Source organism: Lates calcarifer, linkage group LG2, assembly GCF_001640805.2.
Source record: "Lates calcarifer isolate ASB-BC8 linkage group LG2, TLL_Latcal_v3, whole genome shotgun sequence".
Lineage (NCBI taxonomy): Eukaryota > Metazoa > Chordata > Actinopteri > Centropomidae > Lates > Lates calcarifer.
This window is the reverse complement of record NC_066834.1, coordinates 20,103,241-20,391,598: the sequence shown is the minus strand read 5'-3', so window position 1 is coordinate 20,391,598 and position 288,358 is coordinate 20,103,241. Positions and strand designations below refer to the sequence as shown.

The window sequence follows — 288,358 nt, the reverse complement described above, 5'->3', positions numbered from 1 at the left end:
ATATGTGTTGGACTGCAACTACCGGTTATTATTTTTATCATCCAGAAATTTTAGGATTCTGCTCTTGATTGATTGCTTAGTCTATAAAAAGCATTGAGTAATCAGACAAAGCTATGGTAATAAACATTTCAGGGGGGGAGGAAGTGTGTCTCATTTACCTTCTGGTCTGTGGTTTGGTTGTTGAGGGCCAACTGATTTCTCAGAGGGAAGAATGTACTCATAATGAACACCAGGGTTTGGCTGCTGGAAGATCATCTGAGGGAAAATAGATGATACTCAGTCAACAATCCTAAAATAATACTCTTCACCTTCAAATATTTGCCCGTCTAAAATGTGATATCTGCTCTGAGAGTCTTATTTTTTCTGGACAAACTTGTGCATTTTTAGTATGTATGAAAGAGGAGAGTCACTACAATAAGTATCTTGAGGTCCACGCTGATTTGTTACTCACATAAACATCCAGGATCTCATTGGTGGGCCCTTCAGCAAGAAAGGACTCCCCAGCAGTGCTACTGATTTCATTGGGTCGGCGGTAGGTGAACATGGTCCCCCCTCCTTCGTACTTCCCTGGTCGGTCAATGGCCCAGTTTCCATTAATGATGGATCGCCCCGATCGGCTTCGGAGAGCTAGAGGAGACAGAGAGAACAACCACACAATCACCACTGACAGCCCTGAGCTCAAATGAAAAGGAAAATACTGCCACAGTCTCTTCCACATAATTATTGTTTAATGTAAAACCATTTAGACATAATGAGAAGAAAAAAAGGTCTGACACTCACTTTCTCCACCCAAAAAAAGTAATTATAGCTAACTGAATAAATGCTCTCACGTGCACTTTCAAAGCAATGTCTTATATAAACGTGACAATCTGTTTGTGCTGGCAAATCTTTCATGCAAATCCTGAAACAAAATCTCCCAAAAATGTTTTCCACTGATTTCATGGATTAAGTACAAGGGGCCATTAGAAAAGCATTAGAAGTGTAACATTAGACAGGCTTGTAAAAGAGTGTTTGGACAACTAAAAGCACTATTAGAGATGCACGGTGTAGAACAGAGGCCTATTGAGGGAAAATCACGGACCTGGTGTGGATACAGTAGGTGGCTCCTGCTAGATTCCTGCCCTTGTCTCATACTTTAATCTTCTTTGCATTTTAAAACCTGTTAATCAAGTTGGTGAAAAATGTTGCAGTGATTGTCAAACCAAAAATTATTTTGGTGAAGATGAAGCCTGCTTATTTTATCCACAAGGATATTGCGGTTTTTCACTGTGTCTTGCATTGTGACAGTGAATGGAGCCTTTGTCCTTACATGATCTAACCCTAACCCTAACCCTAACCCCATCTTTGCTTGTGTCCTCTAAAACCATGCTAACACTGTGTGTGTGTGTGTGTGTGTGTGAGAGAGAGAGAGAGAGAGAGAGAGACAGGTGTGAGGGAATGTTGCAGAAGGTGCATATAAAAGTAAGAAAAGAAAGCAGCGCGTACTTGGCCTACCAAGTATTTGGGATTTGAAAGGTAGCCGCTGAATCCATCCTCCAAGTGTTCCTTGTTTTTTTTCTTTTCTCACAGAGTGGTAAAATTCCTCACCTTAATTAAAAAGGATGGTGAGGCTCGAGGGGTAAGATCCTCTAATGAAAGCATGTTTATGCACTTTCCTTGAGGGAAGTGGCCGTGGGGGGAAAATCAGGGCTGTTCCGGTCTTCCTCCAAACCTACTGCTGAGCTAGGGCATGGCTCTCATTAAACAATGTCTGACATTCCAACAGTCAGTTCTGAAAATAACCCACTACTGTGTCCCACCGTTGCACCTCTATAAAGACACCAATTATCTGTGTAGTGCGTTTTGCTCAGAGGCTCCTGTTGAAAGGCTCCACCACAGTGGTGTGTGGTAACACAAGCTACACCCTGTGTGGAGAAATCCTGAGAAAGTCACACCGCCCTTCGTTGATTTGACAAATCAAAAATAATTGTACAAGCAGATGCTGCCTGTTGCTGCCTGCACAGCTGGAACTAGTAGAACTGTCACATATTACATTTAATCTGTAACATAATATTACATGTAGTGGATGAAGATTTCCATATCCATGTGTTTTGAATGGGAATAAAGGCAAAGCTCTGTAGCAGACTGCAACTGATGAAACTGTAAACCTGGCTGTGACGGCATGCGAGTACTCCAGCCAAAGCGGAGAGGCCTCAGATTTAAAAATATTTTCACAGTGAAATATAAAATTAACCAAGATTTACCAACTCATAGCAGAAAACATAAGTCCAATATCAGTCAATACCAATGCCTTAAAGAGGACAACCTATTCACATACACACATTCCTGGCATTCAGCCCTCTGGATTATACCCTAATATTGAATTCTTGACAACATGTAATTTCAAGACCCTCCTTCCATTTTCAAGCATTACTAACTGCTCTGACTTTTGAGCAAACTAGCAGATGTCAAAACAGTATTATTATAGCATGATTTTAACACACTGACATGCTGCTGAGAAACATTTTCCCTAAATGTAGTTCACTCAGCCAACTCACGTGCAGTGGATTATTATATGAATGCAGAATATGTACTGCAGTGACATTTGGCGTCTAGAATCTGACCACATCATTCCCCACAAGAAAACAGTAAGCTCAGCACAACAGGGAACTGAGAGCGATGATGGTAACTTCCCCTGTATTGGAGCACAGAGCCTACAGGTGGATGCTAAGCTGAAGATGAGGCTTTTTTTTTTAAATGGTACAGGTATAGTAGCAGCAGAAGGAGCAATTAATAACATAGATTTTTGGTGAGTGATGTGGCAGCAGGCATGGCAGCAAAAGAGTGAGCAGAGCACTTACACCTTAAGTAAACCCACAGGACAAAAATGGTGTGTTGGATATATGTTGCAGTGAGAAGACTCTGTGAATGTAGCAGCAGACTGGAGCGGACTGCCTGAACTAGCTCAGAGCTTGCAGGTTTCAATTTTAGTAAAAGGGTAAAGCTGTTTTTTGTTTTGTTGGTAGATTACTGTGGTAACATTTACCCAGATGTAAAACAGCAGCTAGAATAAAAACCAGCAAACCAGGCTTAAGCAAGAAGACTGAGGATTGCTGTTCTACTTAGATACGGTTTCCATGTTGTGAAACTACAGTGCAGCATCAACATGACAAACATTTTTTTTTCTCCCCCACCTAGGTAGTTCCGGCTCTTCACCATCTCTGTGACGTTGATCTTGGTGGCTCCCTCTGGGATCTCCACTATCTTGTGATAACCAATTTTGGTCAGACTGTGTTTGAAGACTCCGGAGACCAGCCTGCAGGTTGTGTTGTCACCTCCACACACGCCGCACTTGTCCATCACCTTTCCTGATCCGAGATACTCATCGCAGCCTAGACTCTGTGACACAGAGGAGAAAAGGTTTTACAATGAGGAAGTGTGGAGTGACGAGTACTGCAGCGTGAAACAGCTGCAGCTGAAGTATCAAAGTGTGCACGTCAAGTGTTCAGTACAACAGATATTTAAGGTTTAGTGGAGGTGTACATGAACTGTTCTTGGTCAAATAAAAAAGACTTAACTAAGTAGAAAAGATTATATTTACAGAGGAAAGCCATGTTGCACCTGCAAAATGAACTCTATAAACTCACATTATTAACTACAGTAGAATAACAAATTTTTTGGGATCTTGTTACTTTCCAGAAGGCATCATTTAGGTGTGACTGTCTAGATTTTCCTCCTAAATCTCTAGGGTGTGAGTTTTCTGCATCCCCTTGGCGGTAATACATTACAGGAAACCTGGGCACAGTAAAAATAGAACACTTAACATCAGCAGTCCATAAATTCACTCAAACCGGCAGTAAAAGTAACTCGCTGTGCAAACAGGTGGTGGAGCAGCCAGAACTGGTCCCGGTGAGCTACCACACACTCACACATACACTGGGCTGTGGCTGTTGCAGTGCCAGGGTCAGCCCCAACCAGACCACAATCACCTATAAGGAAACCAGCAGAGTTAGGCATCATGTAGGGGAAGGACATAATAACACAAAAGCCTTTCTGTGATTGGACAGCAGCCAATCTCTAGGCCTTCTAGTCGGTTTGCAGCTCTTGCTTGGCTTCCATGTGGATCCCCTGATTGCAGTTGACATATTTCTCTTGCTCTGCCTTGTAAGGAAAACATACTTCTCTCAGAGCTATTGTATGGTTCTAAAACTCATTTTTTGAAAAGTCAAACATGGCAACTACCTCAACAATGCAGACCAATGCATGGTTGTTGAATGATAAACAAATTAACAGCAAGTGTGAAATAAGTCAGAAAAATTGTCATTTCCATGGGTTTAGCCGTGGTAAAGCAGCTGCAGACAAACAGAAAGACAGACAGCAAGGAGAGGATAAGGAGATGGAGAAAGGTAAAGGTGAAAGGAGGGATAAATGAGAGATGGAAGAAGAAATGGTGGCCAAGAGTGGACTGAGGCAGTTGGGGTGAACTCAAGAGGAGAGTCTGGCTCTCTCTCCCACCCGTAGCAGCTCACTCTGTTCTGGGCCAAAACACCACCTAGGCCAAAACAAACATGAAGTGCCTCCTTCCACACAGGAAATAAGTGATGAGAGAAAGGAACAGCAAACTAAGAGTGCTGAGAAAAAATTAAATAAAACTGCCAAACGCTTCTGTGGTCAGTGCGGAATTATGTTGCATGGGGCTGAATAAAGCCGGGATAAAAATCACCAAACACAACACGATAGAATTCAAGGAAGCACTGTGGCGCTTCACGATCTCACTTTACAGATCAGTGAATATAAAGCAGCTCAAAATGCCACAGACGAGTGATAAAGGAGTTCATAATGCATGGTAAAACACATCGGAGGACATTTTAACTAGCCAGAGTAAGTCCACTGTGGAAAACAAATAAAAATGCAGTCAAAGAGGACTGTTGGTGACATGACTACCAATGAATATCTCCATTTTCACCATAAATGCCTAAAACAACACAATTGTAGCAGCTCTGCAGCATTTGCCTCAAAAAGGGAAAAATGTTCCTCTCATAAAACAGACTCTGACATGGTAAAAGGTTATCTGTGGCCATCTGGATGGGAAAATGTCTGAATCAAAACATTCATCTAGGAGTGGAGGATAAGCAGTGAAATTTACTGACCCAAAATCTCAACTGTCAATTTAATATCATATGACTGTGGATTTAAAAACACACAGGGGTTTTCGTTCCTCTGATACAGGAGGAGCCAAGAGGTTTTACGCCTCCAATGCAGGAAGCATTAGAGAGTTAAGGGACTACTTGATATCTAGTCATTTGGACAGTTGCACCATTTAAATCACTGAACTGTCAAGACAAACTTCTCAGTTTTGCAGCAACATGAGGCACAAAACACTAACATCCTAATCTGTCTCTGAGTAATCTCCCAGATTGTCACATCTGCCCTCCAGGCTGTCTCTGACAAATGTGACCTTAACCCGTGAACCCATCAAAATGAGGTGTCACTGGTGTCAGGACACATGAGTGAAACCACGGTCTTGGCGGGAGCCTCGCTAAATCTTCCCAGCAGAAACAGAAATCTCAGTGCGACTGACGAATGAGGAGGCAGCTTTGGAGTCTTGGTCTAGTTTCTCCACACTGAGACAAAGTCACAGCTTTTTTTTTTTCTTTCACCTTCTCTCTGTGGGTGGCTCATGCCATCTGTTGGGGGAAATTGCCCTGTTTTCAGTGGAACTTTAACAGGATTTCTAAAATGTCGCTAAAATCCACCTTCATCTGGAAATGGTTACATGTGTCAGGACAGTGGAGTCGACTCCCAGTCAACTCGCCATCACTGAAAACAACATCATCTTAAAGTAAATCCTGATGGTATTTTCCCACAAGATGCAGCTGGGTTAAACTCATCATACTGCAGAGTTTTTGTAACAAACTGAACTCTCACACGGTTTTGCCAAAGGCACTTGTCACTGGAGATTTCTTCTGTTCCCAGAAAACACAACAAGACATTTAGAATTAGACACAGACATCCTTTCTTACTGAAGTACATGCTTAACCCCACTGACCCACAGATCGATGATGGCAGCACTTTTACTCCCTTTGCAGCTTTAATGTTTGAGTATTGAAAATAAACTAGGGCAGAGACCCTTATGCTTGAGGTCTGGACCAAGTGATTCACAGTGCTCAGCATTATGATTAGTACCCTCCAAGTGAACTGTGAACTGTAAATTGTAGGGGTAAAAAATTAAATAAAGAACAATTAACTTTTGAGGTCATGCAAATTTGGGGAACTTAAATCTAGAAGAAGGGGGCTTACACTTGTTTTTCACTTAATCTTTTAAATGATATTCTGGTATTTTTGAACCTGGGCTTTATTTTCCCACCTTTGTTGGTGCAAATGATTGATAGGGACATTAATCTTTGAAATCGGCGCTCTACTGACCAGCAAAGGTGTAAAAAAGAAACCACAAACAGCTGCTGCAATGTAATCCAACTGGGCATTTGTCCATGTCAAAGTATGACCATGAAAGTGCTTGTTTTTGCCACTAACAGGCTTGGATTGTTATTTTAAGTGTCTGACAACATTATGGATAGGATTCCTACAGAGACAGACCTTATTATTGAACAGTAAGATTCTTTTTGTTTAACCAAAAACATTGCTTTATATCGCTACCATTGACAAATTATTTTACCTCACAGAACATGGGAGTTCCTTATTCTATTCGTGTTACTAGGGGGTAAACTGACAAGCACGATAAATGTGTTGGTTGTATTTATGGGCAACATACAATCTAAGTGTTTTTGTGTTTTAAAAAAAATCACATACTGCACTGAAAACACCCTGTAACTTACATATCAAATAACTTTAAGCAGCTAGATTCTTACACGGGCCATATACTCAATACTGAGATTCACAGTGTAGCCCAGATATGAGTGATGATTTGCGCAGGCTCATTGATCTGTCTGTTAAAATGTAACCATAGAAATGTCTCCCAGTTTGCTCTTTCACTTGTGCTTCTCTACACGTGTGCAGAGGCTCCTCTTCTCTGAAATAAAGATTTAGAGGCAGTGAGTAACTGTCTAAACCAATATCAAAGAGTGTGGGGGAGAAAGTGGCAAATATCAGCCATTTATATCATCCCCAACAGTAAACATGCACAATGTCAAGACATAAAGCTGCACTGAATCTCTTCCCGACAGCTCTGGCATACTGTTACAGTTGCCTTGCAATAATAGAGCTTTTATCCACGTAGGAGGCCTGGTTTGTGGCTCCACACAGGGAATGCAAATATGAATAAAAAGTTAATGTTCAGAATGATATCATGTTTAAATTAAGAGCAGCGCTAGATGTAACGTGCAGGCTTTTAACTCCTCTTTACTGTAATAAATTAAGTTAACTTGGCGCTGGACTTTTTCAAAGACGAAGAGTGTTTGAATGTGTTTATGGGCCTTAAATGAACCCTGATACTTTCGCAGTGGTTAACTTGTGAAGTTTTGTTATTCAAGGTTGCATGTGTCTTTACCTGGTGAACCGGGATATCACCAGGCATCAGAGTGGTCCCCCCCCCCAGACAGGTCTGGAGCCGCAGTCAAGATGTTTGAAGTTTATTTTGTGACAAAGATAATACTTTTATTTAGAAGTTATTAACATAATTAACTCATAATTGTACACAAAATGCATTTAAAAATTACAAAGAGTGTGAGAGAGTTTGGAAAGTGACATCACCAGTTTCTGTGTCTAGCATGTGCACATTGTCAGCTAGTGTTTGTGGTGCTGAGACAGAATATTCTGCAACTGACAGACATGTCAAGCTCAAGGCTGACAGCTTGACTAACATAATCAGATGCCTTATGGCTGGACCACCGAGCTACACCGCATCAGCAGCCTCCAAATGTGGGCAGCTGTTTTGGGTAAAAACTATACCCACTAGAGCAGAAGCTGTGCACATTATATCTGTGTAATGCATCCAACTGTGATGCATTTTATTCATTTCTAGAGTTCATCACAACTCAAACTGGTCTGGATATATGTAAATATGTAAAACACACATTTCAGACACTAGCATCCTATACCCTCAACATATAAAAATGCAAATAATAATAGAATAGATCGAGTGTCTCATATCCAAATCACACTGTAAATCATTAGTTATGAGACATAATGTCAGCATGCAATGTTATGCAGTTTATGCAATGCAAATGTAAGAGTATGTAAAAGTTTTATGTGACTGCTGCCTCTTTCCCATGTCCACAGAGTGCCAGGCTTGCCCACATCCCATAATACTATAGGATATGGAACTACACTTGGTATTAAGGCCATTAAACAAGACAAGTCAAATAGCTGAACCTTGTGTGGTTGATGTGATAATTAGCCAGTTAGCATTTTTCTGACTTCATTGCATCATATTTGCATTCTGACTAGTCTCAGCTAATTTCAGTCCTTCATAATTCTCTCCTACTGTCTGTGCTCACATAGTATTTTAATGCAGCCAAATTCCCAGTAAAGGTATTCTCATTTACATGTGTTTCTGTGTCTGTTGTCAGTCAACGCAAAAAGTATGAAATAGTGACTGAAATGTGGCCTATTAAGACTACAGCTCAGTCACTAGATTTGTCAGTAGATGGGTTTTTTGGAAAAGTTGCTAGCTCTAACCACCCCATCCCCATCACCCTCATCACTCAGTCAGCATTAGACATTGTGTTTCTAAGGCTAGCCTGATAGTTCAGCCAAAACTATCAACATCAGCAAAATGTAAGAAATCACAGTAACACACTGAAGCATCACCATGTGGCTTGTGTTGCAGCAGCTTTTGATAGCAGTTCCAGCTAAAAATGAGCCAGGCCTTACAGTCTGACCCAGAATAACTAAAATGACTATATCCTGCTGATCCAAATGCTGCAAAAGAACAATGAAATGAGGAGGTTATAAATAAAAGGATGTTTTCTTAGTCTGGAGATGGTGCAGTGGTTAACCCCCCCCCCCCAGTCTGAATCCGCATGAAGCCATGCTGGCTGAGGCTCAGATCCCACCAGAACCTTCTAACCTGAGTCTTGGCGGTTTCCTGCTCAGCTTTCCTACTAACCGCAAAAAGCAAAACAAAAAGCAATACTGTGAGACATGGGCTGCTGTCTTCTTCAAAACATGTTTTCACTCACTTCAAATGTACCATACCAATTACACTGCTGTAAACAAAAAGTACAAATAAGTTCCATTACAATGCTGAAGGATTTTATCTTATCGATGTAAGCAAACATTGTGCTTGAAGCTAGTGAGACATTAGCACAACTCCTCACAGTAAAAGTCATGCTATGATCTGTGCTCCTACTGTAAAAATGCATCCCAGGATGGAAGGAGTGCCGTATTTTCAAACATATTTATGAGCATCAGGTTAAAGGGCTGTGTGGTCAACACTTTGGGGATTTCTGCAGCTTTTCACACATTGAAAGTTTGTAATGTTCTTTGGAAAACAGCCAATTAAGTTATCATGTCTTGGTCAGATGTGACACACCAGCTCATCTGGAAAAGCAATATAGACCTAACTTGGCTTCCAGGTTGTGAATACAGAGGCAACATCATCCCACAGACAAAGAATTTATAGTGGAAGTGACCTCAAGACATGATGCTGTGTCTGGAAATGACATTACTGAGAACATCTCATAGACAAAAAAATATATATATAAAAAATAAAAATAAAAACTCAAATAACACTATGATTAAATAAGTTTTAAAATTTGGTTAGGATGAAATAAGATTATGGTATGATAATAGACCGCCCCTCTTTCATATGACATGCACATTGTGGTTGCCAGGGCTACCAGCATCTGCCTCCCACATGCTGGGATGCTATGGATCTTTAACTGGTTTTAATGAGCAGGGCAGGCGACACTGCTTTTACTTCAGTCAGCACTTCAAACACATCTGCATCTATAGAAGCAACTGTCAGCGAGTTCACATCTGACATTCTCACTAGTAAAGTCACAGGGCCACTGACTACCCATGATTTACTGCGTGTAATACAGTATACTGTATGCTGTGAGTGCAAAATATTACAGAAATGTCCTCTTTTTGAGGATTACAGGGCACACATATTATTAGTACTCACATTCTATGCCAATATTAAAGGAAAAAGTATATCATATGACAAAAAATATTGATTTCTTACCTTTAATGTAGTGACATTGGGGATATGCAAAATTAATTGATCATTCACTAAAGTTCCTTTTCTAACAGTGACTGCCAAATCACAGCTTAGTAACTGTAACTAGGGAGTTTCTTGCTCTACTGTAAGCTGCAATTGTCAGCTTACTACATAGGGCTACAGGTTATGTTAAAAAAGTCCCACTCATAAATACCACATACACTGTTAAGTATTTCACCTCTGTAATAAAGCTGGTCCTGGATACCATCAGAGTTTGGGGTAATGTTAGCAGCTCTTTATTGGATTTAACTTTGGCCAATGTTACCCAAAATAAATAGAGATAGCAAACACAGTTAAAATGAACAGTCTAGACTTAAATTTTTAGTCATCGTACTTTCAAAAACTAGTGCTACACTGCAGTACAACAACAATGATGTTACTTTATTTCCATGCCTTCTGCATGGATCATCAACTAGTGAGAATGCTGACATTTTGCCTGGGACATGCAGCTTCTGGCCTCTTACCAGATTCTGTAAGTATCCATCAAATACATATTTAAGACAGCCTTTACAAGATTCTCCTTTTGAAACAAGTCAGCTGAAAGCATTTAAAAGCCAACCAGAGATCTTCTGCTAACTCTTGGTTGTTGTCATTTCAGCTGGAAAAATCAATGGTCACTGGTTGATAATGAGAGACCTGCTTTTGCCTAGCTGTGTCTGTAATGCTTGCATTAAAAACTAAAAAAATATGTCACTACATTACAAACTTGATCAAGCTTTTTGGCTAAAAGTAGCAGTAGTAGTTCAGTAGATGGTTTATCAAAAGAATGATGCAGATACAGTTTTTTAATGGAGGTTGCTCTAAGAGGAATCAAACTCTGGACCACTTATGCATGTACTACATGGAAGATGTGACTTCATCAATAGCTCAAAAGTTGCAGATTTATTCAATTTGTTGCTCTCCCTCAGATTTCACTTCTGGCTCTGGTATAATGGGAACACTAACTAGAAGACTAACTGTGGTTTGTAACCACAAATAGAAACACAAGTTCTGGTGTTTTGGATAGTAATCACTCAGCTTTCCGCTCTCCACAACATAGAATGTCTTGAAATCAATAGCAACATGTGTCAAACCGAAATGGGAACACAGACAAGCTGGGATTATTTACTGTAACTAGGAAGAGATGAGCTGAGGACAAAACAAGTAGCAGTTGTAGTTCCAACAAATTTACTAATTGCACTATATTGCTTTATGAACCTTTTTAACTTCCCCAGATTTATTTTAATATTGTAGGGATAATCCAGGACAAAAAGTCCTAAAATTTAGATCAGGTTATCATATCAACAAGATATCCTGCAAGCTGCAGGCCTGAGCATTCATAGCCAAGTGGTGAAGACAGATGTAGGCATCAGTGGCGAGACCTTTGATCCCAATAGTAAAAAGAGGCCTCATCCATACCACAAACTGCCCTCACAGCCCGGGGCGAAGGGCACAGCGTCTTCGTTAAAGGCTCCCATGCTTGTAAAATACTCAGAAATAGCACTGAGCATAGTGAATCTACAGCCATTAAAACGCATTGGGTTTCACCTGACATCACTTCTCTGATTTGGATGGACTGTTTTGGGAACACAATGACAGAATGGCCTCTGCTAAGGATTAACACTAAGAGATAATGGATTGATGACATAATAAAAGGGGGACTTTCAACATTTCATCTAGTTAATGTCAGCAACAGATTGTCAAAATGAGTGGTTACTGCTCTTACGTTGTTCCATTTTGGCCTTTTTTCCTTGTATCAGCTTGATAGTTGAATGCCAATTTTATCAGAATACATTACAGCAAATAACAGATTACTTCCATTTGGGGTGTCAAGAGTCCCCAGTTGTAAAACATAACTGCATATTATGGATTATTCGTGTTGACTTTGAAGCGACACTACCTTTCCCAAATCCCAGATTAGAATTTCTGCTCTTGGAGTTTTATAATTCCAAAAATGTCTAACAATTTGACTTTGCTGGGGTCTAACTGACTCCAAAACATAATATGTCACTCTGTAAGATAACATACTGTACATTTATGTGTAATGAATGAAAAAAGGAACATAATATTTCTTCACGCAGCGCACATAACATATAAAACATTGAATTATTCCTCTTAGTCAGCATAAAAACTGCTAAAAAGTAAGGTAAAGGAAAGGTTTCCAATTCAATACTTTCTACATATTGGGCTTTAAAAAGGCCATAAGCAAAGAATAAATGAAAAAAATGGTTTATTTACAAATTATAATTTTGACACACACAGCAGTGTCTATGAGACCTCACACATTGAGAAAGTAAGAACGTCAAAACAAAAATAACAAACTGACCTCTAAACATTGTCACAGATAAAACAAATGAAACACGACATAACATGGGCATTCTCATCAAAGGTCATCTGACCTGTCTTTAATGTGTATTTGCTGAGACTGATGGTGAGGTTGGAGATCACTGTGTATGATGAAGGACATCACATTGTCTACTACTGTGTAGATTTTGGACTGCAACCACTCTTATTTAGTCAGCTTTTTTTTATAACATCCAAAATATCACAAGAATAACTGATTCCAACACTTATATGAAATTAAGCCATATAGTTTAAAGCCATATGAACCTGGCACAGATATCCTCATCAAGACCTTGGCACTTCACAAGTCCGCATGAACAACCACAGACACCTCACCCCAGCCTCATTAATCATCAGCAAACAGGTGAGCTAAAACTAACTGAGCTGAGCCATAGGCAGCGACAGGCTAATTCAGGCTTGCAGTCAATCCCTAATAGAGTTCCAAGTACATCTTTATAGTCCCAGGACAGGCCTGACTCACTGAGTCTTCCAGTAGGAGGGAAATCTAATCCCGCAAGCAGCCCGTGAATGTGCTGTGGAAAAATAAACAGCTCCGAGAGCAAGCAGAGCCACAGTGAAAACAGCCATACTGTAAATACTTAGATGGACCACAGGATCATGGAACTGCACTGACAGTCCAAGTTATGGAGTGACACTGTCCAGTGCTGCTGACAAGCACTAAAAACTAGCTGGAAATGAGTACCAGGCTTACTTGCATCTACATCCATGGACTTAGATGTCTAAATCGGAGCTAATTTAATCATCATGTCCAGTAAAGCACAGGATTTCTCTTGGTGACAAGCACGCAGCGGCATGTCAACCATGTCCCTAACCTTACTACAAAGAGAGAGTCCAAAACAAACTTACACTGAGCAATGCATCCTGCAATGCAACTCTTACAGCCAGAGTTTTAGCATCAATGGGAATCCCCACTTTCTCCCAGGTTCCTCCAGGAGACAACGGAGGTGAAGCGGGTCCTACCTGTGACCGCGGCTTTCCCTGCACACGCATGTGAAGGCAGACGAGCAGCAGAAGAGCCAGTCCTGACAGCATTCTCTCATGTGGCCACAGAAATGTTCAACCAGTCACTCAGGCTTCCACACAAGTCCAGTGGCAGCTCCCCGTCAGCCTCTTCCTTGCCACTGCAGCTCTGAGAATGCCAAAAAAACCCCTCTCACTACAGAGTTGATCTCTGCGAACTCCCCTTGTAAACTGAGCTGGGGGAGGTGCAGCGAGGGGGGGTTGGGGTGGGGTGGGGTGGGGGGACTGGAGCTTTTTTAGAGAAGGGAGAGTGAGAGGTAGAAAATGAATAGGAGGGAGAGAGAGACGGGAGGGGAAGGAGGCAGAGAGGAGAGTGTGGGGCAGCTACTGCTGACAGTAAATTGGAAGTCAGAGAGGAAGTTTTGGGGAATATTTTCAATGTGACAGAAAAAGTAGGAGAGGAAGGAAATTCTTGCGGGACTGAAATGAATGTGTAAGCAAAACCACTATGGTTAAAACTGTGTGCAAATAATTAGCAGGTGGGCATGCAATCGTCAACGGATGCCAACAAATAGGAATTACAGAATTACACACTAAAGCAGGCGGTCACCTTTATGCTCGCTCCTAATACTACAACCATAGAAACCAGCAAATGTGGCAAATAATAAGGTTACGAGGTCTCATGAAAATCCTGAAGTAGAAATAATCCTGTATGAAAAACATATTTTTGTTTCTGCTGCTCAGTCTCAAGATACAGCAACAACAACCCAAAAACAATAAGATCCCTTTGCCCTCTTTGAGCCCCCACAAATACTTAATTACAAGCCACGTTGCAACACTGGAAGCACAACTTCTGCAGCCAAAAAGACCTAGCTCATCATATGGTTTTCCTATTGCCCCACCATTGTTTCCAAGACATTAAACCCTAATTCACCAGGACATACTGAAGTAAGGAGTACACTCTTCATCCTCGTATCTGACAGTTGGTTTTCTCATAAAATTATATAGACAGACAGACCGCATTGGGGACGTTGTGGCTGGACCTGTTTCTGCACAAAGAGATTTCTGTGAGCACGGGCCTGGAACACGCACAAGATAATTGAAAACTTCTCTGTTTTGAAGTGGCACACGGAGACCACAGCAAGCTGCTGCACAGTCTACTATATGCACTGAAAGCCTGTGCCTCAGATGGGCTGAGCACCAGGGCTACACATGGTGGGAATACAAGCAGAGGAGAGGGAGGGAGACAAACTAATGGATGATACAATACAAAAACAGAAAGGAGAAATGCAACGGCAGAGAATGTTTGTGGTGAGTTTTTTACATCTTGCAACTAATGACGATCTTCCTTGAATAGATTTGATGCTGAGATTAAATGGCTTACCGACATAAGCCAAGCATCACACAATATTTTCCATGTTTTCAAAGTGAAAGGAAGAACACAAAAGTATCTAACTGCATTTTTTCTGACCAATATTGTAATTGCAGTTTAGATTGTGATTATTTTCTGTACTGCAAGGTTTACTTTATTCTTAAGAAGTCAACTTTTTTCAAATAGAAAAATCAACCAATTTAGCTCACATTTAGTAAAGTATTACATTAGCGTAATATATAATAATATTACAAATACAATTAAGCCTTACCTATATCCGTTTTGTGTAGTTTGGCCTTATAACAGAATCAGTGTTATTTAGCTATTAGCTACAACTCAATTGTTGTCATCTGAGTATGTGATAAAATGAGTAATATGATAAAATTGCTTCTTTTGCTGGGTAGAGTTTCCACAGTTACTCCAGTGGTTCACTGATTACCATTTCCACTATATGCGGAAAGCTACCGATAGCTAACAGAGAAAATAAAAGTGCTGTCCTCTGTCTGTTTGGGTTGCGCAGTGGCAGGCGAACATCCTTTGTGCTGTAAATTGATCCTTAATTTTTCTGTGAAAGTTTTTGATGGGTGGCAGAATTACATAGTGATAATGAGGCTTATAGGGAACCAATCAAAGCTACTTCTGTATTATTATTCTATAGCTATTACGTTGAGTAATCAACATTTACTTCATAATGATAACTTAAAACCAAAAAGTTGTCCTTTGTCACATTAAACACCATGATTAATTGTTCAGCCCTTAATGACAGTGACAGATGTACTGGACTACAGGATTTCCTTGGCTTTGACACGACCAATTGCAAATTTACAATGTTTTAAACACCAGCTAAAAATAACAGCTACTATGAATTCAGATTGATGTGTACAGTCACCGGTACACGTCAGCTGAACAGACTGCCAAATATTTGCTTGGTAATGATATGCATGTTTGCACTATACTCAAGTAACACCCTGCCACCTTTTACAATATTCTGCAACAGCAAGCTGAGACTCTGAGTGCAAGGAAGTGTAGCAAGAAACAAATATCTCCACACCTGCAACCGGCTTGGCTTATGCTGGAACAGTGTCAGCTGAGGCACACACACACACGCACACAAAGACGCACACAATCAAATCCTACCTGGCCTAGTTCATCCGACCACTGGTATGTGTCTTTCTCTGAACACTACAACAGTAATTTTGTGAATGACTCACTGAATCAGCTTTGTTCATCCTCCACCCCTATCACCACACACACACAGACACCATGAAGCAGCACATTATACAGTACGCACAGGAAGCTGCTAAATGACAACCATCTCTCCAGTAAAACAAAGCACAGCTGCAGACGTGTAGGAGGGGAATGGCCCTCTTCAGCAGCCCATCCGTCACGATGAACCCACAGACGTGGTCTCCTGCTCGCCTGATCTGTCTCTGATCTGGACGGATCTCATTATGGAGGCATAGCGCCCAGAGGTCGGGCGGGGCCAGACTGACTCTCCAGTACACCCTGGGGTCTTTGTTTCCTTCAACAAGTGGGTCAGCCCTGAAGCAACCTTGGCTCCAGGCGCCTGATTCCTCCAGTCTCCAACCCACACACGTCAGAGTCATGCTCTACAGCAGGTGGGCTCAACATTACTGTACACTGTCAGGGTCCGGCAGACACACGCTCGTACAATAGCTGTATTCAGCTCCTGTTCTTTTTCTCAGTCGTGTTTCCAGGCCTTCTTGGCGTTTGGTGGACGTTTAAATCCAAAGCTCATTAACAGAACTATGACTGCAAACATTTTAGCAGGTGTGGCCTCAGCGGGAAAGACTCTACCTGGCAGCTGTAATGCCTCTGTCATTAATCTACCTTACATCATGCTCCATACATGCTCACATTGAAGGATGAGAAAAGAGGATGTAGGATACAGCACTTTCATATTCCAAATCTCTAGCAAATATCAAATCCAACAACCCCATTCATTTTCATCCACCTCCTCCAGTCAAATCTGTTAATTTGATCAGTAAAGGTTGAGAAAAGGCAGAAAGTAGGAAGAAAAAACACATGATTTTTGTGCATCTGGGATATATATTAGTCAGCAAGGCCAGGCATGTAGGTCCCATGATTGCTCCCTTCGAGCAACGTATTTGACTGAAGAAGGCAGGAGAGGAGTGGAGGGAGGAGAGTTGATGAATAAAGCAGGTCGAAAGGGGATTTGGGCTGGGAGGGGCAAGGTGTGGCTGAGGTAGGCTGCTGTTTCTATTTGCTTTATTCAAAAAATAAAAAACAGCTGACAGAGTCTGCAGAGAGCTTCATACATGCATTGTCAAAGAAAACTCCAGCCGTCAGCCGTTTAGCTTACCAAGTGGCAGCTCGCTCTACTCTGACCAAGTGTGAGTCATACAAGATCCTCTGATTGGTTATGAACAAATAAATGCATTTATTGTTGCTCCTATAGTGATATTTTTTCATAATTCTGCTCTCACATCAAATGATCCTATACTTCCCATAAAGAAATTTAACAAAGACTTTTATCAAATAGGCAAATAGATATCAAATATCAAAGGCTTTTTATGACTCCATCCTGTTTTTGCAGGTTGAATATGAAGGGTAAACTGATCTTCATGTGTAAAATTATGTGATCCTTTAAGTGTAATATTATGGCTTACAGAACAAAGGCACATCAGTGGGAAAAGCAGAAATCATGTAAATCTGAATTGGCCAGTAACCACTAATCAATCTCAGACAAAGTCTTGCTCTGTAGCTTTATATGAAATGTTTGGACTTCTTGTCATAAATCACATAGCTCACAGTGTGAAGGCACACTTTTCTTCAGCCTAGTGAGCCTGCGCAGTTCATTTTCTCATTGACTGAGTTGATACAGTGAGAGCTGATAGCAGACACAGACTATGGCCTGTAAAGGCTCCAAGCCCCATTAGTTACAGATTTGACCTCAACAAGAGGCTTTTCTGAAGCACACAACTGTGACCGGCTGACAAGACAAGGAACAAATAGACAAGATAAGTTCTGTGTTAACTCATTTCTGGATGCTTTTTGTTGATAAAGCTTTAGACGCCATCAAATAAGAGTCAAATTTACAACGGGGCTTGACCCTGAGCAATAGAAAACCTACAGCACAGACACGCTCTCTTTGTAACAGAATTTACACCGTCACACACACTAACACATCCTGATATAGACGTGCACTTTCATAAATAGGAATTCATAATTACGATCGGATGTATGTTCTCACATACATATTCTTCAACACCTACAATTACATAGTCACATCTGAGTGCAACATACACTCACATACAAACATTCACACCTTCATGTCTTATCTTATTCTCAAATGACCCTAAATTCCAGGCACCCAGCGAGCGCTGACCACACATTGAGAGATCCAGGTCTCTAACATTCCAAACAAACCGATGAGGCATAAAATGCGCTCAACTGTCTCTTGAATTGACAGCCACCCAGATAGCAGCCAATCACTGTCAACAGCCGTCTGTCTGAGGAGGACCTGTGTGGCCGCTAAGTGCTAAAAATACAACCCTGTATCTGTATAGTATACCCTCGTAAATCTGTCTCCGGGCACAGGGACTTACTGCTCTCCGTCCTCGAAACGTACTCCACTGCAGAGTTCAACCTGCTGTGTGTCAGCTACCTAGCACACTATACATCAGCTGTCCCCAAATCACTGTCATCAGTCCATCTTATCAGGCATGTATTGAACTATTCATCATCTGTCCATTAGCTTAGTCACCACACAAAACCGCAAATACTGAACACATCATGGGTCAGTTAATGATATTATGAGTTAGCACACTATGAGGGAAATGCATTTGATCATAGCATGGCAGGACTAAAGAGTACCACATTGTGACAATGGAAAATACATCATAAAATAGCAGTTCAGTAGATAAAAAAGAGGAAAAGTGCATGAATCTGATGTGCAAATACTTTCTTTATTTATGCTGACATCAATATTTGAGGGTGCTGGCCCAGTTGTTGTTGTGCTGAGCTGCCAGAATATGATCAGGAAATGGAAGTTCAGCACAGAGCTGAGCACTGGCTTGTCTTTTGCTCTTCCTGTGGTCCTCTATTCCTGTGAGGTACCATACCAACATAATCCAGACAATGTTTCAAAAAAGCCCCCTTGCACAAACATTTATTTATACTCCTTTAACATTTTTTGTATGTGAGCAAACAATTTGAAGACTAAAGAAAGGCAGAACTGGGGAAACCATTATTTAAAGAAAAATAAATAAAATATAGAGTATGAACAGAGAAACCACCACTGTTTTGGAGACACATCAACTGGGACAAATGGGTCATCAAACACAGACGCTATGCTTTCTCACAGCTTGAAGGAGGCCCCACTTACAAGGTTAAACACTCCCCTGTCTCCCGAAGAAAGACTTTATGAGCTGTAGCAGAGCACAGCAGAAGTATGGCGGTGCAGAACAAGTGTCTAACCCCCCGAACCCAGAGCGCTCAAGCCAACCCGAGTTACATCTGTCACACAGAGCCAGCAAAGGCCGACGTGGGCCAGTGAGAGCCAGTAGGGGAGACAGCAGGCCCCATCAAGATCCAGGAAGTTTAGGCCAAGTGAAGACATCAATCTGTCATCTCCTTTACATCTTAACTTCTGAGCCACCATTTGACTTAACGGTTCTCCAACTGGAATTCTCATATCCAAGCCCTCTTGACAGCAACAAGTGCCCTAAACAAGTGTCATTAAGCAGGATACTGTATCTCTACAGCTCTGGGGCTGCTGCTCTATAGTTGAACTTGACCTTTGTCTCCCTGTGGAGGGAAGTTAGAAACAGCATCTCTATTCCGGGGATTAACTGAGACTACATTTTAGTTCATTTATTTATTATTATTGTTATTTATTTTGTTTTCTTTACATTACAGACAAAGCCATACTTGTACTCCAACAGGAAATCCAATCCTGGTAAGTGTTTAAAAAGCTGACTTCAGTAAGTTCTATTGTGTGCAGACAAAATGTGGAAGTCTGGAATTAACAATTTAACAGGTCTAAGAGTCTACAGCCATGCTATCAGCTGTGTGAGGCTGTACTCTGGCACAGCAGTCCTTTGCTAAATGCTAATTTTAACATGCTCACAACGACAATGTTAACATACTGACTTGATCTTATTTACATACAACTTTATACTAAAGAATGACAATGAATTTGATTATGAGTTACACAGATGAGAAGTTCAAGGATCATCATGTGAGAGGACCATGAGAGCCTGTACAAAATTTAATGGAAATAGGAGTTACTTCAGTCTCAAGGTAGTGACCCGACTGACCAACCTACATTGCCATCCCCAGAGCAATGGGAGATTCTTAATGAACCACTGCGACCTGCAAGGTGAAGGCCACATGACCAATGGTGGTAGCCAAGTGAGCAATGACTCCTAGAAAGCTAATCTGCTAGCTGACTACTATTAACTGTGTCAAAATATTATTACAATGTTATCTAACAAACCACAGTGTGTGTATGACAATGCTGTTTACTGAAAAATGGTACAGTCTGCTCTTATGGTAAGAATTATTTATTTAGTATTTAGTATTTAGGCTATGTTATGTTTGCATGATTAGTTTGCTACAAGTCCTTTTTTTCTCATTGTCATCATTATATATCAATCATAATTATATGAAGTTTTACAAATTTTCCAAGGATTGTATTATGTTCTTCTCCACCATTTACTGTCTTATACACAACAATCAGACAAGCAAGCAAGGCTTCCAAAACCTAGGCTATTAATGTCTTCAGCTACCTCTGTCATATCTGTTATTACAACCTCTAATTGTAAAGAAAGCATTTTTCTTAAGCAAATTCACATTATATCTATTACTCTGTATCCACTAACTGTAGACAGGCTCTGCTGACATGAATCCATAACCATTTGCAGTGGCTAATGATGGGGAACACCCTGTGAGCCTGCAACTGGGGCTTGTCATGACAGGGATGGGATTGAGGTATCTCCACCAGTCTGTGCCAGGCAGGCTGTATATCAGAGCACTCATCCCCCTTTTAACAAGTCTGCCTGTCCACCACAGCGGGGAATGCATAAAACAGATGCAGCTGTCAGAGGAGAGAAGTGAGGAGTGGCCTAGGCCTGTTGTTTGATGAGTTTGGGCCCGAGCCACGCTCAGGGTGCTGGGAAACATGCCAGTCAGAGAGGAAGACGGTGGCTGGGACCTTGACAGTGCAATGGGTCAGATGTAGCCTCATTCTATCTGTCACCTTTATTAGGAGACAGCAATATGTCAAAACTCATGCTGAAATCCATCAGGTTAATAATGCACTGATTAACAGTGAGTGTTAATGCTAATTCAACCTGAATTAAAACATTTTACAGATTCATGTAAAATTTGGCACATTTATTATCCACGTAGATCAAAAAAATTTAAACCTCAGCTTACATAACTGGATTTCCTGTTATTTCATCATCGTCTCCAACGTAAGTGTGCTGAGCAGTAGGAAGTAGTGCAAACCAAACTAAGTCTATAATAGTCCAGGCAAGATAGATTTTTTACCCTCAGCTGGGCCCACCGCCGCCAGCAGAGAAGTGTGTGGTCAGTGATCGCCCTTTAAAAATACACACACCCTTCTCAAATGCACTTCCTTGGTATAAAGGGAGAGAAGTCGCAGCTGAATGGAATTCCCTCTATAAAGGGATCTTTCTTCCACTGTTCATTTGAAATGAGTGACCACATTCAAGGGACTTTCAGTGCCTCAGAACCAGCTTTTTCAATGTGCTCATGTACACATGTGAATCATAAGAAATGTCCAGTGTTTCCACTATTAAAGAACAAAAAGTTATCCTAAAGAAACTGATCAAAGGATATTTAATGTACTTGTAACTACCTATAATTTTGCTAAAATGACGTAGTGCTTTCCATCTTAGTTTATACGCAACATATGATATAATGCAATAAGAAATAGCTAAAAAAAACTGTGAACTGTGAATTACATATATACAATAAGATTTTCAGTTTGGGGAAAAGCTTATGTCATATTATAGTTAGGAATTGGCACTGCAGTTGTTTGAACCAGAATGGAATCACACATTAATCTATTTTTAAGGCAGAGTAGCTATTTTATACAGATGGGTGGGGGCTGTCACAGTGGTCAAAAAGACCAGCACAAGAATCTACTGGTAATGAAGGGAAAGTGTTTGAGACTTCATTTAAGCTTTTAGTATTTTACCTGAACATTACACTAATATACAGACAGAGAAACCAATATGAATTTCAAACAGGACTTTGAAGATAATGCAAAGGTTCTGTCCAGCACTGAAGTCATCCCTACAGACCCCTGAAAGAATAGTTTTTTCTTTTTCTTGTATGTCCAAAGCCATTTATTTCATCAGTTGTCTGCTGAGCTACCCAGTACTACTCAGCAGTTTTGAGGGATCTCCTTGGAGCCAACAGAGACAGAACAAATTATGAAGAAAAGCAAAACCCCAGCAGCAAACACAAAGAGAGCTGAGTGTTCTCAAAAGTGAGCAACCGCTTGGCTTACACTTGGCTCACACTCTTACACTCTCTTACGTTCAGGATGCAGACTGTCTGTGAGTTAGCACAAGCACTAAAATTGACCTTTACCACTAAGCCTGTTATTCTCTGTTCAAACTGCTAGCAACCACATCACCAAACCCTCGCACCATCCCAACTCAGAGTGTTCAGAACTAATGCTAATATAACAGACAATTTAAGGTAGCCAACACTCCATGCATTGAAGTTTGTCCAGTCAGACGAAACTTGAAGCATTACAAACTACAGGGCATGACCCTTACAAGACCTTGATTTGCCTCATTAGTTTTAGTTGTAAAACTTGAAAGACATGAGTCTCTCTCACAGGCCAATCTGAGGGTGTCACTGTGTCAGATTCAGAAATATGAGATGGAAGCCTGCAAAGGCACCAGGGGCCAAAGGTCAAATGGACAGAGCTACAGTTGTTATTCATGCTGCATAAAAGGTGTCAGGGAGAGGTACTGGGGACCACACAAACTGTGGGCTGTGTGGTAGGAGACAGTGTTTCCTCTGTAATCAGCAGTGATGCATCACCACAGCAATGGTTTGGTTTGTATGGAAAGTTAAAATAACAACATAATTGAGCTGCATTTCCAGCACAAAAGCACAGTCCAAATGTTTTGAATTCATTTTTCATTATCATGATGAAGTATCTAAAAATGTGTTCATTGCCGCAACCTGCAGTAGTGAACCACAATGGGACCAAAGCAAAAGCCAAAACTAAAATTACCTCCAGACCCCACTGTAAAGTAAAACCCATCACAAAAGAAATACTGAAGAGTTTTAGGCTGCTATATTATGTGAGTGTGACGTCAGTTCAAACTCATGACTTTGTCCCTTTCTCTATCTGACTTTTCAAATCTGTCACTCTCCAAAAGTAGTTGATCCAGAGTAGGTAATAAATAGTTCATTTGGATAAGGTTTATGATTGTGTCCTCACACAAGTTTCCCTGCAGACACAGACTCACGCACACTCATACAAGACACAGCAGTAGAGGTGTACTTTCTGAAGAGTGAGTCTACAAAAGAGAAGATAAGAGGCAACAATCTTTAATTCTGCAGTAGAAAAGTTGGCAAAACAAGGCCCTAAAATACTTTTAACATTATATGGCAATTGCCAAACAAAACGTGTTCAATATCTCATTAGGTACATAAGATCCTGTGTATACAAGGGCTGTAATTTTGCCCAACTAAATACATGTTGTAAATCGCTGTGCAAAAAAAGCACACCACAAAGGTTCCACTTGTGGAAATGATGAATGCTTTAAATGTTTAATTTGGAAGAAGGATATACAAATACCTACTTGTACTTCCAACATAATGGTTTATTCCCTCCAGAAAAATCTTCTTTTGGAAAAGTCATCAATATGTTTTGGACTTCTAGAAAAATGTACTACAGTATCTCTGTGCTATGTAAGGACAAGTTCTGACCTGCTGGGTTGCCTCTGTAAGAATAATTAGTCAGAAATTATTGGCTTCATCTGATCTGAATCAGAGGCATTAAAGTCCCTGGTGGAGCTGCAGGTCAGAGTATATCAGTAACACTTCTCAGTGCCTTAGGTACAGTGCACCAGTTTATACAGTAGCTGTGTGTGAGATATCTACTCATCCACATAGTTTAGCAGTGTTTTAGTTCAAATGGACTGTATTTCAACTTAAGTTTTTACATCACTAGTTTTGTTGATATTGAAGAAGCCAACAGAATAGTTACCACGGAGCCACAACTGAAAACCATGGAGCCACAACTGAAAACTACAATTTTGTGTAATCAATTTGTAAAACATATTGTAAAATACAGTCTGATGTATGCTTTTAAGTGTCCCAGTTGTAGAATTTACCCACACAGCTTGAAAATTCAGCAAATTTAGTCGAGTTAAGTCAATTCTATTTATATAGTGGCTAAATCACCACAGAGGTTATCTGAAGGTACACATTTACTTACTCTCCATGCATGCAAATCGCTCTGAAAATAATGATTATATGATATTCCAATAATTCCAGTATTAGAGACCAATAAGCAGTCTAACACACATAGTGGACAGTGCTTCACTGTAGTACTCCTGCCTCATCTACTGACCACAGCAGCTGGTTGGCTCCTGAGCAGAGCTGGAAGCCACCAGGGCCACATCAAAACAGAGCACTTACACCACATGGACCCTGACTGCTGCACCAACCCTGAAAACTACAGCCAGAGGTTAGCCACTGACAAGCGAACAGCTGAGTGATGTAATAACATGTCAGAATGTGATCTAATGTCAGTCAATGAGTCTTGAATTACATTTTACATTTTAGTCTTTAGACTGTCAGTAATACATTACTAATTAACATTACATGAGAGAGGGTGTAACATAAACAGCTCCATTTTTGTTTTCATATGAGTTATTAAATAATATTAGTAAGTTATCATGTCATTATGTAACAAGCCTGTATTATAGACTGTGAAGTCTATAGCCATGCTAGCAGCTCTGTGACATTTGTACTTAGGTGCAGCAGGGCTTTCAGCTAATTGCTGACACCAGCATGCTAACTTTAGCTAATTAGCACTTAAGACAAAGTACAGCTGAGGGTGATGAAAATGTCTTACTATTTTTTATAAACCAAAGCACAGGACAAATTGGTATTTTGAACTACTGCTGCCATAGAAGAAAAAGTTTAGTGGATCACCAAAGGTCCTAGAACTTATCATTTAGGAACGTTGAATATATTAGTAGCTAGCATTGCATTGCAACTGCTAGTTGTCAAGATATTTCTCTCTGAAACACAAAGGTCAACCCCATGGTGGCGCAATGGGAAAAGTCAGGGGATCACCAAAGTTAGCAGAATTCATCCTTTAAGGACAACAAATGTCTGTAGAAAGTGGTGGACCGACAAACCAACAATGCTGTCCATAGACACGAGGCATTTGCATCAATAAAAATTCTTACAAAGTTAGAATGCGAAAATATAATGTTACTGAATTGAATTTGGAATTCATTTAATTAAAAAGTTGTGCTAATTTTTGGTCCATCACTTTTATTATAATATTCTGACAAGTTATGAAGTATCACGTTAGGTCAAGCAGAGTGCACCAAACCAGCTGACCATCAGCTGATCCAAACAGGCACCAATGATGACTGACACTTCAAACAATCTGTTTGAGCTGCCAACTCCTCATTCTTCCCTGTGGTTCCTTCCTGCTCCATGCTGCTGCCGTGGCTGCTGATGAATAGCTGTGCTGCTTACTCCCTCTACCCATCCAGCCTCCTTCTGTTACGGCCTTTTTCATCAGTATACTTGCAATGACATCTCTTGCTACATACATTATGTAAATTCCATATGTCATAGTATGTATCTGCTGTGTCCTCTAACCCTTGGAGGGGGGAGCATTTTAAGCATGATTTACATAAAACAAAAGTTTTATCAATTTCCATAATTGTGTTTAATTTCAATGATGAGAATGGTTCTGATTGAAATTAAATTCTCCAGATGTTTTCACATTATCTCTTGGCTTGTAGATTGGGTGATCTTCAGTTCAAATGACTGGACCAGCTGAGAAAATCTCAGTGGGGAAAGAGATGAGAAAAAAATCTCCCTTTCCTGAAAAACTGCTGATGAGTTTGAATCCTAAAATACTCAGCCAGCAAAGTCTAAGACAGGAAAATAAATTTATTATTAACTTTTTTGAATTGATTATTTGAGTTAGACTCATAAATCACAATTTAGTTTCCAGTATTAATAATAATTCAACCCTGCCCACATGAAGGATCATCGTGTCGAGTGTGTTAACAGTGAAAATGTGATCAAGGCCAAAATGAGAGATGAGAGGGTTTTCTATCTTGATATCTTGATTAAATCTTAATGTTGCAAAGATTGTCTCTGGATTACAGCGCATGGGAAATACATGGGGTTAACACAGCAAGGTCAACACTACCGACTGAAAATGACTGCCTTCTTCAACATATTTCTCTGAGTTAAACCCTGATCAAAAGAATGTTAAAGTGAATCCAGCACAGTGAATACATAGCCAGCCATAAGCAGGCCCACACAGTGACTTATGTCTCTCCAACTCTGCACTCACAGGTGTGTTTTCATGGTGTGTATTAAATATGGGGTCAGAAGTCCAAATATGTCCTACATTGAGATCCCAGATCTCCTGCTTCGGCCCAAGGGGGGTAAAAACTTCCTCGTGACCTTCAATTCACTCTTCCACATCACAAAGGAAAAGCTCACTCTTATGCCGTGCTGCCCTCTGCTGCTCACTGCCGTCACTACATCAGGCAGCAGTCTGAGATGTACAAAATATAGCCATAGTAGAGATGAACTTTCCAATCCTTATACACCTTCTATAACCAAGTGTCAATGATGTGTCAGTTAAACATGCACTGAGTCTGGGTTGGGATTAAACCCTCAGACTAGGTTATTGTTAGGGTATGGTGTTGGGTTACTTAGTTGATGAGAGATATAGAGATAGGAGTCTCTTCTGGCCAGTAGATATCAAATGCAAACAGGATTCCAATGAAGATCATTGTAGCATTTTCTGCAAAACATGTGACTGCATCATTTTCAGGTATACATTTTCACAAATGAGGACAGTTGAAAGATAATGGAAGCAAAGAAGCTGCTGTGTGACTGAAAGGTTGCTGGATCAAATTTCCAAATGAGAAAAGTTTCTAGATTAAGGAGTCCCTTGGCACCTAAGACCCTCAACGAAGGTGTACATACAACTGCCTGAACATGAAGTTTGATGATAAAGAAAACAAAACCTTTTTTTCTGGATAATTTTCTTTTTGAAATTAAAAATGTCCTACCGTACACTTTCCTGCCACACAGAGAGAGGTATCATTCTGTCCACATGGCGTCCCATCAATCACCCTGTCCGACTGCCGCACATAGAACCTGAACCCTATGGCCCGGCAGTTGAGTTCACAATGCTGATCCCCTGGAACTAAGAGGAGATTTATGAGATTGTTGTATACATCCAGGGGCATTTTGACAAAATGATAGTTTCACAGCATGTAGTGACAAAACATAGAATGGCAACAGAACTGCATAAAAGACAAACACATATGATGGAGGGCACATAATACAAATGAATCATCTTTACATGTAGTGTGTAAATGTCTCCATAAATCCATCTTGTGTCTCAATACAGTTACTTCACAAATTACCCATTAAAACTCAATATTGATTAGCTTTGTAAAATATGAAATTATTGAATTTGTAGAGCACAGTGAGTGAACTAAAGGAGGTCACATGCACACTGCAGACTGACATTAAGTCACCATGGAACTAATACAACCAGTGCCCAGGCCTTCAAAATAATTTTGAATTTCTGAATACAATTTCATAATGTCCCACGAGCAAAGCAATAAATGTTGGATGAAACAAACTATAAGATGTATCCACAAAATACTAAAACTTGTTTGAAACCAGCTCTTTGATTTCAACTACAGATTCCCTGTTTTATTTGATGACAACAGCAATGAAAGGATCCTGATCCCTGTTCTTTCCATTTTGTTCAGGTGCTTTATCAATTAGATATACTATAAGCCCAAAAGCCAGGTATTTCTTAGACAGATGGACAAGAGTATGTTTAAACACTGTTGAAGATGGGTGTCAAATGATCCAGACTCATACATTTACCTGAGGTTATTTAATCTTTACATCTGCGTTACCCGTCAGTCAAAGCCGCAGGACAAAGACAAGATCTCAAAATACACATCTGTTTGACAGGATATTAATTTAGAGACTGTTATTTCCATTAGTGTTCTCAGAGAAATTACATTTCAGGAGGTGTTTTGACTGTTGCCTGGTTACCTCAGGTGAGTGAGGTCAGGGAGTTTGTATGAATGAACATTTATCTGTGAGGCTACAGACAGGTGACATACTGCAGGCCTTACATCACAGCACACCTTAGTTCGTGTAGGTTCATAGGTCAGGCAGCTGAAAATGTAACCGACTCAAAATGTGATTAACAAATGTGTGTGACCTTTATATTGATAGAGTACTTTTTAGGTTAGCACCCTGACTATCTCAGACATTTGAGTAGGACCCATCAAGCAATGCTAACAAGGCCCTGACAATTACAATGCTACTCTGTTGGTTGGCCAATCAGCCAACCACTCTGTGTTAAGTGCTAATTAGCAAATGCTAGTATGCAAACAAGCTAAACTAATAACTGGTAAATATTACCTGCTTAGTTTCCAAGTGTTATATTTGTAATACTTGGGTGACTGAGAATCTTCACAGACATTACCTGCTGAGCATTAGCTTGATGCTAATGTTAGCAATTAATGCTGGCTTGAAGCACTGCTCTGCCATGCTCCACAGGACCACAGCAGACTCTTAGCTTTGTTATATTTTATGTATACCATTACTGTATCACTATTTACTAATTTAATATAGGTTTTTTTTTGTCAGGAGAAAAAAAACAACATCTTGTTTCTAGGGTAAACAGGGAAAAAATCTAACAGGAATTTCTTGTAATTGTGTAATTTTGTTTAAGCAAAAGTGAAATGTGTACATGTGCACATACTGTATACACATACAGTCCATACATACAACCTACCCTCATTGAAAGGTTCCCATTCATACAATCTGCCCATGAAAGGTTGGTTGTTGTAAGAGGAACACTGAACAGCCCTGATGGGTCTGCTGGATGGAGGACAGGCCTGAGGATGGACCAGACAGACAGACAGACACACACACACACACACATTTATTTTCCCTGAGGATACAGCAGTGAAACAGGTAAATCCTTTTGTTACTGCAGCAAGCTTACATTTCTCATTGTCATGCTCTATAGCCACTGATTGACGGCTGGAGTCAACCTTGTCTTTTAACTGTACTAACTCTCCACTTGTAGCTCATTCTTTCTTGCCAAAAGTAGTTAGATTCAAGTTTTTATAACGGCTCACCAGTGAAACCCAATCTCTCCCGTGTCTCTTCATATCTCCTTTGTCTAAACAAGCCCCTGGTCTGCTGTACTTTGCTTGAATGTCTGTGTCACCGTACACCAGAGACAATATACAGAACCAGACACTGTTTAAATTTATTTCAATGCACAGGATGGAATCCGTACCCGCTAATCCGATGAGCAAAGCTCATCCACACACTTGTGCATTACAGCTGAGATCTAACTTGTAAGGTTTCCTACTCCAGTAGCCTTACTAATATTTTTTCACTGAATCTACCAGTAGCAAATATTTGGTGTTAGTATTAAATAGCTTTAAATTCCAACAGATATTTCAATCCAAAATAATGTAGAAAATCATTAGTATTTGCCAGTTCCAGTTGAGTTTTATAATGAAGGGACATGTTACTTTGTCAGACCACCATATATTATCAGCACATAATAAGTGGGAATCATTGCCTCATCAGAGCTTATGGAAAAAAAACTAAATCACAACTATGTGAAACCTATAAATGCTCTTTTTTCCAGACAACTCAATTATGTGATTGGACCTCATAAAATCCCTCAATGCCCATCACTAGCCAACATACTGATAAAAAAATGTTGCATACATTACTGTTGCAGATCCTGTAGCGAGCATGCTCCCCTGTACAGAAAGAAGTAGGTAAGGGGTTATAGGGTCTCTCCTGGTGTTGCTGGGGCCCAGAGGTCTGGCTGCCTGATTGTGGTTCCTGCTCCTCAGGCTGGTTGGCTGAACCAGGTTGGTAGAGGGGAGCCCAGACTTGCTTATTTTTGGGCTGCTGTGCACTTGGCTGTATGTAGGGTCTGCTGTAGCGATGGAGGTTGTTTGAGGGGTCCAGGTTGTTAGACCTATGGTCACCGTGGCCTCTAGCGGTGAGATGGTGGGCATCAGTCACAGAAGACCGTCTCTGTCTCTGGGGGCGAGCCATCCCAGATCCATGGCCTTTGTCCGTCTGCGACGGAGCAACGTGAGGAGCTCTCCCGTAGCCATACCTCCCCGGAATGATGTGACTGATCCTCCTGAAGGCACAAACATGAAGAAATCCACAACTAAATCAGGGACAGTGTACTAATCCCCACCTCACATCAACCTTTGTCTACTTATACCCTTAAAACCAACCACAGACTGTACAACAGAAAGCCATCCAGTGTATTTAGATTAGTTTCTTCTTCTGTTAGGAATGTTTTAACTAAATATCCTCTTTAACTGAGGAACCTGTCAAAGAGCTTCATCTAAACTAGAACTTTTTGGAAATACCAGGATCCCAGTAGCACAATTCTGGGAGCTTTTGTCGTTTTTGGGCTTCTTAGATTCCAAGTCAAACAACCCCCCATTACTCAGCTGTCAGTGCTGTTTGTTTAAAGGCAAGCACAACAGGAAGGAGGTCACAAAGCTGCCAAGCACAAGCCGAGCCTTTGACTCCATCCATAAAAGACTAGTTTTCCACTGGAGGGCAGTCAGATGGCCCACAGTGATGGCTCCAAAGAGTCACTTTTAGATCAGACTGCTCAGCATGCAGCACAGCCATACAGGCTCTTTAAGGACTCACAAATCCAAACAAAGACCAGGGATACAATACTGCAAAAAAACACAAAATGTTCTTCACCAAACATTGTGATGGTAAAATGACTTATTAGACAATATTTGACAATGTTTACTCAGCGCTTAAAATGTAATTCTGGGGTTAAATAAAGAGAAGTGTTTTCCCAGATAATAATTAGAAATTACTTTATACGTATTTGCAGGGCATCTTGTGTAGGAAGCTATAGATGGGCCACAGATTAAAGGAGAAACCAATACAGAGTGGCAGTCAGGTACTAAGCCACCAAAAGTTGCAAGCACGTCTTAGTCCACGATCAGATTAAATATTTTTTGCCATTTGAGATGGTGAATGTGTCAGATGAGTCATAAATTCTTGCCATGACTTGATCAAGAGACATGGCAGACTACACAGACTTCAACCAATCATAGTTTGCCATCTGTCATGACTGTGTGATGAATGTAGGTGAGCTAGTAAGGTGCCCAGGACCAGCTTCACTGTACCACCAGACAAACCCAACAACAAATGTTTATATATGTAATTAAGGTTTTATGAATGAAGGTGAAGCCTTTTTTTTCATCAGTCAGTAGACGTGCATACACAGGGTGACGTCACAGCTACAGGTGTGATAAATGTGGTATGATACTCCTGGCCAGAGGCCGATATCTAAATGGTTTCAAGTTTGCTCCTTTCACATCACCATATTTACACTGCTCCTACGTCTAAGTGTCACAGGACATGTCGCAGTCAAACGAGGCGAACAAAGGGAAATGTTTTTCAGTATCTTAGTCTTTTTGTCACCACAACACGAAGTGTGCCAAAAGCTACACTTGATGTCCTCCACTATGACACGCTACATAAGATAAAACCAGCAGCTGTGAGACCTGTGGACCATATGGAAGCACCTGCATTCTTGGTCTTTCTCCATTTATGCATCCAGATTTTTCGTTCTGTTATCCATCTGTATGTGAACACTTCCTCCAAATTAAATAAAAACAGAACAGCCTTCGATAGGTTGGAAATTCAAATTGTAACAGTACAGTGATTTAAACTCTTGAACCAAAGTCATCAGTGATAGCAGTACCTTCGTGCACCTGGTTGGGTCTCCTTCCTCAGCTCTCCACGACTGCTGCTGTTGGAAGGCCTGCCTGTGTTGCGGTGCAGAGGAACTGTTGGCTGCAGGGCCGAGATGACATGACCTGGTTGCTGGGGATGACTTCCAGCTCTTCTCGAGGGGTACTGGGATGGAGTGTAAATGGGCAGGCAGGGCCTGCTCTGCTCTTGTACCCCTCTTTCACAGGTCCGGGAGCAGGTTGACCAGGACCCCCAGGCGCCCCAAGAGCCTTGAATTTCTCCATGCTCTGCCCTGAACTCCTGTTGGTGCTCTGCCCTCTGAGGAACCTGCATGAAGACAAAACAACCACAAATACTGACACCACAAGTGCAAAGAAACAGGGTAGTGCCAGAGGACATGGTTGCCAAAAATTGATGAAAAGCCTCCATCCACAAGACTTTAATCTCCCAAGATCATGGCCTTCTATAAAAGCTCAAGTCAGTGACCTCATCTCATCAACATGACTATCCCTGCTCCTCCACCTCCTACCACTGTTCATGAAACAGACCTCTGTTCACAGTAATAAAGCCCTGATTTGGCTGATTAGTGGGTGTCTGTTAGTGGCCTATCCCCTATTGGCTACCTGCATTTCTCACTGTTGACTCTATCCCTCTGTGCAACTCTGCCAGGGACGTATTAGCAGTGATCACTGCACTCTCTGTTTGAGGAACCTGCCAGCAGGAGTCCCGTGCCAAGCCGGCTTTATCCGTGGAGCCGCGTGGAAATCCTGCACTTTAAGGAGCACTTTGACTCTATTCACAGCAACCTCTCTGGGCAAACACATGGCCGTAGTAAAAGCTCAGCTGCCTTTGACTTTTAGCGGATGGAAAGAGAATACAGAAGCAGTAGGGAGAGTTGGCAGGAAGCTCTTCTGCTGTCAATCAGCCTGTGCAGCTATTCAGAGAGACCACAGACTTCCCTCCACCCTGCTCCAGCCTTTGTAACTCAACGCCACTGTCATCTCCCGTGTCAGCCATAGGTCACACAGCTGGACTCCCGGTGGAAACACATGGAGCTGAGTCGCACTACCCCCCTACAAACTGACTAGATGGTTGATCTGTCAGTCAGCCTCACACACTTGGTGCACCCACTAGTTGCATCCATGTAGTTCCTGAGGCTCCAGAGTTCAAGAGGTGGTTTGCTGACATAAGGCCTCTCTGTTTCACTGCAATCAACAGCACTTCTCACTCTCTCTCATTACACTTTAACAGATTAGCACCCCGGTCAGGTTCCCTCTGGGAATACTCTCACTGTTTTACCATACTGGGGGAAAAAGAAGGTGGATGAATGAAAGTCTATAACTTGAGATGGCATTTGGCTATGCTAACAAGACACGATCATGCATGCCATCTCTGGAGACAAGCGTTCCACTGGCCTGTGCCAACCATGCGATCAGGCTGATAGATAAAACAAAAAGGAAAGTTCCTGGAAATATTTGAGGGAGGTCTGCTATATTGAGGGTAGGGGCGTAAGACAGATCACACATGTCTGAACACAGATTTTTTTTTTTTTCCCAGGAGCACCACCTACTACACAACTGCTGCTCACCTTCCTGTGGTCTGTTGTGTGCTGGCAGTCCAGGAGGTCTGACCAAAGCAACAGCAGCAGCGCAAAAACTCTACAGACAAAACACAGAGGTGATTACTGGTCATACTAGCAGTTTTACTGAAATGGCATTATTTGATTATATGTAAGAATATTCCAATGCTAAATATCGCTGTTGTTGAGTTGGTACATAGATAGAGAAAAAACAGGAACAAAGAATGTGCAATTAAATACAAATGAAAGTACAAACTTTTTAACAAATACATAATACATTATTGAAACAATCACACTGACATTACCTGACAATCCAGACACAGGCTCCTTGCATAGCTCCTGGATTCAAAGATGCAGGCACTTAAGTGTAAAAAGAGAGAAGTTTACATTAGCATACGCCTGAGCAGTGCTGACATTTTCAACACAACTGCTGTCTGTGTGGCCACAGTCCAGAGGCACTAGAGGGTAAAACCCATCTTAACTCTGTCTAATCACTATCCATCTACAGAACACTGTAGGTTCCATTCACCATTTTAGCCTGTCTGGATGAGAAATAGTGAGCAGTATCAAAAATGTAAATGACATTACTTTACTGCTAGCTGTGCCTGTGAGTCACTTTTTTCATTTGCCACTACATCACTCTGCCTGACAGTCTGTCAGGACACTGACTCAGGCAAAAAGTAAAGGACTTCTGCCCACTTGACCATGTGAGTTGACCTCTCTGACCTCTGACTGCTAATGACGGAGCACCCCCTGCTGAAAAACTGCCACCCCCTTGACAGCAGGTCTGGGCTCTAGTTAGGGAAGGACTTTCACCCCTAACCCCTGACCATATAACTCAGCCTTACTTTGCACCTTGTCTAAATTGAGTTCACTGAACCAGACAGGATGGTAAAGAAGCGCTGTGGCCCGTTCAGTGTCAAAACCAGGAGAAAAACAAAACACACAAGACAGTGCATATACATTAATGTCATATCTTAATGCGTAAATGTATTATTATTATTATCATCAGTGCAGCTAAGAAATCGAGAAATAACAGCCCACATATGATTTACCGACGTACCTGTATGTTACTGATGCAGGTACGTGCTACCTCACTCTACTTTCTGACCAGTGGATCCTACACTGTAGCGTTCACGGATCCATTCCCACGCGTAGGTATCCTCATGGTCGAAACATTAATCCAAGTTGAAATGCAGGGTTTCCCTCCAGACACTTGGTGCTCAGCCATGAAAGTCGGTAAATCCGCAGTCAGAGCTGTGAGTTAAATCCTGGCGCAGCAGAAACTCCGGAGCCCGCTCATCACGGTGAGCCCGGCGGTTCTGTTTTTACGCACAGACACAGAATGACAGAAAGCTGGAAGGAAACCGACACGGCGGATAAAGAACGACCTCTGCTGCGCCCCCTGTCGCAGCTATTACTCTCTCTCCTTGTGTGTGTGTGTGTGTGTGTGTATGCGCCATGTAAATATGTAGGTGTGCCCCCACGCCCCCCCCCCCCCCCCATGTTGTGTGTTCCGCGCTGGGATATTCTCGTGTGAGCAAAGAGAGTGGAAGAGTTTCCCTCTCTGACACTGTCAATGGGATGTCCAAATTGCAGCCACAGACAGGTAAATGATCTCATTTATCAACTGGTAGTAGATTGATGGTAGACACTAAGGAAGAATATAAGTGGTTTTCCAGCATTTTAAAATCAGAGAGATTCAGTTAAATCAGTGTTTGGTTGCTCTGTAATGGTTTATACCTCAAGACAACAATGAGGTCAGTAATCCTATTTCTCTGCTGTTTAGCAATGTGTGTTAGTTTTGATTCATCCCCACCTGAATGCACATTTTCAACCTGAAGTAGCAGCCAAACAATCAACAAACATCCAACAAATGCCAGTGTGATTTAGGGGTTAGAGTTGTCAGGAGGACAGGAGAGTGACCCTGAACATCAAAGATCTATTACAAAATGACCAATGAAAAGTCACATTTTGTACTGGCCAGGTCAGATAGTAACTCAACAGAAGTGCTGTGAGAATTACCAAAGAGCATAGCTGAGCTGAAGCAGTTCTAAGAATGAATGGTCCTCTTTAACATTGTGCAGGTCTGATCTGCAGCTACCAGAAGAACTTGTTTGAATGTTATTGGTGCCAGAGGAGGTTTGACTAGTTATTAAATCAAAGGGCTCACTTGATTTTTACACCAACACTGTGGACGTTTAATGTGTGAGTTTTGTAAAGACAAAATATTGTAATTGTTTGTGTGTCATTAGCATGAGCACAAGGATAAAGACCAGATTATGTGATGAATCATTAATGCAGAAAGCCAGATAATTCCATAGGGTTAACATACTTTTCTTGGCACGATATACTTTGTTTTTTTTTTGTTTTTTTACTTACCCTGTTTGCAATCTCACTATGCAGGTACTATGCAGAAGAAAAGGTCATTTTCCTCGCTGACAATTTGGGCACACTCCTCACACCCTTCAGTTCTGTACTGATCATGTAGTCGATGGTCCACCCTGTCCCCTGAAGAAAACAATTCTCCTGACAGATATCAGACTTTTTTCTGTACAGCTGGGTTGTTTTCTGTACAAAACCTCAGAATGTGATTAAGGAACATTTATAGTGGTCTTTAAAGTGGCTTATAATCTGCTATCGGGCATTTCCACTGCAATTAGTCTGGGCTAATTTCAGGCAGGCAGAGTTCATTAAGGTGGTGCATGTCACAGACACACAGCCATGAGTTGCAGTCCAAAAACAAATAAACAAAACTGGATTAATTAAAAGCCTTTTAAGCTTAATGAAAAATGGGACACGGTTGGTATAAAGGCCTTCCTAATTTATAAAGGTGGTCCCAACATTTTGCACACTTCTGTATAAACGGCCTATAGTGGGGTGTACTTATATTTTGCTCCAGGGTGAAAACACTGAAATTCTTTCTTTACAGTATTCATAAACTGGAAGACTTGGTGTACTGTTCTCTTTTTAGCCTCTTTGTTTTATTTGACAGACCAAAACAGAGCTCTGCATGGTTCAGTGGTTTACACCATACTATGTGACATACAGTAGCTCATTATAACCATTGTCTATGAACATACTGGCTTGACAGTGGCTTCATTGTGTGGCCAACATAATCTGTCAATATTGTGAAATCTATCAGTGTATCAACACGAACACAAATGTAAGTCTCTAACTATGAATCAATCTACTAATCCATATACTACAGCAAAAGCCATTATACATATATTTGTATCTCTGTATGTATCTGTAGAGGAGCTGGTCCGTTTTGCCCCCACTGACCGTCCTCACTGGTGCGTGCCTAGATGTTGATGCTGCTCAGGAATGTGCCTTTAACCCCAATGTTTTCAAACTCTTCACAGGCAAACGAGCCTCCAATTAAAGCATCGTTAATGAACTACCGTTCCGGATGACCCATTGAAGGCCACTCCAGACAAGATTTGGAGAGGGGAGTCACTGTTGTTTGACACTGGACAAAAATGTGTGCTGACTTGCCACTAGACGTACAGTACACCAGGAAAAAAATCCATTTAAAAGTCACTTCAGCAAGATAAAGTATCCTAAAGCATTGTGGTACTTTTACTTTGTCATCTGTAAAATATATGAGAATGGGTTAACATAACTTTAATTCTTTGCAGTGAAGGATTATTTGATTGAAATAAAATAATAAATTGCACTGCGGTCTAAGATAATTTAATCTGATTCACAATCATTCCTAGATCTGGTTGATTTATTAACAGGGACAATATGTTACTCATTGATGTAATCTAATTTTATTTGATCTTAAATAAAAACCAGGTTTTAAACAAAGTGAAATTCCAGTTTCAGATGTTTTTTTTTTCTGCAGTGCATGACTAACAATAAACAATGCACTTGGTTCATTCCAGGAGAAACTAATAGTTGGTCCTGTGAGGTGGAACGAATTGGCAGCCATGTCTCCAGACTACACAAAAGTCTATCAGGGGGTCAAGCACATCAACACTGCAGCCTCCAAACCAGTGCTTAGGTTTATTGCTTGTCATTCACCCAAACACAAATTGTGAGGATAATATTGCATGGCCACAGTCTCTTGGTAATTCCATATTAGCGCAATAATGCCCCCTGCTCTCTAGGTATTACTCTAACCTCCAACATTATTGGAACAACATTACTCTGTTGCTTCTAGCTGAATAAAACAAGGATCAGGCAGAGGTTATCAAAGGTATTCTGGAAAATGCAGGCAATGAGGAACTGAAGCAGCGGCACACCAGGCAGACTTGTATATACTTAGATGAATATCAGTGTAATCATGTACTTAAAATCATAGTTCCCTGACAGGCTTGCAAACATACTAAGCTATTTTGCTCCTGGTGGCATGAGCCCTTCTTGGCTGATCTCTATGCACTGGCAGCTGAGGCCCACAGTGACGCGGTTATGACAGGATCAGAAAAAACAAAGCTTTGATTTCTCACACACCACTTTCATCAGTGAGAGAGTTCAGTTAACGGCTTATATAGCAGCCATTCATTGAAGATGATAACTAAGATTCACAAAAGAAACAATTCTGTACTTATATTACTGTTATGTTATATTCTTAAAAAGTATATGTGTGTATATTGTTTGATGTTTTAAGTCTCTACCAAACCTACCCTACCCTGCTAAATCATGTGGTGAATGGAGTCTTGTAAGGAAGAGGTTACCAGTTCAGACACTAATCCTCCCCCTCCTCAGTTAAAAGGTGTCAGTTGGTTGTAAATGGTTAATATTATGTAACAAGATTAATTCTGTGTCTTGTGACTAATATACACAAAGATAAGCAAAACATGTACTTAAATATGTCAGCCTCTATACTAAAATGGCTTGATTTCAAAAGAAATAGAAATATAAACTAAATAGAACTATTGGTGCATGTATAAATAATACTGTATAATTTTAATAAACTATTTGCTTTAGTGTATATTCTGTAGTAAGCAGTTGTCAGAAAACATTGCTTTTCTCATTATTATGGGCATCAAATCATCGTGGCTTGAGGGTATCACTGGAGGGTAGCTCAGTCTAAAATACTTTGTTCTGGACAAACATGTTGGGTGGATAAATGGACGGGGACATCTGACATCACCACTGTAATCCGTAAGCTCCATCATGATCATGAAGTGTGCAGCTCTATAATGAGACAAAATAAATACTATCTTTAATTTGAGCAACAGATTGATTGTGGATTGTTACTTACCATGACTTCATGTTAGAGTGTTTAGCCGTGTTGACTGTGTGGGCCTCAGGAAGTACTACACTGTCTGAACTGCTTTCCAGCGATGAGACATGGTTCTTACTCTCTATCTCTGCATCTGCACACTGTCACTAGTCATTGAGTTCAGTCAGTCCTTTGGGACTAGGCATTTCTCACAATGTTGACAGCTGTAGTGCCATAAAACAACAAAATGTGTCAGCACAAAGCAATGTTGTTTATAAGAACTGCTTAAAATAAACTAGCTGTAGCTTTTTGGTAGCAGACATTTGCACTGAGTGGTTTCTTGTCAAAGCAGAATACAAAGCCTTCATGCTTTCATGAGATCTTCTGGGTAAAGGTGCACTAAAAAGCATCATAATATGCAGTCATACTTCCTATACAACATATTTAGGTATTTGTTTTTGTCTTCAGATTGACCAATTTAATGCAGAGAAATTGTATTTTGCTTTTTAGCAAGAGCATACACCTAATTTGGCTGTAGGAGGATGTGGAAAATCTGTGCCAACACATTTCCAGAAGATTAAATAGTAAGTTCTGATGTCAGTCACTCATGCTGCTTTTCAAAAAAAATGTATGTTTACTGTATATATCTGGACAAAGTACTGAAAATACTGAAGTCACATGACCATCCAAAAATCTGTTTTGGATGAAAACCTTCTTGAGTCAGCCTACCACTGGTATCATAACAACAAACATGAATAAATGGCTAAAAAATGCTTTGTAGAGCTATTGTTCTCTAATGCCACTGAAGCCCAGAAAACTAGAACTCAAAACTGAGCAAAGCAAAAAAACTCATTTAACACACAACCCAATGTTCTTGTCTTCTTCAAATCAAATATCAAGGCACTGATCTCCAGTGTGTGTGTGTGTGGGACCATTTAACACTTATCCCTCCACACTCCATGTAGGTGCTGTGTTCTCCGCTTGACATATGTGATTAAATAAGGGTTAAGAAATTCTTTGTGGGATGGTTTGAGTGAGGGGAGCAAGAACAGGTGGTGAGGAACTGGTGCAGTCTCTATGCCTTCAGGGACATTCCAGTCTGAGCTCGGACCTCCTAGGACACAGTCTCTCTCTCTCTCTCTCTCTCTCTCTCTCTCTCACTCACACACACACACACACACACACATATATACACACAGCATGCCTCATGGGGGATCAGTGGTTGGTGAGGTGTTGATGATGCTGTCCTCCTTCTGAACCAGAAGAGATGAACTTGAGCATTAACATCCTCTAGAGGTGGACTCATATTGGAAGAGCAAAGGGATCCTTAGACGTAAAACAAAACACCTGATCTGGACTGATTTCTTCATATTTGTATAGGTATATCTAGGAAAAGGAACCACATAAACCATGTATACAACCTGAGTGTTAATACAGAATCTTTTAATACTAAGTACAGTAAAGAAAAAGAGTGGTAAACAAAGAAAAGTCCTTGTCCTAGTTTGGGCCTTCTTTTTATGTCAGGCAGGAGAAAGTGAGAGATCGATGCATGAAACAAGATTTAAGACAGAAAAATCATTCTAGTCTCGAGAAAAGAGACACTGGTCATTTTCAGCTGATGACAGTAATGGTGAAGAGGGGTCATTCAGAAGGCTTTTAAAGTGCAGAGGATGCTCCGTAGGGACCACAATGCACTGTGAGTCTACGATAAGTTTCTTTAACTTTCTTCAAGTATGCTACAGTTCCAAGCACTGTAGAATCAGAGTGTGTTCTCAGTGAAAATCTACATTCAATCAAGATGCCTTTGTCATAATTTCTTTAGACATCTTTAAGACAGTCTACATCCATCTTAAGAAATTTTCCCACACACTGGGGAAATACGCCTTTCAGTTTCCAAAGATTTTAATAACTGATAAAGTCACTAAGATATGATGATGTGTTATAGATGGCATTTGAGATTGAATACTGGAGGTCCCCGGGAAAACTATGTCCATGTGTGTGTGTGTGTGCGTGTGTGTGGTCTAAGAGTGAACCTTTGGTCCTCTTCACTTGGTCTCGGAGAGCTTTGCAAGGCTGGCTTGGCGGAAGGCCGCTCGGTCCCTCATCTCCAACACACAGTCTCTCACCATCTCTGCAAACATGGAGGGCCAGAGCTTGTGAAGAGCCTCACCCTTCAGATTGGTGTCTGATGCCCGTTGGACCAACTGCTGGAGGTACTGTTCTATCATGGCATCACGCTCAGATGACTCCACAGTACCCTCCTATGAGGAAAAAAAAAGGAATATCATTCACATTTATTTGGCTTGACTGACATTAAGGGTAAGAAAAAGAAAGGGGAAAGCTTGCTCAGTACATTTTGGCAACATTTTCAACCAGTGTAGATGTAGATGATTTGATTTGAGCTTTTATGGAGAAATTGTTAAAGAATGCACTTGTTAGAGTATCATCATTCAAATGTAGTTACTACAGTATTAAACATATTGAATATACTGAGCAGACTATTGATTCAATTCAATTGTCAACAAACAGCTATTTTGACACCATAATGTTACTGTCCAGTTTTTAAGCACAAATATGTAATATCTGAAATCAAGTCAGATGATGTCCATTTTTGACCTGCGTTTACATTTCTGGAGTGAGTGCCGATATAAGCTTAAGTCTAAGTTAAGACTCAACATGACTAAAACTAGACAGAAAAAAGTGTTCACCTTGCAGTTGCAAGGTCATCTTGCAGTGCAAAGTTTTTTTTCCTGTCTTTCATCTTCATGGTATTAACAGAATATGTCACTCTTTGAAAAAAGATTACAGTCTCCTAGTTAAAGCCACAGCCTCCAAATACTGTGCAATAGAGAGAAAATGCTGTGATGCACTCCTTTAAATGCTTGGTTTATGTTTTTTTTTTTAATAAATAGAATTAAGTGTCTTAGCTGCTCCCATACATTTAGGATAAGAGTAAAGATTTAAGTAATATTTGGGACTAGGAGTAAGATGGAGTGTGGGTCATGTCAGCTCTATTCAGTTGGGGAAAGTCATTTTGAGATCACTGTTAAACCCATCCAGAGCAGAAAAAGACAGAAATGCCTTGTTGATGAGAAAAATCAGAGGAGAACAGCCGCACTAGAGCTGACAGAAAGGCTACTGCTACTCTGATAACCACCCTTTACAACTGTGCTGAGCAGAAAAGGATCTTAGAATGCAAAACACATGTCGAATCTTGAGGCAAATGAGCTACAACAGCAGAGGACCATGTCAGGTTCCAGTACAGAAAACTCAGGCTGTGGTGGGCACAGGCTCACCAAGAGTGGACAACTGAATACTGGAAAAATGTAGCCTGATTTGATGAATCTGGATTCCTGATGAGGCACGCAGATGGTACGGTGAGAATCTGGCATCATCAGCATGAATCCATAGACCCAACCTGCCTTGTGTCATCAGTCCAGGCTTGTGGTGGTGGTTTAATGGTGTGGGGAATGTTTTATTGGCACACTTTGGGCCTCTTAACACCAATTAGAAATTGTTTGAATGCCACAGCCTATCTGAAGCTGTACCATGTCACAAAGGCAAAAGTCATCTCAAACTGGTTTCATGAACATTACAAGTAGTTAACTGTACTTCAGTGGCCTCCCCAGTCACCAGATCTGACTCCATTAGAACACCTTTGGGATTTCTAGAGCGAGAGATTGGCAGCATGTATGTGCAGCTGACAAATCTGCAGAAATAATGTGATGCAATCATGTCAACACAGCACAGAATCTCAAAGGAAAGGTTCCAACATCTTGTGTAATCCATGCCACGAAGAACTGAGGCTGTTTTGAGAGCAAAGGGAGGTCTTGCCCAGTATTAGTATGGAGTTCCTAATACAGTGTTTAGTGAGTGTCTGTTCTGCAAATCTGTAAAGGAGAGGTGTCCACATGGTATCTCCTATGAATCATTCTTACTGGTTGAGACATATAGGTTGATGTATTACAGGCGTTCATTCTAAAACTCAACAAGGCCTTCGTCTGTTGGAAAAATGGGTGTGCATGGCAATCAGACGAGTAACTTTAGTCTGCCTCAAGAGTTGTTGCAGTGTCTCAAACCACTGGGTGTTTGTAAAAAAAAAAAAAAAAAAAAAAAAACACTGTTAATAAAACAGGACTGACTTCAGGGCTCTCTGCACTGCAGTCTCTGCTTGGGTAGTTGAACAGTGCTCTACTCAAGCCTTCTCCCAGGAGCTTCCCGTTGTCTCGCAGCTCCTCCGGACTCAGCCCTGCCCGCCGGCCACGCCCCTCCAACAGGAACTGCAGCTGACGCTTCCTTCAAGGTGAAGAGAGAGAAGAGTGAGTCAGACACAGAAGAGGAGACACAAAGAGACAAAGAGACCTGGGGAGAAACAGTGGCAGCAAGTAAGTGACACTAAGATTTAAAAAAAAAAAAAAAAAAAAAAAAAAAAAAAAAAGGAAAAAAAAGGTGTGTTCTTACATCCATCAAATAACAGTCTCAATGTTTTGAGAAACAAAAAATCCATCATGAGATGGCAGCAATCACAAAAAATGTTAATAATTTTACATTTTATTTTACATACATTTCCTTAAATGTTAGTGTTTTAACTGCACTCTCATCACTAAGCAGAAGGATTTGTACACTTATAAAAGCAGCAGAGGACTGAGAGTGATGTAAACTACATCAAATGTTGCTATCTATCAGTATGAAATTTCATGTGGTACACTACTGCACCAACATGTTCCACAGGCCAGTGCCAGGATGCTAAAATAGTCTCTCTGGAGGAGGCTGCAGGCAAACATTCCATATAGGATAAGACAGTTTGTAAAATGTGTGTAAGCGTGTGTGCGTGTGTGTGTGTTAGTCACACATTACGCTGACTAACAAGGTGAAACACGCTTAAAGAAGGTAGACCCGTAGACCTGTGTGTGTGAGTGTGTTGTGCACGTACAATTTATGTTTGTGCATGTTTGTTACTGTCATGGAGAATCAAGGAAAAGGTGAGTGTTGTTTCTCTATCAAACATTCTACTTGTTAAATGTAATTGAGTGTAAATATCCCTTTAGAGATCAGTAGTTAAGATCAGACTGTGACAAAGTAAAACAATATGCAGTGTCTGATGCAAACCGTCTAACGTTACTTGTAGAATTAATTCTTTCCCTTTTGTATTTGAGCCAAAATTTATCATGCTTTAGTTTAGGTTTAGTTGCTGACTGAGCTCCACAAACACAAAGCCAAGAAATCTATTTAAAGTTCCTGTGCAATATAGTTGGATTTTGTAAGATAAAAAGATTTTGGGCAACAAGGGCATTAAGCATTATTGCAGGTGCAATTCACGTCAATATTAAACTAGATTAAACCAAGTGAATGTGGGAGTGTATATAAAATTTAAAACCAAATTTGTGTTTGTTTGGTGGTAACATTTTTTCAACTGGCCATTCAACATCCAGAAGCAAAAGTTTTGCATGAAATTAGGACATTAGAGAGATAGTATTAAGGAAGTGATGACTGCAAATAGACCTGTTCAGCAGAAAACAGCAATGTTACAGAAGACTGTGCCCACAGCAATCTGTAATAAATAAAAAAAAACCTCAGATCAGGTCAGATAGATTTTTGTGCTACATGTGTGGGGTTTACGACATCAGGACAAGTTATTGTTCCTTATGGTGCAAGACGCAGTTTAGTCAACTATATTGATATTTTACTCTGACTGACAAATTCCTTAGATGTGCAAACTTACTTGGCAAAGTCTGATTCTGAAAATTCTGATTTCAAATAATTTTGTGTTTTCAGATCATGAATGTCATAAAGAAATGGTTAGATTGTTAGTTAGGTTAGATTGATTTGGACAAGTATGCATGTTTGCATAAGCAAAGGCTTTCTTTGCAGGAATACGTACCATACAGAAACATGCAAGGCACCTTACAGTTGTGGGTTACCAGTGGGAATATATCCTTAAAACCTGGGAATGTTAGGGCCTTTCTCTTACACACTAACCTGACTAATGTCTCAACAGTGTTTCGTGCTATACCCACAATGCACTGAGCAACAACAGAGTATAAAAAAAAGAAGTTTTTTTAATCATTTGTACAAATAAACTGAAACCAGAAAGTACACATTAGAGTGTAGATAAGCGAGTTGTACAGCAGGAAGTTTCTGAGAAATAAGATGTCAAATCTAACAGCATTTAGTGTAACAAATGTATATAATTGTCTTTAGGGGTGGTGATTCTGCATGCAGATAACTGTGATTAGGATTTCAGAACTGATATGAAAAAACATTCAGCCTTGGGCTGTTATGTGTTATCTATCCATAAGAGGGTGTGTATGAATCAGGGAGAGATGCAGCCTGGAGCTAATTGTCATATAGTTTAGCAGTTCATTTTCAGTATGATTCTGAAAGGGTAACTGAGGACACTGTAGCAGCTCAAATTAATTTCTAGACTCTCTGACTGCATTACTGTTCAACAGTAGGTGATGAGAAGATTTTATGAATTTTGTTTATGTTTAATGGAACATACATCTTTTTCAGCACCAATGAAATTCACACTCACTCGGACATTGCTATCATTATGTCCATCATAATGGAAGGTATTTAGGAAGCTATGCGTAATATAGTTCTCTTAACCAGTCAGATGATTCAGCGGTCTTTATGCAAAGTTCTGAGGAGCAGTAAAGTGTATGCAGCTTCAAAATTTTGTCTGTTTGTCTAAAAAATATTCTTGTGCGTGACAAATTCAGAAGAGTTTTGCTTTGCAAGGATGTTTTTCATTGACCCAGAGTGACAGACCTCAAGAGCTTTTGGCTGGGGAGAGAGAGGAATGTTTGTGTGGAAGTGCCAAGTACCCACCCTTACCCTGAGACACATAGTCTAATTCTCTTGGCTCTTTGGTGCCAGGCTATGTCTCACTGTCTCACACACATACACACACACACACACACACACACACACACACGCTCACAAATGTATACTCGCAAAACGCTACACACAGGCATGCACATACATGTACAGTAGCCTACACACTCACAAGCTGTAACTCACACATATACACATTTAAGGATCTACACATTCTTGACATATTTAAAGCAAACATACACAATCCAGGACACAGTGCACACCTGTCATTAAATGGCAGTTAATGTTATGCTGTTGTTTAGTGTCTGAGATCGAGTTCTCACCTGGACTCCTCTAGCAGCAGCAGGAGCCGGCAACGTGGCGTTTCGGTGGCTGCTATATGACCCAGTGTTCCAAATATGCGCTCTGCAGCAATCACATCATTCATGGTCACCTAAGGTAGATACACAGACATGGACTTAAATACACACAGCAAAACACACCTGACTGATTGGCTTCTTCATGTGTATCTCTCCCTGAAAACACAAAAGAGTTAAAGCTTTGTACAAAGTTACAGCCTCAGCAACAAAAGTACAACTCTTCCGTATTTTATCAGAGTAAATTTAGCAGATGCTGATTGGGATACAACATAAAATCAACAGCAGACCAAATGAAATCAAGGTAAGAACTTGCAGTTATATGCCTCCACCAAGTTGCAGTCTACATCTGTCTGTCCAGATTTCTATACTATGTGGTGAAGACTTTAAAGGAATTTAATGAAAGGTATTAAATATATATTATATTGAATGCGTGAGTTATGACCAAAAACATGTCTTGTGAGATCACAGTGACCTTGACCACCACATTCTAATTAGTTCATCCTTGAGTCTAAGTGAAAGTTTGTAACAAATGAAGAAAGGAAGAAATTCCTCTCAAGGCATTTCTGAGAAATCATAATCACAAGAATAAGACATAGTGCCTGCAACCATGGCTTTCACTGCCATGCAGGTATAAATATATAAGCAAGAAACAACTGCAGGTATAAACTAATTTCATCATTTATCAAATTAGGTCAACTTTAGAGTTTACTTTAGAGGCATAATCAGATAGGTCATAGTAGCCATAAGCCCCTAATGCTAGGCTGGTAACAGTAAAAGAACACTTTTTTCTTATCTATCCATTAGGCAAAAGCCAGCTGCTACTAAGCCTGCATTGGCATAAAAAGTAGAAACAGGGGTAAACAGCTAGCCTGACTCTGTCTGAAGCTAAAATCCACCTAAAGCACTGTTCAAACTCACTAATTAATTATTTATATCTATAGTGTGAAAAGGATAGTGTGCTATTTTACAGGGGAATTTTGTCCCAGACTCTCTTGCTAGGACCACTTGCCAGACAGTCAGCATAAACTACTGCTCAGAGCCTAGAAATAGTCCAGCACATAGCCCCCTGTAATATATGGATTAAATGTAATGATATAATGTGCTAATTAGTCATCTGAAGAGGTGCTAGTAGGAAAATTATATTACCTTTGGACAGAACCAGACTAGCTGTTTCCTGTCTTTATGCTAAGCCAAACCTACCAACTGCTGGATGCAGCCTTATATCCAATGGACAGAGGTGGGAGTAGTATAAATCTTCTTATTTAACTCTCTGCCAGATGACAGATATGTTCATTTGTTGTTTTTGTCAAAAGGTCAAACTATTCCTTTAACTTTCTAATTAGCTCATTTACAATATTTTGCTTCTAAAGAGGCATTTTATCCTGCCTATTTCCTTGTACAAAAGAAATAATACATTTAACATTTAACAATGGGACATAACAGCAAGATATAGTATAGTAAGATTGATCTGGTCCTCACCTCCTGGCCATTGATCCTCTGCAGGTTGAAGTGGTGCAGGCGGTAGATGATGAAGGAGCGCCACAGAGCCAGACTGACCACAGGGTTGCCCTCTGGGTGGATGGTCAGCTGGTCCAGACGCCTCACCTGAGCCAGGGCCGCCAGCTGCGGCAGACGGCTGATGTTGGTTTCCAAGAAGATCAAGTGCTATCGAAAAAGTAACAAGTCAGATTCAGAGAGGTGAAACAACAAAATATAGGTATATTTTTTTATGCCTATAGGCCATTGAGTTGATTATGGCAAAGACTGTCAGGGTCAATCAGTTAAATCATGTATGCAGCTGATGACATTTAGTATTAAGAATATGAAGAATATTATTTGGCAGCTTGCCTTACACAATGAAAGCCTGACCAGTAAAACATTTTTTGGTTTAATTTTAATTTAGTTTAATTCACAGACAATCTAAAAAGTTCTGAGCATTTCCTTCTTTCTTTTTTCCTCAATTCAGAGGCAACAAGAGTAGCCTGCTAGCATACATACATCTTTTATGATTAGCCCTGCTTTAGGTACATCTGTGAAGCAGCTGTTAGTAGGGTTGAAGAAATACATCTATTAGCTCTAGTTTTAGTTGTCCTAATCATAATCAGTGACTAGTGACTGGCTAAATCAACTCTTGTTTCTCCTTTGAAATCCTTTACCACGGCATTCTAAAAATGCTGTAATGATGACAAACTAGATTGAGAGTACTTCTGCCACAAAAAAATTCTACCTAGGAGAAATTGATGTGTTTGAGCAGGAGGTTCAGAATTACCACAGCTGGATATCTAACACCTTTAATTATTTGCTGAGGAAAGACAATGTTAGATTAGCTTGGGAAAAAATGTAGTTAATGTGGTGCTCTAGTCCTATAAGGGCCATTGCTTAACATGGAAAATGATTCAGGTAAAAGCAAAAGCCGATGACAAACAAGGACTATTTGGCTGTGAGGGAGCAGGTGCCCACCAGCCAACACTCCCAAATCCTCAGTCTTTGCATTATGACATGGATGTTTGGTGTTAGATGACATTCAACATTCACCACAACCAGATGTGCAGCCAAAATGAAAAATGTACATTCTAGGAATTTATGTCAACATCATGCCATGGCTCATTGTGGTACATTGCTAGTGTCCTCACCGATAGATTGGGGAACTTGACCCTTATTCTTGGCAGTGTTGGTACAATAGCGTCAAAGCTGATGTAACGGAAAGTTATTACAGTGACAGCACCAGCGGTCTGAACTCCCCAACCCCTCTCTAGGGCCTCCAGGGCTCCGAGTCCAAATAAACGCAGGGTGTCTCCATCCAGCTCCGCCAGGTGACTGTCAGACAGGGACAAGCTCTGAACACTGCCGCTCCCTGCCTCCACAAGCCTGCAAAACACACACACACACACACACACACACACACACACACACACACACACACACACACACAGTCTTGATATGCACAGAATTTGTTGCCTTGAGAAAAAAAAGAATATATTGGAGCCAGAAGTGTTTTGCTTACATTTGTTTGAAAAAGCAGGCATTGTGCTAAGAGAAGGAAAAAGCAACATCACTGCAGAACACTCAGTGGTCTAGTCAATGACCTATTTGTGTTGCCTAATTGTTTTCTATTCTCCTATATGACAGTTGAAGTGCCCTCCCCTGATAAGAGAGTCGTGAGAGTGGAGAATCTGGGTGAGTCTCAAGGAGACATAATCTCCCTGCCCAAGCCCATGTGCTCAGCCTTCTGGGTCTGCTGACACTCAGAGGACTTTTCAGTGTAGCAGGGCATCAGATGGCTACTGGCTGCACGCTACTCAACACACCGATCATTTTAGGTTCGGCCCGCCAACAAACTAATCACCCCTATTCATATTTCACACCCTTCCAATCTTGCTGCAACAGAAAGCCATAGTGGTTAGAAGACTAATCCTATGATTGGAGAGCTCTAATCCAAGATTCTTGTTGAGACCGATTTTTATTAAGTGTGTTTGAGTAGTGAGGTGAGAGACAGAATCAGTCAGAGTCAGGGACAGAAAAAGAGAAAGAAAGCAAGATTTAAAAAAAGGACAGCAGACATACTGCAGACAGTAAGGTGTATACTGTATGTGGGGAGACAAATGAGCTGTGCTGTAACTGAAGCTTCTTTGAAAAGGCCACCTTTGTTGCAGAGACAGTAAGACTGATCCCCCAGAGGTGACTCCTCTCTGTACCGGAGAGGAGAACAGTTTCTTCTCCTAACTGAGAAGCAAAAAGGGGATCAAAGACTTGGAGAATTAGACAAATAATTCAGATGGATTAAAATAAGAGGTATGCTACAGTAGATTGGAGCCTCTGCCGAATAAATAAGGAGGCCCAGGGAAAAGAAAAAACAAGTGATGGAGACAGAAGTCTATTTTTCAGTGTAAACAAAACCTAATTCGTTAAGCAAAAGTTAGTGTCTTCTTTAGTTCAGTACTGTTCAGTTCAGTCAGTTTTAATTAGTTCATTTAGTTTTAAATAACCTTCACGAAAACTACAGCTCGACAAAACAAGCCAGTAAACACAACAACCACATTCATCATGTAATATATCCTGAATCTCTACAAATAAACTAATGACTGACAGGGAATGTCCCAATCAATCATCATGTTTGTATCCAGACACATTACCCTTACAAAGGTGATCCACTATGCACCCTGTATGAAAGCCATTCTCAATAAAATGTCAAGGGATGGTCACAGGAGACTGTGGGGGTTCCCATCGATATATTAAGCGAACTGGATACACTGTGGCAAAGTCATCCTTGCTCTCAGCTTCTCTCAATGGCCAACCACTGAACTCCAACTAAAAAATCCCCCTGAAAGTATACAAAGCCTTCTCCCCCAGAGACTGATTACAAACCACTCGTCTGTAAAACTGGTGACAGGAAATCTTTATCGATACACAGGGCCAATTATTAAACTGGTTCCTTGCTACACTACCAACCTCTGAAACTGACATAGACATTAACAGACATTAAAAGGCCTCAAAAAGAGAATGATATGTTGCAGTGACTGTGGCTACAAAAGAAGGTATAAGTACATAAATGCTGGAAGAAGAGAAGATGAGTGTACTCCTCCATATAATGAAATGTGCATTCAAATGGAAACGGCACTGACTGAGAGAAGGTGTAATACTTGGAAGTATCAAAACCAAACCTGGTAGTCAAAAAAAGTTCTAAAGTCTAAGTGTGACCTGTTGCAAGCACACATGTGGACAGAAACATAGGACCTGGCTAGCACTAGACGGGGAGGCGCCAGACACTGAAAGGCAATTTAATCGTCAGGATACGCCACGCCTCTGAGATGTGGGATTGCCAAAGGCAGTAAATCAGAGGGAGTTGGAGAGTTGTGCAGGAGATGGAGCGTAACATGTAGATAAGTCACGTAAAGAATGGAGTAACTTCTGTTCTCGCCTGGAAGTGTGCCATCAACACACTCTGCACTGCGTTGCATATTGTTCCCCTGTAATCAAAGCTGAAAGGCTGCCAGGTGGCCCTGAATCCCCCTCTGACATGAACCAAGCAACAAATGCTGAGAGAAGATAGTGGTAGAGTAAAGAATCTGTCACAATTACCTGCTCTGGCCTATTAGTCTCAGAATCTAATTCAATTAGGGCTATCTCACTTAATCCTACTGAAGTTTTAAAAGGGATATCTGTCATCTCTCAACAATTTAATACCCCAAAAGACTGGCTTGTAGCATACACATGTCTCCAATAGCCTAAATACTGTGTGGTAGTGACAAATATGAAACATTGCTCTCTGAGCTGTCATTACAAAATAGCATTTCATCATTTCACTCTGTTAAAAAGTGAAAACAAATGGTTTAACTGGTGCAGTGCCAATGCAACATATAATAATTATAATCTTAATTTGAAGAGAAACTTAAGTTCACACACATCAGCAAAATAAACTAAAATCATGAGGTAAAATTTAAAAAAAAAAAAAAAAGAGTTCAGTGATTTAAGATTTAAAAAATGTTTTAAAGCAGAGATTTAAAAGATGTCACCAACTCAGCCGGCCTGATTTCTTGAGGCAGGTCATTCCACAGCCTCAGGGCCCTGACTGCAAATGCTCTGTCCCCTTTAGTTGCTTGTTGTATCCTTACTTGGGGGCTGAGCTCTACACACTGCAGTCTGTTACTGTGAAGTGTATTTCTACAATATGCAGTTTTAGATTTCATGTTTCATTCAAGGAGCCTGCTAAACTTCTTTCTCACCATTGTGAAGATAAGTTATTGATTTATGTGCATGGAAAACCACTTGTTCACAATCTCAGCACAGCTCTTCATTAAACAAATGCTTGAGTAGTACAAAGGCCTTGCCATCTCCCCACACAGTGACCAGCTGCACTATTGGATTTCTGAGTTATAACTCTTCTAGTTGGGAAATAAGGTCAAATAAATTTTAAATATCCCACGAAGGAATAAACTTGGGCCTGCATCACAGTCAAACTTTGGCAGTGACACATGCTATTGTCACATAACTTACTGCAGGATGACAGTGACACTGCTAAATTTGGTGTCAAAATTCACCTCAACCTCATTTTAAGTTGTCACCACACTGGGGCTGCTAATGCTGAGCAGAAATGACATCATGTGTTTCCCGTAGTACACAGCAAGCCAATTTATCCCATATAGACTCTGGATATTAGCATTAGGGACCAGTGCCATTGGCACTCCTCAATCTACTCATATCATAAAAATTATCAAATGGGAAGGTTTTTAAGTCTTGGTGTAGTTGTGAGAAGTTAGCTAAAGTTCTGCCCTGTCATGCTCCTTGAGCATGACTTCAAATGGCTATGCTTCAGAGTCTGTTGTACTTCCAGGCTTTCTGAAAATCAGCTGATTCATATAAAACACAGGAGCAGTATCATTTTTGTCCCTACTCTTCAGTATATTTAACTATATTCTGAGGCAATCAAAACTTGTGTTCAAAACTTAAGATAATCGTACCATTTTCTGTGTTTTACTCTTAAGATGTCTCTGAGAGTTTAAGGATAGGAGGGCGGTCCCCAGTTTGCCACTCAAAGAGAGAGACACAGGTATGTACACATGAGCACAAAGAGGTTGCCCTGTTCCCCTGGCTCCCACTAAGCAGATCCAGATGTGTGGATGGGTTAGTTTCAGCCCCTGACCTATCTGAGAAATCAAGAATCTGTTGAGATTTTAAAGTAGCAGGATTATGGATGACCTGTAAGAAACCATACTGTAACTCCTCAGGGTGCAAAAGTACAGACCTCCTCCTGCTGTTAGTATTTCCTAGAAAATTCACACCCCAAATGACCCGATACATGATGTCATGCAATAGGAGGCTGAGAGTGTTGATACACAGGTTTCAAAAGCAGAGACAAGTTCATCCATCATCTGTCCTTTCATGTTCTAAGCGGGGGAGGGTGGTGTAATTTTCTTCAGTGTAGTGCTTCAACAGCTATCTGAGGTAATCAGTGCCACACTGTGTAGGTATCATAACCCTTCTATAAACCCACACACTATTGAATGAAACAACCTTTATATTTCCCACCTACTGTACATATTCCCAGGCATTTTGCAGATTTTAGTGACAGATCTTGCTTATCTTTCAAATTACTGGTATAAAGTTTGTACAAGGCCCTTTATATTTTATCCTACAATACAAGCTGAAGTAATACAACTCCTAACTCACATGAGTCCAGTATTCTGAATCGCGTGAGTCTTTTTCATCACCATAACTGCTAAGCCGCACAAATGAAGGTATAACAGACCCTGTAAAGGAAAGCCATTGCCATAGAGGGATTGTGCTTCAGGGCCATTTTCATAACCTGGTGCAGGAAGGAAAATCCAGCTTTGAAACATGTAATAATAGTCCTTCACACAGCCCCCACTTTGATCTCAGACCTCTCCCTCATAACTCATCCAGACCTGAATCACATTCTCTGTAGGAGAGTATATCAGAGCCCTGTGCTCAGATTTGACTAAGCACAGACTGCTGATTTAGAGTACCTCCAATACCATGTTAGAAACAGTGGAAGGAGAAAATGGTCTTCAGATGTCTTAGACATGCATGTGCTGATTTTACCAGAGAGCTCACAGGGCTCAGGGGCAGCTAATACCCACACTTGGTGTAAGTAAAGGTGTTATTGTGTTGCTCAAGAATATTTTAAGATGGGTTTGATGCACCAGCTGCTGCAGGGATCAATTCTATAACTTGGATGGTCTCATTTGACCCACTGATAAATAAAGAAAAAAGCATAATCAAAACAAGATAAGGTCAAAACCTAGTATAGCAAGACCTCTTCATATTTGCATCCTGCCTAGCGTCAGCCAGTTTCAGCCTTTTATCTGTTTGCTTATCTCCTATTCTCTGTGCTCACATATTCAGTATTTTAATACAGCCGAATTCCCAATAAAAGTGGTTCTCATTTACATGTTTTCTGTTTCTGTTCTCAGACAACAGAATAAGTATGAAATGAAACATGGCCCATTAAGAATACATGCTTACCAGCTGTCAGTTCAAAGCCATTTCCAAACTGCCACTCCTCATTTATAACACAAAATTACTATACACATAAGTTAAAGCTGTGTTGTGATTTCAGCTAATTTACATGTAGAATGATAAGAGAAATGATCTGATAAAGTTAGAAGCTCATTCATGTCTATGTCAGCTGCCGTGTTGTCAGCATTGAGAGGTGGGCCTACAGAGGGAGAGCCTGACCCTTGCACAATACTTGTTACTGTCTTCTCTGGAAAGTCGCTAAGGTTTGTCCAAAAAGTCGGTAGATTTGCCACAAGGTGCTTTTTTGAAAAAAGTCTCAAAGGAGTCAGACAAGTTGGTAAATCTGGCAACAAAAAGAGCTAAGTTGGCAACACTGTCTGTGCGGCAGTAAGCCAGCATGGTATAACTTTATCACTCAGTCACGCGGCATTCAGCTGACCAATGGTGGAACGTCATCACTCAGTCAGTCAGTCAGCAATAGACATTTGTGTTTATAGGGCCGACCCCACTGTTATGATCCAGCCAAAAACACAAGGACAAGAAGGTCAGGTAGGAAGGAACAGCCTGATCCTTTACTCATTTCTATAGTGCACCTATTGAGGTGTTGTAGTAGAACTTCCAGCAGAAATCATCAAATCTGCATTAATAGTTAGTGATTCATAAAGTTACTGGTTAATAAAGACAATTTCACTTATCTATTGACCAAAGATTATGAGTGGGTGTACACACACATTCATTTTTGTCTTACTTGGGATCTCGTGGGCTGTTAGGACGGCTGTTGGTGCGGAGTCTGCTCTCCGTTCCCCCTGATGGTCGCTCTGGTCCTGAACCAGGGCTTACCCGTCTGACGAAAATAAACAAAAACTCTCAGCAACAGAGCAAACCTCTCTATTCAGAAGCACCTCAGATGAGGGGAAAAACAAGCCAGTTAAGACCTGAATCACACACATAATAATAAATTTTATAGGCTCTCTGCTTTGTAATTACAAACACGAGGATTAGAGATAACTACATTACACACTACACTAAATTTTATGATGAACTTACCAGAAGAAATGCACAGACTTGTCTCACACATGCTTCTCTATCTCTCTCCCATTTACATACACACACACACACACACACACACACTGTAAATCAAACACTACTTTGTTGATTTGTCTCTCATTGGCTATTGTCCATTCAGAAAGCACTGTAAAGATTTTTGCAAGTATAAAATCATCAGAGTGCTCCAAATGAACATGCCATAGTGAAATGTTTCAAATTAATCCGAGAACCACTCCTCTTCAACAGATACTCCATGCACAACATGTTATCAGATTTCTTCTCAACAGTCAGGATAGCAAATAAAATCTTCTGTAGTCTGAAGACAGGATGCTTTCTTTTTTCATGTTCTCTGATTCCCATCTCAGCTACATAAAACTAAATCTAAATAATTAGACTTTCATGGTGGTATACATACAGTATGTAGGGTAGAAGTAACTGTCAACAGATTGTAAAATGTCAGATTGCAAAAACTTACTAAGAGAACATCCTTAACATGCTAAATGTTGCTAAAACTGCTAAATGTTTATGTGAAGCACGTATAATGTTTACCATGACCAACTGATTCCCATCTCTAGAGCCATGCTGCTGGCATGGCTTTAAAGGAGACTAGACTGTCACAGTTAGCCAAGCCATTCAAATGCCTGAGAGGGCTATATTTTTCTTTAGTTGACCCAAGCTTTATAAATTATGCAGATCTAAATCAGACCAACCACAGGGAACACAAGGTAACACTAGAATCACACTAGTCAGTGACCCTTTTAGCTCAAGAAATTTCACTAAAGTTGCTAAATCTTCTGCTGATGTGCTGCGTACCTTGGCTCGTCTGGAGAAGGCTCCTGTGTGAGGCCATTGGTCTGAGCAGGGCTGTGGGCGGGACTGTTCTCTGGACTGACTTCTTCTTTTGCACCATTTGTTGGTGGCAGCTCCAGACAGGCCCTGACACCCTCCCACTGCTGCGCTGCATTACGGATCGCCAGACGCCGCTTCTCCTTGATGAACACAACCAACGCACACACACACACACACACACACACACACACACACACACACACACACACACATAGAGGACAGAGATGGTTTCAAGTGACAATTCTCCTGAGCAGAACACAGAGGGCATATACTAAGCTCATGGAACATGTCTATCTTGACCCTTGTCACAGGTAAACCTATTCCTCCTGCATTGCTTGTCTCTGGGACTGATTTTACTATGGCAGAGATCACATCTCATTAGTTCGATTTTAAATTGTGTATGTATGTGTTGGTCAAATTGTTTTTCTTCTGTTACCTTGGCATTTTGATTTAACTGTGACTATGATGAAACACTGACATACCCTGCAAGAGAGAAGATTTATATTTCTCTGCTGTCTTTCAATTGTTCTTTCCTGGCCAAGCTGTAGTTTCAGTATGTTCACTTATGGAATGTGCCACTCCCCGATACAGGGGTGAGTCAGTATCATAGTGAATCCTTCGCCCTCATGAACCCTTGGCTACGGCATTCAATATAACATTTTCTCAACACCAGGGATTAGCAAGAGTTAGGTTACTGAGACACAATGCATTCTGCAGAGACCATCTTTCAGCAAAAGACACCACTGCAGCGCAGACACAGCAGAAGCACATCAATATGTACTTTTCACACACTCACACACACACACACACACACACACATATACATAACTGCAAAACAGATGTCAGTGAATATTTTTTTAAAGAAATAAGGCATAATTCAGAGACCTGTTTACAGATACAGTACCACTGTGGACAATATACTCCTCCCCATACATTAACAGTGTTCCCAAAGGGCTTTCTGTCATGTAGAAATGATATCAATATGTTTGAAAAGTTAAAAGTTCATGTCAAGCATCCAAAACATTTATTTAATGGCCTGCTAAAACACAGCTTCAACAATCCCAAGACACGTAAGACAGTAGACACATAAGAAGAGGTCAATAAGTTGAGGGAACCATGACCTAAATGTTTTAGAGCTTTCTCATCACATAGGTTTTAATGGGCAAGGTGAACAAAAAGAAAAAAAAATAGATGCAGTACCATTAAGAGGTCAGTTATTGTGCAAATGTTAATTTAACCTTACTTAAGCCTGGATTCTATAATTATATTGGCCTACTGCTGTAATATGCTTTGGGTTTATACTATACTGTATATAACATTCAGCTGATGGGCAAAACACTGCTAAATCACATCTCATCATTAATGTGTGGTGCTTTTCAAACACTAAAAGCTTTCATGTTATCAAAGCTCCATCTAGTACTTTGAACCTCTGCAACCAATAATCTTCCTACTAAAAATAACTAATCAAACAACAGAGTTTATGGAAAAGGCACCTCAGAGGATACTCAATCTAGTGTCTGACATGTAGGCTGTCATTGCGTATTTGCTGTATATTGAAACTCTAAATCCAAGCAGACAAAGACAACAAGAACAGATCCGATCAGCATGGTACCTTATGAATGGTCTGCTTGTGACTCTCCCTCTTCTTCTCCTCCTCTTTTCGAGCTTGTACACCAGCCATGCGCCGATCCTCGTCCTGAAAAAGATAGCTAGTGCAATCACAGTGTCGCTCCATTCATGAGTTCTGAATTATTCAGGAGAGAGGGGAACCACAAAAGACACCGTCAGAGAGACTGTTCGCCACAACAGAACTGGACAACTGTGGAGGCTGGGAGAAACTCTCACACCAGCCGGCTGCATCACAGGATTATCTGTCTGATTTTCAGTCTCGGATCAACTGAGCCCAGCTGTTGGGGAAAGCCAAAACTCCCAGAATGCAATGCTGCCAACACAATCTGAGTGTGCCAGCTGAGAGCTGGGGGATATTCAGCTGTCTGTGACGAGCTAGCACAGACGATGCTTCAGCTTGATCAATAGAGGCAAAATGCTAGCCTCACTGGGACAAAGGCAATGATGTCAGCAAGTGGAGAGAGATAAGGAGGCCAGACCTGTATGTCACTGCCTTAAACTAATTTTGTGAGGACAACAATTTCTGAGGGGAAAAATGGCAATTAAAATTTATCAATATCTTATCAATTACAGGGAGTGCTATTTTTCAGCAATAACAATGCCTTTGTCTGTGTAGCTGCCACAAAGTCTATTAGATTGATTATGTGGATGTTAAGGTTTCAGTCAACTACAATATTTCCAGTTGAATAATAAAGACATATTAAACATATTTCTATCCATCTATCTATAAAAGTATATATTTCCCTACAAACATGATAGTCTTTGCTCTGTCTGCTATATTAAATTCATTTGCAGGTAAATAAAACAATCAGATTTTGATTATAGGTTTTATTAATTGATAAAATATAATTTCTTATAAGCCAACTAATGATATCTTTAGTCACAGACAACTCCAGTCTACTGTCTCTGTGTTTTAGAAATAAACCAATCGCACATATATCCCCACAAGAGACAGAGGAATAGTTTTCATTAATTTATCCCACAGCAGAAAAGTACTACTGTATCTCCTAATTTGCAGTATTAACACCAATTTCATTCATAAGTAACAGCCAATCTCCCAGCAGTCAGGCATAGATCTTATCACAGATAATCTGATCTCACTCCTACTGACAGTACAGTGCACTAGAGGCAAGTTTTTCCAAATCAGTTGGAAGGGAAAATCGAGATCTTCAGTGGCTACTATGAAGTTTCCCCTGCAGCAATATCATGACATAGTTTGATGAGATGGAAACTCCAGTGCTGGGCTGACATTTCTGTTGTCAAATCAAAACTTTGCATCTCCCAAAAGTAAACTTTCTGGAAATAATACAACAGCCCTGTTTTCAGGATTGACAGCTACAGACAGTAGTTTAGAGGGATTTAATGAACCACTGGGTCATGAAACTTGCTAAACTTGTTGAGGACCACATGTACTTTAAAATTCAAGTAAAAACATGAAAATTGTTGAAATTGGAGTTGCAAGTTTTTTCCCCACCATAATAGCAGTATGTTCTGAGGGCAAGGTGTGTGGTACTTTCAGATTCCTTTAAAGTACAAGCTCAGACCTGGGTGCTCCCTGCTTGACAGCCTCTAAAAGCAAGCTGATATTTCACTGTAGCACTTTGCTGGCAGAGTGTATAAATAGAATGACTTCATGTTTATGTTTGAGAATAATCATTGTTTTGTTAGATGGGACATACATTATGTGTACTGTAAATGCTTAGCTCATAGTGACAGGTAAGTCTCTGGTGCGTTTTTGCCTCTAATACGCAACAGAGAACATGATGAATGCTTCACCAATGCCAGAGAACAAACACAAAAGAGTATAGCATCATCAAGATGTACAGAAGCTTGGAGACACCCCACTGACAGTGAATGGGTGTCTGCCAATGTGGGTTCATCTAAAGTTTGTTCTGATCTGTGAAATCATAATAAAGTTTGTGTCAACACAGAGACACTCTCAAGAATGTAATATGCTTTCAGGAACATATGTTCAGACAGTGAGTTATACGTTTAGACTATTAGTTGAATGTGAATTGTTTAAACAATGTGCAGGGCCAGCCAACTGTCAACATTCTTAACCCAAAAAAAAATACCAAAAATATCTGAAAGGGGAATAAACTAAATTTAAAAACAGCTATAATTAACACCATTGGCTAGGTTTCCTCTGGTAAAAACACACAAAGTTAATCAGTTCAGCCTTACTGTGATGCGCTTCATGTCCAGCTGTCTCAGATGAAGCACACAGCGCAGGACGGCCTGCTTGTACCATGTCTCCAGGGCTACAGGATTCCCATCCAGGGTGAGCTCAGAAAGGGAGCGTGACTCTCCAAGGCAGGCTAGCTGATCAAAACTAGAGATGAAAAAGAACATTTTGAATGAGAATGAAAGCTGCACATACTTACTGAAATACTGAAAACACTTTACAGTGACACAGAGGCATGATGACCTAAATAAGTATTGGGAAGCTTGAGTCATCCACAGGGTAAGTCAAACAAAACAACTTCCCCCATTTCTGTTTAGATTCTTGAACCTTTAATCTAGGCTTGTATTGACAGAATGGAGCCAAGCTAAAACAAGACATGAAAAACTGGTAATTTCGCAGGCACACTGGCAGCCTGACATTACTCAGGGGGCAATGCAGAGAGCAAAATCCGCTACACTGTTGATATTACCCTTTGGCAAAAGGAGACATGAAAAAGCACAGTCATGCTATGTCAGGCAATGGAGATTCTATCATTGCTAATTTGTGATAATAACCTTGATGAATCATTCGCCTGGAACTACTTATGGACCCACTGCACTGCTCTGTGCCTGATCCCAGCCAGAGGTTTCTATGAATGCACAAGAAGGCCACATAATAACCTCTGATGAACTATCAAAGCAAGTACAACTATTAGGGAGCACTGATGGAGTTCTAGCAAATGCAAAGCAAAATTCCACAGTTCAAATATGAATTGGGGTAATCGAGACATGGCACTAATGTGAAAAATCTGAACAAATGAGAGTATTTTTTTCTTTTTATCTTAGAATGACAGAGGGTGCAGACGTCTCTTTTGCACTGGGGTGTAGTGTAGAAATACTGTAGGTTTGAGACTTATCTGCATGACACATCCAGTGAACCAGTAACCTAGATTAATTTATTTGTTATCAATTCCCTTGCATGTACATCATGTCATTACTTGCAACAATTTAAAATTACATTCTAAAACAAATGATTCTTCACCATAAAATTATGAGAGACTGCTTTGATCCCCATACATTTTGTATAATTGTTATATTAATATTCAGTCACTAATGCCCCTGGGTATTGTTAAAATGATAAAACTGCTCAATATAAAGAAAAGTCTCTATGCACCTGTTCCTGGATGCTAAAGAGGTTCTGTATATGTGTGCTGTGTATGCAGACTGGGGTGTGGTTGAAAACTGTGTAGCTTCACACTTCATATATAGTAGCACCTTTTCTTCACAGACTTATTATTATTAGTTCTGCTTTGTATTTCACAAGGTGTTTAATTGAAGTCAGGCAGTTTAACTCAAAAAGCAATATTATGGCAAATTAATTAACAATTGCAACATCATCTACTGAGCAAATGACTGCACCAAGTAAACGAGCATGGCCTGTCTCTCTACCTAGCAACAGACCACAACTGCTCTCCCGTCATCATTGGACAGTTTCAAAAGGTGCACACACCAGGTTTCTATACTGACATTATGACTATGTATTATTCATGGTCCTACAAGATTAGCTGTAATGAAAATATCTTTATCAAAAGTAGACCACTAAACAGAACGAAGAATTATACATATAAATGCTGTGAAAATTATGGTACTTAGAATTCACTGTCACACTGTGAAGTCCTGAATATTTGTTGCCTATTTCTTTGACATAATTCTCTCTGTAACAGTGTGCCAGGTACTGAATTATAAAAGACACTAGAACAACAGAGCTGGTTTGAAACGTCAGGTCAAATCTATCACAGCAAAAGGTGACTGTGGTCAAGGAGACTAATGAGCTCCATCCCACCCTGCATCCTATATATGGGGCCCTCCTCCAGGCAAACACAAAGCAATTTTAAAGCAGCTTTATTCAGTGAGAAGCCTATGCTGCTTTAGTTAACTCATGACATCTTGATTGCTGGGCTCAGAGAGAGATAAGCAAAGAAAAAAGGACTACAAATATTGGAAAAAGTGTGTAAATCAGTGTAATGTTAGCACTAAGCAACAAGACACACCTCTCAGTCATCCTACACACCCTTACCTAGCAATGCTGCTCCTGGATTCACTCAGTGCTCAAATATGTCATTTATTTTCTGTGGAAGTGAGCTACCTTCTCTCAGCCTACTTCTCTGTTGTCTGCATAACTTTAAAGAATTGTCACACCCATTTCTTAGTTCTCAGCATGCTAATTACTAACAATAAAGAACACATTCAGGTTTTTCTTTTCTAGGTTATAGACTCACCCACTACAGCAAACCTATGTGTGGCTGTTTGTGTGTGTTGTGCCTGCAGCTTTTTGGCCAGGCCCTGCCAAGAGCCAAGGGAGGGGACGTGGCACCGTCCAGCCACTATCCCTGTCCCTGCCCTGCGGGCAGGAGGGAGTTAAGCAGTGCGAGCTCTTACCTGGTGATGTTGTTGCAGCTGAGAAAGAGACGCTGCAAGCAGGGCAGGCGGTCCACCTCAGTCTAGAAAGAGAAACAGAAAGAGGGAGAGGGAAGAGAGAGAGATGGAGGGATGTGAAGAGGAGAAGGTGGTCGGGAAGAGGGCACTGCATCGTCACTATCGTCAGAGCTCTGTATCCCTCTCCATTCCCTCAGTCACCTTGCAGCTCTCAGCTCCAGCATACAGCATCCCCATCCACCCTGCGCATGCACACACACACACACATACAGCACGCTGCCTTGTCTGCACATGGAGAGGAGGGGCAGGAGAGAGAGAGAGTGTGAGAGAGACAGCATGAGGACGAAAGGGGGAGGGGAGGGAGAGCAGTGTGTGCTGCGCTAATGCAGAGATCCCCTACTGCAGGAGGCTGACTTGAAATGTTCACTGGAACACATATACATTCAGATGCACACAGACTGAGCAGCTAGCTACTGTACCTTGTCACGCAAGAACAATAGCTAGGATGAAATGGAAACTGACTGGGATGGGGGTTGTTTCTTCGCCGGGCAGGCAGAGCATCAAAATCAATGCAGAATTTAGTGAGGGGGTGGGGTGAAGAGCAGCAGCTGGCCAGCTGGTAAGCTGAAGAGGACACACATTGATGTAAGCAATGTCACAACCCCAAAGACTTCAGCTAATCAGATGGCAGAGGGGGAAATCATGTTCACCAGTGACAAGGTCTGTGTTGTGTGTGTGTCTGTATGTATGGCCAGTGCTGCACATGCTGGAAGAAAAGAGGACACGCCCAGCAGCAGTCTGAATGAGCTGCGTCAGCGTCCACCCATATTGCAGCCCCTGCCTTACAGCCTCATTCAACACTGTTGCCAGTCTCTGTTCAAATGAGATATTAGTCTAGCATTTGGGCTGTGCTAGCTCCTCTGTAGAGAGCAGTGGCACACTGCAGCAGAGTCGCACTATTTAGAAAAATCCTACAACCCCCATTCACACAACCATGTAAATTCATTACACAGTTACTCATCCTTGTTTCAACCATTCCAACAGCCAACATGCTAACTACAGTGCAATATCTGACATTAGGGGCAAAGCTGGAGAGAGAATTTGTCTGCTGTGTTTGTGTGTGGCTGTTAACGTTACTCTGTTGCTCTGATGCTTGGTCTATGGAATTAACCAGTGAAAAATATATAGAGCAGTTTTATCTTATGTCTTACAACAAGCTAGGTGTCACTTTTTTCACTGTATAATTCTTTCTAATTACAACTAGTGTGTTCAGCCTTACAAGACTAATTGGGTGTGTACCATTCTCATGTCTGCACAGTAAATATGAAGCTACTGCCAGCAGCCAGTTAGCTTTAGCTTAGCACACAGAGTGGAAACAGCTCGGGAAACCGCTAAAATGGCTTTATCTATAGCTAACACAATCTGCAGAGTATGTTTAAAGTGCATCAATTAATGCATTATTGTTAAATTGTTGGCTGAATGCAATCAGTCAAATAACTATTAACAGAGGAAACATGTGCTCACTCACACAGAAAGCCAGAGCTTAAAGCCAACATGACAAATACATTTAGATTAAATTCAGGGTAACTTTTTAATGATGCAGCTTGAAGTAATTAACAAGACAGATATTTGCCATCTTCACAATAAGACACAGAGCACACCCTAATTGCATTTCTGACCTCCAAAACACTTCCTCCCACATTGTTCAAGTAAACTGTTTGAAAATGCGTTTATGGTGTATATGTAATTTAGAGGCAAAGAAAGGAACAAGTGCCATGAGCACTTCTAATACTGTAAACTGTATTGCAATAATGGCTCTATTGATGTGGTTTTGAGGTGTTTTTGCTCCCTAGTGGTCAAACAAAACACTTGGTTGTTGAATAATAATTCAAGGACAAGATATTGAACATACTGAGTAAAGATATTATTTTGCATTGCAGCTAGGAATGTGTATGTGTGCGTTTTTTTCTTATATTGGCAGTGTAATGGTGTTCTGTGCACATCAGCAATACAGGTTCTTTCCTTCTTTTAAAATACTGCAAGTCACGCCATCCACTGCTAGCTAACACTGACCCTCCACCACACTCCCAGAGATTCTGTCTCTGCCAGTATGGATGCTAGTGAAGCAGCAGCCACTCCTCACTGTCTGAGACTAAATATAGCAGCCCTGTCTGAGACAGAATGATGTCATCACTGAGCTGATGTGCTGCATAACGATTGCCCACCAATGTGATCTCTTTTTTTAAAAAACATGATTGATCAGAACCAATCAGCAGACAGGATCGGATGTGAGGTTGGGTACAGCTTTGTTGCTGGTGTGTGAGAGTGTGTGTGTGTGTGTGTGTGTGCCTCTTTGCCTGCAGGTGTGTATTTATGTGTCTGTGTGCCCCTGCCTTCACCCCTTTATTCTGGCTCCACCCTCTCCTCACTGACAGCTTGCGTGTCTTTATTTTTCACACTCGCACTGAGCTCTGGCAGAGACATTACTCCACAAACACAGGACTGCCTCTCATCACCGCTATCTATCGCATGCAACAACATACACCACAAAAGGGCATGAATGCTGCTCAAATAAACACACAGGTACATGTGGCTGTTGAGGGGGTTTCAAAGACCGTAAGCTCTTGAGTTTTGCGGCAGCTCTTTGAATAGGACAGACTTGAGGTGTGAGCTTAGCTGGCACACATCTGGCCTCCACTATTGTGTTCTACAGCTGCAGATGTTGTGGTGTTAAATGCACATTGCTGTGTTGGTCTTTTACTACACTTGACAGAAATCAGCTGTCAATCAAAAGGTTTGCCAGTAATGTGATTTTCTCTTGGATTTTTGGTTATACCAGTTTGAGTTTCTTTTTGCAACAGCAACAATTTAATGTTCTCTGCCCTTCCAGATTATTTCCCAAAGAACTTAAAGGCAGCACATTCATGCACCCACAGAGATCCTCTCTGATGTAAATTGTGACAATATATGAAAAGCAGAACAGACCTGACACACAGATACACTGTATTGAGTTAATTAATCTACAGTAGAATTATCAAAGAGCATTGCATTGTTATTTTGCTTTTTTTCATTTTCCATTTTGATGTTGATTGACTTAATGCTTTCCCACAAGAAGACAAGCTCATTGGACAAAACTCCCCTTAATCCACAAAGCCAGTCTCCATCTGGGTGATGGCTTTTTACTTCTTGTATCACTGTTCATGCGAACTACACCACTCTTCCAAAAAAAAAAAAAAAAAAAAAACACAGTTCCTGCGGCCAAAATTGTAAAACAGATCATTTACTGCCTGCCACGGAATTTCTCAATGGGAAGACCCACCTGAAAGCAAGTGTAAACCGCAAACATTTTCAGAAATGGATATGGGATGAATCATCACTACATTCTCTGTTTTTGCTTTGTAAGGATTCAAGTGTAACAAAACTGTCATTTATGTGACAATGTCATGGATTTCAGTAGGAATTGGTTGCAACTATGAATTACAACATTTGGAGAGTGCCCAAAACAGCTACCATAGAACTTACTGGAGGAAAAGGGTATGAGGAAATATGTTCAATTTTAAATGACCTAAAAACTGATGATAACATGATGCAAAACACGTACAGTATACAAATGCAAGAAGTGTCTAGATGTGTTAAGAACTTTATACCTACACATCCATAAAATGAAAAAAAAGTGATATGCATGTAGAGCATATAATGCTTTTATGTACTGAATAACCAGTCCCAACATATAACCAAATATAAAACTTGTTTTCAAAGTCAGTAACAGTATTTCCTCCTGGTTCCACTTTTCATCTGTCTTCCCTTTCATAAAAGGGAAAAACCTGGACACCTGGAGGATGGTTATTTACTTTGTGCTGGATATAAGCTCTTGGCAGCAAATACCACTAATGACAGAGACTGGAGAATCTGCTGAGAGGTAACATTCTTCCTCTCGTGTATCAAATAAAACGTTACATCCGATAATTAGGATTGGTGGTTCTTGAACAGAATTTGCAGGCAGAGGACAGGGTGAGTGATGGAAAGAGGTTTCATGCGACACAATGTTGGATTCAGTTTGTATTTTCTACCCCAAAAAGCAGGAAAGGGCTTAGGGGATTTGCATACAAATGAAGGGGCCTGTTTTGGCATGCAGTGTTCTGTTTATCAGATTAAAACTATAGAAACCAAGGGGAGTGAATTTCCGTGTTTAGAATATCCAGTTTCTTTTTATCTGGGCCAGAAAGTCGGTGGGAGGTTGTGGGTAATGAGCTACATCTCCCTAGGTAACGCCGATGAGATACATTTCACCATAGACTTTCTTACAAAGCTTCTATTGATGTAATTTTTGTGTTTGTTATTTTATGACAGTAAAAACTGCTACATGTGATCCCATAACAGAGGAAACAGTAACCATCCAAAGGACCTGGTCCAAAGGAATGGCATAAAGATGAAAGATGAAGCACGCCACCAACACCTTCATCTTGGGAGGAACATTTTCCTAGGGAACAGTTGTCAGGGCGTGGGTGTGTGTGTGTGTGTGTCCATGTGTGTTTGTTTTCATCAAAATGCAAAAAAAAAAAAAAAAAAAAAAAAAAAAAAAAGTACTGTAGCTTTATCACTGGCAGCTGCAGGAACCTCACCGGGACAGGGGATATTACACACCTGAGACAAGCACCAACTCAGCTCTTAAAAACCACAGGGCAGCTGTAGTGTGTACAATCCTGGACCAGGTTTGAATTACACTGAGCTAATACATATATATGAAGCACGCATGCAGTATAAGGCATACAGATAACACACAGCACAGCTGTCTCAATGCACATCAGACCTGTGTAAAAAGCTAGTTAAATCCTGCTCTGGCAGCAGCCAAAACAAAAGTTTTCAAGTCTGTACATCCTGCAAATATCTTACTCACTACTACTGCTTACTGGACTATCTCACACCATAAATTTATAATATTTCTAACAATAATAAAAAATAGAAGCCCCTCAATGGTAAAGGGCAAAAACTGAGATTTTGTCCACTGAACAGTTGGTGCCTTTTTCTCTGTATGACTGTGTGGTATAGCAAGCATGCAGTGAATAAAACGCTTTAAGCTGTTGGTAATTGGGAAAGAGGCCCCTCACCACAAAAGAGATGCAGTTGCGTCTTAGGTTGAGTTCAGTCAAACAGTCCAGGCCCTGCAGATTTTCTACTTCGGAGATGCTGTTTCCTGCCAGGTTCAACACTCGCAGCTCGCTCAGGTGAGACATGTTTTCCATCCTGCAGATCTGCATGAAAGCACAGTGAGACAAAGACAAAGCATTATGTCAAACAGCATTGTAGGTAATCATATTCTACACATACAGTGACACAGAAGGAGGAGCAAAACACTGGAATTGTATACATTCAGTGCTTAATCTCACATTCAAGTCATGTATTTAAAGGTCATCAGATAAAATCTCTCTCTCTCTCTCTCTCTCTCTCTCTCTCTGAGAGATTACTTAGGGGCCTCTGTCATAATGACACTTAAAATACCTCAGAGGAATTCCCCTGTGAAAGGTGTGTTTGCCCCCTGTAGTACACGCTGTACATGTGGTGGTAAGGTCAAAAGGTCAAATAGGGTAAATAGAATAGAAGGGCTAATAACAAAATAATGAAATCTATTTAAACAAAGATAAATGATGTAACATGGGTTTCAAGATACATAGACACATACATATGTATAAAATCAGTAAAGATATTCATGTTTCTTTCATTCACATTTAGTCACTGAGTCAAAGGCAAGATTTCTCAAATGACTTTTCTCAGACTTTTCAAAACTCCTCCTGAGCTCCAGAAGACTTTATACAACTCCCTGTGAATAGTAGATTGACTTTCATATGTAAAAGCAGAGCACTGCCATAACCTTCCTCATGCAGTCACCATCGGCAGCAGCGAGAAGTCTGCAGCAAGAATGCATTCTAATTCTAAGTTGATGCCTGAAAATATAAATATGGGTTACACAGGACCCCTTTCACCCCCTTCACCAGTTCTTCCAGCTACTGCCAGCAGGCTGTCACTATAAAGTGTCACTTGTCAAGAGGAGCACCTTTAAAATGTCCTTCATCCCTTTTGCCATTAATGGCCTGTCATGTTTTACCAGTTTTACTTTTTTCTTTTCTTTTTTTTTTACATTTGTGCTTCATGGTCTTTGATTGACCCATGCCAAGAAGGAATTTGTTATTATGACAGACAGTAAAGTTTCATTAATTTATAATCTTGAACTTGAAAGCTTTAAATAAAAAAGTTTCTGACTCAAGTCTATTGTGACAATGTGTGAACATATGCAGTTTGCAGCATTGTTAAATGAATAATGCTGCCAATAAACCCAGTGCATCAAGTTCACCCCAAAGACCACAATAAAACAGCCTCATCTGGTGCTGGATACAACAGAGTGAGATCATCACAGTGCATTCAAAGGCTTTACAATAATTGTGTTGTGGTCTCACTGGAATGAATACATTCAGTCAACACACAACACACACACACAATAGCATCTCATGCAGACTTGTGACTGGCTCGATTATCAGAATATTGCATGAATGTAAAGCAGTCAGTGGATGGAAGACAGCTGCGTGCCGAGAGAACCTTTTCTGAATGTAGTAAGATGAGCCAAAAACACAAACTGCCCTAACAGGAGAAAACACATTATCTCAGGTCCAGACCTGGGCATCTCAGACCTAAACAGGACAGGCATCTGTGTATCAAACTTCTGTCAACACACAGACACAATATCTATACACAACCTGAAGTAGATTTTAGATAACCTCATTTGAAAATATTTGAGATTTTGTGTGATTTTGCTTTCCAATGGTGTAGATCAGGCATCCAGAATAGGGTAAGGTGGTTGAAATGTTTGACGCATGCTACAGTAATAATGAAAGATGTAAGTACAAGTTATATATGGATATGTAGTGTAGAGGATTTCTGTTGTGCATATGATATTTGTTAAACAGTAAAAAATGAATCTCAGGTCAGAATCTAACCCCACCACTTGGTCACTGAGACTGTGTTTGAGTTAGATGCATGCTCCCAAAGAGAGTATCTCCTTTTAAATAGTTCAAACAAACAAGAAATGAAACAACGTTCTGATACAGACATAAATGGGTGAAAAGACTGAGAGAAAAAAGGGTGGGAGTGATGTGAGCCTCCCTGCTAGAGGATAGGAGGAAGGAAGGATGACAGTGATGTACAGCATGTGGTTAAAGTGCACACACAAAAGGAAAGAGGACAAGCAGCTGCTGTTCTTTGGCCAACAGTGACTAAACAACAACCTGCCAGGGTAGAATAACCATGACTTCAACATTATTTCAACTCATTCATCCATTATTTCCCTCAGTGATTTCACGCACTTAATCATCTTGTATTATCATTGTGCAGTGATTCACATTTCATTTGGGTGGTCCGATCTCTGGTGAGTTTGGAAAACGTTGAATAAAGGTGAGTGAACAGTTATTTAAGTGCACAGAACAGGAGGTTTTGAGGTCAGTGATTGAAAAGCAACCTGTCCTACTCAGAATAATAGCTTTATCATCTGCTCCTCTATAGCCAACTGCCAACAAATGGCTCCCTATGAATGCAATGTGCTGTCATTAGCAGCAAGGACAATACAAAAGATTAGACTTAGATTAGACTACTTGATTCTAAAGTCACTTTAATTGTCATATTATCCAAACTGTAGAGATGTAGTTGTAGGGATGTAGGAAACACAGCCAATGGACAGAGCTTAGGGCAATAAAGCATCCTCTGTCAGGAAAAATAACACTGTAGCAGTCATTGAATAGTAATTGGGAAGTCTGCTCATGCAAAGACCAGCCAACATTAGAGAGGGAGGAAGCCTTACCAAGGCTCTGGAGTAGCTCTCTGAGGAGGGGCGTAGGCGGCATGCTGGCAAAACACTAATTTGACCAAGGGAAGCCTTTCTATTATATCCTCCTTTTCCAAGAGCTGCTACAATCCTCATCTGACATCAGTATTACTTACATCATTTGATTCCTCTGGCTTTTAATATCAGTAAGCTGGGCTCTAGTGTGGAGGCTGAGCAAGCAGCCCCCAATAATAGACTCAAATTAATTTCAGAACAGTATATTCCGCTACAGCTCAAAACCACTGCCAATACTGAAAACATACATTCAAAAGGCTGTTTATTAGGGTGCACTTAGCTAAAACTAATGCAGTCTAATACACCAGTCCTGCAATAAATCCTGTCTTATATTGTATTTTACAGAGAGATGTTCTGTTACTTATTTACACCCTCACTGGTATAAATGGGGCGGACAAAAAAATGTGTCCATATCACACAATGCATTTCAATAGCACAAATCAATGAATGAATCAAAACCTCTCTTAAACAGTTTCAGCCCAAACTGAACATTATAACCATCATGAAGGGAGGATTTATTGCAGGTCTGCTGTATTAGACTGCATCAGTTTTAGCTAGGTGTTCCTATAAACTTCAAACTGAGCGTAGAGAGAGCTGTGCCTGTTGAATAAATTATGCTGGGGTCACTGAGGAAATGGATGTGGGAGTAGACCCTAGACAAGAGCCTGTGGGTTCTGATGGTTTACACTCCTTTGTTCTCAAACAGTGCTGTGAACTAAAGCAAATGCTGAGGATACATCCCTAAAAACTAAAAGGATGATCATCGCACCCATCGGATTTCTGACTTAAAAACACATTGCAAAACAAGAAGAATTCCAAGACCTATTTGCTCCTAATAGTCTTTAGGAACAACAAAATACAAAATAGAGCTGCACTATTAAAAGTATTATTTGACAGTGGACAACTTGGCTACAACTACTGCCCTGAATAGACATCATTTTATAGGTCAGTGAACTAAGATAAAGGGTTTAGACTGAGCATGACTACATAAATCCTCATGCCTGCTTAGTCTTCTGCTGTTACATTCGTATTACTCAGGCATTTAGAGGGTTGCATCTCACATAGCAAACTACTAGTTGTCAACAGTGTGGAGGAGGTAGAAGAGACAATCCACTTCCACAGAACTTTGCAGCTGAATATCATGAACTCCAGTTACAGTATGGGTGACTAAACAATCAAGACTCAACACACACATGCTGAGGGTGGGAATAAAGTAAAGAAGCAGTACCTGATTGTCATGTAAATCCAGGATATTCAGTTTGGACAGGCCTCCCAGGCAACATACCTTCTGGATTCTGAGAAGTATCAGGAGGAAGTGACATAAAATGTAAAATATTACATAAAATACAATTTGTCACAAAGTATGTCCACAATCAATAACACATTTTAGCCTTGTTGGCTATACCAGGTGCAGCCACCTGGCAGGGCTGAGTGTCTTTTGAAGGTACCAGTTAAAAGATTACATTCCCCAAGGAAACTGAACATACAGTAGTGTACAGTGACTTATTGTTCAGGACTGTTCTTATGGATTTAGATCATATTACAGTTCAGGATGAAAGGCTGTAGAAAAATTCCAATGGAGTATCAAGAGTATTCTTTACTCTCCAGGAAATACACACGGCCCTGGGAGTATGTCTAAAAAGACAGGTGTTGTGTTTTACAGAAAGTGGAACAAAACTTTAAGATACTGATATCATTCAGTCACTGAATGTAAACAACAGGATGTCTTGAACAACCTACATGTAGGATGTTGCTTGACCACCTTATACATTTTAGGAAATGCCACATTTTACATTAAAACAGAGAGTTACATGTTACATTAAAAGAACAATAAATTATTTGGTGTCTATACACTACTACCCACTCTGCTGCTTATGCTGTACTACCACAAATATGTACTGCACAGTACTACCCACTACATTTAACGGAGGTAATTCAGACAAATCTGACATATTCTTGTATTTGTGTACTTGCAGCCCCCGTGATGACAACTAACCTGTTCTTCCCCAGCATAAGGATCCTAAGTGAGCTTAGAGCTTCAATGCCAGTCATTTCAGAGATGTGGTTGTCATGCAAGTTCAGGAAAACAAGCTGTTTCAGATGTGACAAGTGCTGGATTCTTGTGATTCGATTGTGCTGGAGGTTGAGAAGTTGCAGTTCTTCCATAATGCCAAGCTGCGGGCATTCCTCCAGACAGCGCCTGGAAAAGAACATTTAGCACCATTTAGACTTCACATGGATGACTACTTTTCATTCATTTCCATGGCATAAGAACTGTCAAGCCACACAATCTAGTGACGCATATTACTAATTTTGTATTTCACTGTACATTTTGACTGACTTATCTCTGCTCTGTCACCAGAGAGGCAATTCTTTGTTAGCAAACACTAGTCACTGGAGACAGGGGGTGGGTATTTTAAGAGACTTTGCTGCTCCCTGGTGGCAATCTGCAGCACTTGCCATTTAGAAGTATTTTGGATTTCTATTACAAATACTGTTACTGACCAGACTAACAAAGCTTGGTGACATAAGGAAGACATAAGAATACAAAAGACACTGCAAGTAAAGATACACAGAACTGCCATGACACATGGCATGTCAAACATATGCACAGTTTAGAGTGACTTTCAGCTAAACCAAAGTATTCTACACTGCAACAGATAAAATTCTAATCTATTATAAACTAAATAACAGCCCAGAGTTACCTGTCCAAGTCAATTCGTTGAAAATTGGATGCAAAACTGTCACAAGGCAACCGAGTGAAGGGAAAGCCAGGAACAGTGATGTAATTATATCCTCCAGAACCACCTGACATAGACATTACACACTGAATTCATGGTACATATTAATGCACTGTATAAGAACTTGAGCTGTATATTTGAAGTTTACAAACTGTAAATCAGCAATAAAGCAGTTTTGCAATTTCACAATATTTGTTAAGTGATATTGCCATATTTACCTGCTGGCTTGGAAAGGTTTGAGACATTTCGGTAGTAAGAGGCCTCTGCACTGTGGGTTCGGCCTCTTAGATTTGTCTCTTGCTTCTTGCCCAGCATATGAAACTGCAGCCAAACCACTCTGAGCACCACCCGCTAGTGGTACTAGATTGTGTGCCAGACGATCTGTAGACTCAAATGACAGCATTGGAGGTGTGTGAGCAAATCTTCTCTGACTGCATGCATGCAACCTGTTTTCTACAAAGGCAAAATAATAGTGAAACAGAGAGTGCAAACAGTCCATAAGATTATGTACATACCATAGCCATTCATGAATATACAATATAAAACCTCTTGGGTGGTTGGTGGGTGAGTGAGAGAGTGTGCAGTGCAGATGGGTCAAACTTACCAGAGTTAGAATGATTCATTGCTTGGGCAGCATTCATGTTTGTTTCTTGTACAATATCTTGAGAGTCAGACTGTAAAATGGTAAACACGATAAACAATGAAGCAAGCACTGCAAACTATAAGCTATTAGCCACATGGCTTGGTCTTCTTTGTCATGACTCACCATCCCCTGGGCTCTCTCCGGAACTACTGATTTGATAGTTGTAAGGTGCAACTTGCAGCTGTTGACCTGCAGAAATATTTGACTATTAGTTCAGTAGTGTTGCATGAAATAAGACACAGAACAGAGTCATGAACATGAACGTAAAAATCAGGCTACTAACTAGGCTATTAACTTCCTGACCGGTCATTTTCTCTGCTGAGCACGAGGCTTAACTTTTAATAGTTACTCTACATAGCATGATACTGTGAAACAATAGTAAAAGTGTATTTAAAGTCATATTTACCATGGGAGTGAGAAACACCCATCTATTACTGACGCCAGTGTCACGTTTATGAGAGGAGTGCATTGTTTTGCCCACAGTCCGCTCCGGCTCCATTTAGCTAATGTTTGCCACAGTTAACAGTTAAGACCAATCTTGGACGTAGGAAAAAAAGCGTTATTGCCGTATCAGTAGCAACTCTGTAAATTCAAAAGAAATATGCTAACGCATGTGCGACTGTTTTGCTAGAGCTAAGATTTGCTGCTTTAAAACCGACGTTCATCTTTACTTCGGGCGCTCTAAACTTCCTTGGAGACAAGCAGTGTTACCATGGTAACGACGGCGTTGCTGGGATACGCTCACTTCCCGTGTCACTAGAAAGCAATCCGTCGGGAAACAAGTCCAAGTGAAACTGTTTCTATAGCTGAAGTTGTGCTTATTGTTGTTTGTAAATCCAGCAGTTGTGTGTCCTGTCTTGTGAACCACGTGTCAAAATCTGCTTTAAAAGCCTATATCATTTTAGTTTATACTGTGTTTACATGGTGTACGTTGCGAGATAAATTTCTCTTCAATCAAATTACCATGAAATAATTGATAACACCTCAAGGGTAGTGTCCTAGAACAGTAGAATTGGTCTGTTTAAAGCCTAAACATCACACTCTGGGTTTAACAGGTCAAATGCAAATTTCACATAATAGCAGACTATTGCATGGACTTTCCCCACCATAATTCTAAACATAATTAAAACAAAAACATTTCAAAAAGCAAGTCATTACATGTACCTGTACCTGTGCACATTTTATCTCTATTTGTTCTCTGCTCCTGTTCAGATAAAATTGATGTAACACTGAGGTAAGAGATTGCTATGATAATGACCACAAGAACATTGAATAACAAACCTCTCTCACAATGGACTGCTTGTCATTATAGGAAAAGGCACAGGTGCGACAAACAGCACTAATGATGGCTCTCCTCCAGTTAGGTGTGTCAGTAAGCCATGACAGTGAGTCACTTGCATTTCTCAGATATGTTGGAATTATTTTATGCTGATTCATCCCTGCTATTAGCCTCTTGTTCAATGTATTCAAAAAATGTACCCTGGCCAACAATGTGTGTCGGCCAGGGTACTAATGACCTCACGCTAAAAGAAATAGACCTGTCTCACACAGCTCGCTAAGTTAAATTGATTACACCTGTTTGACAAGTCATAATGCCTACTGAAAGGAGGTACCATTTTAAAGCGACCAGGAAATTATAATAGACTTTGTTAAGTGGAATTCTTTGTCGTGTCATGAATAGACAGCAATTTGGTCTCCGTCTATAGCCACAGTTTTGGTGCTCTTTCTTTGCTCTGTTTACAGTATAACCTAGGTGATGTTTAATCTCAGTCAGTAACACAACAGAACACCAAATACAATCAAATAGATTGTGTAGTTTATTTTCAGCCTTTTTACTCTGGCAGTAATAGGCGGTTGCTCAGAGAACACAAGTCCAGATTCATCAAAGAGACATCCCACACACTGCCTGTCACAGTCTATTCATGAAGCACAGCCTGACACATGTTATGGGAGGTGATCATCAACAGTTTGTGTGACAGGCCACATTGAAAAAGTACAATGTAAATCCCAGCTGTGTATAGATGTATAGATCCATGTAGCTTTGCCTTATATAACTTAAATGCTTCCCAGAAGAAACACAGACACAGAGCCAATAAAAGGTGTTATTTCAGGATTTATCACATTTTATTTGTATCTCATGCATTCTTCCCCTAGTCTGTGGTGTGCATTTCCTCATTATTTTATCCCACTTATAACATTCTCACCATTTAGGAGGACCATTCGTCTTGTTAAGTCATCGTATTGTATTGTAAATAAATGTTTGCCACTTGTGACATTTACCACATCAGAGTATATTTTTTTCTTTGAAGATTAAGGATTTGTCAACAGGGAGATGGACATGTACAGGCATGGAAATTAGATCAATGTCATTTATTCTTAAAAACTGTACATTTGGAAAAGAAAAATGCAGATTCAGTCTGAGTCTGATATACAACACAACTTTAAAAAAAAGATAGATACTGTTGGTTGTTGAAAGAACATGGGTTCACTGGGTATTTTGTCATAAAAATACAAAAATAAACATGGTGTAATTGTACCAGCAGTGCTGATTTGTTGGCAGAAGCACAGCCTGACCCCTGCTTTGACTGGCAGAGGACATGTAGATGGAGGGACATTAATTGTAAACACAGAATTATTATTATTATTATTATTTTTAAATATGAGAGTGGAATTACAATAATAGGTGTCATATATATACTATAGATCTGCTGCTTACTGCCACCTGGGAAGGAGTGTGTGTGTATGTGTGTGAGAGAGAGAGCACACTCTCGTTTTTTTCTGTTAGTTAATCCAGCTATCAAGCATTTTTAATAGATGGATAGAAGCTGAGGGGATTTATGCTATCTATGTCAAAATCAAAGGGAAAAATAGATTACTTGACAACTATGGGTTAATGATTTCAAGCATCAACTCATTATCCATGCAACACTCTGTGTGAGAGATTGATTTTAGCTGGGAGAAACCAGGGTGGTTGCAGCAACACACAGGAGGAATAACATGCTCAAGTAATAGTTTGATTGTAGCACTCATTCACAGACAGTGTGGTCCACAGTAACCCAATTCCCCAGTAACCTGAGTATGCATGATTTGTTTAATAATCAGGTCAGAGTCCAAAAGGATGTATGATTAGCTTACAGAGAGTAGGCAATCAAGAACACACAATAAAAGATAGAAATTTACTTTAATTTTATAACATTGATGCAAGATTACTCTTTAGATGAAATGTATGCTAATCACAAATTCACATACCTAAACAACATTATTTGTTATGTTGGCTGTGAGACACATTTACAACCAACCATCCCCCATTTGTGCAGTACTCCTCAAACATGGAAGTAAGAACAAGACAGGAATGGGAAAGCAGATTGGTTGCCAAGGCGTCCTTCATCTGGCATGACAAACCATGCCAATATCAAGCTTTGCAAGGACAAGGAGAGGAGGACTTCTGTGAAAAAAAGAAAAACTATTGTTTTCACCTACAATATCAAAAAAATAATAATTATTTGATTATCTAATAATTATTGAAATTATTTACTAGGTTGTAAAAAATTCCACACTGTGAGCCTCATGTCATCAAATTCCCCTGTTAATGACTCAGAATATCTGGATGTGCTACTTTAAAGGGAACTGGAGTGGTGGCAGGCGAGTCCCTTGCTCTGTTGTAGTTGCTGGTCTCATGTTAAAACAACACTATGTGACTTTTGCTGGTCTCTGTAGCCACAAGCAGTAATTAAATACAAGACAGTGGTTAATCAAATGCTGTTGGGTTATGAGTCCAAGCCGTTAAGGGCACTGGAAGCAGTGTAGCCCTAGAAGCTAATAGCTCATACACAGAACTCACTGAACTGAAAAATGGCTGAATGGTCCATCTTCCTCGTGATCCCCAGCTTCTGGAACCCGAAGTGCTGTCACTGTAACAAACATGGCAAACTCAGTTTAAACACTGGTTTTTAATTACTTTAAGTTTTTTTTTTTTAACTGATCTACAGTTTGGTATTGCCCTCACTTGTTTCACTCTTAGCTGTTTGAGCCACTGACTCAGGCATATCTCGTGGGACATCATACCTGCTCACCAAAGTTACATTGTGCAAGAACAGGCTTTCTCAGGGCGCAGAGTGGAAATGACAGAGGCACCATTCTCCCTAATACAAGTTACTGTACCATCAAAATTATTTTAAGCTCTTATTTTATAAAATAACTGCATAATTTTGCTTTAAACTAGCACTTTTTGCAGTGAGACACAAAACTAGTCTGTTGCCATGCCACCAGTTTAAAGCCATGCTAACAGCTCTGTGAGGCTGTGCTTAGGCAAAGCAACACTTTGCTAACATCAGTATTCTAACATGCTGACAATGACAGTGCTAACATGCTGATGTAAACTCCATGACAAACCATCCAGCAGTTGTTGAGATTTCACCTAAAACCACAAATGTCAACCTCACGGTGGTGCTACAGGAAGTCAGTGGACCACCAAAGTCATTACAATTCAGGAGAGTATGAATGCCTGCACAAAAATTAAGTCAACCCATCCAGTAGTTGTTGAGATATTGCAGTCTGGACCCAAGTGGTGAACTCAATGACTAACTCACTGACATCAACATAGCATGATTGGTCTCAGTGTTGAGGTTATTATTAAGTTACTTTCTGTACTAGTGGATTTATATATTTCAATTTGATGTGACTGTATTTGGCTACTGCAAATAAGAGTCCCTAGATACTGAATGCACTGCCACACATTATGTCATGTCTAAAGAAATACTCTTCAGAGAGACTATTTCCAACAGAGATTGTCCTTGGAGGGTTCAAGCCAGAGGTGGGAAAATGGTCAGATGGTGTTATGGTGTGAATAAAATAGCCAGAAGACTGGCCAAAAGATTTCGAGATGATAGTATAAAGGCTGATACATGTACATGTTTTCAGCGTTAGGTACACCTTGTTGAATTTAATCCAATGCGATTAACCAGCACTGTAAAACAACCTGCCCTCATGAAGCTCATCTTGTTTACAAGAGTGTGTCAGAGAGGTGTACTGATTATAGAGGAGTTTGATGCTCTTGAATTGTATTGTATTATACTGAAAGTTGCTGTTGATGTTTTGTACATGCTGTGCTGCACAGAGAAAACAAATGGTTGACAAAGGCCTGAAGGAGGCCATCTATCTATGTCAAACTGGGACAACGGTTTGCCTGAAAAGAGGAAGCTGCTCTGAACAACACTAACAGATGCTTATAATACCATCCTGTCATCACTTCCTGGACAGTTTCACACCCGTTTCCATCTTAACTCTGCTTGGTTCAGGATTTTTTTTTTTTTTTTTTTTTTTTTTTTTTTAGAAATGCTGCTAAATTTAATTAAAGAAAGCAGAAAAAGGCACGAGTCGTGATTCTAGTAAATACTTGACACATGTTTATTTACACTGGAAACAGTTGAAATGACCCTGCTGGCAGACTCGTCACTTGATCTGAGAAAACAAGTCCTCAGTAAGAAATTAAATGCCATCACATTATTTGTTGCCTTACCCCCCACCTCCCCCCATCTCTCACTCGTTGTCTCCCCCCTCCTCCCCCATGTTGCATTGTACACAAACTGGAGCACTGTATGGCATGTGGTGCAGAGAATGAGTCAGACTGCCCACCAGCTGTGAGCCTGGCTTGTCGGTGGGGAGGAGTAAAGATATTTCACGCAGGGCTAGCAACAGCCAACAACATCGGTGTGGGTGATTTACAGGGTTATTAGGATGGAGGCCAGCAACAAGCTATGAAAATGAACACGAGGCACAGCTTACAGAGAAGTATTCAGATGACTGTAATTATAATGCTCCCAGACGAACACCTACATATGCTTTTGTTCTACAATGCAACATCAGTGAAACCAGTAAAGTGGAAATGACACCCCCCCCCAAAAAAAATCCCAAATACACCACCTCAGTACTGCCTGAGGAATGTACTGACCTGAGTAGGAGTTTACATATTACAATAAACTTGGTCTGTTTTAGAGGTGATTTTTTTATTTTCAATTTTTTTAAATATTCTATTTGTTTTTATGTAAGAGAAGTTGAATATCTCCACGACAATTATATTCCTGGAAGTGTGGAAAACTAATTCAAACCATCATCTGAGGACATTAAATTTACAGACAATATAACAATAACAGTTAAATGATATGTCAAATGGAAGTTAAGTTAGACATGAACTCCTGACCTCAGTATTTCTACAATGCTGGTTATAGCCCTGGCAAAGAGTTGTGTAGCCTAATCCCCGAACAACAACAAAAAAAAATCCTCAGAAATGCCAAATGGGATGTGTTACAAGCATAAATCTCTGACTAATCTGCGCCTTTGACAAACTAATTATTTGCAATCCCTAACTGGCTCTCATTGACACCTACTATTCATTTATGAGCTTCCTCCTTCCTTGTGGCAAATGCCCCACTTCACCCCTGCGTGCAACCAGAAGCTGAAAGCCAATTACCCAATTAGCGGCGTTAGAGAGGAGGTCGTCCTTGGCAGGGCAATTTCCCAATTACAGAGGAACACGTGAATTTGCTCCACTACTTAGAGACATGTAACCTGGGCATTCGTGTCCTCACCGAAAAAGACAACACTCTGTGTGTGTGCGTGTGTGGAAAAAAAAGGGGGAAACAGAACTATGCACGCCTTGGTGAACGCCTTCATGCGCTGCCTCTCCTTCCTCTTACCTCCCTCTTGGCTTTGTGTCAGCTTTTGCTTGTGGGTTGGGAATGAGTGCGAAGAGACGCTGCCGCGGCCCAATCCCAGAGCTCGTTTCAAAAGCAGAAAGCCTCTTACATATGAGGAAGTAGCAGCACTAGCAGCAGCAGCAGTAGAAGCACAAGGAGGCTCCAGCCCGTCGGTCTCGCCAGGTCCAGGCTGCGTCTCGCTGGCTGCTACAAGCCCCGCTGCTCCTCAGGGCCCTCCACCGGGTCGGATCTGGATCGGGGGTCTCTGGCGAGCCGTGGAGCGCGTCTTCGGAGCCCCCTGGGTGCTTCTCCGCCATCGCTGGTGCCCGAAGAAGCGTCGAGCAGCTTTACGCACCCCGTATCCTGTCTGCGCCCGCGAGTCGAGCAAGATTAAAACCTTTCAGGGAGGCGCTGCTGCTGCTGCTGCTGCTGCAACAACCGAGGCAGGGAAGGGAGCGGGTGGAAGCGCCGTGACTTATTCGAGGAACATGAGCGGGTCTGTGGGGATCCCCAGTCCGAACCCGGCGGAGCGCGCCTCGGATGCGTCAGCGGAGCAGGGTATCGATGAGGTAATCACAGTGGATCAGCACACGCAGGAGATGGGGACGGTGACGATAACAGTGGCCATTCAAGCGGCGGAGGACGAGGAACCCGAGGAAGTGACACCTAATATTATTGACTTCCTCGGAGGCAGCTGCAGTGAAGACGAAATCGGAAGATATGACAAATCAAGGTTTGAGTTACTTTAAGTTAATTGTCTTAACAGCCACTGATGCTTTGGTATCAACAAGGTTAGTCAACTATAAATCTAAGTCAATTATACTATCACTAGGTAAACAACAACTGTTTTCCCGTGCAGTGGAAGACTTTTTACTTTCAGAATTTTGTCACATTTGTTCATTAATGTGAATACACTGCCCCCCCCCCCCCCAAACAGCAGGGTACAGACTGAGTTAGGAAGCCTTGATGTGAAGGTTACTGGAACCATACCAGTCTATTTCTGCCTCGGATTTTACACTGTTACAGCTTCAGCTGGTGAACTGCCAGCAAACGAGCAGCGTGGGTACAGTTGGATTGTTTTTGTCTCACTGAAAGAATGCCAGTTGTGTAGAAAGATGCTGTACAAACAAGAACTGTAATTCAGGCAGGTGTATCACAGTGACAACAAAAAGACAGTAAACCACATCACAATGTGCGAGGAGGATGAGGACAATAGATGCTCATAGTTGGGAGTGTTAAATCCTCACAGGCATACTTGGGGGTGGGGGGGGTATTATTATCTCCTGGGTTGGACCGACGGCGGGAATGTGTCTAACCACCTGTAGGCAGCATCAGTGGCTGTAAAAGCCAGACACCTGAGACCAAGATAAAGGATGGCACCTTCACACTTTAATCTAATTCCCCTGCGTCATGGCCTGCTATTTTTATCCTCTGGCCTATAAGTTCCCTACTCAGACGACGTGAGCAAAGAGTGAGTCAGTGATTGAAAGGCCAAAGGGGAAAATAAATCGCTCTCTCCATACCAAGCATTTCAGTTTGCTTGTAGGTCACGCCTTAATGTCTCTGTATAGAGAGCTTCTGTAACACTTGTGCAGGCCCTGGTTTTGCAGCACATTTTTTTATATTCATATATATATATATATATATATATATATCACTAAACACCTGATAGGATGCTTGATACTTAGAGGAAAGTGCAGGTGCAGGTTGTCAGCTTTACATGTGGCTGTTTCACCTAATATTCCTGCAGCATTCCTACAGAGGTTTAGTGCACTACTTAATAGTGACTTGAAACTGAGATATTAAGAAATTTCTCAGTATCTCTAACATCTTGCTTTTTAAATTCTTTTGTGTATGGTGACAGTATTCCACTCTAAATGCTGCTGGCTGTCTCTATCTGAAGTCCCGGGCCAGCTGTGCGGTCAGCCGGCTGGAAAGCTGTTGAAGGAGGGTGTGTGAGGGAGGAGGCTGGAGGCTGTGATGAGTCATCCACAAAATTTCATTCAGACCCTCACTCTAATCTGCAGGGCTGCCTGACTGCGCTGCTTCGCAGCTTCGGCCAGGTACCTGACTGAGATCAAATCGTGCCCTAAAAAAAAAAGCTCAGCTATGCAGTGCTGGTACCAGTTTTTGGGAATGGTGTGAAGTTGATGTGGTGAGCCACCATATTCTGTGTGGGAGGGAGAGTCTGCGCCCTTCAGATGGAGAGGTCTTGGCAGTTTCAGGACTGGTGGGGACACTGTGGGTCGAGGTCTGGCACAGTGGCATGGTGACTATGGCTGGAGACACAGCTTGTCAACTGCTGCAAGGAAAATCTGAAAAGGGGGGGGCAAACAGTCCATCTCTTTCAATCCAGCATGTCGCAGGGAGAAATGGCAGGATGAGGATGTACTCCTGCCAACAACTTGTAAGCCTCTGGCTTATTGTATTAATGAAAGTGAAAATGTGTAACAGTTGTAATGCTGGCAGTTTATGAAATGAAAGATTCTGCTGTTTCAGTGGTGCACTAAAGTCTCTGCTGACCACGATGCGTGTTTGTCTTCCCACACACAGCGGGGCCGGGACCAGTGGAGGAGAGCTGGAGGAGGAGAGCTGGCAGCCCCCAGATCCAGAGCTCATCGCGAAGCTGGTGGCTCAGATCGAGTACTACCTGTCCGATGAGAACCTGGAACACGATGCCTTCCTGCTCAAACATGTCAGGCGTAACAAACTTGGGTTTGTCAGCGTCAAGTTGCTCACCTCATTCAAAAAGGTAACCATGGCTGTGAGATATAGTCTGAAAAACACAACAGGAAATTATCTGAAATCTTGAGAAGGCTGGAAATTGCACATAAAGCCTGAGCTATCCTGGGCTAAATTATAGTGTACACACAACATGCTAAATTCTCTGCTGGTGGCTCACAATGGACCATTAAAGGTTTTTAATCCTCATATATTGGCATTCCTGAGCTGATAGTCAGCTGTGTAGAAGTCCAATCACCATTGGTTTACACAATATTTTCCATTGAAATGTACAAATGAAGTTGAAGCAAGGCTGAGGAAAAAGCAGTTGTAAAGCGCCACTTTTAATTCCCAGTGATGTGGAAGCACATAAGCAGAGCAATGACTAGCTGTCTCTAGTGTCAACAAGACTATTTGTTGGGGATGCAATGATATTCTCATTAATTCACAACAGCTGGTGTTCAAGCTTATGCATGCAGATTTGTCAGCTTTTTTTTAAATGATTTTTAAAGATCTGTTTATGCTACAAGTGATCCAAGCACCCCCCCCACACACACACTCACACACTCACTCACTCATTTTACAACAATAATTCAAACGTGAACTGGACCACACTGAGGCGACTCATTGTAAACGTGGAAATTATACAGTGATGAATTGAGTAATGCAGTGAGGCCAGGGAGGTTTGGGTCTGCTGAACAGATATAATGCCATCAATTCAGTAGAATGACGACTTAAAGGAAGGCAATACTGATCTATCATGGTGACAGGCTTAAGTTTGTTTGTTTGTTTGTTTGTTCAAGAGAAGTTCTTGCAGGGATCAAAATGTGTGACTTTGTGGTTATGAGATGGTACTTCTAAACCACTTAGTATCTCACCCACGTAACACAAGTATTGTTTCTTTGCAGGTAAAACACTTGACTCGTGACTGGAGAACAACTGCTTTTGCTCTGAGACACTCAAAGATACTTGAGCTGAACGAGGAGGGGCGTAAGGTGCGGCGTAAATCCGCAGTGCCAGTCTTTGCCAGCGAGTCATTGCCTAGCCGCATGTTGCTGTTAAGTGATTTGCAGAGGTGGCCGGAGGTGGCTGCTCTCACCAAGGATAATGGAGGGAGCGAGGGAGGAGCTAATCAGCAGGAGCAGCTGATGAAGCTGCTGCTAAAAGCTTTCGGAACATATGGCGCCATCGCCTCGGTCAGGGTCCTGAAGCCTGGGAAGGACCTGCCGGCTGACCTGAAGAGGCTGAGCGGCCGCTACACTCAGCTAGGCACTGAGGAATGTGCCATTGTTGAGTTTGAGGAGGTGGAGGCTGCCGTTAAGGCCAATGAAGCTGTGGGGAGCGAGGATGGAGGGGCCAGTTCGCTAGGGTTGAAAGTGGTCCTGATTGGCACCAAGCCGCCCAAGAAGAAGGTACCCAAAGAACGACCACGTGAGGAGGGGGGGATGCGCAAGAGTCGCTCGCTCAACAGCAGAGTCCGAGAGCTACAGTACCATGGGGACGACTCGGCCTGCAGTTCCTCAGAGACTGAGAGCAACCCTACATCCCCTAGGCTGGCCCGAAAGTCCCAATCCTGCAACAAGCTCAGCCCCACCACTGCAGGCATCAGCTTCCAGAACAATCACCTGAGTCCCGGTATGTCCCCGCGTAACAGTCCCTGGTCTAGCCCCCGTGGCAGCCCCTGTCCTCAGCGCAAATCTCCTCACTCCCACAAGTCTCCCTTAGCCAGCGAGGGCAGACTGAGCCCCGAGCCCGGGCGCCGCTGGGCAGACTACTCCTCAGACAGTAGCCTCACCCCTTCAGGGAGCCCGTGGGTCCAGAGGCGCAAGCAGGTGGCATCTCAGGAGAGCAGTCCGGTCGGCAGCCCCATGCTGGGTAGAAAGATCCAGAATGCAGACGGCCTGCCACCAGGCGTCATGAGACTGCCGCGGGGACCCGACGGAACCCGCGGCTTTCACTGTGTCACTATTGGAGAGAGGGGAAAGACTGCTGCTACTCAGACTTGATCATGTGGAGCGTCCTTATGCATTCCTTACCCCACCCCCCACCCCCACCGAGAAAACAAAATGATCTATTGGAAATTTGAGCTGTCCCTGGCCGCGCCGCTCAGCCCCCAACCCCACATTTGAGACTGTGTAGATATATTTTTGTTGAGTGCATCAGTTTTCAGTCTTTGTTATATTTTTATACAACGTTTTTGAGTTACCATGGTAACATTAGTGATTTACTAATGGAAATTTGAGTGAATGTAAATTGACGTTGCTTTGAGAGAAAACTTTACATACACCATGTCACCTCCATTGCTGTCTCAACTTGTTCTACATGGGGTGAGTCGAAGAAGGAGTTCCACCTGTTTTCTTTCTTTCATTTTTTTTTTTTAATTGAAAAGTGTCCTCTGTCTTGTGTGTGTAAAGGCTCACGTCATTGTCTGTGGATGGTGTATTCATGTGTAAATGGCATAGGGCACATGGACTTGATAGAGATATCACCATATGCCTTTTCTGTGTTTGTCTACTGTGAGTTCCATTTTTACATGCTATTTAAACTGAGGCCATAATCGCTCCACTGCCATAAAGGTTGGACAGTAAACTTGGACATGATATGTTTTTTTTTTTGTTTTTATTTAGCCTTTTTTTTTTTTCTTTTTTTTTAATTTCAGTATTTTTTCAGTACGCTTTGGCACTTAGTTGCAAAGGGTCTCTTCTATCCCTGTAAATGTTTATTTGTTCAGCAGGTAGCTGCTTTATTTATTTTTTTAGCTTTTTTTTTTTTTTTTTTTTTTTCTGGGGCATATTTGTTTCCATCAGTCTAAGCTCACAGTGAGGTGTGTGGGATGTTCAGGTCAGGCAGAATAGATGCTCTTAAAGTATGTTCTTGCCTTTACATCTGAGCTTGGGGTATTTGTACAGTGCAATTCCTATTGTACAAATAAATCACTAAAATTGCAATTGGCTTGACTTCTTTTTTTGTTTGTGACACATTTTGAGGCGGTCATGATGGTCTGCACCAACCATGATCCAATCTTTTATCTTTTATTCCAATATGTAACTAGGATTAAGTGAGATATTGTTTCCTTGCCAAGACTGTAGCAGTGATTTCAGACTTGGAAAGCAGAATTGGCACACTGGTGTGTTTTAAAATGGATTGCGCAGATGGGAGGATGATAAGAGAGTTGATGGATTATAAGCTATATCAACCCTGTATGAAAAATAGAACATTTACAAAATGGTAGAAAAGACCATTTGCACAAGTAATTTATTCAAGTTTTCTTGTGTCCTGTGCACCGACCAGAGATGTTGTTCACATTCTCATTTTTTACAATGCTGAATGTGGAGGATGCAATCAGGCTTTTCTTGGCACAGATCATCAGGAAAACGTCAAAAATATCCTGATCCACTCTGACTTTAAATATGTGACACACAACATAACTGGATGCATACGTGCTCATGACTTGTAGCACGTTTGACCCCAATCACAATCCATGTGGATAGGTCTGTCAGGTTTGTACATCTGGACATCCCCATTCATCCACTGTCAAGTTGAATAGCAACTTTGAGTGAACAGCAATAGTTAAGTCACACCAAAGATCCTTGAGGTTTGGATCCTGTATTGGCCACTGGACAGCATCACTGTTGTTTTGAAGACATTCCTGTCTAGTTTTGGTTTTATGTTTGGGGTTGTTGTTGTCTTGCTTAAAAATAAATCCTCTCTCACAGTTTTCTTTCAGCCTGCAGCAGGTTTTCCTTTAAGATCGGTCTGTATTTTTTGTGCTGCATTTCTGTTAACCTGTCCTTTCACAAGCCTTCCAGGCCCTGCTGCAGATAAATGTCCCCACAGCATGACGCTGCCACCACCCAGACTAAACGCTGCTGGGGATGATGCGTTTCTGCTTGTGTGCAGCGTTTGATTTACATCAAACGCTGAGCTTGGTAGAATGAACAAAAAGCGTGCTTTTGGAAGGCCATTTTAGTTTTTTTGTCAGTCCTCCTACATGCCGTCTGATGAACACTCATCCAGATGTGAGCTGGTTACAGCACTTACACAATTGTTGCACACAGTGTGTCCATCTCAGCTGTGAAACAACCCTGGGGCTCCTGCAGTGTCCATAGGACTCTTAGTGGCACCTCACTTTTTTTTTTTTTAGGACAGCCTGTGAGGGACATTCAATCATGGACATTTTCCACAGATTGGTACTTTTCAATAGCTTGCAGAATTGCCTGGTATGTTCCTTTTTTCACATTAAAATTACTAACATCAGCCGTTCAACATTTCACAGTATGAATCTTGATTACACACAGGTGAGCTCAATTCGAGTAATCATGTCCCTGTTAGAAACAACTGGCTACAGCAAAACGTGGTGAACAGTTATGCCATCAATTATGTTGTGTTTTTTAAATGTTCTTAATTTAGATCACATTGTAGAGCTTTGTTTTCATTTTCAAATTAAATGGTCGTCTCTGGCGATTGGTGTCAGAAACAAATTAATGAGACCATTGTGTTTCACAACAAAATGAAAAAGTCCAAGGGCGGCAAATACTTTTTATAGGCACCGTAAATCGTGCCATGTCCTATGGTGGTATCAAATGCTCCTTAGCAACCGTCCAAGTGTGAGAGAAAGGAGGACACAGTTGGAAACTCAGAGTTGTTAGACTTTTGAATTCATGTGGTCGCAGCATTCTGTTAATACACTTTTTGTTAGAGATGCTATCTCCTGTAGGAGTGAGCATAATGGGAGGGCGCAATCTGTTCGACGGTGTTGGACACACAGGGTCAGAACTGGTGCTCCAAAATTCAGAGCTGCGATGGGACTAAGTGGGGTTGCATAAGAGAGGGATGAATAAACTTTTGTTCTCCTCTTTGCATGATTAGCAATTCAAAACCAGGAAGTCGTGATACTGTCTGTCTTTGACAGACAATATTTTGGCTCACAACAGCATGAATATGACTATTTGGGATAAGTATGACAAAATTAAACTCATTTTCTCATGAGACGAAGTTTTATATAATTACCGTTAGTCACAGCAAATGGGAATATCATAAAGAGAGATAATATCAAAACCAAATACCACTCTGGTCATTATTTGTAATTGGGCAGTATCCATTGATGTATGATTAAAAAATCTTTTAGTGCAGTAATTTGGCTGTTTACTCCAGACTTGATTTCCCCCAGACATAATGAGTAAGATGTGGTGATCAGGTTACATCTGTGAACTGTAAAACTTTCCATCTTTCTTTGTGTGCTCTTGTAGAAGTTTTTAGCTCATTGCTCTTCTAAATTATTCTACCATCATATTATTTATCATGGACATTGTAGACAGTAAATGTGTTTACCATAAACCCTTTATTCATTTATTTTATTCTTACGCATCAACACGCCCATTCAGTATGCTTTAAATAACATATAACATACCTATTGACAAGTAATACACAGCAAGATCACAGTGTAAGTTAACCTATTCATGCCAGCATGTTATCATACAGTATGACTCAGACAAAGCGAGGTCATACCGGGACTGTTTTCTTGCATAACATACCGTAGGTAAGCATTTCAAGTCTTGTCCCTCAACTCCAGCTATACTGTATGACAAACACTTGCATCAGTCTGTGGGAGGGAGCTGTAGTGGCTGTGAGGGGGCAGTGACAAAATTGAGGAACTAGAATTAGGGTGGAGTAAATTTACAACAGCATGAGAGAAGCAGCCAATTGGAAAAGTCGACACAAAAACTAAGAACTTACTAGAAAGGAAATGATTTTTTTTTTCTCCCCGTGATTTCTTTCTTTCTTTTCACCCTCACATTATGTAACATGAGTACAGAGACTTCTACATGAAATACTGCTGTTGTAAAAACTTGACATAACCAATAGTGAAATAACTATATAACTATCAAACTGATAAAACATGTTTAAAAACTGCCATCTGTTGCAGTGTGATGCCTTGCTCAAAGGGCCTAAAACAGTACTAGTTTATGAAAGGAGCGTTCCTCAGCCCCTACCTTACCCTCATAACCTCCTCCTTCTGTCACACATCCAAGGGTAAGATAAGACCTCTGGCACCACTCACTGTGTTTAATGTGAGAAAAAGCACAGACATCTGTGAAAATGACCTCAGCTAATAATAGGCCTATGAATTCCTATCAGAGACTGCAGACAGCATTCAGGCAGAAGGTCCAGGCTCACAGCCCCTTGGAACAAAGCATCTGTCCTGCTCAAGCTCACGGTATTGAGATGATGCTGACCTGTGACCTCTTTTTCAGATATCGACAGAGCATCAGAGAGAGAGAGAAAAAAGCAGGGTTTTATTCAGGATAGTTGTGTAATGAACGAAACAGCAGACAAAACTGCATTTAGCTTCCTCAGCTTATTCTAAAACCTGACCACATTGTGCACTGGTGCAGTGTAACCCCATTGAAGCCTAAACCAAGCAGTAACTCATAACACTTAGTCATTCTTCTCACAGACTCACTGGCATCATCTGTGCTGAGAGAACAATAAACAAACACATATATTTCACAATTTTATTAACATAACTTAAAAAATGTCATTTACAGTGTTCCAGCAAATTACAATGACCTGACGATACAGAAAACATATTTACATGGACTGAGAGGTTAATCCATTGTGCCACACAGTCACAAGCAAAGATCTTACAGTGTACAGAAGACAGAGAATACTTATTTTATTTCTTTTAAATAATGTGAAGAATGATCATGAGTTGGAGGAAAAATACCAGTTGAATGAACAGGATATCTCCAAAATCTCCAACAAAGGAAACCACAAGCAACTGCAGTTTGCTAGTGCAACACGTGTGCACTGTTTCGATATTTATTGTGTACAAACGTACGCCGTCATTTGGTTTGAGATTGTTATCTGTGCGTTTCCCAAAAATCAGACTGCATGTCTCAGTAGGTGATGACAGTAATTATAGTACTTCTGAAAAGCCAGGGCATGGTTTATCCAGCCCCTGCAGGAGCATTCTTACAGTTGTGGCCTGTGCTGCTGACTCAGTATAGGATAAACATAGTACATGCAAAATAACCACAGAGCTCATCCACAGGTGCAGCTAACTCTTGTCAATAAAAACACCTGAACATGTTCCCCTCTGCATATTCATGCTTTCTTTCAGGACATTCATATTATACTTAAGCTTCTCTACTGTGTCTGGTGTCCCCATAAAAAGCTCTGTAACCATGGTTACCCCCACCCCCACCCCAACTGATACATTTACCTTGTAATAAGGGGGTAGCAACACACGGATCCAAGGTGACAGGGTGACTGTGAAAGCGCAGCTCCACAGGAAACCAAACCTATCTATATATCAGTTCAACCACCAGCTAAGTCAAACCAATCAGACATAAGATAGACATACTGGCTCTTCATCCCCCTGTACAGCTCCATCTGCAGAATCTCAACAGGAGACGGATGCAGAATGATTGGAATTGATCTGATGGTTGTGTGGGTAGAGTCATCGTTGGTGTGATGAGGAAAACACTTCCTGCCTGTTAGCAGATGGGATGAGGACGTGTTGCACAGCGAGCTCGGGCGGGCAAACGTGCTAAGAACACGGCATCTCAGATGTTCAGTCTTTAGAGAATGAAGCAGGAACAGGGCACAAACCATCCAGCCAAGTCTCCAGAGCTTTGCCTCAGATGTAGAGAGAACCGTCAGCAGGTCCCACGTAACCGACCCCTATCAGAAGAACATCGATCAAAGTCCAAATACCCAGGCCTCCGAAGCTGAACAGTTTGCCCAGACCCTCTCTCCACTGGCCCAGATAAAACCGATCTGCCCCAAAACCGCCGAGCGTGATGCTAAAGAAGGAGATGAAAGAAAAAAATAGATAAAACAAAAGCCAGACTTGTTATTAAAGCATCCATCCTGACTCAAAAAGAGATTTTTAAAGAATATTTCCAGCATCTTATCACTATTGGTGGCAGGTTTACCTGAGTGCTAATGCCGTTGACCATTTGTAACCTCCAGTCCAATTACAAAATAAACGTTTTAGGAAACGCCTTTTACCTACAGGAGAAAGAAACATAAGGCAGCCTTGATGTTCATAACATCTCCCAAAAGAAATTCGCAAAACCAAAAACACAAGAACATTTCAGAAAGGCAAATTAGCATGACTGAAGACTCATTTCCCTTGAAGCAACAAAATGTAACTTGGCTGAGCAGCAGCGGGCTCTGCAGCCATGAGTGGTAATTAATTCTGCTGGGCTTCAAGTCAATCAGTTGCTTGACCAGAGCTCCGACTGCGTAGTCTCACTCACTGAACTGAAGCGTGGCCAAACAGTGTATATTCCTCATAATCCTCGACTTCTGGAAGCAAAAGTGCTGTTGCTCTAACAAACACACCAAACTTAATTTTCCTCGTTTTATCTGATCTACAGTTCAGTATTATTCTTGAATATGTTGGGCAAGACCAAGCAAGAAGAACAGGTGTTTGTGGTGCAGAGGCACATATCACAACGTTAAGTGTTTCAGTGCTTCTACAATTACTGTGCACTGTATGTACTAGGATGTGTATCAGCAAAATAACTACTGCTTTTCTGTTATTTTCTTCTGCATACATGTTCACCATTTCCCTTTTTTGTTTGAGGCAAAAGGATCCTTTTGTAAACTTTTGTAAAATCTCCCTTCCCAAAATAACTACATCTACAGTGCCTTTGCCTGAGACCTAGTGAGACCTACCTAAACAATGTACGTGGTCTAACACATCACAGGTGGCGTTGTAGCGCTTGCGTGGGCAGGACACTGTCATACAGTTGGTGGAGTTTGAGCAGCGGTACTGGGACGGATCCAGTTGCCAGCAGAACTGACAGATGATGGAGAGAGAGAAGTTGGTTTGCTGTTGTCCTGACCCTCCCTGTAAATACAAAAACATCAAGTCATCACTGTACAACTATTTCCAAACTGAAGCCAGCTGTTTCTTACAATCAGTGCTTCTATCATCGCACTCTATAATTTGTCTTGGAGACTTTTGTCAAGAAACATTAATACAACTCCCAGTTTCATATCTGACATAAATGTAACACCAACAACATGAACTCATGTGCCTTGTTTCCCTTTTTCAATCAATGAGATAATCAACAAGTATAAAACTTCCACCCTTAATCTACCATTATGCAGCACATAATCACAAAATGAACTGCTACTCACTATACAGTGAACCCCTTTTTTGGGTTTACAAGTGAAGTTAGCTGGTTTCCCATAGGTGCAGTTGTACTGGTAATCGCAGTGAATGCAATCAGCTGGCAGGCGACTACACAAACCCCCACTAGGACACTTGGAAGGGTAGCTCTCTTCCTCTGCGGGTGACACTGCAAAAGAGCAAACATACAGTTACGGGAACACTCCAATTTCTAGCTAAAATAATCAATGTAATGTAATAAAGCTTTGATGCATGTTAATTTTTAGACTTTGTGTCTAAGATCATCAAGGGGTGTGACTGCATCTGGTTGAATCTCTTGCCAAACTGGGAAAGACAGTGGGAGGTAAATGACTAACACTCTATCCCCAACAAAAAGGCCATCAAGGAGTCTTTTTTGAGTAAAGCCATTTTCTCCTGATTGCTCCATTAAGGTTGCCTGCTGGCCAGCAAATGAAAATTGTTGTTGCTTTGTTGGAAAGCCTGTAACTCTTGGAGGTCTTGAAAACACAAAAGCAATATTCTCTTTGTTGTGACGGAGGGGAAAAAACGAAAATATTTATTAATATTTATTGTCAGTTGAAAATATATAAACAAAAAATGATCTCAGGACTAAGCTTTGTTTCTCTGTTCTAGTTTGTAATGGAGTCTGGTAGCTATATATTGCAATATCTCTGGTTAAACAATAAGGCTCTTACTCTTCAATTTAATTGTCTATAATGGTCTATGGAACCCTATCCATAATGTTAAGGAAGTTTTTCCTTGCCACTGTCATCTAGTGTTTGCTCATGGTGGGATTTGTTGGGTCTCTCTCTGTAAATACCTATTTTAAAGAGTATGGTCTAGACCTGCTCTATAAGACGCTATATCTAACACAATCTAAGCCTGTCAGTGTCCATTGGGTTACATTGGTTACATGGCAGCAGCTGCTTGCAGTGGCTGGGTACACCATTCTTGCTCAATACTGCACTCATTTGAAAGACTTTTATCCCTATTATTCATTTACACACAAAAACGTGGGGAAATTTAAAAAAAATCTGAGCTATCCCTGAAGGTTTCGAAGGATAATTACAGTATTATATAAAAATACACTAATTGTAGGTTTATTGTTCTGGGCAGAGAGACTATCTTCTGGTAACACCCCTCCTGCGGGGGGGAAATGCTCATATGAGTCATATGCCTGTGTGTATGATTTCAAGTGTTCCAGTCAAAGAAATGTGAGCATGTTGCCAACCAGAGACTTCAGTTACCTACTACATTCAGATTTATGTTGTAATTCTCTACAGTGATGTTCTGAATAATATTATAAGTGTGGATCGCTTTGATGTTGATGTTGTCACAGTGACATGGACCCTGCTAACAGTCAGTGTGATTAATGCTGATTGTTGACTCGTGTTTACCTGCGGATGCAGCAGGGACCACAGGGCTGGTGATGACAGGTCCATGCTGAGCATCTCTCGTGTAGGGGGGCTCCTGGCCAACATGAGGAGAGCTCAGGTACCCTGACAGGAAACCAGAAGTCACACGATCTGAGTCCAACTTGGTCTTCTGCCATGGCCATGGTTAAAATACATTTTATATACAATACAAATTGTGCTGATTGTGGAAATACGTGATGTTGCTAACGTTTGCTGCCCTTCTGTGTAACGAGACTGACACGCCAATAACGCAGTATTAAATATAATTTAGAAATCTAATAAATGTATTAGTAATAAAAGGCTGGTCTTTATTTTAACAAAACATCTAGGACATTGCTTTACCATAACTTTACTGAGGCGTTTACCAGCTTGTGACACTGTTCACAAATTAGCAGCGACAGTTAACTGTTAGCTTTTATATACTGTAAATTAAATACTATGCGGCGTTAATTAACCAAAAAACGCCTAATGTATTAGACAAACAACCAGAAAATCAGAGCTTATTCTTCATTGCTGACTAGTTAGCTACACTAACGTTAATGTTAGCTCGCTAGCTTACCAGTTAATGCTAGGTCAGTGTAAGGAAGCTAACGTCAGGGTACTATAGCGACTGATAGCCTAAACTGAATTTAAGCTAGCCATATACAGGAGCCAAGTTGGTGTAAATCTGTAAACTATCTCCATAAACATACCGTTAACACACTGTAAAACCAGGTCCGTACACAACAGGATAATGATTCCATAGGTTTTGAAGCAGCGTCCTCGGTCCGGTCTCCATATCTGACAGATAGTAGCCATTGTTGCAGCAGAGCAACCAGCAGCTGCGTTCAAGTGATGTAGGAAAATGTGGCTCTTAGCGATCGTCCGCAAATTCTGTGGCTGTTTTACTCAAACTCATCAAACTAAAGCCGTGAAGATGCCATAAGAGAGTATTCAGCTGACATTAATTGTTCATAATATGTAACATTTCGCCTCAACCGGTCGCATGCGTCTCAGATTACGTCTAAATAGTTTGCACAATGGCATTTTTGGGCATCCAGCAAACTAAATATTGTAATTTTAAAAAGCCCTGAGATCTGTACCATATAAACAGTTTAAAGTTTATTATGTTTTTTCTTTAAACAATGCCTAATTTTTGGTCTAACAAAGGTCGCAATGTATTTGACATTTATAAACTAAGAATTTTGTTGGCAATACTTACACAGTGCTCTCTTAAGCACCAGAGCACTTCACCTTCAGAGAAATAAATTTCACTGCCTGACACTGTGGTATGTTCCTGATCTGTTGTTACATGCTGTATGAGGATGAGGCCCTGTATTGCTCATTTAGTAAAGACAATGACTGCCATTCTTGTATCACATCTGCTGTGAAAGAAGGGGACGAAAACGCTCACATTTGGTAGATTTATTTATTTATTGGGTTCTCCGTGGAGACAGACCTTTGAGAAAACAGATCAGTGCCAAATTCACATAACTTTCTTTAGAACACTTTCCCAGAACCATCTTTATACCCAATTTCACATAACATTCTGTACTACACTTTCCCAGTACCACCTTTATGTGTTCCATCTTTCTCCCTTTACTACTCATGTGGCTGTAGCTCTAAGAGTGAGGTATTCAAATGTGAGAGTCTGCTTTGTTCTTTATCAGAACTCCTCCTCTGCGTTTCGACAGCGGGATTGTTTGAGCAGGGTCAAGCGAGCCAGCACCTCGGCCACCGACAGCTCTCCGTGGACTTTGTTGTCCCTCGTGCGCACATTGACGCTGTTAGTCATCTTCTCCTTCTCTCCGACCACTGCCAAGACACGAGAGGACACAACAGCTTGACATGGGCCAAGTCATACCACAGACTCACACACAGCTATCCTAACACATTCCCCAGTTTGTTCTGCTGAATTCAACAACTGTGGGTGGTTAGCCAGCTTGGAGGTCCATTTGCTTTTATTCAACCAATTAAGATTCTTTAATTTGACTCACCAAGATTCTAATGGTGACTCTACTGACAAACCCACAGTTAAACTGAGCCAGGTTTTCCTCATTCACTACAAATCACATATACTTTACATAAACCATTGTATTTTGCACATTACAGTTGTAACTGCAGTCTTTTTTTGCCATCTCCAGAAGTTCTCCGATGACACAGCCATTGTTGGGTGTGTCTCTCAGTGGAACGATCTGGAGTACAGGGAGGTCATCACTAACTTTGTCGACTGGTGTGGTAAGAACAATGTGCACATCAACCCCAGCGAGACGAAGGAGGTGGTGATTGACTTCAGCAGAAAGTCACTTCTCACTGCACCGGTGAACATCCAGGGTTTGGACATTGAGATTGTGGAGGAGTACAAATACCTGGATGTTTACCTCAACAATAAACTAGACTGGTCTCACAACACCAATGCCCTGTACAAGAAGGGCCAGAGTCGTCTCCACCTGCTGAAAAGACTGAGGTCCTTCAGAGTGTGCAGGTCACTGCTAAGGGCTTTTTATGACTCGGTGGTCTGCCGGAGCAGTGGATGCTCAGAGAGAGAGACAGGAAGAGACTGAATAAGCTGGTCAGATGTGCCGGCTCTGTCCTGGACTGCTCTCTGGACTCCATTGAGGAGGTGGGTGAGAGGAGGATGTTGGCCAAGCTGACATCCATCATGGAAAACCCCTCCCACCCCCTGCATGAGACTGTGGGTCACCTGAGCAGCTCCTTCAGTAACAGACTGCTGCATCTGTGGTGCAAGAAGGAGCGCTACCACAGGCCATTTATTCCAACAGCCATCAGACTGTACAACACCAGTCTGACCCAACAATAAACCTTCATTCTGGTCACTTCATTTGCACATACTTTTTCATCTACCTCACTGATTATCACCATTTTCCTATATTACAAACTGCACATATATGTTTATTACAGAGTTTTTGTAATGCTGATTGCTGCACTTTTTTTTTTTACCCTTCTGTGCCTTTTTAATATTATATTATATTTTTTATCTTTTCTTTTCCTATTTTTGTCACTCTTGTTTCTTGCTGCTGTAACATGTAAATTTCCCACAAGTGGGATAAATAAAGTCTATCTTATCTTATCTTATCTTATCTTAACCATAGATATTGTGTGATATGCACCTTAACCATTAGGCCCCGCAGATGGATTTTTAAATGACGAAGGGCTTCCAAATCAACAATTATGTAACTGTAATAAACTAAAAGCAGATATGATCACATGTTGTTTCACATCACAATAAAAACCTTGAAAGGCATGGAAAAAAATAAGGGTTAAAGCAGCTGAGATGATTGAGTAGTCTTTAAATCAAAATTGGCTCATCCTCACTGATGCTGTCTTACTAAACCTTAAGTCTCTGTGGTGCTTGATAGTGATTAAATATAAACCATTTATAGTGAGTGGATTGCCCAATCAGCATTTCAAGGGAAAAAAGGATTTTAACAGTTTTATATGTATAATACAGTAATACTGTGGTATATTAAAATAACCTGTGAATGTTGTGGGTGTGTAAATGTACTTTTGAAGTGATTGCAGGGGACTCTGAGAGCAGTGAAAAGGTGGTGAAAACGCTCTCCAATCAGTGGTCAGCATTTACACAGAGCAGCATTTTTTCTCACCGAGAATGAAGTTATACTGGGCCAACTGCGCGTTTCGGATTTTCTTGTTTAGAAGACAGCCAGAGTCCAGGTCAGCATCCGCCATGAAACCAGCTTCTGTAAACTGCTTACACACCTGAAAGGTAGAAATACCATTCGTTGATGTACGTCTCGTGAGCATAATGCAATTTTGGACTCAGCATATAATCATTGTCTGCATTCATATATATATATATACTTAAACGTGGTCAAGATGGGGAAGCTGAAGACATACCTTCTTGGCGTAATCCTCGCAGGAAGGGTTGACAGGCACTAACATCACCTGACGTGGAGAAACCCACAGAGGCCTGGTGGAGGGACAGATCAGATCATATCAGCATTATGGATTATGGTTAATTTAGTTGGTTTTTTTTTACTGTAATAATATGTTTTAATTTAAACTCTCAAATGCTCGAACAGCCACAAAACACATCACCATTTCCCTGCATAGTTCTCTGTGAGAATGGCAATCATCCTCTCCACTGAGCCCAGGATGGCACGATGGATGATGACTGGTCGGCCTCTGTCATCCCCATCCTTCCTGTAAGACATCAGACATCAGAAAGAATATTAAGGACTCTGTTGTCAAATAATAGATAGTAAAACAATTGTGCAATGTTTCACCATTGACATTGCATAGTACATTCTACTTGTATCTACCTACTGGCTCTAAATTTGATTGTCTGCCCCTTACCAGTCAATATCTACCTGTTTTGATCTTTTGCACCCCCTACCCCTTCCATATGTAACACTGTGCTGATTAGACTAATGCACAAACCATACGTACTGCCTGCTGTCTGTTGCTGTATATGATGCACATTGTTTTCCCATGCTGGGTTTACAAATTGAAGTTCCTGGTGAGATGATAAATGAACCCTGTCACCTGCTCAATGAGTTCAAATTTGCATACAACTCTTCACCTCTTAAGCACACAGCTCTGAGGAACACAGCGCATAAGACGAGACGTCTTATTCACGGGGGGATTAACATGTAATCCTTGGTGCAGTAAAGCATACAGACTCAGCAGTGTGTCAATGTTTTGATTGTGTGACTCACCCCACAAAGGTCAGGTTGAAGCGGATAGGCAGCTGGAAGTCCAGCTGAATGGTTGCACACTGGTGGTAACGTCCAATTGCATCTTTGATCTTAATGTCAATCTGCAACAGCACAGAAAGAATTACAGCTCTTTCCAGGCCTGGGGGAATTAAATAGATTCTGCGTTTGGCAGGAAAATATCAAAAAAAAAAAAAAAAACACTCTGACCTTGGGTCCATAAAAAGCTCCGTCTCCAGGGTTGAGTTTCCATGGCTCCCCAAACTCATTCAGGCTGTTCTCCAGTTGCTGTCAAACATGAGGCAGGGGTTAACATAGAATTTAAATCTAAACAATGAAAAGCTATTACTGCGAAACAGGCCAGGTTGTACTTAAGTACACAATTAAATTCCAGACACACAGTTCAGTCTGTACTTTGCACTGCCTAAAGCTACGATTTATGTTTTAAGTGGTTCCCTTATGCAACTTAGTACTGGACAAAATGAATAGTGGAAATCAAGCCAAACAAATGAGCAATGTCTTTATTGACAGCACACCACCAACAGAACTTCACCATGACTCACAGATCTGATACTACTGTATAATCACACAGCAGGAAACCCAACTCTTTCATCCACAGTGCCAAGTCATTTATTTGCTAAGAACTAAGGTGTGACAAAGTTCCTGTCATTCATACTTAGAAGACAAATTCAGATGTACATTGTAGCTGAAGATTTATTTAGAAAGCAGCAGGTAACTAGAGTTCATTTTCCACCATAAAACAATGCATTAAACAGTTTACCTTCTCAGCTTGGTTCCACACAGCAATATCACCCAGATACTTTTCTGGACGGGTGGAGAGGTGAAGCTGGAAGGAGAAGCCAAACACATCGTAAACACAGCGGAGGAAGTCCAGACAGCCCTTCATCTCTGTCTCAATCTGTAGCCAAAAAGAAAAAAAGAAAGAAAGAAAGATGATTCAGAATTTAGGAAATGACTCGTAATAAATTGGTACTTGTTTTTCCAAAATGTTTTTCAAAGAACCTAAAAATTGTCTTTTATTGTCCCAAAAGAATGTCAAAAACTCCTGGTGTGGTCACCTGGTCCATAGTGCAGAAAATGTGAGCGTCATCCTGCTGGAAGCGCCGCACTCTGGTCAGCCCAGTTAGTGTTCCCGACAGCTCGTTCCTGTGGAGGACCCCGAAATCTGCCAACCTCAGAGGGAGCTCCCTCCACGAGCGAGGCCTGTGACTGTACATCAGACTAAGGGATAACCAGAAAGAGGGAAATTCACATGCATAGAACATTCTATATGTTGTTGTATTTGCAGCATTTTGAGAAAAACTTTGAGTATTTCTTCTCTTAGCGCCCTAAATTTACCAGTGCCCGGGGCAGTTCATTGGCTTGAGAGCAAAGATGTCATCTTCCACGGGGAAGGAGAACATGTTTTCACTGTAGTGTTGCCAGTGGCCAGATGTCTCCCACAGTTTGCTGTTATAGATGTTGGGGGAGGCTACTTCCTGAAAGCCTCTTCTCCAGTACTCATCCTAGAAAAACAACAAAACCACATAAACAAGCTAAATCACGCCAGTTGGACAGCACAGGTAGTTCGAGCCAAGCTGAATCATGACTTCTGGCACACAACCTGGAGCTACTGCAATGGAAAACGGAACCTGTGGGCTTTATTTATCCATTTGTCGTCTTTAAGCAAAGCATTTAACATCCAGTTGAGCTGTTTAGCAGCCAACAGTAGAAGACTGGTGTAAATGGAAAGAATTCAGCTGTGAATATGTGCGACTGTGAATATGAAACAGGAAGGTGCTGAAAAAGATCATGCATGCTCAGTCAGCTTTTCCTGAATTAATATGATTTAGCAAGAGAAGAGAAGAAGAGGAGATAAAAACCCCCGAATCTCATGTGCTGAATGACAACAAGCTGCATTTACTGCAACAGTTACTGCCACTGCAGTCATTAGAAGCCAGCCTAAAAAGAGATTACCCTACACGGTGAGTTCTTCACCATCAAACGTTTTAGTGATAGACAGAGTCATTGATGGAAATGCATAGCGTGCTGGTCTTTTTTTTTTTTTTTTTTTCCTTTTACACACTGATAACAGACTGAAGTGACGTGATAATGATCTTACACCATTTCCGTGTAATGTATGTGAGGTCTTCTTGGCTTTGTCCGGTGTGTTGGTGTGTGCTGTGAAAGTCGTCAAGATGTCAACACTTCTCTGCAAATACGTCACGGAGACAAGTTCCTGTACAGTCACTGAACTTGGCACAGGAGTTCAAATTACTCTGAAATTTAAAGTTTGCTCAACTTTGGATAAGAATGCAGTCTGCTCATGACTGAGAACTTCTGCATGACCTGATTATCAGCAGGACGCATGACATGTCACCTTTATGAAGACTGGTGTGCTGCTGACAGGCTCATTAGGACCACAGTCTGAAAATCTTGACATTTTTGAGTTCTGACATTTCTGACTTCACAATGTTGAGTATGTCATGCCTTTGGTGTTTGACTAAAGAAAAAAAAAAAACAACACCTCTGGAAAGCTCAGGCCATAATTCTGACCATGTGCAGCAGTCAGGACTGGGCCAAGCCTTTCTGTAGCTATGAACAGTATTTAAACTCACCGAGCTGAACTAAACTATTCAGGTCACTGTTATGCTCGCAGCTTATCTTTGAGCTCCTTGGTGATTGCATGTTTTGAAGAAGTTAGCCATCTGCATGTCAATGAGCTGGCAATCACTACAAGTACACTGGAAATGTTAAGCACGGTCTGAACCTCACGGACATCTCTTTTTCTTTTTTCAAACTATACTAACACTATAAAGAGGGTAGTGAATAGTTCAGTTTGTGGATTAAAATGTAGTTTAAAATAAAGTGGTGTTCAGTGACTTTCTCAGTGAAGATGTAGTGGAGAAATAAGCAGTATAAAATGATTGCAAAACAGTCAAGTCATGTAATGACTAATGAAAACATATCACAAAAAATACATATATCATTCAGGATCACTGAAAATAAAGTTTGCCACGTTGAAAACAATTTGAAAACAACATATTAAACAGACCACCTGTCTAGCATACTGTGGGATGTGAGACAATAGCCAATGATGATCAAAGTCTTCACTTCAGATTCTCCTTCATATCTCTTTAGCTGTGCTTTCTCATTTTGGCTATTGTGATATGATAATACATGCACATGATTATTAATATATGGATTTTAGTTGCAGTGAAGATTTAACACCAAAAAAAAAAAAAACTTTTAAAGAAGGAGGTGGGGGTGGTGGTGGTGGTGGGGGGGGTTCATTATCTGAAGGCCTCTTAAGCTTATATTTGCAGCCACAGTTGCACTCTCTATCTGAAATATAACTGAATGTACTGGAAATAAAATAGGCATTTGGCCAACACTCCTACCCTTATGAACTCAGTGAGCGTGTTGTAGATGTGGGCTCCACGGGGCATGAAGAAACAACTGCCAGGGCTGAGATCATGGAAGAAGAACAACTCTTGATCCTGTGAAACAGAAAAAGACTTTTTTTAATGACTTCACAGATCCTTATTGTCTGCAGGGGAGAACCTGAAAGAAACTCGTCCATGCTCAGCAGGGAGTGATCCAATCATCACAAGGCAGTGAAATGGTGTGAAAAAGTGACATGTTTTCTTGTGCCCTGGTAGCTGGAGAGCAGGACATAGGGTTTCTGTGCAAGGTTGTGAAGACAGATCTCACTCAATTTCCCATAAAAAAAACACTCATAAAAAGCATTTGTGAAAAGCCTGTCTTAACTGAACCAAATCTGGACTAATTTGTTACCCCATAGCCAATGAGATCACACTAAGTCAAGTCACAACTTTCAAACACAGACCTGACAAATCAATTTCATCAAAGAAAGTGGACGTGTAAAAAACAAAACTGAGAGCAGCGCACATTAAATATACAACATTAGGAAGAGATTATTACAGCAAAAACAAATAAAACCGCTGCATTAAACAAAGTAAAAGTGAACTTGTGACAGCATGTTGTAGACCAGCAGAAAGCTCAGACTTTTAGCTCAGTCTATTGTTGTGCTCTGCTATTAATCATGAAACTGTGAGTTCAAATCCCATGTGAGTAATGTGAACTTTGTAAAATAAGTGCTGAAAATTCATGTTTACATGTGGATGTATAAGATGTAACATATCACCAGGGACCAAGCCATGTCATTTATTCTATGGCAAGCAAATAATTTTCTAGAAACTTAAGTATCCATCAGCTAAAAGTTAGATTATGTTACTTGGTTTGTACAAGTGACATAACTACCTCTATATGAATATGAATATGGAAGAAAAAAAAATCAGACTGGCTGCCTCCCTTCTTTGTCTTTTAACAAGTGGATTTTTGGGTTTCTGTGATTTTATTTAAAACTCAAATGGTGTGACCACCATATTTTAAGAGTGCAGTAAGAGAAGCCTATGTGAAAAGGAGATAAATAATTTGACATGAACTGGAAACTGACTGATATTCACAGTGCTGCAGAAAGAGGAACCTTCATGTAGGAAGACAGCGTTTCTGTCTGACAGGAAACACTGGTTACGACTGAGATGAAGCCAAGTCTTAAAACTAACCCGACCAGGACCATGCTGGCCTGGACGGACAGGTTTCCATGGTAACTTAGTTTTGATTTACTTAAACCTCCATTGTGAAACAGAATTTCTTGAAAATGAGCATAAAATTACTGAAATGAGCCTGATTCCACGGGTAATTTTGCTTCATCAAACACCAGTTCAAAGGTAATTTTTACATTCACAGAACACTGCTTTTATTGCCTCTAAACACATGTCCAAAGTAATGAGGTATGACATGTTTGCTCAAATTTGTTAAACTGATACAACCAGATTCCTGCTGGTGCAACTGATGGGATTTTTTTTTCCACTTCGGTGCTGTTGGGTATTAGTGCATTATTGCATCTAGAGGTTTTCTAAATATTGTGCTTCCACGATGCAGAGTGCAAATGAAAAAGGTCGTTTTGGGATCATGCCACAGAGCACCATCTTTAAAACAACATGCCACTTTTGTCACCTCCCTCCAACTGGCTTTGACAGCAATATCCTGACTCTCGCATTTAATATGGAACTGTGTTGTAATCAGTGCTGATTGAGGTGCTGCCGTCTGTGTCTCCCATGCTGGGAAACCAGCTGGGGCCCTCAGATGACTCACAGTTGTCTTGAGAGTGCGAATACAAAGACACGCAGTGCCCTCAGCTGGTGTAAAGCAGCAACAGACAGATTTCACACACAACAACACAGTCACACTGGGGAGGTAATTTTGCTGTGCTGAACCATTTTGGGAAGAAAAATATTTTGTTTCTATGCTGTTCCATGTATATTTACAGTTCATGTCTAGAGACTGTGTTCTTGGCTCAGGTTCGTTTCAGGGTTTTCCCACATCTATAAAACCACAATCCTAGACTCTCATGAGGAAAAACTCCTGCAAAAGCCTCAAAGGAGATGTGCCAGCCATCACATTATACAATTCTGAATCAAAATCCACTTTGTACTGCGTTTCGGTCTCTGGTTTTAGGACCAAGCCAGCTGGGTGGGCTTGAACGCGACTGCCTACAGTGACTCACTTTGCCAATCTTGCGATGGTCTCTATTCTTGGCCTCCTCCTGAAAACGTTCCCATTCCTTCAGCATCTTTGAGTCTGGGAAGGAAATCCCATAGATCCTCTGTAGTGTTTCCATGTCGGAGCGACCCTCCCAGTAGGTGGAAGAGTTCTGATGGCAAAGGCAGAAAAAGAGTTGAATATTAACATTTTTTTACACAAGCAGGCACAGAAATGATAAAAATTAAAACGAGACCCTGTGTGTTTTATTCCACATGCCTTGTAGATCTTCATGGCCTTGATCTTGCCGGTATGTCTGACATGGGGACCTCTGCACAGGTCAATCAAGGGTCCACATCTAAGCAGGATTCATAAGTTACACAACAGTTAGCTTTGAAATGTGCCAAAAAAAAATCTTCTTACAATAAATAGATCGATTTAGAATTTCTTCTTTTTTTTCTTATGACGAACTAACCTGTAGACTGTCGTAGTGGGGGTGGTGACTTTCTCATTCAGAATGCGGCACTTGAATTTGTTGTACTGAAAGATAAGTTGGGTAAATTAGTGGTTATCCTGGGCAGAAAGAATATTTCCCACACACGCAATGTTGTTTGTCTTGATTTAAATTCCAAATTGCCAAATTCCATGCATGCAAACAGTGGTAATAAGAGGTTATAAAACTACCCCTATCAGTTCATGGCTAGAGAATATTTTTCACATCACTGAAAACAGCTCAAGCAGGAAAGGACAATGGCGCCTCATGGTTTTCCTGTTTAACATTTTCAGAACTGGACAGTTAATTCTTCAGATAAGCCAAGAATACTCATCTGAGAGCGGACATGAGCGCTCGCTTGTCTTTCGCTCACCTTAAACATCTTCAGCAGTGTCTCCTTGCTGATCTCAAGCCTCTCAAAGGGCTGTTTTTCCTTCACCACAGCCTTACACAAAGTCTCCAAGTCCCCAAACTCAGTACTAGACACACCCCTGGAAACAGCAAACATGTTCCAATCATTACAAGTGCTCATGGTCAATGTTATTCCGACCACTTGTCAGAGCACCATAGACCATGATGTTTCTGTAATAACCTAATTGCGTTTGACACCATGATCCTGTGTCAGTAAGTTTTTAAGCAACAGTTTCTCTTTAGCCCAACAAAACAAATATGAAAATCCAGCCAGAGCAGAAAAGACATTTGACAGTGAAAATTTTTGCTCACTTCTGTCCATCCAAGAACATGTCATAGTAGAAGCCGTTCTCTATTGGGGGACCATAACATAAGCAACCTCCATAGAAACGCTCCATTGCCTCCCCCAGGATGTGAGCACTGGAGTGCCAGTAAACCTAGGATGCAAGATGAAGGTGTATAGATTAGCTCTTTAAAAAAGAACTAGGTTTATACGTATTAATTCAAGTCTGTTGCTAGGACACTGTAGCTTAGACTGAATGCAAAAATATATTTATTGCAGTACCACAGAATACATCCACCACTAGCAATGTATTTTAAATATTTTGTATTAACTAATCTAAATGCTCTATGTACTCACAGCCTGAGCATCCTCATTGTCAAAGCGCAAGATTTCAAGAGAGCAGTCCCGCTCGAGAGGTCTGTCCAGGTCCCAGAGCTCCCCATTCACCCGAGAAATCACAGCATTGTCAGCCAGGCCTTGGCTGTAAGATCAAGTGAAAGATAGTTGCCTCAGCAATTCTGTGTCCAGATTTAACGGAGTGATTTCTATCAGTATAATGAAAAAGGAAGATTGAAAACAACAACAAAACAATATTGCAGGGGGAGATCGTTACTGGGGAATATAAGAGCATCAAGTCTTTATAGACTAAGAATTAATATTACTAGCAGCTAATGACTGAACATTAGAAGATCACAGCCAGTTGTCTGAGTACCAACCTGATACCACAAGCAAGCTGGTACGGTGTTGTGACCCAAGCCTTGCCCGCCACCTTTTGCCCATCTGGCAGCTCCACAGTAATGGGCTTGCTGTCCGCAGCTTTCTTTGCAAGCAGGGCATCACTCTCCCTCTTCAGCTCCTCATAGAGGCTGAGGCGCTCTGCAATGTATCCAGGCCAGGGCTTCTGCTACAGTGAAAAAAAAACAAAGTTAAAGAATGGATTATGAAAAGTTGGAACAACAGACAAAATATTTTTTCAATTTTTTGAGAGGAACTGAAATGTGACAAGTAATGTTGCTGTTGGTATAAATGAGTGAAAAGACAATCACCTCTTTCACGCCTCCATCTCCCTGTCCCTTATCCTGCTTTTTCTCCTTCTTGTTCCTGTCACCTGGTTTGGTATCCGGGGTTGCAACCTGTTAACAAAACACACAGTCTTACAATAAGCTCTTGTCACCATTTCCTCCTGAATCACATTATGAACCTGTTATTAATGTCAGTGAACGTGCTCAGTATTCAAAGTGTGCACGCACGGGGACAGTGAGTAGGACTGCTATTTCTGGAAATGTGGTGGTATAGTTTGTCATTTGGCTTCACTACACAGAGGCCCGTTACTCACAACGGTGGATCATTACTACAACTACTCACTCCCTCATCATATCACAAATAGTAGACATTTAAACTGGGTGACATTTACTGTCCCAGTCTGTTATTACCTTATTATCGGCTCGGTTGTTTATCTGCTGCTCTTTGCTGGTGTTTTTCTCCGGAGCTTTGCCACACTTCGCTCCTTGCTGTCTCTTCCCCTGCGTCTCCTCCAGCTCCAGCTCCGCCTGCAGACCCCGCCGGAGGTGCAGCAGCCGGTACCTGAGCTTCTCATTCTCGGTCCGCAGGTTCTCTAACTCCGGGGTGATAACCGCAACACCGGTGGCGTCCAGACCCCGGCTTAGTCCATCCCGAAGAGTTGAGATTTCCCTGGTGAGAACTCGAATTTGCTCCTCCTGGGCGGCCAAACGTGCAGCCAAGCACTCCGCCATCTTTAAATGACCACCATAGCCACAATGACAGCTAACTTCCGGTGAGGGTTTGTTGAAAATAAAAGCCCCAATGACCGAGAATTTAAACAGCTACATAAAAAGAATAATTTAAAAATGAAATTAATATGAATACATATAAATAAGGTATCAGATGCTTACACTTATTGCATAATTCATAATACAGTGGATGTCCATTAAAATGTATGTATATTGCTTATTTAATGATTGTCAAAATTAGACCAACGCAAATGACGAAACAAATTTCTGTCGACAGACGTTTTGTGAAAATATTACTTAATCGAAAATTACGCAACATTATGATTTATAACTGTGAAAAAAGGAGGAAAAATAAAACAATTCCTCCCATAATTTGGGGCAATTACTTTGGTTTGCAGTAACAAAGTATCAACGCTAGGCGGCAGTAACATATTTTCTAATACATTTTGACGTCAGCTGATCACTGCAGTGCAGCGTGCAGTTTGCTGTGTGTCAATGTAAACATTCACTTTTCTCTCATGTGCTGTGGAATTAGGTAGCTTACAGGTAAGTGTCAACTAATAGTATGTCCATTTAAAAAACATTTGAAAGAAAGCGGAAAGGTCTATCTCCTTTAGTTTTGTTTTTGACAAACGGTTGATTAACACTACCCTTCAGTTAACGCTGCAGTAGTTGTATTGATACTAGCTAACTGTGCATAGCCAGCACACTAAGTGCTAAGTTAGCTAGCTTGAACTTAGGTAGCTAGCCCTGAGGGACCGGTACACCGAATTAATTTGAATAAACAGTCAGTTTACAGTTCAGTTTCTTATCGGTAGGACAAAGGCCGTCAGAATACACTTACACGACCATGTTTGAAACTTGGCATGTATTAGGGCTACACCAAGCGACAGTAAACACTGAAGTAATTCAGTAAACTTTGAATTTGCTCGCGTGAAAACATCAAAAAAAGTTTTCCTTGTCGTTTTGACCATTACTCAGCAGCATGAACCATTGACTCTACAATATTAGAGGCTGGACACGGAACCACTGAATGAACTTTAGATTATTAAAAGGTGTGTCGAGAGAAAGATAGACTGTCTATTAAATAGAAGGACATCTCACACCTGTTGTAAAGCATCCTCTACTTGTACAATGCAAAGAATCATCAGCATCGCCAAGGTTATTATCAGTATTTTTCAGTTGACCCTGACATTCGACCTTCCCATTGAGGATTAAGTCATTTGTTTGGTATCTATAGCGTATTGCTCTTGCATTGCAGCCCCAGACCTAGTAACTTTGATGTTGCTGTTGTCAGCATGGCCTCTGGCTCAGGCTTTGCTCCTCCAAAACTGGCAGACTTCATCCTCACAGAGCGGCTAGGCAGTGGAACCTACGCTACAGTATATAAAGCCTACAGAAAGGTGAGTTTGTGGAGGCATGGGAAACATTACATAGGTCCAGACAGAAGTGTTTCATGTTAAAGGTTTGACTCAGGCGCTCAAGAGTGAGGTTCTCTGTGCTTGAATTCATTTACTATAGTTCATTAAATATGATATTTCAATGATTGTGCCATTGCTAAATGTGTTTACTACACTGTGTCTAATGCTTTGAAAGTACACACTGAGTATACACTGAGTCACCGCTTGCACACACTGGTATTTTAAGCTCAGCCTAGTTTTGTGGTTAGAAGTTAAAGTGAAAGATGAAGTCTACTTCCTGACTGTGATGTTGCAGGGGGACAGTCGTGAGGTGGTGGCAGTGAAGGTGGTGGGGAAGAAGACTCTAAACAAGGCAGCAACAGAAAACCTGCTCACAGAGATTGAAATCCTCAAGACTGTGCGTCACCCTCATATAGTCCAGCTCAAAGACTTCCAGGTAATCACATTCACATCTTTTCATATTCACATTTCTTTTCATTTACATCTTTTCATCTTTTCAAAAGATGTGTTGTCTTTTTTTTGTTGATGTGATGGTCCTATTTTCACCATGTTAGTTTCATCTACTCATACAAACTTACTTGATTTATGGCCACGACATTACTAGAAGGCACTGTAGAAAATCAGCATCTCTATGTCCAGATGAATTATGTTTTCATAAAAGGAAATAAAATATCTTTTTATTTACTTTTAATCGTTCTCTCTGAATTCTTCTCTTTCATCAGTGGGATGCTGAAAACATTTATCTGATTTTGGAGTGGTGCTCTGGTGGCGATCTCTCCCGCTTCATCCGCAGTCGCAGGATTTTACCTGAGAGGGTGGCCCGACGCTTCCTACAGCAAATCGGTAAGTCATTACCAGACCTATCTTCTTTTTTTATGTAGGGAATTGTTACACCTTTCTCAGCGGTGCATGTCTGTTAATTATTAAACTGTAGATAAAATGAAACATTAAGCCTGTTCAAACAGGCACAAGATGACAAAAATATAGAAATGAATGTGATTATTTTCGATCATTTATTGTAAGTATGTGCCCAGTGAAAATTGTAGGAGTTAACAGGTAGAGTTTCTCACATTGTGTATTTGTATATGTGTCTGTATAAACAGCCTGTGCTCTCCAGTTTCTTCATGAACGAAACATCTCACACCTGGACTTGAAACCTCAGAATATTCTGCTCAGTGGCTCTGCCCTCAAACTAGCAGGTGATCTCACTCACTCTCACATTCTCACACCAGTACATAAACACACTGTGAATTGCATATGCTTGTGATAATATGAGGAATGTGCCAAGCACAAGGAAAAAAGATACTAATTGTAATGCATTACATTATAAAAATGCAAGTTTGTAGTGCTATACAGGAGTTTCAGGTAGTTTTTGGGGTATTGTATCCACTGCAAGTTCTTACAGTGAACATGTTGTTTATGTTCTGATTCTTTCTTAGATTTTGGTTTTGCCCAATACATGTCACCTTGGGATGAGCAGAGTGTCCTGAGAGGCTCTCCTCTTTACATGGCTCCTGAGATGGTGTGCAGACGCCAGTATGACTCCAGGGTGGATCTCTGGTCAGTTGGAGTCATTCTCTATGGTGAGTATACCTTTTCATCTTTTGAATGTGTAATACCCTTAATGAATTATACCCTTAAGCCAAATAGAATAGCGTGTAATTTTAAAACTGTTCACTGTCTCACTAAAGACTAACATCAATGGAGAAGAAGAAGACTGCTGAATTTAAGTACTTTTAAAATCCACCCTTCAAATGTTTTGTGAGAAAGGAAATACATTTGACATGTTTTTTAGACCTCAAGGACAGACATAGTGCGTTTTAGTGTTAAAGAAAACTCCACAGGGCACCTGAAGGTAGCTAAAGTCAGATCATTTTTAAATATAAGCGTCTGAGCTAACTACTTTAAGTAACGGTATGGACATTCATTTTTATTGATAAATGCTTTGTAATCAGTGCTGAAAATCTACTCAACATTGCTTGTTTGCATGCAGAGGCACTGTTTGGGCGAGCACCATTCGCATCAAGGTCTTATGTTGAGCTGGAGGAGAAGATCCGGAGTAACCAACCTATTGAGGTAAGTGTTGAGCAATAAATGAGTCCCTCATTAGTGAATGTGCTGGACTGAGACCTCACCTTACCTGCTGGTGCCCTAAGACCATGTTACATTGTCCTGCGTAGTTTGGTGTATACACATGTGACAAATGCCAAATACGGTGTCTAATAAAAGTAGTGTAAACCTGTGGAAGACCATAATGAGTTACATTCTGGGAAAATTACTAGATATCAGAATGCAACTGTAATTGAATCCAATGCATGACCTCCAGCACATACTTCAGTATGATACTCCATTCAGTTCCAGCAACACTGTACTACAACACACACAACCAGTTGTGGTTTAACAGTTTTTTCAACATGGATTCAGTCTCTCTAAGTGTTCACACATTCAAAATCAGTGTTAATTCAACACCTACCAAGTTAAATTCGACACTTTGAAAGTGTCTATATTGGTTCACACTACATAGAGTTAAAACTACACTTTTGAAAGTTCTAGATACTTCACTCTATGACGTGCAGCAACAGAGTGAGAGAATTAAGAGTTGCAGCAACACTCTTAATAGTTAAAATTTTACTTTAGTCAACACAGTCAAGTCAAATCAAGTCAAATTTTATTTATATAGCGCCAATTCACAACAGAAGTTATCTCGAGGCACTGTACATATAGAGCAGGTCTAGACCATACTTTTTATCTTATAAAATTTAACACACAGGTGAGTGTTGAATTTATACAACACTAGTGTGTAATGTCAAAAGTTAAGTTCTTCACTGAACAGAGTTACTGCCATATTAACACTGTAGAGGATGTAAAATTGAACTCAATATTTAACTCTTTGTAGAGTTGATCTGTATTTTAAAAACACCATAGGGAGTCAATTTATAATCCCCAAATCCACCCCACAATATTATTCCCTACTGCAACAAAAGAAGGAAACAAAACAAGACCATACAAAATAAGTTTGGATTTCAAGTTAACCTGTGTTTTCTGCCACACCACATATTGATAGCACTGGTTTTGCAGTAACATATTGTCCTAACAATGGACAGCAGTCCTCAATAGCACAGGTCACACAATATGGCATTGTGACACTATGTGTGTAAACGTGATAGCGGAAATGCTAATTCGGATACATCAAAATAAGAGTCTGTGTTTTCATTTTCCCCCATCATCACATCACATCACACTGCTACAGTGGCCTTTTAAAGAAATATATTTTTTTAAAACTAGTACTACAAACAGAAACAGACCAAGTGCATGAATTTCCCATGAATAATCTCAAAACATGCCATTACCACGTCCTGGCCTTGAAAATAAAAGTGTTACCTCACTGTTCCTTTGACGTATGGGACCAGTGGACTACTCACTGCTTTTTTCCCCATGAGCAAAACGTTACTAGATCCATTCATTCACTTAGCAACACGTGATAGAGGTTTATTCTTTTCAATTAACTAGGCAGTAGTAGTAGTAGGCGAGTTGATTAGCTAATACTACGTAAGCAACCGGGATATTTAGCATAAACCACCAGTTTAAATAAATAGTAATGGGTAGGTAATTTAAGATTAGATGTACACACATCAATGCAATCATGTCCAGTCAAAAATAAAGACAATAGCTTGCTGGTCTCCCGGCTTGATGCTGGGAAAAACAGACACATTGGACCTCTGGCACTTACACTGGCTATCTAGTGAAATCAACTCTGTGGAGTTGTTAGCAGAGTATGTCATTTAACTCTCTGTAACAACACTGACACTGTCTGAGGAAGAACTACCTTGTAGTTGAATTAGACTTTAACAAGAGTTGAAATTACTCTGCATTTTTACTTTCAGCTTTAACACTGAAGATTTTAAAACTTGATTTTGCTGTGCACACATCATCAGGTCACCTGGGAATTAAAACACTTAAACTGAATTAAAATCAACCTACAATGACTTCTAATTAAATAAACTTAATGTTCATGCTTTGTTGAAGGATACTGTTGTTCCCTGTAGAAGGCAATGCCCACCCATCAACATAATCAAAGCAAATTACTGCAGCTGTGCTGTACTGTAGCTTTTTCTCACTTTATTTGTGAACGTTCACTGTCAAACCACTAGATGTCATACTTTCACAGTATACCTTTGTCTCACTTAGTGGAGGCACTTAGCTCAAAGGACAGCTTGATGCTCTAATATATCCAGCATTTAAAGGAACAACCTTACACAGGTGATAAACAGGTCTATATAATATATTCAGTTAAAACTTGTTGGGAAACACTGATTGAGAATGTTTCTATCCATAAGTCAGCGTTATATGTTTTTGGCTATGTTCAGTTTTATGTGTACAGATACCTGTAATTTATGGTGTAAAATTCTAATCTGATGCTTAAATATATCAGACAAGAGTTTCTAATCTCTTTACAATGTTAAAATGGACCAATAGATGCCTGCTGGAAATTAAAAGTTGTAGTTGTGTCTGTCCTGATTTGCCAGCTGCATACACAAACCACAGTTTAATAACCACTGTGACAAATAAAGGATAACTACTTTTAATGATGGAGGATTTGCGAAACACTTGAATTCTTGTGCCAAACATTAGGCTCAGACTTTGGATGGTATTAGCATATGGTCCATTACCCAGGGATTCACATAGAGAGTTTTAAGGTCACCTTTTGAGAGAAGGTAGTGATGTGAGACTAGAAGGTCTCTGGCAACAACCTCCTGTCCTTTTCCTTTGGATTGTCCTGTGGATTGAGTGCAACATAATAAGGTCGTGTTTTGTGCTTGAGCTCCCTCCCGGGGCCAGGGTATCCAAGGACTGCCGGGACCTTCTGTTGCGGCTGCTGGAGAGAAATCCAGATGCCCGTATCACCTTTGCGGAGTTCTTCACACACCCTTTTGTGGATTTGGAGCACATGCCAAGCGCAGAGAGCCTAGTGAAAGCGGTAAGAGAGTAAGACGAAAGGGAAGTGTGTGCTGGCGTGTGTGCGTATATTCTAAATGCCCGTGAATGATGAGTGTGTGTGTGTGTGAGATTGACTGAGCACATGTGCAGATGTGTTGGTAGGTTTGCATTCGTGCCCACCCCACGTGCTTTCACACATGACTCTGCATGCATGCATATGCAGTGGAGAGTAGCCGTTTGCATTCAGTGATGCCAGTTCCTATTTTCTCTTTCAGAAAGAGCTGGTCCTGCAGGCCGTTCAGAAGGACCAGGAGGGGGAGAGGTCCTCTGCTCTCTCTCTGTACTGTAGTGCCCTAGAGCACTTTGTCCCCGCTATTCACTGTAAGAGCAACAACCACTCTCATATCCTGTCTGTGGCCTAAGCCCTTCAACAATGCACTGCCTTTGTTCCACCACAGTAAACTGGCAAATTCACCAAATGTAAAAGCAGAACATCTCTTCTCTCCACCTTTCCAGACGAGACTGACCGACAACGTAAAGATGCCCTCAGACAGAAGGTAGGCCCTCACCCCGTTTACATTTGGATACATTTCTGTTTTGATTTGGTCTTTTTTTTTTTACACTCCAGTAGCTTTCACTTGGGATGAATTCTCCTCTATGAATACCATATGGTGTAGATGGAGAGCAGATTGAGTTAATGTAAGAGGATTTCCCACAGGTCAGCCAGTATGTGTCCAGAGCCGAGGAACTGAAAGCCCTGGTGGCCTCAGACAACAGACTGAGCTTTGAGGAGGCCCGGACCTCCAGGGATGTCCTCAGAGGTAACGCACACAGCTCAGTGCATGCAGGCATTAACCGTGTCTAGTCAGGTGCTGTATGAGAGGACAGCACCATGTATTATTATTATTCCTGTTAGTAGAAACTTCTGCAAAACTGTGCTACTATACTAATGGAAAATTATATTAAACTGCTGTATACAAGAAAGCATAGATGCTTGATCCTTTCTACTTCTTCCTTAATGACTCCTGTGAGGAAAATGTCATTTTCTTTACCCCTGCCCCAGAGGTCAGAGGTCAGGGTCAGCTGCAGAGTGGCTGCCTTTTGGTCTTTTGGGGATTTGGTGTTTTGCTCAAAGACACTCGTTTTCAATTACCCTGTTGCCCCCCAAAAATTATTTAGACATCTTTAAAAATCTAAGTATCTAAAGTCAATAAAACTGAAGTCTAAGGAAACTGCAGTGGACATGCAAGTAGAAGGTATATGCATGCATATTGTCAAGTAGAATGCAGTAATGGTACATTGAGACTGATATACAGTAGTACTCAAAGTGGTTTTTTTTTCTGTTTTCTTACTATTTCAGAAATGTCTCGAGACCAACCAAGGCTGCTGGCTGCTTTGGAGATGGCCTCTACTGCCATTGCTAAGGTTAGTCAGGGTTACTGCTGAATGATGCCACTGCTAAAGAGATATACAAAAAGGCAGGGTGAAGCAGAAGTAATATAAAAGGAAAAACAAACTGACGGTGCAAACCATTTCCCATTTCACACATTGCTTTTCAAACCACATTTTTTAGGATGACTGCTGAACCAAAAACATCTATTTTGCGGTTTTGCTCATCTCACATGAAGTGTTAGTTGTGCAGACTTTTTCATATTTGCTTGCCTCTGCTGTTTACAGATCAAAAATTTTAGCAGTGAACAATAATTAATAAACTGCAATGCTAACAGATTGGCATTATCAGTATTGATTTAAGTGAATTTTGCAAGTACCAGGACAGCTCAGGAAGCTGTGTAGTCTGATTTACAGCACTGCATTGCCTCATTTTCATTCCCTGATAGGAAGGGAGCGGACTGGATGATCATGAGGCCCTGGATGTGTACCAGCAGTGCTTAGGAGAACTACTGTTGGTGCTAGCAGGTAGCTAAACTCTCTTTATTTCCATAGAAGGTGGCTTTACATAGTTAACCTGCACCTTGACAGTAATTGGTGACTGAGTAAGAAATTGAAAGCATACTGTAGTCCCATGTCTAATTATTATGCATATTTCTTATGAGCGAAACTGAATAAGAGTGACTTGGAGGAAAGGCTATTCTGAACGAAAGGTGGGCATATGAAGTGAAGTGATTTAGAAAACAGGCACAATGAGCAGATGAGGTCAGAAATTCATGTAGACTTCAGGGTACAGTCAGAGACTGAGACAGGTCAAAAAATGGCTGAACAAAGAAAATTATACTCAAGGGAAAGGCTGGAAAAAGAGAGACAAAAATGACTTTGAGAGGCAGTAAAAATATAGAGATACATTAAGGGAGAAGCAGAAAGAGAGTCAAACAGAGAGACACTGAACCAGACAGAGAGACTTTGAGAGAGACTGATTTAAAAAAGACTCCAGGAGAGATGGAAAATAACTTGGAGAAAGTGATGTAGAACGAGTGAAAGACAAACTGACAGAGAAAGACAGAGTGAAGCAATAGGCTTGGAAAGGGATGGGGACACTTAATAGGACAGACAAACAGACAGAAGAACTACAGAAGAGACTCCAGTGACTCTCTGTGGCCTGGCGTCCATTAGCCTGCGCTCATGAGCTCATCTGGAAGATCGGCCTAATGGAAGAGGTGGGATAGAGTGATCCACATGTGGCTTTGAGCCGGGATGAGACCCAGTGCCAGCACCCTGTGTGTGGTATAAGAGTCCTGCCATCTGCTTCCCATTCAGGCAGCACACTTCATTTCTTTGTGTTATTACACACTGGAAACAAATAAAAACTATTATCTTACTAATGGACGAGAGCTTTAATCATCTAGCCCAATCCATTCCAGTTCATCTGGTGGGTGCTGATACTTATTTTTTCATACCAAAAAATTCCAGGTATTCAGTATTTTGCTCTTTGTTCTTGATTAATTCATCTTGGTTAAACCTAAAAAGCTCTTTTGTGTGGTTTAGCAGCTCTTTATGGTGAACGGCTGACCGTACATTCAACGATAGGGAAAACTGTTGATTACATGAGTCCCTTCGCTGCACCAGGAGGCTTTGCAAGTTTGTGACACCAAATTGCAGAGAGAGATAACTGAATCCTTGGACTGCAGTACACAGAATTTGTGTACTGCAGTAAATCATTGGTGCTCCACCTTTAGGCTGATATATGCGTTTTTGTGCACTTTTTATTTAGTGTGTAGCTTAAAAATTTAATGGAACAATTTATTTGATAGGTAAATCCCACGCCATCCCAGACAGCCTCTCTCTCCAGTGTCAGGGAACCTCACTCTGTGGCACATCAGATACCACTAGGGGGATTGTGGAGAGAAAACATTGGTTCTTTGTTTAGCTAGGAGCTCTTTGTTGTGCAGCTTCAACAACATGCCTTCGCCATCAGAGAGACTCCATCACATGACCCATGACCCCCCCCCCCCCGTTTCCCCCTCTGTCACTCTCCCCTGCAGGAAGACTGACTGTGAAAACACTGGCCTACATTAGAACCATTTTTTCCCTTGAGCCCCCAGTCTGCACGCTAGCAAAATCCAATCTAGTAGTTGACCTCTTCTTGAACAAACAAGGTGATTAGGTAGTAGACTCTCTCCTCCCTTCCTCTCCTCATTATTCTTGTGTCTTTTTTTTTCCTTTCTTGGTGAGCCAGCTGAGCCCCAGGGCCGCAGGAGAGAGCTGCTCCACGGTGAGGTGAGTGGGCAAAGAGGGACTTCTGGTTGAGTGCTCACGGTAGGAACAACTTATCTGTCACCTCCAACAGGCCCTCGACTGATCACCCAGGTCTGAGAGAACACTAGTCGCTCCATCACATGACCCATGAGCCTTCTTCCTGTGGTCACATGTGCGTGTTTTTTTGTGGTAATGGCCAAATAACGTAATCTATCATCTATACTGCTGTTTCATACACATAGATCACTGTCCACTTTATAATTGGGTACTTAAAGAGGCTAGTAGTGACCGCTTGTATGTGAAAAGACTTTCATGTAGTAGTGTGCAGGATTATTGGCCAACTCTGCTGGACCCTTCAGCTCTGCAAAACTCTATAATGCCATTTTTGTTGTGTTTTGTTTTGTTTTCCAGCAGCTTTACTGTTTTTACTGCTCCAAGCAGCAGAGAGACAAAGTTGGCAACTAACTAGTGAACATAGTGGAGCTTTTAGCAACTCAAGAGCCATTTATTTCCCCCAGGAGTTAGTGTAAACCAAAAAAAGAGCTAAAACCAGAGTGAATGTTGGACTTACATTCACCAGGTGTCCAGAAACACGACTCCAAATGAGTGCTAATGTTACCACTAATTGCTGGATGTGTAAATAAACAACTGCTTGCTGGCTGTTTGCAGGTTTGCCATATTAGCATGTCAGTGTGTTTACAGCTTGTTATTGCATTATTACAGGTTTAAACCCCATCAACTAGAGACTAAACTCTAATTGTCACGGTTATTAACAGTCATCTTTGTTGAGCCAATGTTGATATTGAAGTTGGCAGACATGTATAACGTGAATGTCTGAAGTGTTATGAAAAGGATTTTTGGTTTAATCAACAAGATATTATATTCCAATCAATGGATTAAATTAATTATAGTAATTAGCAGCTTTAATATACATCAGCTTTTACCTTCTCTCATTGTGCTACACTAGTAAGACCTTACCTGAACATACTGAATATATCCAGTAACTAGTGCTCAGTACTGGTATTCTACTTTGACAAACATATGCAAAAGACTTGTGCGTGCAATTAATGCTTCAAGCCCTTTTGTTTTTCTGCGTTGTTTAGCCAGCAACTAAGTCTACAACAGACAACAGTATTTCACCAACAAATCCCAAAAGGGTATGGGGGTTTGAGCGGGCCTCATAGACCTCCCTATTTGAAGTTTTATGGGTGCTTGTCTTAAGTAAATTCAGATGCGGCCATAATAATCTAACACAGCATTAGGGAGGCGGGGGCGGCGGATTAGATCGAAAGCATGTGTGTATGTGAGAACCCAAAAGAGCCAACACATGCTGCCATGACTGGCCTGCATGTGCGTTCATATCTACTGTAGCGCACACTTTAGCCTTCCAAAGCTGTAATTCAATATAGTGGCCTCTTATATGTGAGCCACAGCTTTGATCTAACCAGTGTATGTTGATATAGTCTCATTACGACTGAACATACGTGAGGTCCTGTTGTCCTGTGTCTGTGTACCACAATACTCTGTAAGTTATCAATATCTCCCTGGCTCACCCATGTAGATTTTCCTCCACGTTTATTGTAGTTAGTGATTAAAGGAATTGTGATTAAAGCGCTGTGGGTACATAAGGTTGGGGTCAGGGCTGGATCCTGAAAACCTGTGGTCAGAATAATTATTTACCACAACAGATTGGCGTTTTAAAGGGATATTATGGAAGCCATCAGTTTAGGTCTCTCCTCATTATGACCCTCAGATGTTACTGCACCAATATCCAAGAGGTCTTGCTTTAAACTGTGACATAGTGGTGATACAGCTAGGTATGAGGTGCAGCCAAGAACTTTCATCATCACCAGAGGACTGATTACCACAGTAAAGAGCACCCTCAAGCATATGATGACAGCAGTTACCACTTGCACATGTGTGCCATATGAAATGTTTTTTAAAATTAACAGAACAAGCAAGAAGCACATCAGCAGGGCTGATCGCTTTAATCTGATTTGGACATTGACCGTATGTCCCCATGCATCTTAAAGTTATTCTGTTTCCTGCTGCACAAAGACACCACAGTTAACATTAAACAAGCACAGTTCAGAAAATACATCAAGCGATTGGACGCTTGACGAAAAGGAGAAAATTTGGACAGAATCATCTTCTGATCCATCATGTGGTGCCATCCCTCCCTCAGGGAAGCATCTGAATTAGTCCTAAATTCATTTTGCTGCATGTCAATGACCACAGACATACAGCCAGAGCTGTTAAGACCAGTCTTCACTAACAAGATGAACAAGGAGTACAGCAACAGATGGTATGGCCCCTACAGAGCCTTGATCTCAACATAAACAAGTTAGACAATTCCATCCATCATCCATTTAATTAGAGATATTTCGCTAACCAAAAGCAGTCTAAACTGTGCTTTTCTGTTCATAATGTCATGTCAAACAATCCAATAGATAATTTCTGGATCAGCCAACCAACAATTGTTATTAGATTTAATGGAATTTTCCATCTCTCACCAGATTAAGAGCCTTATGAGCAGAGCCGAATACCTCAAAAAGCATATCAAGGTAAGCGTACGTTCCTCCCCAGTATTTATTTTTATTTTGAGCAAACCATACAAATGTTGGTGGTGATGATACTCCGTATTGGATATTTACATCATCTTAAAACCATTTAGTCCTCACATCTGTATTTATCTGTGCATGTTTTGTTGTTTGCTTGTTAGTTTTAGGTGATTACTTGCACATGTTTATTTTTCAGATGCAGGAGACTCAGAGAGACGCGTCTCTGGATCGAGAACCTCTTGCAGACTCTGTCAGAAGCTGTGAGTTTCCCCGCTGTGTTGTGCAAACTATTCCTCTGGCCTTGAGAGTGTGTTTTTGAGAACCTTACGGACATACTGATAAGTGACTAAATGGAGGTTTGGTACGGGGAGGTGGTGGGGGTTAAGTGAGGAATGGCTGTTTAAAGTTGTAATGAAATGTCCTTTCAGTGAAGATTTTTCCACTAGTAAAATATGAGCCATTCTCTTGCTGTGCTGGCCACCCTGCAGAACTATTTGGCTCTTTGATTTCATTTCAGTGCAGCCCTGGGCCGCTCTGTCCTCTGCCCTCTTGTAAAGCCTACCTTGTGAAAGTGAGACTTGGTGCTAGCAAAAAGTGACCTAACACACAAACACCAGAAATAACAACAGCACACAGGCACACTTAATTCCTTTCACATAACCACATGTAAACTCACCTTGTATATACTTTAAGAGTAAAGGTTATACTTGAACCTCCCTGTCTGTGTACTATAAACAAACTACTTAACTATATTAAAAGCAAAGTATTTTCATTTTAATATACTTGACCTTCCCTAGCTGTAACCTATATGCACATACCCTTATTCCAAGTATTTTCTGGGCTCAACTCCTAGATGGATAGTAGATACCTAAAGCCTAGACAATATCCTGTTCTCAGCAAGAAATTCCTGGGGAATTATGAATTAAAAAAAACAGGGATGGGGGAAGGGCACCAATGACTCTAGAGGCGGCTCAAGTTTCATGAAGAACGTGGCTTCTTTTTCTGCTGCTGTTATTTTAATAAAACCGCAGCACAGTCAGCCATACTAGCTGACACTGATCCAACAGCAGCTGTGCTAGAGAGGGTCGCAGCAACGCCCAAGTCTGTCTGGTGACCTTAGACTACACCAAAACAAGCGGCAAAGTTTTGCTGAGAACCATGACCATGTAACCCTCAGACCATTTACATTTCAGACATGAGCTTCAGGCAGCATTTCAGTTCAAATGTCCCCAAAGCACTAAACCCTCCCAGACTTAAATCGGCATCACCTGCATGATAAATGTGAGGGCCTGGAAGGCCAAGGACTCACACTTGGCAAAGACATTACCATAGCTGGTGAAGTCTGATGCATGCATTATACTTTGCATAAAAATTAATTACATTTGTTCTGTGTATGTTGTAAATGCTTTAAGTGCATTCTCGGTAATCTCTTTAGATATTCAGTTTATGTAGGAAAAAATAGATGAGGGCCTACCTCACCTTCAGGCACAAAATATACTATTGTATAATATATGGCTCACTGAAAAAAAAGGATTGTGGTAAGATTTCAGTAGAGCACCTACACCACACGCTAGGTTACATCAGATTGCAAAATGCCAGTAAATACATGTTAGAAGGTGGAAAAGGGGGCAATTTAATATTTATTATGGAAAAAAAGGTTGGATAAAGATAGGATGTGGTATCAGATATAAGATAAGATTTTACTTTATAAACGTATATTTTTTCATTATGTTTTAATAACTTTTAAAGATAACGTTGTGTACAGTATTTTAAGATAGTCTGAATATATCTGGCTGCTGTTATCCTAAAGTTCAAAAATCAGTTGGCTTTCCATCCATATTTATACATTAAGTTAATGCTCCTCTCCAGTTTTTTTAAAGTGGTATAATGGAAAATGCAGAAAATCACTGCTTTAATTAAACTTGTAACATTTTTATCACATAATACACACAACAAACCTTGAAATTATGATAAATTGCTGGTGTTAAAAAATGTCCAGTCCAAGGACTAGAGTGTTTGAATTGAATTGGACATATAATTTGTCCAATTCAAATTAATAAAATATTATTTTGTCTCCTCAGCCTGCTGTTTGCAGTAAGCTTGACGGCCACCATGGGAACCAACTTGGACGCCTCACAGAGCATCAGACTCCCTGTCAGTGATCAGGTTGGACACAAAGCAAGACCACATTTCTGTTTGGGTCAAATCAAACCTGCATCACACCTCACCCAAACCAACACTGTACACTGTCTGGGTTGGATATTGCAAATGCCAGCCAACTGTGGTCAGTGTTTTGGTTATTGCTCTTAAGTTTTTCTACTAGATGATTTGGCAGGTAGAAAACGTGTTTATTCTTTTAAAGGAAAAAAATATTTGGCTGGTAAAGTACTGGAAATAGGTTTTGGATTCTGGATTTGCACACTGGTGATTGTAAGTTAGTTCCTCGTTCTTTACACTCTGTTGGTGCACTGTTTAGCCTCAAATCCCTCCTCCTGACACACCATTGATATGTAAATGCTTGACAGCTTGTATGACAATACCACACTGTCATGGTAAACGAGTTAAATAGAGACTGTTGCATTTTATTCAAAAGTGTTTGCAGCACACCTAAAAACTGTGATAGCCTGAAAGTACAATCAAATGTGAACTGTGACGTTAAGCTTCACAACAATTTTGAACTGAAGTATTAAGTATATTATATTGAGGCCAAACATGCACATACTCCCTCACCCACCCTCCTTCTTCCCCACTGCCTTTGCTGTGGGTCAACCACAGGCTCACCATGCTCTCTCCGCTGATGGAGCCCTCTCCACCACTATGAGGGGAAAACTGGAGAGGTGCGGCCTCTGCCTTATTTACACTAGACTTGCATTTTCTTAGGTTTGGCAGTGGATGGGTATTTGAGGGATACAGTGAGTTGTGGCGCTCAAGCAAAGCCTTCATAACTAGGCCTCTGTGAAACGGTAAAAGGCTTAGCAGTCGTAGCAAGCTGATAATCCACGCTGTTGTAGGTCTTCACGGGCTGTTTTGATTTCAAACACGTAAAGTGCTTGAATACTCTAAAAGGGAGCTTTACTTTGTGAATATAATTTTTAAGGCAACTGTAGAAAATACCTGAAACAGGAGTCAAATGAGAAAAGTATAAATATGTCTACTGGCAAGCTTTCCACACTGCTGTGTTGTTGTATTTTTTATTTGAATGTTTATACAGCTGTGATTTTATAATGTATTTATTAAATGAGAAATTCAGTGGAAAATAAAATGACAATCTCTGAAGTCTCTGTAGTCTGAAACTTCCTTTGTCAGACGTCTTGTCAGCAGCACGAGGAAAACGACCGTCTCTCAGAACCTATGGAAAGATTTATGTGCCGTCGTGGGAGCAGCGCTGCTGTTTCCTCGCCATCGTCATCATCTGGAAGGCCACTCTCCAGAAACAGCTGGCTCGGGTCCACGAGGGAAGGATAGAGGAAGGCAGGCAGGGGAAAGTAAGGACAATTTATAATTATATGATTCATATGGAAGTCTGGAAAACTATGGAAACTGAATTTGAAAATTTCCAGATCTAACCCTGAAACTATGGGAATTACACAATGAATTCATTACAAGTATGTTTTTTCATTTCCCTTCATTGCCCATGATAGATCCAAGGTCTTTTTACAGTACTATGGCAGTTGCTCTTCTTTCTACTTTTACTCATAATTAACCAATAGTTATTCAATTCAATTCAATGTTATTTACCATCAAAATCAGGAAAAGGATCAAATATAATAAACTGATTGGATTTGAAGGGTTACTTTGATTTTACTCACTTACTCGCTTTGACAAGAAAATGAAAATGACCCTGATGATGTCATTGTGATGTAATCAGGGTTATCTTGGCTTAAAAATTTATAGAGAGAGAGCCATGTGCTCAGAGAACAAACTGAGGACATGGAGTTTGAAAGTAGTGGGTGTTTTAACAGGCAACGGATCTAAATGAAGACACTGTTCGGTCGCATTACAGGGAATGTAGGATCTTGTGTCTGTGCAGCTTGAGCCATACGAAGGACTAAAAGCCAGGATATCTCTACCTCTGTTGTTTTCAATGTTGATTATTATTTTAAAAATCTTTTTCTTGTGAGACCCTCAATTTTATGAAGGTGGAATAATGATTGCAGGACCCCTTTCAAATACAGACTCTAAAGATGATAAAATCCTGTGAAAATCATCAGCGATTTTCAGAAAACCATGTCAAGTTCGAGTACCACTGTAGTTGCCTTAGGTTTAACAAGTGGTTTTTCAATCTGACCAGGAGTCAGAGTAATGTTTGTTTTCTGCCCTACCATCTGCTTAATCACATTCACCTGGCGTGCCAGGTGTAAATCACTCCCAGGCTGTATGGTTAGAACAGAGAGCAGCATGGCCGCGAGTCTTGGAACAACAGGATGGAGAACCACTGGGTGCTGCGTTTGTGGCTGTGCTGCGGAGGGGGCTCTAATTGGCTAAAGGTGCCCGTGGTGTTGGCTCAGCTTCATTGCTTTAATCATGACATGAGCATGTTGCTGCCAGGAAAACTTTGGATACAATTTTGACCCTTGTGCTTGCTTTGTTGCTTGTTTCTGGGAGTACTGCCAATTTATATTGCCCCCCAAAAAAGTGCACAGAATATCCTTATAGTAATGCAACCCAGAAAGGGAGATTCTCAGATGGAAAACTTAACCCACCACCTCATCCTCCAAGGCATCCCCCAGTCTCCTCTTCTGAACCGCAACCTACGGCAGTGTGGCTTTAATCAACCGCCATTTTGCTGCAGATCCAGCAACACTTTCTATCGCGCTTTCCCCTTCCAGGCTCTCCCTCTCTTTCTCTGTTGATGCTGGTAATGGGACAGCGGTCGAGTCAAATTGACATCAACGTCACCCACAAAGAGGGGTCTCTGTGCTCTAGACCTGAAGGAACTGGGTGCCCTTGACTCCAGCACCCCCTGCCCTGAAAACAGAGAGCAGGTCAGCCATTCACTGTGGCTCGATGGCTATCATGAATGGAACATTGTACCTATGAGAGACAAGAGCCTCCTAAATCCTGGGGTCACTCCCACTTTGGAGCAGTGAAGAGAGAGAGAGTGGGGGTCGGGGGTGTTTCAGAGAAATGTTGAATAAAGATAATTTAGAAAATGGGCTCCAGCACAGTGCTGCCTCTGTATCCCCCTGTTCCCTCCACACACACTCTACTCCCCAAGGCTGCTCGGCTCATGTTTGTTTTGATTTTGCTCCCAGAATTGGGATGAGGAGGTGGGGGTTTTGAAGGGGGCTGGGTGGTTGTATTGGAGGACTTTAAGATGCATGGCAATAGTTAAGACAGATTGGTCCAAAGACAATCTAACTAAACTAGAGGGAGTCAGACTACACTGTAGCTGTAAGCCACTTTGTTTCTCTATCTCCACGTTTTATGACACAACAGACAGTTGGAATAGCCTGAGGATTCCTGTGGTTCAAAAAAAAAAAAAAAAAAACGGGAGAAGCTGTGGAGAAATTCTCTCCAGGCTTGGAGACGTTGCCACCTGTTAGCTCAAGTAAAAAAAATTTCTAATTACTCATCCGACGTCAATTTTGTCACGCGAGGCTGGGGTCACACAGGCAACTATGGCTTACAGAAACGTCCTCATTTTTTTCTGTAAATTTTCTACTATTGCCACTGCACATTTGTACCTTTTGGATGTGACCTAAGTTACATTTGCAAAACAGGTGTGCACCTCACACCTAGCAGCAATGCTAGATGACTCTTTTACAATTTGTTAATGACTTGTAAATACCATAGTAAGTGTCGAACAAGCCCCAAATGACTTTTGGTCATTAGCAAAGTCTGAATACACTGAAGGCAAATTTGAGTGCAAACAGTAAACTCAGTTGGAAGAGCTGAAATGTTTCCTGCCTTCCTACTCTAAAAATGATGGCGATGGTTTAATTACAACCTGAGCCTAAAATGTCAGTAGAATCCTGATTTACTGTTTTTGCTCCAATGAGGATGTATTGTGCAACGACTAGACACTCAAAATTCCTCACCAGGTTTCAGTTACACTGGCCTAATCCCTTGAATATTACAGAGTGAAACATAGTCACATGCAGACTGTCGAGTCTCTTGACTGACTTGAGAATGACATTTTCAAACAATAAACTCTCTTTTTCGGCTTTCAGTTCAGCAGCCTAAAACATCAAGATTTTACGTTTTTTTTTAATTAGTAACTATGTGGTTGCAGGTATATGAATTATAGCTACTTCTTTTTCAATATTTTAGTGTACCTACTTCCCAAGCACCACTACAGCATATACTGCACCTCTTTCAGCAGATCATTAAACACATTCATACGGTCACTCAAGTTCCTCTGAACCTCAGACTTTCAGTTTATGTGCAATCAACAAAAATCAAATGTTTATCAGTCTTTAGGAGCTTGTTAGGGATACAGTCTTTATCACATTTCTTGTTATATCTCTGTGCACAAATCACACTGTTACACAACTTTAGCTCATAAACATTTTATTATAAAACTCACCCTCCCACATGGAAGACACTGCTCTGAGGTCTTCACTGCTATATTCCCACAAGATGAGATGAAACATTAGAAAATCTAAATCACGTCTGGCTTCGTGGGGGAAAAAAAATAAAAAAAATCTGAGCTACATTTGTGTGTTTATATTGTATTAAATGCATTTGTTGTAAGTGACAGTGGCCACACGCACTGGCTTATTGTTTTATAATTGTAAAAATATATACATATTCTTCATATTCTAGCTTCATAATTTAACATTTATCAGACTTCATACTGAAACAAGATTAATTTTGACACTATTTCAAGTAGCAAAGACACAAATGGGCAGCTTTGCTACGGATGATCAATACTAACAAAAACACTGTACTTTCTCTTTTTGCTTAACAGCTTAACGTGGAACAGTGGAAGAGAGAAGTGAGACTGAAAGGCTGCTGGTTTGAATCCTCGGACCTTCAAACAGGTAATATTAACCCTGTTCACTGCTCAGTAGCCACACAGAATCTCCTTATGTAAATGTTTGCTACAACAAAGACCCTCAGCCTCAAAACACAAAGTAAAAGCCTTCAGTATCTTTCTGAGGAGGAGGCCCTTATGAGAAATTTTTGAACTGATCTCAGTCTGCTCTTAATTAGTCTGACCTTTATCTGTCTGTGCAAGTTATTTAGGAAGCACTTAGTGAGAGTCCTGCATGTTAAAAGATCTCTATACATGGCCTAACACACACCTCTGGTTTAGTTAACAGATACTGTGTCAAAATAATTAAGCCATTCATATCAGGCTACTTCAACACTGCTATGTTCACTGATTATTGTTCTCCAGCTGTGCTATTACACTGCAGACTCACTAATGCAGAATACGCCCTAGTGTCCTTAACAATAATCTTTAATACCCATAAACTCATTGCAACAGCGTACGCTCGAATCACGCAGTTTGTTTCACCCCTGCATAACAAACCGAGCAGTGTCAGACCAGGCAGACCTCTTGTTGCGAGCAGTGCTGTGGACAAACTTCAGGTATGCGTCGACCCGTTCACACCATCAGCAGACAGGTTTTCCTGTGTTGTTGCTGCGGTGTGAAAGCGGTAATAAGGACGGGGGTCTTTTTAAAGGCATGAGAGGGGGGCAGGCAGTAGAGAGGAGGAAGGAGGAGTGGGGTTGGGGGTCCTCAGGAAAAGTTCAATAAAACAATCTCGACCGGGGGAGGGGCCCCAGACAGAGTGCTGGAGAGGCGCTTCAGTTAATTTAAGTACTTGATCCCACACCCTTGCCTGTCCTCTGACTGTTCCCACAAATATTTGAAGTGTGGTTGCTGCTACAATGCAGTGGCCCCTGAAATGGAGAGCAGAGCAAACACGGAGTGTATGGGTCCAATGTTTGTCTAAGGTCTTAATAAAGCCACACTCCAAGTAGCATTGAAACCAAACCAAACAAACAGGAGCTTTTTAAAAAGGCACACAAAATGGTAATGCCCTGCAAAAAAAAAAAAAAAAAAAGTCTAGTTTTGGTTCACATCCTCTCATCATCACCTGGAAGTATTTTTGCTGTTTTTTGACAAGAGGCTTTCTTCTACTTCTACTAGCAGAAAAAGAGTGCTGCAAGGCCATCAGTGGGAAGATTTGAATCACAAATCAAAAGAGCAGTTTTCCTGAGTGAGATGTGCATGAAGAAGAATTACTATGCAAATTGTACGGTTGTGGGGAAGCCTACACAAATCACTACTGTGCTCTCTGTCTCCATGCAACTAAACTGGGACGGCAGGGGAGTCCTTGTGGGTGAAGAAATAACTTTCCTCATCCAACAGACCTGGGTGCAAGATAATGCTGTGCTGAAGTGTCTTGGAGCAAGTCACCAAAACCCTATCAAATCCAGGACTGGCCTCACACTCTTGAACAGTCGCTTTCCTCAGGTGTCATTTATAAAGCCAAGAAATGTTTCAAGTACCCATCGTCTCAGTATAATATCCGTGCCAGAGGAATGGAACAGGAGCGTCACGCAGCTGGGTAACCTCTGGGAAGCAGAGGAATGGTCAGTATACACTTCCTCTTTGTCGTTTTTGGGGTCATAGTCCTCATCCTCGTACATGTCATCCACATCAGGCTGGTCTGAAATAACATTGTGGTCTCCTATTGAGCAAAGTTTGCTCATGTTCTCCTTGACCACTTCACAGAAAGGCCTCTCTACCCCATCGCAAACACAGCGGTTGAGCAGCATGCCATTTGGGATGAACAGCATCTGCTGAATGGTGGCTTTACACTTGGAGGAGCACTTCCTGCCATTGAACAGCTGCCCGCAATATGACAAGTAGGCCGTGAGGGAGGTGTGGCAGTTGCTGTCCTCCTCGCAGCGCTGCCGGGCCTCCATGCACCCTATCCCCCCGGCGTCGCTCGGGTACCTGCGGGGGAGGCACGGCTCTATGGCTCTTTTGGCGCTCAGGCACTCCAGGTCCTGGGCGCAGTCGCAGGTCTCCAGGTCTGGCCCGCTGCGGGTGTGATTGAGCCTGATGAGAGCGTTGATGCAGTGGCTCGGGCACTGCCTCCTCGTCCCTCTGATGTTCCCCTCACAAGCCGCCAAATACTGGCTGTACGCGAGGTCGCATTCAGGTTCGTCGTGGCACCGGAGGAGCGCCTGCCAGCAGATTAGCTGGGCATCTATGGCCACCAGCACCCATGGGAGAAGTGCCAGGGCGCTGCACCAACATTTCATGCTTGGATGGAGTTCTAGTTCGGTGACGTGCACTTTCTCCACCAGCACATAAGGACAAGGACGATTTACACGCTGAACCTCACAGACTGAAGTTCATATTCCATACATTGTTTTGTTTTTGTAACCAGCTCAAAAAAAAAAAAAATTCACTTGATCACTTAGAGATCATCCGCAAACTTGCACGTTGGTTGAGTTTGCCTCCTCCTGGTCAGCTTTGCAACAGTGGAAGACGGGATCTGACTCAGGGAAATCACCACGCGTGGCTGCAAAAAAGAGAAACGGAGCAGCAACAGTCATTCCGGGAAGCATGTCCGTTCAAAAGTGGGAGACCATTCTCCAAACTGCGGTCAGAGTCTGCTCCATGTCTCTCTCTCTCTCTCTCTCTCCTCCCCGGTGCCGATACGAGGTGGCCACTGCAACGCGCCGCGGGGCTATCCAAAGTTAACACGCAGTCTGACCACAGTAGTTGTCCTCCGCAACTCAGTTTGTACACTTGAACTCATCTTTCTTACCATTGTTAGTTTCGACTCCTCTTTCCAACTTTACCACTTTTAACATCCATCCGCGCATTCCGATGTTTTCTCTCCCCCCCCCTCTCTCTCTATCCCTTTTTTTTTTTTTTACTTGGAAGAAGTTTCTATCTGTCGCATTTTGTCCCGCTATGTGCGTCTTTGTCCCCCTTCTTGCTGTTACGCTTCACGGTCCGCCGAGCATTTCCCCACAACACCCCTCCTTCTGTCGAAAAAAAAAGAAAGAAAAGTCCCCCCCCCCCTCCTCTCTCTCCCTCTCCCTCTCTCTCATTTACAATCCCGGCCACCGATTGGTCGTCATTGAGGAGTCAGCCGTGGGACCCATCTCCAGGCCCTACAGCAGCACAGCCCTGCTCCGCAAATCCTCTCTATATGACGAGATAGCCTGGAAGAAAATGTTTATAATTTTCCTTGCATGAAACCCAGGTTCTGTGTGGTCCCCTACTTCTCTTGTAGCAAAACACAAGGGGTGGGGGGGGGGGGGGACGCATTCCTTTGCAAGAAGCTCACATCTGCAACTTCACCGCTCCAATTTTCACCGCGGAAAAACAAATCTGTTTCTTTTTTTAAGCCATAAACTGAACGGGGTGGGGGGTGGTGGTGGTGGTGGTGGTGGGGGCTCTGTGATAACTGCCTCGCCGTTGAGGGGTTTCCCTTAAAGGTTCTCGTTAATTGTCGCTCTGTCGTGTCCCGCCCCCGTCCCGTCCCGTCCCGTCCCGTCTCGTCTCCCTCTCCTGGCTCTCATTCTGCAGAGGTTTTTAAGCCCCGATTGATAGAGGAGAATGGGAGAGAATAGTATTTTCTGCCCCGTTTCACCCCAATTGTGTCAGATTGTCCATGCAGTGGCCCAGTGTCTTTCCAGGCTGAAGATTGTTCACGCACTGCGGCCTGTCAATGGAGAGGGGTTTCAGCATCAATATATTTTACAGCTATCCCCTTTCACACCACACTTGAAAACTACCTATAGCTCAGGCTTTCCTGCCATTGAAATGGTAACTAACTTGATTTTTCTTTTTCTCCAGAGCCACCCCCCAACCGCCCCCACCCCCCCAAGACTGTGCCAGTTTTACACCCCAAAACCAGATGGATGCCCAACCAGATATCTATTCAAGACTACAATGTGAAAGGTAGCTGCTTTTAAAAACGACCCTTTTCTGTAGTTGCATAGTGCGGATAGTGTTAGCATCATGCATGTCTTTATATTTAGGCTCTTAATTGATGGACAAATTACAGAAACACACAGTTGTATTACTATATTATTTTAACCATCCTCTACATATAAACACACAAATATGCATAAATATTTCTCTTCATGGAGGTCTGTAGCACACACTGGTACATGTGGATTATTTGACTTATTTTGTCTCTGCACTGTTGACACAGAATGAGAGAATGTTTTCCCTCCATATGAAACCTTATACAGCATACATCTTGTGCTAATACTAATTAACAACAGCATCCAATCTCTGACCTGCCAATCATAATCAATCAGCTAGAAGCTTCCTCTTGGATAATTCTGTAGGCCTGACTGTATTTTTGTCTCCACCTGGTGTTCAACCACTGATGAACACTGATAAATGGCTGAATACAAGATGAGGCTGTTGGGGAATTAAAAAAAAAAAAAAAATCACACAAAGCAGAAAGAAAGCACAATATCCTAAAAATCAGTTTATTGCAGTTAAAACTCAAAACTCACTGAAATACTTTCAGAGACATAATGATTGAGATATCATGAAACAAATAACCAGCCAAAGAACAAGAACAAACTGTGTGTGTCGTGGCAGCCATTGCCTGAAAAAAATAAAACAACTGCACAGGGTGACAGCACAAAAATTACATTTGTATGTTATTATTATTATTATTATTATTACTGAGTTACTTATTGTTTCAAGTCATACACACTCATACAAAGCAAACAGTTTGCTTTATGGCTTCTGCTCCACCCATTAATATTGTTTTATAATCAAACATGGCAGATAACTTTATTATAAAAGGACTTATTGCAACTTTTCCTCTGCTTCATATTATTGAAATGTTACGAATATACTGTTCATCTATCACATGACAATAACCACTGTACTGTAAATGTCTAAATGTTGCCTTGGTTTTCATTCAGCAGTAGCGTGGCAAAAAGGAAATTACCACAAATTTTAGAGAAAACAGGCAATACGTTGTTGCCCACATTTCCTCTAAAATAAAATATGTAAGTAATTAATATGTAAAAGTAAACCTTTTATAATCTTTTTTTTTTCTTTTTGTTGTTTTTTGGCAGTTGAACCATAACAAGAACCAAAGTGTGGACAGATGAGAGATCAAAGCTGACATCACCCTCAGCACCACTGCTACATAAACTCAAACACTGGCAAAATGTAGTGTATATGAATGTAACACAACATCAACAACACCCTCCTTTAATTCGCCCACGCCTTCATGTACGTTTGGCTAGGAAACAGCAGAGACAGGATACCGCAGTAAGCTCACAGTGACCGTGTGCTGCGACCAGCACTCTCAGCCACAGGACCAGGTTTTTTTTTTTTTTTTTTACAAAGACACCACTTGACATAATCACGTCGTCTAAACAACACAAAATCCACCAGCACAAAACAGCACCACAGTCAGATGGAGGACAGGTCAAAGGTCATGTGACAGTTGACAACACTATGAGACCCCAGCAAGCTGATGAAAAACGGAGTGAACGATGACCCGCCGATGTTGACGTTATAGGCAAACAGGAGATACATTTACATCTTATACAACATAAATGTTTGTATGTGGACTCCGTAGTTGGATTTAAACACACACTTCACTTACACAGTTTGACATATTTATGCCATTTCCTTTATGTTGGTTCGAGTGTTTTCACCAAAGGCTTTGGCATACAATTTCTAAAGCATTTACATTTCACTCATCTGAGCAGCTGTCGTTTTTTAACATCTGGAATGCAGCACAAAAACAGATTTACTCCCTATGTAGCTGATACTGATGCTAGGTTAAATTTGGGAACACAGTTATTGTACATGCTTTACTGTAGTTACTTACAGCTTTCAAAATGCAGCAAATCGGTCCTGCCTGTAAGACATCATATATGTCTGCTTACAAGTTATTTGTTGCTTTTAAGTTTACTTTAAAAAAAAACAAAACAAAACAAGAGAAAACAAGAGTGGCTGGTTTTGCAAAAAGTAGCTTACTGATCTTGGAGCTTAAAAGAAGACAACCTTGTACGGACGTCCAAGGCACACTGAAGTATGGAAAAAGCTGAAAAAGCCTTTGCAATGATATGTTTAGGAAATGATTAACACTAAGACTAATGCAGCTCGCAGGGAGTTTTCATCAGGGCACCAGGGTGCCAACATTAGTAAGCTACTTACGACAAAGTTCAGCCTCATTTCCTGCTCTAAATGAATATTGCCCATTTCAAGATTTTGTGCTTTTATACGTGGACTATAAACAGCCCCTCAAATGGCTCTTTCATTTTATTTATCCTAAAATAAATGACCAAATTCCATAAATTCAACATAACACACATATGACCTCCTCATATGAGCCAGTGTCAGCCTGGCGTACGTGTGTTCAGCTGATTTTCCTGATGAGTGTTCTCTCCTGTTGAAGACACACATATTCATCAGTGAAATTAGCTGCTGTGTGTTTGGAAGCAATAAGACCCTGCACACACACACACACACACCTGAGACCTCTGCTGCAGGATCATATTGTGCTATCACTGGTCACATGAGGTACAGAGAGCGAGGGAGGTCAGGGAATGAAGGGATCTGATACACACTGGACAAAGTTTTCTCAGAGGAGGAACTGGTCTAAATGCAGAAATCATCTCATTGGTCAAAATCAATGGGAGGAGCCAAAGAACCGCAGTCTTTCAGAGTGCAACTCAGCTAATTTCAATAAAAATACGAATGACATTCATGACTTCTACGGTATCTGAAGATCAACTGAAGGAAAACTCACCAAACTAGTTTGCCTAAACGATACTATTTTTATTTCCAGTGAGTAATATGAGCCCCAGATTTCAACATATCAGCTTCCTCATCCTTTCTCTCTTTTCCGCAGGGCGTCTGTCTAACTTTGCACCGCTAGAAAAACTGTTATTATGTGGCTCTGCCAACTGACATTCCACTGAAGCAACAAGAATATTTCTATCTCTAGAGCGGCTCTGCCTCTGAAAAATATTTGTACAAGTACAACTCTAATCCTCTGGGATACAGAGTTGGCCAAATCACATGAGACTGCAGTTCTCCGTCTGCTTTTTGAGGTCTTCCAGTGTGGCCTGGGCTTTGTCTTTCAGCTGGTCGATGTCCACGTTCTGGATGTTGGACAGCTGGCCCAGCACTGACTGCTTGTGCGCTTCCTCCTGGTTGTCTTCGGCAATCATCTTGGCCAGCTCTGTGGGCAGCTCCACGTCGTTCCCCGCCTGTTGGATCTGGGTCTCGTCGAGCTCATTCTGAGGTTGACACACAAGTTGGCAGACACACAATAGAAAAACGTATGCATGAATATCTGTAATGACACAGCCAACAAGACAGGAGAACAGAAAAACAACTTTGGAACAAAAGGTTCAAATCCCTGTAGACTGCAGGAATAACCTTTAAAAAGACAGTGATGCTGTTTTTTGAGGATGTATCGTATTTGCTTTTCTATACAAAAGCAGAGCTGGATTAGTTTACCTTTGGTAATCGGTACTTGTCCCGGAAATGACTTCTAACTGTAGCCCTCTCGGCTTTCTTCTGGGCAAAATGAGCTTCTCGTTCTTGTCTGCAACAAAGGAGGACATTTTTTTTTAGCACAATGTTCAAGATGTCATACAAATTTAAATCATCCCAGCTTCCAAACAAATGCCTTTTTAATCAACTGTATGACTTTTCCCCTTTCACCAAAGCTTTGAACTAACATCGCTAATTCCCCACATGATGAAAATCAGTGTTCTTCATTCAGTAAGAGCATCATAAGGCCCTTGCCCGATTTGGACCCCTGAGACTTTGGAGCTTAGCATTGCCATGTGTTCTCTTAACTACTGAGGATAGAGCCGGCAGAAGGTGGAGCAGCAGCAGCAGCAGTGATGCCATGGGGACAAAAAGCAGGAAGAGCTGTTCTGCTCATGTCTAGGAGCCTCAGATGTAGCGTCCTGTCAGCCCAACACTCCTCTGAGGGATTTCAGGGCCTTGTGGGATGTGGACTGCTAAGGGTAACCTACTAGCTGCAGGGTCGCTGCCAGTCCCCCACTTATACAGCTGTCAACCCTTTACATACATATCCTGGACTCACCTCCCTCTCTGCAGAGCTACTATTAAACATCAGAGTTTCACTGTGTTTTCATCTTTAAAGCCTGGAAGAAGAGCAGAGGTGTGTTTTGTGAATGGGAAATTTAGGCTGAACAGTCTAAGAAGTGAAAGATATATTCCAGTCATCCTCAACCCATAAGTCTGACTTAGTATATAAGGAAGGCTTTGAGATATTTCTAAAATTAGTGTTGTGTCATTTGTCCCTTAAAACTCACTCCTGTAAACAAGCCAGCCTACAGTGTGTGATGCCTCCAGCAGAGGGCAGACAGTAAGCTGCTGGCAGTGCTCTCCACTCCACATCACTGGAATATTTATGGCTTCAGTGTACTTCATAATTGTCACTTGTAAATTGCTAAATTTTCCTGAAATGCCTCTTGACATTGTGAGTCAACAACATGACATAACGTTGAACAAACATGCTGCTATGGCCTATGGCCAAACATAGCATGAATACAATGACAAAAAGACCACATTTGATCACAGTCAGTGAAATAGTGCTTATAGAAAAACAAGAACCTTAGATGATGTTCTTCAAAGCAAATCTACATTGGTGATGATACGCCTGCAAGGATCAAATCAGCAGCATGATCTAAAGGCGGAGTGTGGTGGGGGGGCAACCACAGGCATGGTTTGCAAAGTGTTTGCACCCAATGTGTCAGGGGGGAAGGTCGTTTTTATCTGAAGATGCAGCAGTCGTGGTGCTGTCCGTGTGAGCCTGAGTTCACTTTGTATTAGCATGAGCGGGCCAAACACCAAACGGCACATAGGCCCATGCTGCGCTCACTTGCAGCCAATGAGCAGAGCTTTGTGTCTTCTCCTCTCAAGGGCATCAGATGACCAGGGTTGTCACTGTGGCCCGGGTGTTGAGGGCGATAAAATGTCTACATGTGACATGCTAGCGTGAGCAGCCCACCCCGCCGCCCTTATTCTGCTTTAATCTGTACAAGCTTCTCTGTGATCTATGTTCATGTTTAGCACCTCTGACTAATAATTCACTTCCACTGAAGGTCACACTATGACGGCAGCACGTTAAGCATCTCGCCAGGCCTCCTGTGGAGGTCACTGGACTGCTCAGTGTTATTACTTGAGTCAAGACTTCACTTCCCACTAATTGATAAAATGTCTGCACATGGTACTGTAAGACACTTTGCAATCTGAGTCTACCATTTCCCTTTAAAAATCTGATATGAGTTCTTTATTTGACATTATGTGTCCATGGCAACTTATTTCATGAGCAGGACAGTGAACATCTGATATGGGATGTGGAGTCCTGCTCTAAGGGAAGCATCACACTAATCAATAGTGAGTTAGTGTCTGCTGGGTGAACTCTTTGCCAAATGACCTTGTTGTTGCCTTAGATTGCCCTCCAGTAGGCCCAGGAAATAAACACCACAACAAATATGTAAATTACAGGGGGAAAAAAAGAACATTTAAAGAATTCACTTTTGTATGTGAGACACCAAGGAAGGATTTAAATCATAGAAGAAATCATAACAAAAGAATTTAAAAGCTCACAGCTAAAAATATTTACATAAAATTACGTCTAAAACATAAATTAGAGGTAACAGAATAGAAACCATACCAATCTCAATCTCAAATTATGCACTTTTTAGGCTGCAATATATTGTTATAGTGTAAATGTATCGCAACCATCTTGAGTAGTAACTTATAGATGATGAAAATCGGCTGTGAAAGTAAAGCCAAAATTATTATTATTATTATTAGTTCATACTGCTGCTCCTCTGACAACATCCAAACAGAGCTTCTACTTTCAGCACTTTATTTACCACACGGTCTGATTCGTTATTCGTCCGCACGCACAGCAATAGGAACGTTTTTCGCCCCGGGCACGAATCCCTGTAGACATTTCCGTGGAAGAATTATTCCAGGAATCCCAAATTAAAAACGGCTCTACATAATTTGCCGAAGCTAAGAGACAGAGAGCTCCCTGGGCGAGAGGAGCAGCTGTGTGATGAGCTGCTCATGTTATTGCACTGATGCGTAAAAAAGCGCGCGGCGCACTGGGAGCGTTCAGCTATTTACCCACAAAAAAAGAACCCCACACCGCTTAAACATGCCGAGCTTCCCCCGACACACACACACACACACACACACAGGGCATACTGTAGATTTTCATTACTTCACAATCACAAAGCCTCAATCGTTCTCTTACTTTTCCTCCTCTAACTGTTGCTGATATTGTTCAAATTCCTCTTGAGTCATCCCCTGCGCGGCGGCTTCTGATTTCTCCCCTTCGGTTTTCTCCTCCGTCAGTCCGCCTGTCAGGTTCTTCAGCTGTCCTCCCACCACGTGTTTTACCATGAAAGCCATGGCTGCGGTTCGGAGAGTCCTCTGTTTGATCGGGCCGAGAAGTTGAAGGCTTGATGCGCTCTTGGATAGAGCGGCGACGGCGGATGGAAATCCGTCAAGTGACGCTTAAACCAGACGCCTGGAAGTGTCACTCAAGAGCATATAACTTTCAGAGGCTCGATGAGAGCAATGAAACCCGGAGAGGGGGGGGGGGGATGGACGAAATTATTCCAACGGCGCGTCGGGAGGTGGCAGTTTCAGCACCACTGGCCCTGGACAGCTCCGCGCCGTGAAGGATGGAGAGGAGCTGCTCAGTTATGAGTCAACAAGTTTGGCGGTGAACTCTACCAATCCTGAGACTCCGTCCGCAGCCACCACTCCCTCCACCCAATCCCAGGCACCGCCGGACTGGGTGTGCGCTTGCACGGCGCGCGTCGGCATGCTGGGCTGCACGGGATCCCGTGATTCGCCGTCTGATTATAACTCAGGATGGAGTCAGACAGGACTCCGAGGGGGGGGGCAAACAACACGTGACGAGACCCCAGTGTCTCCTGGCTGTTTTGGTGCCTCTGTCTCTCTCAGGGTCATCTGCGCGCTGGAGCCTGATAACACAGTTTGTCAACATACAAAGAGCTTCCTAATTGCAAATTAGTCAAATGGCTGTCTATTAACCCAGGGCAGGAGGAGGGTTTATTGGCCTAATCACTTAGAAATGATGAGTGGCTGTCTTCTCTGCAAGAGTTTGTGCAAGAACGAGCCAATTTCCACAAGATGAGAGGAGACTGAAACGATGGAGCTTCTGCACAGGGCGCAAAATACATCTGAGTCTAAGCAGATATTCATCCTCCCATATTTGCATTTAATGCCCCTGTTAATATTCCCTGCTCCTAACATTAGGGACTGGAGTTGACATTTTAAAATTAGAAATGTTGTCTCCAGTTGCATCACCATAACATCCCTGTAGTGACTCGTGTGTCTGTAGTAGTGAGTTTACAATATCAGTGTCTCATGCTTATTAGTCCTCCTATAGGATTTTCTTCTTTCTTTCAAGTGTCTGTGTTTGTGTGTCTGTGATGGGGTAGGCGGGGTGAATAGTTCAACTTCCATCACCAGAAAAGATGATTTATTAAAAGGCTGGCTGCTTATGGATGACACTATGTGACGCAGTGTTCATCTGGAAAGCCTCACTGCTAAAAATACAACCTACATGTGTGTGTGTGAGGAATATTTTAAATCTCTCTCTCACTCTCTCTCTCTCTCTCTGTGAGATTCTTGACATCCAAAGTGTGAAAAGGAACTTTGATCACAAGTCAACAACTTTGGCGTCCTGATCCTCGCAGCAGTCTGACACCGAGCCTGGCCTACTTTCCCGGTCCCTGTGGATCAGGAGAGACAGAACGCGTCTCTGTGTCTTTTTTGTCACAGGCTTAGCGAGGCCTTGTTAGCCTATACCTGCCTCGCTTTAAATTCTCCTTCCAACTTCAAAGCTGCCAGCGGTAAATAGATTGAAATGTAACACAGTGAATAAGATCAAAACTGTAATCTCTGTGAAATTGAATAAAAAGAAAGAATTTGCCTAACCAGCATGTTTCAACAGCAATTTATATGCTTTTGCTTTTGATATTCACACCCATGGGATCTGTTCCCAGCCCAAGGTCTCACTCACTGAGCCCTGACTACAGGTGCTCGAGCAGGTACACAGCAGGAGGTTTTAATCCAAGAAGATGTATATCTCACACACACACTGGCTTATGGTGAAATTCATACCTTTCAGTAAAGAGAACTACAGCCTTCATACGATGACATGTTTTGACAGCTGCAGACTCACAGAAGGAGTCTGCTCCAAAAGAGTGAGTGCAGAGATGTTGCATGTGTTGGCAAGTACACAGCTCTTATGACTAATACATCAGCTGTTTACACCTTGTTCTTGTGATATACTGTCACCACTGTCATCAGCCAAGTTATTATTATTAGACCCAGAACACACAGACCCACAGACACAGCCTGGCTGCACACTCAAATGTCCCTCGTCTTTAAATTCTTTGTTTTATTAATGTAGTGTGTGGATGTATAGTTGTATGGTGAGGATGACTACAAGGTAGAAAAATCTCTCATTTGGGTCCCATTTACTGAATGATGCATTAATGGGATTCCTAATGCAAGTTAAGTTAACATGTTGTCAGCTGGTTGTTGCTGGTTAGCCTTTGGGCTACCTTTTCCATGCCTCCATGCTGACAACAGCTTTAGCCAGAGATATTATGTTTTTGGCCTGGATGAACTGATTAGTTTGGTGGTCAAAGGTCAAGATCAGTGTGACCTCACAAAATACTACTTTGGCCATAACTCAAGAATTAATGTGCTAATTTTGACAACATTTGATACAAAAGTCTAATAAGATAACATAATGAAGTGATGACATTTTATATCCAAATGGTCAAAAGTCAACTTCACTGTGACATCATAATTATTTCTGGGTGCTATTCAATGCCGTATCCCAGGAACAGGAGGGCAGACTGTGTCCATATTTTCTGTAACTTGAGTGGTTGATGGAGGCATACAACTGCAAGGCAGTAATTCTAGTTTCCCTTTTGTAAGACAGGTCCAAGGACATGATTCATGTTTGGAAACATTTCTGATACCAGAGCAGTTGTTGAGTAGTGGCCACTTAGGAGACGAGTAGAACTACAAGTGGAGTAAAGTGATTAAAAATGAATTTTCCACATTAAATCAATGGCCAAAATGAAAGCTGTGGACGATTACAAAATCAGGTTCTGTCAGAAGAAGAACCAAATATGAAAATGGGTACTAACATTTCTTTTAACGGAGCAATTGTTGATAGAAAAAGACCTCTGCACACTTAGATCCATGCAGTCTTTTCCCTTTACTTGTTGAGCTTACGGTCTGTCAGACCTTCATCGGAGCACACTCACGTTCAGGTGTATGCTGGATCTAAGTGTGCTGAGATCTTTTTCTATCGTCTTGGACTTTTTGATGCTTCCAGCACCTTAAGAAAGAAAAGCTGACTGGGTAGAGTGGTAGTCACTCTGCAAACAGAGCAACTGTTATACATCACAGTAAAATGATTCACATTATAGAATAATCAAGTCCTTCAGTTGCAGGACTGTGAAGTAGCAGAACATGTGGCTCTTAGTGAAATGAAGCCTTCCTTGTCAAATGTGGAAAAAAACAGCATTACTCACAGAACCTGGTTTAAAAACAGACTCATGTTAATGCTCACTGGGTCCTGCCTGTGCTAAGTTCATTTTACTGCCTATTCAGCTTTGATTGATGTCTCACTGTACTGTGAAAATTAACAGTTGCGGTTTTTGTGCAGCATATATGAAGCATATGTGCATGCTAAGCCTTCACACAGATGTTTACTGTAAAGGTTATGCATGGTCGCACATGAACCTGGCACGTTACTCTCCCCTTGTGCAGAAACATCTGGGTTTATTCAGACATATTTTTCTTCCTACAAAGTCAATATGTCATTGAATACTGAAGTAAAAGAATTCAGATACAAACAAATTGAACATTTGAGATAGTAAATTTGGCCTTTAAATAAGAAGAATTTCTGTGGAAAAAGCAAGAAAAGGTTATACAGACGTGACATACTGTGTTTGTTGTGAGCCGGGAGCGATCACGGTATGAGTCAACATAAGCGAAAGCATCATGCTGGCTCCCGCCCAGTCGCACTTCCAGCCTGGTTAAACTTGATCTTCTCGGATTAGGAGCCTGTGTGGGATTGGGAGAGATGGGCTTATGTACACCATCACTCACACTCGCTGATCCTCGGCAGCTGAGTGTTACACCTTTGTTTCTTCAGACAAGGGATTAGACTCATCAAATGAATCTGCCCGGTAGCAAACAATATCCACATTCAGGGAGTTTTTAAATTCACACAGGCGGAGATGACGCCATTAGCAAGTCACTGGGACGCCTGTCTAAAGGAAAGCAGTGTGTGTGTGGCGCCCCCCTCGTGAGATGACAAAATATCACACTAATCCCATTAGAAGTGAAAAGTGCTCTGGGTACTCAAGAACGACACTACTTTTTGTGTCAAGAAAGCATCTGAGGCCATTTGGAGAGACTACTGATTTGCTGAGATTTATTTCTACCTGCGTCAGATCCTGACCAGAGATGGAACAGACAGGTAGGGTCAAAGCAGAATGGCACCATATGGCAGCAAGCGAGTCGCCCCAACAGAGGTGGTTTGATGCCCTGCAGGTTGTCTAGGAGGTGCTGAACTACACCACATGACAGAATGGCAACTGTCCCCCCAGCTAACATCAACTACTTCCATGAGCTGAATATTATGACCCAGATAAAAAGAAGACCATTAAACATTTGAATTTGGGAGTCTGAATCCTGGTTTATGGTTAAGGTTTGGTTCACCCAAATTACAACAAAACATTTAAAACCTACAATAATCAATGTCCCTTTAAAGGATCATTTATACTTAACCTTGGATACGTATACAGATACAGTGTTCTGTCTATACTCTTCACACTTCAAGCGGGACACAACAAGGACATTTTAAAAAAAGGTGGAACTTCTTGCTAATATTTTTTGGTAATGTCATGATGTATTTTAATGGCCTCTCAGACACCTATAAAGATGCCCCCGCTTTTGCCTCTGTCCTAAGAGGTACATTATTACAACTTCCTGCACTGCTTGTTGCTTCTTGTTGTCGGAAACGTTTGACTCTGAGCTGCCCTCTAGTTGAAGTATTGCTTATCAACCATGCCAACGTGAGGGACGCCTGGAAATATGTGGGCAGTGACAGTTACATTGTTTGAAATGGATGTATCTATTTTTGTGTAAAGGGAGCATAAACGAACCCTTAGTCTGGATAATCCACAGAACAAACTGCCAACCATTTTCAGAGGGACTATTTCTTCAGCAGAAAGTAGTTCAGATGAAAACTGTTGACAGCAAAGTCTGTGGATTATCCACAGTAATTGGGACAGTTTCTAGAAGGAAATGTTGCTGGGGAAAGGCTTTTAGTGTTTCTTTGCTTAGCACATGCTCCAATAAAAATACAATCTAAATTACTCTCTTTGAGCTCTTTTCAGTAAACTTTGAGAGTAAACCTTTAAGAATGTTTGTCTGGTGGGTTTCAGTTTTTCATTCTTGTTAATGACTTAAAGACTACAAAGCTGTGCCTGTGGGACACTAATAAGAGTTTTAACTGTTTCTCAGATATCTCATTGGTGTCATACTTGTATGATATCACAGTGGGTTATATGTGGACAGAGACCTAAAAGGCACTGGATGTGTTGGGTTGTGTTGATGTGAATGAAATCAATTTCAACCAGCTGAATTCAGAAGAAAATAATTTATCTTACTTGAAATATTAGTTTTCTTCATATTAACCTGTACAGTTTCACAGGGGGGGGGGGGGGGGTGTAACCTTTAAATGAGTCGTTCTGCTCAGAAAAAAATACATTTACTGGAGGCAGTGGTGTCTGAAAACGAGGACCCAGACAGGGATTCAAATTACACATTGGCATGGTTGAAAGTGTGAAAAGAAGCTGCTAAGAGACACACTCAGCGACAGAATTCACAGCAGAAAAATGTGCAGATCAAAAGTGAGAAAGATGAAACTCAAATGTTCAGAGAATTGGCTGAAATGGGTTGTGAAATTGACTGTGAACAGGAAAAAGGCTCAAAATGTTGCAGACCAGTTACCTCCAAAATTACAATCACATAGGTCTGGGACTGCAATGCAGAAATTGGAAAGATAAATCATCACTGAAATAAATGGAATGTCTGAACTGAAAGACAGTTGCTGTGAACTCAGCCCTTAAGAGAGCATTGTGTTCTTTGTACTCAAAAAACACAAACATGAAACTGAATTATCATTTTTTCCATGATGCTGATTACAAAGACAATACAGTATTGTCTCTGTTGGCAGCAGCACTGAGACAGTAAAACCCTTCAGAGAAGACTACACCAGCTGCTGAAGAAGCCCTATCAAGATAATTAACAACAATTAACAAACATGATTGTAACCCTGAAAGTGGAAAGTTAAATTAACTTGAGACAAACAGACTCCACAGACAGAAGCTAGAGCAAGACCCTACACAAATGCCAGGGTTGCAGTGGAGTTAGCAGATAGGGAGGCCCCTAACCATCTAGCCAGGACACAACAACTGTGGTCCCCTTTGCCTCATACTTTTCTGTACTTGTGCTGTGGGCTAGGCCTCTTAGTTCCTTTTGATTACATTCTCGAAGATTAGGGATTTTTCAAGTCTGTCTTAAAAATAGTGGTCAGGTGCCCATATGTACACTACATGGGAATAAATTATGCTTACTGTAATTTTTCCTCCTGTTCATACTGGCCATTAAAGGAGTACCCAGAGCATTAAATGTTTACTAACCAGTCTAGTAGAAACATTGCTTGTTCAGCATCAAATTTAGTTCCTTTTCTTCCAAAGAGCTGTCTCCACTGGTGGAAGACAATGCCACGGTTTTCCTTCTATTTTTTATCAATTCTCTTCTCCAACTAAGCTAACCAGCTAGCCCCAGCCATACTGGCTCGTCTCCTCACTTTCTGATAGCGACTCACTATACGCAACAATGGCTAAAGCTTTTGGTAAGCAACCATCACCACAACCTGCTCCTGGTAAGAAACCACAAGTGGCAGCAGAGAAAACCTACAGATAGCCCTTTCCAAGGATCCATGGGTATCTTCAAAACTTAAGTCTATTTAGTATGAAATTCCCTCTTTCTGTTTCCCCAAACAATGTCTACTTGTTGAACTGCAGTGGCAGAACAGTCACACAGAGAGGGAATTTTGTACTAAACATGACTGATATTAATTTTTAGATACGTTGTAATGCATTTTTACGCTGAACAATTGAACTCACTTTGCCCTTATGGGAAAAAGTGACGTCAAAGAGAAATGGATCTCCCAGTTTGTTGAGGAAGGACTTGACCAGTCTGCATAGAGCTTGGGACCTTAACCATCCAACACCTTCAGTCTATCCATCAGTAGTATTCCTGTGGCTGAATGATGTCAGCAGCATTTTAATCAGTGGTTTTGGAATTAAATGTTTATGAAATGTGTGAAAATGATTTGCTCAGGTTGATTGCCATGTAGTGCATTTTACCACAAAGTCTTGTCTTTGTGCCTTTAAGTACAGATTGACACAGTCTTCAAGTTTCTTATCTTGTGTTCCACCCTGTCAGCCATTCATTTAATTAGTTTCTTTACTTAACCCCAATCCTATATTTACACTTCCTACAAACTGCAGTGCCATTATAATAATCTCATTTGCACACACACACACACACACACATACACACACACACACACATCTGACTCCTGGAGTCTGTAAGAATTTACAAACCAGTGTTGTTTAATCCATATACTGTGCATTAACTGGTCTTTATTTTCTGTGAAACTGCTGCCAACCTGTTAAAACCACTTTAAAGAAACCAGCCAGCTCCTATCTCCATGTATGCACAGACTAGTATTAATATTAGCATGCTCTACTTCTGTACGTTCAAATGCACAAACTTGTATTAGTGTAAGTAGCTCTGGTGGGTTTAAACCTTATAAGCATTGGAGCTTTACACCATGCTGTACCCGCAGGGCTACAAAGTGGGCTAAGTCGCTGCACAGTGAGACAGTCTGTGATATCATCTGTGTGCTGGATGTCAAATGATAAAAAGGAGGGGATTTTTATCCACATTTAATTAAGTGGTTAAAATGACCCTTTGCTCTTATCCAGCAGAAGCATTAGAAGCAACTGGTAGTAGGGAGTGAAGATGAAATGTAATGACAAAAATGAGAGAGATATTAGTATGTTATGTAAGCGAAAATGTCATTTTACAAGAGATGTCATATTTTCAGGAGACAGGAAAGAAAGAGAGGATAAGGAGAGAGGGAGGATGGAAAGAAGGAAAGGTCATGGGTCAGATTAGAGTCCACTTTACGAGCATATTGCTGGCTCCTGAGCTTACTCAGGCGTTGTAATGTCTCTGCTTCTTCCCCTACATATTTCTTTTACACCTCTTCCTCACTGCTCTCGCACATTTACTCTGCTCTTCCCCTCCTCTAACCCTTGCCTCTAACCTTGCACCACCCCCACCCCTCCATCCCTCCCTTCCTCTCTCCCTCCCTCCATCCTTCCATCCCTCCCCCATCTTTCCTGCCTGATTTAGACCTCTTGCCTGAGAGGAACATCAGAGCACAATGGGTTAGTGCTGGCTGAGCTTAAATGGAATGAGAAAACCGGAAAATTCTCTTTCATGAATAGATGCAAACAATTGGCAGTGTGAGGGTGAACGGAGGAGAGGAGGACGAGATAAAGCAGGCTGGGAAGTAAGAGAAGTGAGACAAGGATAGAGAAAAATGGCTGCTGAGATGGTTGGAGATGGGGTGAAGGTCAGTGAGTGGGGAGGGGCCAGCGAGGAGTGACAGAGAATGATGAAGGTTTTTAATTCCAAAAGCCATTTTGACAACAAATTGTTCACTGACATTTGTGGCTTAATAATATACTGTAGATAATCCCATGCTTGTGTATGTGGAGTTTTTAGGAGCAAGGTCCTCAATCTCTGTTTTGAGTATCATATTAAGCTTCAGGGGGGATTTTAGAAGACACAGTCGCTTCCTAATTTCTCTACAACCTGTTTCAGTTTTAATATTGGGTACATTTTATAAAATAAAATTATCCACTTCGCAATAAAGGTCTTACACATATTGGTCACATTAGGTTAGAAAAACACACACACAAAAAACACATTAAAAAAACTATAGCTAATAGGCTAATATTAACTTTAGCTTTGCTGAATAACAAACATTAAATGGTTTTATCATAAAAGTAAAGTGAGCATTTACTGTTTTCTGCCAATAGCTGAAAGGAGCTGCTGATTCAGGTGATAATTCCCTGTGGGCTCATCACTAGGAGTGACCCCTTTCACATTGTCACGTTATTTTCACACTGTCATTTGTCCTTATTATACTGTGTTATTCTTTTTAGACTCATTACACACCATAATCACTGTATACTTCATATTTCTCATGATGCAGAATGCCACATATTTTCTATATATCTTGTCATGACCCTGAGGTCTGCCTGAAGCCTCGTACTCCATCTGTTTCCCGTGTGGAAGTGAGTTACAGCCTAATTTTTGTCTCTCTTTCTCTCTCTTAATTTACTCTCTCTCTCTCACTCACTCACACACACACACACACACTCACGCACGCGCACACACACACAGATACTGACAGACTGAGAAGCAGTCACAGATGCACACAAACAAGTCTCAAAAACATCTTCTGGCAACTAGCTACAATAGCAACGGCAGCTATGATGGGAGTGTTGGTGTTCTACTGACGTCCTCATCTGCTGCCATAATACATCCGCAAACACACACACACACACACCACTGTACACCTATCTGTGTGGGGACCCATAACTGACATAATGTTTTCCCTAGCCCACAACTGAATGCCTAACCTTAACCCTAAAACCAAGTCAAAATTGTGGGGTCCATGAACATTGGTCCCCCTTGGAGCTGTTGGACCCCACAAGTATGGTGGGCTCCTAGTTTTCGGATCCCATGGATACAGTAAAAATAGCCCACACACACACACACAGTTTTCCCCATCTCTTCACATGTGCAGCCATGCCAGCAACATGCATCTTTTCCTCTTTGTTACATAAGCCCCCTCCCCCACTAGCACAATAACAGAAGTTATGACCGCAAGTCTGTAACTTGCTCTTCACTCCTGTTTCCCCTGCAAACACACACACACACACACACACACATACACACATATACTCACACACATAAATGCAGGCTCTGCTGTCAGTGACACGATGACGTTAACCAGCACAGAGTCACATGCGGTTGAGTCACAGCAGAGCTCTGCTTGTTCTTACATTCAAATAAACATGGTCTGGGTGTGTTTACACTATGAGCACCAACTCCCACAGCCTGACCTCAGAAAACCTGCACTCTGACCTGTCTTTACCCTGGCCTGCTCCCTAAAATGGGCGAATACAAGGATTCAAAGCAAACAAGAGATGGCAGAAAGAGACCGTCTGCCTCAGGAATGAGAGCGATTTTCTAGATTTTCTAGACCATTATGGCAAAGACGTGCTGCCTGCAGCCTCTGCAGCCCCTGCTGTTTGCCACACTGACCCAACTCCCGCCAAAACATCCTCACTGACCATGTGCGTATGTTTGTTTGCCTTTGCGTGCAGCCTCACTATCTGTCCATTCACTGGATGCTTGTGAGCGTTAATGTTTACACGGTCCCAGTGGACACAACTGCTTCTGAGAACAGCTGAACTGCCGCAAACATGAGGCCTCATGGAGTTGGGACAGATCGGAACGGGGGCGGATGATGCCTATATGTGCCGACGTGTGTGTTCACACAGCAACAGCTCAATGCTAACGCTCTCTTATGTGCACTTATGTGCTATAAATAGGTGTCCGACATTTGTTTTTCCACTCATGCAAATGGTGCCCTACGAGCTTGTTAACAGCAGCTTGCAAATTGTGTTTCTTAACTCTATCTTGTTATGGTTGGAAGCATGCACACTTTCAGACTCTTTCAGTTACAGGCAAAACTTTGGGAAAAAACAGATTAAATACTCATCTCCACCTTTTCAAACTACCAGATTTCTGTTGAAATGATTCTGTTCTTTCTCCATATACTAAATTTTGACAAATGTCATCATTTCTACTGTCAGCAGACACTAAAATGTCAACACTCTGACATGCTGTAACCAAGAGCATCCCCTCTCCTACTTGACCTCTCTCTGTTGTTGTGTCTCTCTCAAAAGCAAACGCAGCTGACTTCCTCACAGTGCTGCTGCTTGGGACAAACTCCTCTAAGCTCGCCATCCCTGATGACCTCATCTGATCTCGGCCCTCACACATCACTGCTTCTGAATCCCTGTTATCCTCGGAGGCCTCATATCTGTAAACACCAAATACACACATGCAGTGATTTAGCGAGAGGCTGTGTTCCTCCCCATGTGAGGAGGGAGTATGAGTCAGTGTGTGTCTGTGTGCACGTGCAGTGGGGTGGGTGGAGGTGGGGCTAATCGTCCTCATCCTGTCACTTCCTCTGTTCCTCTGTCTGCTCAGGTTCTGGGACGACTGTACAGATAAACAACAGACTGTGGACACAGAACAGGTTATAGACCCACTGACAAATCTATCAGCTGCTCCTGCACCACGAAGCCATTGTTCCAGAAAGCCAATTTGTAAACTCCATCAGAACACTAGTTATAAGGATAAGCACCAGGATAAACAGCCAAAGTGCTTTGGTTAGACGAAGAGAAGGTTAGAAGAAGAAATATGCAGGGCAAATACAGCAGAGCAAATATTTTATTATCATGAACAATAACTTGATCACTAGATATATCAAAGGGTCAGCTCACCTATTTTTTAATTCTAAGAAAAACATACTGTAGTTTCTCACTTGCCTCTGTTGGTATTTAGCCATGCAGATACAGCAGTTTTGCTTTTTTTAAACTGAGATTTCTGCTGCCATTGCAGTAACAAATCTTTCAAGAAACAGTGTCAAATTACTTTGGATAAGTCACAGACCACAATGTCAACATTTTTCTTGTAGGGACTGTGTTCTCAGAAGAAAGGAGCTCTGTGTAAGGCTGGATTACCAAACGAGCAAAGCAGGCAACTTCTCCTGGGACTTTCTGGATCCCTGAAGGACAGAGGGTGTTTGTATACGATTACTTTGTGGTAATTTGAATCGTGATGAACTCAAGTTACCAGGGCCTTAAAGGTGGATTCTGAAACTTGAAATTGTCTCAAGGCCCTGTCTTGGAAAGGGGTCCTGTATCAAAATCTAGTGTAATACTTTTATATTTAATTTGATATTATTCATCTATGGTGCATATTGTTAAACATATTTGTGTTAAATCAGTTCATCACAAACTACATGACACACAGCAAACCTGGGGCAGGTAGTATTCCAAAATGGGTTTGCACAAAGCATGCATTTGGGGCTTGAATAAGATGCTGACTCAGTGTTCTGAGCTTTACAAAGTAAAATCCTCTGTGTAGAAGTTGTATTGGGGTGGAGGCAAAAATCTCAGTGATGATATCTCAAGACCTGGACAAATAAAACCAAAACTCTCTGCGTGCAGAAACATACCACTAGAGTTAGTTAAGAAAGTATGCTTTTCTGTAATTTGAGTGAACTGACCCTTTTAAATGTTGGCTACAGAAAAAAATGTGATAACATGGAACTCTCCTCTCCTCTAACATTCAAGTCAGGTTTTTTTCACAGCCACTGACCCAGTACTTCACGAGAAGTAGTTACATAAGGCCCTGTGTATTGGTAAATGTCTCTGCCCAACCCAAACAACATAAGGCCGGCTCTGATGAAACCCACTGAAAACGGCTCATATGCTCTACTGAATCAAGCCCTCACCCCAAAGGCAAACTCATCATCTTCATCCCTGCTGGAGCGCTAACGTCCTCTCCTCTCCTCCCTCTTCCCCTCCGTCAGACCTTTGCTCACAAAATTCAATTAACTCCGGCTCAATCAGAGCATCTCCGCACCCGTCGCAGCTGAGGGTGAAGGTAAGGTGAGCTCCCAAAGTAGGCCGTTGACGTCTGAGAAGTCAGGGCCAAACGGAGGAGCCATCAAACTTCCGGAGGCCGGACAGGATGTGGGATTTATGTGACAAGCTGCCTGAAGACGTTAGCATTCCTGGGTGTCATGGACCTCGCCAAGGCGATGTCCTCCCTGCCACGTGACACAGACAACTGCATATAGGAGGCATGAACATTTCCCTCGCAGCCAGGAGAGAGTGTCCGTCACGGCTTGTCCCCGCTAACTATGCACCCTGTCACACTCAAGCACTACACACCTGGCTGACACAGCGCAGGAGACACAGAAGCTGAATAAGTATCAGAATGAGAGAAAATGCTATGCTTGAATTGCAGAATGATATGAACTGCATAAAACTGTCTCTCTAATAAAGACACTTCACTCAAGGATCAAGACAATGAATGGCATATTAAGGTGTAGCATGGTACAGGAACATAAAAAATATACACAGTATTGAAAGTCTGAAAAAACAGGACTAGTAATACTTTAACTGGACCAATTACAACATTCAAACACAGAGGAGACGCTCTTTTATGGCAGGCACAGCATACCCAAGTCCATTTTTATCACGCACATTTTGTTGTTTCACACTGAAGAAAAGCACAGACTTACAAGCCCACAGAGCTGCTGTGTGAAATGTGATTGACAGCAGCGCTTTCACAGCCTTTCTTGTCACACGTTATCTGAGATGATGGACACACTCTCTCTCCCTCTCTTTTTTTTGCCATTTTTCTTCTCTCAACTTTCCTCAGGTTGAAAGCTGAACATTTGACCCATCTACTGTCATCGTCTTTCAGGAAACAACACAGCTTGAAGGCAAGTATTAATCTGCAACAGTTTCATATGAATAAATGACTGTTTTATTTACTGATGAACCATGATAGCGATTCAACCTGTAGCCAGTGAATTAAAGGGGGTATTTTGAAATTTTCTCTCCTGCTGAAAGCAGTTTTTTGCCAGGAGCGGGTGATGATGATGGTCGCCTGCCAAGAGCTTCAGCTATTACTGCATTCACAATAGAGTTTGGGATACACCCCCTGTGCAGTGGTACTTCTTTAGGGTAGGCTGGATGCCACAGTGACTCACTATCACAAAGTCACCAGAAGGGCCAGCTGGCAAGGGCTAGCTGGTTAGCATGCTAACATCAGCAGAAGAAAAGAAGTGATAGAACTAGGAGCAAAACAAGAGTTAACAATAGTGTTGCTTTCCATCACTGGAGACAGCCCTTGGCAAGTAAAGGAATGAATGTTTGATGCTGAACTTGCAATGTTGCTTCTAGACTCAAGTAAGGAGTTAATGCTAATGTTGGCCTTTGCATTTGTAGCAAATGTCTGGCAGATCTTACCAGGGACACCAAAGAAGACATGATGTGTTTTAAGAGAAGCATTCTGTAATAAAAGCAATGAGCAGAAAAGAAAATGGCTGCCAATCAATGGACTCATTGATTTTAACACTCATGAAGTCCTATGGAGTCTCAGAGAGCATACTGCAAACTGCCAGAATGCCATTTTAAATCTTGACTTACCAGTAAAACCTGGACTGGTAATGTGAATGAGAAACATTTTTATCTCAGTGTGAATATATGAGTGTGGACCGATCCTAGCAAGTAAGTGATAACTGTATATTTGTGGGAATTTAGATGAATCTCACACCCACTCTGACTCACTATGAATGCGGGTGGAGCGTGTCACCTTGAAATTTCTCCCAGGACCACTCAAGAGCCCTCTGTGAGCCACAAACATTTTCCTCTAAGCTTTCACCTCGGCCTCAACTAATGCTTCCATCTCGGTGCAGAGTTAAAATGAGCATTCATGAGAGCCACGTGAGTCATGCACAACGTCGCTGCCCACGTCTGTGTGTGTGTGGGGGGCTGATGAGTAATCCAGCTTGGACTAAGGCAGGAGGCAAGTCTTTGAAGCCAAGTCTCAACGGAGTGAGGAAATACTAAAGCACAGGCTAAAAGCACCGCTAATGCAAATCTAATGCCAGTGAAAGCACAGACAAGTGTTAGTGTGTTAGTCACCCTGGTCAAAATTCGACTGTCGATGTGATCCCATTCAGGGCTTCACATCTCACTGTCTCAGCGAGCTAATGTAATAATAGGATAGTAGTTCATTATTGTAGCCAGCTGAGCAGGAATAAACTCCTGACTCTTGACTCACATAACCAAAATGTCACTGTTGTGGCAGGAATAATCCAGTGCAGAGCGGCTACAAGAACACATCATGAAAGCAGTGATGTAAAATTGGCCTCAGGCTGAATGAACAACAAAGGTAATGCACGGAATTCTTACATAAGGCGTATCGGTGGACTGAGGTCACTACTATCAGCTGAGGCAGGGGTCAGATGGCAGCCAGTCCAAACCACTCAACCAATCACCCAATCACACAGAGACAAATCTGACATCCCACAGGAGGAGCCAGCATCAATCACTTATCACAATTTTAGAGGTGACAACTATGAGTAACAGAGAGTACTGCAAGGCTGAAATAATGTAGACAGAGAATGAATCAGCTGCTCAATTTCAAGCAAAAAAGACAATAATTTATAATGAAGGTTAAGATTTTCTTTGTTTTCTATGATAGAAACTAAATCTCTTGCTGATGGTGAAGCAAAATAAGCAATTTACTAATATTTCAACTTGCATTCTGGGAACTTGCCATGACCATTTTTCACTATTTTCTGATATTAGATTCATCTTTTTGGTCCATACATTCATTGGTAGATTGGTCACTAATGAAAACAATTGCTACTTGCATTAGTAGATAGTAGTATTTCAGGTCTGCTTGGTTGAAAATAGTGAGGATGTGAATAGAAGATTCTCAAACATAATTGCAGTTGATAATCATAATCATTATATTTCACAAAGTAATGAGGATGGCCATAATCATGTAATTATGCAACATTTACCACACAAAACACACATACACAGAGATACACGCTAAAAAAAGGCAGTGGTGGTAGCATGCTGTGATGATCGACAACATGATTTTAAATAGCGGGTTTTTAATGATCATGTTATCACAGTTTCCACACAAGCCATTCTCTAATAAAGCAACAAAGATCTTTAAGGCCCACAAATCAGCACATCAGCCATCATAAGCTACCGAAGCAGTGATCCCTTAAATTGAGAACACAAAGGGACACAGTGAAAGGGTCAAGCACTGCCCTGTCATGTTAGACCTACACAAAACGAGGCAACAGCAGAGTCATCCATTAACGCAAGCTTTCTTATGTTCCTCAACGAAAAGGCTACTGTACTGTATTGCCTTCTGTGTGGCAATCATTGAGAGCGCGTGTGCTCGCTAACAGCTTGCTTTGCTGCGGCTATGTGATTATACATGCCTGTTCACATGTGAGTTGCCACGATGCATCAACTTAATTAATGTGAATGTGCTCAGAGCAGCCTGGAGTCATTCCTGCCCACGGTGGAGAGGCTGTTACATCACTCACACACAGAGCGGGGAACACAGGAACACACACATAGCCATTCTGAGACATTTTCCAGCCTATAATATATCTGCAATAATGTCCAAGACAAACCCCTGTTCATTTGTTGTACTTGGTGAGCCATCCTTGCTGCTTTTTTCCCTTTTATTTTCCTTTTCAGGGCAGCTTCAGTGGGGTAGCCTGGGCTGTTGAGCTGCAGCTGCTGAGCCACACACTGACTTCTGGCTGCATTCATTAGCTCCTGTGTTTCTAGGAGGATCTGGTTAACAACCCTGCGCAGGCTTTCAGCCCTCATCTGTGTCTCTCCTCCCCCTGCCCTCCGTGCCAGGCTTCAGGAGTAAATCTCAGACGGTGTGCGCCCCCCCCCCCCCCCCCCCCCCCATGGGTGCACAGGGCCACTGGGTGGGCAGATGGATGGTGCTCTGTTTTGCACAAATTTGTCCTCACAAACAACGGAAAATAGATCATGGTGCCATAGTTGATGAGTTATATTTTCTTCTGAAAAGCTAATGTTTTTATTACCATCAGAGGCTAAATTATCCAGTTCAGAAATTTTTAAAATGTTGCTGGGGGAGTATGCTAATGTGCTCTCTGACCCCAAGGCAGTCCTTAAATTACTATCACCCCCCAAAAAAACAATCCAAGTATATAGCTGTGAATGTACAGTTGTGACAAGCCTTTGACTGCACGGTTTTATTTGGAGTCTACAAGGCATTTTGTGAACCTTAACATTATTCATGGTCGGCTGCAGTTCCTCGTGTGTCACAACAGTTCAGAGTCTGTCCTCTGCGGATGCTCACTAAGTCGCTGAAACAAAAGCCTGGGTCATTTGTGAGGGTAGAAACCCCGAAAGACAGAACATTCATTTTGGTTCCTGAGACAGAAAATGTTCAGACGTCTTCTCCTCTTCGGTTTGCCATTATATCTCTACAACTGTCATGCCATGCATATCAGTGTTGATGTGACTCTTAGTCAATTCTTGTATGTTGGCTTTTTAGAGATAACTCCGTATGAATTCCCACTTGTGCTTGAGAACGCTAACAAACCTTAATTTAATCACTAGCTTCTAAAGGGTCCTCTGTGTTCTTAACAGGTTCTAGCATGGTGGGGTGCAGTGTAAAGTTTGGCACTTTGAAAATAAATAGTACACAAGGACGGCGTCTGCTCATGCAGCCTGCCACCCAGCCTGCTGCTTGTCTATAAAAAGTGATAATAAACTCCTACTTCTGAATAACAGCAAGTATGACGAGTCTTCAGTGTCAGACTGTTGCTGTGACTCATACACGGAGGATTCATCAAACCTCACATCATCTGCAGGGCCCCGGCCTGTCAGGGGAGATGATTCTTTCAAGCTGAGCTTTGTACGCTAGCGTCTCCAAATGGCAGCTAGACGTCCCTGAAAAACTACTTGAACTTCAAAACCCAGAAATCCTGTGAGGTGATGTCAGTGAACTGCACTCAGCTTGTTTGTGTTTACCGACCACACCAGTCTAATCAGCCAGGCCAGAGAGTGGCAAAAGGTCTAATGTTGGTAACTCCCTGGAAGGGCTGTTTTGGAGATGGCTTTTGCTTTACTGTTGAGTTTCATTTCATCACTTTATCACTGATTATATTTTTTCAATGTTGATACCAGACATAAATAATGAATGGGAGCTCTGCATCTATTTCTGTGCTGCCATATTTTCGCCATGTCTGTTCAAGGTAATTTCTTACAGTAGCTAGGAAAAGCTAGCTCGTTAGCTGAGTGCGCTATATTGTGTTATATGAGCAGTTTTGCCCAATAAAATGCATTCACTCATTACACTTCTTCAAGTCACACCACCAGAGTGTGTATACATAGGATGTGAATTGTGGGCTATACATTTGCAAAGCACCCAGCTAAGTATTAATGAGCTATCTCATCCAGTGGCAAAGTTACCCAGCTCCCAGCTGCATTTACCCACTGACAGAGGACACCAGTGAGCTACAACTCGTACTACAGGGTTTATGTGAAGCCGGATAGCACAATATACAAACCTTGTTATGTCCAATATCATATATGAACTTTTAGCTGGGTTTTGGTTTCCACCAACTTTTGAGAGAAATATTTTGATATTTAGCAGCTAAATGATCCACTCTGCTGAGCAGATACCATGCAGTGTATTTATCAGAGCTCTTTTACTTTTATTTTGAATGCTAAATGTTAAAATGCTAAAAAGCTCTGTGGCCATGAGAGGAACTCCACAGCTGAGTGGTAATTCTCAGTAGATTTGTCAATCTTAGTAACCCATTCCATGTTACATGTAATAATTTGTTACACTATATGAAATTAACAGTCCAACTGGTGCATTAACAATGAATCAGGTGCAGCTTTAATGCTTGTACAATGTTTGTTGCTCTCCTATGTTGCCATTATCTGCTTTTTTTAAGACAGTCAAGGGGATAATATAGGCAGGAAAGTTACTACATGGGCAGTGGTATCATAATGGTGGCTCCCAGGGGCCGTAGGGCCCTTCACCATCTCCTTATTGGGATGTGTGTTGGCACAGTCCCCTCCCGCTGGCAACCAGCAGACTGGGGGCCTGGGGCAGGGGGAGGTGAAATGTCAAGAGTGAAATGCAAATTCATGCTGACAAGCAGTGCAGAAAACATGTTCTCTGCGACTCGGGGAACCTTGATATTTCACAAAGTCAAATGAACATGTCAGCCAACACTGCGGGGCAACTATTGGGTTATTTAAAGAGGAGGTTCAGAAAGCAGGCCGGTGTTACATCACAGGCAGCAGGGACTGTTTACGTGCAGCTCAGCGGACAAGGCTCGCCTTTGTTGTGGTTATCCTCCTCCTCCAGTCTCCCTCTGTCTGTGAGCCATCACCGACTCTCAGAGTGAGACACAATGAGGGTGGGCTGATAGAGGAGACACACACTGGTTCACATTAGTCCGTCACTGCGTCACTGCTGTGCTCTCATCCGCCAGGTCCGCTGTCGGACACAGCCCGTGTGTTATCTGTCTCCAGCACTGGGCTCCCAAAAACACTGTGTGGCCCACAGTCTGAGCTTTGATCAGCAGCAGGACACCATCAAATTCTTAAGAACCAGATTCAACCTCAAACTTTCATAATCCAAACTGCATTTCAACTACAATTTACAACTAAAATGAAGATCCTTGAAGATCCTCCCAATGTACACATAACTTTGCTTTGCTGGTTGCCAGCCACACCACCCATCAACCTCAGAAAACAACAGGTTATCAATTTAAAAATATCATGCCAGCCTCTACTGTGATAATGAATTAATCTGAGCACACTCAATTGTACCTCATGTCTCTTATATCACCATAAATGCAAGAGATGTGACTCTGGATGTTGGTGTGTCGGTCGGTCCACCAATTTGGTCCAGAAGTATGTCAGCAGCTATTGCATGGATGCCACAAAAGTTGGTATAGACGTTCATGTTACCCTGAGCATGAACCCTACTGACTTTTCATTTAGTGCCACCATGAGGTTGACATTTTTGGTCTGTCAGCAAAAAAACAATATGCTGAAGTTAGCATTTAGCTGAAAGCACAGCTGCACCTAAGTACAGCCTCACAAAGCTGCTAGCATGAATGTAGACTCTTAGTCTTGTTACAATATACAGTATGTGGTATTATCATGAGTGTGAGTCCCTCTGTGTGCTCCTCTCCCTCCGCTGTAGCTCAGAAAGGAAACACAGTCCATAAAAATACAAAGAGGTACTGAATAGACATTCATTTTGGAGGCTTATCTGGTTTGTCATACAGAGGCTGCTGAAACCTCATATTAGGTTTGGCTGAACTTTAGCATGCATTTTTGAACAGAATAAGGACTGTGGATTTTATCCCCCATCTATTACAAAACTACCAAAAACTGTTTCACTGAACATGCAGCCATTTGGATATTGTTTTTACTGAAAAAACGAAAGCTTTCTCAGAAGGGTTTTGATTCAAAATATATGGTATACTATGGTATAACATGTATCAAATGTAAAAAATGTCTGAATAAGACACAGGTTTATAATGCGTGCAGATCCGTTCTTTCAGTACAAGATGCCCTGATAACGCTCTCCGACTCTGTGACGTCTGAGGTCATGCTCTCTTTTGCCTTGAAATCTATGGGCTGTTACTCTGCTGATGAGTAGCTCACTTTATGAGGTCATGCCTCCTGCAGTCTGACAGAAAGACACACTGAGTTGTTGGTACAACTGAGAGTCATTCTAAGCTTCACTGCAGCACTTAATGTCATTAAGAGACACTCAAGGCTTCAAAGACCAAAACATTGAGTGAGAAGAACTTCCAAATGTGACACTGGCTCACCCACATTTATGTGGCAAACACTACTGATGCTGTATCGAAGTAAATAGAGCATGCAGTGGAATAAACTCCATATGTTGCAAATGGCCAATGGGGGCGTGATTCAGGCTGCTAAAAGCACCAACACCACTACACTGCTGTGACACAGCACAAGGGCCTGAATGCAGTGTCCCACGCAAGGACAAAAAAAGTGGCACCCATGTCTGAAAGGCTAACATCCCTGTCTGTGCGAATGTCCCCGAATAGAAGCTAATTGCAGCAGGAAACAGCATATTTTTAGGCTGTTCAGCAAAGTGTCGAGGCGCCCATCCAGAAAGAAAAAGACATGTGATGCGACCGAGTGATGTGTCCATGTGAAAAGATCTCTGTCACCGAGGCCATGTGCGTATTTGACACAGCCAACCGCATGTTGGCCTGATAATGTCAATATCATTTCCCTCATCTCCTGTCAGCTCAATGCCCGCTCCGTGTCACTGAAACGGGCAGAAAATGGAGAACTCCCACACCCACTCACTGACAGTGCTGGAGCTGTGTAAACAAACCCCTCAGTGTCAGTAATTCAGGGGTATCAAGAGTTTCTCCCCTGCAATCTGCTGCACCACTGAGTTCATCATTTGGGAAATATTTGCGTACTTGCTTTCTTGATGAGAATCATTCGGAAACGATAACACTCTTATGTCTGTAGGGTACATACGACACTACTGCCAGCAGCAAGTTTGCTGAGCTCGGCATAAAGAGTAGAAAATGGAGGAAACAACTAGCTTGGCTCTATTTAAAAGGAATGAAATCTACTTACTAGCATCTCAAATAACACATCATATCTCCACATCTACAGATTAAACAATCAAGACGTGACACGTCAAACTGTGTCTATAGAGGTGCTGGCAGGTATATTTTGGTACCTTTGGACCAGTGGTGTAGTCTAGTTTGTAGCAGTAGGTACTGTGATGAATCATCCACCACTTCCCTACCTACACACATATTACTCTGCGCAACCACCAACATGCCTATACTATACATTCACACAGAATTGAACCCTAGGTATGTATTTTTAAATATAATGAGACTTCTTTTTATTTTGAGTGATATAAGCAAAGTAGCACACACAACATGCACAATTCTAGTTAAATCTACATGATCTACACAAACTTTCTTCAGGGATTCACAAGATAGCCTAGTCTCTGGTCAAAGATAAGGTTACAAAAATGTAGTCACAAGCCACATCGCAAAACTAACATGAAAAATTGGTGCAACATGTTATGTTGGTCACAAGCATATTAACATGTATGCTAGCTGTCTTTTACCAAGAGGGAGACGTAAAAGAGATGATAACCAGGAGGTGTTGACTTGGCTAAGGTTGATGTAGCCTATGGCGCTAGCATAGTTAGCTAGACAGATTCCGCGGTCAGGACAACGAAAACGCACTAAATTGCTAACTTCAGGCACACACTATACATAATACGATACATTTATCTCACATCCCGTGCTGTTAGAGTGATATACAGCCAATGTTAAATGCGAGTTTTTCACTTACCAGATGTAGTCCGCTGCAGTCGCACAGACTTTAATGTGCACTCGAAAACTTGAGAAAGCGCTAACGCTGGTTGGCTGGCGCTCGGTGGGGGGTGGGGATGGGAGCCGCTTTCTGATTGGACAATTTTTTTTAAATCTACTTTTTTGATTTAGTGACATTTGCAGTTTGCTTTGTCCCAATCCATCATGAGCTGGACTTGTTCGCTTCCCCAGTTCACCATTTAATGTGTTCGTGTGAAAATCCCGTCACAAACCTATGTTGATACGTATCCTTAGACACTTTAAGCAGATATACTGAAATCCAGTATTTTTATATATACGGCGTATACCTGCGTATCACGTGGACTACACTTCTCATAACTCTGGGTGAGAAAGTGACATGGAAACAACATTCCCATGTCATTTAGTAACTAGTTGCGTTGTGTTGCCCTTGAAACAGAAAACAACAAAACATTAAAATCTAATTAATCAGTGATGTAAACACAATGGGTGTGAAAACATGCAGTAGTTTAATGGCTTCACATATAGTTGTTAAAAGCCTTAGAGATTTTGGAATATGTCAAAATGACTCACTTCTGTTCTCACGTACTGAGGTGGCTCTGATCAAGTTTTATAACTCCCAGCTGCTCCAATATAACAGACTGGTTTTACAAGTTAGTTCCTGGGTGGAAGTGGCCCATCTGTGTTAATATGAAGCAGGGTGGTGCAGCAAGAAAATTATGATGCTTGGGTAAAAGAAATCCCCAAATAAAAATAATGCAAATGCTGAGTGATCCAGGTCAGACACAGTACACAGATTTGTGTCTTTTCCTGGTGAGTCATGTGGCTTCAAGAAAATCTGCCATCATGTAACCCAGCAACAGCACATGACGCTAAGGATGAAGGTATGAAAAATAAAGTAAAAACAAAGACCTGAATCTCCCGCCTCACCATCTCACCCTCATTCTGTCACACATGTAAATCTGCCAGGTCCAGCTTGACACGCAGGAGAAAAATGCAACATGTCAACTCCACAAAAACATGTGCAGCCGCCACCTGACATCTTCCTTGGACTTGCCTCAAAAAATTGTGTTGGCATAATCAGATTAATTCAGGAGCTAATTTGTTGCTGTCGAGTTCTGCCTGGCTGCTGTCAGTAGCACAGATCCATAACTTATCGAAAGCTGATTAACACATCAATCCTCCTACTTGTGCCTGCTAAGAACGCCGAGCTGTGTGGTTGTCAGGATTACTTAAGTGTGAACCAAAGACCGAGCCATCCAGACGTGAGAGCAGTGCATTAACTCTCACTCCTGTCACCAGGGGCTTCTGTCACAGTGATACCTCAAGTCAGGCTTTACATTATTAGATATATTATTATAATTCTTCATATTTCATGAAATTACAAAAGGTTTACTGTACTACGAATGTAAAAATTAAGGATGGAATGTAATGAGATGGAGGCAGATGGTGTGGAGGCGAGAGAGAATAACAAGTCTCTGTCTCAAGAGCAACTACAGTATCCACCACAGACACAGCATCCTTGAACGAGACGCTGAATGTCATGACCTTTGACCCTTGCCTTGGAATGTGAACAAAATGTCCAAATGTAGTGTCTCGTATCTTGAGCACTTACTTTCTAATTGAAATTTAATCTAGGCTCAAAGCTGTGTTACTCCTTTTCAGCTCCCATGGAAACTCAGACTGTACGTTGCCTTGTGGTAGTGACTTTTTGCAGCCAGGCAACATCCAAAAGTATTCCCCCAAACGCCTAATGAGCTGTACTTTTTGCCAGTGAACTGTGTTTGTGTGTGTGTGTGTGTGTGTGGGGGGGGGGGGGTCCTCTTTGCAGCAGGCCTGTCTCGTGCGGCCCTGGCAGGATGGTAAATTGGAGCTGGCGTGATAGGTCCTGACAGCAGCACAGTCTTGGCCATGAGCACAAACTGCCTTGCTTATGTAACCAGGCCCCATTGCTACCACCCTGTCACTGCCATTAAAATTCATAGGAATCACATGAAATCATGCCCCAAACAACCATTTGCTGCAGCTGCAGAAGATACAGGGCATGGATTGGTAAAAGTCAAAAACATGAGAGTTGAATGAGTTAAAGTGGAAGCACAAGACAGACGCAGCGAAACACGAGGATTGCTGCGTTTCATCCCAGCCTATAGGTTGCTGCACCGGGGGGGGGGGGCAAGTGGACGCTCTCCTGGGAGTGGAGGCAGCACAATGAACCCAGCCCCGCGTTAACTGCTGGAAACCGCCCGGCTGACATAACACTAATACCACTTCACACCTATAAGGCTCTGCTGACACCACCACCTGTTCATAGCGCTTCTTCTCTGAAAAGATGATCACAGGAGGATTATTTATAGTCATACATCTGTGAAGAAATCAGTCTTTGAGACACAACACACACTTCCTTAGAGCATCGGCTCACAGTCAGTTTGTCTCGTGATCCTCGTCACACGTTGCTCGTGGAGCGTTGAATAGTTAAATAAAAGATTTTCAGGTTGTTTGATGTAATTGCAGGGGGGGGGCTAAACACCAGTTGGCATTTCATAAATACGACAAGCTCTGATGGCAAATTATTCTTTCTCCTGTAAGCCATCCCACACCCATCACATTTATCTTGCAAGTTGCAACAAACTGAAGGGTCCAGACACTCGGTTTGAAAGCTAGCTAAAAAAATCTCATAACAATTAATCATAAGTATAAATAATTGTGATATTTCTAAACCTTTCTCTGTCTCTGAGACCATCAGCCAACAGGTGAAACTAGTCTGCAATAGGACAATTCTGAAACCTGGATGTGCCAGGAGTTTGCCCTCTCTTGCCCAGTTTGTGACAAGAGTGAATGACAAACCCATATCCCTATTATATCAAAATGCCCTTAAGCAAGGTGCTTAACCCTGACCTGAGCTGTCATGTATCCTGGAGCTCTGACAGGCAGCAGCCTAGTGTGGATGTCAGAATAATGTGAATATGTAGCAGCTTGATGCTCTATAAACTTTCCTTTAAATTAATTTAACAAAAAATGTGTTTGATAAAAGACAAATATTCTGTGCCCTACTGTCGCCTCTGCTGATGATTAATGACAGTGTCATTTGAAATACCTTTATCTTCCACCCCAGTAACAGCACTCGGTTCTCACCCCAACACCCTCTCACTTTCACACACATATAATGATGCAGGTTTTCCCACACTGTTCAGATGGAATGATTTATTCATAATCATGATAGCATAATAAAACAATGAACATTGAAAGCACTGACAGTTGAACCCAAGGCCTCTCACACACAGCATGCACCACCCTGACCCCAGCGTTCACAGAGACACTGAACATTCCTAATGCCAAGAGTCTCCTGGCTTCTGAAAGTCCTCCTGTTTTTTTTTTTTTAATTCTCTGCCCCAGTCAGTTTTTTCCTTGTTCTTTTTTTTTTTGAATCCTTTAAATATATTTTGATATAAAAACAAGCCCACGTATGATGAATCAACCATGTTTGTGAACTGCCTCTCCCCCTTCTCCTCCTGTTATTGTCTTGCCCCCCCTCCCCCACCAACCTCCCACCCATCCACCCACCGCTCCTCCGTGCTGTCTTGGTTGGAGGACGAACATGATACTGGCCCCCATATCCTCTCTCTTCCTGTTCACGCTCTCTTCGTGGTCAATTGAAAAAAAAAAAAAAAAAGAAAAAAAAAATCCAGTCTGATGGGGACATGGTGGACGTGGGGGAGACAGCACTAAACAAATGGTTTGATAACCTCCCTGAAAAAAAAAGAAAGTAATAAAAAAAGATTTCTTAAAAAAAAAGGAACTAAAAAAACAACCCACAACAGTCCAACCAAAAGAAGTGCTGGAGGGAAGTCTGGAGCTCTGTAGACTGGAGGCACTTTGGCACAGAGCGAAGGCCCCACACCTGACACCACGCCGAGGGGAGGGAGGGAGGGATTGAAGGGAGGATGGAATGACAGAGAGTCGGGATGAAAGGCATGCAGAGCCACACGGCGATATGGAGAAACCAGGAATGATGGAGGGGTGAAGGCGGTGAAGAAAGAGCACCTGACAAACGTGGAGGAAAAGGCCAGCCTCCCCTCCAGTTAATGCCATGTTCAGGAGAGGAGGAGGAGGAGGAGGAGGAGGAGGAGCAGGAGGAGGAAAAAAAAAAAAAAAGGTAGAGGAGGAAGAGAAACTTGGACCATGAGAGAAGAGAAGGAGAGAGCGAGTGAGCGGTGGCAGGTATAGAGGGAGGGAAGAGCAGTGGCCCACTGAGAGAGGAGGAAACTGTCAAAAGCTATACAACACAAACAGGAGAACAGTCCTTGTGTGGAAGCAGAGGACGGCTGGTGGACGTCTGAGGTCGGGGGAGTGGGGGAGGGAGGAGGGGAGGGAGAGGGCACAGTATGGCAGTCCCACATGTCAACAGGCTGGGCGGGCAGGAGGAAGGTGCTGTGGTCCCTCTTCTTCCTCTCCTCCTCCTCCCCCACTTCACAGCTGCGCTTGGCTGCGTCCTCACCCCACCCTCCTCGCCCTCTCCCCCCGCCCCCACCCCCACCCCCACTCTCCCACGCCTCCTCTTCACAGGTAGAGCTCCTTAGCTCTGATATGCTGCAGCTTCTCCCTCAGCATGCGGAAGGAGGGCCGCACCACGGGGTCCAGGGTCCAGCACTGCTTCATCAGGTCGTACACCACGGGCGGGCAGCCGTCTGGGGCGTCCATCTTGTACCCCTTCTCTACCCGCGGCACCACCTCTTTCAGCGGCTGAGACACAAGAGACAGAGCAGAGTTATCGCAACGTTTTGAGTCCGCTGACGCAACTGTCGAACTCATCTGCACCGCGACTTCGCAGGCAAAGGTCATTCTTCACAACAACAAATAACTGAGTGCGTTAATGGAAACGTAACAAGTGGTGGAGCATGCAGAAATAATTAAACTCATAATTTGCTGTACATAATGTGCCACACTCTCATGACCTGCCCCAGCAGTTAAATGGCATAAATCTAATTATTTTGAGGTCAACTCTGACGGCACAAGACATTTCATTTATCACAATGAATGAAAACAAAAATAAATAAATAAATAAATAATAATGGTCCCAGCAATGAAGCCTGCCATCTGCTGGTACACCTCAGACCTCAGTGATCCACAGAGACCTGGTGTTCAGGTACTTACAATTCTAGGGTAAGGCACGCGCCCAAAGGAGTAGATCTCCCAAAGTAGGATTCCGTAACTCCACACATCCGACTTGGTGGAAAACCGCTGTTGGGCAAAAGAAGAAAAGAAGCCTCAATTCACATGTTCACCAAAAGGCACTCAGAGAGCAGCTTGTGCTTCCTCTGTCCATAAAAACTGTGTCTTTGTTTGTTTGTTTGGTGCTATTTCAGGAGTTCAATTGAAGAAATGTGAATATGACAATAACCAAATTTTGCAGTCCTCCCAATATTTTTGCCTGAGTCTATATTAAAAATCTAATAAGTGAAACCAAATATGTTCAGTGAGTTGGAAGTGGATAGAAGCACGGGCTGTGGAGTGTGCACCTGCAGAAAAGAAGAAAATGAAGGAGCAGCAGGCTGCCTCTTCATCAAACTGTGGTTAAGCTGCTGCTATAATAGACAGCAAAACCTTCAGTCCACTTGAACTGATTAACAAAACATGCCAGGAGCAAACTGTTAGCTAAAAGCTGTCAGATTTATTTTCTACGCACGTTGGGCCTCAAGCAAGAACCACTTGTATGAAGAGATTTGTACTTTATTGGCAAGTACAACTGATTCAAGAAAACGTATGCATTTGCGTTTCTCATTCTTAGAATTTCCTCTTAGATACAAACAAATTCACAACATCTGTTGTACTCAAAGTCTGCCTCTCCTCACTAGAAGTTTGGAGAATTATAATGCCCTAATCTGAACGCATTTGGAGTTTAAAAATAGATAAAAATGCACTGTGATTTTATCAGCATGCAATTGGCAAATTCTACAGTTCAGCAGTTCTTTCAGTGACAGCTGTCTGACTTGACTTAGGATCCGTCTGCAAGTGGCTGTCAGGTAGAACATCCTCTGTTACACCTGACAGCGGAACATAATCCTTAGTATAATAATAAGTAATAGGTTGCTTTAGCAAGATGTTTTTTAGCATCTAACTTGTCTCACTTTCCTAAATGTCAAACCATTCCCTCTTTATTTCTGTCACAGTGCGGTGCTGCTCCGATGACATGTCGCTGGCAGCTGTATTCATCTTTTCCAGATGTTTTGGGTCGTGTAATACGACTACCGACACTTTGCTTTGGTTTCAGTCAGTCAGCTGACTTTTCACTTCAGGCTCTGCGGTGTGAAATTTTTCTTTTATTCTTTGATAACATTTTTTGCAAATGAAACCCACGAACAGAGAGGCACATGTAGCCCTATGTAGCAATTTAGGGGAGTTGGTTATGCTAATGATCATATAATGAATGTGCACTTGCTCATTCACACATGGCACCTCTCAAGCTGAAACTAACTATTTACAATAGGGTTTTACAGTTAAGATGGTTTGGTGAATCTGATTTGGAACGCTTGCATGAGTAGATGTAGGATTAGAAAAAATAAAAGTTCTTGCATGAAATCCAGTGTTTGGTTTTTCTGGTTAATATGATTTCAAAGCAGTGTCAACTTTTCAAAAACTAAAAAACTGTTGTTATCTCTACTCAAGAACTGTCCTTTACTGCACTTTAAATCTTACCAGCCTGGTCCTAAAGCAGCCAAAAACAAATTCCAAGAAAGCAACAACAACACATCAGTCCCGGCCTGCTACCCGTCCCCATCTCACCTTCTCTCTTAGTGCTTCAGGGGAGGTCCATTTGACGGGCAGCTTGGCAGTATCCTGTATGGAGGAGGCCTCCTTGGTGAGGCCAAAGTCGCTGACCTTGGCGATGTTGTCGTCGGACACCAGCACATTACGAGCTGCCAGGTCTCTGTGGACGAAGTTGTTGGCCTCCAGGTACTCCATGGCTTCACACACGTCGCTGACAGGAGAGATGATGAGTGAGGACTGGATGACTAACATAACTGGACCATCAGAGTCTGGCAATATCCCACAGGTGTGCATCTGTTCCTTAATCTACATGGACACATCTGAGGCCTTGGTTATATTATAATCTGCTCTTGCCAGGACACATTAAGTGACAACTACAGTGGAAATAGAATTAATGCAAAAAAAATTGCATTAAAAAAGGTGGGAGAGATAAATCAGACCAGATTTAAACTGTCAGGAGACAGACAAGCACTTTTAAGATTTCATTTCCATGAGAAGAAGCTAAATCTGAAAATTCTGGACAATATTTTCCTCCTTTGCTTATTTTATGTTCATCCAGCTAAAACCTATTCCCCCCGCAGTTCTCTGACAACTTCATTCTAGGGTTACATGGCTCACACTGAAAACAGATCATGAAATTCTTCCCTGTCAATGCATGTATTTATGCCGACTGATCTAGTTGCACTCCTTTTAACTCGTGCTGGGTTACAGCATCAGCTAAATGACTGTTAAATCAAAAATAAATAAAAGATTTTAAGGCACTTGACCTGCAGATAAAGCAGCCATTTATCAAGGCAAACAAGCTGCACGACGGTTGCTTGTGTAAACAAATGGTTCTTTTATGTTGTCAAGTGCGTGACACTGTTCTTTTGAAATGCATTTCATATGCTGTCAGCTAAAGAGCAGCGGCAGTTTAGCTCTAGACCCTGAGCTGCGCTGAGTACACATCTGTGCTTTTGAACAAATCTAATTAACAGAGACGCAGAAGACTCACAGCGAGAACTTGAGTAAGCAGTCTCCACCCAGCACGGTCCGTCCTCGAGAGCGCAGGTAGTCCACTAGGCTGCCCTGTGACACAGGTCAGATTATTAATACAACACACGGAGGACAACATGTGGATTTTATCATGGGTGACTGGAGTGTAGACCAAATCCCTGAGCCTGAAAGTGTTGGTGCGACTGAGCTACGTGGACATTCACAAATTCAAATTTTGAGGTGGATACATTATTAATATCAGAGTAAATTGTTGTAATTGTCAATACCATTCCAAAATATCCTTCAACATTTTAGGGCTTGTAACAGAAGTTCTAGGCTCTTCTGAGAAGATACAGGAAAACTTGAATAACTGACCTTGGCCATGTACTCTGTAACGATGTAGAGACTGCCCCTCTCCTCGACAATTACCCCTAGCAACTGCACCAGGTTGTTGTGCCTCAGTTGCCTGGACAAACAAGAAACAGAGGCAGAAAGGTTTAGGGTTAGCTCTCAAGAGACCATTAACAACACAGATCAGACAGTGCCTCCCTTTTGCCACTAACAACATGAAATCTGTAAAATACAGTGTGAAGGACAAAGAAAGAGCTGGAGGATCTTACGTCATGACAGAAGCCTCAGCGATGAAAGCCTGCGCTGTGGCGTCATTTTTGATACACTTGACCGCCACCTTGGTCCCTCTGTAGTCTCCGACCATCACGTCTGCGAAGGACGCAGACAAGGTGAAGTTTCAGTACAACATCCAAGATGACCTTAGTCGCCGTTATTAAGGCTCTGATAGATTAAGTGAAATGATGTGGAGTTCCTTGGAAATTCAATTCCTCACCTCCAAACTCCCCTTTGCCAATGGTCTGGATCAGTTTCAGCTCCTTTCTGTTCAAGGCCCAGCCGCCTGCCAGGGGAGGACAGAGGACATTTAAGAGACCTCAGAGCCGGGTGGGTACATGAGAAGGAATACAGAGTGACAGAGGTGGAGGAAGACTCAGATTGACCTTGAGAGCTGGTGAAGCCCAGCAGTCGTCCCCAGACACAAAAAGATTAATTACCTTCTCTTGATTAATGTTATTAGGACTGGGATGATAACAGAGCCTTGCGGGAGATGCAGGCTTTGTCTGTATACTTCTACAATCCTTCTCATGTTTGTGAGGTTAGTGTGACAGTACATACACACAAACACGATAATGTCCCTGTGTGTGTTGGTGCCACTGTCCCTGTAGAGCGGTGTAATGAGCTCAGTGTGTCCTTACTCCTGGAGAACTCGTCTTGTGCTGCCACTGTTCCCTCCATCAACTTGGGTTTAATCAGCCTGGTGCAAAGGCCATCGGCATCTTTGGTGTAATGCTGGACACAGAGGGAGAAAGAGATAAATGCAAACACTTCAATACAGAAAAGTCTGTGCGTTTAAGTGACAGAAAACATGATAAAAATCCATGTTTTTATGTTTTGTTAAGGGTTAGAACAGGGCCGCTTTACAGGGTCCTGAAGATTAAGTATAAAAGTCAGCAGTACATCTGAGTTGACTCTACCATCTTAGACCTAGTTGAGTCATCAGGTACTGATGTTCATGAATGAATTCTGACTGGTGAGTCTCTATACAGCCTTTTGATACATAAAACATAATTGTGGCTTAAGTTTCCAGTGGCACTCTACATGAAGAACATGAAGAAGAACATGAAGGTGGTGATTTAAAAAAAAAAACAAAAAAAACTTCAGACTGTGCTGGGAGCTGATGTGAGGAGGTCCTTCTGCTTAATACGTACAAGATACCAGAGGTGTTTGCCTCCACCAAAGGAGATAAAGCAGGACAGGTTTAACTTTTATCAACATCTATCGGTGTTAAAAGGGAGGAGAGTTGTCTTGGGGGACAACAGAATCCCTGCCTCATTTCCATACAAAAGATGGAATAAAACAAGAGGAGGAACAAATAGTGATGTGTTTTATTCACAGGATTTCTGCAGACTTGTTAATACCACAGAGAACACAATTCAATACCTGTTTTACCCTCATACTAGCCAAAGTATGAACAGTAGATAACTACTAAAACTTATTATTATTTCACTTCTTTATAGTGCTACCCAGTAACAATAATTCCTAATTAACTTAATTTATGCAACCTGGAATTTTTTATTTATTGATTTTTTTTTTTTTAACAAAAGGTTAATCCAAAAACAGTTAGTTAATCATATCAGTCATTTCTCAAGCACAAATTTCAAATATTTGCTGGTTTTCACTACAAAATGTAATGATTTGCTGCTTCTCTAGTCATGCATGATAGTAAATGAAATATCCTTGAGTTTTGGGCTGACTAGACTAGACAAGAAAAAAGAACAGCAGAGAGAAAATATTAAAGATTTCTGTAACTTTTTAATACCTTGTAAGACTTTTTTTTATTGAGGAAGCTGAACTCAGTGCTTTTTAAGACTTTGAAATGAATAAACCTCTGCTGGAGATTGACAGTGTTAATGTCATCCTAAACTTAAGAATCTGACAAAGGTTGTGGAGTAACTCCCCTGCTGGGAGGTGTACATCTGGAGAGCATTTACCATTGGAACTAGCAGCAGGGGAGGGGTGTGTGGGTGTGGGAGAGGTGAATGCATTTGACCTTTCACCCCCAGAAACCCCAGTCAATATCTGCTCACCATCATAAATGTTTTGTTGGTGATATTAATACAGGAGAGGAAATAAATCATCTCCTTCAAAATTGACAGATAGTAAAAAAAAAAAACAGAACACATCTAAGTAGTGAATCAGTGTCTTTTGGTCAGACGGCTGAGATCACACAGGAAACCAAACCTCTGTGTGACCACTTCATTAATAAAACAGCAAAAGAAGAAGTTCACCCACCAAAAAAGCCAATGTTACACAACTGCAGCATGACAAAAACTGAGCACAGAGTGTAAGTTACCATTACAACCACCAGGGAGCAGCATAGTGAAGGAAGGGGTCAGCTCATTTTACATTATTCAGCGCAGAGGCTGGCAAATGAAGCCACAAATGTAGGATAACAACAAACACACAGCTTGGCTTTGGCATGCTTCAGTGATGTAGCCATATCATCTGTGATTACATCTGCACTATTTTTCTCTATAATCTTGGAGGATGTTAATCTTTAAATGCATGAAAATATATTTTTTGTACACAATGGCACAGCATGAATCAAAATCTTCTCATATGTAATTACCAGAGAAGAGTATAATCACTGAGGCATTGTAGCTGACAACACATTCACTGTGCTGTTACACCCTTCTACATACCATCTTTGTTTCACTTCACCAGGATCACCACATACATATCACTGACATGCATGACAGGGAGGAGGTCTGGGTCTGTTGGTATACATTTATGCATATAGTATGTATTTATGTGTGCCTATATGTAGGTCTGCGTGAAGCTTGCTGTGAAAGGCCAATAATAGCAGGAGAGCAGTGAGCAAGCCGGAAAAGGACACAAGAATGTGAGGAATCCTCTCATTGGCTATTATAGGAGAGAGAGAGAGAGAGAGAGAGAGAGAGAGAGAGAAAGAAAGAAAGAAGACACAGGGGAATGCAGACAGGGGAGAGGATAAAGATATAGAAAGACTGAGAGAGAAAAACCTTGGGAGGGGAATGGATAACAAAGAGAGGAGGAGAGAAAGCAATATGCCAGGTATCCACGAGGGAGCACAAAGAGAGAGAAGGAGAAGGAGAAGGAGGGAGGGAGGTGGAGAGAGGAAGTCGAGGCAGAACCAAGCCTGGAGGGTGTGAACAGGAGAGAGAGAGAGAGAAAGGGGGTGGGGGGGTGGGTAGAGAGATGGAGATAGTGGGTGGCTGGTGATAACAAGAAAGCACCAGGGGGATGTAGATGGTCTCAGTGCCAGCTGGCACATTCCTGTCGTCCACTTCCAGTGCCCCGCAAGGCAAAGAGATGAGGTCCAATTAAAAGTGTGATGGCCGCCAATCCAGCTCTTCTCTTTATCTGAGAGGATGAAAGCCAACCCCCCCTCCACTCTCTCCCTCCTCCCCTCTGCTATCATGTCTCCTGTCTTCCCCTCTCCTCACTCTGTGAACCAGCTTTCAGATAACGGGCAGGGAGTGAGAGGATCAGACAGCTTGTGGAAGAATGTGAATATACTTCAGTTTTTTTTTTTTAGTTTTTTTTTTATTTTTAGGAACTCTCCCTGGGGACATTGAATGTGTTTACGTGTGTTTGTGTTTATGAAGTTATGTAATCATACTGCAGCACAATTGCATAGCTGTAAAATTACAGTTAATATTTGTAATTGAGAAGAAAAGAAATAATACATTCTCATAGGACTGGTTCTTAGAGTAATAACTTTTAGGGGATGGTTTCAACAGATGCGTTTACTGACAGGGCTGAAAGTCAACACAGCCCTCTAGAGCTGCAACTAACATCATTCATTCTTAAACTAGTGATGAATCCACTGATTATTTTCTTGATTAACTGTTTGGTCTATAAAAAAAGGCAGCAAATCCTTACACTTGAGCTTTTTGCCTAAAAAGTGTCTCAAACGAATAATAAATGAGAACAGCTGCAAATTGTTTTTCTGCTGATTGACTTATCTCTTAATTAACTAACCATTTCAGCCCTACATGCTTCTTAAAGAGTCAAGTTTGTGGAACAGCCACATTTTCTGCCACAGCAGCTGTTTTAGGACAGGATGCATTGCCAGCCTGAAAACGTTGCCCTACATCTCACTGACTGTCAGGACATTTGTGGTCAAAGGTTTCATTTTCTTACAAACCGCTCTCTTTACAGGCTCTCTCTGTGGTGGAGCTGAACACTTTGTGCCTTACAGTTCTCACTGATATTAACTTTAGAGATGCCAATCAATTGGCGCTGATAATGACGGCCAATTATCCTTTTCAGCTGCCACGCTGAAAGCCGAGGGTGTTATCGGTATCGAGAGTATTACGTAAAGAAAAAGCAGGAGCTTGAGTGGCAGCCATGCTCCCTACTGTCCCTCACCTCCACCAGCTGCATGAGGTTCTCAAAGTACTCCTCCTCGTCGATGGTGAGCTTGCCGTTGTGGTAGATGATGCGGTAGTGCTCCACCTTGCCATCGCAGCTGACGCACAGGGTGTAATCGCCAGGGTAGTTGGTGCTCTCCCTCACCAGGAACAAGCCCGTCTCCGGGGGATAGAGGAGCCGCTCGGCCTGCTCCCGAGTTATCTTCCCGTGGAACCACCTACAGGGAGGGAGGAGAGGAGCAGAATGAAGGAAAGTGAGGAAAACTGAAAGATAGAGAAAACTGCTGAGGAGATTTTTTTGAGATTCAAAAACTGACTTATACGGTTTGCATGGCCACACATGCACACAAGCTTATGGTACAATGTATGTAAAACTCTGATGGATGTACGGCAACACAACATGTGCCACTTCTTGTTCTTGAGGAAGACTGAAAACCTAATTTCCTCTGTGTCAGTGCTAACAGCATCAGATTGACAAACATCCTTCAACGGCTCCTTCAACACATCGCACTGGTTTTCATTTTCACTAAACTCATTTGCAACTTCGACCATACAGAGGGATCCACTTCCATATATCACAGCCCACAGTCCTCCTCTCCTGTGAAATGAGAAGTGAAAAACAAGAGAGGGGGGGCAGTAATCGGAAGCCGGCAGCAGCAGCACTTCCAGTCTGTTCAGCTCGAGCGGAGCAGGGGTGGGGCTTTCTTGTCTTGAGGAGTCACTGAGAAAAGTACCTGAACCCAAACAACAGGAAACATGGTGCTCACAAACACACACCCACGTACACACACACACACAGAGAGCCTGGGGGCCGAGTCGGAAATTGACACACAGGCACTGCAATAACAGGAAAATGCAAAAACTCCTCAGATGACGTGGTGGGCAGGACAGAACCGAGACGCCCACTCCTGGCTGAGGTCGGGAAGACAAAGAGACGGGGCTGACTATTTAACACATTTTGGAGTAAAAGGAGGAAAAAAAAAAACACTCAGGCTTGAGCTAAGCTTAAAAGATGGTCAGAGTTTCTGCTGGTTTTAAACGGGAGGAAATAAAGCCTCCTGATTTAGAAGCTCGCTGTATAAACCCTGCTTCGCCCTCACCATATGGCCTGGTGGATACATGTATAGACTGCTAATGGATGGATTACAGCCATCTACTGCTCCGTGGCCTTCACAAATCTCTTCTATGCTAATACAAATAGTCCTCACCCTCATTAAAATAGCGGAATAATGTAGACTTGAGTCCTCCTCATTTCAAAGATTCATAACTTTGATATGACTTCTCCTCTGCCTCTCTAGACCTGTGGTCTTCAGCTCAAACACCCTGCCATCCCAGCAACCTCAACCGCAGAACAGCGCACCGCATCCCATCGATTTTTGTCACTCCTTGTGTGAAAGGCTGTATTAGCGGCAAACAGTAGCAGCCCACAGGGTCTCTCTCTATCCGCCTCGGCTCGTGAATGGGTGGTAATCAACAGCTATAATTGATTTAGCCCATTTTTCCCGTGGCAGCCTCCGTCACTCCCTCCTCCACCTCCGCCACCTCCTCCTCCTCCTCTTCATACTCGGCCTCCTCAGACAGCAAGGCCCTTGTGGCGAAGCAGCTTAATATGGGTTGAGTTGATTAGATCAGCGCAGGCAGCTTCTCCGATGGACAGCAGCTCCTTAACTCCCACTAATCCGAGAGCAGGCGCCAAGCGTGGATGGGTCCAGAGAGATACGTATCCCCTCGGTGGACACAAACCAGTTGTTCTGTCCATAGAAATTAACTGCAGTTTTTATAAATTACATCACACTGATAAAAAAGGGCGCAAAAATGGTGGAGGCAACTGGGAAGGAGGAAGTAGGGCAGCAGGGTTGAACACCCTGACTTTCTTTAGGGTGGTGCTGTAATGTGGTGCAGATGTCTGCCACATGGGGGCAGCAGAGAGAGCATGCTGTCAGATGCCAGAGCGAGAGGCCAGGACTGTGTGTATATACCCCTGCTATCAAGAAGTCAGGGTGAGCACAGGGACAGAAGACCACAAATGAACTCTTATGTGACCCAGAGGAGAGGGAGAGGTCTTCCCTGAGACATCTGTGATTCATAATAACAATCAACAAGGCCCTGTGGATTACAGCTAATATCTTCATAGCAACAACTTGTGATGACTTTAGTATTTTGAAAAAAACTAAACAAAACACTGAACTATGCAGTGATCTCAAAGGCAGCAGTAATGAGATGAGGTCAGCAAGTGTAACCAGGTGAAATGTTTGGGAGTCTATTCATTCTTTAAAGTGAAACCAAAAGCAAAATTTGTGACAGCAGTTAGTCAGTGCTGAAAATGTTGATGTCAGCCATTAACAGCTCATATTAGTGTTTTTAGTGTGAGAACAACCAAGTCTAGCCAGGGTAGATCTAATCAGAGTTATAACAAAGCAGTAGCTAGCAGTGGACTTTAGTAATTCATACTGTTATTGTGTGTTTGCAAAACCCTCATAGATGCGCAGGGATAATTAAACATAATGTGCACAGGCGGTGTGACAGGCAAAGGGAGAGAGTCGACGCATTCAGCAGCAGGTGGTAAAGCGAGACAAAGAGGGTCAAAAAGTCTACTTAATGTTTCCTGCTGACAAGATGTTACAGTGTCATACCACCAACTTTTGTGAGCTATATGCTGAAGAGTGCCACTGTTTCATGGGCAAAGTCTTGTTTGTAGTGTAAAGATTTCCTCCACCGAACATGAGAACAGTTCAACGCTGAAAAAGCAAACAGTTGACGTACACCACCTAATAACGTCAAAGTAAAACATGTAACTTCAGCTCGGGTCTGACGTTATGAACTGCGTTCAGTAGTAGTTCACAGTGGAGCATGTCTCGCGGTGCATCGCGAATCTCTGTAGTGTGACCATCCTCTTCTTCTAACTCCACATTTCCTGACATTTACCACTGAAATTAAAACACTTTCTACTGATCTGTAAAGTTTAAACACCACAGCAGCCAGCGTGCTCTCTGCTTTCCTGTCTCCTTTCATTTGCATATGCCTCTCGTTACATTTTCCTCCTTTTGAAATAGCAGCAGTTTCAAAAAAGCCTGATTCAAACGTAGTGCACAGCTGGACCTGGCCTCTGTAGCAGCCAGACACCAACAAGAGGAGGCACGGTAAAAACCAAAAGACTCTGAGAGACGGAATGTACATCTTTTGATGCTCTGCCTGACTTTGAAATCAACACTATGTTTTCACTTGCTGCAGGGAACAGAAGTGAATGGTGGCACAACAATGTGTTCACACGCTTAAGAAGGATGGACAACACACAGTATGTGAAGTATTAATATTCTACAGTTATTTATCACTGAGAATATGTATGTTAGTCTATTTTTAATCTAACACTGCTTTTTAAAATGTATTTTATAATGTATTACACATGGACTTTAATCGATATCAAAACATTTCTCAAATTATATGCAAGACATACACACAATTTTACATGTTATGTTTGAGTGGATTTTTTTTAAATAAATACGGCAGTCATTCAAGAAAGCCCATACACACACAGACACACACACACAGTTTAATCGGGGTTCTCCTGTTACCCCTCTGATACTTACGGCATAAGACTGAGTTTCCCTCCTGACTTAACTCCTTCCCTTTTCTGGACATAGTTAGCTGGGATGGTGCCCTCTCTGCCCACCGTGTTCCTCGCTCTGTACCAGTTGGGATCCTGAAACAGGCAAGCACAACCAACAACACAACCTTAATGCTGTCGCTAATAACTGAAGTATGCTGTCTTCTCGACATGAATCAGAGTCAGTCCGTAGGTGAGGAGCATTCCTGACCCCACACGTCCCTCTCTAAACACACTGAGCTGGTAAACAGTAAAGTACTTTACACCTAGTGGAGCAGATACTGTAATCCACCTCAGCACTGCTGGTTCAGTCAGATATTTGTGGGAATAAGTTGCTGCAAACAGTGATGGCTGTTGTATTATCTGAGGCACCAATGGGAGCCAGAAAGTGCCTCTGGCTAAAAAAGAAACCCACTGACTGGGGCTACAAAGCTGTTTGATGGAATTATGTTCACTCGCATCTGGATTTTTATTTTTTTTTGCAAGCTTATATACTTTATCACATAGCTCTTGTTTGTTTTGTTCCAGAGTTGCCGTGTTAGCAGCATGTTGTTGAGCTGAATGTCAGAATGTCAGCATGAGGGGATGAGCTTTTAGTTGTCTTTTAGCATCTGACTTTTACTATGAACTGCTCTAACTGGCTCATAGTTGAGCTTGAGATAAAAACAAAATAAAAAATATAAATATCAATCTTAATATCTTAATTTTAATCTTAATCTTAAAGACAGGGCTCAGATGTTAATATTGATACTACAGAAAATAAGACATGCCACACTGCTTTCTTATTTTGTAACTCATTCCTTGAATAATAATCCATTGGACAAGGATAGCAGCCTTGAATCTACAACCGTGTGCTCAGCCACCGGCTTCCTTACCCTGGTGACTCCGATGATGGTCAGTACATCTCCTTTACAGAAGGGCAGGTCCTGTTCGTTGGCAGTCTGGAAGTTGTACTTGGCTACACACTCTGTGCCAGTCGACCATGGCGCCTGCATCACACATGACGGAGAGGAACCGGCATTAATCACAGTGATGCAGCTCAGTTTAGCATGAGGAGTTATTTGTGGGAAACCAGTTACAACACCTAGCAACAGAGTCAAAATTAGAGGTAACAAGTAGCTGGGGTGGGGTGGTGGTGGTGGAAATAAATTTCTAATCCACATTGTTATGACATTGTGGTTCTGTCACCACAGCCTCACAACAAGACAGTTCCAGGTTTGAATCTTTCTTTGTGGAGTTTGCATGTTGCTGATGATTTATCATCTGTTGTGAATATGTTCAGCGACCTACATAAAACCCAATAAAGCCGAAACAAATAAAGTAATAAATAACAACATTCGGTCTCTTATAACAGGTGTTCAAACACAAGTCAGAGGATGAATATGTTTACAGAACTTTTATAATTTTCACACGTATATATCACCAGTTTATTATCAATTGTTTAAAAAAACAACAACCAAAAAACCCCCACACAATTAATATCTAACAAATTAAATTACACAGAAGGTGTGGCATAAATGGCAAACAATAATTTTTCTCTGGAGTTGTGTGTGCTAACCCTACCCTCTTCAAAGTCTGTGATTAATACACCCCAAGGTGGTTATATGAATCTTGGGAAAAAAGTGAAGAGCACTGCACTGCCCTGCAAAGGTAAAGAAGAGTAACTACAGAAGCAGTGAAGCTGCTGCTTGATATAGAAAGATTTTTAATGCTTTATTTCCTGCCTTTTTTTTTTAATAGTAAATAGCTTATAGTCATTAGATGTATCTCTTGTCTTGCTATCTGTCTGTTGTATTAGTCTACTATCAATATTCATATTGAAATGTATATAACACATTTACAATTGAGTACATTAAAAGGCAATGTAATAACCAAATCAGATGAATTACACTCTAGTCAGAAGTTGAGATGGGAGCTATTGAGCTATTGAGATCTGTCAAGCTAGTTAAACTTAGCTGCCTCATTTAGTAATGCAGATAAACAACAAGGTGAATAATTATCAGCCAGAAAACAACATCTGTGTGAGTGAGCCACTTTAAAACTAGACTTTAAAAACTAACATAATCTGTGCCCTCAGTGAGAGACAATGTCTGTTCTCGGCCACACATTGAATAAAGACACTACACCTCATCAGTGCTTGTTTTGAAACTTAAAGCTCTAAAAGCTGTATACTGTAGTCACACCTGTTGTCAGTCACTGTGAATACTGTAAAAGTGGCTTCATGTCTAAAATGTACATGTAAATGACAGCAGGGATAAGGATTATCCCTGTTATTATTCAGTTTGCACTGTTAGATCAGCGCAGACGTGTGATCAAAAACATGCCTCAATAGAGTGAATGAGATGTAATGAAAAAGCCGGAGCACAAAGCAGCAGGTGTGAGCAAGCGAGTGGGGTCCTTGTGCAAGCTGCTTTATTCCTGACAACCAGCGGTACAGCTGGATGAGTCTGATGCGGTCTCAGTCAATACTGCATAATGAGTTTGGACCTCAGCTGAAGAATGTGTCTGAGGGTCTTGTAGATACAGAGAGACCTGGGTTCTCCACTGTTATTAATTTCCACCTGTGGTCACATGAACCAAAGGACTTCACTTTACTTATGAAAATTGGTTTTGCTGGATAGAATGTCTTGCTGGTGAAATTTCCTTGAGGATCTTTAGTAATTTATTTAGTAATTTAGCATTGTGCAACACACAAAGCGACTGGGGAGAGAAAACCAAGGACTAAATTTAACCTGTAGTTACCATCACATATACAGACACAATGAAGGCTTTGCACATGTGTGCTTCCTAAAGGGAAAGTGCCACTAATCATTCAGTTTTGTGGGTCCCTGATGACTAAAAATTTGAGATGGCACAGTCAACCACATATGGCCACATACGTCATTACCTCACACGTGGGTGTGCAGCATCATCCAACTCTAGCTCACCTCTGGAGTGACATACAAGTCAGTCTGGTGGTCTGCTGATGGATGCACCATAGCTATTAAATTTTAAACATTTGGTTGTGAGTTGGTAACACTACTAATAGGTCACACTGTTGCTCCTAAAAATATTCTGGGTCAAGAGGGCCCGTGGCCTTATGACACCCTTCCAGAAACCCAGTGTTTAATATTAGAGAGGCACTACCCCCAGTGGAAAGCCAGGACCACCCTCAATCCATAATGCATTTACGCTGCTCCTGACTCGTGCAGGAAAACACAAGAGTTCTCTCATCCGATGTGATCACACTTCCATAAAACTGTAAAACAAGTGTTTAGCTGGATCACAGCTTTGGTCTTTCAAAATTCCTAAAAAGGTGATGTTCTTTTAAGGTTTTCACCTGACTGTAGTGAAGCGCTGTGGTGTGTGACAGATGAAAACAAACCTGGATCGATAAGGACACGTGAAGGCAGAGGATGTAGGAGAGACAGTAATCCCACTCCAAGGCATTAGTTAAACCACTGAGACAGACCAGTAATGTGAAACCACCAAAACTGAGCCGGGCACTTTGATGGATGTATGCGCACCGGTTATGTGCATTAATGCAGAGCTGCAGATAGGGATTTATTTCAGTACCTCAATGTCTTGCACAGGTTCAAGTGTGTTTATGCATGTTCTGAGGTGTGTGCATGTTAGTTTACCTTTATACAGTCAAACAGTCTCATGGAGACTGACACACATTATAAAGGAGGCATTGAAGCTGAGCAGTTTAACCAAAAAGTTATACATCACAGTATATTGACCACTAACAGTATATATCAAGGTGCATCGTCTTTCCCCATATTCTCTGTCTGTATCTGCGGTGATTGGTATTTCCTGTTTAACTAATGTTGGAAACTGCCTGTCACTTACTGCTGACATAATTAATTGAGTCAGTTAATTGCCTGTAATTCTGATGATCAATCAAGAAAAAATTCCAATCATTTTCTGGGTTCAGCTTCTCCAGTGTGAGGATCTGCTGCTTTTTTCTGGTCTATATCATTATAAACTGATGTCACCTTGTTGCACTGTGATGGATTTCTTTTTCAATTCTATGTCATTTTATAAAGACTAATCTGATTAATCACTAATGGAAATAATCATTCCAAATCCACAATTTACCTCCTTAACTTCAACCTTATTGATATGCAGTGTTATACATAGAGTGGCTGTGAGTGTGACTACATGTGAGTGGAGTGTGGATTGAAACTTATCAGCTAAGTGCTAATTAGAACGCTTCAGAGTGGAAAAGGGTTGAGGAAAACACTGCACAGGCAGGACCAAATGATGAAGGAATAACTGCATACTAGAGTTGTTTCTTGATGTTGAAAACAGTTGTTTGACAAGAAAAACAAGAAGATCACCGAAGACTGAGTGGCAGTGTTGTTTTATCTAGAGAGAACTTCCCATATTAAAGAACGGTGCTAAAACCTGACTGCTAGTCCTAGAGAATATTAACCTCCGGGGTTATTAAATTCAACAGAGACCACCCAAACTGTTTTACTGATTGTTCTCTAAAAAGGTTGTACATGCATTTACATCTAAAGCTTTCATACTTGGGTCATGAGTGACAGCTGAATATGAATTAATTCCTTCCCTACAAATGTCACAACAACTGACATTAAAGAAGGTCAATGTGAAGGCCACTGGAGCCAGACAACATGCTACCAAATGAGTACCAGAACGTTTTTATATCATGTCAGGTTTAGTTAGATTTAGTTGATTCTAAGAACAAAATCTAGAGGTCATTTAGATGACCTTCTTGTAATTGTATTACATCCTTAAACTGATTTGGCTGATGAGAAGAAAAAAGTAGCAGATGCTGGTTGTCCACAGCAGCCTCTTGCTTAGATGTGTAAAGCTGTGTGAAATGTATTATTGAAAGTGTTGACCTACTGGCGCACCTGTAAACCTGTACGCTGGACAGGTTAAGGTGAAAAACATGCCGGTTGTGCTTCACTTACGTGGATCCCAGACATGATGATGGGAATTGGGCAGCAGGTGTCCTCAGGCAGGTAGCGGTCAGTGTTCAGCTAGTACCATCAGAGCTGTAAAAAGAGAAAACAAAAAGGCAAGGCATTAGAAATGCAACTGTTAATGTGAAAGAATGAATCTCATCTATCTTTGTCTGCAAAATAAGAGCAGCTGTTGTTTTGGAAATGTTAGATCTCTGCTGACAACGGTTATCACAGTCTATATTTCAACATCTTGACATGAGTACACACTACATGGACAAGCACAGTGAAGCACAATTAAACAACCACATCTTGCTTCCCACACAGGCAGTGGAACGACCTTTTCAAATGACCTTACAGTATCACACTTCTATACACTCCCTCTGCAGTTGGGGTGGGTGGTTTAACTGGTATAAACAGAAAAACTTACATTAGAATTATGTGCTGTCATGTGTAGGGGTAAAGCGATTCTGAAAACGAGACCGAAACCGCTGATGCGAATGTCAACAATCCCCAAGTGTTCACATCAGTGATAAAAGTTAGGTCAAGGTGAAGAATAATCCTGAGATTGCAGATCCCCCGAGCACATTCAACTCAGCAAAACAAAACACAACAAAGTCATCACATCACATAAAGTGAAGCATGCTCATGTTAACCACAGAGAGTACTCTCAACGTTTCTGCTCAACAAAAACACATTCACATTCTATGAAAACGTGGCTGAAGGCAGCACAAGACCAGGAACAAAAGATGAAGAAATACGTCCCTGAGTATGTGGAATAGTTAAAAATGTTTTCTGGCTCCAACATAATAAAGTCACTGTCCTTGGTCAAGGGGTTCAAATACATTTACACCTGAACTGCACATATGTGTCCCTGATTCTAGTTTTTAGTTCTTTCGACAAACAAAGTAAGCTGCTAATGCAAGACAGCTAAAAGATGCATGGCTAGCTGACAGGTGTCTTTCTATCTACGTTTATCTATGTTTTCTTGTAGTAATATAGTCACTGGATGCAAAATCTGAAATTCTGAAAGTGTAAATGAGTATAAGTCATCTGTCTAGTATAAGCCAAGTCTGTTGAGCAATCTGCCTCTGCAGCCAATTACTAGTCTTTCAAAGGTGACCTTGATCCAGAGACAGAGGGTTGATGCGGTGAAAGAAGTGGAAGGAGAGCAGGGAGAAAGAACACGAGGATGTAAACTGTAAGTGATGAGAGTGTGTTCATCTGTCTTTCAGTATATACGTGTGGTTGGGTATGTCAAAGTATGTGACTGAAATAAGCATGTATGGGGTGTTGGTGATGTGCTTGAGAGGGTGCATCTCTTCACGAGCATCTATATTAACCCATATCCGTGTGTGTTCTATTGTCTTTTTGTGCGGCTGGAAACTAATTGTGTGTTTGTGGGTGTTTCTTAAACGCCACACAGCACTTAAAAAGCTTTTTTCATCAGAGACACAGTAATAAATCAGTGCCAGTGTGCTACTAATATTACAACAGCTTGATGGTGTAACTGTAAATGAATAGGACCTCCCGCAGCAGTCACCATTCAAAGCCATCTCACTTCCGACCAGCTCAGAGAACAGGAAGTTGAAATGGGTAGGGAGGAGAGTCAGAAGGAGGAAGTAGCTGATGCATATTTTCCAGAGCTTCGTATGAGGTTGGGAGGGGCAGTACTTGTCCAGAGTGAGCCTGGGTACTCTGGTCACTGCCTCCCTTTAGACTAACTACAGCCACTCTTAATGGGAGTCAGGTCAGAATAGATCAATAAACATGGTGAACAGAGCACTACAAACAACTTGTGTATAATTCATAGCTCAATTATCCCCCAACTAAAAATGTCTCCTTTAACCTCTCCCCTCCCTTTGATTTGCCCTGCCTGTCTGAGGTGGATACAATTAATAAGAGCCCGTTGCTTTCACTGCCATTGAGTCTATGTCATGGAAAACAGCCGAACATTTTGTCCAATGAGTGTAAAGCAGTTGTTTTCTACCGGCACTCTAAAAGTAACTTTGTAGGCTCTGTATAATTTCAGACCCATGAAAATAATGCATCTCCCTCAGAGGGCCTGGCAATTGGCTGGCATGCTCTCTGAGAGCATGTATGGCCAAGCTTCACTGCGCTGCCATATCCTGTGTTCAAACAGGAAACAGCCTAATTGCAGACCATTGCTGATCTGTGTGCAAACCGACAGAGCCAAATATAGCCAAGGCCAGGCTGCTCTGGTGTACCCCGAGGGCACCCGCTTTCTTTCCCTTTGACACTCTTTACGTCTAGAGCAGCGCTGCTGAAACAGAGCAGCGCGGCTCACCAACCCACAGCCACACTAGCTGGCCAAACAGAGGAGAGACAAGTGAGTGCTATTCTTATCGCTCTCCATTGCTCAAGAATGCCTGCCAGCTATTCAAGAGCTTCAGCATCACACTGCTCACATCACTCTCCTTAAGTTAGTCAAGTGGTGCTCAATAAAGGCTTTTTTCTCACAAGACTCCGAGTTTCTCACAGAGAGGAATATGGCTCCAACACCTACAATGAGATTGAATACATTGTGATATCATACATGTGAGAAGGTGTGGATAGGGTGTAGGCTGTATAGGCTGTATTGTATAATGCAACATTACTCTTGCTGAATATCTATGCAGAAAACCAAGGCTGTGTACAGGCTGATAATGGTACTACGTCAGTAAAAAAAAAAAAAAAAAAAACCTATGAGTGTTTGGGTGTGCTGCTAGTGTGACCTGTCGGAAGATGAAATATGAACGAGGAAGTCCAGTTTGAAGCACAACAGTTTATATCCCTTTGCGACAGTATTTTACGACACTGGGAAGTTATCATACCAGTGATCTTTTGCTTTAACATGACACTCTTCAGTGGGAGGAGTTCTACTGGCTTGCCTGCTTGCACTGATTGAATTGCTTGAACTGGAACAAATCTCTGTTGGCTGATGTTGCTTTGTGCTGCAGGAAATGTTAAACCAGAATCAACTCCTTTGTCAGATCCCAGTATCCTTTTTATTTTAATTTATCCTAGTTTAAACCCTCTACACAGGTGAATGCAATGGAAATGAATCAGGAGCCTTGCATTTTTGATGCAGCTCTATTATTAGCCTAATAATTTGTATTTGAACCGAGATCAAGGACCAGCTGAGCGCTTGATACTAACACTTCTCTAAGTGAAATCTAACTTCATAGGTTACACATCAAAGTGTACATTTAGCATTTTAGTTCACCCCAGCTGCCAGATACAACACACACACACACACACCCACACACACACACACACACACACACACACACACACACACACACACACACACACACACACACAGAGTGGAAATCACTTCCTTCTCCACTCCCCTCCTCCTAATTTTCTCTCTCTGTGCGACAGGAGCTGCTGCTGACAGTGTCATGGCAACAGCACCGAGTGATGTAACAGCAGTCTTTGATGTAGCACTTCCCAGAGTGCAGCACTGCCTTTTTCCTTTGCTATGCCAGATGACAGCAATATTGCCACTGTTTGTGTCTTATGTGCCATTATTACTACTATTGTGTGCTAAATCATATTGTACTTTAAGTGTCTGCACAAGAGTCTTTGTGCTAAATATCAACTGCTGCAACCTGCTGCACCATAGCTGCTTTGATGAATCTAGATTGAAGTGATAAAGTGAATGTGGGGTTACTTGTTACTTGTTTACCATCTAATATGTGCATGTGTACGTTAATATTATTTTCCTGCGCTGTGCCTCTGAGACAAACTCCTGATATTCACTGTACATTGAGAATAAAGAAATGTTAACTTTTGTTTCTATACTACACTACCATCCAGACTCAGACTTCCTTAATGTAGTTGGAACTGTCCTGTCCCCTTTCCTCTTCACGGTTTACACATCAGACTTCCAGTACAACTCAGACACCTGCTTTCTTCAGACGTTTTCTGATGACTCGGCAGTTCTATCAGAGGAGGACATGAGGAGGAGTACAGGGGCACGATCATGGAATTTGTGGACTGGTGCAACCTCAATCACCTCCAGCTGAATAGCTCCAAAGCAAAGGAGATGGTGATTGACTTGCGCTAGAAGAGATCCACGCCGGCTCCTGTCACCATCGGAGGCACGGAGGTGGAGGTTGTTTCCGGCTACAGGTACCTGGGAGTGCACATGGACAACAAGCTGGACTGGTCAAGCCATATGGAGGTGGTATACAAGAAGGGACAAAGTAGGCTGCACTTCCTGAGAAGGTTAAAATCCTTCAACATCTGCAAATCCTTCAACATCTGCAGGGGCTCGCTCTAGAGACAGAAACAGACTGAACAAACTGATTAAGAGAGCGAGCACCACCATCTGGGCTGAGTTGGACACAGTTCAGCAGGTGGCTGAGGTAAGGATGCTCAGGAGACTGACTCTCACCTGCTACAAACCTGTTTTGGGAGAGCACCTTCAGCCTCAGACTGATACCTCCTCAGTGCAGGACGGAACGCAGCAGGAAGTCCTTCGTGCCAGCAGCCATCAGAGTTTCTAATGACCAATAATCACCATGACACTTCTCAGTGGGAGGAGTTCTACCTGGCTTGCATGCTTGCATTGATTGGGTTGCATTGATTGAACTGACATTTGCAATATTAATAGGTGCAATATTTCTTGACAAATATCGGTTTACGTACAATATCCTGTGTATTACTAGATACTGCAATACAATGTTAACAGTGTAGTATTCTGTAATTTTCTGTATATTCTGTATATTTTGTATGGTTCGTTTTTCTTTGTTTTTCTTTCTTCGTAATTACACTTGTCCCTTTTAATTTTATCTTAATTTAGATTTGGTGATTGTTGGTGTGCTGCTGCTGTAACAAAGCAATTTCCTGTCAAGGATTAATAAAGCATTATTATTATTGTTATTGTTATTATTATTATTACAATTTAAACATCCTTTTACTTTGTTGTAATTTCACACCTTAGACATACAGACTGTTCTGAAGTTGGATGAGAGACTGACTTGATCCAGTGAACGTACAGACATTGACAACAGAGTAGGACCACATTCCCTTACTCACAATTGCTAGCCTGGCTATGAAATTAAGATACCAACAGCTTAAATCACCATCTTATCATTGCACAAATTAGTCTTCCAGTTCCTTGTCAATGGAACAGCTCAGTGATTTGTCACTCGATGGACTTAAGCCTCCACTCTCCACATCTCTGCTTTAGTAGTAAATTACAGTTTATAATTTTAGACATTTATCTTGCACTAATCCAAGTTTTACAAGATGACACCCAATCCAAGAATCAGAGTGCTGTTTGTCCTGGACACCTACCATATCCAAGCAGCTGTGAGAATGTTTAGCTGATTGTTACTTTGTCAGCCTTTCCCTGGATAAATAAAAGTCTAAACAGAGTTTAACTGAGACGGCTGTTGTCAGTATCAAAAACTACTGTGACAAAGCCTGTAAAAAGAAGTCTCTGGTCTGAGGCAGGCCCAGGGCCATCCACAGATTACACTTCTACTAGCACAGCACCTAGAGAAGGTTATAAAACTCTCCTTTTACTTGGGGTGATAATTTCACTTGGCCAAAATCTACGTCTGTTTAAATCAGAATGTCATTATTAGTCCTCAGCGAAATTCAATTTGCCGAGCCAGCATTAACAACAGCTGCCACCGCAGTCAACAAAGAACAGCATTATATACATTTACTGGTAAACAACATTCCCATCAAATTCCAAAACTGGTTGGTCAAGTAATGCAACACAAGTGCTCTGTATGCTTGGAAAGAGAGTACCATACACAGCACTCAATGTTTTTACATTGCAACTTTGTGTTGGTTCTTTGAGAATGCAATTTTTTACTTACGTCGTTATATCGAACCTTGACTAAGGCGGAGTACAAAGTTTGTATTGTAGAGTGTACTGACAGCAAAAAGAAACAGGGGAAAAATATGGAAATGTGACCTACTGGGTATGCAAATGTACAGTAGAGTCTCTCTCTCTCTCTCTCTCCCTCTCTCTCTCTCTCCCTCTCTCTCTCTCTCACACACACACACACGAAAACACTCACAGGGCAGGAGGCTCTGCAGAGTGGACAGCATGGAACTGTCAACAACAAATGACTCGTGGCCGCATCACATTTTCCCATATGTAAAGTACTTGACAGCAGACCTGTTTGCAGCAGCAAACTATGGCCATGCTACGTGTGTCAGGTGGTACCTATGGCACACAGTGAACAATATGATACCCTGGTTAGGAAATATGCAAATACAGATGTGTGTACAAAAGTGAGGTAATACATTATAGTGCCTGTCCTCGTGTTTGACATTCAGCACAATTTGCATTTCACCTGTCACTGTTTCACATTTACATTACAGACATTCAGCTGAGGCTCAAGAGTCACAGTTAGCATAAAGAGTGCAGGTTTCTGTTTATAGCAGACTAGGCTTGTGTTGACTGGCGATCAAATCCGTGATCAACATGATCGCTGATAGTTGGCTGGACTGCAATGGCTGGGTCAGCCCTACAAATGTGAATGTCTGTGACAGAGTGAGTGAATGACAGAGGTTGGTGGGTGAGGATGTTACACCAATGGTTGGCCAGCTGGTGGACTTTTCCAAATGGCCGTTGCTCTGTCAAAATTATTTGGCGAAAAGAGTTTTTATACTCCAGTGCCTGGTGTTTGCAGAGTTCTTCCTGTCTCCTACTGAGAAGCGCATACCAATTGCAGCAACACGCACGACTTAAGTGGAAACTACCGGTGTTATGGCAAGTCAGCACCGGCTGACAACACTGTCAACAGCCAGGCAGTAGAGACAGTCCCCGGTGCAGTAAGATTTAATTATTTCACACATTTTAAAATATTTGGTCTGGCTATACACTAAACATTTATGTCATTTTGTTTATTTTTTCCTGCTATTGTTAAGGACCACTGATGATGATCACTATCAATTACCACAAGTGACTCTGCCCTTTGATTTAAAACAACCCATTTGCGATTCCTTTTCTGGCTGGATTTTAAGAAGAGCATCAAAGCAGCTGCAAGCAGATACGGCAGCCTTTGTGATGCACACATCTTGTCTCATGTGGATATGTGTGTACATTTATGTGCCAAGTGACCCCCAACATGGAACCAGGAAGTGGGCTTCAATTAGCGCAAATCCAGATAATGTGCCAAGATACAGAAGCAGTATCCCCAGACATTTAATAAGCTTCATGTCCTTTTCATCTGAATGAGCCGTCTCCCACCACAGCAGGCAGCCACTACTGGGCCTCCACACGCTTCGGTGATCACATGACTCTGACAGACAGTGTTCAGCACAGGGATAAGGCAAAACGACAATCACACCGAAACAAAAACCACACAGTGCTCTTCTGGTAACATTTACATATATATGTGTGTGTATATATATACACACACACACACACACACACACACACATATATACACACATATATATATATATAATATATATATATATATATATATATATATAGAGAGAGAGAGAGAGAGAGAGAGAGAGATGGCAGATGATTTCATCTATATCATCTACTCCTTTTGTTAAAATTGCATTCCAGATTATTTAATGTTCCCACGGCTTGATGTAGTTTTGCTGTTAAGCAGGTAGGAGCAGTTAGGCAACTTAAAAATATGTCCCTTAGAAGACACTACAGCTGGAGTGGTTATCAAAATCAATGCTGACAACAACTCTGGAGGGCATGCAGTGCCAGTAATCTATCCAGCAGATGCAATTTAATGCAAATCACACCCTTAACTAAACCTTCCAAACCAATAAAAATTAGAAGTGTATTAACAAATACACAAAAGCAAATATTTTGAGTATGGATTGTTTTTTGCTCCTGGAAGAGATTCTTGGTATTACCCTGGGGAGAAGTCAGAGGAGGAAACTAAAGTTTTGTAAGTATTCTGGTACGAAAAGGAGTGTGGAGGGGACACAGAAATCTAAAGTAGAGCAGAGAGACAGGAGAGAGCTGCAAGGGATGGTAAATAATAAAGGAGATGATCATGGCACGAATGAAGTTAAGAGAGACTGTGGCTTACCCAGTCATTACAACTGTGAGTCTGCCTCTGCCATCTGCCTCATGAAACATTTCTAGTGATCTTCACCTTTTTTCCCTTCTTTTTTAGCTGTGGTGCTGTTTTCACTGTCCCACTGAAACTTCTTCTCTCCTCTTTGGCTCAGCAAAAACACAAAGGCAGATGGATGAAGTCTTCTGGGTTGAGGTTGTTTAGCGGTCTTTTAAACATTTATTTAAACATTTATTACTCTAAAACGCTGCCCGGCACGACCACAGACTTCTAGCATCAACCAGCAGCTGCCCTGGTGGGATTAGATTTAAGTGCCTTGCTCAAGGGTATCTCACTGTTAATCGTTGAGGGAGGAGAGAGGAATGCAAGATTAATAACATTTCCCCGTACACAGATTCACCAGATGGCTCAGAGATTTTAACTTACAACCTTCAAAATACACTTCTACAACCCAAACACTTGACGGGCTTTACTGAATCAAGCGTTCATTTGTCCCACTCACTCTAACAAATGATAAGACATGATAGCTTGACTCAGCCTGAATCTGTTTAAATGAATCATTCATCACCAATTCCTGTATGTGACCAAGAACTCTGAACACAGAGGTAGCCTAGTGGTTATGATGAAAGTAACTGTTCAAGACTTTTTATGGAGTTAGATATAAGCAAACGAAAAAACAAGGCTGTGTTATTAATATTATAACTCTGCAGGTCAAATGTCTTCATTAGACTAAAGGAGAAATGGTTTAAAGTGATGCCAGAAGACATAATTTACCAATGAGAAAAAATTCTGAACTGAGCAAGAGAGTGAGAGAGAAAAATCACACCCTTTCTTTGCACTAGAGCAAAAGAAGTCATGTGCATGTCTAATCTACAGCCGTCGCCCCCTATTTTTATCTAACAGAATGAAAAATAGAGCAGCGTGACAGAGAAACCTCTCCCACCGCAGTCAGACAGACAGTTAGACGGACAGACAGGTGGGTAGACAGCCAGCCTCCTGCCTCTGTGACGTAACAGGTGACAGGCTCAGGCTCGCCACTGATGACAGATTACAAAAGCTGGGAGGCAGGAAGTGGAAGAAAGAAAGGAAGAGGGAGAGAGAATCCACCCCCCCCCCCCCCCAATCCCCTTCTCCTCCTCCCCACCCACCCATCCCCTCTCTAGCTCTGGGAGGCTGCTGGACTGGAGAAAGCAGAGGGGAGGAAGGGTAGTGGTGACGGCTTATTGTTTGAGCTCTGTGTGCTGCGGTTCCAGTCTCAGCACACACTCATCCAGCCCCGGCTATTTATATCCTCTCAATATCCATGCAGGAGGAGGCAGGCTGCAGTCGTTTTCATCATTGCATACATTATGGAGACACTGCATGAAAGTGTCTGCCTGCTGGGGGGGTGTGCCTGCATGTACTACTTTTCTGACAGGATTTCCCCATTTATATTTGGACCATGATGGGTTTCCATTTTCGGGACTGAACACTGTGGTTTTTGCATTTAAAGTAAGAATGCAAGAAAAATGCAAGAATAATTCAATCAACAAAAAAAGGTAAACTCAGATGTTTTTCAAAAATGTTAGTGCTATCAAATATATTAATGGAGTAATCCAGCAATTTATAATTAAATTTCCATTAAGATGGCTGCCCTTTTAGAGATAGATTAAGTAAAGTGTGGTCACAATTAAAGCACCAAACAGAGATAGCCTGTCTTTTAGTCCCTAGTAGAGATCAAGGTCCAAAAACACTGAATCCTACATTTCCCATGATGCAACTCAACAGCATATCTCTCATGAGTTCCCATGATAATGACATCCTCTAGGCTATTTTCTCAGACTTGAGAAGGCTACCTCCAGAGCCACAGAAGACAATATACAACTGTTTTCACAGACTGAATAAACTGAACTTAATGTGAAAAATCTGTGGATTGCTCCTTTAAAAACTGAATTCATTCAATTTAATTCTTCACAGTTTGTGAAACTAGCAATGCAGTGCAACACAGCCAACATGGGGCTGTTCTCCAAGACTGGAAGCGCAGTGTAGCAGTGCTGTTTCAGAATAAACTACACTTGCCATTTCGAACATGACAAATGTGACAATATGTCTCTTTCATCAGACTGTGGATACACAGACAAAATTTGAAAGCAGGACAAATTCATTGTTGGCTGAGGTCTCTTTAGAGGATATGCTAATGGTAACAAAGAGATAAAAACAGCACTGGCCTTATCCTTTAATACTTAACATTGAATAACAGCAGGATATTCAGTGAAAACATCAGTAGCTTATAATTAACAGAAAATTAACTTGAAAAATTATAGGACACGAAGCTCATCACAAAGGTTTATGTTGAGCATGTACTGGCGAGGGTTAAGGAATTAACTGAGAAAGTGAATCATGCTCTAAAGTACAGTAACAGCACTGTTATGTGTGTGTGTGTGTGTGTGTGTGTGTGTGTGTGTGTGTGTGTGTGTGTGTGTGTGTGTGTGTGTGTGTGGGCAGTTGTACAGACTTGGCGCCATTTATCCTTTAGCTATTACCAGTGAGATGAAGAGGAAATGTTGCTGCTGATGGAGGTATGCGTGTGTCTGTGTTAAAATGCAGAGTGGAACAGAAGGATAGAATGACTGAGCACTACTGCGGCCTGAGTGCAAGATGATATGTGGAGGCAGACAAGAGTAGGAAGCTCCCAAAGTGGTGACAGGAGGGTTGGGAGGCAGAGGGGATGCAGGGCTCTGAGCCAGAGGGCCGGGGATTCTGGGAGGCTTGGTGCTCCTCTGACAGGCTGGTGCACATACACAACCACTCCTCAGCCCTTGCTTATTCTGTCTCTGTTGCCGAACTCTCACATACAACACACTCACGCAGCCGCAGAAGTACACACAAAATGCCCTCATCCTCCGAATATATGCGGTCACATACATACATATATGCACACATTCACATTCTTCAACCATGTCCTGATGTGGATGCCGTCCCACACCTACTGAAGTGGCGTCAAACATCCGGGGTGGGGGTGGGAGGGGTGAGGAGGAAACTGGGAAGCTGCCTGCTGCCGCTTTCATGGTCTCTCCTCCTCCTCCTTTGATGGCAACACATGACAACTCCTCCATTCAGACCAGAGGAGGAGGAGGAGGAGGAGATGAGGAGGCAAAGCATGGGGATGGAAACACAAAGAATGTCATTAGCAGCAGCCTCAGCAGGGTGCTGGTACAATATGGCTGCAGCATTAGTGGTGACTGGAGCTCCAAATCTCTTTAATAAAAGAAGCATTCAGTGGCAGCAGCACTGACACCATGGAGAGAATTCAGAGGAGAGAGGGGGGAGAGACGCACAAAGGGAGAAGAGGAAGGCAGAGAGGGAGAGGCTAAAGGCAAAATCCAAATTTCAAAAGGATGCTGGGATATTATTTTTGCTCAAAATAGAGATTACAGAGATTACCTGAGCAGTGAGTAATCCCAAATTGAGAAATAAATTGACTATGAGCAGATGCAGTGGGTGCAGCCTCTTAAAAGAAGGTGCACACAGATAGACGTGGTTGCAGACAGAAACGGAGCTATACTTTCTTATGAAAAATAAGAAAGTTGTCACGTTCAAAGCAGTGTTTAGTTTTGGCAGAACACAAGATTAATCGCCATAAAATAAAGTAAGTCGAACGAGGCTGCACTAATGTTCATTATTCCCTTGAGGTAATTATATGTTGCATTTCAGGCCCTGCTGAATATCTTCTCTGTTTTCTGTTACATAACATTTTCTAACTGCAAATTAGTCTTTATGTAAGAAACATCGTGTTCCATGGAGGCATATTTGAAGTTAAGAGTTCAGAGAGAGATAGAATGACAAGGACACACGGCGAGACAGAGACATTGGGGGGGGGTATAGCTGATACAAAGTAAGCGAGAAAGAGATGCTCACAGATGGAGAGGACAGAGATCAGAAGAGCAAGGGCACAGCGAAAGAGGAGGAGTTGGAGGAGTGTAGAGGAGTGGTGGGTGTAGTGAGTGGAGGATAGAGACAGACATGAAAGTGTTGAAGACTCCCCAGTTTCTTGGCTGGAGGAGTGTATTTGCTGGTCCTTAATATTAACAGCAGTCATCTGTCGGTTCCAATGCCAACCATGAATAATGGAGGCTCCACCCAGCTCTGCCAGCTCTCTGAATTATTAATTCACAACCACAGACTTGCATTAGCGCGCAGTGTGGGGCACTCTCCGCTGTGGGGTGCAGGCACATATGCCTGCTTAGGCTGACCCACATGTGTGCGCTCACACACAGGAAGCAAAAACACGTGTGTGTGTGTGCACATGGAGAACGTGAGCACAGGCATTTAACACATGCAGATTCTTCCATGCGTGTTCACTCACTGACAGGAAGTGAAATTATTGTATGCTCTAGAAACGTCTGGCAGGTTTTTCATTTCAGAGTCTGTGATTAATAATCATAGAATTACAGGTACTTAAGCAACGCTAAACGCTTAATGTTTAGAATGCCAGTGGCAGAGAATGTCAACAAACTGATATAAAATTCAAGAAGAGGAGTGTTTGGTTCCACAAATTTAAAAGAGATGAAACCCTCTCGATATCTTAGCAAAGTAACCAGTTAATAATCACTGTTTCAGCCACAATAGTACGGCCCTAGAGACGACGTTAACTAGGTCATTAGTTTCTTTTCATAGGCTAGGTTAAGAAATGTAGCCTAATTAGCTGAAAGGAGATCTGCCTGACACCGCTCTGATAGTATGTTACACATTGCGTGCACTGGGTATAAGTGAAGGTCTGAGGGCAGGGTGTGTGTCTGTCTGAATGTGTGAGTCACAGGCAAATCACCGAGGCATGTACTGTCACTTTTCCCCACATATAGTATGCTGCAGTCTTAAGCCACCACGCATACAACCAAGATTCACATGCAAGCACAATCATGTGGACACAGACAACTGAGACTCTTATCACTGGCTTTGTATCTACTACAAGGAGTGCCTCACCTACAAGACAAGATTCTCACACACGCCACACCTCTCTTGATCAAAGATGAGAACAACTGTGCTTCCCCACACACAAAGCCAGCCAACACAGCCTGCCAGCCAGTCTCCAGTGTCAGGCAGGAAAACAAAACACAACATCAGCTGAAACAAAAAAAACAGAGCAAAAAAGCCTACAATGAACAAATGCATGCAGACTAAAAGAACATACTGCTGTGTTGAGGTATCTGAATGTGTGTTCCACAAAAGAGAGTTGTGTAGGTCGAAAAACTGCATTTGGGCAGCACATCCAGAGCCCGTTTCCACCTGTGGATGAGGACATTGGGTGATAAGGTGATGGTAGTAGTGTGGGTGAGAAATCCCAGGTAGACAGTGAAGCACACAAGAGGCATCACAGAGGAGAATTTCTGCTAATGCAGAGCCAATGTTTGCAGAGGCAGCAACTGCAAATCTTGCCTGCGGAGAGCAGCGCTCAGGGATTTCTTCAGTAAATTCACAAAAGCCTCACACACACACTGTGCGCAGTGATAACCCTGTTCACTCTCACAGCCCAGGGACAGGTATACAGCCTTAAAAAGAAGTCTGTGCAAACAGGGCTAAGCAGTATGATATTAAATTTTTATACTCCAGTACACTTTCAATATTGGCTTGTAACAATATGGAATATAACATATGTCATTTAACATTTGTATAGAATACAAATTAATGCAAAAACAAACACTTATCTACAAGTACCCTCTGCCTAAATTTGCACTGTAACATGGACTGCTCACAATATTAAGAGCTGAGTCCCAGAGTAGCACTAAAGCTGTCCTCACACCTGCAGTTAAGCTCCTTTGCTTCAGTCCAAAGAAAATAAAATGTTAGACCAACTGAATCACAGGTGTGAACACAGCCTTAGTGTTACTCTGGGAGCCAAGCAGATTCTTTCAAATGCCAGATTCAAACTCCAGGAGGCTGAGACAAAATAACAAATTAAAGCAGGGCTGCCAACACCAGTTCATTTTATTGTAGGGCTGGGCAATATGGCCAGAAAAGTTATTGTGATTAATTAATTTACATCAGTTGATATTGACAATTATCTTGATAAATGTCAAATTGTTATTCTTTCAAGTTTAAAGGCTGATTTCTGTTTCTGAGTGAAAGTTTTAAGAAACCAGAGGATTAATTATGTTTTATAATAGGGATCAACCGATATGTTTTTTCAGGGCCGATACCGATACCGATTATTAGTAGTCAAGGAGGCCAATAACCAATATTTGGAGCCGATATTCATTTGCAGTAAAAATGGCATAAAAATTTTGAATAATACAAACTCCGGCGCTTAACTTTGTTTAAATGCCTTTAAAAATATGTTTATTAAACAGCTTTTCAGATTTGCAACATGTTAAAGGTTTTTTTTTATCTTAGACAATAGACAGCTTTGTTTTTTAAATTCTAACAAAAAGTGCAGGGAGCTCCCAGGCTCAGCAGCATGTCTTATAAAGTTAAATTAAAACTTAAACAAATAAATATCTCCCTAAAGTTTTCTACAGCAAATAAAGTTTACCAAAATTTCAATATAACTGAAATGTTATTTTATCTTTCACTTATCTTTGTTTTAAGTCCAAACAAAAACAAAAAGTACAGGGAGCTCCCAGGGTCAGCAGCATCTCTTATAAAGTTAACTGAAATTTTAATTAAATAAATAAATAGCTTCCTGAAGTTTTATAAAATCAATAAAACAAAGTTAAATAAAATTTGCACAGAAATGTGAATCTCAAATCAATTAGTAGTCCCAATTGAGCAGCACCAGATTGTGGTGCAAAAAGCAGAGTTGTTGTGTGTGTGAGCCCTGTGCATGCACAGCTTTCACTGCTGATTGGCTGTTGCCATGGCTCTGTGTGTAACCAATCAGATGGTGCTGTGGGCGGGACAATGCTGGAGACAGAGTAGAGGACTACAGACAGAGAGGCGCGGCTGCATCAGCGCCAAAATAACCGCGTTTTAAATTGATCTCTTATCGGCCGGCGGATTAAAAAAAAACGACCGATGCCGATATGCGTCAAAATGCCGAATATCGGCATTTGTATTTGTAATATCGGCCGGGCCGATTATCGGTCGATCCCTAGTTTATAACTGTTGTCTATGATCAGGACATGATAAACACTTGTTAAACAGTGGGACATTCCACAAATCTGAAAACAATTGTAACAGTAACATCTAATCTAAAAGATAACTATGCAATGCATACTCCTATTCCTGTGATGTGACTGGCAGACTGTGATTCATTTCTGTGCATGCTATCTAAGCATGGAAATTAATTATAAAGATGATTTACTGACCATTTGTTAAATTTCTATCAAGAAAAATTGTCACTTTATAACATGATTAAATCTTATATCACAATAATTATCGTTAGCATTTTATCACCCAGCCCAATTTACTGTCAATTAATCATGATTATTTTTCAAATTCAATTAGCCTATAAAATGTCCTGGAATACCAAAAATACTTATTATAATTTCCTTGAGCCCAGAGTAAGGTCTTAAAATTGTATTTCTAAGACAACAGTCCAAAACCATAGAACATTCGATTCACAGTGATAAAAACAGTAAAAAGGCCAGCACCTATTTGCACCTGGCTTGATAAATAGCTTAATTAAAAGATTATCAACATAATTGTTGATTAATTTTCTGTAATCAGGCTACTGTCTAATTATTTCAGCACTTAATTTTCATTTTTGTAATATGAGGGGAGAGGGACAGCAGGAAGGAACTGCACGAGACAAAGACAAAGCTTTTTACAGTTAAAACACAGAATGACATGAGGACATAAACAGAATGGTGCTTTATTACTGCAATAACATCACATGAAGCTCCTCCTATGCCAGTAACAACACACAGTCCTTACTGAGCTAAATAGAGGAAGTATATTTGGCACCATCCATGAAAATAATCTACAACCAAACATTTATCCAAACTCTGCCCCTCACTTGACACAATGAGGTTAAAACTGAAACAAGTTGAAGAATATGCAGGGAGGGGTCCTCGTATCCTAAACGGTCCGTACATTCTTACATTCCCAGGAGACTCAAGATGGAGCTTTGCAGAAACTTGAGACGAGTGGCTGTATTTTGCTCCGACGCTGACCCCAACGTGGTCTACTCAAAGGCTTGGGCATCAGCACGAACAGCAGATAATCTGTGTGTGCCATGTTGTGATATGTGTGTGTTTCAGGAAGGGGAGAGAGAGAGAGAGAGAGAGAGAGAGAGAGAGAGAGAGATGGTCTGAATTGATGTGTGTGACTGAGCATATTTGTGCACAAGTCAGAGTGGGTAAGAGCCTTTGTGTGAAAGTGAAGTGTAAATGTAATTATGAAAGAGTGAGTGAGAAAAAACAAGCCAAGTCAACAGGTGAGCAATGCGCCATCAACTATAATCACTAACAACACTCAGCCGCAGTAATCCCATTTCCTCAACTGACTGACACCAATTCTAGTGCAAACTGAACTAGAACATTACATTCTGAAAAGCTAAGAGAGCTGTAACGGCTTATAATAAACTTTTATTAAATAAAACGTCACCCTTCATGGAAAAAGAATGCCAAATATTTACTGCCAGTATTATTTAGGCTGTCACCTAATAACTGAATTCACCATGATCCACCTTGACCTAAACAATTTCCAGTGGAGAAACCCTGTATCAGGTGGCAAAACAATATTGATTTTCAAAACCTGCCTTAAAGTAGAGAATGGAGAGAAGCGGTGTGTTTACATGCACATTAATATTCAGAAAATGAGCTTTACCCTGGATGAGGTCTTAGCTGGGATAAAGCATTTGCATGAAACAACCAGTAAACACTTTATTCCAGGGACCTGTTTGGATAGAGACTGTTTTTCAATACTTAAAGAGTTTTCCTGCTGAGTTCATTAGTGGCGTGTTACTTTAATACTTGCAACTCCATGGAAACAGCACTTGCACTCAATCAACAATCCCAGCAGTAAACAGGATATTTTAATTACAGTCTATAACATACTGCTTATCTTTGCTAGTATATTACCAAGCTATATTGCTGGCTTAATGCAACAGAGCATTGCAACAACTTATACAGAATATGTATACAGAATACAACATCCTGGATATGACATTGATATTAGGCCGCCAGATGCCAGGAGCCCTAACCAACAAGTAAAAGCTACTAATGCAGCAAGAAAACACATTATCCCTCACTGGCTTCCCCCATGCGAGCACTACCTAATGTGTTCAGTCCACATCCAGCTGTTTGTGTTTCTGATAATGATAAGCCACTACAGCAGTTACTGTGCAGTGCCTATTGACATATATTTAATATCCAGGTGCCATGTGGAGCAGAGCTACCAAGGCAAACACTGTTAACGGCTGAAATGGACCCATTAGCTAGTAGCTATTGGGCTGGTAACTAATGCTAATGGGGACCCACATAATTAAACCAAAATGTTAATTCTCAGCAACTAGCAGAGAATATTAGTGGGACCAAAACTTATTTATGAACAGTATTAAGTGATGCAAGAAAACTAGGATGTCAAATATTCCTTAAAAATAAATATTTCCCTAAATTTCCAACATTAAAGTCAGCGATTGAAAGAGTTTTTACCACAGTAGTGTGATAACATTCTTGTGCTGCTAGGATTTCTGTGTACAATAAAATGCTAGAAGACCTAAAGAGTTCCCCATCTGTCTACCTCTAAATCCATCACTGTGTATCTATTTATGCATCAATCTATCCAGCTACCTACCTCTCAGTAAATCATGTGGTTCATCAGCTGGTGTATCAGAAACATGCCCAGATGTAGGCCACAGTCAACAATAGGCATCTATACTGTGCCGATCTTCTGGCTTAATCTCTCATTTCAAAACATCAGGAAAAAAACTGTTGCTTTTATTAAAACAATAGCCTGAGGGGAGCTCTACACACAGAAGTGATCAAAAAGAATCTTTCTTTAAAAGGAAACCCTGTATTAAAGTAGACCTAATTCAGGTCACTTTACTTTTCAACACTCTCTGTGACATCACTGAAGCAGACGCAAGTGCTGTACTGTATCTTTGAAGTCAGTCCGATGACTCAATTAGACAACAACTACTCTGCAGTGCACTGAACGGCAGATAAAAGAGGAAGCACTGGAGCCTCCTCGCTGAGACTGAATTCATTGTCAGTATCACCATCATCACTGATTCATTCCGTTTTCATTTAAGCAGAGCCACAGTAATGGCAGTAGAGTTTCATATCTCTATAAATGGAGAAAAATGCAAGTAACTACTTCCTCTTTAACTCTGTATATTGTCTTAAATATGAAGGACTTCAGAGAATCTGCACACACATTTTGCTGTGTGGTCATTGTCTGACAATGGAGGCAAACAGGGAGAGCCACAACTATAATGACATGTTGGCACAGGTACTTTCTACTTCCTGCTTGGCTGGGGAACTTGTGTCCAAAGTTCAGATATCAGTTTGATCCTCTATGTGCCTGATACAGTGTGTATGTGACACAGTTCCCACCAAAGAACAGAGCATGTATTATGCATACATAAGATATGAATAAAACTGTTTACATCATGAGAGCTACTCTACAGACATACATAAATACACACTTATATATGCTCACCGAGCAATTACTATTAGGAACACCATAATAATATTGAATAGGGCCTCGCTTTGCTTCATGACGTGGATTCCACAACATGTTGCAAGCATTCCTTTGAGATTCTGCTCTGTGTTGATATGACTGCATCATGTCATTTCTGCAGATTTGTTAGCTGCACATTTGTGCACCTGTTGTACAACACCAGGTGTTCTATTGCCTTCAGATCTGGTGGCTGGGGAAGCCACTAAAGTTCACTGAACTCATTGTCGTGTCATGAAACCAGTTTGAGATGACTTTTGGTTTGTGGCATGGCATTCAAATGACTACTGGTTGTTATTAAGTGTGCAAAAAAAAAAAAAAAAAAAAACATTGCCCATGCATGCCATTACACCACTGTTATCAGCCTGGACTGTTGACACAAGGCAGGCTGGGTCCATGGATTCATGCTGTTGATGCTAAAGTCTGACCCTACCAGTCTTGACTGACAGGAGTAGACCCCAATGTCATCTTTTGTTGTTATTGTCCATCAGTCTTAAGGCTGGATGCGTTCTGCATAGATAACTAGCTAGACAGGTTGATAGATGACTAAGACTTGGACCAAAATGAGATGTCAGTGGTATCCCACCTCAGCAGATTACTGTGACTGATTGATTTGCTCCATTGTAAATAATCAGTCCAGCAAATCATCGTGTTGAGGCAAAGAGTGGAAAACTTTTGAGCTCATTCAGTCAAAATCAGCCGAATATGTGAAAGGTGTAATTCATTTCACATGTAGGACGGTCAGAGCTTCACTGCTGATCAAATCCCATGTTTAAATTAGACTGGCATTTTACACAGAGCATCAGATTTAAGTTATTCATCAGACACAGTGAACTCCTTTCTGTGCTGATAGCCTTAGTTACTTTATCTAACTGTCAGTGTCCTTCCACTTCTTTACTTTTTCCTACATTTTTCTGATTAGATTCAGCCATGCAGCAGTTCTGTAAACTGTGCTACACAACACAACTTATGACCTCCTCACTGACCACAAGCCCAATAAAATGATCTCATTTTTATAAGGTGGTGAGAATTTGAAACAAAGCAGTGCCCTGCAGTGCATATATTTATGTGTTTGTCCTTGATGCTTGCTCTGGGTACAGAAGCCGGGTGGTAAGTGAAGGGCGAGCAGGGACCCATAAGCCATATCAAAAGCTGGTGACTTGGCAGTTTTAGTTGAGTCTTCACTATGCCATTTCTAAATGATCACCTCAGGTAGAAAATCATTAGGTGGATAATAAAACATTTCAGCTGCAGGTTACAGGAGCTGGTGGGGGTCGTCTGGCTGTCATCTGACAGATAATGCTCCATTTATATCATTACCTCTTAAATGTAGCAGGTATGCCGCCACACAAAGAGAGAAAAACTTACTGTTGTTTGTAAACAGTTGCATGATCCATATGAGGTGTTTGCAAAGTGTTCAAAATAAAAACATTATTCTTTAATGCATGGATGGAGTCCTTAAATTCTGAATGCCAAGACAGGTCCAGCAGCAACACACCAACAGTGAAAGGAGAAGAAATAAACAATTGGATATGAATTTCTCTGAAATGGCATGTTCTAGAAACTTAAAAGTCTTGGATTATCAATACTCTTGTGTGAAGCACTTCCCAGTGGGGAATCTCTGGAGGCCGTGGGTGTAGTGAAAGACCAAGCATGTGTCAGGCCTTCAGCTCTGCTCATTGCCTGCATTGTGCAGCCAGCCAGCAGGCGTGGCGGTAGAAGCCTCCCGGCCTTCAAGGAGCTGCCTGACTGACCAGCCGCTGCCCAGATGGAGAGGCCTCACTGAGTTTGCACGCAAGATGGCAGCCACAATGCCACTATTCTACTGGGAGGCATGATCACTAGGGGTGGGAGGGTACGAGGGGAGGTTGTCTCGATCACAGCTCAGCAGGTGCTGAACAGAGAAGAAGATACGGATCAAGACGCATCATAAGTCAAGTCATATCACATTGTGAGAGACTAAATGATTATAAAGCTAAAAATAAAAAAAATACTATAGACGGTGTTGAAATGGCAGTTAGAGCTTAATAACTTACGTTATGTTTAAGCAAAAGTACAATTTTACTGGTTACAATTTCTTATATGTGAATATTTGCTGGATGTTGTTAGTCCTATATGATAATAAACTGAATATCTTTGGGTTTAGCTGAACAAAACAGGCAATATGAAGATGTCAACTTGGATGCTGGGAAACATTTTTCATTATTTTTTTCATATTTTTGGTACTATACAAAGAATTGCTAAATCAAGGTAGTAATCAGCGGATTGATTGATAATTAAAACAATCATTAGTTGCTACACATATATAACAAACAGAGTGTAAACTTTTGTCACAACACAAGCAGTAATCTGATTAGGAGTATGATGAGCAGGCAACACAGTATTATCCTTAACAGGACTCAGCCAAAGCGACAGCTGTACAGCAGTCACAAAGAATGTCTTGATCACTTATCTGTTTAGAGACAACGAAACTGTTGTACACTTCACAAACAAGTGTGTACAGTACTGTTGTAAAATGCACCTATTCTGTCTCTATACATGTTGAAAAAGAGGAAGCAGCGCAGGTGCAGTGCAGATCTGCTGCCAGTTTCACTTTCCATCACCCTTCCTAAATAAATAGACCATGGCACTGCTTGCCACTTTGCATCTTGCAATGTCTACAATAAACCTACATAATGTGCACATACCTTATCAGACAGTAAAGTACACTCCACTGTGCACTTTGTGTGTTTGGGTATTAAGAGTCATGCATGGCTAACTCGGTGTACTTCCTTCTACAGGTATGAAACACACTAGCTCAGGCTACTGAAATACAGACAACCGTGAATTCAATGATGCTGAATGCATCTAGGCAGAGTGATACAGCCTACTGTGCAGAGTAAGTCTTGCACCATCTGTGATGCCCTGTTGCTCATGAGTGTCAGTATACTGTTAAGCTCTGCACCAAAGTCACCAAGATAAATCCCTCCTGTGTTATTGCACTTGCTGATTAAAGAGACAGTGGACGTTGGAGGAAAAGAGGCTGGAGGGGAAAAAAACGAACTAAACGCGGTCATTGTGTTGAGGTCAGCAGGGCCTTGGACAAGCTTCAAATGTGCAATGAGATGGTCAGTGTACAGACAGAGGAGCCATTAACTTCCCAGCTGAGCACATAAGCCAAGCTCAGAGCTTAACATAAGACAGTAACGCAGCTCAGCCCCTAGCAGCTTTAAGGATCCCCCAGACAGCGACCCCCCACCCCACCCCATAACTCAACACTAAAAAGAAGAGCCGACATGTAGCTAGGCCTCCAGACTTGTCCTGTCACCACTAGTCCTCGTCATGCTGCACCTCGATAAGACTACTCCGATCTAGCCATCAGTCAGTCAATGAGACGGAGAGCGAGCTATTGACGAAGAGAGGATACGGAAGGGAAAGAACTTAGTGTGGTTGAAGATTTAATCTGCGAGTCTTCCGCCACCTCAGTGGATGGGTCGGACTTCACAGATGGAGAGCTGTACAGTCTCACCACTCAGACCAAGGCTGAGTCACACTGTGTTTAGAGGACTGGCACAGCGTGCTGAAATAAAACATTTTGTGCCATTTTTTCCCCCCCACACAGACATGACATGAATTCGTACAGTGAGAGAAAATGGCTTTAATTGCAAAGGCCCTCAACAAGCCACTAAGTTGGACACATCCAAGCATACCGGCAGCAGGTTAGCACTGACAGACGCAGCATATGGATTCCTAACATGTTGCAGTCTGGTTCACCAGATTCCTCTGGGGATAATGAATGCCAAGCCCTCACACCCCCACCTCGCTCCAGCCGATATTGCTAACAGATTTCTCTAATAGAAAACCCAAAGCTATCATACTGCTTCATCAGCACTCGGTGTAATCGGCGCAGCAGTTAAGACAGGTGGGCTGCAAAATAAGACGTCAACTATCTGGTAGCAAAGAAATGAAACAAAGAACAACAACTGTTACAGCTGATTGTTGGCTTTTTGAATCTCAGTTAGACTTTTTTTTTTTAGGATTACACACAAACATGTTGTGATTCTGAAGACAAAGATGTAAAGGTGAAACCATCAGTAACAGCAAATTGTGTAACTTAATTATCGATCATATCAGATTGTCCACCTGCTAATGTCTCCATCCAGATTATAATGCAAAATCAAATTGCTGGTCAGCGTCAAACTGACTGTTGCAATCAGTTATCAAAATAGGTAACAAGATCTGAGGGGGTGATATTTTCGATTTTGAGCACTAACACGTCAGATAACAAGCAGAGCCACGGAGATAATATGCTAATCATAAGATTTGTTCCTTCCAAACAACCCAGGAGTAAGATTGAAAGTGATTAAGCGTGTTACAAAGCAGAGCAGCGACACAGTCATGGGAAGTCTATGTAAAGTAACAATACACTACAGACACTACATCACTTTTTGACAGTCATGCCACAGCTTGCAAAGGTATGTACATTTCAAACATTTCAGTCAGACATTTACCTTGGAGCACTGACTGAGGAACTAGCAAACAAGGCCAAAGCTGCAGGGAGAGCAGACTTCACGCTGGTCTGATTCATGAGATATGGACAACATTCAACAATACCACTACTATTGTTCATGCATTTCTTGTTCCTTGGCGTTGAAATCCTCTGTGTTTGCAAGCGTCCGCCCTGCTTAAGAATTCTTGAGCAAGACACCAAAACGCTGCCAGCTTTAGGATGACGCTCTACAGCTTAACCTGACCCCTGACCTTCCTCTGGAGCAGTATGAAAGAAAAATAATTTCCCTGTGGGATAGATAGACAGACTATTACAATATCATCACAACACTGGTTTTACGTTCATCTTCTGTCACCATCAACAGGACAACTCTTGTACAGCTCTGTTCTTACTGCACAATCACATACAGTGACATGTATTCACAAGAATGTAATAATGCACACATATTAAAACAATGTCCGTGGAGAGATACGGATCAGTGTTTTCTAAAGGCGAGGGGCTGAACCTCAGCTCCAGCTCTGTGTTCCAGTGCAGCGCGGAGGAGGCTAAAATTACTGGGTCCATTATCGGACAGGACCATTCTTTCGTGCTTTTTGGCCCCCAGTTCCCAGTATACAAACCATTAAGAAAAAGCCATACCACAGATTTAGCACATGTTTACTATCCCCATGGTTATTATTTATAGGATACACAAACCGTCCCTCTACGGTCAGCTCCACGAGATTTTACAAAAATCCCAAACGGCGCATTCGCCTGAAACACAATGCTGTATCGTTCCCTGATTTACTGTCTTCCAGCTTTATCTCTGGGCCTCCCTACACTACTGGACTACACTGTGCCAACAAATACTCGTGAAAGACGGAGAGGAAAGCCAAAGTAAAAAGGTCAAGACCACAAGGCGTTATCCGCGACCAAAGTGTCCGACTATGGAATCAGAAGAGCAGAAGGGGGGGGGGGGGACTCGGAGGTTTAGGGCACCGCCGCAAAATCGCCCTTAACAAGAACACAATTACAGCCAACAGAAACGAACAACACAAACGCCGTCTAACAGTCGCGGTTGTTTCGTTTGTGAGTTTGTCGCTCTGCTGTGTAAAAGCCAGTTAATCTGTAAAGGAGTGACCGGGAGGGATAAAATCTGTTCAGACTTAGCATAAATAGTGTCCGATAATGGATCTCGTGACGTTACATTGTATGTCAACTAGCAGCTAACGCTAACGCTCTCAAAACAGGGTTAACGTTAGCAGTGTACAGCGAAACCCGTTCACCCTAACGTAGCATTTTAAAGCCGTTAGTCAGTGTAAAGTAAACCTGAGACACAAACAGCACAGGCAGCCCGACGGTGACATTCCCCTCCCTGTTCGCTATCCTGAAGCTTCCCATGCTAAAAACGTTGCAGCGGCAGCAGCGGCGGCAGCAACACAACGAAGACAAAACAGTGACTGCGCTGTGGGCAACTCACCCAAAAGATACCACTGTGGTGTCGACCAGATGTTGCTGTAAAATTAGCGGCGAAGGCCCATCAGGATGACTCCTGCGGTTGGGGGGCATCCAGGTTTTGCAGCGTTACGATCAGACAATCCCAAACGTGGCTTTGCTTTGACGCTTGTCCGTACTCTGTCTGCATATGTGTGTACGTTTGAGTGAGTGCGTGTGTATGAGCGCGTGTATGTGTGTGTGTGTGTGGCAGAGCTCTGCGAGGCCTGCTGCTGGAGGAAATGGTCTCCGCTCCGTCAAGGGACCGCGCATGCGCAGAGGAATAGCACAGCCACGGGGCGAGTGGTCTGTGAGCGCAACCGTGTGGCCAACAGGTGAGACTGTCAACTGATGGTGGACTTGTTACTGCGGGAATACAGAAGCACATGAATACACAGCATGTATGTATGTAATATAAGAGAATAATGAATAAAGAATATACAGTATGTTGTAATATATACCACTATAATGAATAAAGATGACTGCATATTACGCTCCAATAATGTTATAAATGGACCAACATTTTGTCCAGACCTGATCTTTCTCACGGCGGATTCAACTAGTATCAGACAGTCTTATTTACACACACACATCTCACGCCTGGTATGGATCCACGATAAGTGACATCATGGTCAATCCACGGGGGTATACCTGAGCCAATCACTGAACACTAGAAAAAATCCACACAGATAGTTAAGAGATCTTTAACACCTCATGTGCTTAAACAAAACAAAAAAACCTTCTTGTTAACTTAATGTACATACTGATTAGTCCATTTCTGTATTATTCCGTGTTATGTTCTTTGGGACTGATCTCCCACTATATGAATTAAAATCTCATATGTACTAAAGGCCTATTAAAATATACATATAATGATTATTTATATGTATATTGATTATTTCAGAGATTTTATTTCCCCCAAAAAATCAATTGTGTGTTGTTTTTTTTTAAATATTTGTATCACACCTTAAAGCCTTATATTATCCAATTTTACAGCTTGGGCCCATAACTCCACACTTTTAATGGTTAAACAAATACAGGCCCTTATGTAGCACTTAATTATTTGAGATTGTCCCCTTTAAACCTCACATCTGAACATATTTATGGACATACTCTAAAAGGTGTGGTCTTCATGTTGTGTCTCTTGATGTTCTGTAATGTCCACTCATCGTAATTAAATCAGGCGCCTCCCATGGATTGGTTCCAGATATTTGATGTGTGTGTAAATAAGGCTGTCTGACCAGGTTCACTCGAAACATCGGTCATATAGTAGGAACTAATTACCACAAACAACAGTAATTATAAGCACAGTAACAGCGCTCCCCTTGTGGGTTAATCTAAAAGGTTTGATTTCCACAGTGGACATTCTTGTCACAGGAGGAAAATCACAGTTGTAACTAACATTAATGATGGCCCAGTGGACAGCACTGGGGGATTTCACAGGTGCATCACAGGTTCAGTTTAGCACTGATTAAACAAAGTGGGAGACACACACACACAAAAAAAACAACTTAAAAAAATGTATGTTGTCAGGTAGGGCCACTGACAAAGATTAGTACAGTGGCTGCGAAACTCATTTTGCCTTTCACATAGTTTGTAACGTCATTGAATGCACCATGGAACGTAAGCATGTCTACTGCCGTGCACATATATGTCTTTTTCACAGACTATTAATCATTAATACTTTAAGCAACACTGGTGCTTTTCTACCTATGTCAAAACAAAATGTCTGAGGTGAAAAGGGCGTATTAGAATTGTGTGGTCTTATAACAGTGCCATGAAAAAGTTGAGTATCATAAGTAAAGTTACTCATTATGCTGAATGGCCGCATTCAGTTATATTACTGATAACTATTCCTGATGCAATAATGTGTAAGTAGCATTTGAATCTTGTAGCTGGTCATTATTGAACCTATTTTACCTCCTTTACTGGGTAGTTGGATCTATAACACATTATATTTTATACATTTATCATATGTTATGTATTTTAAATCTTAATAACCAAAGCATTAATAGCACCCATAACCGTCCAACAAATATAGTGAATAAAAATCACAATATTCCCCTTTTGAATATATTGGCTTGAGTGTAGTGTTTCAAAACTGCATTCAGGTGTAGATATTGAGGTGTCATATATTCTCAGTGACCGTGGCCCAGATTCTGCACAGTTTACACACAGTGTTTGAAAGACTTGTTTTTATTTCATTTGAATATAAAGGAGCACCCACTGTCACCCTAGCATCTGCATTCTTTCAGAAGATCCAGGCTGAATGTTTATCAATGAGATTTTTTTTTTTTTTTTTTTTTTTTTTGCAATTTCAGACACTTTGCCTGGTGCTTCACGTGTATAGCTAAAGATACATTTAAATCACATTTCCCATCTTTAACAGGCTCAGCTACAATCACACCTGCATGGTATTTTCTCAAATCGTGATTTGTTATTCACAGGTTGTTTTTCAACCTGCAGTGGAGAAGTACAGAGGTTCTGAGAAAGCACAAGGAAAGAAGCTGCAATCTTTCAGACTGTTTTATCCCAAGTGCAGACTCTCAGGCAAATTCTAAATATGCCATTAACATTATTGTTGTTATTTATAACTTTGTAGAAGCACCAACAGGTTAAGTTTCATTTACTCTGCTTCCCTTCACCAGCTTCTCACAACTGGTTTTGGGCAGTTTCTGGTTTTGAGTGAGCTCTCAAGAGATAAAGAAGAAAAATTCTCACATTTCTTGAGCAGCTATTTGCCCAAAATTCCTTGGTTCCTTCTGACTATTTATGGCAGAACAGTCATTGCCTTTGAGTTACCAAAACTGATCACCCTTCCATTATATATTAGTAAACAGAAGAGTCCAGAGACTGCCGTTTGGTCAAGTAAATGAAAGAATTCAGTAAGTGTAGACATTAATTACGTGTGAAGCCTATTGAAGCTGCCATTTATAACTTGTGACCACAGTTCTGTGATTCTCAGGTTTTAGGATGTGACAGCTCTTGAGAAGCTCTAGCTGCATAATTTCATGGCATAGCTGCCAGTCTCAAAATAAGGCTGTGTATTTGTTCTTATAAACTTGACACTTAGCCAGTGCTGACCAAAGGAGAGGAAGCTGGTTGGAGTGGTTATTTCACTGAACATAGCTGAATCTTATGTGTCAAAATTTTTAATAATTAGGTTTCACTGCACCTACCTAGCTATAATCCCTGGAGATGAACCTGGTCCAAGATGGGGTTTTTTTTTTTTTTGGTCCTTGGAATGTGTGCTTCAAATTCCTCTCTAATCTGCAGGACTTCAGAAATACAGAAAATTAATCCTCCAGGGCTTCTGCTACCACTTCTTATTTTGTGGTTATGAATTCATAACAATCAGCAGTGCAGAAAGAGTGCCATCCAATACAATGTAAATGCAATAATAAAGTATTAAAATTTTCATACAATATTCCTGAGGTGTTTTCAAAATAAATACAAATATAAATTCTGTTTTACCACCTTTTCAGTGAAACATGCTACAACCATTGCCAGACAGGACATACCCATTTGTGTTTGTTTAAAAAAAAGAAAAACTCCATTAAACTGAAAGACAGTGAACATGGAAATTAACTGAGGGGCACATGAGTGGCACATTTAGGCTGAGCCGCGCTCCAGTTCACGAGGTCAGGACCAGACACAACATGTAATCTAAAGGAGGAAACAGGAACTGAGTCTCTGCTGCTCTGACTGGTCATAGGGTCAAAGGTCACAGATAGACTCACAGTGGTCAGCATTTTGTAAACATATTCACATAGTCAGAGAGCCCTTATCAAAACACACCAAAGAACAGGAAACCTTTCCCTCTCAAAAACAAGAGGTGTCGCACGCAACGTGCGGCAACCCCCGTGAGCTTCCAGCGGGTAAGAGGGCAAATCTACAGCACGTGCTCAGATTAGTCTTTCAGGTGATGCCCTCAAACGTGTCATGAAGTTGTATGAACTTTGTGACTGAATGTTTGTTCTGGTCATATAGTTGCCACATACATGGCGGCAGTGGTGCCTTACACTCACTGTGTAAAAGCAGACCATTCCCTCCCATAGTGCACCTAAGTGTAATGAGAAATGAGTGGATATTCTGTTATGCTGAGTGCAGAGGAATCACAAATTTACATCCAAAGGGTGAATGGTATTTGATTCCAACTTCCTGGAACACAAGCTTGGGGATGCCAATGTCACACAGGTAGACCCTGCTCCCTGTCTCAGCTAAAGGTAGCGGAAGTCCTAAAGAGAGAGTCCACTTCGCCTCAACAGTCTGATGCTGCTCACTGACTGGAGGATCGATACTGAGGACCGGAGCCCTGTTCTGGTTGGCCCAGTCAGCGGCTGATTGGTACCAGGGCTGTTCTCTCAGCAGTGAGTTCTCGTGGCAGTCCAGGCAGTTGATGAGCAGATCCACTGGGCTCGCAGGAAGGTCTGAGACACAGCATAAGGAGAAGAAAAAGAAAAAACCTAGTTGGTGGATGCAGTGTTTCAAAGTTGATAGGGCAGAATCCTAAATCATGACCAGCTTTTCTCACATTTCCTTAATGGTACAGCACATTTAGCAACATTTAAAACATCTTGCAAACACAAAGTGTTCTGAGTTACAAAGTGTGCCTCCAAAATGTCAGTTTGAGCTTTTAAGTACTAAAAGAGTTAGGATTATTTTAAATTAGGTTACTCCACTAGAGGGCAACATTTGTCTGTGCTAGCCTGCTTTTCCAACAGGATAAAATGAATTAATGCTTGCACTGGTACTCAGCCACACTTGGGTCTTTGCATCAGTATCCCTGACTAATGAGCAGACAGGGATTTAATCATCTAAATACTCTCTGTTTGCGTCTGTTACCTTTGACGCTGGACACTTGCTTGCCACTGGTTCTGCTGTAGAGGTTGACCTCACTGGTGACCGCTTCCTGCATCTTGACAAAATTAGGCAGGAAGAGGATGACCTCCACTTCGTGGTTGGCCAAGTGTCTACCACAGCTGATGCCCTGGGCTCCCTGGAGGTGGGGCCCACACAGGAGAACCACAGTGGGCCTCTGGTGGACGTTTTTTGGGGTGAGCCTGGGGACATGTGAGAGTTGACAGAGAGATTACGCCAAAAAGGGTTAACTAAAGGCAAATACTTATACAACACCTGCACCTTCAGTCAAACAAGCTGCATTAAATCCACACTGCCAGAAGCAGGAGGGGTTTATGCAGTTTTCACATCTTCATTTTTTTCTGTTTGAAATCTGTTCATTTGGATAAGCAACTGCAAACAATGTGTTATCATCTTAAAAAACCTTGATTGTCAGTGCTTTTTGTTAAAACAGTTGTAGGATAATAAAGCTGACTAACAACAAAAAAGCAAATAAGAACCAATTAAATAAACAACAAATACAAGTTTAAAAAACAAAAGGCATGACAAAAAACAGTACTTAACCTCACTATGCATTTTCTTCAGAAATTACCTGGTAGTTCAAATTCTGTAAGTTACTGTGCTTTGGTGGTCACACTGTGCGAAAGAAAATAAATTTGCAAGTCTTTTTTTGCTCATTCTGGCAAAAAGTGGTGTGCGAGGAGTGAAATTTGTGGCTGTGAGGACGAGTTGAACAGAATATTTTTAGAACAGTTTAACACCTTCTCCCACTAAGTCTGTGCTATCACCTGCTCAACAAAATGACAAAATACAGAATATCTGGGAAATTATAAGACTTATTGCTGAGAAAAGTAAATCCCCTCATCTACCAATTGGGCCACACATTTGCCAAATGGTGAGGGACTAGTTAGGTGCCAAAAAAGTGAATGGAATAAAAAATAAAAAATAACTTTTACTACAGTCAACTCATGTAATAAATAAAAAGTAAAAAAAACAAAGATATTTACATTAAACACATTTTAAATAAATAAAATATAAATAATTTTAATTCAATCATGAAGTCTAGATTTTTAGCCATCCTGCCAGAGGGTTCTTCATTGTGATTATGAGCTCTTTGGTGACAAGCTAAAGCTCATGTACTATGGTCCCCATCTTATTCAGAATCACATTTTAAAACAAGGAAGCTTGATTTAAGGATTGCGTATCTGTAGACTTTCTGACTATGAGCTGAATGACCGAGTGTGTGCTGCCTGAGTGAGAGAGTGGAACGCCATTGTAGTGTCTGTGATCCTGGTATTACAATACAAAATTAAACTTGATCTGAACGCACCGCAGTTCCAGTGTAAACTTGAGACACACAAGCATTAAAGTATTGAACTGATAAAAGGATCCGAGACAACAAACCTGTTTGTTATATGAGCCACTGCACTGTGGTTCTTTGATCTTAAAATAAGACCTCATCGCTCATAAAGGTGCAGGTAAACAATACCTAACAGGGGTGTCTTCAGTCTGTTAGGATGTTCTCGACCTACAGTGTGACCGCTCACAGTAGCGCCTTCCTAAGAAAATAAACCCTGAGGGGGGTCAAGGTTAACACCACCTAACTTATGTAGAAACATGGTAGTAAAGATGATTGCCATGGAAACTGGAAAACATTACATGGAAGCAAAAAGTTGGACAGACCAGCTCTAATGATTGTTTAACTACTCAGACAGTGATGTTTGGCACACTGCTACACATTCTTCTTATTATTACACTAATGACAGTAGCTCTACTGCACTGCACTGTACACCAGCTGACAAGTCACGTATCCCAGGAACTGATTAACTCTTCTTCTTTTACACACTTAAACCACAAGAAGGTATTCTTTCAGGCCTGACCCACCACACCAGTGTCCAGATTGATATTCCTTACCTGTTTGGTCCACCTAGCAGCGTGAGAGCCATCTGACTGGAACAAACACCTATCGTCTCAAGTCTGCGCTCAAGAGATAGGCCCCAGTGCTCTGCAGTTGCTAGCAGACGCTTATGAAACTCATAGGGCACGCTGGGAACTACCAGGCCTGAGTCTGCAAAGAGAAAACATAAGGTAAGATTGAAAGCTTGTGAATGCTATTTTATATTTTGTCATTTCTGGGGTTAATAGAACACAGAGCGTGACAGGGTGGTTTAGTGGTTAATAAATACATCATCCTACAAACATCTCCCCAGATAAAGTGTCATTAATTAAGTGAGATACAAGGCACGAAAACAGAATTTCTCTACCAGCAATTAACCCGGTCATTAACATTCCTCCATAGCTATCAAAGTCATGTCAAGCTGCGTGCCAAAGCCAGGCGACTGAACCTTGCCTTGCTTATTGGAAAATGTATTTCGCTTCTAACTTTCCCATAACATCACTGATTGTGTGATACAGCAGTAGTCATTTTGGCAAACAAATGCCACCACATACATTTTGTGTATGCATGAGTGCTACGTTTCACAATCTCTCGCTCTGAAACAGAGAAAGACAGGGAAAGAAACTCTGGAAAAAGATGAATAATATTCATACATATGTTTTTACTCTCATATTCCTGCATGTATTGTAACAGTCTGACCAGTAACAAACTCGCACACAATTTCACATCTCTAAAATAGACCTGGATTGTAATATATCTTCTTAAGCACTGTGTCATTTATCTTTATCAGTGCACCTTGAAAACAACAGCTGGAGTAGAAGTAAAACCCAGAAACCTGACCTCTGAGATAAGGACAAATGTTGGTCTACAGATAAACATGCTCCCAGGTTCTCAGGGGGTGGTAGTTATGTTCAAGTAACACAGATCCTCATGCAAGGAACCCGTTCCTCAGGGAAAAGCCCTTCCTCCACCTCATGACCTGATCTTGTTCCCATCATGGAAGACTCTCCATTTCCTCTCGTGTTTGTCACTGCTGTCTGCAGCGACAAAGGGAAGATTGGCAGCCTTTACAAAACATGACAAACATGAGGCAGCTAGAGTGAGACGCCTATTCCCTGCGGGGCCTGAGTTCACACGCACCATCACATGGTTTCTGACCAATCTCCAACCCCTAGCTCTGGGACGGGGCTGCACTGGGCTGGACCCCCCACAGTGGCTGCTGTCTCAGTCAAAACACACAGCAGGTGAGCGTGACAAAAAAGGGGACAAACATAATCTAAATATGAACACCTGCACCTGTATCCCAAAAGGTTGCCGTGAGAGACTGGGGAGGACAAAACATGGGGGAGCATGGTGGTGACCACGATAAACAATGGATTCAGTTCAGTTTCTTTGATGGAGCAGTTGTCACTACTAAAGGAAAATGTCCTCTATATAATCAACAGCCACAGTATTTCCACATTTTCACATCAGGGGCCAAATAAATGAGGAATAATCTACCCTCTCTTAAAAATAATCAGCAGCACATTTAATCTGGAAGGTTTCAGAGAGCCTGACTGATAAGGCACTTTGTAGTGTGTGTGTGTGTGTGTGTGTGTGTGTGTGTGTGTGTGTGTGTGCCGATACTAATATTGATGTTTGAGACAATAAAAATGTATTGGTCTTGGACTTGTCAGTGTTCTCTGGTAGGAAAACTATGCAAGGAAATCACAGCTTCAAAATGACATGATACACATCTTCAGTGTATAATGTACACATTTCTTTACACCTCCATGTTACCAGATGGGACAAAAAAAAGAGTACACATGAAATTAATTTTTCCTAAGACGGTTTTTTGGTAGCTCTTATCATGCTGATGTATTGCTTCCAAGTTGGGTTTCATGACATCATGACTGACAGCTGTGATTGACTCGTGATTGGGTCACATGGGAGTGTGGGCGGGACAACTACCGCATGGACTGCAGGTCCAAATGATGTCACGTGAGGACATGTTGTCAACCTTTATATAGAGTCACTGGTTTGTACAAATGTTTAGCTTCTCTATGGAGAAAGTTCTTAGCAAGTAAGATATTTATACACAACATATGGATTGGACATCTTTAATAATTTTTACATTTCTAATGATTGCCACTACCACACTACCCATGTTTTCCAAAGGTAGACTCTGCTTTGAAATGCACCTTATCTTTAGGAGCTCTCTTTCTTGTGTGTGTAAATCCCTTTGTTTTCATGTGTCCTGTCATGTCAAGTCACCTAACCTTGTCAGAATTGTTCTCTTTCGTGTATTCTCTGAATTACTGTATTACATAACTACAATTCAGCCTTTTATCACTGTACAAACTGAAGTGTGTGGAAACCTTTAAAGAGCCTGTGCTAATCTCTGGCTGTCTATTGCCTGTGGCACATTAGAAGGGTAATGAAAGTCAAGCTGGGGGAACTGCGCGGCTCAGGATCCCTTTGATAAATAAAGCTGCTGGGAGGCAGTTAAGTCCTTAATGGCCTCCCACAGATCTCTGGCCTGGTAGCTGAGAACTTGCTGGCCTCATTGGCGTGCACAAATTCACACTGACACACACACATGCACGCTAGCACACACCTGAACCTACATCACACTCACAACGAGCTGATGTACAAACACATATACACCCACGGCTTTTCACCCTGGCGTGCAACACAGAGAGGGTGACACACACATTCAGCCATGCAACATACTGTACACACACACCCTCATACACAAGATAATTACATATAAACACAGGGACTGATGCCGTGCCTGACTGAAATGCTGGCTTATCTTTAGGTTGGCCCTGCTGCCCTCCCACTATTCTTTTATTGATACCGCACAAAGCCTGCTAGTATGTTTCAGTGGGCAACAGAAATCTGGAACATGCCAATGCTCACGTGAGCGATAAGCACAGGAAAGTCAACTGCCTCTTGTCATGCAAACTGCTGCCTTGAGTGCCAAGTTCAGAGGAAGTGGGAGTTGCACTAGTATGCACTAATTGCTTTTCAACCATCCCACCAGGTGCGCCTCTTAATAACTCTCTTGCTGAAGTCGTTGCTACCAAAACTGACCCCCTTCCACACACACGCCACGTCCTCCTCCCTGACACTCTCACACACATGCAATTATTTATGCGCGCGCACACACCCACTCTCAATGTAGTGTGAAAACAAACTCAAGAGTCAACTAGCTAAACCGGGTAGCCATGAGTACGCAGCAGCACTAAAATAAACAGAGCTGGAAGCAATCCTTCAAGCATGACAGGGCAACCGATGGGACTGAAAGTAATACATGCTGGCTGGATGTGGGCCATGTGTGACTAAGACTTGCACTGGGATAGGGAGAGTGAGACGAGCCTCTTCCAGTCCTCCTCTCTGCTGCGCTGTATGAGCTCCAGAGGTAGCGAGATGGGTCACCGGTTCATTAAGGCACAGAAAAGGAGTTTAATGCCGTAACCAGTCAGACTGTTTTTTACCAAGTTGGTAATATCTTTGGTGTCAACAGCGCATTGTTGTGGCTTTCTGCACTGTGTTCTGCACAAATCACTTATCAATACACAACTTTGGTGAGCAGCCTCAAAGAGCAGCCTCTGCAGCCTTGAGTGGTAATTAATTCTGTTGGCCTCCGAGCTGTTAAGTGGTTTTCATGTACAGAAAACAAAGCCCATCAATCGCCTGACCAAAGCTTTGACTGTGTAGTCCCACTCACTCACTGACTGACTGAAACACAGCTGAACAGTGTATATTTCTCATGATTCTCGGCTTTCGAAACTACAAGTGCTGTTGCGGTAATGACCAGGCTAAACTCTATTTAGAATTCTATTCGCTGAATATTGAACACTTGTTTTAAATTACTTAGTCTTTTTAACTACTCTAGCTCTGAGCCGCTGATGATCACTCACTTAGGCACTTCTCACAGGAGATCATATACGTTCACCAAAGTTACATTAGTTAGTACAAAAACAGGCAGGGAAGGGAGTGGGAGAGACAGAGGCATCATTCTGCCTGTTACAAGTCAGTGTACCATCAAATGATTCTAAAGTTGTTATTTTAAAATAAAATTGTTGAATAATGTTGCTTTAAATTCACTTCCAATTGTCGTTGCTGGAACATACAGAGTTCTTGCAAACCGTAATATTTTATTTACTGGTGCGTAGGATCAAAAACTCTTCACTATGAAGAATCTTGCACACAGCTGATCACTTTTACTCACTAATAATGATGTTTCAGTCTTTCATTGGGTGAAGGAAGCAAAGTATTTTGCACTCTGTTGATCATTTAGTTTTGTTCATATGAATTGTAACATGAATTTTACCTAATGAAGTCAGAGGACTAAAATGTTGGAAATAAAAGATCAGTGTAACAGTGTACAGGATTTTTTGGGTCTTTCACAGGCAAGACTTTCTTTGTAATGAGTGAGGCCTCTATCAGGTAAAATTTCTATGAATTCATATGAAGGTCTAAGGAACAAAATGGCAAAACTTTGGCTTAAAATATATATTTTCCCCATGTGTACTTTGTCCTTAAACTGACCTTTACCTTCTCTTTACCTGACAGCATGCAGTTTAAAGAGAAAATCATAACACACAGAGGTTCAAATATATCCCAAGGTCACTGAAGCAGATCAGTTGACCTATTTCATAATGACACAAATTTTCAAGTTTGCTTCCTGCTTTCTCCAAAGCGATACAGCCTAAATAAATAAAAAGAAAACTTGGAAAACCAGCTGACAGTTGGCTTGGTTGCAATTTGTGTTGCGGCCTGGCTTGTTTGCACTGAAGAGGTTTCACTGCACAGCTGGAGTCAATCACAGCACAGGAAAGCAAGACAATAGCAGAACTAAACTCACACAGACTGCAACCTTTACAATAAACAATGCTCTATAGAAACATGGCCTGTCAAACCTTCATGCCACTGCGTTATGGCAACCCTAACATACAGCTGGGCACTTTGTTTTTCTTTCTCTATTCTTGTATTGTTGCTTTATCTGTTTACTGGCAAAGATTCCAGGTCAAGAGCACTGCGGTTTGTTCCTGCTTCAGAGGTGCTGTTTATGTAAGGCTGTACGGCGGCATGCTAATTACAGAGTGCAGAGGATGGGGATTATGATGACAGCCCTGGGAAGCAGATCTGCCTGCACGGTAAGAAAAGGAGGCTCTGCTTGGCAGCTGTCTGCTGATTGGTAGACAGCTGCCCCTGCTGAGCTGCACTGTGTCACCACAATCAGATAGACAGTCTAGGATGTAAATCCTAGAAATACTATTAGTACTACAACCTGCCCATCATCTACTGTACACAGCTTAAGGAATAAAAAGCTGAGATTCTCATCTACCATCATCCTTGTCCCAGCAATCCTAGTCCTACTATTGTTCAGGTCAGGAGAGATGCTGCTTATAGAAGAATTTGGCGCTTATGCTTAGGAGAGGCCTGGAGGGAAATTTACCAGCATAATGATTTTCTTTTGTCACTGTCAGTTCTGACAACCAAGAAAGAAAAAAAAAATCTAATGCACCATATTTACATGTCCTTTTGTTCATCATTCCACCTTATTTTGCAGTCAACATAAAAAACAAATGGGGGGGGGCACCCCGATGGCCAAATGGTTAGGGCGCATACCACATGGGCCTCCATGCCCTGAGCAGGCGGTCCCCAGCTCGACCCCTGATCTGGTCGGACCCTTACTGCATGTCCCCTATTCTCCCTCTCCCCATTTCCTGTCTCTCTCTTCTGTCCTATCAATAAAGGCTAAAAAAGATTTAAAAAATTTTTTAAAAAAAACTAAAAACAAATGGTCTGTACCAAAGACATGACTTAGGAGCGTATCTAAACCAGTCATGAGAAGGGCTTTTTTTTATTATTATTGAGCATCACAATGGGACAGTTTTGTCCTATATGATCCCACATCTGCTGTGCAAACTACACTATCTCATGAACAGAGAAAGGTGGAATTTGATCGCTCTGTTCTAGTATAACGCCTACACCATACCACCTGGCCCCCAATTCCACCCACCCTCCACCTTCGCACTGCTCCAGTTCCTACAGAGTGAATTGATACAAAGACTGAGCTGTTTCTCACACACCTTGGACTCAATGGTCTGTGATAGCGTGCCATTTACTTATCTTGTGTTTCTATTAATCAGTTATATAACACTCCTAAAGTGAGCTGAGGTGTGAGAAAGGACAGCTTCATCATCTCTGTGAGCCTATAGCAGGGAGGTGTGGGGGGGGGGTCAAAAGTCACCTTTGTGCATCCCTTATGCAACCAAGGGTATATACTGCAAGGCAGTCTGTCCCATAGTGACCTCTCTGTGGCCAATGGGAGAAATAGGCGTTTGTGTCCACTGTGAGCCCCCTCTTTTTACTGCATGTTGTTTTTCTCATTGTGTTGAATAGAAAGAGACACTGCAGCACATCCCTCCCAGTGCTGAGAGCCCCTTAGCCTCAGAATCAAGTGTAAAAAAAAATAAATTAAAAAAAGTTTTAAATACTTCAGCTTTTGGCAAGAGCTGTAACAGTGCTGTTAGATAAACAGATGGTCCTCCTGGTCAAAGTTGAAACACAGTGGGAAAAAAAACTACTGTCCAAAGCAAACACTGTGCTCACAACACTGAGATGATAAAACATCCCAAAGAGGGACTTCACATTACACCAAAACAAAAGACACAATGTTAGCTATCCCGTATGAAATTAAATTATAGTGAGTGCATGCAACCATCTTGGAATGTGTGGGAGAAGCTAGCAAGGGCAGGTGTGTCATTAGGGGAAGTGGTGCCATAGTACCTTAGGACCCACTGTAAACAACAGCTTAAATACTCTTTTCTTTCCTCATACAAAACCTCATATGATAAGGTACTGTCTGCATGCATCTTGTTATTTCACACTAGCATTAAGACTGATGTGCTTCATGTCAAATCTGTTCTGACACCAATAGCAACAGGTTGTTTTTTCACAAAGGAATAAACTTTATATAATTTCAAATATTAGAGAAATGAAAACTGAGAACAAACAGTTTTCCCTGTGTTCTACATAATTCAGTACATTTTGGTTTGAGAATGTTCTATAGGACAAGCAATTTTCTGAAGCACCCGGGCTCAGTAGATTTTTGTAAATGTTACTAAAACAGGAATAAATACTGCATTTGTTGGGGAAGAAAAATCCAAATTATCACTGCAGTTATCCTTCAGGGAAGTCACCTTTGGCCCTGGGAAACCACAGCTGATATTTGTCACTATTTCCTGAAACTGTATAACAGACCACAGTAGCACTCCTATTCTCCTATGGTCATGTCTGGATCAGCTAGAGAACTGTCATCCATGGGGATTATACTAAAGTCTGCCTGTGTGTTTTAGTTGACAGCACAATATCAAAGACTTCAATATAGCAATGGGAGGATGGGAGGCTAGCTACATAAATTAAATCACGTGTAAATGTGTATGTGTGTGTGTGTGTGTGTGTGTGTGTGTGTTTGTTCATGCTCACCAGTACAGTACTCTTTACCCCCATGCTGGGGCACTGTTATCTGTCGGTATGTGACCGGCTTCGCCTCCAGAATATTCTCATCATGGCGGTAGGACAGCGGCTTCTGTTCAGCCTGCGTGCTGTGATGCTGTGCCCGCCTGCTGTGGCTACTGGTCCCATCAATCTGAGAGAAGACGGCGGCTTTGTCAAACAGAGCCAAGTTTCCCTCAAAGTCAAAGTCAGTGTCCAGGTCCTCATCAGTGCCGTCTCCAAAGCACTCGTCATCCTTTGACTTTGTCATCCCTCCAGCACCTCCATTCCTCACACTGTTTTTCTTTGGTGTGGCTTGTGTCATCCCTCTACTGTTAGAGGAACCTGTAGGGGCTGAAGAAAAAAAAAACACTAAATATACATTAAAATATAAGCAAAACAACTTTTGCACATAAGGCACACACTTATCATGCACACATCCTAATTTTCACCTCGGTAATTGCTCACGTAAAACAGGATGTTCCTCAGGACAATGGAGGAAGAGATTTAGTCTGAATATTAATGAGACAACTGCTTGGATATCTCATTGCAAAACTGTTTGTGATTTGTAAAGGATTAAATGAAAAAAGAAACATAATCATAATCTGGACCGACATATTTTACCATATCATATATTTTAATTGAGAAAAACAAATCAAAAAAAGAAAACAACAATCATGGAATCATTAATCATCATCCTATTTTATTAGGAGATATTTTGGCATAGAAGGAGAAGTTATACTTGCTAATATATTTAGTCCTGCATACAACTACACTCAAGTGTCTTATAAATCAGTTATTAAATGTTTGTATACTGTTAATGAATACTAAAAATGGGGACTTCAAATAAAGTGTCACCCCAAATTTTAGTACAAGATGTGCTTGTGAGAAACACTGATAACAGACAAAGAGTAGCATTTTGGTTGAGCAATAATATAATTTATAAAACGTACTTGACGGTGAAAAGCAGTGAAAGGAGTTTTTTTTACTCCAAAAAGTACAGTATAGTAGAGTATAGGAATCATAATCATATAGTGGAACTAAATGAATAAAATACAACTTCAGCATGGTATGTATCTATTTTGGCTGTTGTCTCAAGCCCTCAAACCCAAAATGCATAGATTACATTTAGATTACATTCAGATTCAGATCCGTTCACATCCTAATCACCCTTGAAAGGAGCTGTGAGCTGTCATACTATACATCATCGTGTTGTAAATGGTGTAATCCATACACAATAAGTTCCTGCGCTCAGCAGTTTCGAATTCTGACTAGATGCTCATAACTCGTTTTATCTTGTGTAACTCTGACTGGCAACTCCTCTTATCCTCTCACGGTTAGTTACTATAACCCGCTGAGAACAAAACACAGCTGACACACAAAACATACAATGGCTGACTGAGCGGCGTTCAATAAAGTTTACATACATGTAGGCACAAACAAAAAATAAAATGAACCGAGAACAAAAAAAAAAGAAAAACCGGAAAAACCTGGCCTTCAACCCCAATCATCCTGAGCTCTCACGCTAACCAGGAGACAGAGAGGCACAGTCGCACGCTACTGTCACTGTGACAGCTAAGGTGCTTTGGACTCTCTCACGCAAGACACTGGGAGGCTCAGTCACAGTACACTGGCGTTGATACAAAACCACTTACTAACTATGAGCCAATTTGAGACCTGCCTCAATATCACAATACAGCCTTACAACCACCGCTGAGGGACAGACAGGAGCGAGTTTTTTCTCCTTTTGTCGCCTCATTCAGCAGCGGGTTGCAGTATCGACACGCAACCAGTGTTTCCATCACTGCTCATTATGTTATAGAAATGTATCCAATTTCCCTCCAACAGACAAGTGCACTATTAAACATTTTGTATGAACATACCGATATTAACTAATTATAACTGGGAATAAAACATTGTAGAATCTGGTCCAACATATCAGGGAGAAAGGTGGTGGGTTAGTGTGTTCAACTGTGTGAACAGGGATAAAACACAGCAAAGGCAACAATGTCTTTATTTACAAGGAAGTGTTTTGTCATGCTATGAATCAAAAATCTGAATGAACTGGGCAGAGCTCCAAGTCAAACAGGCTAATGAATAACAAGTAGCGAGACAGTGAACTTCAGTGATTCCAGTTTAGACAAACTTACCACCACAAATTAGTACAAGAACACAGGCCAGGAATATATCAAACTGGTATACAGGTTATGGTAAAACTGTACCACAAAAACACAGTGTGAATGCATTTGTTGGCTGCGCATTCATGTCGACAACCTCCCGATCTACCACATCCCAAAGATGTGGTGACTGGGTGTAGGCCACTGAAGTACACTGAACTTATTGTCATGTTCATGAAACCAGTTTGAAACAACTACTGCTTCGTAACATGGTGCATTATCATGCTGGAGGTAGCTATTAGAAGATGGTTAAATTGTGTCCATGAAGGGATGCACATGTTCAGCAACAATACTCTGATGGGCTGTGGTATTATATTCTCCTCACCATTACATCACCACCACCACCATCAGCCTGGACGGTTGACATAGTGTGGCTTGGGTCCATGTAGTCCATGTCCATGTTACGGTAGCCTCTCTGTTAGTTTGAACCAGCAGGTCCATTCTCAACATGGCGTTTCTGTCTGAAGCACCTGACCTGTAGCTGCATGATTTTATGCACTGCACTGCTGCCTGGATGATTGCATGAGTAATCATGTGTACTGGTGTTCTTAACAAAACGTTCACTGACTGTATAAAGGTTAAAATTTCTGAAATAGGGGTTTATGGGGAAAAACACTAGGCTGCACATAAATGGCTCAATATACAGCCGTATCATGCTGGTTATGGGAACAGTTTTCATAAGAGCAGAGTCTGGAGCTCCCCTTCCAAAATGCCCTTTTAATGAGATCTGTTTAGGTCTAATGGAATGCTTGTGGAGGCCACTGCATCTTTCACAAAAGCAGTCCTTTTCTTAATTCTCATCCTACTCTCCCAGAAAGATCAGCGGCAGATATTCAGAAACCATTTCTTGTATAAGCAACGGGCCACCCTGCTTTCCCTTCTTCGTGGCCGGGGGCTTCTTGGGAGCATGGCATTGCGTGTGAAAGGACCTGCCCTGCCCAAGCCACTCGGCACTTTGGCCCCATGCAATTTGGGCATTAGCTCCCTGGCCACCAGCCTGAGAGCTGGAGATTAAAATAAAAACTCGAAAGGTAAACATTGCTTCCACAATTGATATCGCTTTGGCCTTCCGAGCACACTGGGACAACATGGCTTCCTGTCGGGGGGGTGGGGGTGGTTTCCTGTGCAGAGCAGGAGCGAGGGAGGGAGAGGAGATGGGGAGAGAGAGAGGACAGGAGGGCACTGAAACCAGGCTTTGCATAACCTTCTCTTTAGGAGCAGACACAGAGAGGGAGGGGGAATGTTTATTGATCTTAGTCACACACATATTGTAAAGAGGAACTTTGGTACAAGCCTTTAGCACGCTATGGGAATCTCAGGGGGGGAGTCATAGCAAGACAGCAGTTGGTCCCATGCTCAAGCTTCTTAATAGGAACTAGTGACACGCAGGAAGAAGGAACAACAGAGGTGGTCAACAAACCACGAATCTTGCTCACACACACACACACAAAAAAATTCTGACTTCAATATGAACATATTTCTTTTCATTACTGGCTTTTTTTCTTGTTTAAAAAAAAGAGAGAGTGGTTTCCTATTGTGCAAGATTCACCTTCCATGCACAGGAAAAAGCGCAGAGGCAGAGGTCATTTTTACAACTATGCTGAAGAATATTACACAGTGTCCATTAGCCAATTCTATCGACCTCTGACTTCTCAATTGTTTGGTGATCCTGAGTGTGAAAGTGAACTGACTTTAACTGATTCCGGCAGAGGCCACAGAGCTGTCCAAGCAGACTTCCTGCTGACTGGATGTTGACTACAGGAAATGCTGTTTTTAACCCTTATCTAATCAGGAAGGTTGAGTAACACATTCTCATTTTTACAGCTACACGTACAACTCGAGACAGGAGAATGCAGATGTGCTTTTTGGTATCAACGTGTCAAAATGACCTCTGTGACATCCACAGATCATCACTGCATGACTGGGACGTGTGATGATTTATCATATTTTGCAGTTATTTGCCATTATATTTTTACTAAGCCACATTTCTGATCGAGGGTGTTAACTTCAATTAACAAATTGCTAAAATGATCTTCAAAGATAACCTAAAAGTAAATAAAAGTAAAACTCAATAAAATCACAGGTTGTCAGGTACCTACCAGCATGCACACACAGTCAAAAAGCCAATCTGTGAAGGGGCAGAGCTACAAAATATAAAACCACTACATGATAGAGAATATTAACTTTGAAATAACTAAGTTACAGTTACAGAGACAGCTACAGCTGACTAAAATGACCCTTGCACTCTGCCAAAGAGGAACACTGGTCACAAGCTGAACCTCATCACTAATGACTGTAAAACACCAGACAAGACATCAGCACTACAAAACATGGCATCACAAATTTCCATTATTATTCAAACAATAATATAAGTTTCACAATTGCAGAATGTTGGGACTGTCCTGTACTGCTTTACATTGTTGAGTGTTCCTGTCACTTTGTCTGTCTTAAGACTATGAGAACAGTTGGTCCACAACATTAGACAAAAACTGAATCACATTATATTAATTACATAATTCTTTTTCGCAAAAGCGGAGCACACAAACTGACACACATTCAACCCTGGTCTTGAAGCTATGTTCAGTAACACACAATGACCCATTCAGAACAGCTGTAGACAAACTGCACTGGTCTGAATTTGTTACACTTCTCAGAGTATTTAAGAAATGTTGTCTGTCTGTCTCCTGAAAGAATCTCTATGAACATCCATGCGCTGTAATTTTTTTTAGTCAATCCCACACTTCTCATCCTTGTACTACTGCACAAAATCTGTGGCTAAAAATACTTCCCTACAAATACACTATTTACACCTGTTTAAGAAATATTTGCTAAAACCTACAATGTCGAGCTGTTTAAGGAAATTACTTTGCCTTTTTGAAAATGAAAAGTATTATTATTGTTATTATTATTATCATTGATGTGTCCCGTTCTTAAAGATTTACATTTTCAGTACGAACTAATGGGCCACACACACTGGCTTTTTCATGGTATTTGCTGAAAATAACAAAAACATACAACACACAAAATATTAGCAGCCTTTTTCATTAAAGAAATGTCTTAGCGCTTGAAACATTGCTCTTTTAATGGCACTGGAGTGTTGTGAATTGGAACACATGCAGTATGTGACAACTTATTTAGAACTTGATCCTTTTAATTGTTGGTTGGAAAACATGACACGTTTTGTACAATCAAAGTTGCGTGACTTTGTATTTTTCGCCCATCTTCAGTGACAACTTTCTGGGGATTAAAAAAGGAGTTGGGTAATATGTGACACTGCTGTGTGTCACATTTCCTTAAGTGGATGAACAATATCTATTTTCTGCTCTTAAACAGAGGAGCACTGTATGGCCATTTCTGTGGTAAATTCCTGTCATGTAGTACATGACTCCCAATATGAACTCTGCAACAACAGTCTTGTTCAGTGATATGAGACAAGGAAATGCAGCTTCACAATGATTAAGCATGAGCCTCAAATAAACTGGGCTTTCCTAACTTATGAAAACCTACGTCAAACTGTCTTAATATTTAGGAACATTTATGAAATGTCATGTCAATCTTCTAGTATTTCACTGCACAATCATGTTGTGTTCAGTTGTTGTTGTAGCTTGATTAGCATTTGCACTGTTGAGTGTAAAGGTCTCAGGCTTCAGTACAAAACCTGATTCTGTTATCTGCTGCAGATGCTATGAGCAAATTTAACTCATACTTGGAGAGCACAGTTTAGTCGTGAGCCATGTTGCTATATCCAGCTATTGCTTTGTGTATTCCTTAGCCTAAACCAAAGGGACTATAATTCAGTGTGTGATCTTTCACTTGAGCCCAATTAATGACAATAAATAAAGCAACATTCTACAACATCTCTTAGAATTAGGCACTATGAAACTCTAAAAACATTGCTTACATTTTTCACTATAGTCTCTACCACAGAACACAAACACTGGGGTGGATAAACCCAAAGTCTCCCATCTACCTACCTCTGCGTAGGATGGTGATTGGAGCTGTGCTGGAATGAGAGCTGCTGCTTGTTACAGGAGGGTGAGTGGTTCTGTTATTCTGGCCATGGCGTCCTGCAGATGTGAAGCTGGGTTCTTTTGCAGCTCCCTGACCAGAAGTGGGTTTGTTGACTGTATTCTGGATATCTAGGAACTTCAGCTCCTTGATATCCATAGCACTGGAGGACAAACAAATTAATGAAATTACTTGAAGCTCAAAGTGGACGGACTACAGAATAGTCATTTCTTCTGAAATGATTCCTACAAATCTTTTTTCTTATTTTCAATTCAACAGGTAACTTTTTTCCAAGATTTAGACTCTCTCTGCTCAACACTTAAAACAAGTAAGGATTCCATTCCCATGGGAATGGACTATATCTAACAAAGATTATTTTTTTCCACAACAACCTAAATGGGAATAATAGAACTGTCAGTAATACCATTTCTGTTCAGTTTGTGACACAAGTACATCCTCTTTATATAGTCAAGAATTTTCTAGCAATTCTTCCTGAGCTCCTCTCCTAAAACTGGTCATAACCAGGGAGCACTCACAGTGAGTACCTCCATCATGACTGCACAGTCCTCTAAATTTGTTATTTTAACATACAGAAAATAGTTAGAATAATTTCAATCTGCATTTGGAGTCTGATCTGTATTTACCATACTCTGTCATTCTAATAAGAGCAGGAGATCATCAGAAAATATCAAAATGTTCAAAAGGCCTGTTTCTCGTTAAAAATAATGTAGCTTTGAAAACTTTTGGGATGCACACCTGCAAGCAACTTCCCACCTATTGTCACTGAGGTGATCATCACAAATCTTAGGGCTTTTTATGACTACTAGTGGGACCTTACATTTTGCATAAGAAGATTCTTTTTTTTAAAATGGTGAAAGCAGATTGTTGGATGGGGAAACCTGGTGGCATCTCTCTCTCCATTCTTACCTGAATGTGACCTCAGGAACAGGACACTTGACCCCATTGTGATAGGGCTGCCTCAGTGAGATGGTCTGGCTGGCATGATCAACAGAGGACACCTCTCCTTGATAGACTCCCAATGTCAGCCCACAGTTTATAGATACAACGCTGCCCAACCAGTCTGTGGCCATTCTGCTCACTGTGATCCTGTGGTTCACAAACACAAACAAGAGACCTGACATTCAGCCATCCTGCTACAGAGCATTAAACCAAACTAGATGTCGCTAAGCTGATGGGCAAACACCTTACCTAGTGCACTTTAACTGAACACATTTTACAAATGAATGGTTTTCTGGTATACTCGGTCAATTAACGTTACACAGATCGTTATTTTGATTACATGGGTTCCCTGCAGTGTAGTTCATGAGATAACGTTACTTTCAAAGGCGCGGAGAAGACATAGCTATTCATAAAACAAGTTAAAGATTAAATTTAATAGTATAACTAACGGTTGTTGGTGCTCTGGGTGGTCGGCGTATTAAAAACTCGACCGTTCAATTTAAAGGTTTTCATTCATCGTTGTTATTAGGTTCTGAGCTTTTGTGGACATATTAGCTATGGCTATCATTTAAAAGGGTTTCGCGTGTTACACGAACCTGTCTGAGGTAGAGTCGAGTATTAAAAACTTGGAGGGGAAATAAGTTTAATATAACATCCATTTGAGGGCAGTGTTCCAGAAATCTAAGGAAAATCACAACATAAAGCTACACAACCAGTAAACTAAGTTGGCTAGCTTTACAGCTAACATTAGCTTCGCTTCTGTCCGCCCTCTTTGCTTTTATCTTAGCGGACTGCTACAAACTTGTGAAGGTAGCTTACTATTTTTGAACACGAAACCTGCACATATTCTGTCCATAACGGATAGATATACCTTGTCGATAAATCTGCAGCGAAGTGTCAGAGAAAGCCAAAGCTCCAGTTGTTTTGGGCCGTTTTCCGGGGTAGACGCGTGACGTCACTTCCCGCTTCTCCCACGTGGGTTTGTTGTGATTTTTTTTCTCTCTCTCCTAAGTTTACATCAGTTCGTGTAAAGAGCTCAAGCTCAGTAATGTGACATATTCTGACTTGGATCCACCTTTTTGTACATCAGTGACTGTATTTTCCTTATGTGATGGTCATCAGTGTATTAAGCTGTGTTATTTTTCTTTCACATCAAGCAGGAAATAGGAACAAGATGATCTTTAAAACATTTATTTTATTTGTGTGGCTGATGAAAGAATGCCCCAATCACATGCCCTTACATGTTATACAATCATTGATACATTAGAAATAGAAATACAAAACTGTATAGCTTACTAATATATTCCAAAAATCACTGGAACTCTTTTGGTGTCCTTGTAAATCATATAGATGCACAGCAAAACCTCAAATATATACAAATGCTAGGCACATAAAAATTACTTTATAAAATAAAAAGAACTTGATATACACACAAAATCACATTTTGGGATAAAAATATATCTTCAGTGTCTTACATCCACATCATAATGGAATAACATGTTAGCTTACAAGTAAAAACTGTATCATATGGTAATGTCTGTTCTGTGTCACAGAAAAAAAATAGGTTGCAATAGCCAACATAGCAATACCTATTCAGTAAAACATACAGTTGGTCCCAAAGTTAAATAAGGCATCTTAGTTTCTGGGTGTTTTACAACTTCTGAATGGGAGCAGTTTAGATTACTGGACAACATTACAGGAGAACCAAGTGTCTCCTTATACTTCACAGAGAAGCAACAACCATGTGCAGGAATATCTCTTAGAGAACCCAAAACATGACAGAGAAATGTTCATACAAACCTATCTCAAACATCTCTGACAATCTGCAACAAGCAAATTTCAGTTATTTGCTTCAATGCCATTAGCTCTGTAGATCAATTTCAGCATCCAGTGCCTTACATTCTGAGAAAGATGCTTCTTCCACTGGCTCCTAACCTGACTGTGACCCTTACAGTGCTAAATTCAACTATCTCTTGAGTCATACATTGTACATTGTTAGTAACTTCACTGCTCATCCCTTGCTCGCATCGTGGCTCTCAGGTGGCAGCGTTTGTGCTTCATTGTTAGGCCATATTCAGGTGTCATGTCCAGCGGCTCTCCAGGCATCTTATGGAAGTGCAGCTTCTGGATAATGATTGCCAAGAAGAGGAAGACTTCATTTCGTGCAATGACCTCGCCGATACAGCGCCGCTTTCCCATGCCAAAAGCCATCACCTTCTCCCCTTCCAGCTTGTTGAGCTCAGTGCCATCAGGGCTCAGGAAGCGGTCTGGGTTAAAGGAAGATGGATCTTTCCACAGCTCACTGTGAAGTGCAGAGAATGAAAAAATAAGATAGGCTGTATAAATACCCAAGAAAAGCATGATAAATTAGAGGTTTAATCTCTTGAGTCAGCTAAAACAGTTTGGGCGTGGGAAGTGAATGAAGGCTGCTATGTGTCATCCTTTACAACTGCTAATGGGGTGTCCTTGAGCAAGGCATGTAACCTTCAGCAGAACTCTCCCTGCTGATTGTATTGGGCAGTTCAAAAGTGTAAATGTTAAGTCAGCAAACTTCATCCATTTGGATATATTTTTTTTTTTTTATGTAACAAAAATAACTTACGGATCATGGTTGATCTGCCACTGATTGATGAAGACACACGTGTCTTTGGGAATGAAGTAGCCATTCAGTGATGTGTCTTTTGAAGAGCTAAAAAAGAAGAACAAAGTGTCCATTTATTGTGTACTTACAGATTTATATCACATGCATTTTCATGCTAGTGACAACCCTGTCTTTGTGTCTGTGAGCACCTGTGGTACTCTCAGGCCTCTAAAAGAGATGAACCTCACCAGTGTGGGATGGTGAAGGGCAGGAATGAAGAGTGGCGCAAGATCTCCAGAATGAAGGCCTCCAGGAAAGGTAAGTTGGATCTATCAGAGAGGAGAGGAGTGCGGTCCAGACCGACTTTGTCCTCTGAGAAGAAAAAGAGTCCTTTGAATATTAGTTCAGGATAAGGATAGAGGCAACACTTTCATTCAGCTCTGAGAGAAGTGAAAATATGAGTTCCTGCACAACTCAGTCAAAGCAAGAATAATGTCCAGTGCTCATGAAAACTTTGCATTCATCAGACCTCTACTTTCCTGTAGGATAAATGTTATGTCCAAGGAACTAACTTGTACTTACTCAGTTCTTGATAAAGCCTTTCCTGCATCTCTGGGTAAGCCACCAAGTACATCACTGACCACGACAAGGCAGTGGAGATGGTGTCAAAACCTAGGTAGAGAAACATAACCTCTGTTAGAATGTTTTTTATTTATTTAGTCAGAGGTCAGGTATGATCAGATAATTCAACATATAGACCTACCAGCTCCAAACAGGTCATTGACAATTCCTACAATCTGCTCATCTGACATCTGGACATTGGAGTTCTCATCCAGCTTTCTGTCTTCACAGTGATCAATGAGGGAGTCGGTGATGTCACGGATGTTGTCCTGAAAAATGATCAGATAATCTCAGTAAAGCTGAAATACACAGCGACTGAAGTTATACATGTTCCAGAAAGGGGAAGCAATGTCTCTCAACAAGAATGAACTAAATAAGGCTTCATGAATGATATAGCATGTGGTGTACCTTGTCATAGGTGGCGTAGTGCTCGCTGACGATCTTTTGCACAAACGTGGTGAAGCGGTTATTGATGTCCACAAACTTCTTCATTGTTGTGCTGGGCAGGTATTGAAGAACAGGGATGAAGTCTGCAGGGTTCCCACTGCCCACCACCTGGCCAAACTCATCACTGAGGTTCACAAGGCTGAGCAGCTCCTGGTCATTGTGGTCATAGCGTCGCCCAAAGCACATCCCACAGATCACATTGGCCACGGAGACAACGATGTAGCGGAATGGGTCAAAGCTGCCGTCAACCTTCATGACGGTGTTGAGCTGTTTGATCAGACACTCTCCCTCTTTGCAGATGTGTTCTTCCAGAACGCAGGAGTACTCTGGGGTTGTGCCCTCTAAGGTGGAGAAGGACCGCAGGGCACTGTAGGCCAGCTTTCTGCGGGCACGCCAGACACCAGCCTTGTCGGTGCTGAAGGCCAGACTCTTGCCATTGTTGATGAAGCGGAAGCTGTACAGGTCAGGTCTGCCTGCAAACTCATCCCCCTGTTTGATAAGAGCCTGTCGAACAGTTTCGTTGCCACTCAGCACAACCACGGGACGCATGCCAATCTGGATCTGGAAGACATCACCGTATCTCTTGCTCATGGCAGTGAGACTCAGGTAAGGTCTGCTGCCCATTTCCAGCACATTCCCAATTATAGGCAAAGGCTTTGGGCCCGGGAGCCGACGAAGCCCCTCAGGAATATCAGTGTGGAAATACTTGAGAAGCAGGTAGACCAGACACACTGTTGTCATGGCCACCAAACTCTCAGATACCGACAGTGATCCAATGAATGGCAGTATCATTAGCACCATAATGACAACTCTTTTTTCTGGCTTCAACACAACCTGGAAATTAAAAAGGAGGGGCATTAGAGTAGTGAAGAAAAGGAGCAGAGGAGGTGTTGTGCAACATGTTGACTACATGCAGCATACAGTTTAAAGCAATTTAGGACTATCATAAGGCATGTGCTTGTTATTAAATTGATTCCATATGCGTACATGCTGCATAAAGAAACTTTTTGACAGGTGATAATCTATGCAAAGTGGAAGGCTATATAAAGTCTATTTCCACCATACAATGCCTCATAGAAAACCCATGAATAAAACACAATCATTTGAAAGAATAGGTATATTTAAAGTTGCAGCTCATACTTATACAAGTTACTCTTGCAAAATAATTTCCACTCAGCACTTTGCTCTTGTCTCTGACATTGCCTGCTCAGTTATAAACCAGTCTGTCGTCATATGCATATATTAAGCTTACCTTAGTGAAACGGTCAAAGAAGAACAATGCTCTGATCCCAGAGGCACGTTTCAAAATGGTAAAATATATTGATCAGTCGAGCTATTGTCCGAGTTTACTCTCTTAGTGTCCCCAAAACAGAGAATGGACTCCTGCTTTATAGTGCGCTCCACAGCTTCATTGGCTGCTGTACATGACGTAATCTCTCTCTCTCTCCCTCCCTCCCTCTCTCTCTCTCTGTCTGTCTGTCTGTCATGAATGAAGTTAAACACAGAGAAAAGGTGTGGGTGTATGTGTGGTGTAGTGTGTGCGTGCGTATCCGAGAAACTACAAATACTTCTATGTATATATATATATATATATATATATACATAGAAGTATTTGTAGTTTCTCGGATATATATATATGTATATATATATATATATTGATCACGCACAATTTGAAGCCTACAGAACTTGATAGCCTCGCGGATTATGTTTTATGTTTTATGGATAGATAAGACATTATTGCCATCATAAGCGGTTATAAAACGGTTTGCAATCTGCAAAGTATTCAGTTTAATACATCCTACTGTTCTGCAGGATTTGCAGATGCAGTCTTGCGTCTGGTTTCTGTGTATATGTTGAATTTGGGCTGCAATATAAAATGTATTCTATGCTATTATTTTAATTATAAATGCACTGACTGTTAAAAACATCTGCGCTTTGACCTTATCTGTTGTGTTTGCTGATGCAGGATCCTCATTCATCTAACTTTCCTCTGATCAAGTAATCAAATCCACTTGCTTTATCAATATCTTATGTGTTGAAAATTATTTTCCCAAATCTTACTCAGGACCAGAACTTTATTGATCAGTCTGCTGATGATGAGTCAATTCAGTGAATTCCCGGTGATCATACAATGTTATCAATCCTTTGACGAGATGATAATGTGATTTCAAACGGAGAGAACAGAGAGGAGAGAGATAGTTTAAGTAGCTATAAAAACACACCATCTTTAATTCTCTATGAACAGTGTCTCTGACTTACAAAGTCAGTCCTGTTTGCCTACAGCAATATAAATCAAGGATTGGTGTGAGAACAGGAGTTTGTGACAACTGCCACAGCAGCCACCCAGGCAGGTTTAAGTCCTGATAAAACAGTAAAATGCCATTGCGTGCTTGTACCTGTTAGTTCTCCGCTGGAGTTAAAGATTGACCAGTTGCGTGAGAGCGCAGTGATCAAACCCTCAACTCCCCTTTGAGGAGGATGCTGGGGTGGGAGGGAGGGAGGAAGGGAGGGGGGGCAATCGGGCAGCACTGCTGGAGTGCAAGGGTAGATGAGTTCAATACCTTTCCTCTTCGTCCCCCCCTGTTTTTTTTTTTTTACCTTTTATACCCGGAAAACATTTTCTGAGTAGCCAGCATCGTCTCACGTATAGACTGAGTAAGGTTTGTGACATTCGCTGTGTTTTGGGGGCTTAACAAAGGCAACATATCTGATATTTCAGTAGATATATGAACTTGCTTGGACTTTAAAATAAACTAAATTTCCCACTGTAAGCATAAAAGCATAGTATAGTATATAATAGTAAGCATTAAGTATTTTCTAGGGTCAGTTTATTTATTTATTTTTAGCCTTTAATGTGAAAAATTCGTTTTAAATATTAGTTAGACCATTATCGATTTTCGAAACCCTAAAACTCGCCTATACTTAATGTCACATCTGTCATGCAGTCGGTCCGTGATTGTGCATCAGGTGTTAAATCTGTTGTGATCTGTCCACAATCAAGTTATGAGTGACAGAATGACCAAGTCCATATTCGTAGACACCAGCTTTTACGTACAAATCATAATCACTGAGAAGTTTCCTTATTTGTTATTACTGATACGTGTCTCATCTTGGTTAGTTAAATGGTTCAGACGTTTTCAAAGTTTCTTCAGTTAAGATGTGATCTGCCTCAGTTAAAGTGTAGAGGCTGAATCCGGAGTTTTACTTTGGAGAAAAGCTGTCAAGATCGTTTTAACTTTTTGTCTGACTGGACCTGGACATGTAATTTGTTACTGACCTCCTGTTTTGCTTAATACATTGTTAATTCTTAAATTTGGTCCACAGCCATGTGACAATTAATGGAAGGACAAATAAAGTATAAACAGCAGGCTACTGGACATTATCATCATATGAGAATTAAAGTCTCAAAAGTTTCTTACAAAGGACACAACTTTTAATATCCCTGACAACAATATGAAGCAAAACTAAGAAAATACTAACTATGGCTCTTGTTCTCTTTCTCTCATATATATATATATATATATATATATATATATATATATATATATATATATATATAGTCATACAGAAACTGGGATAAGAAAACATGCCTCGCAGCCTTAACTTTAAAAAATACACTTAATCTCTCTAACAATGCCACAAGGGAGTATATGAGCAGAAGATCCTGATTTATTATCAATAAATTGCCTTTAATATATTCTTATCATAGTCATTAAGATGAAAATGTGTCCAAGATATTATTTATTATTTTTTATGATAAAAAAACGAAGTCATTTAGCCCTTTAGGGGAAAAAAAAGGCTTTTGGCACATTAAGGGTTAATATTGATGTAATTATGTTTAGGAAAAAAAAGTTTTTGAACACAAACTTAAAGATAATTGTATTGAATGAAAGGGAAAAGTCCGGCAGGTAAAAGTTTTGATTGTTCGTTTATTTTCCGGAATCCGCGCGGCTCAGCGCTGTGCTGATCCTCCCGGACTGTGTGATGACTCTCCGGGGACTCTCGCCGTGCGCCTCGGCGCTGCGCCTCTGGTGCTGCAGGTTGCGTGAGAAGCGGAGCTGCCGTCCAGAGGGGAGGGTCTCGGTCTTCTGGACAATCCTAAATCTGCTTGGTCAAGTCACGCGAAGGCAGCAGCCTCTGGAAAAGACACAAGGGTCTTAAACTTGCAGAACAAAGAGCGCAGGACGCGAGACTCCCTCCCACCCCCCATGCTTGGGCACGAAGGTGCACATATTTGCGCGCTATAGCTTCTGTAAATGCGAGGATCTTGGGGCTTTGGAGTCATGCAATCTGCCACTCAGGCTTCATTCATTGCAGTCATGCAACGTGGTGGGGCCGGACTGAGCAGTCACACATGCGAGAACCCACCAAACAGCAAAACAAGTTACGAAAACTGGAACTTATACAAGGAGGTGAACTAGTCACCCTTTCTCTCACGCAGCGGTGTTTCCACAGTGGCGCCTGGGATCGTTGGAGCGGGTGCAGGAAAAATTAGGAATAATTTCATGTCACTGACTTCAATACAATGCCTGCCTATGACTTCACTTTCTGAGCTTCTTTATTCTCTCTCTCATAAAACACAATTTCAGGCACACACACACACACACATGGATGTATGTATGTATGTGTGTGTGTGTGTATATATATATATATATATACACACACACACACATATAAAGTGTAGTGATATGACACATTGTTATTGACAAGAATAAAATATTGTCTGTGTGGTTCTGATGGACACATTGCTGGTGACATCCTGTTGTTATTGTGGGTTAATAGGTAAAGGGAAACTCATCTCATATATATATATGAATGAACTGAGGATTACTTGGCAGTGCAGACTAACTTTAGTGCAGTGTACTGAACCTGTAAAAACCTGATCTCTACAGCAACACTTCTAAATAAACATCTGCTCCTGTGCTCAGCACCTAAAGTGATTCTGATCAACGCTGTTCAAACTTTGTTGTGTATTCAGGTCGTGTGTGTTGAGTGTGACTGTGCTCCCCAGGGATGAAACTGAACCTGATTGAAGATGAACGTGACCGTGATCATGTGTGGACCGCCTGAGGTGAGAGCCGGCTGCATTCTCAGTGAGCGCTCAGGCTGCAGGAGTGTGTGTCAGATCACAGCAGGTGAGCACAGCACAGCTTGAGACGGGGCAACTGTAAATGTCACCCAACTTCAGCTGGAAAATTGTACTTTACCTTTGATTCACACTCTAGGCATTTTTGCAATTAGTCTCCTCATTGGCCCATCAGAGTCTGACTTGTGCAAGAAAAAAAGAGAAGAAAAATCCAAGCTGAATCAAATCAAAGCTACTGGGAGAAAACTAGGGGAGCAGGAAGGAGGAAGGATGTGGTAGCCCGGATATGAGTCAGTGGGGAGCTTCTGCAGTGAGGTAGTCTACTAAGGTCTTAGAAAGATTTAAGAGATTATAGGCTACTACAGGCAGTGAAGAGTAGTGCTACTGTATAGATCCAAATCCAGTCCAATGGAGAGCTGAGCACAGGTAAAGCAGTGGAGGGTCATGTCAGGATGCACAGGACCAGCTGGAATGCAGAGTTGGCCACTGGCCTGGAGGTGTTTGGTGTGAGTGTTTGCCTATGTCCATTTCATAGAACTTTGGAAGGAAAAAAAAAAAAAAAAAAAAAAAAAAACAGGAAAAAAAAATTTGCCCAGAGCCATATACCTCTTAAAGAATTCTTGGACATAAAAGCAGGTGTAATGACTGTGAAGGTTGTTAGTTTCTACTCACGCAAAGGCTGTCACGCACACACCTTCAGAGCAGGTGTGTACCTCCGCTTCAGTGTGCGAATATCTCTCTTTGCATACCGGTGCTGTCAGGAGCTTGTGTTTTTTTCTTTGTGGTGGTTTTCATGATTTAGTATCAGCTGAAGAATGAATGTACCTCCATGGTTGTCATAAAGCTACAAATTCTCTTCGAAATATGTAAATAGAAATAATAAAAATGATTTTGTAACATTTTACATAGTCAGTGTTCCTTCTTTACTATTTATACAAACATGACTGCTTCTAATGTCACTTTCAAAATGAGAAAGTCAAAAATAAAGGAGTACTTTGATCATTGATTATGATATCACCTTCAATAATACTTGACACAATACTTCCCCCAGAGCCTCTCCAAACTAGACAGTAAAGCCTTTACCTGATTGAGGCCTGATGAGTGATGAACTTCAAGGAAGAGGGAAAATAAAATCGGAATTTCCCCCTTGATGATCTGTCAAATATCGCATTAAATTTTTGTGTTGCTCCACCAACTTGGTGAGGTGTCCCTTGGAACCAATGGCAACAATAGGCCTCTTTTACAAAGTTATACATACATGTTTGCAGGTACTGCAGGTTGACGGGACACTGGAGTCTTTACCACTGGTTACCTGTAACATGGATGACATGAATTAATGGGTTACTCCAACAAATTATATTTATAATTACATTTATAAAATGACTCTAAACCTGCACAAATAATGAATGACATTACTTGTTAATTTACTTTCATTACTCAGCACAGGTCTGTCAACTTTGAATCTTTATATCAACTGTCCATCCAACTCTCAGTAAGACTGCAAACAAACCAACCTCCAAATCAAAGTCATGGAGTGTTACTGGAACTGTGAAGTGATTGAATTTTGATCCCAATGCTGCTCAACGCTGCTCATGAAATCTGAAATCTGAAACTGAGATATCTCTAGTATGGGTCAAGCTCTTGCTCCTTACACTTCCCATAATGCAACTCAGAATCATCTCTCAAAAGACCCTCCCTGCATCACCACCAAGGCTATTTTTTCAGACACTGGAAAGCTCCCTCCAGAGCCACAGATGACATTATACAGCTGTTGTCACAGCAGTGCTCCTCCTAATGAGTAAACTGAACTAGTGTAAAACCAGTAGAGTGCCACTTTAATGCTTACTCTACTGTTGTGGTAAATGTAAATTAAAAATCTAAACATTTCCGTAACAGAAATGTAATGATACATACAGCTGGTTAACGATGGCTTGACCATTAGCACATCAGTGAACAGGCTCCTGCCCTTGCGTGTGCCCAATCGAGCAAACCTTAATAGGATTATTTTGGACTGCAGGTCATGACACCTCACATGAATGTTGCCTATGACCTAATGCAAACTAACACTAATATTTCATTCACTGCATTATGGGGATGAATTAATATGGAGCTAAAATGGGTATGACTGTGTCAGATGTTCAAAAGATGCACATCAGTTGAGTTTTTGCATTAGTACACATGTTATCTGTTTATGCAATATGGTCAAAGTACTCAGTTTGGCACTAAAACAATACACAACTCCTCTCTGCACGCAGGGTGTAACAGTTGTTGTTTCATTAGGTCATGGCAACACTCTGACTGACTGCTGCTTGAATACCTGTTGAGTCATATACATACACATACATACAAAATTCTGATTATGTATTACCTTATAGGTTAGCTACAGTCTTAACCCACAGTCACTGTGAAACATTTCAGTTTATCATAAAACCTGTGACTGGACCAGTAGTGAAAAAAGTTTTGGGGGAATTCAAGTATTCAAAATTCAAATTTTAATCATTCACTGAAGTAAAAGCAACAAAACCACACTGTAAAAACACGTCATTATAAGAAAAAGTCCTATATTCAAAACATTACAAATCTCAAATTTTAGAAGCTGAACATTTGTTCTACAAATGAAATCTCAGTCTGCTACTACAGCTGTTAAAAATATAATTAAGTAAAACGCATAATATTTCCCTCTGAAATGTAGTGGAGTGAAAGTACAACGTAACAGAACACGGAAATACTTAAGTAAAGCGCAGGTACCTCAAAACTGTACTTAAGTACAGTACTTGAGTAAATGTACTTTGTTATTTTCCACCACTGGAACAGTCAAGTTTGGACACCAAGCCTTCAAACAGAGATCATCTCATTCCTGGAAATACCTGGAAAATACCTCTTTTTCCTGTGTCTCACTCATCATTAAGTGCGACATAACAAATGATGATTGATGATGATGTTTCCTTGTAATATGAGAAAATGGACTCAAACAACAGCAAATAACACTGTCACCTTTCATCGCCAGGAGAAATGTGAATAAGAAAACTGAATAAACAAGTCAGCAAGGGGAAACCATCTACTTTTGATTCATTGCTGAATACACAGAACGATATACTGTTAAGCACATGCTGCACATGCAGATGTTGATATTGTCTTTACACTACAAAAAAGTTAAGTTGAGCATGACATGATGTGCATTTCCTGCTGCCTCAGTATCAAGCTTTCACCCAGTGATGCATGAAAAGACTTGTATGAAGTGCTGAATTAGAATTTTTTTGTGCAGTGCCACTGTCTTTTAAGGTGCACAACCACTGCTCTTCCTGTTGTGCATTTGTTCTTTTATTTTCATTCTCCTGTGTGCACTTAATATAATTCTCTTATAGTGCAGATTTCCAATTTAATGTTACAATAAAGCGAACTCATGCTGGAGTTACCTACCTAACCAATGGCTACTTCACCAGGTGATTGCATTCATTTTAAAGGACACAGACAAATGGATCTTACATCAGTTCAGGCCAGAACAGAGGTGACGATCAATAGATAACAGGGTCAGGCTGGGTCGCCACGTAAGCGCTAAAATCAGCTGAACAACCGCTGCTGATATCTTTCACACGCAACCATGAACTCTTTTCACATAGTCTGTGTGTGTTTGCATGGCGGGGAGGGAAAGATTTCGCGTGTGTCTGTACGTGAGTATATGGGGGTGGGGGGTGCTGGATCACCTTCCCTTCCTGACCAGGCGTGAATACCAGATTAGTAACTGAGCTAATGGTTTCCCCTCCCTCCCCTCCCCACAACCCTGCTCTGTCTTTATGCGAGCCAGTATTTGCGCTCCGCGGAAATAACAATAGTTGCGTGCGGAAATATCTCGGTCATCCATCTTTCTGTCACCTCTCCCTCTTTAGTGGAGCACGAAGGTGTCATAACTGAGCGTAAATAGGCAGGGCCGAGGAGATCATGTGGGGGAACCCCTTAAGATGCGTGTCTGCGGGAGAGTCACGACCCACACTGCAGAAAAGAAAAAATAAAACAAAACAAAACAGGCTAGACACGACGTGCGTGTGTGGAGATTTGGCTCATTTTCAGCTTAACACAGGCGAATGGATATTCATCAACTACTGAAAATAGTCGAACAAAACTGTTCAGATCCAAAAATGTAAATGCTTTAAGATTAAATTAAAATGACTTACACTAAGTAGTTACTGCACAGGTATATACACACATACATCCTCTCTCTCTCCCTATATATAAACATAATATATAAATAAACAACTTTTTAAAACAATAACTAATAATTGGTGTTTTGTTCTTCCGCCCTCTAGTGGATAAATGTTCGTTAATGACATTTTAAAGGTCTCCAGTAAACAACCAAAAAATATATTTACGTTAAGTGTTACATTGAAGTCTGCCAACTGTGTAGCATTTGCATTTGCTTACTCATAACACATTTGCAGGTATTTTTCAGCCTGTCTTTGCAGGCTGTGCAGCAAACACACCTGTGCGAGTATACAGGCGATCGTTGTTGGCCTGACGGAGGCCAGGTGGAACATTTTAACATATCGCCCAACTCCAGCCTCCAACGGAGAGACAACTCCATGGTGTTAGTAGAGGTCTCCACGTGGATAGTGGCAATCATAATTTGTTTGTAGATTAAAAGTTTGTTTACCTGTGTTAGCAATGAGCCACTTGTGCTTACTGTACATCTATTATTAGCAGTAAATCACCCTTGACTGCATTAGTAATGTTTACTGTTTATGGTCACGCCTGTTGCATCATGTCCTATTTACTCTCTATAGAATAAATGCTAATGTATAGTTTTGCTGTGGCGTTTGTTCTGGTATCCATTTTTCTATTGGGAAATGAGATATGGATAAGCTTGGCACGCAAAACAAGTCATGCATGACACGAATTAACCCCTTCTGCCCCCTACACACACACACACACACACACACACACACACATTGCCCCCACCACAACCTTCATTCTCTTCGCAATGGAAACCAACGGGCCGTCAACCAGCCTGTCATCTACGGGTTAATCCACAGTGAATGATTTCAGCAAAGAGGTATCACTCTGACCCGTTTTTTTTGGAACTATAAGGAATGGGCCAAGCTAATATACAGTGGATTGCCGTCGGTGGGAAATTTAGCATAATCACTTGTTGTCGATAACCTCCATTAGAATCATTGCAAAATGGACCTGAACTGTGTTTTCAGGTTTTAAGATAAATGAGGGATGAGTGAGGGCAAGCTGCCATGCAGTGACAGATGCCAAACAGATTCAGCAACAAAATCATAAATAAATAATAAAGAATAATCAGCAGTGCCGAAATACGTTTCTATCTACTTGTGAGACCAAAATGTAACATTCACATGCACACAAACGAGTTCAGGTATTTTACAGGGAAAAGATAGAAAGAGAGAGAGAGAAAAAAGTAGCAGCAGTGTGCATGTCGTGCCTACCGAGTGATACCTCCCTCAAGAGACGATCTGCGGGTTAATCATTGTGCATTGCGTGCAGACTGTGTTTGCTCGGACAGAGCCAAGGGTCGGGAGGTTGTGTACAGAAAGAGCTGAGGGAGGTATCGGTCACCCTTTTCTATCAAAACAATCATCGGCCGTTTTTTTAGACAGCACGCTAAGTTGTGTAAAAAAAAAAAAAAAGTTTGCAGTCATGCATTTCTAGGCCAACTGTGCATATGCTCCCAACTGTATCAGCTTGGATGTGTTTCACAGCTAACTGCATGTTTCTAGATGAGTCTCTCTCAATTTAAAGATAGATCTCTGTGTAGGTGTCCGTGTTTTTCTCTTGTTAGTTTTCTGGGATAGCACATAACAAACATAAACAAAATTGCTTGACATAATGCTCTGAGATAAATGAAAGCCTCTCACTCTAGATACACTAGCTCATTTTTAATTTCCCTTTTCAATTTCAAATAAAGTTGTAGTAGTGCAAAATACAATAACCCAAATCCTCATTTTCAAATGTGCTGTTCCATTATAAAGATGTTATGATAAAACCCACAGCCTTCTGTTTCCTCAGCTGAGGATGAACACATACATCATCAGTCATACTTGCTGTACTGTAAGAACTTCACACTACTTCCTGTGTTTGAACCGAGCAGATCATGGGTTGTTTTAAACTGTTAGAACAAACAGCTAGTACAAAGACAGAAAGAAAATAAAGAAAAAGGACGTTTTCTTGTAGACAAAAGGAAGGTAACTATTTTGCTGCTCAAGACTACAGAGAGCTTGGTGAGACTGAAGTCTTGCTATACTCACAATTAGCCAAAACTAACAGAGGTGGTGTGTGCAAAGACTTTCAGGGTCAGGCTGAAAAAAAAAGGGAAAAACAAAACCTTTCTGGTGTGAACTGGATGAATGTGTGTTAGCCTTCACATTTGGTTTAGAGGTACTCAGATATGCTAACTGGAGTAAAGCAGGAATCTGTGGCATGTTTGTCCAGATCTGTGATTGCTGTTGTGTCTTCAGCCTTAATAAGTCTTTTAAATAGTGATCTATGCACTAAACGTAAAACCAGAGTGGATCCATCTGCAACTGCAGCATGTGCACGCTCTGATGCAGATGATCAGAAACCTGGGCACGCACTTACAGATATTTGTCCCTCTCTTTTGGACGTCTGAAGGAACAACATCCTTTTGTAGTACCTCCTGAGTCTCTCAGGAGCGGGCATTATGTTTGCAGTGGAGACCTTTCTGGTGAAGAAGAGCAGAATGAACAAGTACTGCAGTTGAAGATTTATGTCTATGCAGTCTATGGGAACACAGTGACTTTTTCTGAAGCTGCTACTAGAAATGCTGTGGTGCCAACCATGGGAGCAGACACTAAAAAGCACTAGAATACTTCCTGACGTGTTGTATACATCCTTGTCCTTGCAAGAAAGATAATGATCACTGGTTGGACTGGGAGAGAGAGGCTTAAAACTTTCCCTCTGGACACATTTGAGTCCACAGGGGATCTTTTTGTGTCTTTTTTTTCCTGGAAGATAGTGTTAGTATTAAACCACCACCAAGCTGTAATAGCCACCATCATATTTAGGCTGCTGTATAATGACACTTGCGACTCTGCAACATTATAATGAAAAAAATATTATTCCATATGTAAAGAAGTTGGTCTGGACTCTCCTCTCTGTTACCAATCTCTCAGGGGATGAGAGAAGTCCATGTGATTATTACCAGCCATGAACAGACCCACTGATAATGTATGATAATGGGTTCTTCCTAAACCCATCTCTTTTCCATGTGGCCCACGGGTGCACCGCACACCTCAAGCCACAACCCTACCAAAAGTGTACTACCCCTCGAATCACCAAAATCAGCTTTCACTGGCACTCTGTCTATCGTGTGTTACAATTTTGACTCCTTTTACTACCACTTTGGCAAAGAATTTCAACTTCTAACTTTTTGCGTCTCTCAGTCTCTTTCAGTAGTTTAATTTCCTTCAGTACTCTGCCCTGCTGCCTTTGAATTCTTAGCTAACAAACAATCACATGCCTCAACATGCAAGATTGTAAAGTTAGTACAGATTCATACACCTCTATCTTCTCCATTTAAGAAACTTGGGTGTAGAAGGTGTGAGTATCCCAAAGGAATGATTGGCAGAGATGAATAATTCCCTCACGCTAAGAAGCTCTGGTTATGCAGGTACACGTGGAGCACTGAGGCCATTGTGTGCCAAGCTTTATCTCCTTAATCAGTTCTCTTTGCCACCAGTTAATCATTTGTGCATGCCAAGGCTCAGACACATTGGATTCATTACACGCAGTGGGAGAACAGAGGCAGGATGACGACACCGTGGCTGATAATGCTGACTTAGCCGCTGGACAGTGGTGTAAATTACACAGCCACTGGCCCTCCTTTTGTACTGGTGGGAATAGATTTAATCATGTGCATTGTGAAGCACTCCAACATCTGATCCTTCTGTGTCTCAACATGCTCTTTTATGCAACACAGTAAGTGACAAGGAGGCAAAAGAAAGAAAAAAAAAAAATGTACAAGGGCTGACACATCTGGCCACTAGGCTTGTGAGGGTGTTTGCAAGGATGTATGTGTGTGAGTATAGTGCAGTTTCACAGCTTTTTAATTTTTTTTCTTTTTAGTTTAGATGATTTATGTCCCTATTGGAACAATACTAAAACATACAGCAAATATAAGCTCAACAACACACTACTATGTACTTATACATGCATGCAAATATAATGTAATCCAGGCAGAGAGAGATAAAAAGTTATTTAACACTGTGTGCCGTGCTGGCATGTGTGATAAGTAGAGGCAGTAATCCAGCAGCTTGTTAGCTCACAGGCCCCCACACAACAGGAGATTAAAGATAGTGATCATGATACAGGAATGTTAAGGAGATGTGACACAAACTGCTGAAGGAACAGCCACACCTGGTGTACATACATGTCGCAATGCTAGCCGGTGTGTCGTGCATGTTTGCTGCTGTAGGTATGTGTGGAGGTATGGATGCGTGTAAGAAGCAGACATGAGTGTGCGTGCGTGTGGGAATGACAGAGAGGAGAGTCTAGGTGGTTTGCTGCCAATGGGTGTAACCTGGCTTAAATAAATTTCGATCCCTCTAGGGCAGCACCGCTCAACATCCACCCATCTCTGGGATGTGAGCATCTCATAAACATCGCAACCGAAATCTCCCCTCGTCTCCTGCTCCCTCTCCCTCATGTTTACAGAAACGCGACACTCTCATCCGTCCGCACTCCGCTGGCCTTCCTCACTCAAACCAGCACACCTCATAAAAAAAACTGAGAGCTGATGAGCGATGTGGAAATCCCATTTGATGATATAGCTTAGGTGGGGGGTGGAAATATCATCTCACAAGGAAATGCAGCTGGTGTCATGTCGCATGTGGCAAAGGGACACAGAGCTCCCACAGTCTGCCCTACAGTGCCACATCAAATGAGGTTACAAATAGATCTGCCAACAGCCCATTACCCTGCCTGTCAGGTGAGAAATGATTCTGATTTGATCTCTAGCCAGTTCTCAGCTTCCAAATGTAATTTATGAGCAATCATAATTGGTAGCAGTTACAAAAAAAATGTTACTGCTTGGCCTCGGGTGAATGTACTTTAGGTTTTTATTGTCGGACTGAGTGTCTTTGATGTTTATGTGCTCTGCTCAGCGATACTCCAGAATGATTCTGGATGCCTCTACAAGTTCCCCTGCTGCCTTAAAATGGTGCAGTACATCATCCAAACCTGTACATATAGTGCTTAGGTTTGGTCACTGGTCATTAGTGCACTGTGACTTCAATCAGTGCTTTCTTCTGACCATTAATTATTTCATTAATAAAGAGGTTTTAGTATCAGTCTTAATGAGTCTGGACCTTTTGTTGTAAAGTAAGCATCTGACCCAATACTGACGTCAGCAGAAAAGGTGGATACTGTAGCAGCTGTAGATAGTAAGATAAGTGGATAAGTCACCAGCACCAGTCTCTGTAAATATTCACTTGAGGTCAAGCTCCAGGCCGTCTCTGGCTTGCTCGAGGGTCAAAATTCACCTTTGTTTGGTTATGACCTCGGTCAGCCAATAGGAGTAGTATTGTCCCATTGTATCTTGTGTTTTACCATCATCTAGTTTTCTTCAACATTACACCACCAGACTACACTTATTTCTTAATCACATCCTCTTTCTGCTGAGTGCAGGACAGTTTCTCATCTGTGATCATAGTCACTGCATGTGACACAAAAAAGACTCATCACAAGTAACAATCATTCCATTTTTCACAATTTGCCCTCAAACTGTGTCCTTACTGGCTAAGCAATTGCACTTTCTGTCATGACACAATGACACAGTATAACTGATCAAAATGATGGCCAGCCAAAGGTAGGGAAATAAGACATAAGTTGTACTAAACTGGAATTATCCTTTTGTGTCTTGATTACTATTAAAATAACATATAGCATGCACAAATGGCTTGAGGACATTGAACTAGACACCTGTAAAGGAGTTCTCCTTAAACTTGAAATATTTTTTAAAACGTCTTGTTATAAATGTATGCAGTTTGTGTAAAGAGGGCAGTAAAGAAAGGGAATAAAGAGGAAAGATGTTCATGAATGGGTGTGGCACCAGCTATGTCCTTGGTAAGCATACGCCTCAGTTTCAAGTCTATACACAAAAGCAAGTGAGTAAATGTGTAGGTATGTGTAGGTATGCCTCTTTGCATTCCAGTAGCCACTGTGTGAGTCATTAAGCACAGTTCTGTGCAATCACAGCATAAATGCTCCAGACTTAAACAAATAGTGCTCCAACATCAGGGGAGATACTTTTTATTTTGTGAGGAGAGGTGGTAGTGGTTGCAACAATAATTCTGTTAAATATGATATGATAATCTGCAACATTAGTGATTTAGCTAAGACTGAGAAATGCACAATATGTCATCTCTGTGTCTTCTTAGGTATTATTATTTGAATACAATACACAAAGTGAACATTGTACTGATCCATGTGTAATTGCAATTTTCCAGGCTCCACAATGAGCTTGTAAACAATCTTGGAGACACTCCCAGGCACAGATGAATGAAAAAGTTTTTGTGAATGACAGCAGCTGCTTGACTTCTCTCTGTCTGTCAGGACCTTTCATTACTGTGCAAAGCTGTTTTCTTTGGCAGTTGTAGGACAGAGGAGAGCTCTGACAGCAAAGGCATAGGAGCTGTTTACCACTAGTATTAACGTGAACCATTCCAGTAGCTTGGTTCAACTAGTTCTCTGGGACAAATTACAATAAAACCTGAGAGGGGTTCTGCATTCATATGGTGATGGTCAGATTCCTCTTGGCAATGATGTAGTAATAGCATCCTCACATAGATAAATATCCTGTTTGCTTCTTAATTTCAGCGATTATCAGAATAGAATAAGCACTTTACAATGCAGCCTGCAATTCACTAATTTTGTTGTATATGAAGGCCAAAAATAATCTTATGTATGATTTTACACACTACACATTGAAGTAGAAGGACTCTAATTGCTTCAATGAATTACAACTTCTCTTTTCTTTAGACTTTGGCTACAGAGTTTGTCTGTACAAACATGTGCCTGATCTTTTTTTTTCCTGAATCTTTTACTGCAGCCAGTTGCACAACAGTGTTTACTACTATGGTGGTATTTTCCTTGCTTTTATCAATGTGAATTCACCTGGCAAAATGCTGAGTGCTTGCCATGAAATGGGGAGTGACTGTGGCAACAAAAACACAATCTCTTTTGGGCTTTCCAGTCAATAAAAACCACCAGTTGTGCTCAGTGGAGCCAAAGGCACTGCAGACAGGACTGAACCTAGATCTTGCAGTGTATTTAAAAAAAAAAATTAGCTATATCACACCTGATTGAACAAGTCATGTTTATTTGGTATGATTATCAAAGGGGGAAAGTATAGATGGCAAAGTGAGGTCAATTTTCACAAAAGGAGTCAGTTCTGGCGATTGAGCCTGACAGATATGTGTCTCCATACTCACGAACCTTAAGAACAAATATTTGTCAACATTTCCAAAACAACTGCTATGTTTAAAAAAAAAAAAAAAAAAAGAGTAAATATTTGTGACAGCCCAAAGAGTGGTGAAAACGTGAGAATGGAATATTTTCTGCAGCCATACTGGAGTATCGTCTGCCTCAGGCAAATGACTCTATATGTATGAATGAATATCATAAATGGGAGAGTTGACACCCTTGTCAGAAATCTAGTGCCTGTCCTCCACATGCTCAACTTCCTGCCAAGAATGTAAACATACAGTCGCTCTCACTTCCAGCGTACAGGAAATGGCTGTCTTGCTGCAGCAACCCCTGCACACGCCAGCACATCCCACACTTCCACCACCTCAGTCCAGACTGAAGTATATCGAAACCAAATGGATGTATTGCTATGACATTGGGTACAGATTGGACGGATTGGTTCCCTGTGCCTTACGTAGTCATTAGCATGGCTGTGGACTCAAGGCCACTGTCCCATTACGTTATTGTGACACTGTAAAAATGTGCCGTCCATGACAGTACAACAGCATTTAAAGCCATCAGCCCCTGTTAATAACTGTAATCCTCTGTTGAACCCAGGGTCACCAATACCAAACAGGCTTTTTAAAGCTTGCCATCCTCCGTCACTGCAATTATTCACCACAGGGGTCTTTGTTTGACCATAAAAAAAAAAACAACAGCATTTAAACAACAACACTTTGCATGACTGGATTTCGTAAGGTCAGCATAGTTGTTGAGGTCTCTCAGTAGTTCTACAGAGGACAATAGGTGTTCCTGAATCATCTGGGATGGGACAAATTTGCCTTGGTTGACCCCAAGCCGCCCAAAACACTGTTCCCAAATCGACTGAGAAACACAAATGCCTAGGATGATTGAAAATGACCACATTTTACGTTAAATGTGGGCACAAGTTATCAACAAACTGGCAGTTTATTTAAAAAGAAAAAAAAAAACATCAATAGAACGATCACCTTCAAAAAGCTGTATGAGTCAACATCAAGTGAATGTGTGTATGATTCACAGTTATGCAACAGAGAAATGTGCACACACTGATGAATGTAACAGTAACCAAGGATTAAGTACAAAACATAAATACCATTGAGAACAGGAGCAGGTTTAATTACACAGTCCTGTTTTATTAACAAACTTTCATGACCTGGCAGGCACTGCTCTGTTGTTACTTTAAGTATTATCAACAAGAAAGGCACGGTCTGTGTGTGTGTGATTTACTTTTGAGTAAGTGTGAATCCATGTGTGGATAAATACTAATAGAGTAGACAGATGGAGTCAGATGTATAATATTTAGTCACAAAAAGGAAAAGAAAGAAAGAAAGAAAGAAAGAGAGTCCACAGCTGAAACATCTGTCTTCAAACAACCTCTTTGGTGCTGCAGTAGAAAAACCATTAACATCTAATAGACTGGCAGCACTGATTTACTTTCATTTAGTCAAATTTGTTTCATCAGTCAAATATTTTGTAGATCAAATCACTGAGGAAATGCCACCGTGCCCCCAGGAAGAATCCATCAAAGAGGCACGATGAAACGCCACCACAGCTTGTTGATGTTGCCTGATTTCTGTGATGGACTGTAAATCAAAATGCCTTTTAAACTGTCTGTCAAATATTTTTATAAGAGGAAAGTATTCTGTCTCACTCACTTTGTTTTTCCTTCCCAGTCAACAGATAGTGAAATAATAATAAAAAACTGTAGTTAAAGTGTGATAGTATTGATAACAATTTAACAGTGCCTGACATGTAACTGGATACCATTTGGGAGCTTGGCTTTTCAAAACATGCTATTAGTAATATATTGTCTACATTTATGACAGAAAACTTCTTGGTATTTAGATAAAACTGGCGGTGAGTATATTTATGTTGTTCTTTTTTTGACTCTCTTAACGATGGCTTTTTGTTGTCATTGAACACATCTCTGTCAATTACATCAAAGCACTGCTGTTTCCCCTCCAAGGACTAAAATTCACGCTACCCCCCTACTAACGTTTTTCTTATATACTGTGTTTTAATTATTATGTCAGTGTGGAAAGTTTGATGAAAATTTAAACAAGATAAATCCACCAAAGGAGTGCCTCGATTAAACAGATGTCAAGTCTCTGCAAGTTGTTTTCACAAGAAAGCCACTGCCTGGAAGGTAAGAAAAAAAAGCATTCAACGATCTTGAACACCTCTGCATACTATGGGAGATGTTCAGTGGAATTTAGCACATGTAACGGTGAGAATTACAACGCTAGAAAGAGAAAATGATAGAAGAATACAGGTTTCTGGTGTCGAGGCCAGCAGTTGCAGTGAATGCCTGCCCCTGTATAAATAACAGTTCAAAAAAGGGCACTGGACACCAGTCTCTGTGCCACTCTCCGGCCAGTCCCAGGCAACTGCTGTCTAAGCAAGACCTTTGTTATGATGGGAGTCATTTTGTAATGCTACTGGTGTTTGCACATTGGTTGCCAAGCTCAAATTGAATTATCAGCCTGTTTTCCAAAGGAGGCCACTTGGAAATTCCACTATTATAGATACCATTATCATGCCAAAAAACATGGGCCAAAAACAACAGTTTCTGATGCTGCCCTGTGCGTGTGTGTCTCTGTGTGTGTCTCTGTGCATGTGTGTGTGTTTGTGCCCATTTGTATCAGCAGGATAAGTGGCTGTGCATCTATCAGCCTCAACAATCAAAGTGATTTGTAATGAGATTGAATGCTCCAGGTGTCTTAAACAGATTTTTTGCCCACATGAGTGCCTTCAGTTGATTTAGTGGTTCGTCGACATGTTATCGCAGTTATCCAACTGTGGTTTTGCCCAAAAATATCAACAGGTCCTCAAAGTTTCACACAGCAAGTAACTGGGAAGCACACATAGGAGATTAACTGCCACTTGCCAAGCCAAACACTGTAGACAGGAGATGTTACAACTTGCATTTGTTTTGAAGAATGTGAAGACTGTAGGAACACACGTCATTAAAGCAATATTGTTATTTTCTTAAATCATAAAATAAGCCTGTGTAAAATACACCTATTATGTTGCTGACAGGGAAATGATTGACACTGTGCAAAGAGTGGCTGCTGTGAGAACAAAGTAAATTTCCAAACATTAATCAGTGTTCATCATGTACACATAACACTAGTGACATTGTGAAATAGGCTAATAGATGTTTTGATGACTTGAAAGGGAGGTATCTGTGTAACTAATTTACCAACAGATGACACTTGCACATAACACCTAACATAAACAAGAAAACATGTCATCAGTGCTCATGTGAACTAGGTAAACACCTTCCTCATGTGAAGCATTAGTTTAGTGATTAGTTCTGATTGCATTATGTGTTAGTTTCCAAGTGGCCACCATTCAGCCACAGTCACCCTAGTCAGGTAAGGTCCTAGTGACCCCTCCATCCCCAGTTACTTCTCACTATTTGTACTGTATCTACCATGTTGCCTCAAAATTCGCAAATTCATGGGATTTCTGGTGCCTCACTGGGGGTCTGGGGCCCTGGAACAGTAGCCTATTTAGTCCAGTTGGTGATCTAACCTCGCAGCACAGGTCACATACTATATATGACAAAGCCAGTGCTGTTTAACTCTTACCTTGCTTTGTCCAGGCCGTAGTACTTTTCAGCTTGGTCCAAAACAGCAGGTGCCTCGGACTATGGTCTCAGTTCTTTTTTTGCACGGTTCAGACTTCTGGACCAATTACAGGCTCCTCACCTATTAAACAACAGAAGAAGAAAAGTCACTGTACAATAAGTAAATGAACCATGGTAGCACATCTGGAGAGGAGGGGGCTGAATATTTAATTGTAATTTGGTCTAGCGTTGAAATCAAAAGTCAGCTTTAACAAAATTGCATAAAAATGCTGAAATTGGATGAGACATGAAATGAAATGCACGCTCATTTATAAACCATGCAATGTCGAACCGAAACTAAGTGGATCAAATGTGTACAAAATAACAAAATAATATTTTGTTACGTTGTACAGATTGAAGGTTCATATTATGAACCTTGGTCTAGACTTTCAGGTGTGAAAACACCCTAACCTGCATATAAATCAGTGTCTGTGATATTCTACCTTTGCCAAACAAGTTCTCACAGTGCTGATTAAGCCAGATGAGTATCTGTATGTGTTTGCAGTGCAACAGTGTTTCAAATCTGCTGTTTGTGGGAATGAGTGTTGCGGGAATGAGTCCTACAAACTCGAAATAAGTTAGCATCTTAGCACCTCATTCCCTCATCTCTAAATTTCTAAATATCTCAGTTTTTTAAAATGGGTTTTTAGTTGGATGTCTGAAATAAGGTCTGTAGTTAACACCAGCTCAAGTCCTTCTCACAATTTATTCTATAGTACGTCATAAATACGTCAAGTGTAAATTATGTCGTAAAATACCCCATTTGTGATTTTTAAGCGTTTTATCTAGTTTCTCAAAAAAGGCAGTTGCCAACAAACTGCTGAGACAACAAAAGCTCTTGTCAAAACGCATCTACTCACCAGTCTTTACAGTCCCGCTGTGTTTATACTCGTGCTTTTGCAAACTATTACTAAACTTTTTAACAGTAACGGCTTTTGTATTCGACGTGAACGAGCTAATCCAAGTTATTGGAGGCGTAGTGGTGGTGACGTTGAAGTCGTGCGACCATGGTGTAGTTCATTTATAGCCTAGCTTTAGCTTTTTACTTGTGCCAATTGTATTTGGGCTTCAGAAATCATGTCGAGGGAACCACTGTGATGCTAACTTCCAGGTTGGTTTATAAAAATGGCCTTGGTTTATAATCCCTGTAGCACTCTAATGTAACATTGGCAACAGCAGCAATACGTCATTAGCGATGAGGACGGGAGCCACCATGGCAACGGAGATGGAGTAGGCTACAGCACCTTAGACTAATCCACACTGCATGTGGACGAGAGACGTTTCTGATTCTCCGGATAAAAAAACAAAAACAAAACATGACGCTCAGAGGACGGATCACAGTCTAAGGTTTCACACTGTAGATTGATGCTGGAAACAACACTGATAAGGGTGGTTAGAGAGAATAAAAACAGTGATGTAGTTGGCCAGAAATTCTAAACAATGAACTGAAAGACACCAAAAATCTCTGTAGCTGAGGGGAACAGCACTTCGTGGGTAACTGGGGGATTTTACATCAGAGTGAATGCCTCTCACTTTACACATTTTTTGCTGTTAATATACAGCATAGATTAGACACAGGCCAGATTCTTTTGGTAAATGAGCAGCCTTTCTTCAACAACCTTTCCTACTTTTTTGATGTCACTAATGTCTGCATTACTCCACAAATAAAAAGTCTTTTCTAGAACCTAATTTATTTCAACCTCTGTTAGGGTCCTAAGGTTCTTTTGCACAGGTTGCTGCTCACAGTGCAAATATGCATCTGTCAAGATGCTCAAAATGGTCACTGGTATACATAAATGTTTATGCCTGTCACTGAGAATTTGTATCCCTCTAAGCATGTAAAAAGAGAGAAAACAAGTTGTAAAAGTGCTGCTGCCACAGGCCAGGTCAGGAGGTCGATAGGACTAAAAAGATAAAGCTGTTGTCCTCACGCAACTCTGCAACCACAGGCAACACTCTCTTTTTCCCTGTAAGACAAGAGAGCTGTGGACTTGCTCATCCGGTTTTTCACACTCTTGGCTCTGTGCGTGCCTGCGAACAGCTTGTAAATGACAGAGGAAGCCAAGGTGTACAAAGACCAAGTGCCTCAGGCCAGGGGAGTTTACACAGCGTGTTGCCATTAATCCGCCCTCTCAGATTTTTCTATCCAATTCTGCCATAACGATGCCAGTCAAGTGCAACTTTCCTGTGAAGCTAGGTAAAAGCTTTTGGCAGTCATTGATATGCATTCTCGACAGATGTGATATTGTATCTAAGTTAAATCTACCAAGAGACACTACGGTGGAGAATCGAATTTTGCATGTCATTGACATGGTAAATAAATCTGGCTGTGAGAAAGTGTGGAAATCGAATGGTCTTGCACCCATGACAATATATATTTTCACATTAAACCATTCTGTGCATTGCATAACATTCTGTGTCTGTGTAACAGTTTATTTGTGCATTAGGTAGAGTGTGCATGTGTACCTCAGAGAGACCTGCAAAGAAATTCTCAAACACACCAGGACCAATTACAGTGTGTAGACAGCTGCCTCAGCAAAAAAAATGTCAACTTAGCCACCACTGTTGTAATGCCAGGTCTTGATTGAGGGATCAGTGCTTCTGAAAAGAGCCTCATCCAGTGGTTTCTTAAACAGACACCTGTAGGACAGCAGATAATACATACTGATCATGGGATTGGTGGCATGCTTTTGACACAGCTAATAAGTCCATTACTCATCAGACAAGCTCCAATTCTCAGGCCTCTTAGCAGCTCCATTATGAACAGAATGACAGAAGTCAGCCTACAATCGGAAGAGGGTGTGCCCAGAGACAAGGACTGGAAGACGAACAGGCTTCAGAGAGTAAACTAAGATTCTCAGAACTCAGCCTCAGGCACGTAACTCAGATTTAAGAATGAGTTAGCGTGTCAAGATAGCGTGTCTCGCAGCAGACCACGCCTGCACCTGTCAGGTGTTCTGTGGCATGCTTGTGTTTCGTGCAGGAGATCGTGTGTGTGTGTGTGTGTGTGTGTGTGTGCGTGCGTGCCTGGCTGCATGTAAGATAGTAAGCCATGTTTATATGCGTGTGTGCTCCCTCTTCTTGTTGCACGCAGCTGCATACCCCAGCAATGATGGACACCTGTGATTTACCCGGTTACGGATCCGTGGAAACACCTAAATATTTATCAAGAAGTGCAGTGGTTCAACTGCTGGGCCAGGAAACTTCCTCGCCCTTTTTACTGACACATTAAATCTGGTTATATAAACTGTAACATTTCTGTCACCTCCAACTATCACAATTAACTGTGCCTGTGGGTTTGATTCATTGACTCAGACTGCGGCTGTTCCAACCTGTGCTATGATGGAGCAACATTACATTTTTTTAGGTCCCAAAATTCACATTACATAATCCATATTTAAAGCAACAAATCAATCAATCTGTAGGTAACTGCTTGCCACAACTACAAGTGAACCCCAGTGTGTCTGTAATGGATACTCCTGGATACGCCTCCTAAAATCTACTTCCTGTCAAGCCAAAATCTCAAATGACAACAAAGGTAACTTTCTGAATTAGTTTTGAGTAAAAGCACAGAAAACACCTGTTTTAAATGACTTTTTTCCCCCCCATTTGCTGGAGCAGAAAAAGCTATAAACACAATATAGACATATTGTCACCCAATAGACATGACATGCTAGCAATCCATGGTCTGTGTAGCAACATTAACATTTATTTGGAGTTGAGTTTGGTTCCCCTGATGGATGTATTCTATATTCACTTTCTTTTGCAGTTCTGATTTGGTCTCTGTCAACTCCTGTGAAAAAATTGTGGGTTTGTTACTATGAGCAAAATATTAGTTACTGCAGCTTGAAGTATCTGTCTCTGTGTGTAAGGCCTCTGATTAACAGTGACATGACTTAGATGGGCACCATGCATTTGTGCTCTTTAAAAGAAAGGTCACCTGAATCTCCTCTTATCTTTGACATTTGTACGTGCATCTTCTCTCTTTCACTAGGTGGTGTCTCCATGGATTTCAAAGAGATGACTGATAAACTTGAAGCTATGTCAACCTGCTACTGAAACCTGCATTCATTCTGAAAGCTATTTTTATACTTGCATACTATTCTTCTCTCGGGGTGAATTATGACATGAAACCGTGGTGAAGAAACAATAACGCTCATGAGATGAAAGCACTTTCCATATTACTGCAAGGAAAAAATGAAAGAAGAGGTGCAGAGAGGTTTAAGGAAGCCCATATACAAATAATACCTTAAAGTCCCTCATGTCATTGTGAGAATTTAGATTACAACTGAATACTTTCTGGGTGAAATGAAGAGGTGAGGTCAGTCAGAGGACCAAACTTATTCTTGAATTTTTGTGATATGTGTTTGGATTAACTCTTGTTCCAGAAGCTGATAGTCCTGACTGACTTGACCTCTCTTGACCATCCAATACTGGGACTTTCTTTGGTTGTAATATAACAAGAGTGTGTGCCCTGTGAATTTTGAAATCACAGCATGTATTGATCCATGTTAAATGATGTTAGTCATTGACATTTAACAAAGCATACTGTATATTATGTAAAAATTTTGTTGTTTTCCCTACCTTTGAGGAAGGATAATCACCTTCCAGAGGCTTGAGACAGGTAATCATTGCATTGTAATGTGTGTATTATAAAGTGGTACTTTAATAGCAACAGGGACATAGTGAGTTGGAGACTTTCTCTGACTCTTTCTGATTTGTTGATTTGTCCTTGTGCTAAAACCGTCTGATTCTGACCTCTGACCTGAAGGCATAGTAACTGCATTAACTGACCTGAATGTGCACTTAAATTCACACATTTGCCCACACACAGACAAAAATGTATATAGACATTTCCCTTACACACACACACCCACTCATAGACACAAACACTCGCTCACTCTCATAAGCGCCTTCACACGTAAACATATAGACTCGCACGGAAGCCCAGACTGTTTGAAGTGACAGCCGTATCGTGCATGAGGTATATTTATGGATGGCCATAGTGTGCCAGCATGGAAATTCCTCTCATACTGGGAAACATCTGGCAAATTTTATCTGTTGTATCTTTATTCTCATCTAAAGATGCCAGCAAATAGTTACACAACTCTCCTCAAAGTACAACATCAATGGAGTCTGGTATCCCTGCTGCCGGGATGAAAACACTTGTGAAATTTGTTATGTCACTGATAGTCACAGATACGATTGTATGAGTTTTAAAAAGAGATATACGGGATATATTCTTTAAAAAAATCTGTGACGCAAATGTCTCATCATAAAGTGTTGTCAATTAAAAAAACAATTTTACAAGCTTACAAGAGTTGTAAGTTGTAAATATAAGATATTAATATGTATGTAAAAAGTAATTAAATGTTTGCCTTTCTGACAATAGGACAGTTTCTGTCCCTCCTCATTATGATGGACGGATCTGTTGGTGCAGTTGGTATGTGAACTTTTTGCTTCAATGTGCACTCTGTTGAGCTCATCTCTACCGTCCCCTACAGGCTGAGAGGAAAGCCTCCAGTTGCATGACAAGTGGTGAAGGAAATAAGATAATCTCTTTCACTCTCTTGCCTTTCTCTCACTGACATGGTTCTTAAATTGTTTCATGTTGTTTTTCCTGATCCCAGTTGCCCTGGCAACGACTGTACTGTGAGCAGTGACCGCACGACAGGGGGCGGAGCTGTTAGGTGAGAAGCCTGTCAAGTAAAATACACGTGTGCCCGTGCACAAGCGCACACACACATGCGAACATGCACACACAACCAATTTAACTAAGATCTGTTCATGAGGATCAAAGAATCAAACACACCAAAAAGGCCAGAAAGAGTGAACTCAACCACGGCAGATCAAACACGAAGTGTGTTCTTTTTTCATCTCGGAACACTGGTGGTGGTGGGTGCGAGCCCAGACAGGCCCCCCTCCTCTGAAAGCCTGCAGTCTATAATTATCCCTCCAGCTGTTTATACCCAGGCATTTGACCTCTGACCTCTGATACTAACACTTCTCATAATGACACCAAGCCACGCTAAGGTTCAACAGTCCAATGCTGAGGATAATGAGTAGGGGACTGTGTACCTCGCACATAAATGTGACTAGGATGATTTATGTATTTTCCATAACTTGCATGTTCGGGAGACTATGAATATTTATGCACAGTAATTATGTGAGGATGTGGTGCAGCGAAAACTCACTGAGACTTCAGTTGTCTCACCTTGCTGGCATTCACAGAGATGCAATCTTGAGGCTGAATTTTTAAGGGGATTATCTGTGACTTAGCACCCTCTGCTGGTGGCACTGAGTAAAATGTCATTTACGAGTAGGAATACTTAGTGGTTGGAAACTCTTTTTACACAAATTGGTTTGCAAATGGAGCAGGAATTTGACAGCTTGTATTGGATTTTGAATCTAAAAATGAATCAAATTTAAAAAGTTCAAATCTAGATTTAGACAAACCTTTATTGAAAAATGAGTTAGCTCTTCTTGGCAGCTGCTTCACAGTTCACAAACTTTCAAGTTGCCTTCCCTCGTCATGTCCGTCATGTTTCTGATCAACTCTGGTCAAATATAAGTATGAGAATATGTGCAGTGTATTCCATGAAACAGTTCCCACTGGACCATTCCTCTAATAAAGAATATGCTCACAGTTGCCTGATAATATATGGCTAAAAAAGTTTCTAAAAAACATTTTTTACAATTACTTTTTGAAATTGACCTTTAGCCCAGTGTTAACTTATAAGTAAGTAAGTTATACTTAACTTACCCTTTTAATTTAGAGTTTGTATTGTTGACAATCCTTTCTGCATATTATTTCTAGGCAGCAGATACCAGCAGATTCTAAAATTTACTATAAGAAGATTGGATGTCTTGTATATAGTTTATATTTAGATGAACATATTGCTGCAATAAATGTTTTTTCTTTAAATCATACTTGAACTTGAGTTGTTCCATAATACACCAGGCATTACTGTTTTTGTCTAGTACAACACTGGGATTGTGTGTACTCATGAATCTCATGAATTAGTTTCTGAAGATGCCTCAGAGTAGAGAGTAGCTGCAGAGCTCAGACTTGAGGGCTGGATACTGCAGGCAGGTGCAGAGGAGGCTCGCAGTGCGGGTCCTGGGTCTTTGTACCAGTGCCCTGCAGGCACACCGTCCTTGGACAGACTCAGGAACAGGAAGATATAGACGATAAAGTTCTTCGTTTGAAGTGGTTCAGCTCAGAGGCACAGCTCAGAGACTCAGACACAAAGGCTCACACTGCATCTTTCTCACTCTACGCCCTGCACGCACATCCCTCACTCACACCACAGCAAGACGGCATTCACAGACAGACTGTGGTCCAGTTTCTGATTTTGTAAACCTCGTATCCCTCTGTTTAACAGTCTGTGGCTCAGCGCTCAGAGGCTCCTTGCACAGTTCATCCCAGCTGTGATTTCAGGAATTATTTACATGCTGGAACTTCGACCACCAACATCATTTGTCAGTGAAGAATGGAGTCAAGTTTAGTGATTGTTTTGCTGGGTTTGAATGTCTGTTACTGTGACCGTGGAATTGAAGGTCAAGTATTGAGCATGAGATCTCCTTGTCCAGAGCCCCACTCTACAAAATCCACTTCCCCACTGGATTGTGTAGGACTGTCCAGAGAGATGCCTCGCCGTTCCCCAAACACCTTTTCCTGCAGTTCAATTATATCATTGCGGATGTCGGCCATCATTAGCAGAAGGAAATCGAAGGAGCCCGGTGGTCCCTGGAGACAGACGGGAAATTCAGGAATTAATTAAGATGTCATGCATTTCATTTTCACTGTACAGTGTATATTTTTAGCTGTGGAACTTTAATCCCAGGTATAACATGACTTTACATTTGTAAAGTTGTAAAAAATGTGGTATTTCTTTACTTGGAGAACATCCACAGACAAATACTTTTATGTGTGAATGTGAATGTGTGTTTAATCCATAAAATAAACTTACAGGTGGACCTCTGGGACCTGGAGCTCCTCTGTCACCCTGTAGATGAGAGACAGCACAAATCAACCCAGTTTCAACATAAACAGGTTTCCAAGAACTCAGAACTAAAGTTACAGAAATTCATCATGTACACACAGAGCATCAACGGTTAATCTGAGTGCCAGAATGATTCAAGTGCATTCAGAACACAAGAGCGTTCTGCCATTGACACCAAGCAGGTTCAGATAAACTCCAGTATTTATTTACAGGCACCACTGGACTAACAGTGTTTGTACAATACAATATAAACTCCAGTGTGATCCAAACTGCCAATAAAGCAGCCTCAGTGGTGTCTATGCACTCAACTCAGTGTTTAAAGGTACGGCAGACACTAGATGGCAACAGTGTAGCTCCACATGAACAGACAGACACAAGTACAGACAAGAATTTCAAAAACACATGAATTATAAAGTATAAAATATAAAATAAAGAATAAAGATAACCTTTATTCCATCTCTTCCTGGTGCCCCAGGTGGTCCCTGTATAAATGAGACACGGATACAAGACATTCTGCAAGTTTTTCAACACAACACCTGAGGACTGCTGCCAGTTTGTCATGGATAAATCTGTTATGTTGTTATGTTGAACTTAAAATGTGGCCTCCAGGTTTTCTTTATGTAACTCTGACGACCTGAAGTGGAGGATTCAGTGGAAAACTAAACCCCTAAATTATGGAACCTGTTTTTTTGTCTTACCACAGGCCCCCTGCGGCCTCTTTTGATATGCTTCAAGTCAGGCTCTGGACCCATGGGTCCCATGTCTCCCCGTGGACCCCGAGGCCCAGGCGGGCCCCTCTCCCCTGGGTCCCCTCTCTTTCCTGGTTCTCCTGGGTGTCCTGATGAGGACAGATGGTTAAAGCAAGTAGAGAGAACTTTTAAAATTGGAGAGTGATTAACATCAGACTAATACATATCATAACAGTAATATCAGAACAGAAAACAGAGCAATATCTCTACTAAAGTCCTGAGATGGGTCACTGAAAAACCTGCTCACCTGAAAGGTTTGGTCCTGGAAATTTAAAAGTCTAAAATTAAGCTTAAAGGTGACTAAAACTCACTGTATGTTTGCTTGTATTTTAGTTTGCTTCTACTTTAATTTTTATACCACCTACTTTAAATTATTTTGTTTATGACATTTACATTTATTACATTTTTTAGTGCTTTTTTTAAGTGTCTGACCATGCAAGTTATCTCTATTTTTCCTTCTTTCTCTTGTTCTCTTTTGTTATTTTAAAACAGTGACATGATTATTGTAACAAACGCTGAGTCATGCTCCCCCCGCACATATCTGGAACCAGTGGTGGATTTGATCCTGTGTCTAACATTACAAACATTTCAATATTACCTGGGACTCCAGGAGCTCCTGGAGGGCCGGGTAGACCAGGAAGACAAGGGCTATCGGGACTTTTTCCTGCCCTCCCCAGGGATGGCTTGTCACTGCTGTTAGCCAGGCCAGGTACCTACAAATACAGAGAGGAAAGACTATGTAGAATACATACAGAAACAAGGTGCATGGTTCCACACATTTTGACACTTTGGCTGCCATTGCTGTTTGTAGTTTGATCCAGTCTTATTTGGTTTAATTGCTCTAGTAAGTCAACATGTTACCTGGTTTGGTGACTGTGTGTTGCCCAGCCTCAGTTTAATCTGTAGCAAACTGTTTTTCATATTCATAAAATCCTGGCAAGTGAATGAGCAAGTACCAGCACTCATCAAGGTGTCTGACTTCCCTGATGAACTCACTGAAAGACAAAACATTTGCATATGAAATATTCATTTACCTAATCCAATCTACACATACATTTATAAACACAACATTCCCAAACACCACTTGACAATTATACTGGAAATACATAAATCACAGGTTGTGACATTATACTCACTACCTAAAATTTTAAAGCTGATCCATTAACATGTTCATCTTTGTTTTGATGTATCATAGTTTGTCCTCTATTGATCATAGCTACAATCTTGAGGCTGACTTAAGGCAGGTGAGACGTAAAGTATAAGCTCATAATTTATATAGGCCTAACACCTTCACAGAACAATGAACCAACATATGACCTGACACCTGATAACTGATAACTCCCTATTCAGACCCACAAACTTCACCAGCACTGGTGACCAACACAGAACATAGAAACTCACAGTTGTGTATGGAGATGCAGGAGCGCTGGTCTGCCGCGAGTATGTAGCCGCTGCGACAGCGACACAGGAAGCTGCCCACAGTGTTCACACACTCATGGTCACACACGCTGCCGCCTGAGTGCTCACACTCATCAATGTCTGTATGAGAGGATCAGTGAATTCAAAAACTATGTCTAGGGGTTACTGCGAAAATGAATGCTATTGCATGCAATGAATTTTTCTGTGGAACTTGTTCTTCAAAGTGAAATGAAAGAGAGACGGGAAGAGGTCAAGAGCTAAATATCAAAGATGCTACAGCTTATGTATCATGTTTACATTATCACATAAGCACAGCGTAGTTCTGAGATATTATCTGTCCTTACATGTGAGATTTTGAGGAACTTGTTCTTCATCCTTACTCCTTTAATATAGGTCTAGGATTTTTTTTCTTCTATTTCTTAAACATTTTAGGAGTTGTCAAACCCTTTGAGAAATCCAAAATACTTGGCTGAATAAAACAGGAGGAGGGGAGTGTTTTCCAGTTAAGAGAGAAATCACTTCCAACACACTGACGCTGTTTAAAGGAGCAAAAAAGGAAGTTATTTGTTCCAATAACCTCTTTTGTAGTTGCACTGGTTTACTGTAAGGAAAAAAGGGGTGTGGTGTGATGAAGTGAGTGAGACATATACCATACAAGTAATTGACATGGTGTTCAGGAGGATTTAACTGTGATGATGGGTGTGGGATGAAATACTGACCCAGACAGTAAGGAGATTTGTGGTTGCGGTGTCTTTCTCGGTCAAAGCGATAGCCGGGGTAACATGTGCAGACAACTCTTCCAAAGTTATCAGTGCACTGCTGCTCGCAGGGCGACGCAGCACACACATCTACGCCTGCGAAGAGAGAGAGAGAGAGAGAGAGAGAGAGAGAGAGCAAAGGCAGATAGTGAGTGTGAGTGAACATGTTAAAGTTATTCAGGATCACGGTCAGAAAACCAAAACTCCACCGTTAGTCACCCATGAACACTATTGCTCCTCATTACCACCTCCTTCCACTCATAATGCTCCACAGCTGGGAAATGACCAATACAGCTTCTACTGCCCTTTGTCATGGAGGACATTTTGACATGTTGAAAAATCACAGATATAAAGAATAAAATGAACAATGGCTGAATTCCATTTAACTGCACTGGTTTGGGGTTGCACAACTATGTTTTTAGTTATTTATTTTTTCAGTTTAATTAATGGATGGTAAAAAAAAAAAAGAAAGAAAAGAAAAACTTAAAACTTGCATCAAACTGCATTAGACTTGTGTTGTGTGTTATGAGCCCACAAGAACGCAAAGCTTTTATGCCTCAATTAAATCCTCTGGCTTGGGATAAGAAAAACAACTAAAGCCTTTTAGATTTAAGGGAAAGCACAGATCAGAACTTTAGTATACTTTTTAGTATATCTGATATGTGTGGCTTAACAGTGTTTACATTATACCTTGTTGCTTTTAAGGTTCTTTAGATAAGATATTTATAGAACACAACCATCACTGCTGCTGTAAATATTTTGTAAAATTATAAATATTAAAATGTAAAATATCATAGTAAGTAAAACTGTAAAACAAAGTAATATATTGGCTTATATTTGAGTAGTTTTATGGCATTTATAAGTTTCATTTGATTTTGTCCATTCTTGACAAGGTGTTATGTTCATTGGGGAACAGCGTCCTCTAGTGGCCAATGTAAATCACTCTTACTCTATGAGGGCATACAGTATTATAGTGTACACAGATCCATTACCAGTTTATATAAATATGTATATATATGTGTATATATGTGTGTGTGTGTGTATGTGTATCTCTTTGTCTCTCTCTCTCTCTCACTCCCTCTGTATATATAGATATATGTTGCTGATATATGTTGTGTATATAGATCATTCATGAATATTTTAAATACTGGTAAAAACACCCAACCTTTGTCAGTACTGTTTACCAGTGTTCCTGATCTTGATTATGTAAGTCCAATTATCCCAATAACCAGATTTTTTATGGGGATGACCACAACTAAATGCAGCAGCTGTCTGTGCCAAAACTGTGGGCAGTTTCTTTTTGGCTGTTGTGTTGTTTGTCCCGGTTATGCAGTGCAATATGCAAGTTATCTGAGGAGACTCCTTATACAAAATTACTCCAAACTGACAAAGGTCGACCATAATAACAGCATTATTTGGACTTCTTTGGAGGTCCACAGCTTGTTCTAATCTTTAAACTGCTGTAATGAGGAAACTATATCAGATTATTAGCATGTGAAGCTCATGAGTGTGTTGTGTGGTTTACCTACTTTCAGGTATGCACTGGCCCATCACAAACCTGAATCCTTCACAGCATTTCCTTCTGAAAAAAAAAAAAAACAAAAAACAAAAAATGACAATCATCAGATGTTTGTCTTTCTACAACCACTTTCAAATCAGCAAGGCCAGCTCCTCAGGCTGTAATCATTAAAGGAATAGTTTGACATTTTGGGAAATATATTTATTTTCTCCTTTGCTAAGACTTAAATGAGAAGATTACTTGATACATTACTCTGGTGAGTTTGTCACCAACCTGTGAAGCTGAAGGTAAATTTCCACACTTGTGGGCAATTAAGATTTTTATGATTACCAATCAGTAATTGGTAAGAACTGTTTTATTTTACTTAATTATAGCCTACATCACAACAAGGTAACTGAGAGAGGAGATCCTACAGAAATTATAGGCTTAATGCTCATTATTATAAACAAGGTCAATGAGATAAATAATAGTTTAACTAACAAATTGCACAATTTGAAAAAGACTTACAATTACATGCAGTCAAATCATTTGTTATGGTTACTGAGTTGCCATTTCTGCAACACAGCCAGTTTATATATTACACAATAAATACGAACATGTATATGCTTCAAACATTTCAGACTGTCACTCCACCTGTCTGAGTCTGGTCTAGCACTGTCCATATATATATATATATATATATATATATATATATATATATAGGGAGAGCAGTTACTTATTCTACTTATTCAAAAAAACTATTACTTAATTCAAGTTTTTGACTGCTTTACAATCTCTGCTTTTCTGATCTAAGCTCGATATGGTTCGGTGAATGCAGTATTTTTGTACACCATCGTGCAATAAATCATGGGCAACAATTTCTCCCAAAATTGATTTATGGTGTTTGGCGATGACACTCGTCCAGCCATCCCACAACAATCTAACACATGTTACAGACATTAAAGTTGGAAAAACAGAGAGGAAATGGCTCTGACACTGGAGCAGCACAGCCACGCAACAAATATTACACACACACACAAGCTTGGAGAAAAAGGGAAAAGAAATGCAAATGTCCTAAAAACTGCATGCTGTTACCGGAGGAGACTTAGCATGCTGCCTTATTCACGGCCCCCTCAAGACAACAAGTTGCTTTTATTCTCCTCCAGCCTCCATGCAGTGTAACCCTAAATCACTCCGAGCCCCCCGTCCAAATCCCCCACCCCACCATCCCTCCTTCTCTTGAATGAAAAATAACCTATAAAATGGTGAGGCTGGCCTAAACTGATGAGATCCAGATGAGAGCAGCTTTAATCTGCAGCCTGTAGCTGGGAGTGTTGAGAGGGATGGATATGGCTGGGCGTGGAGCTGAGGTGGAGACAGGAGAGTGAACACTGAGATGAACATCGTCACTCATTCAGTCTGTCAGTCAGACAATCAAACCATCAATCAATCACTCAGTCAGTCATCTAAACTGGGATAATGTGTTGCAGATGCAAATCTATCCCGGTTTATAACTCAGCTCCCAGACTGATACAGCTGCTGATACTGACCATATCAAATGACCTGGGTATTGGCCATGATGTCATTTTCTTAGTTTCTTTGTCAATAACATCATGTCAGATCAATACTCTGTACTGGCAGATATGAGACTTGATATCAGAAGAGAAACAGCTGTATCAGGGCATCTGTATTAAAAGCACGGTGTTTTATTGAAAAATAAGCAAAGGATCTCATTACACTTGAGCTGGATGAAGTCTTTTAAGGGACAGAAATTGATTTCATGGCAGTCCCACTATAAATCTATAACAGCTGAGTATTTGCAGTACAACTAATGAATGCTAATTCAGCATTTCTAACGAATGGGATCATGCAATATTTAGATGATAAAATGCCCTTTGTTCTCTCTTTAGAGATACAGTCTACTGTCAGAACTATATTAATTACTATTACTTAGTGGATTGTGACAGGAACTTGAACCAGAGACAGAAAAAGGGCGTGAGTGTGTAACTGTAGTCAAAGTATAGCGAGTACCAAAAGAGTTGACTTGTTTTGCGTTGCTGATAAAGGTGCAAGCACGCTTCACCAGAACTGCTTCTCCAATAGTCAAACAGCCTCGTAAAAACACACCTTACTGATGTCAGAATAGAGGGAACTGTGCCTGACAATTTCTGTCACCTGCTGACAAGTGAGCCCCCATAATACAATGATTGGTTCACCCCGCCTTCAGGTGTGGCTGTTCAGAGCAGCCATAAAAAATTTTGCCCTGAGATGTGGTTGCACAACATGATGTATGAATGAATTATTTTCTAGAATAACCCAGCCCTATGAGTCTACATCCACGCTAGCAGTTCATTAGATTTCATCTCGAATCCCATGAACATCTCTAATCAAAAAAAAAAAAAGAAAAAAAAAAAAAAAAGTAAACTCTAGAGAGCAGCAGCCATGTTATCTCACTACAAAACCCTACACACACTCATACATCGCCTGACTGTCTGTCAGTCAGAAATACAGCAGCTTTCCCCAGGGTGTTTCTGACAGACAGGCCAGGGGAGGCCGAAGCGTCTGGATGAGCAGATGAGGGTGAAGGAGGAGGTGACCCGTGTGTTTTTGTTTTGGAATGTGAAAGTATGTCGGTGAGACGGGCAACAGACTCGGTCAACATGACTCTAAAACACAGACCATTACACTTAGTGGAATCTAGGATGAGCTGTGTGTGTGTGCATAGACATCATACACTGTCTGGTGGGGAGGCACATCTGTTTCTTTTGTTAGTGTGTGTAATATTTTCAGAAGTTGTGTAACTACAGCATGAAAATGGGCAAAAAACTTAAGATGGGCATGAAATATTGGCTATCAGCAGCCTTGATTTAAAAAAAAATAAATCAATAACCTGCCTGCCAAAACCCAGAACAATATAACTGTGTGTGTGTGTTCATGCGTGTGAGAGTACATCTGTACATACAGCATGCGTGTGAGTGAGAGCCTGTGTGAGGGCTGGGATACCATCCAGTAATTGGGTACAGCCTTTTAATGTCAGTCAGGGTTTATTAGTGAGAGCGATCCATGACGATAGCAAGCTCCCTCTCCTCCATCTCTCCTTTTCATGTCCTCTCCATGCACTTTACTTCCCTTGCCCTACATTGTGCCTGTGATTTGAAACATGTCAATTTATATTCAGGCCCTTCTATCAGCCTGTTGTTTCACCGTTCACTCCATTGGTTCGCTAGTTGTTGACATAATCTCTGTCTCTCTCTCTCTCTCTCTCTCTCCTCTCTTCTCCCCAGACTGACATGTTGTTGGCCTCATTGTTGCCCTGAGTCCGTGAAACTTGATGAGGTGTCTACCTTTTCCATCTTTATTTCATTCAGTAGAATATTTTTCTGTCCTCTTAAGATTTACTGAGACCAGTAATGCTCAAAGCCTTTAAAAGCAACTTTCACACTGCAGCACTAAACAGGACTGGACTTCCAATTCCTCAGGAACAAAAGCTCATTTTTTTTTGTCCTACTATGTTGTAAATAAGATTTAGCTAGGGGACAGCAATCACAACCTGAAGAATTTCTCTTTATGCTATAGTGTTCCAGTGTGATATTTTATGTATTGTGTACACGTTCCCCAGAGGACGACTCAAGGATATAACTTTGATCCCCTGACCTGTCATCTAGTGCCATCAACTAGACATAATTTCATTTTGGTTTATGACCAAACACCTGCACATCAGCCTCAGCTGTACTTTCTGTTCAGTGCTAATTAGCATGGCCAATGAACATGTTAACATGCTGATGTGAGCGTTTAGCGTCAGAGAACTGCTAGCATGGCTTCATATTCTTAGTCTGGGTATAACTGTGGATGTCTCACGCTGTTTCGCTTTATTTTTCCTGGATTTGTTTCTGTATGAAAGTGATTCTAGCTAATCAGTTCTCTCTGAAGCCGGAGAGGAAGGTCCAGCCAGTTAGTACAGCACTCTTGGAGCACAAAGGACTTCAGCTACAAGGCCATGTGTGGGGCTGAATACTAGGCTTTTGGACTGACTTTGCTAACCAACATGGATGTAATGATTCACACAAAGTTCTCATAAACAGAAAAGCACAACAGTGTTCAGTGGATTTTGACCAAAGTGACTTGTGAAACATTCAGTTCATCACAGTTATTGTGCTGAACTGTGGTAGGCCTGATACAGGATATGTATCTTTTTATATTAGTCACAGTAAATCTGTTCTGCCCTGTGCTTGTGGTCACCGTCTCACAGGTATGTACTGTATATGCTGGTGTACTGTACAGTACTGTACTTTTCTGGCTTTGTAAGCCCACATTAAAATTCATATATATAGTAATTTGCCGCAATTTGCAAATTTTACAGCTGATCAGTTTTGCATTGGGAAAATAAAGGGATGATAGAAAGGTTTGGACAGGATTTGGACAGCCCCTCTTGGCTTTCACTAACACACTGTCAGTCTGGATATCATTAATTGTGACCACTGGCTGCTGTTTTTGACAGCTTATGTACCCAGAGTGTGATACATTATAATAAAAAAAAACTACTGGAATTGGATTGGACATTACATAGCTCATACTGATCTATTAAGAATGCCTTGATTGGCTCTGACACAAATCCTGCTGAGTGCTTTGTTAAACCTCTAACAACCACTGAATTGTCTTTTCCTTCCACTGTTAAAATCATTGCTCAGTTAAAAATAAATTGTAAGCAGCTTAATGACTTGGTGATTTCTGGTGGGAACAAATAGGCAAGATAAAACGTGAGTCACCCTTGGCAGGATCCTGACATGGACTTGTGGTCTTAAATCTAAATCTGATTGATTATACCATGTGTAAAATCCAGTGTGTCATACTACAGCCACATTGGCCTGACCCCACTCAAAGCATTGTTAACTTCATCCCTGTCCATCCTACTCTCTGGCTTTTGGGTACCAGTTTTCTCCCACCCATCATTTGTCTTTCCCAGTGGCTGACCCAGCAGCTACCTGCCCAGTGAGGGGTGCAGAAGGGCCAACATACAACCCCAGTCTGCTGCTGCAGCTGCTGCCAAAATCAGCATGGAAGCAGTGGAGGAAACACCGAGACAGGATCCAGAGGCAGGCCTGGACCTGGATCACTTTACACAGAAGATTATGTACTTTAGCAAGGGGTCTCCTTCCAGAGAGGGAATGCTCACTGTTATGGTTTCCCATCCAGTATTACCATGATTTATTTGTGCATTCACAGGCAGGAATGTGCTGCAAAGACAGGTTATTCATTATAGCACCCCAAGAAAACCCCACTACCTCCCCAGTCCCCAACCTAGACAGTGCTGGGGGTCCAGAGGGCATGGCACCATGTGGATGATGCTGCCCATAGATGATGGTACAGTCACTTTGCATTATGAGGCACATTAACATTACAGTGTTGCCCTCCCTGTTTGTATATAGAGTTTCTATTTGTGAGGAAGATCATAAGAAATGTCAGTATTGGTCTCTTTTCCATGACTTTTGAAATAAATCCCATCTCTTATCTGTGTATTGCCTTTTACTGCAAGAGTGGGATGATCTGCAGGGGATGAAGGGGGAGGAAATGCCCCAACTAAGAAATGAGGGAGGACATTGACAGGAGGAAGAGGAGGACGGTTAAAAGACAGGGATGAAGGTTATTGTTAGCTTAGAGTGTTCCCTCTCGAGACTCTGCTGGGAGGAACACAGGAACTGGAGCCCAGTAGAGGTCAATGGCCTCTTGACACACCAGGACAGGAGACAGGCCGTGTGTGCACGTCTTGTCATTTTGATGGATGCTTCTTACTGATGTAGCTTATATGTGTTACAACTACAGCATGTTGTATTCATCAGCCATGCTGTAATTGATTTATTTGCACTGCAGAGCGCATAGTTGCAAGCAGTTCAAAAACTTGGCTGCTCTTGTTGGGTATGATGGTGTGATGATGGATTATACTGAAACACATTAGCATGATGAGACCAACAATAAAACTCTGGTCTAACACATTTTTGGAGGACTGCCATCCTAATATTTTGCACAATCTTTTTGGAGTAATTTTTGTTCTGTGGGCTTTTTAAATCCCCAGTGAACACACATTTATACTACTTTATAAATTAGCTTAACTAATTTGTGCTTTCCACTCATTTGTCTTTCTTTAGTACAACTAATAAAAGTGTTGAAAATTTTAAAAATGTCTAAATCCAAAATGTTGTAAACTCCACAAAACCACCATCTATGCCAGCTTCCTTGTAAAGGTGTGAAGGTGTTGCACACAGCTACAATGCTAAGCTCCTTTAGTGTTAGTTTATAATTACATGTGTGTGTATTCTTTTTAACTGGTGTGAGTATACATATGTAAAGGTGTTAGTGTGCCGAGCGTGAGCACCTCCTCTCTGTTTATTTGCTCTGCCAGCCCACTTCCAGGACCCAGGCCTCAGGGGAAACATCAGGGCTCTGGCCTAACAGAGAAAGCTTTGACTGGGAGCACAGGAGGTCTAAACTACTTCCACCAGAATACAGGCTGACCTGCACTCCTCCTCCTCTATGTTATGCCTCACCTCTTCCCGCTCGCCTCATCTTTCCATCATTTCTCCTACCATTCTCCCATCCTGACCCCCTCTGAAAACACACCCTTTAACCTTCTGTTCCTCGCTCTGATTTCTTTGCTGTTATCATTCCAGGATCATAGGAATATTTTGATACAACCATTGAACATGTGAACAGACATGCTCAGCTTATGTATTTCTCACTGAGGTAAACTGACTTCATGAGATGAATTGCCATTATGTATGCCCTCCTACTCTTTATCCTCCACTCACTGGCCCCTTGCTGCCTTTGTCATTACAGCTAAGGAGGTTTTCAGACATGCAGCATTACTTAAAGGACCTGGGTGAATGTCAATTGATGTTGTGACAGAATGCAACATTTCCCCCCCTTCACCATCTCTCTTTCTGTCTCACATCGTCTTAAAGGATCAGTGTGTAACATTTACAGGGATATATTGGCAGAAGTGAAATATAATATAGGTAAGTATGTTTTTATCAGTGTATAATCACCTAAAACTAAAAATTGTGTTGTGTTTTTGTTCGCTTAGAATGAGACATTTATATCTACATAGGGAGCGGGTCCTCTTCTGCCATTTTGCGCCACAACGCCTCTACAGTAGCCCTGAATGGCCTTTCACCTTTTTACGTTGATGTCACAACTTGTATGTGGAAGGCGAAGAAGACAAAGAGGAAGAAAGGAGAGAGTATATGCCTCCTATCACCTTCAGTTTTCTAGACCAACAACTAAACTCAATATTTATGAGCGGCGCTCATCAGGGGTGCTGGCAGGACGCCAATCGACGTAGCCCTGCACTTACATATAAATATCATTTCACCCCCTCTTCACTCTCTCATTATGCTCTTTAGTACAGGCCTCTTATCATACATGTGAAGTTTGAGGCAGATTGGGCAATGCTTTCCCTGTTGCCAGTAGGTAGGGCTATGAATAGTTTTTCAAACAACTAAACACATTATTTAAATATAGCTATATGAACGAAGCTCTTCACTTGACAGACTAGTCAATGCCTTAATTCATGCCATTTTGTCACTCCGACTGGCTTGGGAAGGGAGGGGTAAGGGGATGGCAATCTGCGCTCTCACCACTAAATCCTACACACTGGTCCTTTAAGTTGTTAAAGGGATCAGTTAGAATATCCAATTTTTGATTATAATTCTAATAATTATTTTTCACACTAGTACACTATGCCTTTTAAAGATTACTTTATTGATTAGTTCATCAATTCAAAAAATCAGAAATATTCTTATGTTATTTTTGTTGGTTGCCATTTACTCTGTACAGGCATAATGGTACCAAACCTGTTATCATCATGTGATGACAAGACTTCAGGATGCTGCTCACAGTCCCTGTGACCAGCTGTTGTTTGCCCAAAAATCCTGACTCTTGCTCCACAGTCCAAAACACTGAGTAATTCCTTTAAAAGCTCGTTGAATAAGACGAATTACAAAGGAAATAAGTGGAACCATCTCACTGGAATGGTTTAAGTGTTTGTGTGAGACCAGACCTCTTTCTTCCTGCTTGTCTGTTGTTCCATCATAAACAAAACCTCAGACACCACAGACCAGACTTCCATCTAAACCTGATGATTGAGAGTGATGCAGCATCTCGCAGCTTCATTTTGACATTTTGTAAATTACTCCACATCATTTTGTCATGCACAATTTCCCAGTAACCACTGAGCAGATTTTAATGAAACGGAGGTGAATGATTCATTTTCACACTTCATGCCAGATTTCCGAACTGGCTTGTAAGTACTATGGTTTTAGGTCAAAACTAAATTGGTTTGTAAATGCTCTGCCATTATAGGAGTGGAACATTTATGGGGAAACATGTTTATTGCTGCCTGATTTTCACTTGTTTTGAGTAGATTTAAAAAAAGATTTAATGATTGTGATGAACATGTGTGTGTGTGTGTGTGTCAGGGCTGACAGAGCCCTCCCAGTGGTCTCTGGCCCTTGTGACCCATCCAGGCTCAGTGTCACTGCAGGAATGTGGCATCTCTGACCCTTTGAGCTGCTTTCTGTGACAGAAACACACGTGATCTGCTCTGCTTAAGTCTACAGGGATCTGGAGGTTTGGTATCCTACATGACAGTAGAAGAAGGATTGGATGAAAAAGATGTAGGGGAGGACATGGGGAGGAACGGATACATAATCTATGTATTTCTAAGTAGAGAAATGGGAGTTAAAGTTTAAGATGTTATCAAAAATAAAATGTAGACTATGCATAATCAGAAAACACATCCACCTCATTATGAAGGTTTTTCTATTGATCAGTATTGACCTTTCACATCAGCTAAACACACTTCTTTTTGTCAGATGGACAGATATTTATGTCTGAAACCGCTGTAATTTTAGGCCACACAAGGCTTTGAGTGAGTCACTGGCCCACTGATACCAGATGTTAGTGCCTCCTGCCCACATTGTGAAAGTATCTGGGAAGCCACAGGAAATATTGCAATATTGCTATTTATCAGAGCAATGTGTTTCCATCATGATTCATTGTATAATTTTCTGGCATAAAACATTGCCATAAAAGTAAGTGGATGAAAACCCAGCGGTGGACTGGCAGAACATATTCTATCCGTATGTGTATGTGTGACAGAGAGAAGCTGTGAAAAGTAACACTTATTTTTACTTGGATGTCTCAATACTACTTTTTGTATTAATGTGAATAAAACACCCTGAACTGGATGAATTGTGCAGGAGACAGTGATTGATGGTCCAGTGCAGAGATAAGGGAACAGAGAGCAGGGTAAAGAGGGACCAAAGTGGGATGGGTAAGTGCTAGATAACAATGAGTGAAAGCAGCTAAGAACTGAGGTCAAGCTAACGACAGATCCCTCATAATGATGTGTCTGGTTAAGTTTTCATGCCAGACAGGAAAGCTGTTTTAAGGGGAACCTTTTACTAAAAATCCCACTAGAGACTGTAACTGAGGCTTAAAGTAATGGACTGATAAGACCAAGAAGGTCCTCCAAGTCTTCTAAATGGCTTTGTGATTCCTTGATGTTGAAAAATCCTGGAGGTACTGAGAGATTTATAACTATTTTCGGTTGCAACTCCCCAGCTGATGGGCTCCACACCTCTTCTACTCTCAGTTTTCAGTTTTGTTACATGAGACAAAGCTTCAAACATGCAAACACATGCACCCCGCCAGGCATGTCGACTTCAAACAACAGTGCAACAACAATGTCGTTCCAGTCTGCTATCAATTGGCCAGTGATTTGTTTTGTTGAGGTATTGACGGTGACAGTGCAGCCATAAAAGGAGCTGAAAAGCACTAATCTAGAGCAGATTGTTACCAAAAAACACAGCCATTGTGTTTGTCCAGAGGGCCATTCAGGTGCACACTAATCAGAAAAAGATGGAAGACGATGACTGGAGTTTTTTGGGAGGTCCGACTCTGGTCTATAGCTCTACGAAGACAATTATACCTCCATTAAACACAGGAAGCGTAACTCAAAGGCCTTGTAAAAGTTCTCTCTGAGAAAATGAAGACGGGGACAGCGTTAAGTGCTCCTCCATGTAATGAAACAGCAAAAGGGAGAGCAATATAGCTTTGCTGAAAGAATCTTGTGTCAGCTCCAAGTGTGAGAAAAATGAACAGGTTACTGTTCCCACAGCTTGGGATTTGTTGATCGCCATCCAAAGTATACATAGAGGAAACGCCAAAGGGAGAAAAGAGAGTGATAGTTTGAATAGGATGCCCCTGTGGACTTCTGGATGCAATGCAAACAATCTGTGAGCGGATCGCGTTCGGTGCAAATGTGCTGCACTTACATGTGAGAGCAAAAGATTTCACCAAGCATTTTAACGATCTGAGCTCAAGAGCTGAAGGTGAAAAATTACTTTATGCACCATGTTAATGATGAGGACTGATCTGAAGACAGACCTGTCAGTGACTCACTAAAATCCTCTTTGGATGATAAACAGTAGACTGCAGGGAGAGGGAATTTAATCACCAGAATACACACATGCATATGATATGTACATGCCATAAATGCACACATATGTTTACAGTTTATCAAATTTTGTCCCACCCAGTACAGCCAGACATCTAAAAAATGAGGCAGAGTTGGCAAGCTTTCTGTTCAGCACTTTGGTCCCCACAAAGCTGTCAGACCCCACAAGTGTAGTGGGTTCTCAGTTTTAGGACCCCACAAATATACTAAAGCAAACACAAACACACACACAAGCATGGATGATCTCATTTATGTGCACCTGTGCACACACACAAAGGCAGACACACGCATAAAAGTATCAAATGTAATGATATTCAGTCCAGACAACTACAAAGTATAACAACATACACATGGACACTCGCACAAACATATTCACATACTACTCATAAACATATGTCCAAACACACAACACGCACAGCGATGGAAGCATCTGGTCCTCGTTACCTGTTTCAGTGTAAAATCAAATCACTTCACTTCCATTCTTCGCTCAGAGGTTTCCTGCCAATTTGACATAAAAGGCCTCAGCACCTAATTTCACTGTTTATTGTTTGTCCATTTCTGTATTAATCCTTTCACTGGAGAACAAGCCCACAGGGATGACTAGTGGAAAGTTATATTATTACTGAGAGGTGATAACATGAACAAACAATGCATTTTTCTGAAGGGAAGACATAAATACAACATGGTTTTTACCACATGGTCTTCAAGGATTGTGAGAAATGATGAAATTCACTCAGTAGATGACAGTTCAAATTATCAATTCAAGTGGGAAAAACTAAAACATCATGCTTGCAGTAGGACTTTTTTTTCAGCAACAGCAGCATTATAATAGCTTGTTTTATAGCTTGTAAGAAGGGGGAACCTCTGAGCGCTCGGCCTTGCAGTGTACAAGCCACACTCACACACAACATACAGCACACAGGAGAGAGAACATGTGGACATGTACACACACACACACACACGTCTGCTTCTCATCACCTGCTACAGAGAACAACTCTCTGTCTTTACAACCAGATACAGATGAATAGCACTTCAGTGGTGTGATACATTCTGCCTGTTTTGCTCTTCCTGACTGCATCTGGCTTTCTCTTTCACAGCATCTGCAGCACTGCTACACGCTGGTGTCCATTAGTACTTTCTGCTAACAATCCCACAATGTCATGCTCCACCTTTTGTAGATTCAAAAATAACAGTTCTTACATAGATACATGCGTCAATGATGACATATAAGTAAAGCTGATCTCAATTTATTGCTCAATATAGTGTATGCTACTGCGTGTAGTAGTGAACGAGTGAGAAAGGAAGTGATGTCACATATAACCCTGGTATAACAGAGCCATTATTGATATTGTGGGTTTCTCACCATGACCATGCTGATATGTCTGCAGTGAAAAAGGCCTATTAGCTGTCATTGCTGCCCCCTGGGTAATGTAGTTTAATCAGGGAAATCATGAATTCGCCCACACAAACTGATTGCAAGAGGCCAGAGAAGAGCACCAGCAAGGAGGAGGGTAGAGTTCCAAGAAAATGCCATGATACGTTAAAGAGTAAAATGTGCTGTTTACTGACCCAGTTCAAGCTCTGGTAACAGTAAACATGTGCAATGCTAAACTTCTTTGGACTTATCAGAGATGTCACATGTCAGTCAGTTACTGTAATTATTAAAATGTTGCCTTACAGTTGTTGTAAAATAGACATTTTGATGCATCACAGCAAAGTGTCTTAGTAAGCCATGACAGTGATGCAGCATGCACAGCACCAGGGAACTTTTAACTGAGCACTTAAATGTAATGTAGCCTTTGTTAATATTATTAGTAACACATGTGCTCCTCCTGCTGCCAAAATGATTGCTGGAGAAAACGTCAATTGTTATTAAGTTGTCAAAAAGACAGTATGGATATATAAAACTGAATCAGTACAACACAGTTAAAGTACTTTCCTCTTCTTTTGGAAAGTACATGTGCAGGTGTATCAGACTATACACATCTTAGACTAAACAGCACTGATACACAAGGACAGTACAATATGTTTGTGTGTCTAGAGCAGGTGCTCTGTATTTCAATTTAATCTGGGACACATCCCTTTTGCATAAAGATATATTTCTATATTTATTATTTATTTATTTAAGTGACATTCCCGATCCAAAGAGGAAAAGAAAGATGAGTGGGATGTGAGAGGACCAGACAGAAAGACACAGAAGGAAGAGTGAAGGTGAGTGTGAGGGTGAGGGAGGGAGAGAATGAAAAAATGGCACAGCAGAGAGAAAGGTAAGAAAGAGAGGCAGACAAAAAAGCAAGAAAGATGGGATGGGCGGATTTAAGAGGGTCAGAGGAGGGAGAGAACAGAGAAAGTGAAAGTAATGGATACAAAGAGACAAGAACTGGAGGAAAGAATCTGAGAGGGAGTGTAAAGTGAACATCATATCAATGTCTACTGAACGGAGCTGCTGTTCTCCAGCATCCCTCCATGTGCACTCATCTAGGTGTGAAGCCAATTACAGGAGAGAGAGAAAAAAACTCCCTACAGCTTCTCTGATTTCCCCTTCTTGCTCTTTTTATAGACTCTCATGTGCTTTTCCAGGCAAGTCCCCTGCCGAGGAGAGAACTCAGCCAGGGTGCACCTTTATTTCGTTTGGATCAACCCCCCCAGAAAAAACCCTCTGCTTTGACAGTTCCTTTCTACTTTGCGTTACTTTATTTCCTTGCCACCTTCCTGTAGTTTGCCCTGCTGTGCATATTTTTGCATCTTTTTTTAATTATATTTTTGTGTTGTTATTCTTAGTATGCTGTTTTTTTATTACTGGCCCAGGAGATGCCATGTGTTTCATGGAAGCAAACCTGCAAAAGTGAATCAGATGGAATGACATTAATTTTTCCACACTTTAAAGAAACTAGTTACTGTTTTTGAGCAATAAAATACCAAAGAAGAGAGGGAAAGTCAAGACAGACAACAGTGGGGGATGATTGTATTGTACTTTTCTAGTGCAGATCCAAAAGATTTTAGGATGTCCTCTGAGGATAGGTATGTCTTGTATTCAAAAATAATACATTTATTTATATAGCATTTTTCTAAACAGAGTTAAAAAGTACTTGACAGTGTAACAAACTGTATAAAAACTAGCTAACAAAGATAATTTAAATGTAGAATATAGAATAGAACAGTAATAAAATGTGGAGTTTACAAAAGTAAAACTGGATAAAAACATTGTTAAAATTTAAGAAAAGACTTTCTGATAGAAGTGAGTTTTAAGAAGTGATATAAAACATATTACATTGCTGGCTGGTCTGGGATATGCTGACTGGAACCAAAAAGGCACTTCAGGTAAGTTAAGGCCAGTTAAGGTAAGGCAAATCCTGTTATTACCTCAAAAGTGTATGAAATCTCCCATATCTTCCTCTACACATGATCCCACATGAGACCCTCACCCAATGTCTGAGAAACTGTCCAATACTATATTTTTGACGACTCTGCATAGCATCAAGCCAAAGCTGGGCAGTGGAAACTGTTTTCTGGGATCAGGACTCTGTTAAGAGACTTATTCTTTTATCCATCTCTCCTGCTGTTTTCCCAGTTTCTGGAGTTTTCTGTGTTAAAAGTGTCAGATTACTATCAAAGACAAATGCTTCTGAGGAGACTCAGTTTTTCTGTTTGGATGTGAAAGATGTTACTTCTGTTTTTGAATTGATGTTATAAACTGTTGGTGAATGCATGGATGTTAAACACACCCATGGTGTTTGTGGGTGAGCCCCATTATCTATCCTTTTGTACAGAGTGTATGTGTCTTGTTAGCCTCAATGACTGCCATGTCAATGTTTTCCTTAGCTGGATAACTCATTACCACAGTTTATTTTATATCTACTTTGCTGTGTCATTGCCCTTTTCTGAACAGCTGATGGTTTTGTGCTCTTTTTCTCTGCACTTTTGTCTCCTGTTGCCAGTTGTTTTACCCTCTTTCACACTGACTAATATGCAATTTTGTGATGCTTGGCCACTAATACTGGGCCTTGACTGACTGTGTATGGACGTGTATATGTGTGAGTGTTTAAGTGGGAAGGTTAGTAGTTCTGAAAGCTGAGACCACAGAGGACACAGAGTTTAGGTGAGAGCCAAATCTAATGCCATAAATTCAGAAGGAAACAAAGGAGATGAGAGGGAGGTTAAGGCTCTGACACTTTATCTGTAGTCCTGCACTGAAGGTGTCAAGGAGCAAAGTTCACATGCACTTTCAGACACACGCACCTCATACACAATACACGCTGGGATCCCAGCTACCAGCTGTCAGTAAGTTAATCAATCACCCCAGCCAGTCAATCAGTCAGTGAGCCGTTTGTTCACTGAGATGCTCAATCATCCAGTCTCTAAAAGTTTGGTCAGGGTGTCATTCGCCCTGTAAGCAGACTCTGTGTCTCCCAGCTCTGTGTTATTATAGTGGTTATTAACTGCTGAAAGTCTACACATTCTCATCTGTCAGAGGGACCATGACACCAAGGATGATCCCCCTGTGGTCTCATCCAAACCCCAACCCCAGGGCACCATATTCCCAAGAGGTGGAATTAACAGAACACAAGTAGTGGCTTCTGGTGCTCGGGTCAAATCAAGGCTGACTAAAGTGTTTCTTGTCATACTAATTTCTTTTGACCTAAAATGATCAGGCACGATCATTTTTGACAAGGACAAGGACAGGATCAATTTCTCAACACTGACCTTGTTGACCTTATCTGGGTAGCACAAAGCTATCAAAGTTTTGTAATTATGTGCACTTCAAAACAACATTTACCATGTACGAATCTTGTTGTTTATTACATTTGACCCGACCTCAACCCCAGCATTAATACTCAAGCTACTAGACAGAGGCCTGGCTTCTGTCTCTCCAGAGCAAAAATACACAGGCTCAGCCAAACTAGAAAGAAGGAAGCTGTAGAGTGGAGATGGAGATGGAGTCCAGGCCTGGAGCTGAGTCAGTCTCAGTCAGGTCTCAGTAATGAACACTTTAAATGTTTCTGGGTGACACACAGGGTAACCTTGGGTGGGTGGGTGTGTTGGGGGGGTTGTACTTGGACTTGGTGCTTGTGAAGGAATCTACGCCTATAGATCACTTTCAGACTTTCCATATATGTTAACAAGGTCTTTTACATTTTCACCTCATCCATTCTGACATAAAAAAAACCTTTGTTTGGCAGGATGTTCATCTGCTATAAACAAACACTGTGGCATGACCTTCAAAACCACTGGTATCCACTCTCCAGGCATTCTGTGACAGACCTTCATATCAGTGACAGAACATGATTACATGAGCTTGCATGGTCTGTGAGAGTAAGACTTTTAGCTCTCAAGTGAAGAAAGGGAACAACTGATGTGTAGAGATCAGCAAACAAACTGGCTAACCTTCAGTGATCCCTTTGAGGAAGCTGTACATATTGCATAAAACACAAAGCAAAGTCCAAAGCTGCGGACCACTAACTGAACATAACAAAGACCCACACTGTGGTTCACTTTAAGAGAAATAAGCAAATCCCAACAGTGCAGTTTAACAACTCAAACCAGCAAAGATCTTAACTCTCTGAGTCAAGCCAACAACAACGTTCACAGACTGAAAGCAGCTAAGTACAAAACTGAAGCTTATGTGGTGTCATGGTTTCATATTTCTGGGCTTTTCACACACAAAACAAGAAGTTTGAATTGTTAGAGTTAATATGCTTCAGATCCACATTATGTTATTATTATGCAAATCCCATTTTCTTTTTTTTATTGTCATTTTTTCCAATAACATTTTGTACATTTAAAAAAATTGTTTGGTGGAGCTTCTCAGGGACAATATCTGGGAGGCAGATTTTGCCTTAGGGGACCACTTGAGTTGAGAGGGAAGTATCAGTGACTTTGCTCCTGGCTTGTAACAATGCTTCTCAACTGGATTGTTTTATGTGGGAAAAATACAAATCTCCTTCCAACTTGATATTTTCTTGCAGAAGTATAAATGTGTAAACCACAAATGTGTGACTTTGTGTGACCTCATTAGGATTTGTGGTCTGAGAACCATGAATGTCTGTACACATTTTCATGCCAATCCTTCCAGTGAATGATGAGGTATTTCACTGGTTAAGTGAAAATTTTGACCTGGTGATGGCACTAGATGAACCATCAGGGGATAACCAAAATCAGTAGGATTAATCCTCTGGGGACCATAAATCAAGCACTAAATTTTGTTGTGACCAAGCTGATGTGATTTATCAGTCTGGACCAGAGCGGTTGCCAAACGACAGACACTGCCATCTGTAGAACCACGCTGCTACTGTGGCTGAAAACCACTTGGATGGAACATTCCTTTAATAAAATGGGTTTTCAGGATACATGTGTATTGATTTGCAGTATGGCAATCACAAGAGAACCTTAATCCAAAACTGCATTTTGGCAAAACAAAGAGGAAACTGATGTAGCTACAATATATCGGATATGAACACAATCCACATGTGAGACGCATGTGAATGCCAGGCTAAACGCCTTCCTGCCTTCTGACCAGCAGTCAGCACGCAATCACACATCCACAGAGCCCAACCCTGCATGAGTAATATAATGAGTCAAGACAGGAAGTGGTTGTAGATAAAATCTAAGATTCACTTTAACTAAACCTCACATGATTAAAGCTTGCAATATGTTTTTGACCAGTGGAGCTATTTTAGTGTACTGGGAAGACTTAGTGGATTTTTTTTTTTGTTTGTTTTTTTTGTTTTTTTCTGTGAAATCCTCCATAGCAACAATGATGTGTCTATGTCTATTGATGGCAAATTGTAAAAATGTAGTCAGGTCAAGCACAGCTGTATTTGTGTGCTGTCTGTGTGGACAGCTAGTGAACAAGAATCTCTGTGGAAGTTTTTCAGACCAATAAAACAGCAAAAATGCAAGGAAGGAGCCAACAGCGTAATGATATCAGAGACCCCCGCAAAGATGTTTCAGAGGCAAAACGTCAGCCAAAATGACCAAAGTGTGTGTGACTCAGCCTTGAGATATTCCTGCAGGCAAAGTCCAGAAACACTGATTGTAAGCATTCTTATTTTTCCTCTCTTAAATACAGCCAGAGTTGCACTGTTCTCATCCAACTACATGCTCTGCACTTTGTTGTACTGAGGTGGAAGAGAGTGAGATAGAGAAATGGAATGGGAGAATGGAGGAAAGAAGCAGGACACATGATCCCAATCCTCTTTTTTCCCTCACTTATTTAGTTCCCACCACTTATAGTTATAATCCTTTGACCATTTCATGAAGGCAAACCTCATTTTCGATAATATTTATGGTCTGCATTTTTGTGCAAGGGCTGTTCGATGTATTTATATTGAGTAATTATCACTACATAGTAGTTTTTATTGGTTGTGGTGGAGTCTGCCATTCCCACACAGATTTCAGATTGCCAGTCTAAGCAAAGGGGATTCACAGGAAAATGATTCAGTGTGTAATCCAGCGCAATTTGTGTTCAGTGCTCACTATCGTCACATTGTATCAGAGCTGTATTAAGTTACTGCTAATGCAAACTTAACATCCCACTGCTGCTGCTTCACATTAAATTCTTATGGAAAAGTTCGACAGTGTTGACATTTGTGTTACAATTCATAATACTGATTTCCAGCAAAAGAAATATAGTTTTTCTTCTCCTGAATATAGAGTGGATATTTTATTGTTTACTTAGTGCGATAAACTGTTCCCTTTCAGAGTGTGAGTGTTTTTCCCTCAGGACATCCCACACCTACTCAAGCAATTGTCGAGTGGCATTTAGTATAGGTGTGTGCGTTACTAAAAATTCAAACATGACTCAGCTCGATCGTGATACTGAACACTGAAAACACTGTCAATCTCAGTGAGTGCTGCTGTTCAGTGATTTGATAAACAAACCAGCATAGTCAGTGGGTTCCCCTGCAGAATACATATGTAGAGGTGCTGCAATTCAGCTCTACCGATTTCTCAGTGCAGTTTCTTCAATACTAGCTAAAGTCATTGGGATACCCTGCCCTCTGTCCCTCTGAGAGATGACAGAAACCAAAGACAATCACTGCTTATGAATGTCTAGGATGTGATGGAATACAAAATGATGATGCCACAGAGAGAGATTTATCATTGTGGCAATAAAAGTAGCATAAAGCATTGAAACAATAATAATCAATCATGTCTACATCATAATCCCTTAATTTATCAGAGTAAGAGCCTGAGCTCACATACTGTAGCATGATGTTATGGGTGTTGACAATAACTGCGGTAACGAGCCATGCAGCATATTTAAACTGGAACAACATGCCAATCAAGTGATAGGATGGTTTATAGTTTAGTAGAGTCCATCAGTCCTGTCATAGTTGGACTCCACAGCTGAGATTGTTTAGAGAGCGAGGGTTCAGAGACGAGCAGAAAGTTAACTGCTGTATTTGCCAGCACAGACAATATGGAGACATTTCATAAAGACTCATACATAAACATGAAAGCTCACACATACTCACATCACTCAAGAGTCTGGCTACGAACCATGTATATTTGGACTGGCACTGACTGAAATCTGACCTCCAGCGAAGACAGAATAAGAATGCAATAAAGGCAGAACAATAGAAATATAGGAATTGAGCTGATTCACCCTCATCGCTGTGAAAACCACAGCGGAGGGGGAGGAGACCTGCGGCTGGCGGGTCTTTGTTTAGATGGTGAGATCAGCAAGGGTTTACGTCTGCACAAGACCGCATAACCCTCAGAGACAGAGAAATTGCATTGACATTTTAGGCATTTAGCAAACACTCTTATCCACAGCAACACACTCTGAGTGGAACAGAAGAAGACGGCAGGGAGACAGAGAAGATCAGTGATAGAAAAAGCAACCAAGTGAAGTGGAAAGAATTGTAGTGCACTGACAACAGGTTGGAGAAGTCTGTATTCATTTAATAATGGAACTTTCTATTTGGACAAAGAAATCATCATAAGAAATTGTTCAATTTTTCTTAAATATAACTCAGGACTTGTCAAAGGATCCTCAGTAAACAGCCTCATGTCAAGTGCTACCATAATTTAAGTACCATAAGTACCATAATTAGCTTCACTGTTTTTATAGCAACTAAGCCCACTTTCTTTGGGAAGGTGTGAATTTTTCCAAATGGTTATAACATGCCACCTTCAATCAAAACTCTAGAAATATGACCTTTTCACAGATTATTTGAATATAAGAACATGGAGCCAGGTGAAGAGAAAAGAGAAGAAAACCAGAAATTATTGGAAAATGCACAACCTGTCTGGATATGGCAGAGCTGTAGGGAGAGAGCTGACTGTTAGAATGACCAGGTCTGGGTCAAGTACAGTTTATAAACTTCAGTTGTCCAGTCATAGCTTAGCAACTGTAAGTAAGCACGGCTGCCCTGTCAAGCTTTGAATTTCTCATGCTTTGCGGTGGATGTGGGGATGTAGTAAAAACAGTACTCTGTATCTAAGGGGTTTGGAGGATGGTGGGTTTTTTTGCTCCTTTAGAAACCAAAATCAAAAGATAAAAAGTGTAAGAAACACAAACATCATGTTTATTTGCTTTTGTTGGCCTGTCTGGCTAAGTAGCTTACTACTTATAACTAAACGTTATTGCTAAGGCCAAGGACCACATCATCAATTGTGGAGTTACATGTTGCATTCAAAAAAGCCCTTAATCACAACTACCACATTCACTGTGCAGTATTTCTCCTCTGCATGGATGTGATCAGAGTTTAGGCTAACATCAGGAGCTCTGTTACCCACGTTATTGGATTTGGGGTAGTTTACACTTCAGCAACCCCAGCCAACATTATTCGCGATAGAGTTACATTATTACAATATCGTGTAGCTACCCACCAAGTTCATACTTACAGCAATACCTCTTACACAAGATTTTTGGTTTAAAATGAGGTCACTGGAAACATGAACAAGCTGGCTAGAGACAGCACTGTCAACGAACTCATGAAGCTAACTTTAGTTTAAGTAGATGGCTAGCTACAAGTGATCAAATCAGACAGCAACTGTTCTTCCTTTAATGAGTGATCAAAGATTACAAAGGAACAATGGCTTGCAGACAGGATGAATTATCTAGAGAACTTTACTGTGTAAACATAGAACTACAACTTAAACTTTCAAGCTGTCCAAACAAATGAAAAATATGCAATGGCCACGCCATCTGGTCAGGAGTATACCTATGTTCCCTGACTATGTTTACCTAGGGCCCTATATTCCCAGGGTCCTATGAGCCTTGTCCTGTAACCCTCCTATTGAGTTTGGGTCAAATTTGGCCCCCTTTCTTTTCTTAAATTGGAAAAAGGCTTCAAAACTTTGATGTAAACACAATAACCCTAACCCTACCCCTAACCCATTTGGTAAGGTTCCTCAAGTGTAGGCCTATTGAGAACTATACTGCAGTGCTGGGGAACAGAAAACCCCTTTGACAAGTTCCCACAATAGCTCATGTCACATTAAGTGAGTACAGAGCTGGGGAACATCTTTTTCAGGTTCCCATTATGTGCCATATAAATCTGGGGAACATAGGACCCGGGGAACGTGCGAATGACTCTGTCTGGGCAACATGCTGTTCTCACTGAAACTGAAATGAAAGTAATATTTATGTACAGACACAATGGATCAATCTGGTTGCCCCTGAAGTTATTTGCAAAAATCCATTTGATCCAGGTCTGTGCTGAACCTGCCATGAGAAACATGGAGAGGAAAATACAACCTCATCTAATCCACCTCCTCCAGCACCACACATCTCTTGAAGAGCCAGAAATTAAACAAGACACAGAGCCTGTTACAGTCTAACCTTGACAGTAAACAGATCAGATGGTCTGGTCCTCACACCAGACCTGGTGCCTCATTTATTAAAGGATCTTCTTACGCCAACAACCAAATCCAAGCCAAAGTTTGGCTTCAGAAGAAAGCTATGGAAATGTCAAAATGAGTGATCTACATTGATTTTCTCCTATTGTTTGTGATGTATCATGAGCTAAAAGTCTTACAACCGGCCATAATGTCTGCATTGGATTCATCTATTTCCTTTAACCTGTGTTTCAAGATGCTCATCCGATATGATATGGAGGTACACCGCCATAAATTACACCCCTTGAGACTGTGTGTAATATGAGAAAGAAGAGCAAGAAAGGAGCCAATTTCTTCAAGTTATATGTCATACCTTTCAAACACTGCCCTGTGTTTCCCTCTTTTACTGTCCTGTCTGTATCTGCCCTTGTTTAAAAGACAAAAACACTTCTCCATTCACTTATAATCCCTAGTTAAACCAAATTTGTTGTTGGTAATTACTGTAAGGAGTCTGTTGTCCTCGTCTTCCCCTGGATGGATACAGTGCAATAAAAATAACTAATCACATCCTCTCCTGTCCCACTACTTTCTACTTTTTAGGTTATAATGCAGGCCCAACTCCCTGAGGGGGATGCCTTCCTTAAATGTTTTAGCTCTGGATCCAAACTGAGAAAGTTCAAGTTCTATTTTACTGTCACAGAGCCAGGTTGGTGGAATCCAGCTCAGTGCAGATGGAAACTGCAGTACAAGGAAAGTAATAACAATGTTGTTCAAAAAAAGCGACTAACAAACTACAAATTGCGGTTAGAATAAATGATGGAAAAATGAATGTATTTTTGGCCATGTTAGACTGTGGTTGAGTTATTAAAATGAGTGAGGAATACAAGGTAAGAAAAAAAAGAGTAGCTGCTGTCAGTTGACAAATTATGACACTTTTAACAATTGCATCTTCGTTCTATGACTGATGGTCTTCGGGAAATTATTATTTTTCTCTCTTAAGTGGATGTATAGAGTTTCAGAACGGGGGATATACAATGTGGAGTACTGGAAATGACATGGCAGGGTGGTTTAGTGGTTACAGAAACCGCTCCATAACCCCAGAAAGTTTCAGGTTCAATTATCCCCACAGGCATCAGCAGCCACTTGTTCTTTCAAAGTATCCCCGAGCACATCGCTGTTCTGGGAAAGACGGTCAGCTCAATACCAAAATATAAATATATAATGTACAGGACCTCACTGCAACTCGCGGTTGTTCCACTTAGTGGCTCAGGCTTATCAGACCTAAGGAGACCTGATGTCTTACCTGAAACAAGTGCTGTTCTTCCCTCCTGCTCGGACACAGGGATACTCCACTGTCAAGATCTTACTGTCTGGACACTCTGTTCTGAGAGAAGAAAGACACATGGAAACAAATGTAACTGACTGGCATTCTTTACACTGTTTGTCTGCAGTGCTTGGCTACAAGAGAGGGAGAGAGAGATGGGAAATTGCATCCAACAAAGGCCCAGGGTTGGACATAAACAGAAGATGTTGTGGTTCATGGTTGGCGCCTTAACCCCTAATCCACCAGGGCCTCCCCTATTCAAAGGTTTAAACAGTTAAGGTTCATGGAGTTAAGCCTCAAAAATACTTTGGCCTAAAATGTCCCCATTTACAATGTGTATTTCACAGTATTATATGTGACATTATTATACTGGAGCCAGACCTTACTGGAGTATTCAGGCCAATATTGACAAGAGATATTGACAAGCCAATATTGACTGATATTCAAGAGATAAAAAGTATTATAGCTGAAATGATTAGTTTATTATTTGAATAGTCATTTCACAGAAAAATTATTGGCAACTTTATTGACAATCAATTTATTATAATTTATATTGTTTTTCTAGCATCTCCAATGTGATCATTTGTTGCTTTTCTCTACTTTTTGACTGTTTGTTGGACAAAACAAGTCATTTGGTAACTGTACCTGTGGGAGGCATTTCTCTCTGTTTTCTGACATTTTATGGGCCAAATGATTAGAACCGTGAAATAAATGATAGATAAATAATTGTTAGTTGCAAAACAAACATTTGATAAGAATTCCTTAAATTTGGTTATTACACAATCGTGACAAAGATATTTTACCACATTTAATATTTGAAAAATTGATAAAACATGTCACTGACAAATTATGCAATGGTTGACCTCAATCATATCTTTGGCATTTCTGTAATGTGTCACCAGTTTATGTGTAATAAACCAGTAGAGGCAGATATATTGGCCTGGCTGATTAACTGATCTGGCTCTAAATCAGAAATGTAGGAAAAATGACATTAAATAGGCACACACACTGTAAATTCCAAGATGTAAACCAGTGCTGTGATTTATTAAAATAAATGTTACAGTCTTACATCTTTTATACTATAAAGGTATAAACTATATATTTATTTAGCTGGGGATATTAATCACATTAATCACAACTGTAACGTTTCCATCCCATTGTAAAAGAATCCAGTGAGTTTACACTGAACCCTTAAAACATAAATCTGAAGGTACAGTATGAGGTTCCTTGGAATTTTATACAAGTTGAAAACGATATGAATAAGTAATAATACTGTTACTTTATTACCTAAGGTTTAACTTTAAGTCTATGGGTTCAACCTGTTGCTCGCTGGTTGCTCCTCAGTGGTTTTGTCCTACACCTCAGAGTACTGGGTGAATGTGCTCCTCTCACATCCTCTCCTCACCTCCTGACCTACTCTCTCCGGGCACGTTAATAGCATCTGTCATGTTTTGTCTGAGCACAAGTAACATTTGGCCCTCTCCACCGCGACCGATTCCAACCATTTGGAGTTTCCCGTTTCCTTTTGCATCTCCTTAAAATCACATTAGATTAGACGCGCTACAGCGGTTCATCCAGGGGTCTCCTCTTTGACAGCCTGTTCACACAGTATGTCGTAAAAAGCAGCGACCAATAAGACATAGACTAAACTCTATTATGGAGTTTGGCACTGTGTGCTTATCTGACAGCGAAGTCCTTGTTTGCAGTTTAAATTGAATACGGAAACAAACTTGATAATGTGCGTGAAGTGGATGTTACCAAGACGTTTTTCTCTAACATTAATCTTAAAAACTACTGTAGATCACAAGTTAAGTTTAATGCATACGTTGTGACTCAAGAAAACCCGAAAAATGAATGTTGTCTCCAGAACGTTTTGTTTGGATTTTTAGTGGAGTTTTGGGCTAGCATTAAAACCGACATCATCCCTGATAAACGGATGAGGCTGTCATGCTCCATCAGTTTATTGCCGCTCATTCACCAAAGGTAAAGTTATTTTTAGAACCACTTGTCAAGTCCGTGAGACTTACCCCGAGGTGTCCACTGCGAGTGTCGTCCTGATGGAGCTGGCACCAGATTCCCACAGGAAAACAACACAGATAGCGCCAAATGGTAAAAGAGTCGCCCCATAAAGTTGACCCATGTCCCCTCTGCGCTCCGGGACAGATGATCTATTCGAGGAAAACGCTTTCGCGTCAACAAAACGCCACTGTTTTCATCTGTCAGTGACCCGCGAGGGTAGAGGGATCAGAATATCAGAAATCCTTGTTAAGTATCCCGCAGAGGTGACACACATGGAGCCTGTGGGATAGTAAGTGCTGCGCGCGGTGCATCCGGAGCCCCGTCCCAACTTTACGCACTGAGGCAGAGACCCCTTGGAGAGCTACTGAAGGGTTTACAGCTCCGTGTGTTCTCACTAATCCCTCTGGATTTACATTCCTGCTTCCAGAGAAGAGACTTCAACTGAGAGTACAGCCTCACTACCCATTGGTGGTGATGACGTAGGCTATACCCCAATAATAATAGTAATAAATAATAATAATAAAATTAGTTGACTAGCACTCTTACTCCCCAAAATCAGAGCTTGATATTGCTGTTGATATTTTGAATGGAAAAACACATTTCCAAAGCATGGAGGGAGGGATCTGGAGGGAAATTCAGGCATTGGGGGGCGCTATTAGATGTTGCAACTTGTGAAAAAAATACATAAATAAGATTAAAGCGACACTATGTAACTTCTGCAGCCACAAGTTGTAATTACAGGACACGGATGCATTAAATTCTGTTAGGCTCTGAGTCTCCACGGTTACAGGCACTGGAAGCAGCATGTCCTTTGAAGCTAACAGCTCAGAAAATAAAGCCTATCAATCACTCAAGCAGCAAACACAAAATTCATCAAAGGGGTTGATTTACAATTAAATTAAGAATTATTAAGAATTAGAGAGTGAACTTATGTGTGACGCAGTGTCATAAACCATTATAAACTTCACACATGCATTTCGTGCTTTTTGTGGGAGATTGCACCTGCTAAACTGAGTTACAAGGTGTTTATAATTGCAGAGTAAGGATGAAAGAGGCACCATTCTCCCTATTACAAGACAGTGTACCATTAAAAATGATTCTGAAGCTGATATTTTAATGTAAAATAGTGCATAATGTTTCTTTAAAATGTCAAACTTTGAATAAAAATCAGTTATACAGAATAGGCTGGGCAGTTTCATATCAAGTCACAAAGTGTCAAGTGCTTTACTTGATACACTAACATTAAAACAACAGGCTAAACAAATGACAATCAAGGCTATGGCAAACAGATGCTTTTTAAGTTTTGATTTATAAATGATAAAAGTTGAGCTAAGTGCCAGATCTTCTAAAAGTTCCATGTATGTGCAGCTGAACAGCTAAAACCAGTTTCACCATGTTTGGATTTAATTTTGGGAACAACCAACAGACCAATGCCAACCTCTGGGGCCTAGTGTGTTGATGTTGTAGCAGAAGATCCATGATATATTTTGGCCCAAAACAACTTTGTTATTTATAAAGGAGCAGGAATTTGAAGTCATTTCCTTGACTGACTGCAATTCAGGGCAGAGATTTGACAGTTAGAGTGGTGTGGTCAAATGTATTACTTTAGTTTATCAATTTTTATCTTTGGTCAGTGCACTTAACCAGGGAGTCTATGAGACAATACTTATTTAATTATACAGACATGTAAACATGAGTGTCATCTGCATAATTGTGACAGGGTGTTTGTTGGTTTTTCTGTATTTTGTTGTAGCAGCAGTCAGCAGGGTCCAAACAGCCCTGATGCTATTTATTTCTGAAGCTGTGTCCCAGATTTCTAGAAAAAAATGAGCAATTTGTGTCTGATCTTTCCAAAGGTTTAAAATTAGCAAGATGTTGTCTTTGCAACAACAAATATGCTGCAAAGGATGAGACACAACTTGCTGTAGGGTTTACTTGTTAACAAAATACTGTGATACAACAAGCTACAAGATAGCATCAGAACTGGGAAGAGCTAAATGACATGT

General features: G+C 41.3%; 12 protein-coding genes and 2 long non-coding RNA genes across 21 annotated transcripts in view; 2 read left to right on the top strand and 12 right to left on the bottom strand.

Annotated features, from left to right (window-relative positions):
- Window positions 1–34,847, bottom strand: part of LOC108897751 (thrombospondin type-1 domain-containing protein 4) — a 40,794-nt gene extending 5,947 nt beyond the window's left edge. Inside the window, exons 1-10 of one of the 2 annotated variants that reach the window (XM_018697515.2) lie at window positions 34,544–34,847; window positions 33,786–33,840; window positions 33,490–33,559; window positions 31,912–32,228; window positions 29,877–30,306; window positions 28,921–29,023; window positions 27,161–27,297; window positions 3,174–3,378; window positions 452–627; window positions 159–255 (exon numbers count right to left, since the gene is read on the bottom strand). In XM_018697515.2, the coding sequence (XP_018553031.1) occupies window positions 159–255; window positions 452–627; window positions 3,174–3,378; window positions 27,161–27,297; window positions 28,921–29,023; window positions 29,877–30,306; window positions 31,912–32,228; window positions 33,490–33,559; window positions 33,786–33,814 (1,564 nt within the window). In that variant the 5' untranslated portion in view covers window positions 33,815–33,840; window positions 34,544–34,847. Of the gene's footprint in view, window positions 1–158; window positions 256–451; window positions 628–3,173; window positions 3,379–13,465; window positions 13,665–27,160; window positions 27,298–28,920; window positions 29,024–29,876; window positions 30,307–31,911; window positions 32,229–33,489; window positions 33,560–33,785; window positions 33,841–34,543 lie in introns of those variants that run through there. The other variant, XM_018697516.1, reaches the window with a different exon arrangement.
- Window positions 34,848–40,079: 5,232 nt separating this feature from the next.
- On the bottom strand, window positions 40,080–74,735 carry LOC108897696 (leucine-rich repeat-containing protein 49). Of its 4 annotated transcripts, none has more exons than XM_018697437.2 (18): window positions 74,501–74,735; window positions 73,343–73,408; window positions 73,181–73,250; window positions 72,795–73,029; window positions 72,541–72,643; window positions 71,832–72,035; window positions 71,064–71,130; window positions 67,059–67,202; window positions 61,954–62,015; window positions 59,536–59,683; window positions 57,335–57,418; window positions 55,687–55,862; window positions 54,575–54,670; window positions 48,483–48,717; window positions 47,329–47,514; window positions 45,814–45,923; window positions 42,796–42,949; window positions 40,080–40,914 (listed from the first exon to the last, which is right to left on the bottom strand). In XM_018697437.2, the coding sequence occupies exons 4-18, from the start codon at window positions 72,889–72,891 to the stop codon at window positions 40,699–40,701; spliced, it is 2,082 nt and encodes a 693-aa protein (XP_018552953.1). In that variant the 5' UTR covers window positions 72,892–73,029; window positions 73,181–73,250; window positions 73,343–73,408; window positions 74,501–74,735; the 3' UTR covers window positions 40,080–40,698. The 4 variants fall into 4 exon arrangements, with proteins under 4 accessions (XP_018552953.1, XP_018552952.1, XP_018552955.1 ...); XM_018697436.2 differs by lacking the exon at window positions 74,501–74,735 and adding an exon at window positions 73,626–73,905; XM_018697439.2 differs by lacking the exon at window positions 74,501–74,735 and adding an exon at window positions 73,626–73,905 and having other exon boundaries at window positions 72,795–72,957.
- A 1,646-nt stretch (window positions 74,736–76,381) lies between these two features.
- LOC108897695 (uncharacterized) lies at window positions 76,382–79,837 on the bottom strand. The gene is made up of 3 exons (XR_007814807.1): window positions 79,689–79,837; window positions 77,061–77,130; window positions 76,382–76,664 (listed from the first exon to the last, which is right to left on the bottom strand). It is a non-coding gene; the product is annotated as an uncharacterized LOC108897695 (long non-coding RNA).
- A 19-nt stretch (window positions 79,838–79,856) lies between these two features.
- On the top strand, window positions 79,857–86,361 carry larp6a (La ribonucleoprotein 6, translational regulator a). Its single transcript, XM_018697435.2, has 3 exons — window positions 79,857–80,647; window positions 82,468–82,666; window positions 83,544–86,361. The coding sequence occupies exons 1-3, from the start codon at window positions 79,866–79,868 to the stop codon at window positions 84,639–84,641; spliced, it is 2,079 nt and encodes a 692-aa protein (XP_018552951.1). The 5' UTR covers window positions 79,857–79,865; the 3' UTR covers window positions 84,642–86,361.
- Window positions 86,362–89,136: 2,775 nt separating this feature from the next.
- tm2d3 (TM2 domain containing 3) lies at window positions 89,137–94,049 on the bottom strand. The gene is made up of 6 exons (XM_018697434.2): window positions 93,891–94,049; window positions 93,181–93,282; window positions 91,792–91,952; window positions 91,324–91,498; window positions 90,576–90,651; window positions 89,137–90,443 (listed from the first exon to the last, which is right to left on the bottom strand). The coding sequence occupies exons 1-6, from the start codon at window positions 93,994–93,996 to the stop codon at window positions 90,278–90,280; spliced, it is 786 nt and encodes a 261-aa protein (XP_018552950.1). The 5' UTR covers window positions 93,997–94,049; the 3' UTR covers window positions 89,137–90,277.
- A 543-nt stretch (window positions 94,050–94,592) lies between these two features.
- On the bottom strand, window positions 94,593–106,419 carry tars3 (threonyl-tRNA synthetase 3). 2 transcript variants are annotated; one of them, XM_018697495.1, is made up of 19 exons: window positions 106,063–106,419; window positions 105,676–105,762; window positions 105,346–105,533; window positions 104,987–105,110; window positions 104,659–104,783; window positions 104,309–104,426; window positions 103,918–103,982; window positions 103,722–103,800; window positions 103,468–103,614; window positions 101,276–101,374; window positions 99,234–99,400; window positions 98,954–99,116; window positions 98,656–98,793; window positions 98,085–98,162; window positions 97,878–97,978; window positions 97,258–97,362; window positions 97,057–97,129; window positions 96,804–96,918; window positions 94,593–94,992 (listed from the first exon to the last, which is right to left on the bottom strand). In XM_018697495.1, exons 1-19 carry the CDS (start codon window positions 106,381–106,383, stop codon window positions 94,844–94,846), a joined length of 2,442 nt encoding a protein of 813 aa, XP_018553011.1. In that variant the 5' UTR covers window positions 106,384–106,419; the 3' UTR covers window positions 94,593–94,843. The 2 variants fall into 2 exon arrangements, with proteins under 2 accessions (XP_018553011.1, XP_018553012.1); XM_018697496.1 differs by having other exon boundaries at window positions 105,346–105,530.
- A 412-nt stretch (window positions 106,420–106,831) lies between these two features.
- On the top strand, window positions 106,832–122,227 carry ulk3 (unc-51 like kinase 3). 2 transcript variants are annotated; one of them, XM_018697486.2, is made up of 17 exons: window positions 106,832–106,926; window positions 107,642–107,783; window positions 108,097–108,237; window positions 108,524–108,644; window positions 108,905–109,000; window positions 109,241–109,384; window positions 109,795–109,877; window positions 112,624–112,779; window positions 113,015–113,120; window positions 113,256–113,296; window positions 113,458–113,560; window positions 114,100–114,164; window positions 114,578–114,656; window positions 116,371–116,411; window positions 118,907–118,954; window positions 119,148–119,211; window positions 121,033–122,227. In XM_018697486.2, exons 2-17 carry the CDS (start codon window positions 107,679–107,681, stop codon window positions 121,047–121,049), a joined length of 1,410 nt encoding a protein of 469 aa, XP_018553002.1. In that variant the 5' UTR covers window positions 106,832–106,926; window positions 107,642–107,678; the 3' UTR covers window positions 121,050–122,227. The 2 variants fall into 2 exon arrangements, with proteins under 2 accessions (XP_018553002.1, XP_018553003.1); XM_018697487.2 differs by having other exon boundaries at window positions 106,836–106,926; window positions 107,678–107,783.
- A 3,220-nt stretch (window positions 122,228–125,447) lies between these two features.
- On the bottom strand, window positions 125,448–128,902 carry si:ch1073-459b3.2 (growth arrest-specific protein 1). Its single transcript, XM_018697488.1, has one exon. The coding sequence runs from the start codon at window positions 128,177–128,179 to the stop codon at window positions 127,379–127,381; it is 801 nt and encodes a 266-aa protein (XP_018553004.1). The 5' UTR covers window positions 128,180–128,902; the 3' UTR covers window positions 125,448–127,378.
- A 1,462-nt stretch (window positions 128,903–130,364) lies between these two features.
- cplx3b (complexin 3b) lies at window positions 130,365–137,899 on the bottom strand. The gene is made up of 3 exons (XM_018697444.2): window positions 136,177–137,899; window positions 133,389–133,476; window positions 130,365–133,165 (listed from the first exon to the last, which is right to left on the bottom strand). Exons 1-3 carry the CDS (start codon window positions 136,332–136,334, stop codon window positions 132,941–132,943), a joined length of 471 nt encoding a protein of 156 aa, XP_018552960.1. The 5' UTR covers window positions 136,335–137,899; the 3' UTR covers window positions 130,365–132,940.
- A 23,493-nt stretch (window positions 137,900–161,392) lies between these two features.
- On the bottom strand, window positions 161,393–204,286 carry LOC108897697 (C-terminal Src kinase). Its single transcript, XM_018697441.2, has 13 exons — window positions 204,025–204,286; window positions 179,463–179,546; window positions 175,416–175,529; window positions 174,524–174,636; window positions 170,935–171,154; window positions 167,217–167,310; window positions 166,796–166,861; window positions 166,572–166,671; window positions 166,327–166,417; window positions 165,971–166,044; window positions 164,992–165,187; window positions 163,363–163,449; window positions 161,393–162,951 (listed from the first exon to the last, which is right to left on the bottom strand). The coding sequence occupies exons 2-13, from the start codon at window positions 179,475–179,477 to the stop codon at window positions 162,769–162,771; spliced, it is 1,353 nt and encodes a 450-aa protein (XP_018552957.1). The 5' UTR covers window positions 179,478–179,546; window positions 204,025–204,286; the 3' UTR covers window positions 161,393–162,768.
- Window positions 204,287–206,216: 1,930 nt separating this feature from the next.
- LOC108897740 (enhancer of mRNA-decapping protein 3) lies at window positions 206,217–226,396 on the bottom strand. The gene is made up of 7 exons (XM_018697500.2): window positions 226,303–226,396; window positions 225,399–225,578; window positions 224,438–224,634; window positions 218,278–218,640; window positions 210,813–210,966; window positions 208,884–209,101; window positions 206,217–208,468 (listed from the first exon to the last, which is right to left on the bottom strand). Exons 2-7 carry the CDS (start codon window positions 225,560–225,562, stop codon window positions 208,134–208,136), a joined length of 1,431 nt encoding a protein of 476 aa, XP_018553016.1. The 5' UTR covers window positions 225,563–225,578; window positions 226,303–226,396; the 3' UTR covers window positions 206,217–208,133.
- A 210-nt stretch (window positions 226,397–226,606) lies between these two features.
- LOC108897725 (cytochrome P450 1A1) lies at window positions 226,607–230,480 on the bottom strand. The gene is made up of 7 exons (XM_018697479.2): window positions 230,333–230,480; window positions 229,042–229,914; window positions 228,776–228,902; window positions 228,595–228,684; window positions 228,261–228,384; window positions 228,034–228,120; window positions 226,607–227,733 (listed from the first exon to the last, which is right to left on the bottom strand). The coding sequence occupies exons 2-7, from the start codon at window positions 229,879–229,881 to the stop codon at window positions 227,436–227,438; spliced, it is 1,566 nt and encodes a 521-aa protein (XP_018552995.1). The 5' UTR covers window positions 229,882–229,914; window positions 230,333–230,480; the 3' UTR covers window positions 226,607–227,435.
- A 2,509-nt stretch (window positions 230,481–232,989) lies between these two features.
- On the bottom strand, window positions 232,990–252,453 carry LOC108897648 (uncharacterized). Of its 2 annotated transcripts, XR_001963334.2 has the most exons (4): window positions 250,139–252,453; window positions 249,241–249,360; window positions 235,425–235,478; window positions 232,990–233,217 (listed from the first exon to the last, which is right to left on the bottom strand). It is a non-coding gene; the product is annotated as an uncharacterized LOC108897648 (long non-coding RNA). The 2 variants fall into 2 exon arrangements; XR_007814798.1 differs by having other exon boundaries at window positions 232,990–235,478.
- A 3,264-nt stretch (window positions 252,454–255,717) lies between these two features.
- On the bottom strand, window positions 255,718–286,914 carry LOC108897734 (collagen and calcium-binding EGF domain-containing protein 1). The gene is made up of 11 exons (XM_018697491.2): window positions 286,361–286,914; window positions 284,313–284,393; window positions 261,740–261,792; window positions 260,172–260,306; window positions 259,435–259,572; window positions 258,895–259,028; window positions 258,632–258,746; window positions 257,983–258,122; window positions 257,731–257,766; window positions 257,252–257,287; window positions 255,718–257,028 (listed from the first exon to the last, which is right to left on the bottom strand). The coding sequence occupies exons 1-11, from the start codon at window positions 286,471–286,473 to the stop codon at window positions 256,840–256,842; spliced, it is 1,170 nt and encodes a 389-aa protein (XP_018553007.1). The 5' UTR covers window positions 286,474–286,914; the 3' UTR covers window positions 255,718–256,839.
- Between the last annotated feature and the right edge of the window lie 1,444 nt (window positions 286,915–288,358).

What these genes read in the sequence shown, in the direction of transcription:
- cplx3b (XM_018697444.2), bottom strand. Translation starts at nt 136,334, where the DNA reads ATGGCTTTCATGGTAAAACACGTGGTGGGAGGACAGCTGAAGAACCTG. An exon ending in CAACAGTTAGAGGAGGAAAA is followed by an intron (nt 133,477 to 136,176) that starts GTAAGAGAACGA and finishes CCTTTGTTGCAG; the next exon opens with ACAAGAACGAGAAGCTCATT. An exon ending in ACAAGTACCGATTACCAAAG is followed by an intron (nt 133,166 to 133,388) that starts GTAAACTAATCC and finishes TGTCAACCTCAG; the next exon opens with AATGAGCTCGACGAGACCCA.
- tm2d3 (XM_018697434.2), bottom strand. Translation starts at nt 93,996, where the DNA reads ATGGCTACTATCTGTCAGATATGGAGACCGGACCGAGGACGCTGCTTC. An exon ending in GGTCCCTGCTGCATCCGCAG is followed by an intron (nt 91,953 to 93,180) that starts GTAAACACGAGT and finishes GCTCTTTTGCAG; the next exon opens with TGTCACCCGCAGAGGAAGAG. An exon ending in TCAACGGCATTAGCACTCAG is followed by an intron (nt 90,444 to 90,575) that starts GTAAACCTGCCA and finishes CTCCTTCTTTAG; the next exon opens with CATCACGCTCGGCGGTTTTG.
- LOC108897725 (XM_018697479.2), bottom strand. Translation starts at nt 229,881, where the DNA reads ATGGTGCTAATGATACTGCCATTCATTGGATCACTGTCGGTATCTGAG. An exon ending in CAATGACCTGTTTGGAGCTG is followed by an intron (nt 228,685 to 228,775) that starts GTAGGTCTATAT and finishes TTCTCTACCTAG; the next exon opens with GTTTTGACACCATCTCCACT. An exon ending in AAGGCTTTATCAAGAACTGA is followed by an intron (nt 228,385 to 228,594) that starts GTAAGTACAAGT and finishes TTTTCTTCTCAG; the next exon opens with AGGACAAAGTCGGTCTGGAC.
- LOC108897734 (XM_018697491.2), bottom strand. Translation starts at nt 286,473, where the DNA reads ATGGGTCAACTTTATGGGGCGACTCTTTTACCATTTGGCGCTATCTGT. An exon ending in CAAATCTCCTTACTGTCTGG is followed by an intron (nt 259,573 to 260,171) that starts GTCAGTATTTCA and finishes CCTCTCATACAG; the next exon opens with ACATTGATGAGTGTGAGCAC. An exon ending in AGGAGCTCCTGGAGTCCCAG is followed by an intron (nt 258,123 to 258,631) that starts GTAATATTGAAA and finishes TGTCCTCATCAG; the next exon opens with GACACCCAGGAGAACCAGGA.
- larp6a (XM_018697435.2), top strand. Translation starts at nt 79,866, where the DNA reads ATGCACGCCTTGGTGAACGCCTTCATGCGCTGCCTCTCCTTCCTCTTA. An exon ending in GGAAGATATGACAAATCAAG is followed by an intron (nt 80,648 to 82,467) that starts GTTTGAGTTACT and finishes TCCCACACACAG; the next exon opens with CGGGGCCGGGACCAGTGGAG. An exon ending in TGCTCACCTCATTCAAAAAG is followed by an intron (nt 82,667 to 83,543) that starts GTAACCATGGCT and finishes GTTTCTTTGCAG; the next exon opens with GTAAAACACTTGACTCGTGA.
- LOC108897697 (XM_018697441.2), bottom strand. An exon ending in TGCTTACTCAAGTTCTCGCT is followed by an intron (nt 165,188 to 165,970) that starts GTGAGTCTTCTG and finishes CTCTCCTGTCAG; the next exon opens with CGACGTGTGTGAAGCCATGG. An exon ending in GCGTGCCTTACCCTAGAATT is followed by an intron (nt 162,952 to 163,362) that starts GTAAGTACCTGA and finishes CTTGTGTCTCAG; the next exon opens with CCGCTGAAAGAGGTGGTGCC.
- si:ch1073-459b3.2 (XM_018697488.1), bottom strand. Translation starts at nt 128,179, where the DNA reads ATGAAATGTTGGTGCAGCGCCCTGGCACTTCTCCCATGGGTGCTGGTG.
- LOC108897696 (XM_018697437.2), bottom strand. Translation starts at nt 72,891, where the DNA reads ATGCTGGGCAAGAAGCAAGAGACAAATCTAAGAGGCCGAACCCACAGT. An exon ending in CAACGAATTGACTTGGACAG is followed by an intron (nt 72,036 to 72,540) that starts GTAACTCTGGGC and finishes GTTCTTTTCCAG; the next exon opens with GCGCTGTCTGGAGGAATGCC. An exon ending in AACAGCCCACGAGATCCCAA is followed by an intron (nt 48,718 to 54,574) that starts GTAAGACAAAAA and finishes TGTGTTTTGCAG; the next exon opens with GCTTGTGGAGGCAGGGAGCG.
- tars3 (XM_018697495.1), bottom strand. Translation starts at nt 106,383, where the DNA reads ATGGCGGAGTGCTTGGCTGCACGTTTGGCCGCCCAGGAGGAGCAAATT. An exon ending in ACCATCGCAAGATTGGCAAA is followed by an intron (nt 101,375 to 103,467) that starts GTGAGTCACTGT and finishes TCTGTTTCACAG; the next exon opens with GATCAAGAGTTGTTCTTCTT. An exon ending in ATGAACTGCCCCGGGCACTG is followed by an intron (nt 99,117 to 99,233) that starts GTAAATTTAGGG and finishes GTTATCCCTTAG; the next exon opens with TCTGATGTACAGTCACAGGC.
- LOC108897740 (XM_018697500.2), bottom strand. Translation starts at nt 225,562, where the DNA reads ATGGCCACAGACTGGTTGGGCAGCGTTGTATCTATAAACTGTGGGCTG. An exon ending in GGGTAAAGAGTACTGTACTG is followed by an intron (nt 210,967 to 218,277) that starts GTGAGCATGAAC and finishes TTCTCTTTGCAG; the next exon opens with ACTCAGGCCTGGTAGTTCCC. An exon ending in CTGCTAGGTGGACCAAACAG is followed by an intron (nt 209,102 to 210,812) that starts GTAAGGAATATC and finishes ACATGTCCCCAG; the next exon opens with GCTCACCCCAAAAAACGTCC.
- ulk3 (XM_018697486.2), top strand. Translation starts at nt 107,679, where the DNA reads ATGGCCTCTGGCTCAGGCTTTGCTCCTCCAAAACTGGCAGACTTCATC. An exon ending in AAGATGCCCTCAGACAGAAG is followed by an intron (nt 113,297 to 113,457) that starts GTAGGCCCTCAC and finishes GATTTCCCACAG; the next exon opens with GTCAGCCAGTATGTGTCCAG. An exon ending in ACCTCAAAAAGCATATCAAG is followed by an intron (nt 118,955 to 119,147) that starts GTAAGCGTACGT and finishes TTTATTTTTCAG; the next exon opens with ATGCAGGAGACTCAGAGAGA.